Source organism: Rousettus aegyptiacus, unplaced genomic scaffold, assembly GCF_014176215.1.
Source record: "Rousettus aegyptiacus isolate mRouAeg1 unplaced genomic scaffold, mRouAeg1.p scaffold_m13_p_1, whole genome shotgun sequence".
NCBI classification, from domain to species: Eukaryota; Metazoa; Chordata; class Mammalia; order Chiroptera; family Pteropodidae; genus Rousettus; species Rousettus aegyptiacus.
In genome coordinates this window covers 165,880,061-166,149,118 of record NW_023416284.1, presented here as the reverse complement: position 1 = coordinate 166,149,118, position 269,058 = coordinate 165,880,061, and the positions used below count along the sequence as shown (strand labels likewise).

General features: G+C 36.9%; 4 protein-coding genes across 15 annotated transcripts; 1 reads left to right on the top strand and 3 right to left on the bottom strand.

The window, feature by feature from the left end:
- Positions 1 to 55,946: 55,946 nt before the first annotated feature.
- ABRACL (ABRA C-terminal like) lies at positions 55,947 to 67,782 on the bottom strand. Its single transcript, XM_016132672.2, has 3 exons — positions 67,628 to 67,782; positions 62,746 to 62,812; positions 55,947 to 56,530 (listed from the first exon to the last, which is right to left on the bottom strand). Exons 2-3 carry the CDS (start codon positions 62,804 to 62,806, stop codon positions 56,346 to 56,348), a joined length of 246 nt encoding a protein of 81 aa, XP_015988158.1. The 5' UTR covers positions 62,807 to 62,812; positions 67,628 to 67,782; the 3' UTR covers positions 55,947 to 56,345.
- A 25,493-nt stretch (positions 67,783 to 93,275) lies between these two features.
- REPS1 (RALBP1 associated Eps domain containing 1) lies at positions 93,276 to 164,970 on the top strand. Of its 6 annotated transcripts, none has more exons than XM_016132687.2 (20): positions 93,276 to 93,997; positions 128,178 to 128,301; positions 129,891 to 130,087; positions 130,220 to 130,373; positions 130,889 to 131,013; positions 131,507 to 131,669; positions 131,949 to 132,012; positions 133,150 to 133,304; positions 142,293 to 142,414; positions 145,815 to 145,895; positions 151,253 to 151,340; positions 152,125 to 152,226; positions 154,253 to 154,322; positions 155,630 to 155,745; positions 156,571 to 156,635; positions 158,214 to 158,399; positions 159,449 to 159,544; positions 160,970 to 161,118; positions 161,845 to 161,950; positions 164,697 to 164,955. In XM_016132687.2, exons 1-20 carry the CDS (start codon positions 93,845 to 93,847, stop codon positions 164,763 to 164,765), a joined length of 2,385 nt encoding a protein of 794 aa, XP_015988173.1. In that variant the 5' UTR covers positions 93,276 to 93,844; the 3' UTR covers positions 164,766 to 164,955. The 6 variants fall into 6 exon arrangements, with proteins under 6 accessions (XP_015988173.1, XP_015988172.1, XP_015988175.1 ...); XM_016132686.2 differs by having other exon boundaries at positions 93,284 to 93,997; positions 154,250 to 154,322; positions 164,697 to 164,970; XM_016132688.2 differs by having other exon boundaries at positions 93,291 to 93,997; positions 130,889 to 130,950; positions 154,250 to 154,322; positions 164,697 to 164,893.
- A 131-nt stretch (positions 164,971 to 165,101) lies between these two features.
- ECT2L (epithelial cell transforming 2 like) lies at positions 165,102 to 233,450 on the bottom strand. Of its 6 annotated transcripts, none has more exons than XM_036222123.1 (22): positions 233,265 to 233,450; positions 222,329 to 222,455; positions 221,059 to 221,171; positions 204,871 to 205,033; positions 201,465 to 201,717; positions 200,440 to 200,608; positions 199,607 to 199,745; positions 197,904 to 198,072; positions 195,121 to 195,249; positions 191,174 to 191,266; positions 189,328 to 189,510; positions 187,663 to 187,766; positions 185,856 to 185,981; positions 181,942 to 182,028; positions 179,535 to 179,749; positions 178,381 to 178,528; positions 176,653 to 176,726; positions 176,394 to 176,550; positions 175,661 to 175,726; positions 174,357 to 174,445; positions 168,217 to 168,389; positions 165,102 to 166,959 (listed from the first exon to the last, which is right to left on the bottom strand). In XM_036222123.1, the coding sequence occupies exons 2-22, from the start codon at positions 222,428 to 222,430 to the stop codon at positions 166,832 to 166,834; spliced, it is 2,880 nt and encodes a 959-aa protein (XP_036078016.1). In that variant the 5' UTR covers positions 222,431 to 222,455; positions 233,265 to 233,450; the 3' UTR covers positions 165,102 to 166,831. The 6 variants fall into 6 exon arrangements, with proteins under 6 accessions (XP_036078016.1, XP_036078017.1, XP_036078034.1 ...); XM_036222133.1 differs by lacking the exon at positions 165,102 to 166,959 and adding an exon at positions 174,108 to 174,185 and having other exon boundaries at positions 168,298 to 168,389; XM_036222124.1 differs by lacking the exon at positions 191,174 to 191,266.
- Positions 233,451 to 235,346: 1,896 nt separating this feature from the next.
- On the bottom strand, positions 235,347 to 247,107 carry CCDC28A (coiled-coil domain containing 28A). Of its 2 annotated transcripts, XM_016132682.2 has the most exons (6): positions 246,832 to 247,107; positions 244,872 to 245,071; positions 241,681 to 241,844; positions 240,836 to 240,990; positions 239,009 to 239,031; positions 235,347 to 235,917 (listed from the first exon to the last, which is right to left on the bottom strand). In XM_016132682.2, the coding sequence occupies exons 1-6, from the start codon at positions 247,084 to 247,086 to the stop codon at positions 235,863 to 235,865; spliced, it is 852 nt and encodes a 283-aa protein (XP_015988168.1). In that variant the 5' UTR covers positions 247,087 to 247,107; the 3' UTR covers positions 235,347 to 235,862. The 2 variants fall into 2 exon arrangements, with proteins under 2 accessions (XP_015988168.1, XP_015988169.2); XM_016132683.2 differs by lacking the exons at positions 235,347 to 235,917; positions 239,009 to 239,031 and adding an exon at positions 240,127 to 240,717 and having other exon boundaries at positions 246,832 to 246,975.
- Positions 247,108 to 269,058: the final 21,951 nt, after the last annotated feature.

The window sequence follows — 269,058 nt, the reverse complement described above, 5'->3', positions numbered from 1 at the left end:
GCGAAGCTTTATCTATATTTGTAGCCGCTCCCCAGGACTAGCATCACTACTTCAGCTCCACCTCAGATCATCAGGCACTAGATTCTCATAGAAGCACTGGTCCCTAGTGCCAAAAAGGTTGGGAACCACTGATATAAAAGGTCAGAATTCCGTTCTTGGTGACCCCTGAACTTGGCACTTATTCCAACCTTGGTGCCTTCTTTGCTTATACCACTCAGCATCAACATTGTTCTGGTCCCCAATAATCTAAATAGGACACTCCTTTCAAGAGATAGATCAAGTATAATGTTTCCCAAGACAGACTTCCCTGGATTCATACCATTCTGTATACTCTCTTGTTTCCTTCACACCTTTGTGAGCTCACCACCTGGCTATACCAATGTTTTCCAAATTGTAGGTCATACTCTCTTGGCAGGTTGTGAAATCCATTCAGAGGGCTTCTGGTAGCATTTTTTGAAAACAGGAAGAGAATAGAAAATATCACAATGCATTCCATGTAGAAATGAGTATTGTTTTGTAAACCATACATATTATTTTGTAAAATTTAGTTTATGCATGCACAAATATATTTATCGAGTCATGATGTAAAATTCAATTCTTATGCGTGCTAGTCAAAAGAAGAAAATAAGAAAAAAAATCTCAAAACCACTTGTTACACTATGCTGTATTTTATTTATATAGGCTATTTTTCCATAGTCTTCTCCTCAGGGGGAACATTTTATCTCCCCAAGTGTATTTTAAATTCCCCAAAGACAGGCATTATATATTTCATCCTTTATATTTCTTCCAGTGAACTTTACCACCAAGAATGCTTTTCTTGCAAGTTTCACACATAGGCAAAAACAAACCAAACTCAAAACCCTGAAATTGTAAATGGGGGGCAGGGGGTGGGGTGCAACACAACAACGAACACATATGAAACAAATAAAAATCAACTATCTGAAAATAAATAAAACAAAAAAGATAGGTCATATTTTATTTTGTTTTGTTACTTTTTGTTTTGAGAGCAGAGCGATCCCCTCGGATCGCCAGAATATAGAGCGGTTAGTGGGGGCTGGGATTGTCAAAGAAGGCTTCATGGGAAAGATCAACCTTTTAAAAAGGCACGAAAGCAAGAATAAGTGTGAAGCATACAGAACAGAGAGAGGAAAGCATAGAGACTCTAGTGTTTGTTGGGCAGAGTTAGAAAACAAGTCATGATGGGCCCAAAGCAGCAGTGGACACTTAGCTGGTTACAATCCAGACCTTGATAACTGGTTTAAGGAAGCTAGAACTCGCTCACCCTCCCTCTCTCCCCTCCTTCCTTTCCTTTTCTCAATAGTACTTAATTACTACATTTCTTAATTTTCATTTAGTTACTTTGTTTACTGTGTCTGTCTCTCCTTACTAGAATGTAGGTTTCAGGAGGGTGAGGATTTCTCTGTTGAATCTTCAGTGCCAAAAACAGCACCTAGAAGACAATAAGTGTTTGATATATATTTGTGGAATTAAAAAAAAAACATAGAAGAATACATAAAAGGAATAATCCAAACCAGACCTCAAAAAAAAAAAAAAAAAAAAAAAAAAAGAGCCTCTAAAACCACATTACTATGTGCTTGGTAGACATAACATCCTTCCCCTGTAGCTAGCACAATATTTGAACCAAAAAGAGTGGTTCTATTCAAAGGCTAGCTTTGTATAACAAGGTGCTCATATAATAGCAAAATGTTCTTCAGCAATTACATTGGCCATGCAATTATCACTTTCTTCACCTTGCATTTCTGATATCTCCTCTAGAAGTGGCATTGAAATTTCAAGGATTTTTATCACCTAGATTTCATCTTCAAGATCCTCTGTGTTTCTTCCCGATTAAATCTGTATTTTTCTACACTGGCATTCTAAAGCAAGGTTTACCCATAGTGCTTTAGTCCTTCAGCTCTCTGCAAGGTTTGATTTCAGTAATACAGTATTGCCCTTCTCTATCTCTTTTAAAACTCAGTAGTTTTCTATTGCTGCCTAACAAATTACCCCACAATTCAGCAGCTCAGAATAACAAACATGTATCATCTCTCAGTTCTGTGTCAGGAATCTGGGTATGGTGGCTTGGCTGAGACCTCAGGTTCAGGGGCTCTCACAGGGCTGCCATCTAGGTATCAGGAGGGCTGCAGTCATGTCACTTCGAAGCTCAATGGGGGAGGATCCATTTCTAAACTCACTCCTGAGGTTGGCAGGATTTAAGTGCTAAGGGCTGCTGGATTGAGGTCTACCTCATATGAGCCTTTGCATAAGGCAGCTGGCTTCATCCAAGTGAGCAAGTGAGAGGGTAAGCAAGGCAGAAACCAGTTTTTTTTTTTTTGTAACTAACCTCAGAAATAACATCCATCGCTTTGCTGCAAATTGCTAAGTTCAGCCCACAATTAGGGGGAGAGGATTATGCAAGGGTGTGAATACCAAGGAATGAGGATCATTGAAAACCATCTTAGAAGCTGCCTACCACAAGCATGTTAATATATTGCTTACAATCCAAATTCTAATTCCTAAGGGCTTCGAGTTTAATTATAAGACAAGAAGGATGGAGTATTGTGATCATTTCACAATGTATACCTTTATCAAGATATCTATCTTTGTGCACTGTAAATATATACAATTTTTGTCAGTAAGACAAGAAGAGTGAGAAAAAATATGAACTTATTCTGGTTCTTTCTAAATGACCATTTTAACTAATCAACTTTTTAAGATCTTGACCAATTAAATTTCATGAATTTAAAATAATTTTTCCAAAATGACCTTTGTTTAAACTGTTTCAGTCTTCTGTACCAAAACACCATTGATGTTTAGAACAAACAACAGTATATAGTACATTATTGGAGCTGAGAGCTGCTTCAAGGACACCTGTTTTTTTTTTTTTTTATGTTAAGACTACTGCTATGCCTGTTTCTGGAGTTAATTTAGATTGATCTTGAATAGAATTCTCTTTCAAGATTCCTCCTCCTTTGTTTCCACTTAGAGCAATTTCTACGAAGAGTATCCTGAGGAACACTAGTTATATAAGATGAGCCTCTATTTCTGTGGTTAAATAAGCCTAGGAAACACTATTTTTTATGAATCATAATATGTATTAATATAATAAAGACCCTAAGACGTCCAGCAATAAAGAAACCTGCTTATTCTCAACTTAGAATTTCCCAAGTTTATACAACCTATGAATCCCTTTACATGTAATACCTATTAACTAGAGTTCTGCTAAATACTTTTTTGGGAAATAGTTCCTTAGTGCAAAAAAATACCTACTTCTAGTGGTGAGTTGATGCAATGCCGAAAATCCAAGTGGTAAGGCAGACTGGATCCCTCTTGTAAACAACCAGTTCTTTAGAGAACATCTTAGGAAATATCTTTAAAACTATAAACTCCAACTGTTATAATGATATAAATATATTAATGATATAATGTAAAATAGTTGAACATTCTCAATACTGCTTCCAATTTCAGAAACATCAATTACGCTATCCTTATTTAGCTGAAGAACAAAAATTAGTGTCAACAACCTAGTCAGGACTACTTTTTTTAAATGGAAAGTCCTCTTGACCAATATTATCACCAGAAGCAACATCCAACTCTTGTTCAGAATCTTTGATATAATAAGTACTATAGAATCTGGAAATATATTTCCTTATACCCTCTGAATATGATATGGTTCTTTTCTTTATCACTGCATAAATAATCAGTTTCACCTTTAGTCCAGTAATAAGGACTATCTGTTCCTGGAGTTAATTTTGATTGATCTTGAATAGAGTTATCTCCTAAGGTTTTCTTTCCTTTTGCAAATATTGATTCTGAGTCCTTGAGTGCAAATATGATACTGCAGGGGTTAAGGACGGCAACAAATTTGCTTCTTTTTTCAAGCAGTCGAGTGTGTTTTCCCTCCTCTTAATTCTAACCTGGCCTTGTGACTTGCTATAACCAATTAGAAATGCAGCAAAAGTGATGTTGCTCCAAATCCCATTCCAGCTTTTGCTCTTACTCTCGTAAAACCAGCCACTGTGCTGTGAAAGAACTTGAACTAGACTGCAATGATGAGAGGTCATATAGAGTAGGTGACTAAGACTCTCTTCTGGATCAAACTTGAGTCAGGCTCCTCTTTTTGATGAGGCCCTAAACTTGAGCTCTGTCCTTGGACTGCTTAGTCCAGTTTGAGCAAGAATCTTGCTAAGTCCATTTATCAAAAATATTCTACTCTTTGCATCAGATCACCCTTGATATCTTATCACCCTGGCCTGCCTTCAACAAGAATCCTGTCAAGTCAGTTTAACAAAATCTCCCTGATGTTTCCTCTTAGTAATTTTCCATCCACTGCCCCTCACCCTGCTCTTTGGCTCTAATAAATTTCCACTCTTCTTTGTGTTTGGAGTTGAGCCCAATCTTTCTCCTCTATTACAAAATCCATTGTAGTAGTATCCTGAATAAAGTCTGCCTTTAACAAGAGTCGTGAATAAATTTTTCTTTAACAAAGGATCCTAAACCCCTGGAAGATGGTACTCCATCTTTGATGTTCTGGCCTTGGGCCATGCTCCTAGCTCAGTGGTTCTCAGCCTCCATAGTTTTGCCCCCCGGGGATATTTTTGGTTGTCACTATCAGCATCTAGTAAGTAAAGGCCAGGGATGCTGCTAAAATCCTGCAGTACACAGGACAGCCTTCACAACATCAAAAAATTATCCAGTATCAAATATAGTGCCAAGGTTGAGAAATCCTATCCTACTTGAATACAGCCATCAGTCACTGTAGTTTCACCATATACAGCATATTATCCATATGAGCCCAGTCAATCCACAGAGTTATAAGAAGTAATACATAGCTGTTGTTTTAAGCAACTGTTGGGGTAGCTTCAGTGGTGTGCTATTGTTAAAACAATGAGGAAGTGCAAGGGGAGGAGCCCTGAGTTGTAGCATTTGTATCTGCCCATGGTATAAATACTCCTACTATGGCTAATTTTAGTCTACCAGCATAAGCCGCTGAACTCAAGACTGGAAAGAGGTGTGCACAATTGTCTCTGTGAGCCAGTAAGACTTAGTTACACTGCAATGGCAACTCAGGCAACATCCTATGTACAATGTGTGAATTCTAGGCATGGGCATTTCCTGTTCAGTTGCCACCTAGCCAGATTCTCTACTTGTATATTATGGTCGTATTTCTAAAAGAATCATCTTTAAATGCTGACATGTTGATTCTACAGTCTTTCTGGCTTGTGGCCTTTTTTTTTTTTTTTTTTTTTTTGCAAATCAGGTTTAGTCAAGAGGCTGCCATAGAGGGTCATGGCATGGACCCTACTCTGAAGTAATCCCACAACACTCAGATTCGTAGTACTGAGGTGAACGGTCTGATTGGAGATAAAATATTGCCCTCACAAATCTGTGCGTTTTCTTTGTGGAATGAAACATCCGAACAAGTAAGTGAAGGAGCTAGGCAAAAGTGAAAGCACGGGTGGTGAGAGGACCACCCGTGCCAGATTTGAGCTCACGTTAGAGCATGATTTGCTTCAGAAAAAAATGTTTTCATTCCAGATAGAGGGAATTTCATCTAGTAAGTAAAGGCCAGGGATGCTGCTAAAGGCCAGGGATGCTAGCACATAAGCCCAAAACATTCTTTCTTATTTCCTAGAGCAGCCATTCCTCAGGTTTCAGGGTGGATGCTGGATTTAGGTTCTATTAAGAGTCATAGTTTTGTGGTAAGGAGTCTACGAATGGAGCCAAACTTCCTGGGTTTCAGTCTTGGCTCACTAGCAGTGTGACCTTGGGCAACATATTTGTGAAATAAAGGTAACGATAATGGTATCTATCTCAGAATTAAGATAGATAATGTTTGAGTAGTACTTAGCACATAGTAACCTCTCAATAAATAGTAGTTGTTATCTTTATTAGCAGAAACACTTAAAGTTTATATTAAACTATTGCTATTTAACTTTCTTCCTTTTAACTGTAAACAAAACTTCTTTTTTCTAAAAGCAATGCTAGTTCTAGGTCAAGGATAAACTGTTTTCAGCACACAACTTTAATCTCCTCCAAAAACAAACCACACCCTACTTCCTGTTACATGCAGATATGGGTACCTTAAAGGAACAGTCAAAACCAGGCACCCATGCAGGATGCTAAGGCTACAACAGAGCGCACTCTGGTGTACACAGCTGGAAGCCAGGATGGGAGGAGATTATGAGAAGCAAGAGTTTGAAACTGATTTGTATGGCTGTAAGAAATTATCGAAAGTTACTGAATTTTAAAAAGATGTAATAAAAACTATTTTTGGAAGAATAATCTGAAAGTAGCATTCAGGACTGAATAGAAAAAGTGGTGACAAAGGAAGCCAGCTGAAAATCTATTGTATCATTGCTGGGGTAAGATCATAAAAATTATCAGGGGAACTGAGAGGAAAGGATGTATATGGCAGACACGAAAGAAGATACCATAGGACCTAAAGACAAACATCTTTGATTTTAAAGAAAGGCAATCTCATCAACATCTTTTTCCATTTAGATGGATACCATGAATTTTAATACCCACAAATAAATTATCATCTTCTAGGAAAGTCCATTAAGAGTAAAAAGGAACACAATATTAACTGTGTTAGTTTACTTCCTTTTAAAGAACAAAATTAATTTACCGCTAGTCAAGACTTAAAAGGTTTAGATAAAATTGGATACTTTGTCATTAAAAGACATTGCCCAGTGAGCTAGATGTATTTATTTTGTGCTAACTCTGGATTAAGTCAATAATCCTTAGTTCAATGATTTCCCAAAACAAAGTTTTGAGTTTTCAGTCTGAGATAAAAGAAGTGCCAGATATTTTCTGCCAAGCATTCTAGATGACTGTTTCCCAACCTGGTATGCACCAAGGGAGATTTAACATGAATTTGTTTATCTAGTACCAGTTTCATGAAACACCCTGTAACAGATGAATAGCGAGCACCTTTCATTTTCCTTCTCTTATAAGTCACAAAAGTGTCATGACCATAGCATCAACACATTAAAAGAAAGGATTTTTTATTTAGTTCACCTATGCATTCTTGGCTCAAGTAAGGAATATCTTCTGCCTTCTTATCTGTGGATAGCAATATTATTCAGAGTGTTTTCCTTTTATCTTACCACAGAAAAGAAAACTAGCATCACTCAAATTACCAGATGATTCTTTTCTTTTTTATAATTGCAACTTCATTTGGTTCATTTTCAAAAAAATTTACTGAGCGTATAATGAAAGTCTGTGCCAGATCCAAGTGCAAAGTGATGAAGAAAAAAATCTTAGTATACATTCAAGAAACTTATAGCCTGACAAGAGGAAGATGCAGATATGTCCCAATTTTCATGTCTTTCTTCAAAAAGACTTATAGTAAGAACAACAAGAAAATAAAGTATATTATAAGCAAGTGAGAAAGATAGGCAAAGGGCAAGCAATGATGTGATCATACAATAGAGCTAGGCTAATGCACAAAATAAATACAATGAAGGCCTACATGTATTTGCTAAGGACCCATCAGGAATTTGGCTCTAAGCTTTTTAGCAATCTCTGTAAAAGGAAAAACACTACCAGTTACACAACCCAGAGGTTCTACCAGATAAAAACAGACCAATTTCTCAGGAAAAGCATAACTAGTCCTGATATAAGGCTAAACAAACCAACACTCAGGATCCCGCACACGCAGTACTATGCGATATACTGAATTACATCCTCAGCATAATATCCTTGCAGCAAATGGAGAGGGGCTCTTTCTTATAACATTTCTCAGTGTGGGCTGATGGCTTATCATCAAAGTCCAGTTCAGTGAAAGCAATGTTACAGGGGTTCACTTAAGCAGAAAATTTCATTATAATGTGGTAAGTACAGATAGAAATGTGCATCAAGTGCTATGGGAGAACAAAGGGGACACAACAGCAATTCAATTATTCAAGGTCGTAACAGACATCTTCATCAAGGAGAGATTCTGCGAACTTCCGTTTCCAAAGGAAATAGGCAGGTTTTGCTGCAAACACCTAACCTTCTTAGCACTCAAATTTTTATTATGGATGGAATATTATTTTAAAAGAGCTTTCTCATCACATCAAAATTCACATTAAGAAATCAAAACACACCCTTAATTGAAAGATTCTCATTTTCTTTGTAGTTTACATTTCTCAGCTTACCCTTAAAATTAAATATAATGAGAAATTAAGAAAATAGAGTCTGCCTATCTGAGGGGTGGGTGTCCAAAGAATCAATGAAGGTTTAGAGTTGTATGACATTTAGGCAGGCTCCCCCAGAAATCCAAGAGCACAGAACAAAAGGAGTTCTTTGGGGATTAGTTCTGGTTCTGTGTTAAATTTCATTTTTTAAAAATGATACAGTCAAGAGTTCTATTTCTGCCTAATAGTAGAGAAAGAGTAAACAGAAAAGGAAGTTCTAAAATAATCCACATATATGGTGTCAAAGAAAAAGTCTTAGATTCCTAATCCATTCAATAAAAAGGGCTGACAGAATTTTTCTTGAAGGGAAAGAAAACCACAAAGAATATAATATCCTTCTGTGGTTGGTTTTATAAAGGTAGTGTTTTTCTTTAGTGTTTAGCCAAGTGCGAAAGGGAAGTAGCATTTCCCAACTTCTTTATACTGTGACAAGCTTCTTCATCAACAGGTACGGAGCAGTTTCCATGAGCTATGCAGGTGAGTGGCAGAAGGGGCCTTTACAGCACTATGATTGGAGCTAACACCAGATAATGAAGGATAATGCAAAATCTCCACAGATAAAAATGCACAAACTGAGAATGATTGGCACTGATGAGAAATCAGAGATGATCCTACTTATCGACTACAGCAGACAGCATTCAGAAACATTTGCATTGACTTCTCTTATCTCTGAGTACATGTGATTAGTTGCTGAGATTACAAAACAATATTTAAAATCTTTACCGAGCTGTGCTTTAGGTACTAAGGTTGACAACATTTTTGTGTGACAGAAATAAAAACCAAGTACTTAAAAATCCACCTGTCACCTTGTAAAGAGGGTGGATCCTTCAGACTAAGAATCTTTTGTTTGCTGAGCATAAATGAAGTCATCCTCAGAATTACAGACACTTGAAGATAGTATTAAATGACAGGTGAGGAGGAGTTGGGGTGAGCTATATTTCTATGCATAAGAGAGTGGAAAGGTATGTGTGGAAAAAACGAAGGGGAGGAAGCTGGCGGAGGTATAAAAGGGAGGCCGAAGGAAAGGCAAGGAGTAAGAAAGAGGCTTATATACTGGGTGAAGTGGAGAAAAAAGATTTGGGGAAGGAGATGGCCCTTTATCCAATTAAATATTTTGCCTCATAACAACCTTCCATCTGCCTTAGTTTCCATATACTCATTTATATGCAAATAAAACTGCATGTAAGATACCAGCCTCTCAATACTGGCTTATGGGATGGGCTTTCTTTTAAGGAACCGGTAGTGAGTAGTGTTCAATCCCACTTCACAGCTAGGGTGGACCAAGAACAGAGGCTGCCATGAGAAGACAGGCAGATTCATCTGCTATGCTTTCCTAGCTCTGCCAGGAGCCACCTCACTCTTTCCCACTTTTTCCACTGAGTTTCCGGATCCTGTGAATTCTGCCTCCGCAGTCTCTCACAAGTGGATCTCCCTCTATTCTATTTCTACTGCCATCTCCCCTTTATGACATTCCCTGACTTCTGGCAGAACACAATCTCTCCCACCTCTCAATACCCATCACACTTTTCTGTACGTCACTTACCCCATTGGGCCCATTCTAACTTATATTTGAATTATTTATGAAGATACTATATCCCTACATGAGCGCTGCTTTTTTCTCCTAGATTTGACAATACTTTATACACGAGTCGTGTTTAGGAAATCTTTGTGAAAGCAAAGGAGAGAGAATAAAAAGGGAATGAAAAGAGATCTGGAAAAGAACAGAAAGGAATCAAGTGGAATGAAAGGGGAAGGAAGGAAAAGAAGGGAGTGGAAGATTCTATAGGCCTGCAGTACAAGTCTAATTTATTTCTTTTCTAAATAAGTTTTTCTATTTTCTTTTTTCATAACCAGATCCTTATTTTATTTGGAATGGGTGTCTTAGTTGTACCTTCTAATAACTTAAATCACACAGCATTTGTATGTATTCAAGTATCAATGTTTGCCCCATATTTTTCTTATTCATGTACCTCTTCTACTTTATTTTTTTTATAATCAATGTTCTTTATTCTTAAGATAATGAAAGAGTAGACTAACTAATTTAGAGACTGTTCAAAATAATTTTATTTTACTGTGTACTTCAGTTATCCTTCCTGAGTACCTGAGGTATTTACTGGAGGCTAGTATGTTATATAAAGCTAAATTGATGATTTTTCTCATTTCTGTGGCTCAGAAACAATCTGACAAGAACCTCTGCAGCTGCACTAGAGTCTCAGCCTGCTATCTCCAGCCGGGTGCAAGGACAAGGGCTGTCCATGAATATCCCCCACGCCAGCTGTTATCCCAACATGTGTAATGCCCAGCACTGGGGAGGACTCTGTTCTATTGCACCCTTTTCGATAAGTAAAAAACTTTGCTATGACCTTTAAAATAGCTTCTAATGAGTTAAAAGAAATAATTGTTTTCTGCAATATGTTTTTCAATCAAATCACGAGTGATAGACTCTTCTCAGCCATCCTAATATCTGAAGTAGATATAGAACCCAAGGCTTCAGGCTACAAAGGTTATTGGTGAACTGATGTATGTGATTTCACTCAAGTCTGCAATGGAAATCAATCCACCATGAAAATACCCTGTAATTGGATATAACTGACATAATGAATAGGTAAAATATGAAACAGAAGAACACATTGTCAGGTTAGAGAGACTAAAGGAATACATGTAAAAGAAATATAGGACAATAAAGCTGAGTAATATTAAAGTTTTGTATAGTACTAACAATATTGCCTAAGGAATTCCCAATATAGTGTGAGGGGGCTCCAGCTTATAAATAGGCGATACTCTTCATTCTCTCACCTTTAAGTTAGTGCCTTATTCATAAATACTTGATGAACCGAATTATCATCTAAAATCAGACAGGCAGCAGAAACAAATATTCTGAATCAGACTTATTTTATTTGGTCATATAACCATATTGAAAAGAGATCTTGCAATCCAAACTGTTGAGCCTTGGAATTCTTTCCACTGCATCTTGAAACACATGACTGTTTAGTCTTATCCTGACTCAAGACTTGCTTATCATTTATACTTATCTTGAACTCTTCCCATGACAGTGAGATAAGCCCTCAGGAAGGCGGCCTACTACATTATTGGATATTTTCAGTTCTCAGAAAATTCCTTTGTATGTTGAGATGAATCTTTCATTTCTATAATTTCTATCCATTGATCATTGTTTTGTTATCTGAGAGGTGATATGTTATAATTTGTGGAGAAGGCTTTAAGTGGATAGAGTGACAATTTAAGATATCCTAGGTTCAAACATGTGAAGGCTAAAACAACATGCTACTAAACAACCAATGGGTCAATGAAGAAATCAAAGAAAAAATGAAAAATACCTTGAGACAAATAAAAATGGAAACACAACATTCCAAAATCTTTGGGACACAGCAAAAGCTATTCTAAGAGAGACGTTTATAGCAATATAGGCTTACCTAAAGAAGCAAGAAAACTTTCAAATAAACAAAACAATCTAAATTTACATCTAAAAGAACTAGAAAAAGAAGAACAAACAAAGTCCAAAGCTAGAAGAAAGGAAATAATAAGGATCAGAGTGGAAATAAATTAATAGAAATGATCGATGAAATTTAAGAACTGGTTTTTTGAAAAAATAAATAAAATTGATAAATCTTTAACCAGACTAATCAAGAAAAAGAGAAAGAGGGCCCAGATAAAATCAGAAATGAAAAAGAAATTAAAATCGATACCACGGAAATACAAAAAATCATAAGAGAATATAACGAACAATTATACACAAACAAATTGGACAACTTAGAAAAAATGGATAAATTTCTAGAAGCATAATCTTCCAAGACTGAATTAGGAAGAAATTGAAAGTATGAACAGACCAATTACCAGTAATTAAATTGAAACAGTAATCAACCCAACAAACAGAAGTCCAGGATCAGATAGCATCACAGGTGAATTCCACCAAATATTTGAAGAATTAATACCTATCCTTCACAAACATTTCCAAAAAATTGCAAAAGAATGCTTCCAAACATATTCTAGAAGGTCAGCATTACCTTGATACCAAAACCAGGCAAGAACACTACAGAAAAAAAAAGAAAGAAAGAAAAAGAAAACTTGCAGGCTAATATCCCTGATGAACATAGATGCAAAAAAGCCTTAACAAGATATTAGCAAACTGAATTCAACAATACTCTAAAAGGACCATACACCAGGACCAAATGGAATTTATTCCACAGATACAAGGATGATTCAATATCTGAAAAAAATCAATGAATGTGATATAGCACATTAACAAAAGACAAAAATCATGTAATCGACTCAATATATGCATAAAAGCATTTGATAAAATTCAACATCCATTTATGATAAAGACTGTCAACAAAGTATGCATAGAGAAAACATGCTTTAACATAATAAGGGCCATATATGACAGCCCAAAGCTAACATTATACTCAATAGTGAAAGCTGAAAGCTTTTCCTCTTAGATCAAGAATAAGACAAGCATCCCCTATCTCACCACTCTTGTTCAACATAGTATTGTAAGTCCTAGGAAAGAAAAAGTAAATAAAAAGCATCCAAATTGGAAAGAAAGTAGTAAAATTGTCACTATTTGAAGGTGACCCATTACTATTTATAGAAGACCCTAAAGATTCCACCAAAAAACTATTAGAACTAAAAATGAATTCAGTAACGTGTCAGGATACAAAATTAATATACAAAAATTCATTGTGTTTCTATATACTATTAATGAACTATCAAAAAGAAAAATTAGGAAAACAATTTTATTTATAATTGTTTCAGAAAGAATAAAATACCTAGGAATTAATTTAATCAGGAAGGTGAAAGACCTGTATACTGAAAACTATAAGACAATGATAAGAAAGAAAGAAAGAAAGAAAGAAAGAAAGAAAGAAAGAAAGAAAGAAAGAAAGAAAGAAAGAAAGAAAGAAAGAAAAGAAAAGAAAGAAAGAGATGACACAAATAAATGAAAGGATATATCATCCTCACAGATTGGAAGAAGTAATGCTGTTAAAATGTTCATACTAATCAAAGCAGTCTATAGATCCAGCGCAATCCCTACCAAAATACCAATGGCATTTTTCAGAGAACTAGAATAAATAAACCTAAAATGTGTATGGAACTAGAAAAGACCTTAAATGACTAAAGCAGTCTTGAGAAAGAAGAACAAAGCTAGAGGTATCGCACTCCCTGACTTCAAACTATACTACAAAGCTATATTAAAACAGTATGGTACTGGCACAAAACCACAATATAGATCAATGGAGCAAAATAGAAAACCCAGAAATAAACCCACACTTACGAAGACAACTAATTACAGCAAAAGAGGCAAGAATTTACAATCGGGAAAAGGCAGTCTATTCAATAAGTGATCTTGGGAAAACTAGACAGATGTGTGCAAAAAAAAAAAAAAATGAAGATGGAGCACTTTCTCACACCATTTTCAAAAATAAAATGTATTAAAGACTTAAATGTAAGGCTTGAAATCATAAAACTCTTAGAAGAAAACATAAACAGTAAACTCTTTGATATTGGTCTCAGTAGTATTCTTTTGTATATGTCTCCTCAAGCAAGGGCAACAAAAACAACAATAAACAAATGGAACTATATCAAACTAAAAAGCTTTTGTACAGCGAAGGAAATCATAAACAAAATGAAAGGCAACCTACAGAATAGGAGAAGATATTTGCTTAAAGGATCATTTGTCAAAATGATGTATCTGATAAGGGGTTAATATCCAAAATTTATAAATATATAAAGAATTCATGCAATTCAATATCAAAAAACAAACAATTGGAATAAAGAAATGGGCAGAGGACCTAAACAGACATTTCTCCAGAGGAGACATATAGTTGGCAAACAGACACATAAAATGATGTTCGGCATCACTAATGATCAGGGAAATGCAAATCAAAACCACAATGAGATATCACCTCACACTTGTCAGAACGGCTATTGTCAAATAGTCAAGAAATAACAAGTGTTGGTGAGGATTTAGAGAAAAATTAAACTTTCATGCACTGTTGGCAGGATTGTAAATTGGTGCAGTCATTATGGAAAACAGTATGGAAGTTTCTCAAAAAATCAAATGTAGAACTACCATATGACTCAGTAATTCCTCTTCTGGGCTATTATTTAAATAAAACAAAAACACTAATTAGAAAAGATATATGCACCCCTGTGTTTCTTGCAGCATTATTTAAAATAGTCAAGATATAAAAACAACCTAGGTGTCCACCAATAGCTGAAAGGATAAGGAAGATGTCACACACACACACACACACACAATGAAATATTACTCTACCAGACATAAAAATAAAATCTTGCCGTTTGCAACAACATGAATGAACCTAAAAGGTATTACCGTAAGTGAAATAAGTGAGACAGAGAAAAACAAATACCATATGATTTTATTTATATGTGGAATCTAAAACACAAACAAACAAAGCAATACAGAAACAGACTTGTGTACAGCCATGCCACTCTAAATGTACCCTATCTCATCTGATCTCAGAAGCTAAGCAAGGTCAAGACTGGTTAGTACTTGAATGGGAGACCACCTAGGAAGACCAAGTGCTGTAGGTGTTTAAAAAAAAGAGAGAGAGAGAGAGAGAGAGAGAGGAAGGAAGGAAGGAAGGAAGGAAGGAAGGAAGGAAGGAAGGAATGAAGGAAGGAAGGAAGGAAGGAAGGAAGGAATGAAGGAAGGAACGAAGGGAGGGAAGAAAGGAAGGAAGGAAGGAAGGAAGGAAGGAAGGAAGGAAGGAAGGAAGGAAGGAAGGAAGGAAGGAAGGGACTCACAGATATAGAGAACAAACTTATAGTTACCAAAGAAGAGGGAGGTGAGGGGTGGGTGAAAAAGATGAAGTAGATTAAGAGGTACAAACTTCCAATTATAAAATAAATAACACATAAGTATGTAATGTACAGCACAGGGAATATAAATAACATCATAATAACTAACTTCATACGGTGACAAAGGGTTACCAGACATATTGTGGTGATCACATCATAAGGTACATAAATGTAGAATCACTGTGTTATACACTTGAAACTAATACAATATTTTATGTCAACTATACTTTTCATAAAACAAACAAAAATAAGATTTTTAAAAAACATATCTTCTGTCAAAAAAGTAGGGAATTAAGAGAGGTAAAATGTGTGCTTTTATGGAACAATGCTATTTGGATCAAAATAAATATGATAATTCATTATTCTAACTTACATTCAAGGTATAATTAAAGAGTTAATGTATCTAGTTTAGACTTAAAGCTATGCCACTCCTAAGTGCAATGTGATTCTTTTTCTAACTAGACTCAACTGTTATCATTCAATTTCTCGTGCTTTTCTAATTTTTGTAATCTCCTCAGCCCAAAATCAAACAGGTTAAAGTGCTGGGAGGAGGAGATACAGGAAAATACTTCTTCCAATAATCTTTTCCATGAAAATGTTAAAGGATGGCATTTCTTTCTGTTTTATTTTTAGCCCAATAAAGTTGATGTTGAAATTGTCGCTTATAATCAGAGGCCTTAGGAAGCATCTCCATTGGTCCAGCCATCAGCAAAACTTCAGACTGCAAACAACGCTCTGAAACTCAACCACTTCCCCTGGTTCTGACACTAAAAGCAAGTGTTTGCCCTCATTACTTTAGTGAAGATCTTATCTCCTCTTGTTTTTCTTCCTCTGATAGGCTACCCTGGTACTTCTCCTATGATGGATACATCATCATGTCCTCTATCTCCTTTGGGTTTTTATAACCATAATTTCATAAGAGATTCGTTCACTTCAAGTAATCCTTTTTCTCTTCCTCTAAACAAATTTTGAAAATAATATATTTTAAACATTATATTTTAGAGCTCATACATTACTAATATGCTAAATTCCTTTCGAACTACAATGGTGTTTATATTTCTTTCACATGACTCAAAGAATATAGCAAATAAACTCTAGGAAGAACTCCAGATACAGTTTCTTAATCCAATTAATAAAATTAAGCCAGATTATGCTGGGAATTTTTGAGATATTCAAAAATGATTCAAACTGATAGAATTAAAGAATACCTATTCCGATTCCAGTAAAGATGGCAGAGAAGGTAGACATTGTGCTTGCTCCCTTTCACGACCACATCAAAATTACAATGAAACTACAGAACAACCATCCCTGGGAGTCACCTGAGGTCTGGCTGAACAGTAGTCCTACAACTGGGGACATAAATAAGAAGGCACCTCAAGACTGGTAGGAGGGGCGAAGACACAAAACAGGCTGGTCTTACAACCACATGTGGCAGTCAAGAATCGGGAGGGTTCCCCCAGAGGAGTGAGGGGTCCCAGCTCCATACTGGGCTCCCTAGCCCAAGGTTCCAGTGCCAAGAAAATAAGTCCCCACAACCTCTGGCTGTGAAAACCAATGAAGATTGTGGATGAGTGAGAGAGGTCTGCTGGAGTCACAGATGTTCCTCTTAAAGGGCTCACACTCAGATTTACTCACTGACAGACTCACTTGCTCTGAGCACCAGCACTGGTACAGTTGCTGAAGGAGTGCCAGGGACATACGGGGGAAAATGTGAGTTGTCTTGTTTCAGGATAAGGGCTGGAGGGGCAGTTTTCTCCTGGACAGAAGTGCTGGCAGAGGGATTGTTCCTTTGTTGAACCCTCCCCGCTTCCTGGCATGCTGACACAGGCAGCTGCTCTATCTGCATCACCATCAACATGGTTACCACAGATCACTACACTCAGGTGATTCCTTGAAAATCTGCTTCTTCCAATCTGTGGGCCCACCCAAGCTGCCTTCAGTGTTTTTTCCTATATAAATGGCCTGTCTTGGCTCATGGTACAGACTTCCCTAAAATCTCTCAAAGGCTCACAAAACCCAAAGAAGCAGCATCTGGCCACAGCATGCCCATACCTCTTGCTGAGCAGCCCAAGCCGGGCACTAGTGGCAGCTGGCCTCAGTTTCTGGCTTGGCCTCTGAAGGCACCTGTAAGCCCAACACATGTGGCAGCCATGTGTTGATTGCTCGGTGACTCTTATGAGGTGGCCCCAGAAGTACATAGGCTATGGCTAAACTTGGTCTGCATCTGGGCACCTCCTAGGAGGCCCTTGGGCCGGCATACCCAGTGACCTGCTTTGACCAGAAACAGAGCCAGAGCACCACCCAGGACAGCATCTGAGTAAGACGCACTCCAAGGGGAGACTGGGCAAGCACCAGAGCCCTGATAAAGTGAATCTTGCTCTGTAAGTTCAACTCCTTATCAGTCAATCCTCAATCCCTCCCCTCAACATGCAAACAACAACCAAGGCTCAACTACAAGAAAGCACATACAACCCATACACCAGGGAAGACTACACCACTGGGCCCCACAGGACACACTACATCAAGCCAATATACTAAGACCAGTAGACTTGGAAGCCCTACTTAATACATAGAAACAAAAACAGGAAGGCAGCCAAAATAGGGAGACAAAGAAACATGTCCCACATGAAAAAAACAGAACAAAGCTCCAGAAAAAAGAACTCAACAAAATGGAGACAAGCAATTTACCAGATGCAGAGTTGAAAACACTGGTTATAAGGATGCTCAATGAACTTAGGGGAAAAGTAGATAAACTCAATGAGAACTTTAACAAAGAGATAGAAAACATGAAAATGGAGATGGAAAACATAAAAGATAACTTGTCAGAAATGAAGAATATAATATGTGAGATGAAGAGTACATTAGGGAGAATCAACAGATTGGATGAAGTGGAGGATCGAATCAGTGACTTAGAGGATGGAGTAGCAGAGAAAGCCCAATCATAAGAGCAACAACAAAAAATAATTCAAAAAATGAGGATAGTTTAAAGAGCCTCTGGGACAACATCAAGTGTACCAACATTTGCATCATGGGGACAGAGAGGAAGAAATTGAAAACCTATCTGAAGAAATAACAACAGAAAACTTCCCTTACCTGGTGAAGGAAATAGACATGTAACCCCAGGAAGCTTGGAGAGTTCCAAACGAGATGAACTCAAAGAAGCTCTCACGAAGATACATCATCATTAAAATGCCAAAGGTTAAAGACAAAGAAAGAATCTTAAAAGCAGCAAGAGGAAAGCAGTTATCAACCTACAAAGGAGCTCCCATAAGACTGTCAGTTGATTTTTCAACAGAAAATTGCAGGCCAGAAAGGTTTGGCACAAAATATTCAAAGTGATGAAAAGCAAGGACCTACAACCAAGATTACTCTACCCAGCAAAGCTATAATTCTATAATTTAGAATTTAAGGACAAATAAAGAGCTTCCCAGACAAGAAAGAGCTAAAGGAGTTCATCACCACAAAGCCAATATTACAGGAAATGTTGAAGGGACTCCTTTAAGATGAAGAAAAAAATATGTATCGAAAATATGGATAATAAAATGTCAATAACTACATATTTATCAACAAGCACCTCAAATGAAAAAAATTAAATGCCCCATCAAAAGATAGGGTGGTTGAAGGGATAAGAAAACAAGACCTTTACCCATTCTGCCTACAAGAAACTCACTTCAGATCAAAAGACACACACGGACTGAAAGCAAAGGGATGAGAAAAGATATTTCATGAAAATGGAAATGAAAAAAAAAATCTAGAGTAGCAATACTATACCAGAAAAAATAGATTTTAAAACAAAGTCTATAAGAGACAAAGAAGGACCCAGTAATCCCACTTCTGAGTATCTGAAGAAACCAAAAATACTACTTTGAAGGGACATGTGCATCCATATGTTCATTACAGCATTATTTACAATAGCCAAGATATGGAGGCAACCTGGGTGTTCATCAGTGGATGAATGGATAAAAGGATGGTACATATATACAATGGAGTGTTACTCAGTCATAAAGATAGATAGATAGATAGATAGATAGATAGATAGATAGATAGATAGATAGATAGATAGAAAGATAAATCTTAACATCTGCAAAACATGGCTGGACCTAACGCATATTATGTTGAGTGGAGAAAGTCAGATAGAGAAAGACAAATGTCATATGATTTCACTTTCATGTGGTATCTAAAGAACAATAACAACAACAACAACAACAAAAAACAAATAAAACAGAAAGAATCTCATAGGCACTGAACTCTTTGAGGGTTACCAGATGGAAGGAGGATGGGGATAGGTGAAAAAGAGGAAGGGACTAAGAAGTACAAATTGGTACTTACAAAACAGGCATGGGAATGTAAAGTATAGCATAAGGAATAAAGTCAATAATATTGTAATAACTATGTATGGTGTCAGATGGGTACTAGATTAATTTATAGGGGTGCTCGTTTCAAAAGTTATATAAATATTTAATCACTATGTTGTACACCTGAAACTAATGTTGTATGCCAATTATAATTAAAAAATTAAAAATATTTTTAAAAAGAATAAATAAGACCATGTAAAAATATGTATATAAAAGAAATACCTATTTGAATGTAAAATAGTTATTTTTCTATCTTCCAAGGTCAGTGAAAGAAGGTTCTCACAATTTTAGAACTATTTTAAAAAGTCAGACTAACTATATATGGCCACTTTTGTAAATATTTATCCAATTTAATCCTCAAAATAGGCCTGGAGACATTAGTCTCCATGTTTTTGCAAATAAGAAAATTGGCTTAAAGAGGAAGAGCTGAGACATGCCCAATAACCCAGAAGCCAAACTCGAAAGAGTCTCATAACTTCAGCGCCCAGGCATGTCCATTGTATTTTAGCTATTCCAGTGATCTGTGGGCTCACTTTGGTTCCCTGTTCCAAATAAAAGAAAACACTGCATTTGCTTTCTAAATAGTTATCTTCCAAACATCCTCAGCCTAGTAAATCTTGAAATTTTTCCAATGCTTCTCTATGGGTGAGTAAGACAGGTCCTTCACGAATTTCCAAAAATAAATTAGAAAAGATGAGTCCTGCTGTCTTTCAGACAAAAAAAATTGCACCATTGGACAAATATTAAAATGACTTAGAAATTTTAAAAAACAACAAAACTGAGAGCCTCACTTTCAGAGATTATGATTTAATTAGCCTGGCAAAGAGCTCCCAAATTAAAAGTTCTTCTTAAACTTCTTTTTAAAAAAACTTTAAAATCCCCGCAGGTAATTATAATACGCAGCCAGGACTGAGCACTGCTGATTGGAGTTTATTGCAGGGGTGTCTTGTGGGGAGTTCGGAGAATGGAAGCTGAGCAGAGGGCAGGTCAATAACTTTCTCTTCCTGAGAGTCTACATTTCTGCTTGGTTTGAGATCAGGGGACTAAACACCATAATAGTCTTCCATTGGTATTAGTCTGCGAAGGCTTTTAAAGGAGATGAACCTTAAGCAGAGCTTTTAAAGAGAACAGAGTATAATTTTATTGTAAGAATAGAAGAGCCAAGATTAGGTTAGAGACTTAGAAGAGTAAAAGTGAATTATGTTCAGAGATGGAACAGAGCTTTTAACTGAGAGCAATTAAGGAACACTAAAACTCCATCATCAAAACTTTGTTTCCTCTAGGTACTCAATAAATAGTAATTAAATTTCATTGTAATTGAATTGAAATAATCTTAATGGAAAACCCTTAAATGGCTCAAGCTGAATTTTGTACTCATCACTTCATTAAATCCTGGGTCTGCTTGTAAAGATTTAGAAATATTAAGACCCAAAAATCATTCTCTCCAGTCTTTCTTTCCAACATATATTATCTTTCTAGCAGCACAAAGAATGAAAATGTATACTATTAGCAACTTTCTCTCCTTATTTTCAGCAAACCAAATGTTACCCTGACCCCATTCAATGAAAGATGACTTTGAGATCTTATAAAATTTCCCACAAACATTCACAAACATAATGGGTAACTCTTAAGAGTCCTATGATGATGGTCGCATGACCATAAAAAATAGATATTTAATAAAATATTTCCACTGAATTTTAGAATCTAATAATACCTTAACGGTTATACCTAGTTTCTTTTTTAAATTTACAAAATATTTTTCATCCTTTTTTTAATATCATTTTCGTTTCCTAGAGATTGCAGAGTCAAATGTGGAGAGTTTGACTAATTAATTGACAGTGAAATTTTACACAGACTTGCTTGAAAATTGAACATGACCTTCCTGTAATATCTTTCCTTGGGGACCACGCAATCATCTTTTAAAGATCAGCAGCCTCAGCATCAAATAAGTTTTTACCAGTAGCAAAACATGGCCAGATTTAACAGAGCATCTTTACCATCTTTAGGTAGAAACACAGCATAAGATATGCTGGACTCCTTAAGACTCCTTAATAGGATATGTGAGAATAGTGTAATATCTGATCTTAAAAAACATCGGAACAGTCATAGTTTGTCGTTGATGCCACTATACCTCAACTACAAATTCATTCATTCACCCATTCATTCATTCATCAAACACTGAGGCTACACTATGTGCCAGATGCTGAACAGGACAGGCTATTCTCTGTTCTCACAGTTCAGTTGGGGAAAACTACCAATAAACAGACAAACAAATTAAAAATAATAATTAAAAATTAAAAAATAAACATTGTGAAGGTAATAAACAGTGAGTTACATGTGGGATTAATGAAAGGGAACCAGCCCTGCACACAGTCAAGAGAAGGAATTCGAGAGAGAAGATGGCTCTAGATGAGGCTGGAGAGGAAGGAGGTCACGGTCAGGTTGCACAGGACTATTCTTCTGTTCAGCCCAGATCCTCTCTGTTGCACAGTGCCAGGAGTTCAGGCTAGCCAAGGACATCTTCTGCAGGACCCAAACCAAGCCTGTGCCTGGCTATCTCCTTTGTGAAAATTCTTCCACAGCAGACTGTCTTGCAGCATGTACACACACGCATACTCCTGTATTTGTCTGTTCGTGCGTTGTGTTGTGTGTGCATTGGGGGAGGAGGGTTCCTGACATAATTCAGGTTTTTAATAAAGTTAATTTTTTTTTCTCCTGTAGCTGTGAGCTTAATTTTTCAAGAAAACTACATGGGCAATGACTCTTGAGTATAGTTTGTGCAGGAAGCCCAAACTTACTGACAGTGTAGAGGCTTCCCCAATGAGCCCTATGAATCCTCCAGTTTGCTGACTTTGGGGAATGAGTGGGGAATAGGAGTTTCAAAGCAAGAGTTGAAAAGGCTGTGATGCATGTCAGCAGTTAGGACACATCTCAGGGGAACCTATATAAAAAGTCACCTGTGGTTCGAAGTTTTCAACCTTTTAAACTCCATATCTACTTTTGATAAACATAAAAACCTCATATACTGTTATGAGTTGAATTGTGTTCCCTCCTCCGCAAAGAAAAATATGTTGAAGTCCTAATCCCCAGTATCTGTGACTGACCTTATCTGGAAATGAGGTCTTTGCAGATGATCAAGTTTAGATGAGGTCATTAGCTTGAGATCTAGTACAGTATGACTGTATCTTTATAAAAAGTGATGCATCTGCAAGTCCAGAAATGCTAAAGATTGCCAGCAAACCGGTAGGAGCTAGGTGAGAGGTATGCAACAGGTTCTCCCTCCAAAGGAACCAAACCTGCTGATACCTTGATCTTAAACTTGTAGCCTCTAGGACAATGGGTAGCCTCTAAGACAATGGATTTCTATTGGTTTAAGCCACCCAGTTTGTACTACTCTGCATTGGCAGCACTAGCTAACTAATACACACTCCTACAAGACTACTTGGAATTTTGAAATAAGTGGAAAAGCAACTTCTTATGGATCTATAATTATTTAAAAATAAAAAGCTAAAAAAATGGAAAATCATGACTAAAATCAATAGGTAAGAGCGTAAGAGAGTCTCCACACTGCACAGTTGAGAATCACTACTCTAGCTTCTCTGATTTATACAGAAGTAGGGAAGGAAGGTTTGAGTGCCAGCCACAGAGGAAACCTCCACCAAGGTATAAAGTTGGGGAGAGGTAGTGGCATCTTATACAATGCCCTCCCTGAAACCTCTGCCAGATGATATCTAAATAATACTCCAACAGCAGGCAGGACAATTATGTCCACCCTTAGGCATTGGTATCTGGGAAACCATCAAGTTATCAGAGTAATGAAAACCAAGAAGACCAGGAATAGGGACTAGGAAGATATTTACACCATTTTGGCCCTAATCCTGGCATGTCATAGGATGGGAGGATTTCATCTTGCCTTGGAATTAAAGTTATAGGTACTGAATTAGTTTCTTAGGGTGGCCATAACCAAGTACCACAAAGTAGGTGGCCTAAAACAACAGAAATGTATTGCCTCACAGTTTCAGAGGCTAGAAGTCCAAAATCAAGGTGTTGGCAGAGTTGGTCCTTTTTCTGAAGGTTCTGAGGGAGTCTCTTTTCCATGCCTCTCTCCTACCTTCTAGTAGTCTGAAGCTTTTAGATACATCACTCAAATACTCTCACCTTACATGGCGTTCTGCCTGTGTGACTGAATCTGTGTCCAAATATCCTCCATGTAATAAGGACGCCAGTCATATTAGGTTATGGCTGTTACTAATAGCCTCATCTTAACTTGATCATCTACAAAGACCCCATTTCCAAATAAGGTCTTACTCATAGATACTGCGGGTTAGAACATCAACATATTTGTAGAGGGACACAATTCAACCTATAACAAATACCGACATGACTCTCCACATGAGAGACTAAAGCACAATAGTAAGGTTCTCTGAAGAAGACCTGATACAGCCTGCCCAACTACTCAGCCATTGTAAAGCTGCTGCCACAAGGGCAGACACTATTAGAGGGCGCCCCCTGCTGGAAGAGTCAATGATGCATTTAAACCACTCTCCTCTAGCTGCATTTATGCCTGCATCTCCACGTAAAATTAGTCAATAATTTTTCTTTTTGTTCGGTTCTTAGAATCAACTTACATTATTCTCATAACATGAATTGGGGGGCTGTCTCTACTTAACTATATTCTCTGGAGTATTGTGTATAAGATGCAAATTACCTGTTCTGTTGCTTGAAGATTCAGTAGAACTTGCTTATAAAACTATTTTGGACTTATGATGTTTAGTTTTTAGTTTTGTTTATATGCAGATTTTTTAACCCACTGAATCTCTTTCTCTCTCTCTCTGTCTCTCTCTGTCTCTGTCTGTCTCTCTCTCTCTCTCTGTTTGCGTGCGCGCGTGCACACACGCATGCATGCGTGTGTCTTTCTCATTTCCTGCCTTTTACATGAATTTAGTTTTTTACATTTCATTATATTCTTCAGCTAGTTTGGACGTCTTACTTTATATATTCCTATTTCTTTAGTTTTTCTTAAACGAAAATGCAGTGGTAGGTTCTGGTCAAGCTTGCTGTACCTAATTGCTCTTCAACCTTAAAACCCAGGAGATGATTGTATAGTACACAACTTCTGTACCCAGAGCCAGATGTTCAATGACATAACTATATAAAGGTGACTTTTGAAACCATTAAAGCTGAGATTTGAAAAACTAGTGTGCAAGAGGCTTGGTAAACATTGCTTTACCTTAAATAGGAGTGCACTGTTGCCCAATTCAAGCACGTCTGTGAAGTCTTTGGAGAGACTCAGGAGACCATGCTCGCTGACTATTTGCCTGGCTGATTGTTCTCTGTTAGGCCTAGAGCTTATGACAGTAAAATGTAACTGGTACACAATTTTTTTGTCAAAGTGCTCATTTTCATCAAGACTTAGAATCAGTCATCTGCAAAATTATTTTGCCTGGACGCTTAACAAAATCTAAACTAATACAAAGACTTGGAATACTGATATTCTAAAAACCCCCTCCAATCTTATATGTAACTCTATTCTAGTATTTAGTTTCATTTCGTTTTTAACTTCACAAATAGATATTACCATTTCTTTTATCATCTTTTTCATTTTTTGTTTCATTTTTCATCTTGCATTCAAATCCCTAGGGGTATAAATCTTTGTTTGTTGTACCTATTGACTCTCATCTATGGTAGATTGTCTTCTTGTTTGTTTCGTGACTTTCTATGTTATGTTGGTAAACTTGTTTTAACAGGTTTTATACTATGGTAATCCCATTCAGCCTGGGTTATAGAACAGTGCCTCTAAGGGAATTCTGTGTTTTTCTCTGCTCTGACTTGAGACCAATTTTTATGTTAATTTCTAGATTAGGAGATTTGTGTACCACACAGATAGTGAGTGAAGAAGCAGATAATAGTAGACTTTAAGAATTTAATATGCGATAAGGAAGGCCTTACTAATGAATGAGATGTGACTGAAACAATTAATTTTTTTTTTTAAATCAGCTCTGGAAACACAAAGACTGCAACTATGTATGCAACTTAAAATAAAACTATCTTGGAGGTCAGGGAATCCCAGATGGAAGGCAGAATATGACAAAATGATTTAACTGTTTTACAAATATATCAAACAACCTCACTGAAGGAAACTGAGGGCCGGAAGTTGGGGGATGTGCTGACCTTAAACTTTGGAAATGAATGGAGTCTGCACAACTAAAGGCAAAAGAAACTGTACATGAACACTGTACTCTAGTTGATAGCTGTTTCCCACAGAGTTTGATTTAATAAGTCTGCTACTGCTATACATGTATACTGAACCTGAACAAGTAAGCAAATGGATAGCAGGTGGTAGAAGCCCAATTTCTCACTGCTGGAGTGAGCTTATAGATAAACAAGGGGGCGGTTCCTAAAATGATCCAGGTGGTAATGGATTAAAGTTAAAGACATCAGCATAAATTCATTTTTAGCTTCATATAGATACAGGTGGCGACATATAGAAATACGTCTAGATTTATGTATATACACAAGTTAGTATACACACATATATGTCCTTGCACCGTCAGCTGAGAGGGCCCAGAAGCAACAGCACCCTAGTAGCAGCAGGCATACTTAGCACCCAGATATTGATTTCTAATATCATTCTCTAATAAAAGGAAACAGGGCTCCTTGGTCAAATGACTGATTCTAAGACTGGAGCAGGAAATATAAAAGAAGAGCCTGGAATATCCTATAGTGCCAGAAGGAAAAGAAGCGCTAACACACACACACCTACACATACATACACACACACAGCGATAAGGGTATATCAGAAGGACACAGAAGCCAACAAAAACAACTGCCAACGGCCAAAGCTGGAACAATAATTTGTGTGACAAAACATAGTAGTAAGTATATATTAAAGTATAAAATACATATTTTTGAGTCTATTTTAATATAAATAAATAAATAAATAAATTGGGGTGGGGGGTATAGTTCATGCAGAAAAATTCCAAATAATTTGTGTAGATATTCCACCCTCAAGGAGGAGGCAAACAACCCCCTACGCCTTAAGTGTGGGCTTTGCATAGTGACTTTCTTCCAAAGCACACAGTATGGAATGGGGAACAAAAATAACTTTCTGGTAGAGAAACCTGACAAACATTACCTCAACCAGGTGACAAGGTCATTATCAATGATGATAAGCCATGTTGATAATATGGACTTTTGATATAATGTGATAAAAATGTCACTTTCCCTTGTGTCCTTTCTCCCCTAAACCCATAACCTCATTCTAATCATGAGAAAAGCACCAAATTCCAATGGAGAAACATCTACAAAACACCTGACTAGTTCTCAAATATTTCAAGATCATCAAAAGCAAGGGAATTCTAAGAAAGTATCAGACGTGCAGAGTATAAGAAGACATAACGATGAAATGGAATCTTGGAACAGAAAAAGGACATTAAGTAAAAACTGAGGAAATCTGAATAAAATATGCACTTACACTAATAATAATGTATCAAGATTGGTTCATTAGGTTTGATGAATGTACTATATTAATATAAGATGGTAAAAATACGGGAAACTGGGTATGAGGTTTATAGTAATTATACTATCTTTGCAACTTCTCTGTAAATCTAAATTTCTTCTAAAAATAGCTGTTTTTTTAAATAAAGTATGCTGCAATAAACTTCCTTTTACCAAAAAAGATGATAAATCTTAAAATTTAAAAAAAAATTATATATTTTGCCTGCCTGTAATATTATTCCATGTTAAATTACATAATGCTGGACAATCAATTGATTTTTTTTAAATATCACAGCAAGTCCATACCTTATTCCACTTACCAAACAAATATGTAAAATTCCGTGCAACAAAATAGAGAATCGAGGAAACTATGTGATAGAAATATTTGCAATGATTCTGACAAAAGGGAAATTACGTTAATTTCTAAGAAATTCATAATTTTTTATAAGAAAAAAAACAAAATCCTAAAAGATAGTTAGTTAGAAGCATTAAGCAGACAATTTACAAGGACAGATATACAGCACCTTATGTATATTTAACAAGATATTTCACCTCGGTCACAAAAAATAATAAATAGTTGAAGCCGAATAATGAGTACAAGGGATTTTCTTTTAATACAATCTTCTCTACTTTTATATCTGTTTGCAATTTTTCCATTGTAAAAAATTAAAATAAATTTTCATTATTAAAGGTGATTTCACACTTTAAACATTAATGCTGTATCTATGATATTAGGTAAATTTTATTTGTGTAATAAAACCCAATTGTGGAGATGCCATAGTGAAATGTTACACTGATACTCAGCTAATGAAATGTAAGTTTGTTTTTAAAACTTACATGGAAAGCAGGTTTTTCATATATATATGAAAAATATATATTTATGTATAATATGTTTTATATAATTGTATATATAATCATGGACACACATAAACTTAGAAATTTCTTAAATACTTCTAGGTTTAAGATGGCAAGACTGAGTGCATGTTTATCACCTTTTCATCTCATACTTCACCAAATTCTAGAGAATATATATGGAAAAAATACATAAAAGAGCACAATTCACTGTCCAGAAATTTTAAAGAATTTCTAGGAGAGAGCGGATAAGATGAAATTGATAAAGAAACTAGAATAAGCATATGCAACACAAAATAGAAATTAGATTGGAGAAGTCCGCTGCTCTCTAAGAACCTAATGGAAACTAATAGTGCTCCAAGTTTAGAATTAGAAAAGAGAGTGAGCTTGAATAAATCATGAAGCAATTATCATGGTAATTAGTTAAAAATCCAGAACATCCAGGCTAGGCTCTTCTACATGTATCTCTCTTCCTTTCTTAATTCTCTTCCTTGGGATATTTGCCCTTAGAATAACAACTCTCAAAATTAAGTAGAATTTTGTCTCACATGCCAAAGAGAAACACAGAACATGCCAACTTTGAATCCATATGATCCACGTGGAAGACTTTCACACTGAGGAGAGAAAATCACTGAATACTTCCCAATCTGTCTTGGCCCCTAAATTAAATCTGCTTCCTCTGACAGTTGATGTTGTTCTAAGACCTACTGCCTGCTCCCTCCCACCCACCAAAGGCTCTTCATGATTCATTTGTAAAGAGGTTAGTGCTGGTATAACCTACAAAGAGCCTACAATCAGAGCTTCTATTCAGGGGACAATCTGTTATGGAAACAGACATTCACAATTGCTGGGCAAACCCAAGCAGACACTCTGAATGATCAACCATGTCCCTTATTTAAATAGACTTCAAAGATCACCACACATTTGAGGCATGTAAAGAATAGGTCAAAATGAACAAACAGAAAGCTTGTCCCAGAATATCCAGTGGTAATTAGATAGATGATAGATAGATGATGATGATAGATAGAATATAGATAGATAGATAAATGATAGATAGAGATAAGATTGAGGACATCGTTTAAAAATATAGATTAAAAAGATTGATAAAAATGATAGAAAAAATTAAGCTACATAGATAATATGTCCAGTAGAATAAGAGGTATTTCAGAAGTAATAAACATCAAAATAGGAAGATAAGAGTAATAAAATAAATAATATAAAATGATTTCCCTGAACTGAAATATTAAGTCATCATGTCAAAGAGCCTGCTAAGTGTCAAGCAGGATGAATGGAAAAAGACATAGGAGGTAGCCAACTGCTCCTGTCTTCCTTCTAGAAGGAACTTAGTGTTCAGCTGCATAGAGTATAGTTAGATCACAGCTTCCAGCTGTTGGTGCTTTCAGGATCTACCTCAGCTTTTGAACAAAGGCCTTGCTCTTTCCAGGTAGTTTCCAGCCAGTGGCTGAGCCTGGCAGGATACTGGTGCTGGCCATTTCTGCTCCTCCCGTCCCAGATGGGACTCCTCTAATAGGGCAAATTTGTTTCAGAGCTCCCTGTTGTGTTGGCCAAGACTTGGTTAGATCTATCAAATGACAGCTTCACCCATTTAGTTTCATAAGTCAGATCTGCATCATTATCTGAATGCTTTCCCTGGCCAATCCTTCCTTCTCATTTTACTTTTCACAAGTATTGTACCCTATAAATTTCTTATGTTCCAAACACCTTTTCAGGTTTGCTTCCCAAAGGACACAACTGGCACAGCTATACACAAAATCATGAAATTTCTGATTTTAAAATTATTTTTTAATTCTAAAAACATATTAGAAAACAGAAGAATGAGAATAATATTGGCATCAGACTTATCAGCTGCTAAACAAGGTGTTGAAATAACAAACCAATTTCCATAAACTTTTAAGGGTAACAGATTTTAAACATAGTTTTATATTCAAACTACATGGTACAAAGAAGAAAATGATACATATACATTTTTTAAAAAGCCTTACCTGCTACATACACCCTCTGAAAAAATTTCTAAAAGATTTTTCTCCAGAGAACCTTTAAAATAAAAGCAGTAGAAGTGTGTTAAATAAATATATTTTGTTTGCAAGTAATAGGAATCTACGTGAACTAGTTTAGGCAAAAAGGTAAGTTATTATAAGGATGACAAGCTATTTTACAAGATCTATCTTAGATTGAGTTCCCTAGAAAACAAAGCCTGAAAGCAAAAGCTTATGTGCTATTATTTAATTAGAGCATGCAAGCCTAGGGAGGAGTGAGGAAAAAGGGAAGCCAAAAAGGGAAGGAAGGAGAACGAGTACAAGAGTATGTTACCAAGCTACTTGTCCCTTTGTATCCCAAGAGTGATCTGACAAGAGTATCTATTTCTAGGAAGCTGTGTGAATGATTGGATGTCAGGAAAGTATGTCCAACAGGTCCTGACCCCATTGGAGGATAGTGGTTTGCCCCTCAAGAAGTTGACTTCTTGATCCTTCTGGGTTGCACCATCATAAATGGGCATCACATAGATATTGAAATTTCTCATGCTTCAGGATCAAAAGGGAAACTCCAGGAAGTTGTTGAGAAGAGGAAGTGAGTTAAGCAATGTAGGCTGGCCACAGGCATCGTCTGGTTGTACCTATGTGAAGTTAGAGCTCACCCACAGCTACTCACTGTTGGTCAGAACAACAATCGGCCAAAGACCCTGGAGACAGGCAGAGCTGAATAGCTCTGAAATGCACTTTAGAGGTTGTCTGATACAGAATCCAAAAGTTGGGGTGCCATGGGACCTCTGTAATAGACTGAAAACAATGACTGGGACCCAGGAAGAACACAGTTGTCTTCGTTTTCATTTCTTTTTTTCCCTTTTTTCTGTAAGCTTTATTCTCTAAAGCTACAGATGGGCTTTCTCAGAAATGAAAGGTAATTAAAAATACGGACAAGAATAATTTTGAACAAACCAAAGATGAGAAAGAGCATGTTTAACTCAACACTCTGAAACTAAGTTTTAAAAAATGAAACAAATAACTAGAGAGAACACATCGTATCAATATATAGAAAGTCAATTATTGAAAGATGTCAATGATTTCAAATTAATTTATAGATTTATTGCAATCCTGATCTCCATTATAATGGAATTTGGAGTAGTATCTTAAAATCAGCGAAAGAAGGAAATGAGTGAGATTAATTTTTAAAAATTAAATGCAATGGTAATACAGAGAAACTAGAATTTGCAGCTATTCAAAAATATCTAATTATACTTGGCTTGGCAAAAGAATAAACAGATCATAAGAGGTCAATGTACAAAAGAGACTGTCAAGAATGTCTCTGGTCATTATGTAGACATTAAAATTCAAGTCGTTAAACTGAGTGAATCTGATAATACTTCAATCTGAGGCTGTCATAGTTTTAGCTTGTGATTTAATACTCTCAGTCTCTGGAATTTAGGAATTTCACATTCTTCCTTGTGAACACAAGAAAGCATTAAAAATTTTATTATCTGAATCCATTTTACACGATAAGAAAGGAATTTATAAGCCCTCCACTCAAAAGAGAAGCCAAACAGCCAAACTGAGATTTAAATCTCCTAATTCAACTCTAATTTTCTCATGGAATGGAGCTTATATCCTAATTTGGGTCAGAGGTTAACCCTTGATATAATCAATTGTGGCTTGAGTGACAAAGGCACATATTGGAACATGGCTACTCCCACTGTGACCTTGTGAAGTAGGTAAGTAAAGAAGAGACAGTCACAAAAACAAGAAGTGAAACATTGAGTGCAAAGAAATTTGTAGAACTTAGAGTTAAGTTGAAATGAAAGTCGATAATGTGGTTTCAATGTTCAATGTAATTACTAAGAAAGGACTTCTAAGATAATAGAAGCATAATAATGATCACAAGGAAAAAAAAGTCCAGATGAATGCAATAAGAGATGGTTTTATTTGTTTGGGAGGGAGGTTATGTATAGTAATTACTTCTTAATAAAAAAGTATGAGCTAAATCTCCTGTGTTTCATGAATACTTTATAATAAGCAATTATAAGCAATTATAAAATTTGCAATTTTTAAAAAGTAATGAGAGCAAAAACGTCCATATTCTATGATCCTGTTTTTTTACTGGTAGGAATCTATCCAAAGAAATAATTTGAAATGTAAACAGACTTATGCATAAAACTTAATATAACATTATTTATTTATGAGTATAAAAAAACTAAAAATAAATGTCAAATTATGGAGAAATTATTTTAAATAACTTGACATATTTATAGAGTATAAAAAATTAAAAATAAATGTCCAATTATGGAGAAATTATTTTAAATAACTTGACATATTTATAGACTATATGCTATTAAACCATTAAAAATGATGTTTACAAAGAGTTGTTAATGATGAAAAAATTCTTCAGCTAAGCTAAGAAAAATTAGATATGAAATTATTTAAACTCAAAGATGTAAAGAAAAATGTATTGCATGATGCCAGAAAACACATCAAAATCTTATCTGGAGAGATCTTCAGGACAATAAAGAATAGCATCAATTCGTGGGGCTTGTTGGGTTTTTTTTATCTGGAGGAAGCAATGGGTGAGAAGTTACCACTTACGAAATGACAGATCCATGTACAAAAATAGATAGCTAAGAATATTGTTGACCTTATGTAGATATTAACATTTAAGTTCCTGAGCCATTACTGAATCTGATAATACCTCCATTTAGGGTTGTCATAGTTTTAACTTGTGCATTTTCTACTCTTGCCTTAATTTTACCAAAATGACCTATTTGAGGAGAAGAAGGATGGTAAGGCTTTGAATATTTTGTTCACTTTTGCTCCTACTGGATCCTGGCTTTCTCTGTCCGGATGCTCCCAACATGAAATAAGTGCCGTAGTTCCATAAGGAGTTAGAAGCAGTAGCAACTCTTCCCATTGTCTCTTCTCAATAACATTGGTTTATCGGGCCAAGACAACTGCCATGTGCACAAATGAGAACTAGTGTCAGTCACACATAGTGCAGATGTATGATTTAGATGAGTTTGGTAACACAAAATAGAACTCTTAGACCACTATAGTTTAGTGGTCTTTCTCATTAGGGGTTCTATGACAAAATGAAGCCTACAGAAAATGATTGGAATAACTATTTTCTTGATTATGCCTCAGATGATACATTACTAGTGCATTACAAACACAGAGGAGAGAAGTTAATTCATTACATATATTGAATGTTTTAAAGCTTTATCCTCTCATGAAATTTCAGTTGAGAAGGGCTGGAAGAAAATAGCTAAATAGACCACATTTATACCAAGCAAAATGGACCACTTTCTTTGAGCAATTTGATGTTTCAATCTACTAAGTACTGGACAGCCAATGTTACAAGATAAATAGCCAATTTTATCTTCTGGGTTATGACCTCAGGAAATCTTGTGGCAAAAAATCTTTAATGGCCCAGGTTTGTATTACTTTGCTAGGCAGCTGCTATAACAAAGTACCACAGCCTAGGAGGCGTAAACAACAGAAATTTATTGTCTCACAGTTCTGGAGGCTGGGAGTCTGAAATCAGATCTCGGCAGGGCTGTTTCCTTCTGAGGGCTGTGACAGGAGGCACTGTTCTAGGCCTATCTCCTTGGCTTTAAATGGCCATCTTCACGTTCATGTGACATTCTCACTGTATGGCAGTGTCCAAATATGCCCTCTGTACAAGGACACCAGTTATGTTGAATTAGGGCCCACCGCAGTGATCTCATTTGAACTCGATTATCTCTGTATAAACCGTATCTCAAAATAAGGTCACATTCTGAGGGACTAGGACAATCCAACCTGTAACAAAGTCATATAACAGTCTCAAACCTTTTCGGCACCAGGGGCTGGTACTGCTATGAGAATCTAATGCCCGATGCTCTGAGGTAGAGCTGAGACGGTGATGTAAGCGCTGGGGAGCGGCTACAAATACGAATGAAGCCTCACTTGCTCACCTGCTGCTCATTTTTAGCTGTGCGGCCCGGTTCCTAATAGGTCACAGACTGGTGCCAGTCCACAGCCCAGGGATTGGTGTCTCCTGGTATAGACAATGGCTAATTTTGCCTGGTCAGCATCCATTGTACATTTTTCTTGAACTGAAACCCTCTTTTCAGTAATCACCATTACTTTCTAGACTTCAACAATCAGAAAACCACATCGCTCTGGCATTAGGATTGGTCTAGGATGGGCACATGACTCAAATCAAGTCAACGAAATCCTCACTGGGACTTTCACTGTAACTACTGAGAAAGGTTGCAGGCATTAAGTCATGTAAGCCTAGCTGCTTGTGGCCATCTTTGGTGGCACATAGAAAGACAGCACCTGAGAATAAAGTCAACCAATTGGATGGATGCAGGGCACGCTGCCCAGATCACTCCTACAAAACTCATTTTTCCAGCTGCTTGGAATATTGGCAGCTGATGGCTCTCAGCTGAGTTGTTCTTAGTGAGTTGCCCTCGGCCAAACAGAGCCACCTGGCCCAGTGACTGAATAATGTGGGGGTGAGGGCTTATAAAGGCCCAGACCACTTCCCTTCAAGAAAAACCCTAAAGGGTTTTCCAGCTCCAGGCTCTTCACAGAACCAGCTGCCTCCTTCTTCAAAGTCCTACTTTCTTCACCCTCCTCATACATGTTGATGCCAAGAACACTCCCAATACACTTCCTGAACACAAATCTTTGTCTCAACCTAGATACCAATGCAGAGAAAAGCAGTGTTATAGTAATATCCTGATGACCTTGTTCGAGGCCATGGATCTAGCCCTTGGATCTCTTGGTTATATGAGCTAATAAATTTCCTTTTTCACTTAAACTAGTCAGCGTTGAGTTCTTGTCACTTTCATCAAAAGAGACTTGACTAATCACAATACCTCAGATACAAGTATCAGGATAATCTAGTGTGACCAGCAGAGGAATGCTTATACATTCATTTAGCAAGTACTGGGGAGCATCTACCCATCTACTTTGTGCCAGGTCCTGTTCTAGGCCCTGGGGACACAAAGTGCATAATTCAATGTCCCTGTTCTCAGAAGACTTACATTTTAGTGGGGAAAAGCAGAAAATAAGCAAGTAAGAAAATAAACATAAATTAGAATCTTAAGTAAACGCTACCCACCTAACGTTGGCCCTGGGGGATTGGAGTGCTACAGAGACTGGCTCTACGAGGGTGGATGGCATTATATTTGAGCAGAAGAGGCCATTCCCAGGTTCTGTATCTATACTACCTCGTCTCCCTGGAAGGCTACTATGGTCTATTTAGAATCATCCACAGGGACTAGCAGGGGCTTTGCAAACAACATGCTACTCTCCAGCACCACCATTGACCAAGGTCTAACCAGGCAATCCAGAGACTACTGTCAAATTTTGACATTCTGGGAACCTTGTCGCCATGGACTTTACCTCGATTCTGCCCTTCTCACAACATTCCAGGTTCTTTATGTGAATTATTTCATTGAGCACTCAAAACAATCCTTTGAGGTGGTTGTTAACCAGAGTCATTGATAGAAAAGAAACCCAAGTCATAGATTAGATAAGTAACTCCTCCAAAGTCATACCTCTACTGAGTGGCCCTGGGTCCAGGCAGCCTGACTGCAGGCCTCGCAGCCCCTTTGGAAGCCTGCACAACTTGGCAATACTTGGCCCAGGGGTCATACCTGTCAGGATGCCTTTTGGACCTGTATGTGGGTCCGTGTTTCTTGGCCATGTCAAAATCACTGATCACCTACCTTGTTCTAAATACCTTGTTCATGTGTAAGGTCATTTAATCAAACAAACAAACAACCCAGTAAGGTTGCCATCATTGTCTCCATGTTATACATGAGGAATTAACGCCAGTACAAGTTTAAAATGTGCCCATAGTTCTAACTAGTGTTGGAGGTGAGTCCCAGACCTACATCTGGCTGACTCCAAAGTAAGTGCCCTTATTATGATTACGGCTGCACCTTACTACTTTTCCAAGCAGATAGTCACCTGGATCCATTGCCGTTTTAGTTGTTTACTTTCACTCAGTGTCCTCTGAATGAGACAGATGTAATTGAAACATTGGATGTCATTGAAACAGCTGGATAGAATTCTTTATGTTAGAAATTGAAAATATAGAGAGATTAACTGAGAGGAATCCAGGTTACACTATGAATTTGCCAAGCTTTTAACTTGGGCTTATACTTGTGTCCCATGATCAGTAAGCAGTAATATACAGGAGTAGTTTCCATGCAGTTACCACATGCTTTCCCATTAAAGGACTAGTGAATGTTTCTAGCCACAGGTAAGTGGGGGCACAGCCTCGGCCCTTGCAGTGGTCCTCAGCCTTGCCTTCTCCTGAATTCCACACCTGACCTGGCCAGAATACTCTGCCTTTTGGAGTAGTCATGACTTTGCAAGATTCTCCCTAATTTTCTTAGTTTTTTTGCCTTTCCTCAGGTGACTACGGTTCCATCAATACTTTTATCTTGTACCTCCTATCACTGTTGGCATTCATGTTTATTTATACACAATACTAAACCCATCACTTAGTTCCAGGTCCTCTTCAGGTGGTCCCAAAGGTAGGACTTGGGTTTTTGTCTATGATTGGTTTTTCTCTTCCTTCTCAGAACTGTGATTTTTCTCTGCTCGCCAAGCCCCGAAGACATTCTCCTAAGGGAATGCGCCTTGGCTCAGGACCACACGGTCAGTAACCTCTTCCTAGCCCTCTTCGCCTGCTGGTCCATTCTTAACATCAGCCTCAGTGGGCATCTGATCTTTTGCTGGGTGTGGCTATGGCTTCCTGGACACCCTAGCTCTCAGTGCTCCTGTTGTCTTTCAGAATCTTGAGTTCCTGCTCACACCTTCTCTGGAAGAGCTATTTCTGCCATTCCTGTGGTTTTTGATGGAGAGACTTAAGTTCCTTAGAAATAGACGGTTCCTTTCTCTGTAGCTGCTTCCTGGATCCCCTTTGAAAAGATCTCCTCTTCCACAGCTTCGAGGCAAGGGACAAAAAGATCTTTACTTAATATGCAGGACTTGCAGCCAGCCTTCCAACTGTTATTCCTGCAGAAAGCCCTTTTCAATACTTCAAAAATTCTTTTATTTCATGCTCTCCTCCTTGCATATAGGTTATACATTTCTGTTGCAACAACTTTATAAACTACTTAATGTATCTTTTAATGTATTTAACACAATTGCAGTGTATTCAAAGAGCTGATGCTGCTCTTTAAGCATCTAACTTAACTACAAAATATAGACTTGAACTTTAGGGCTGAGAGTAAACACCATTTTCTTATTATTTTATCATGAGATATTTATAAGTGCTCTGAAATAACATATTGGTATATGTTTGTTCTTAATGCTATTTCCTCCAAAAATGAACCCTTTAAAAATTTAAACACAATTCAAGTCCATTAAAATTTCACAACGTGGTTTGTAATCATTCTCTGAGAATAAAAGAAATAGCTTATATTTAATGAGAACTTACTATGTGCCATGCTCTGCACTAAGCATCTTATAGATATTATGTCATTTACTCCCTCAACTACTCTAAGAGGCTGGTGTGATAATAATAATTCCCAATGAGGGAGATGAAGCTCAGAGGAGTTGTATAACTTTAGCAGAGTCCCAGATCTAGGCCACAGTGGAGCTTGACTCCAAAGTCCAAACCTGAACTATCAAGTGACATTAATTCCTCAAACCAGGTTAAGGTGAGAGTGTGTATGTAAGAAATGGAGAAATATGTAGAGTGAGAATCCCTCTTCGCCTCAATACCCTCCTACCCCAACCAGATTCCCCTACATAGAGCCTCCACTGTGAACAACATTGTCACCATTGCTAAGACTCAGAACATCCCATTCGTTTGATAATGGAAGGGACACCTTTCTTTTCTGACCACTGGAGGGGGCTTGTCTTTTGTCCTCAAAGCTTCCTTTACTCAGGGTCTGTATTTTTCAGACCACAAATGTACTCAGATTCAAATCAATGGATAGTCTTCAACGTATGAAAAGTATGTTCTACTGTGCTGTTTTGTTTGTTGTGACATAGAAGGCTTCAAAATATGCTGACATTTGTTATATATAATCTCTCATTTACATAGTTTTACAGGATTACAAGAAAATTTAAGACATATCACTAACAATCAAATTTGTTTTGATTATTTCAGTGTGGTTTGTGAGAAACAAACAGCAAATAAGCCAGATAATCACTTAAGCCCAAATCATGTGTTTGTGGTAAGATGCCCAGGAAGTTGAATTAGTTCTTCCTTCTTTCAGCCTACAAAATTACCTACGAAATTACCATTTAGTGTAGTACCACTTCGGAGTGACAAAGAAGCAAGCGCTTTACCCAAATTTCATTGTAAAGAGAATTATGGTGTCAATAATAATGTTGGTAGGGAGTCATTGTGGTGGCAGCAGCAGCAACAGCAATCTTGATACTATATTTATTACATGGATATGGTATTATTAAGACTACGAAGCAAGAACATGGCACACCCATCTTGTCATTCTGCCATTTACCTAGAAGGAGGCAAAGGACTCCTGTTCAACCCCAGAGTAGGTCCAAGAAGTCCTATTTTGTCCCTAGTCTGATGGAAAAGTGATAGGGCCTCTCTAACCCCTCTCCCATTTTGCCGATCCAGTGCTGGCCCTTGAAAATTGTGTTTGCACAGTCTGTATTGCAGCCCTTGTCAGAGGTCCTGGAGATGTCTGCTGCTACACACTGACATTCACAAAAATTCCTTTCGAGTGCATAAAAAAGCTTTGGAATATCCCAAACACACCTCCCCCACCGACAAGCTATAGGGCTAAGGCCTTCTAACTATGCACTGAGATCTCCTAATTAACATCATTGAGACTCACAGTGAACTTCCTAATTAAAGTAAATACACTCTTTAATAAACCTTGAGATGGATATGGTGAGTTGGCTAGCTCAACACACAATCCATCTGGTTGGAAAGATTAGGAATCTAAAAATGATCTTTCCAAAACTCCCTTACAGCAAGGGTACTGGATATGAGTTGTATTCTGTCAAGCACATGCAATCATGTAAGCGCTAGATGGCAGAAAAGAGGCCAGGGCCATCTTTTTTGGGGGACGTTATTTGGGACGTTATTTTCTACAGCAGTTTTCCAGGTCCTGTTCTCTGCTTCCTGAGTGTGAGAGCAGCTGAAGTAGCTCTGAAGATAATGTCTTGATTCCAGCTTCTTGTCCACTGGACCGTGGTGGCAAGGCTCAGTTCCTTTTTTTTTTTTACACTTGTAATTTATTTAGTTAGGCCACATCTTATTTATTTGATAACATCTATTGTATTCTAAAGACGTAGAAATGTAAGAAGAAAATTAAGATGGTTTAACCAACTAGAAAACTTCTGCTGACATTTAAAAAATACAAGAAACACATGCCTGTATTTGAAAAATTAGAACACAAAGAAAAGTAGGCCTGAGTTCTCTTCTACTTGTTGCCGGAACCTCTCCTCACACATAATAATTGTTTTCTCTTTTTGTGGGTATACAATGAAGGGAAAAATCTTCCACGCATCAGCTTACACATATACACATATGCAGGTTCCATTTTGCTCATATACATCTGTGCATGATCTTTAAACATATACACAAAAAGGAGAACGTATGATGTATACTAATCTGCACTTTGCTTTTTTTACTTCACAATATGTTCTGAAGTTTTTATACTAATAGATGCATATCTACTTAATTCCTTTTAATGGTTACATGGCTATATACCACAAGGATGTATTACATTGCATTTAACCATTTTATTAATTGTGTACATTTAGTATATACGCACACTGCAATAAACATCTTTGTAATATATCTTAGCATACAAACCCATGTTCTTGAACTCATGGCTCTAGTGACAGTCTCAGAGGAGCACATTCCCTGAGTGTCAGATCCATATCATTCCTGGACCCTTAAAGCAACCCAGGCCTTCAATCCCACACCGACAGGCAGCTGTGAAAGGTGTTTGCCCTGGGAAGGGAACACCCTCCAAATGCAGCCAATGAAGCCAAAAGACCAAGAAAGCAAAGCCAGGCACTGCGGGGGGCAACGGATAGAGGTGTTCCTCCCAAGGGAGCAGATCTTGGGTCTATCCAAGAAGCTCACTTCATTGCTAGGGCCCAAGTTTTCACATCTCCCACCTAGCAAGAATTTGTAATTCCCGTTGAGCAATGACCACCATTGTATTTGGGAGAGAAGAACACCTTCCTCTTTATTAATGAGCCAGCAAACCAAATGATCCACTTTCGGCCCACCTGATTAATTCTGGACTGCTAAGTGACAGATTTACACCATTGTCCTATTCAAACCACTGTTTATTTGGATTGCTTTGTTACAAAAGCTCATCTTGTGGCCTACTATACTAATGCAGAAACAAATACACTCTACCCATCCACCTGGAGTCCAAGCCCTGATTATTTTATCTCCCTAACATCTCCATCATCATTCTCATCATTAGTTAGATCCTTTCGGCTTATCCATTTCTCTGATAGCAGTGTTTCCTTATTAGAGTCTTAGCTTGCCACCAAAGCTTTAAAAGTCCTCTGTAGGATGAAGCACCAACTTCTTTAAGTGAAGCACTAAGTCCTAGAATATGATCTTACTCTTGCTTGCCTTGCTAGAGTAACTTCTGACCACGCTTTACTCCAGAAAAACTGAGCTACACTAAAGCTGTCCATTGTTTTCGGACCTTTTCTCTCTCTCCCCTTCCCCCTAAAGCAACCTTCATCCTCCACATCATCGTGGCAGGCATCCACTCTTAACACTCTATTTATCTCTCTTGAAGGCTTTCCTGATTCCACCCCTCCCTTGCTGAAACATACAAAGAAAGAGAATTAAGGGACTAATAAGAATTGACTTAATAATTGTTTTATCTTTTCTGAGAAATGGAAATTTTAAACGTTACAATCTCTACCTATGAGTGGAAAATTGTTTTTAACTAATATGTAAAATATGTTATTACTAAATATTATACATGAAAAAATAATTTATAAAAATTCATATGTATGAATTTTAGCCCAAACTATATCTTAATTAATCCTGTTACAACTGATAATTATCTATGGATTTCATAGCTTTGATAAAGTTAACACTTGCACAGAAGCTAGTGGTAAAATGGAATCAGGCCGGTAATTTCTAAAGATGCCATGCCTGTCAGACTAGTGCTATTATTTTTGTCTTATTAGTATTGTTAATTTTGAATGATGATTGATGCCTGGGTAGTTACCTATCTGATTAATTTGTTTTATGTAGGGTCTAATCACAGCTCCATCAATATGTCAGCATTTAATAAACATTTGAGGATGATAATTGAAATCTAACAATGTGAATGGTCCATTTAATCACCATAATACAGGAACTATCATGCCTTATATGTTGATTATGTACTCAGAGTTTAGAAGAGATAATGATACTCAGATTAATGTTTGACTATGTTAAAATAAACACTGAGTTTGAAACATCTGGCCGGTCTTTGTTTCCCTATAATATACAGTGATTAGTAACTATTTGAAAGGCTCTCTCTGAAATGCTGGAAATCTTGGTATGGTATACACATACAGAAAGAAGACTGGACTTTAGAACCTATTTCCTTAGCTTTGTTGGGCATTTATTTTTTATGATCACATAATAAACTCACTTGAAATACACTTGCAAAAAGTGACAGGCACAATGTTCCAGAAATATGGTATAAAATATACAAAGTAAAGGCATCTCTGTTTACCCTTCAGCACTCAGAGTGTGAAACAGAATTTGCTTCAGAAAGGCTCTTCCTTCTAGTGTCATACAAAACGTCTCCACCTCTTTGTCTTTCCAAAAATAGCCACAGCTCAGTGTGTCCCCTTTGCCACTTCTCATTCTCCCCACCAAGCGCAGTCCCCTGCTTTCAATCTGGATCTGAACCAAATGCAAGGACAGATGCTGCATGTGTGACAGAGCCCACAGCAAGGTGTTACAGAGCATCTCCAGGACAGAGGTTGCAACTCAAACGCCTACATGCCTACAGGGTCTTTGAGATCAAGCTGATAACATAATGGTGAAGCCTGGCACGGAGCAGTTCTAGTGACCTGCAGAGGACGATCCAGGGGCTACTTCACTCCTGCTATATTTGCCATGTCATAATCTTGGCTCCATATTAACAGATTTCCCAGGAATCTGTGCTTTTTGAGAAATCTCTTGACTTTTAAATGTCAGTAAAGAATTCTAATTATTTTTTAACGTGGACCCAAATGAAATACTTCTGTGGAATTGTAGTCCATAGGCCCATTTTCTGATTAAACATTTCTTTCTGTTCTCTGAACATCTGTGTATAATTTTGTGGCAGGAGCATCTGATCACTCGTTTCTGACATTTTCTTGAAGTCTGAGAAAGGGAAATAATCTAGAAATTAATTGTGAAACTAATTACCTAAAGAAATTGTTAAAATTAACCGTGGATGAAAAAGAGGCACTGTAATAAAACTTACTAAAAGTACCCTCACAGGGTGATCTGATCATAAGTTCCTAACTGGGCAGTTGTGGTGAGTAGTCGCACCCCAAGCCTACACCTTATTGAGTAAAAGATTTAAGTAAGCTCTGTCCACTGTTTTTGTGTATTTGGGTTAACACACCTTTGAAATGCCAGAAGTAATCCTCTTTTCCAGACCCTTAGAAAACCCAACCACCCTCAAGAGACCACAAAAGCTCGTTGTTAACTATCTTGTAATCCGGTCCCTCCCTTACTTTCTCAGGCCTTCATGTAACCTTCCTTAATTTTAAATGTACAAAAGAAATTGCAAAACTTTCATTTTCCAGAGCATTTGAAATTTTGCTTCCCAGCAATGTCATCAGTTTTGGCTCAAATAAATTCATAAAAATTCTCTACAGATTTGGACATTTCTTATGTCCATACACAAAGAGAGATACTCTCTATGTGTGTTTTTCTAGGAGTCTGGAACATAGAAACCACCATTTATAATATTCTTTTTGGGAAAAACATGTTTTAATTCCAACAACAGCAAAAGGAAATAAGCTTTTAGAACCCAATACTTTCATTGGTTGAAGGATGCTATTACATCCAGTAAATGGGAGTTTTCCATGAGCTATGATCTGACAAGGTTTTAGAGAATTCCTGACTATTTAGCTAGTTATTTTATGTTCTTGATATAACATAGATATCTAATCAATCCCCTTTATAACTAAGATACCTCAGCCAAAATTAGTATCATTGCCTGTGGCCCATGCAACATTGAACCATAAGATCATATACCACTTGGAGGAGGATATAAATATCTACCAGAGGATTAATGTGTTCTGACTAAATATATAGTCAGAGCCATTTAAGTAGAGTACATAACTGACTATCTTCTCTTTAAACAGGAATTGTAGATGCTGTGATAGTTAATTTTATGTGTTATCTTTGCCGGGCAATGATACCCAACCACTAGTTTAGATGTTGCAGTAAAGGCGTTTTTTAGATGTAATAAACATTTATAATCTGTTGACTTTTAATAAAGGAGCTTGCCCTGCATAATGTAGATGGGCCTCATCTAATCAGTTGAAAGCCTTAGAAGCAAAGATGGATATTACCCAAAGAAGGAATTCTGTCTCAAGACTATAACATAAGAATCCTGCCTGAGTTTCCAGCTTACCGTCTTAAGATTGGTAAGATTGTAATTCTGAAATTCTGTAATTTCAGAATTACAAGACCCTATACTCTCATAAGCTAGTTCATTAAAATAAATCTCTCTATAGAGTCATGCACTGCTTGACGATGAGGATATATTCTGAGAAATGTGTCATTAGGCAATTTCATAGTTGTTCAAATTTCATAGAATGCACTTACACAAACTTAGATGGTATAGCCTACTATACACCTAGGTTAGGTGGTATAGCCTATTGCTCCTAGGCTACAAGCCTATATGGCATGTTATTTACAAAACAATGTGAGTTTAAGTCAAGCACAAGAAAAAAAATGATGCGATCAAGAGCAGTGGTAAACACAAATAGATGTATGAAGTTGCTGCCAGCATAACATGGCATACTGTTACACCAAACTTATTTTAATATGTAGAAAGTACATTCTAAAATAACAATAAATAGTACAGTAAATATATAAACTAGTAACATAGTTGTTTGTTATTATCAAGAATTATGTACTGTGTACATAATTGTATGTGATTGCACCATGGTATCTTTGTTTACATCAACATCACTACAAACACATGAGTAACGTGTTGAGCTAAAATGTTCTAATGGCTAGGACATGTCATCATAAGAAACATCCAAATCTGTAGAGAATTTTTATAAGACTTTATTTGAGCCAAACTGATAACAACTGCCAGGAAGCAAGATCTCAAATGCATTGGAGAATGACAGTTTTCTAAGGAAGATTACGTGAAGGTAGGAGAAAGGGAGGTAGGGATTGGATTAAAGGCTTGTTAACAAGATTATGTGCTCTCTTGAGGGTGATTCCACTTAAAAAGAAACATTTGAAAGATACTTAACCTGGATGCACAAAAAAAAAAAAAAAAAAAAAAGACAGGGCTTGTTTAAGGCAAAGATAAACCATTTACTAGAGAATTTACAGGTCTGAGGCTTGACTACCTACCATAACCTGCCCAGTTAAGAATTTAAGATCAAATAGCCCTGTAAGGTTACTTTTGGTTAGACTTACTACAGTGACCCTTTGTCATCCACAGATGTCACTAGGCAACAGGAATTTTTCAATTCCATTATAATCTTATGGGACCATCGTAGTATATGTGGTCCAACATTGACTGAAACATCATTAAGTGGAGCATGACTGTACAGATATCCAATGATTCTGTTTCTCTGGAGCATCCTGACTGATAGGATGCCCGTCTGTGAGTCTGGAAAGTATGCTTCTTCCAGGCAGTCTCTCTCACCTGTTCATAAGTTCTACCCTAAAGTGTTATTTCTTTAGTGAAAGTCTTTTCCCTCTGATAAAATGTGAATATAGTAAAGTTAATACTCTGTGATATGGCTGTTCTCATGTAGCATCACACATTCTAATTCTACCTTTGGCTGTATCTCTTTGTCTATGAGGAAATAAGAGCGAAGGAACTAATATTTATTGAGAAGATACTTTTTTTATACTTCATTCAACAAACTTCTGAAGTAGGTATTATTTGTATTATTAGCCCCATTTTTACAGAAAAAGAAAGCACCAATAGAGCACATATCATATATGTACAGCTTGATGAATTTTCACAATCTGAGCACATTTGTGTACCCAGCACCTAGATCAAGAAACAGAATACAGTCAGCATACAAATATATACAGCATTGTGTTGTATATATGTGTATAATAAATATGTATAAATGTGTGTACATACATATATATGTATATAATTGTATATATGCATGTGTAATTACTATCCAGATCAAGATATAAAACATTTCCAGTACCCTGGAAGTCCTCTTCCAGTCATTACTTCTTCCCGAAGATAACCACTATCCTGACATCCAAGAGCAAAGATTTATTTGGTTGATTTTAATACTCTATATAAACGGAATGCATACTCTTTTGACTCCAGCTTCTTTTCCTCAAGCTTTATATTTCTAAGATTCATCCATGTTAACGTAAAGTTGCAGTTCATTAATAATAAGACTGAGATTGCAAACCATCACTTAAATCACATAAATTTTGTGATCATATCACACAGCTATAGTAAGTAGCATAGCCAAGAGTCCAACCCAGTGGTATCTCATTCCAAAGCCCATGCCTTCTTTCTGCTTTACCAATGTTTTCCAAAGTACCATGTGTGAAATTATTTTAGGTGGTACATGGGTGAATATTAATAGTTATGCTCTTATTTTAAAGTTTATTAGCAAAAAGTAACTAGCACATCAAGCCCACAATAGAAGTTCTTTTTTATAAATAGATATAAATCAAAGGCTAGACATGTGTCTCTTCTATGACCCAGTAATTATAGTGCTATTTATATATCCACCAAGAGGATAAGTACAAGTTTTAATCTTAACAGTCAAACTGTAAACAGCCTTAATTTCCACCAACAATTAAATGGATAAATTGTGAAGTGTTCATATAATGGAATACTAATACACTAATACAAAAGGAACAAACTACTGCTACACACCACATGGATGGATCTCTCAGACATTGTGATGAGCACAGATGACAGACACAAAAGTACACGTGCTCTACAATACCATTTTTATGAAGTTCAAGAACAGGCAAAACTAATTTGTGATGATTGATGTCAGAAGGGTGTTTACTTGAGGGAGTGGGTAAAGGGCACGAGGGAGACTTCCTGGGCTGGAAATGTTTTATGTCTAAATATAGGTAGAAGTTGTGTGTGTGTGTGTGTGTGTGTGTGTGTGTGTGTGCGCGCGTGTGTGTGTAAAAATTAATGAAGCTGTACCCATAAGACATTCATTTTATCATATATGCTAGACAAATCAATAAAATTCAAAATAAATTTATTTTTATTTTTAAAAAATGAATTTATTTAACCAAAAATTCTAAAGAGCAAATCCAGTGTTCCCCAGATATTGTAAGAATCAAGAAGGCAAGAGTCACTTTATAAAAGATACTTGAGAAACACTGCTTTATACCAAGTAGCCTCTGTAGCCTCTAACAACAGCAATACTGACAGAGAGCTCAGACTCTCATTTATGCTACTGAGTAACTTTGGGAAATTACTAGATTCCCTTAGCCTCAAAATATAAAGCAGAAATGATATTATTATTATTATTGATAACTAGTATTATTATTAACTAGTTCGTGGCTTTTGTAAAGATTAAATAAAATATGTAAAGTGCTTAGTACATTGTTAAATAAAAGGTAGTAAAAGGTTAATAAATAACTATTACCATCACCTTCGTCCACAGTGAATGAGGGGAAGGACATTGGTTCATTTATTCAACAAATGTTTATTGAGCACCTGCTATGTGCCAGGTATTGTTTTAAGGACCGAGGACATAACCCTGAACAAAATGAGCCAAAAAAATCTCTGCCTTGTTGGGGTTTCTGTTTTAGTGTGAAGGTTGATAATTGCGTTGCAGTTGAGAATGTTAAGACAGACCTCAGAAGACAGATACTGGACACCTCTTAATCAGGCCCTAGAGTATCTGTCATCACCAGGTACAGATTTTTCCTCCCAGATGGGCTGAGACCACGGTTAGTAAAAGAGGCATGCCAAGATCTGTTCACACCTTCCCTGAAGACAGCCTGCACCAATGAAAGAGAAAATGTAGCACCTGCAAATCTCCTGCTAAAACACTCTTTTTAAAGAAATCCTTCTTGTTCTTTTGATATTTGCACCTCTATAAATAAATTGGAAAGAAATATCTTCATTTGCATATCAAATAAACAAAAATGATTGCATGTCACATGGGCCCATAGTTTCTGCTCCAGGAGAGATGATAACAGGGGTCATGATCCTCCCCTCAGGGTTGGAACAGTTGCCCAGGCAAGTAAAACCCACCTTGGGGTTCAGCCACTCTGAGCACTCCACAATTGGTAAGGGGTTGAAAGAATGCAAGTTATATTCAATATTTAGCATTGGATTTGATGGAGAAGAAAAGAAGAAACCCTTTCACAATTCTTTCTTGATGTTCTTCAGTTTTTGTCTTATTGTATGTAAAATATATGTATATATATCCTAAACTAGCTCAAAATGAAGAATTGTCTTGGATTTTGGACGATGCTAAAAGAGAGGCTAGTGAGTTGCTTTGAGGAGCTTTTTCTATTCTTTCCTTTTCACCCCTTACTTCTATTACATGAGTCACTGCATAAAAAGCCACTGAAAACACTTGAACCTCTTCAGAAAATCATTCTGGACCTCAGCCAGACCTTCATTCTCAGCTTTCTTGTTCCTCCTTTCTCATTCTATCCCATTAGATTTGGGTTGAGTTGAACCTCGTAATCATTATAACACAGCAGGGAGTAGCCAGGCCTGGAATATAAATAATCCGGAGGCATCTATGTTTTTGTCTCAGTGAAGATCTGGGATTCTGGACTAGAATTCTTCAGGTAGCCCCCAGCGTCAACATCTCTGAATTATAGGGACTAATACCTTCAACCTCACTGGGTCAGAGTGAAGTTTCCCTCAGATCTAGATACTGACCATGACCACTTTTTCGAAGCCCAGTGCTTACAGAGGTATTTGCTCCTTTAGCCCCAGCCTGACCAGCTCCTGGCTTCCTTCTTTTCCCTTCTGCACGACACTAGTGTATCAGCATGCTTTGCAATCAAGTCTTGCTTAATCATGACATCTAGATTTCCAAGTATTTAATAACAGAAGTGAAGATTCTTTCCATAACCTAATAATTTTCATGAGAATTTTAGATTTTCAGGACATTTTCCTTAATGTCACCAACATACAACAAATAGCTTCCTATTGTTAAAAGTTTTATCAAACGATTTGTTTGAACTTGATATTTCAAACTCTTTGGACTATAGTACATTTAGGTGAGGAAAATGATCCAAGTAACACCAAATAGTCTCATTTTTCAGCAGGAGAAAGAACTGAGTAATACAAATAAGCTATCGCTTTATTAGCACTTATTGGGGTTTTATGTATACATCTACTCTAACTGTAGAGTATGGTTTATTCATATATCAAAGTCAAGTTTATGGGAAATTATAGATCAAAAATATAATTGCCCCAAATATGTGTCACCACTTGCAAATGTTCTAATAGGACAACCAACAAACAATACAATGAAGCGAAATTGCTGAGCAACCAGAATAATAGCAACTGGAAGTCAAGATCCACTTAAAAAAAAAAACCGAAGATATACCATTAACAAAATGTCCCTTCGAAAAAGTGTGAGAATTCCCACTATCATGATGCGTATGTGCAGTATGAACTCTACGGCATGTGCAGTGCTAAGCACCAACCCGCCTTGTCAGTAGGCTACTAAATTCAGTGCTTTGTCAACTCAGAGAGCACATTAATTTTAGCTTACAAATAACTAATTTTAGCAACCCCTAGCTTTCTTAGTATGTTACTAGTAAGCTTCTCTTAGCCCTATGTAAAATGCAAGTCACTTGCCCCTAAGCACCAACAGAATACCTAGCATGTTTAGATCAATTGCCCATTCATGAGGACCTTACAATGGAACCCATTTTTTTAAAAAAAGGTACTAACCTAGAATATGGAAGCAACTGTTCCTTTAGACCATCTGCTGCCTTGTTCCTCTTCCACTGGTATTTCTTAATTTTATGGTCTAGTCTTATCTGAGTCATTTCTTTTCTCTCAACCTAGAGTTTGAAGCCTCTCCAAATTTCCAAATTGATTGCCATTCCAAAAAAAAAAAGTTCTCCAAACCTTTTTCCAATCTACTACTCCTTATTCTTATTCTTTAACGAACTTACTCAACAACAGCCTCATCAGCCAGGCCTTATAATTATAGTGGAAACTTCCATCAGCCACAACTCTCTGGGAAGCAGCTGCCATCCTCTCTCTGAATCACAAGCTCCCGGGTATGTAGGGCTCTAGTTCCCAAATATGCACTACCTAAGACTAGATTGTTCTGGATTCAACCCAAAACTTTTTAATTTTGGCTCAGTCTTGCAAAGGCACATTTTTATTTCTCTAATTATGAAACATATTCTAAAAACCTGGCAATGAAATGAAGGGTTTGTTATTTCACAAAATACAGGAGCCATGTGTTACCTTTCTATAAGAAAGTACTCATTTATCATCCAAACACTGTACAATAAAAGCTGCCAAAACAGATTTTTTAAAAAAAACTATAGCATACCGCCAAATAAAAGAACTGTAACTGCCAACCCATATTCTTTATTACTTTAAGCTCTAAGTGACCATGATACATGAACATACTTCTGATGCTCAGAACAGCAACCGAGCTATTCTGCTAAATTAACTCATCCATCCGCCTTTTCATTCATCCATTTATTCAACAACTATTTATTGAGCACCTATTATGTGCCAGAAGTGTTCCAGGGACTGGAGTTCATCAGTGAACAGAAAGACAAAGTCTCCATAGGATGGACAAAGTGTTTAAAGGAGATTTGGCCTTCAAACAAAGAACCACCCAAAGAAAAACTATCATTTGAAAATTTGTCTCTGAATTTAGTCCTATGACTTTTCAATTAGCACTGTTATCTCTCCTGGAAGTCTGATGTAGTGAAACCTTGACTGTGACCACTTCCCCTGCTTGCCATTAGTTATCCTTGATGCTCAGGTTACTTTCAGTACTGCATGAAACAAATAATGATAATAGTTACAACTCCCAAAACAATGTCGATGACAAAGTAGAGCTAAAAATGAACTCTGGATTTCCTGCATTTGAGATCTGAGAGTCTTAGAGCAAAAAGACTAGGGGAAACTATGTAGGAATAAAAAAAAGGGGGGGGGGGGAATTTCCAGCTAAATTTAGTGAACTGATCAGCTTTTTGATCTTCTCTTACTCCTGAACCTGTTTTTATCGGCAGCAAATAAGTGAAGAAAATCACAAGTTCACGAGGACAAAGAGACCATAAGATGAGACGATAGCTGCTGAGCAATATCTATAATCATTGGAGGTTGGAAAGCACGTGGAAGAATGATAATAGATTTGAGAAAGCTGACTATGGATAGGAATACCAACAGGAATTGAGCCGATTCACCCCCACAGAGCCCCAGAGAGGCCTGAACATGGTACTTCCAGGAAATTCTTAAGGCAGGAATGAGATGTATGACTGAAATCAGGGGTATTGGTTGACCAGCTGTACAATGAGCTGCTGGACCTTCCCCAGGCCCCATCTCCTTTCCCATGAATCCAGACAACTACCTTTCCTCCGCACTACACAGAGACCAAGGTCTCTGGGAAAATGGAGAGGAAGTAGTTCCATACTAGAGAACCCAAGTACAGTAGAGAGCAAGAGTGCTGAGAAGAGCTGAAAATAGAAGGGCTGTTTGAAGAGTAGGACCTCTAGGTTCTCCCCACACTCCGCTTGCCAAATGCCAACCCATGAAATACAACCAGGCAGAAAACAGTTGAATTCTTTTCAAGAGAAAATGAATGGCTTCAGAGCAGGGGAAAAAACCTACAATGTTAATGTTTGAGATTTTTACAATTAAAAGCTTGCCCACCTTCTGATTACCACATAGCAAAGCTTCCTCTTACTAATTGGCAAAAACTTTCCACCATCTAGACTTCCAGGAGTTTTTTAGTGACTCACTATTAAATATTAATATAGAGTCTAAGATTTCTAAGTATTAGAGTAAATACTACAGCAAAAACACACAGAAATAGAGCTGCAAACCAATTGAAAAAGGGACCTCATTAAAAGAGACAATAAAGGAAGTAGAAGAAAACATCAATGAAACCATAATTAATGTCCTCAGAGAGAGGAGACAAAATATTTTATCCATGAAACAGAAAGAGAATGCTATCCTTTAGTATTCCGAAAACAAAAAGAAAACAAAATCAGAGGACATAAAGGGAAAGAAATTATCAAAGAAATAACACAAGAAAACTTCCCCAAACTGAAAAACATGTTTCCAGTTGAAAGAGTCAATCCAATGCCCAAAATAAAGGGTTAAAAAAATTATTCACACCAAAGTACAACACAGAAAAACTTTAATAAAACACTAGGGATAAAAAGATCTTGAAAGTTTCCATAATAAAGAAAATCACATAAAAATGAGGAATTAGTATACCATCTGACTTCTCAACAATAGCACTACAAGATAATTAATAATCTGCTGATGCTAGCAACTTTTTCCACCTCAGAGCTCCATTTTCTCTCTCTCTCTCTCTCTCTCACACACACACACACACACACAACCTCAGGAATGGTCGCCAGCTATGTTTTGACCAGGAAGAAAGTCAGACTTAGAATGAAATCAATAAAACTAATGTCATAGAAAGCAAAACGGGTAAACAGAAAAATATCAGGATCTTAGTGTCATTGTTTTGTTTGATCAAGCCATCCCTGAAGCCCTGCCTCCCTCTCAACATTCCATTTCGTGTGCTAGGTAGTTGCTCTTTGGTCATTTAGGATCAACTCTCAGAAAGCAATAGCATCACTTCCACTGTATTTTATTTGCTAAAGCAGTCACAAGCCTGCCCAGATTGTAGGAGAGGAAATGTGGAACTACCACTGACTCAGAAATAGTTAGTGAGTGGTAAACCCCAAAGCACAAATGCAGGCTTTCTTAATATAGAATATGTGGTTATTGTACCACAAATATTCCTAACCTGTGGGAAGAGCACCCCTAAAGTGCCAGAGAGTTATTTCAAGGACTCCAGGAAACCATATATATGCACCAAGCATTTTTTTGTGATTAAATGATGTACCTTGTGTACATAAACATACTATTATCTTTAAAGTATACATACTGCTTTTATGATTAATAACATACGAACTTATTCAAAAATCTTTGCTGAAGTCATAGTCACTTCCTGTATTTTGTATCATGAATTTCCTTAATCATGGTTACTAAAAGCACACCATGCGGAGGGAATTTTTTTATGCTTAGAAGATTTTTTTTTTGAAATGCACATTCTCCAAATTAGAAGTTACTGTCTTCAGTTTACCGTAAATCACAGAGAATCTCTGACAAGTCTTCATAGAAAACATTTATACGGCCTTCCAGATTCACAGGTGTGTCTAAGGCAGCTCAGCTCACAGGTCCTGGTACAGTAGCTCTAGGCCATATGCCTTCCCCTCTTCCATTTGATCCATAACTGATTAGACCATGCGAGAGCTGCTGACTGAATCAATCCAAGCTGGCCAATGAAGTAGCCTGGCACAAAAAGTTGTCAACCAGGGACGAATCGAAAAGCATTTTAATTCAGATATACAATATGTGAGACTACCAGCAAGAAGGGACACTAATAAATTAATGAGGGAATAAACTAAAGCTTAAGTAGCAGCTAAGAATTAGAGAAAAGATAAAAGATGAGGAAGCCTAATCAGAAGCAAGAGAAGCCAAAAGAAAGAGTTGGATCCATGAAAACAGCTGAGTGGTGTTAATAGGGAAGTTCTAAAGTTTGGAAAAGTGGTTCTGGTTCTTCCCAGGGCTGCCCATGCTAATCAGCCTGGACCCTAGAAGATGCTCTACTCCATCGGAATCTCCAAAGCTTTGAGATGTTAAGGCAGCTGCAAGAGCCATTCTGACACTCTCTGCTTAGGTGTTCTTCATCTCCAGAAGCCCCACCACAGCAAACTCCCAGTCTTGGATCACACTGAGTTGGTTACCTGACCTTCCTAATTGCTGTGTATACATCTTGATAGTTAATCCTTGTTACCTGAGTCTCCATTCCTTCTAACCAAAAATGTCTTCACTAAAAGAACTATAGAAAAGCAAAACAACAACAAAAAAATTTAACTTCTTTTTGCAAGAGCTAGAAATAAATCAAACCTACATGACAGGGGTTTTCACATGGAATCATTTTCTAGAAAAATATGGTCATTTCTGATTTCTCATCATACAAAGCTTCTGAGAAGCAAAATTTCTTTAAAGAATTATTTACATCTTTTGTTAAGGAAGAGGAAACGCCAAGATTATTTCACCATAAATAACTTAAAGGTACATGCCTTTCTCTTGACTTTTTCTAAATATATGAGGCTATAAATTAATGAGTTCATACCATATGCCACACAGAAAAGTAGGATTGGTCCTCAGCCATCACATATGTTTTTATTTTGTCCATCAGTCCAGAGGCCTTTTTCTCCTAATTGTCTGGAACTGTGGGATGTATCTCAGATACCGGAGAAATCTGGAATGTTACTGTTTAATTAAGATAAATTCCTTAAATCAAAAATTTTAACTTATTTTTAAATTATGCCTTCAGGACAAAAAGGAGTGCTTTGGATACCTATGATGAGAGCTTAAGGTAATCTGAATGCCAAAAGTGGTAACATTAATCAATTTTTCAATTAATGGCCATTCAACATAAAGATGATAAGCTATAATTATAGATTGTCCTATGTAATCTCAGTACACCAAATTGCACTGTTAGGAACTTACAAATTAAAGTTACTCTATAATTAATGATACTTATCAAATTATTTCATGTAAGTTTTTTAGAGTTCTTTAAAATTGATCAAGACACTTAAAATGGTTTCTTCTATCTTAACGGTTCAAAATAATGCCCCAACCTTCTTTTCTAGCCTTAGCTCTCACTACTCTTCTTTCCTTCCTGATTTTACTTGCCTTCCTCTATCTTTGTAGGCAATAACAAACCCGCCAGTTAAGTCTTTCTCAATCATTCTGCTGCTTTAAGACAAACTTTACTTCACCCCAGTTCTTCAGGGAATAAGTCATCATTTGTGCACCTGTATCCCTGTATCATTTACCCAAAGCTTCTTCTATATTTAATACATATTGTGCAAATTGGTTTTTCTTTGAACACTAGAATCAAATTTTATTATTTCGTTTTGCTTTAACAATCCATAATGCCTACTACAGTGACCTACCTAAAGTAGATGCAGTAAATACATTTCATTGCATAAAAAAAAAAAGTTTGTGTACACCGTTCATAATTTTCAACTTCCATTCACCTATAGCCAATGACATTCATTACTGTCACAATTAAGTGGAATACAGTTTATGACCAAAAAGATTATTTTTACTATGAATCTGGCTCAAAAAAATCAAATCTATGATTTTGAATTTTAAAGACCATGATTCAAAGAAAAAAACTATCCACATACAAAGTTGTTACAAAAGAATCTCGAATCTAAAGGAAAATACACAAAACTGTATTATGGATGATTGTATCACAGATGTCAGTGGCATATAAGAATGCTAGTCTGTCAATGTTCTCAAAATAATCATATGAATATACATTTTCTGGAAGATATTTACTAAATTCTAAATCATTATGGTTTGAAAGCTTAAAATTTCATTTACTACCAAAGGAGACACTAATCAAAGGGACAAACTGAGTAACTATTTCAACTTCTTTAGGTTCTTTAAGGAATTCTGATTACATAATGCCAGCTTCCTCTCAGAAAAGCTGTCACATGTGAGGTTCCCAGATTGTTTTCCCCTAAAAGTTGCTTCAATTTCGCAACCTTGGCTTTTACAAAACCTGTAGATTACATGTCTTTTGCGTCTTCCAAGTGCCTGATAATTAAAATTTCAACTTAATGATAATAACAAAGGCAAAATTATAATTATCTAAACATCAAAATTGAGATGAAAATCAATCTTGAACCTTCATTTTTCAAGTCTGTCTATAATCCTGAACCTTCACCTGAGTCCCAGAACCAAATCCTTACCTGCTTACTACTCATTTCCACTCTAAATACCTCAAGTTCACTGTGCCCAAATGAAACTCACAAGGTTACATGAGGATTAGCAGAGTAAATGCTCAGTAAATGTTAGCAATGTCTATGATGTACCAGTGAATTCTGCTGTTTAATCTAGTTTGAACTGGGATCTTGTCACCATAGAAAGGGTACTGATAACATAGTTTCAATTTCCTTCAAAATGTGCTGGAAGTCCATCCTTCCTCTGCCTTTCCATTATCACCACCCCCATGAGATTCTTGAGCAATGTTTTAGCTGGCTTGTCTGACTGCATCTTTACTCTCCACAATCCACCCTAGTTACCAGTGCTACAGTGACCTTCACTGAACATCATTTTTATCATGAAATTTTCCAGCTCCAATTTCTGTTGAGACTCTTCTCTCTATACCTTCCCAGGTTCCATTTTAATTATCGAATCTGAATCACTTCCCTCCCTAACATTCCAGTCAACCTGACATCCTCCTACCTTTCACAAGATCATGCCTTGCTAATTCATGTCCCTCTGTCTTACCTTGAGTCATTACCCTCACTCATTCCATTTTTTTGCTCTGAATAATCAGCTCCAATTATGCATATTCTGCCTCCTCTATGATAGCTTTTCCAACCTTTATGGCTTTTACTGATTTTACCTTCTTTGAGGTTCTATATCATTTTCAATCCCATACTATAGGCTGCAACATGCAATTATATACAATCCTGTATTGTGTCCAGTGGGTCTAACTAATCCACTTACAAAGTGAAGTTTTCAAGTTACATTTTTTGGCATGTCCCCTAACTCACTGATAAGCACACAACAGGCATCAAAATGAATATTTTTTCATAGAGCCCAAACATAACACTAACCATCTTGATTTTCGAATTTTTAAACTATTCTGTAGCTTTAAGATGATTTTTCTTCAAATCAAGATAACCTTTACTACAGTTACCTAATCTTGATGCAAAAACTTGATTTTGAAAGGCACATAAATCTTAAATGATAGAAAAAAAGGCAATAAGGCAGTTTTAAGGTAGTTACATGTTTTTATTACATAAACGTTATGATATTCCTTGTGGGAGCTTGTCTTCAGTTTGCTTCTTGCTTTCACAGAATGTCAAATATCTATAAAAAATGTCTAATAATGATTTATGAAACATTCTCATGCACCCACCAAAAACGCCTCAATGCCTACATTTTCCAACCAGATTCCTGAGAAAAATAATAGGTTTTATTTATTTTACAGTGTAATACATAAATTTTCTTTCAAGATATAAAAAGGACAGACTTCTAAAATAAGTCTCCTTTTGTTTATGAAGCTCTATAAAAATACATTTAGTATGCTCATATGTTGTCCTTTGACTTGAAAATATTCCAGTTTACCAGAAACGAAAAATAACAATAAACAATGATATGTAAGCCACATTAATCTTGCAGCAATATAATGTCAACATCATCATGAACACCTTGCAAAAGTAGCTCTCCTGAGTACGTAACAATCTTCCTTCGTTTTGCAGCTTTGAGAGTTCCTACCAACGCTTCAAAGAGGTTGGCGCATTTGTCATCTCGGAAGAGGACCCCAAATTTCACACTTAACTTCCCATCAGCATCTAATTTGAGAAAATACAATGTTAGCCAATGCAAAGTCTGTTTCTTGCCCCCTTTTATGGAAGAGTCACATAATTTTAATAAATATCTAACCATAGGTTAACCAAATTACAATTTAACACTTAATAGTCATAAAGTCAATGTAACCTCTTGTCCCATCCAAACAATAATTGAAAAAAATACAATGTGTTGTACACCTCCTGGCCTTAGTAGCATCTGTACAAAAACTGGAAGAGAACCAAGAAACATTTACAAAAGGTAAATACGCGACAGTGCTACTATTGTGGACCAATTCCTCTCTGTCTAAATTTTGATTTTTAAATGATTATGTCCGTTCTTCAACCAGTAAAAAATAACAAATACAACAGAAACCTCTGATCAAGAGCAATGCTTCTCCGTGTTCTGAACATACTCAGAACCCCCAGGGAAGAAATGAGGATCTTAAAAGTGAAGAAATCTGTATTTACCAAGATTCCTAGATTATCTTGCTCGGAGGTCAGTTTTTAATTTAAATGACAAAAATTAAGGTAAATCCTAAAAAGAAATGAGTTATCAAGCCATGAAAAGACATGGAAGAGCCTTAAACGCATACTGCTAAGTGAAAGAAGGCAATCTGAAAGGCTGTATGTTATATGATTCCAACTATAGGACATTCTCGAAAAGGTAAAACTATAGAAAAAGAGAAAACTAAAGAGATCAGGTGTTTTCAGGGGTTGGGGTGGGGGATAGATAAACAGGCACAGAGGATTTTTAGAGCATGAAAATACTCTGTATGATAGTATAATGGAAGACACATGTCATTATAAATTTGTCCAAGCCCATAGAAAGTACAATATCCAAGAGCCTTAATGTAAACTATGGACTGTAATTAATGATATGTCAGTGTAAGTTCATCAAATAGACCACTCTGGTGGGAGATGTTATAATGGGGAAGGCTGTGCATGTGTGAGGGTAGGAGATGACTGGGAAATCTCTGTACTTTCTCTCAATTTTAAGATGAATCTAAAACTCCTCCGAAAATGTAGTCTTTTTTAAAAAACAGTTAAGGTCAACAATCTTTGGTTAAAAAATCAATCAACTCAAAACTCAGTGATGAGGGTTAAGTGGGACACCCGCCCAATGCTCGTTGATTCCTCTGATCTACCCAGCTGAAGCCCTGACCTTGTTCCTACAGCGCTGCCCCACGTTCTTTTCTCCCAAAGCTGTGCCCTCTGTCAAGATGGCCATCATAGTGAGAGGGGACCATTCCTTGCCCAAGGGTTCTTGAGTTCCTGTGCTCCCCTGCTAGAACTTCCAATTTGAGGCTCAGTAAACTCCTCTGTGAGTGCAGCACTGTGCTGGGCACTGGAGGCAAATGGAACAAAGTATAGAATCGCTTTAGCTTTCAAAGAAATGCTATAAATTCCCATGAGGAAATAAGAAATAAACACATAACAAGTAAAGCAAGAGTACTAAGCAGTATGCAACTGGATGTCAAGAGAGTACCAAAGACAATACATCCTACAGCTTGGAAGAGAACAAGATGACTTTGGGCTACAATGGTAGGAGAAGACTTCATGAAGGAGTGGTACCTATTCTGGACTTTAAAAGAGAGTGTAACATGAATACCCCTCAGTTGAAATCTTTGCCACCTACTAGTTGTTTGGCCTTGGGCAACTGCTTAAGCTCTTTAAGCCTCAGTTTCCTCATCTATAAAATGGGGATCTTAATACCTCCTGCACAGTGCTACTGGGAGACACAGTTCTAAAGCTCACAGCTCAGTGTCCATGCTGCGCACTCAATCAATTATCATTGGCTCGATTGTGAGTGAGAGAAATGGGACAGTGTGCCAAGCCATAGTCACAGGTGAAGCAAGTAAGTGTCTGGGGAACAGTAACTAGAGTGACTCACTTCAAGTAAATTATCTGAGATGAGAAGAAAAGGAAATAAGTTTGTAAAAGAAAACAGAGACTCTGTCCATGCATGGCCTGGAAGCAAAGATGTACCTCACTGATTTTTTCAGCTTCTAGCATCATGGCCCTCTGTTTGCAATAAGAATCTTCCACCAATTACAGAAACGAATGGAGCTGCTGGGTAACCTCAGGCTCCGACTTGCAGTTACCTCATCCATAAAATGAGGATAGAAACTCCCCTCACAAGGTTGTCACAAAGATTAAAAGACAGAATATAGGTAAAACCCTTTAGAGTGCTCGGAATATGGTAAATTCATGTTAAATTTTAAAGGCATCAAAGGCAGAAACCTGGATATAATCTTTGAGTTCTCCTGCCTACTCACCCCTCAGTCTTGCAAGTGATTCCACTTTCTTTGTATCTTCTATTGCTCTACCTTCTCCTCTTCATAGACAATTAATTCTTGATTCAGGCCCAAATTGATTCTCATGTTGCAAGACTCCTTACCAGCCTCCCTTTCTCCATTTTTGTCCTACAAATATATACTCCATATTGGTGTAAAATAAAAAATGTGGAAGAAACGCTACAAGATGAAAACTTGACTGATAACCTTCTACTTTACTTTTTCAATGGTTCCTATCACCTTAAAAATAAGGTGAAGTCCATGGCTTCACAGAAAAGACTCTTTGTCTTCTGGCCCTTGCACTCATCTCTCACCTGATCTCCTGCTCTACTGTACCATGAACTTTTTGATCCAGTTAATATAAATGACTTGCTGCTACCCAAGGTGACATGAAAGATCCTGCCTTGGTAATTTTAGCCATGTTGAGCCATCTGCCCAGCATTCCAGACCACTTTCCCTAGCTAAATTCTTTTTCTTCAAGAATTGACTCAAATGTCATCTTCTCTGAGAGGTCTTCTGAGATTCTCTCAATTGAGTTAATAGCTCTTCTCTTAAAATTAAATATATAGTTGTGAAGCAGGCACCATCAATTATAGTAACAGTTGCTCTGTTGCTAAACCATTCAATAAATTTTACATTCATTAAACTCAATCCTCATTTCGTCAAAGATAAGATACAACTGATTTCGAGAAGGACTATTATTTTATGTTCTGATTAACTATTGCATACCGTGTATTAGAAGACGTATCCTTATTTTAAAGAGTTCAAAGTGTAAAAAAAAAGTATTTTTGAATCACTGAAACAGAGTACTATTATACAAATAAGGAAATCAAAGCACAGAAAAGTTTAGTAATTTACCTAAAGTCACACAGTGAGTATATGTTGAAGAGCTAGGATTCATTCCCAGAGAGTCTGACTCCAGACATCCCAATATAGCAGTTTCAAATACAGGTCTTCCCAATACAGAACTTAAGCTCTTAACCACTTCCTAATACATGCTTCCAGTTTTTCTGTCTGTCTCCCTGCTACATAAAGAGATCCACAAGGATTGAAAGAGAATTTTGTTTATTTTCACTAATCCAGCACTTAAGCACAAAGGCAACACTTGGAAAATATTTGTTGAATGAAAGAATTTAAATCCCCAACTAATCTTTATCCATTTAATTTTTTTCTACTGGATGAAAAATGAGAAAAGAATTTTAAAAGAAACAGATAAAACTAAATTCATCAATTTCTATCTTTAGCTAATATATCATATTTAGATTCGTTTAAATATGATTAATCTATATCATAATTTAGATTCATCGAAATTATTCCAGGCACAACTTAAATAATTAATTATAATATGTCAGTAGATAACATATCACCATAGATGATTTCCAACTCATAAGTCATCTATTACCAGGTACAGGTACGTCAAGGAGGCCTGGTAAAGCTGCCATGTTCAAAATACTTTCATCCTTATAGAAGTTATGATAATTGTCTTACAGTTTGTAAAACTGCTCATTTTGAAGTGCAGGTTCAGCTTACCCTAGCAGAACAGTAACACTGTGCAAGGGATACAAAGGTTAGACTTTTAAATTCAATAAATCTGACCATAAACACTAAAGTGCCATGGAGAAAGATCTAATGGAAAAAAGAACCCTAAAATCTTTGGAAATACACCTTTAAAACAGGGTCAGGAAAGATTGTTCATTTGTTTGACTAGGGACCTAAATAAATGACTCCTCCACTCTCTCTTCAGTGTTCTCCGCAAACATCCCAAATGCAGCTCATGCATTTCCTCCTAAATTGCCGAGCCCTAAACTTCCAAGTCTTACCTGATAGTCAGGTGTCATTGAGTGCCCCCAGCTACTTCACCTTCAATAATCTAGTTATCTGGGACCATACTGAATTGAATGTCAGCACTTCACAGTTTAGCATACCATTTTTTTTCTCAATTGTCTCATGAGTTTTTAATCTATTTTTTTCTCAACGAAGTAGTAAGATCATTGAAGCACTGGAACACACTTTATGCCTCTTCTACTTACACATTGCTTGGCATATACAGGTTCCCAACAAATAGTAACTGATAACGTGATTAAACTCAGTTTTGGGTCCATACCAAGTTTTATATGTCTAGTTTATCTTTACCTGGTATAGTTAAACGATGAGTCAGGCTTGATATAAAAATAAAGTGACTAGAAAAGACCAAAAAGGCCAGGCGATAGGAAAAATAATGACCCTAATAGATATCTATGTCCTAATAATTCCCAGAACAGTGAATATGTTGGCAAATGGTACTTTGGCAAATGGTACTTTGGTACTTATATGGCAAATGGTACTTATATGGCAAATGGTGCTTCGTAGATGAGAGTAAGGACCTTGAAATGGGGAGATTATCCTGGACTAAGTGAGTAAGCTCAATGTAACCACAAATGTCTTTAAAACTGGAAGAAGATGAGGTCAGAGTGATGTGATGTGAGGACTCATCCAGCTGTTGCTGGCTTTGAAGATGGAGGAAGGGTACCGTGAGCCAAGAATGCAGGTTGCTTCTAGAAGCAAGAAAAAACCTAGGAAACATATATTCTAGTGCCTTCAAAAAGAAATGTGCCCTATTAATACCTTGGTTTTGGCCCAGGGAGACCATTATCAGACTGTTTTCATCTGAATATTCGTGTTCCCCCAAAACTCATACGTTGAAAGCCTAACCGCCAAAGGTATAATAACCCGGTGGGACATCTTTGGGGGGTGCTGAAATCTTTTGGGTGTAAGGATGTAAAGGTCATGAATAAGGGATGAATGCCTCATAAAAGTGGCTGCAGAGATCCACAGACCCTTCCACCCTGCGAGGATACAAGGAGACCTCTGACTTCTAACTGCCAGAATTATGAGCAATATATTTTTGCTGTTTATAAGCCACCAAGGTTGTGGTATTTTGTTATAGCAGCCCAAGTGAACTAAGGCAGATTACTAACCTACATTATTACTGTTAATATATTAAATGTGTGGTTTTGCATCACAAAGTTTGTGGTAATGTAACAGCAACAACAGAAAACTAACACAGGGGACCATTGATACTAATGGCTTAACAGAATTTTCAAAGTATGTCTTACTATTTCAAATAATTTATGATTCAGAAGCAGTCAGAACTATAAGAAGAATCAAGCTATAATGACAAAACAGCTCTTAGGAGGTAATTTAATGATGTAATTTTATAATTTTGAATTCCATTAGCCTAGTTGTTGCTGAATATGTTTACTGTTCTTACAATTTTCAAAATTCTCCCCAAATCCTGCATGTCTTTTCTGAGATGTACAAATACTCCAGCTACAAGAACAATAGTTACTTCGTTACAACTCAGGAAAAGAACACGAATACCACCAATTTTACATGACACTAATATCATGGGAGCTGCTTATACGCTGCTGAAGAAAAAGCTGACTCAAAAAAAAAAAAAAAACTATGGAAAGGATGGTTTAGTTATAGGTACATAAATACCTGATTATATAAAATCCAAGAATGTCGAGAAAATAAAAACAATTTAGCATAATTTCGATTTTAGTCCCTATGTAAAATGCTGACAGGAAAAAGCAAAAAGAAAAATAAATTTTAATAGTGTGAAAATTAAAAATTTGAACATGATTTAATTACCAGATTTCAATGAAACCAGATTAAAGTGGCACAGCAATTTTCTTTCCATTCAAAGGATTATGAAATTTCTCAACCATTCTTTGCATCAGAATCACAATACCCTAAATAGCTTTGTTTCTGCAGATGTCAATTACTTTATGGTCACTCACCACCTGGGACTGAAGGCAGAGCCACCATAACTGTGTCCTGAAGCCCTGGTGACCCCTTTATAGGCTGTTACTGAAAAAGTTCGTGCTACTTGCTTTTTAAGTAAACTCAGTAGAAATACTGTACCTGTGTTATAGTACTTACTTTTTGAACCCAGACGATGAATTTCTTCCACTAAGAGGTTAACCTCGTGATCCACATTCATTGCTGCCTGAGGGGGGAAAAAAAAATGTTTGTATTACTACCATTTCTATATTCCATTAAGTATCTCTTGCCAAATCCGAGGGCCCTTTCTCCTTTTGTGTAGCATTTGTCACTATTAATTTACCATGTCTCTCTTCCTAAAAATACTTGTGAATTGTTCAGGGCTTTAGAATATCTCCATTTTCCTTTATAACTTCCCTTCTGGGCTGACTCCACTCATTCTACACAGTCTACTGGGAAGAATGCAGCCTTTTTCTTTGTACCTGCTATTAAGTCTAAGCCCATGGTGCTCCCCTCACCACCAAAGATATAAAGGTGAGCTGCATAGGACCTGTCCTCAAGGAATGTTCAACCACCAGAAGCCAAGAAAAGCTTGGAATGAATAACCATGTGACAACATTCTTAGAGTGATGGGTCCAAGGCACAAAGAATGAAGCCACAGAAGGCTTTGGGGAGGGGACTGGGGAGGAGCAGACCAGGTAGAAGACAGTTACAAGAGCATGTTCTGTGCATGGGGTTCTATATAAAAGGGTGTTCTATGCAAAATACAGAAGCAAAGGAGAAAAAGTGGGCCCTGAGGTAGGAGCTGGAGGTAGCAAGATAAAGGGACACAGTTCCTCCTCTCCAGAAGTGTGCAATCTAGTGGGGAAGGTAGATCAATATAAGGCAATTTTAATAACATCAGGTCAGTGCAATGATGACTTCTGGGTCACATACAGGGACAACATGTCCTTCCCTGGACAGTGCCCAGTACGACCTGACTGCAATGGAGAGCTTGTGGTGATGATCGTTCATCTTCAGATAGGAGGAGTCCATGATTAACGGGAGGTGTGAAACGTCCCTCAGCTCACTAGGTCCTCCACAAGCTGGGTTCTGCCCACTGTTTCAGTCTCCTCCCCTCTACCCTCTGAACTGTAGGCTGTAGCTACATGGGGCTTCTTTCTATTCCTTAAACGTCCCTCGATCTCTCACCTCTAGCCTTCACACACATCGTTTCTTCAGCCCAGACTATGACTATTCCTCTGTCTTGGTCCTAACTCCCACCCATCCAGTCCTAGCTTAATGAAACCTGGAATAGGAAAACTCCCACACTGTGTGTTCCCATAGTTCTGTCTGCCCTCTTCATTCCACTTGACTGGAATTATCAGTTTCCTAGCTTTCACCACTACATGGTAAGCTCCTCTAAGCCAGGGACCTGACTATAATGCTCTCTCCTGGATCATGCCTGACACCAAGAATACAGGTTCAATAAATATTGGTTTCATGGACTGAAAGAAGCAAAGGTATGAGAGGGGCTAGGGGTTGACGACTCCGATGAGAGTTGTCAGTATAGTGCTGCTGATTTGGGTGGGGTACAGATTGGTGCTCTCAGAGGAAGAGAGCTCAGAGAGAAAAAGGAAGGTAAAGAAGTGAAAAAGAAAAATCCCAGCAAGAAATGGAAGGAGGAGGTAGAAGTGCAGGAGAGAACCGCAACGGATTTGAGTGGAAGAAGTAAAGGAAGAAGAGTTTCCATAATAAGGCAGTGATTTACAGTGAGAACAACAGCATGAGGGTCGGGAAGTGTGAGCAACAGGGCAGAATGTGCATCAATTCAGTCTGTTTTGAAATCCTAAAGTCTCCAAATCAAATGAGAGACTAAAATGATTTCCTTTGAGGTAACAATTTGGAAAAAACAACTTTATTCACATAAATTGTAACTAAATCCTGGTAGTTATTAAAAACAAGAATGGCATCTATGTTTAAATTATATGGATTAGGACTCTGGATTTCCCATCAGGTACTAATGAAAGGCACCACTGCCATCTCTTACATTATATGTGTAAATATTATAATTTAAGAAGATTGTGTTGCAATAAAATGCAACATCTTAGGTTAATGCATCTACATAAATCTCATTATCAAAAATTAAAGCATCCAAATGTTAGGAACTTTGTGTTGGTGAAATTTTATCCATGACATTATATTCGGGTCAAAATATAGTTTGAGAGATTCCAAAGCTAAAATACACCCAGAGGACACAACTAAAAAATATACCACAAGAATAATGGTAGGAAAAAAACCTGTAAATGTCAGTATGATAGACAGCTGTCATTTTTACCTGCCCAGCAACCATTCTCCATTGTGGCTCCAGCAATCTAATTTTTGTTTGGATCAAGTCTTTCCTTTCTTACCCTAAACATGTCTATCTTGGGAAGGGCCTCAGCCTAAACTCCAAGAGTGGTTCAGAGCCAATATAATTGCTTTGGGGCATAGGTAGGTGATCCCATCCTGAACAATGAAGTTCATCCCAGGGATTTTGCCAGAATCACTAGTAATACAACCCTGTCCTACCGGATTCTAAGATATAAATGTATAGCCCCTAATGTAAACAGCTACTGTGTGGGAAGAATCTGCTAGGAATAAAGCTAGTAAAAAGAAAGGTCTAACCACATAACAACAACTGAGCCCGTACATGACACTGGGCTTTCCAGTAACAAGAAGCAATCAATCGTTCTTGGTTTTTCTCATGGTGTTTGAATGAGTTTCAGTCATGTGCACTCTAAAGACTCTTGACCCAAAAAGTTAACCTAGAGAAGATTTACCACTATTTTTTTTTTAAAGTAAAGCTCCTTTTATGTATTTGTGTGAATTATCTTGTTTCGTGTTGCTCTATTGGGTAGGATGGATAGATGTAATAAAAAGGCAGATTTGAGAGCCAAATAAGAAAAAATTTCTCTAACAATCAAAATTGTCTAACAATGAATAAAGTTTGCACCCTTTTACCAAAAGAATTAATGCAGAAGTAGTATGGATCAGTGAAGGCTGATGAGGAAATTAGCCCACAGTGGAGAGAAGAGAGAACTACATGTCCAAGGGGATTACAGTCCTAATTCTCAGATTCTGTGATTTCTTCCCACTCTGAAAATTTCTCTCTTTAACACCGTTCTCCACTCCTTCCACCCACCACCAGCTGCACACTCATACATAGCTCTCCTTTAATAAGACTCAAAGAGGAAATCCCACTATTATGTATTGTGTGAATACCTGTATCATATTAAATAGATGTATGCTCATCCAATTTTAAGGGAAAGCAATCAGCATTTCTTCATAATTAATTACACATGAGGCTCCTTATCTATGTTAATTCCTGTAATCCTAAGAGTCTTGCAAAGTATTTATTATTTATCCCCATTTTATGAATGATGAAACTGGCTCAAAGGGACTCCCTACAATTAAATGCTATTTCTACCATATCCTCCTCCTCCTTTTCCACCCCTTTCCTCTCCGCCTCTCTTCTTCTTTTTCTTTGCTGGTTATTATACAAAGTACACTAAATAGTGGGTTCGTATGAAATATTACCTGCTGAGTACTAACTAAGGCAGAGCACATACAAAGCAAGAAAGGCTCTCTGCCCAGGCCCCTCCAAGCAGGAAAATAACAGGCTGAACTATTGCTAGCATACATAATTTGGCATGATTTATTTATTATTTATCGGGGACACGGGAGAAATACTTATAGCTACACAATACTTGGAAGGCCCATGGCATTTTAGCAGGACACAAGCCTGGGACTGGAGCAAGCAGCAAGATCAAAAACAATGAGAGACCATAAGTGGGGGTAAGAAAGAGATCATCAATGGGGGGATCAAGGGAAGGCGATGGCAGATGCTAGGCGGGCCCTCTAATTGTGACAGAATCTAATTAGGCATCGTGCGTGGGAATCACAAAGAAAAGGAAATGTCAGAGGACTGGCATATGCTGAAATGTTCCACCATCAGTATACACTCAAGAATCTATTTAAGGACACTATCAGGTTTTTTTTCTTTCTTTTCTTTTTTTAAGTTTAAAGGCAATACATGGAGATTTTCTAATATGCAGGGAATAAAGCCTACCGGAGCGGAGGCGTTGGGAATCAGGAGACAACTCCACATACTAGGGCTTGCCACTTTTCCAGCGCTCCTAAGCATTCTGAGACCAGCAGATGGTGCGGGTCAAAGGATGACTGGGTTCCTTCCTGCCTGCTCGCGGGTGTGCACACACTCCATATTTGGTCATCCCTGCTCGAAGTTTGGGAGGTGGCCCGGAAGGGGTCCCAGACCCTGTCACCTGCAGGCCATCACTCGATCACCACCGGCAGCGGTGTAGAGTTGGGGAGCGTCGGGCTCGGGGCCCTGCTCCGGGCAGGCACCGCGGGCTCTGGGGCGGCCCCCCCGGGAAGGGCCGCGTCGCGGAAGCCTTTGTCCCCGCCACTCCCGCGGCAGCGCCGCCGGCCCGCGCTGCCTGTCCCCGAGGCGCCCCCGCGCGCCGCGTGAGCGAGCGCCCACACCCGGCAAGGAGCACGCACCCGGCTCCAAGTTCCACAAGCCCCTAGCGTCTCCTCACTACCTCGTACCCCACAGACAACCAGGGAAGCACAGAGCCGCACCCACCGCCCGCGCAGCACAGTCCGCTGCCCTGAATTCCTCGGCATAGCCTCTCCCCGCACCCACGCCCCCCGCCCCGCCCAGCTCTGCAGAGCCGGCTCCCGACCCCCACGAGTACAAAGCAGACACTCTGCACCCGGGCGAGACTCCGCGCACCGCAGCGGCCTCCCCCGCCCGCCCCCGGCCGGCGGGGCGTCACGTGGGCCGAGTGCGGAAGTCTGCGGGAGAGCTGAGGGCGCGAGGCGCGCGCCCCCGGGCCCCCGCGCCGTGCCCGCCCAGCGGCGACCTCCGCGCTCCAGAGCCCGCCCCAGGGCCCGGCTCTCCAACCACAGCCCACGAGTCCCCCTGCTGCTTGGCCGCCACCGGACAGCCGGGTCCATCCCTTATACCTGGCCACATCTTCCCCGGGGACTCACTCACCTCTCCGCCTCCTTTTCTTTTCCGATGAAAAGCGGGTGCAGCGTCGGCCCGACCGGGTTATCTTCTTCAAAGCACTGTGGGGGAAGAGGCTGAGGAAGGAAGTGACTGAGGCGAAGAGAAAGGCTGGCGTGCAGGAGGAGGAGGAGCGGGGCGGGCTGGGGTGGGGGCGGTAAGAGTTTCAGCGCTCAGGAAAGGGGCCGCCCACGCTCCCTGGGACAAGCCTATGAGGAGGAAACTCGGGAGAGGAGACGTCTGAGAAGGGGGCAGACTCCCGACAGGTGGCCCGGCGCCTGAGGCTTCTAGGGAAACGGACTCAGAGCTTCGATTACCGCCTCCTTTCCTCCGTGCTTCTCACATCCAGTGGTCCCCAACACCCCCATCTGATCCTTGGCGTGATTTCCTGCCAAGATCTCTCTCCTGACATAAGAAATAAAGTGCCCCCAACTTGCTGAAAGCTGAGGTCTCCTAGGGGGAACATGATACTGTTCTGTGTTCCAGGGGCAGGGCCCCCGGAAAACTACGTGACAGCAGGATAATCTGATTTGCAAAACAACTCATCTTGAACACCAATTTGTTCTACTGCAAAGAAATTTCACTGGGACAAAGGTATTGATCTTGGGTCAATATAAGTTTCTTCATTCATTGTTTCCTACATTTAACCGCATAATGTGGTCAGTTTGTTCATACTCCCTTTATTTTAGTTACTATTGTCTCCAGCTGTGTCTGTGAGAATGCGTAGGTCGGGGAGGAGGGGGAAGAAGGGGTGATGCTTGCCCCCTGCGAAAGGAAACTGAGGCCCTGCAGAGAGAACTGGCCTTAACTATTCCTCGGGCAGAGACTGCACAACTAACCCAAACGCGGCCCCCTCCAATATCTGATTGGCTTAAGAGTGATCACGTGACCCAAGAGCACACGGTCTATAAACTGGCCATCATGCTAGGAAGTGACCTGGAACAAACAGCTCTCACCAGTGGCTCTGGTTAAGTAAGCCAATCAGATTCCCCCTGGGAAATTGAAAGGGTAGAATACAGAGAACGAGCCATCTGATAGAAAGGCTGAAGCTGAAAGAGGTCTTGGGACAGGAGTAGAGAAAATGGGCCTCCAGAAAGCAAAACATTTGAGTAAGCAGAAACCACAAGCATGAAGTGGAAGGTGGGTGGGGACGGAAGTGGTAGAAGGGGACTCAGAGAAGCTGAGACCCAGTGATGAGAAAAAACAACAAAAACCTGCTCCCGAGGGGCATGTGAGTATCCAAGTCCCTAGGGGTACACTGGATCCATCCACTTCCCAGCTGTGTTCTAGTTACCCTTTCCAGTAAACACCTATCACCTAGGGCATGACTCTGAATGAGTCTCGGTTCCCTACCACTAAAAGATTATTACCCAAATTTCTGATTTGTCTAGATTTTGCATGTCACACGAAGTTTAAGGTGACTCCAGGATCCTTTGAGGCCTGTTTTTCTCTCACTAAAAGAAATCTGAGAAGTTATGTTTTTCAAAAGCTTTATAATGCAAAAATTATAATTCACAAGAAATATCATATTTAGCAGTCCTCCAAGCAGGACCTGGCTATTTTGGCCAGTGCTGGTGATCACAGTTCTTCCAGATAATATCCAATGAAACGAGTAATCGACCTGTAGTGTGCCACGTCTGCGATGACTGTTTCACAGTAGGCTTCCAGCAAGCAAAAAAAAAAAAAAAAAAAAAAAAAAAAGATTACCTAAATAAGTAAAAGTCCCTGTGCATATAAAAATGGATTCACTCTTTAAAAATACTTTATACATGTATAAACATAACATAAACTTCATGTTAACCTGTACGTAATTACAATTCAGGAAAGGTTTTTAATAAAAAAATATTTTGCCAACAAATATTTTTTATACCCAATTCCTACTCTTTCAGTTTTCATAACAGACTTTTGCCATCTTTTCTTATCCTTTCAGGAATATTACCATCATGTAGCTAAACAATGTGGGACTTTAGCCTAAACAGCAAAAAAAAAAAGTTTATCAAACAGTAAGGAAGTATTCATTAACTAACAAACATGTGCCAGGAACAATGTCCCAGTCCTGGAGGATGCAAAGGTGGCCTATGGCATAATTTTTGTCAAAAAGAACTGTTGGTAATATACATATAAAATATTAAGACAGTCTTTATCCACTTACTTAATTGCATAATATACACTAGCATTCTCCAATAGAAATATGCTTGTGAGCTACACCTGTAATTTAAAATTTTCCAGCAGCCACATTAAAAAAGATACATGTGAGATTAATTTTAATAACATTTTATTTAACCCAACATATTCAAAATACTATTATTATAACCTGTGATGGCTATTTTAAAATTATTACATTATTTTGTATTAAGTCTTCAAAGTCTATTGAGTATTTTACATTTCCAGCACATTTCAGGTCCTTGGTGGCCTTATATGGTCAGAATAGCTATAGACAATTCCAGAATAAAGCATGACAGATATGCTAATAATTTTACTTAAGAAATTACATGTTTTCGGAATGAGAAAAGTTACAACATATTTAAAGGTTCATGAAAATTTGAAGTATTCATTTAAGAATATATAATTTTCTCTGACACAGTGCATAGAAAAAGCCTTTGTAAAGGATTGTGGTGTTAGAAGGTAGGATAGTGGTTATTTTTGTTGGGTGGTGGGTGGTAGTGACTGAGATGGGGTATGAGGGGGCCTTATGGGGTGCTGATAAGGTTCTGCTTCTTGATCTGTGTACTGGTTAACCAGGTATTTTGTTTTAAGAATTCCATAATCTGGACCTTTAAAATAAATATTATTTTTCTTGTGGCTATGTTCTCTTTTCATAAAACACTTCTTAAAAATAAAGAATAGAGGATCTTGACCAAGCAAGGCTTATACTATGATTGTAAGGATTATTCAGTAGCATTTGGAAATTTCACAGTCCCCTGTGGCCAATAGTCTCTAAATCTTACTTTATTCCTTAAAATGAGATTTATCATTTGGATCTGTCATTCTAGTTCAGACTATCATCACCTTGTGCCCATATTAATGTTGATGATGATAGTAACACAACCATGATTGCATGTCTTGGGCATTAATTCTGGATCCAATTGTAGTACTGTTTGAGTGCTTTGGGTGACACAAGGAAATAAAAGTAGAATCTGTGCCCTCAAGAAATAATGAAAAAAATATATATACATGATCAAGTGGGATTTATTCCAGTACTGCAAAGTTGGTTTGACAAATAGAAATTAATCAATGTAATACATATATTAATAGAATAGAGGGGGAAATCCACATGGTCATCTCAATAGGTACAGAAAAAGCATCTGACAAAATGCGGTACCTTTTCATGATAAAAAATACTCAGCAAACTAGGGGGGGAAAAGAAATTTCCTCAACCTAATAAAAGGCAACTATAAAAAATTCATAGCTAACATCATACTTAATGATAAAAAGACTGAAAGCATTTTCCCTAAGACCAGGAACAAGACAAGGATGTCTACTAACGAATCCACAAAGGAAGCCCTTAGAGCCAATAAGCCAGTTCAGCAAGGTTGCAGGATATAGTATTAATTTGTAAAAATCAGTTGTATTTTTATATACTAGCAATGAATAATCTGAAAATGAAACTAAGAAATCAATTCTGCTTACAATAACATCCAAAGAATAAAATAACTAGGAATAACTACAAGACCTTGTACAAAATACTGTTGAAAGAAATTTTTATTTAAAAAAAAAACTAAACTAAATAAATGAACTCATCCCGTGTTCATAGATTAGGACACAATATTATGAAGATAACAGTACTCCCCCAAATGATCTACAGATTTAGTGCAATCCTTATCTAAATTCTAACTTTTTTTTTTTGGCAAGCTGATCTTAAAATTCATGCAGAAACAAAAGGGACCAAAGTAGCCAAAACAACCTTGAAAAAGAACAAAGTTGGAGGACTCACATTCCTTGATTTCAAAGCTTACTACAAAGTTACAGGAAGTGGTACTATCATAAGGATAGATATATAGAAAATGGAATAGAATTGACAGTACAGTAATAAACCCAATTATCTATGGTCAATTGATTTTTGATAAGGGTGACAAGATCATTAAATGGGAAAGAAAGAATGGTATTTTCAACAGAAGGTACTGGGACACTGGATCTCCACATGAAAAAGAAATAATTGGACCTCTATTTCACACCATATACAAAAGCTTAAAATGGATCAAAGACACAAATTTAAGAGCAGAAACATAAAATTCTTAGAAGAAGACGTAGTTATAAATCTTTGTGACCTTAGATTAGGCATTTTCTTAGCTATGACACCAAAGCACAAGCAACCAAAAAAAATATATAAAAAATAAAATAGATGAAAATGGATGTCATGAATTTTAAAATGTCTGCACTTTAAAGGACATTATAAAGAATTTCTTTGACAACCCATAGAATGAAAGGAAAATTTTGCAAACCATATATCCTATAAAGATTTCATATTTGGAATACATAGAAAACTTATACAACTCAACAATAAAAAGACAAGTAACCCAATTTAAAAATGGGCAAAGAATTCAAATAGATATTTCTCCATAGGAGATAAATAAATGGCCAATAAGCACATGAAAAAATGATCAACTTTATTTGTCACTGGGAAATGCAAATTAGAAACACAGTAAGATACCACTTCACACCCACTAGGATGGCTATAATTTAAAAAAACTGGAAGTTACCAAGTGTTTCTGAGAATGTGGAGAAAGTCAAACCCTCATACATTGCTGGTAGGAATATAAAAGGGTGCAGCATTTGTGGAAAACAATTTAGCAGTTCCTCAAAAAGTTAAAAATATATTTCATATTTTTCGACCCAGTAGTTCTATTTCTAATTCTATAGCAGAGTAGCCATATCCACAACAAATGGATTCATCGTTGCTAGAGACTCAGAGGAGGGAGGAAGCAATAGAGCTAATGGGGCTCCTTTTGGGATGATGAAAAATATTGTGGAATTAGATAGCGGTGAAGATCGCACAGTCTTGTGTATACACTAAAAAACAACTGAACTGTACACTTAAAATGATGATTTTATGGTAGATGATTATATGTCAGTTTAAATGTTTTTGAAAAAGAAACAATAGAAAGACAAGACTAGCATTTAATAATTAAAAGCTAAACCAGAGAACAAATAAAAATTATTTGACTGAAAAACTGTTGAACAAAAGGGTTGATGTAACTGCTCTAAGAAGATGCTGCATTTCCCCCGTGGTGCTTTAGTCATTCATTCATTCATTCATTTATTTATTCATTCAACAAATATCTACTGAAAACCATTATGTGCTAAGCCTCATATGTCTCTTCCTTGAAGAATGATCAAAGAGAACAACCTTCCTATGTGAAAGAGAACCATTAGACAATAGATATCACCATTATTTCTGAAATTTACTACAATGTTTTCTCCTTTTTCTTTCTTTTTCTTTTTCCTCTTCTCTGATGCCCAAATTAGAAACATTGTCTTCAACAAAGCTCTGGAATTATGTCCATCGCTCAGGAGACAACATAATTCTCTCTCTCCCTCCCCTCTCTAGTCTCCACCCCAACATAACTTCAGTGTGACTCTGGCTTTCCACTGCATAGTCTCTAGGGCCAACCCTACTTGTTCAGTCTTTAAAGATAGAAAGTAATTGATTCGGTTTGGATTGACCCAGTTCAGACTGACCCAGTTAAATCTGTCATGTCCAATGCACAAAGCAACTCTTTCTGAAAGCTGTAAATGAGATAGTTTCTCTACAAAGAAGGTATGGACGAGGAGTTGCCCCAAAATATGTCTACCATAAACAACAGCAACTCTATAGATCTACCTTGTACATTAAGTAGCTACTAGACTCATATGGATATTTTCATTTACATTTAAATTATTTGAAATGAAATAATATTAAAAATTTAGATCCTCAGTCACAGTAGCCTCACTTCAAGTACTCAATTGCTACTCATGTCGATAGCACAAAATATTTCTATTTTCCAAGAAAATTCTATTGGACAAAGCTATTATAGATAGTAAAAGAAAAAAAAATTTCAAAGGAATCTGGGAAATTGCTAAGAACCTTAATAAATTGATAAACACTATTTAGCTTTTGCAATTCTTCTCCCACTCAACCCACCAACCAAAAAATTTATAAATCACCTGAGTTCTAAGCTTCCTACTTTTCTGACAAGAAATTTAAATTTTTACTCCAAAAAGATTAATTAAAAAGTAAAATCTGGGGCTTTTCCAGTCAATTTAGGACAACTGGTCATTCTACCTGTATTTCACACTTCTCTTTTGTACATTTGTTTCTTTGGTTTTCAGTTCTTCCACTTTCTTTTTCCTGAGTCTTTGGTATAGCTTTGGTAGCAGAGAGGCTACATTATCCTTTATTGGGCCTGGGCCAAGTGGTCAGTGTTGCCAACTGAGAGTTAAAATTTCTAGATCATTGAACTCAGTCACAAGTGTTCAAATGCTGTGTCCAAAGAGCAGCCAGACTGGCAGCTGCGTGAGCACAGTGGAGTCAAGTATCAAAGAATGCTAAGAAATACAGTTTCTAGTCCAAATACAAAAGGCCTGGAGCGGAAGGAGTTAATGACACAATGTATGACTGTTGTAGTTCATCTGGGTACCCATTAGGACCACCTGCCAACCTTTAAGAAGCAGTGCCCAGAACCCGCCAAAACCAATTAAATCATAATCTCTGGGACATCTGTGTTTCAAGGTCCCAAAGTGACTCATATGTTCAGCTGAGGTTGAGAACCACTAGTCTAGGCAAACCTGTGAAGCCAGCAGCCAGGGAACGCGTGTGGCAGCAAATGCTCCCAAGAAATTCCAAGGGACTTTTGCTGCTTTTCTGCTGCTACAATAGTTCGTTAATGTCTTTTTAGTCCATCCCACAGAATGTAAAGGCTCTATTCTGGTCTCTGCCCAGCCTCCCTCACTCGCGGTGTCTTTGGGAGGGGCACTTACCCAAGATGAGCAGGGTACAATCCGATACTTAGGCAAGGTAGGAACTCAGCAACATTAGATGTAAGGGGTTCTCAGGAAGGTCTCTTTCCCTCTAGATATCTCCTATACCACCATGATTTATGCCAAGAATTTCAATCAGTATAGATTGCTTTAAAACAGATGTTGCAAATTCAAATGTCTACAGAGACAGGCAAATAACATAAATGACAGTTGTGGGAATATTTGTGCACCCAAAGTTGCTAGCTCTTACCATTTCTCAAGAGAAGATTGAAATCTAGGTATTTTAAAAAATATAAAGTTCCAATTTCTTTAAAAATGAGATAATTCATTGAAATGCTTTTAAGAGACTGTCCGGGCAAAATGAAATTTGTCTGCAGGCTGGAAAAGACCGTTTCCAAAATGTAAATGTCCCTAGGAGTGAAAACAGACGGTTTCCTTTTTCTTATGTCTATGATGGAATTTTTTTTCTTTCTTTCTATATCCCTTCAGTTTATTTACAACTCCTTTCCTGAATCCCGCTGCTTGCTTGAGCTTCTCTTTTCTCTTTTTTGCCACAAATTTCTTCAAAAAACACTTAAAATTAGCAGCTTCTATCTCTCACCATCCACCATTTACTGCACTACTTGCAATCTGGTTTCTGCCTTCACCTTTTTACTAAAACTAATCTCTCTAGTGTAAGGTCACCAATGACTCCCAATAGGCAAACACAAAGACCTGTTCCCAAATCTCATTGTTCTTCGGTTCTCTGTAGCACACTCGGCATTGTCACCAATCCCCTCGGTCATGATCATTACCCAATAAGAGAGAGTAAGTGACTCAAAGGCACCAGCTGCTTGAAATCTAGGCTGCCAGATATCAGAAAGAGGCTGAACACTCCGTGGATTCAGGGGAGTAAGCAGGGGAATTCAGGAAATGGAGCAATCGGTCTCTTTGGAACAAAGTGATATTCTAAGGCTAAGTCCAAAAGGAGCATGGCTGAAACAGTTCAGAGCTGGAGTTCTGATCTGGAAGTTTTAGGTCCGGGAGAGACCAAGGTACAAGGTTGTATGTCTAGCACATAGAAAGCACCAAATAAACATTTGCAGAACAGATCTCCACTCTTCCCCTCACTATACCCTGGATCAGATGCAGGAACAGAAGCAGATCTTGCCATGGGTCCAGGGCCAGGGAGGGGAGGAATAAGAGCAGCAGGCCAGGGCTCAGGCAGAGGAAATAATATAGCTCAAACCCCCAGCCTGCACACCCTAAAGCTCTCAGTGGGACACAGGTAGATACTGCCACATTGGCGGGCACCCTCCTTTTTGGAGGGGACTCTAAGAGAAGCTAGTCAGACAGCCTCAGTTGCCTTTAAGCATCTGTGTGGGAGGAGTAGGACAGCTGGAAAATGTTCCTTTGTAAACACAGAAAGCTTCCTCGAGGCTTCTCCTATTGTCATTTCTTCCTTCTCTAACTTCTTTTCCTGTCCTGAGACTCTGAACAAAGGAAATCCTTGCAGCTCAGAACGTCTCACTTTCCATTTGGCCTGCCTTTCCAGTGTTTCTCTCTATGGGATTCTCAGATTCCCAAGCTCTCCCGGCATCCTGGGTCAGTCTCTAAGGCAGAGAGCTTGTTGGAAATGCAGAACTGCATACTTACCGAAACAGAGTCAGCATTACATTCAAGCCTGAGATGCCCTGCCCTGGGCCATCCTTCACCTACAGCCTGGGTAACTTGCTGCTTTCTGTAAGTACGGCTTAAATCATGTTAAACCCTTCTCAAAACCTTCAGTGACTTCTCATGGTCTACGAAATCAAGTACTATGTATGTTTCACCATGCCTTTTAAAGCCTTCTACAACTCGGCCCCTACTACCTTCCAGATTCCTGATCACCCAAAACCATCTGTGAAAACCATGAGTCAGTCAAATTGAACTACATCCTGTTCCTGTATCTGGTTCATAGTGTAGTGAGAGGATGAGGTATAGATCAGTTTCGTTTTTTTTTTTTTTTCTGTAAGTACTTAGTTAACGCTTTCTATATGCTCAACGTACAACCTGTTCCTTCTTTTCTTCTAGGCCTGAACCTACCAAACCCCATTTTCTTGGCTTTGCCGGATTTTCCTCTCTGCCTGATGAATCCTGCACCGACAAACTGTATCTTTGCCTGCTGAAATCCAAGGTCAGACTCTAATGCAGGCTCTTGCACAAAGCTCCATGGGTTACCTATGTAGGCAAAGATGACCCAGTCACCCAGGCTGGCTCTAGTCCTATGTGTTCTTGGGGGAGGTACTTACCTCTACTAGCCTCAGTTTTCTATTCTAAAAATTAGTGACACTAAAATGTATTTGCAGGGTTGTTGTAATGATTGAATAAAATGGTCTCTTTTTAAAGCACCCTTCCTCTTTGCAAAAGGATTTGAGGGGAAACGAATGTAGGAAATATGCCTCGCCCTGCTTCTCTACTTTCATCTCGTTCCTCTCTGCCCACAATGTGTCATAATCCTCTCCTGGGAGTCCTCCAGCACTTTGGACATCTTTTAGGACAGTTATGTCATGCCACCTTGTGAAATGCAAATATCACCATCACCTTTGAAATGTAATAAAATTAATTCAAGTTCATCCTCTAGGAAGTCCACCATTCTCTTCCTTACAGTTTTGCAAAATCTCAGCATGTATCTTCTCCTGCTTTCCACTGGTTCTGAGCTCTCTGATCCTAATTACATATCACATTTCACAGATGTTCAATCATTTCCACCCAAAATAGACATGGAAGAGCTCCTGCCCCATACACACACCAACTCCTTCCCCACCCCACCCCCAAATAACTAACATTGGGCTTATGTGATGAATGTAAGCTTTACCAAAGTTTTAAGGATGAAGGTGAGTTACATTACAGCAAGGCAAACAATTTATAATGGAATATCCTGTTTAAAGTCACATTTATTAACTCTTCCTGAGAGAAATTTCAGAGAAAGAGTGCAAAAAGGTGGTTCGATGTTTTGTAACATAAATTTAAAAGATCTATCGATAAGAGTAAATCTTTAAAGTCTTTTGGCACATGCTCTATATATTTAACAATAAAAATATGGGGGAAGGCATATACCACATTTTCTTACTTCTTGGTCGTAGCAATGTTGATTAGAGCTGTTTGGGACGTTCTACATCAGCTATAAGAATTCTTTGATAAATAGAGATATTTTTCTAGGACTGATTCCAATCTATTCATTGATTTCTTAGGAACTCAGAACATGTTTTTGATTGCCACAAATTTCCTTAAAATAGCTGATTACCTCCTTGGGCTTATAAAGTTCAATTGAGTTTGACAGGTTATATCATTTAAACATTTAGATTTCAGTTTAAAAGTTCAAACATCCAGATGTTTATAGATAGGTTTCTCTTCTGAGTAGTTAGGTGGTTTCAGGATGCTGATCCAGGTATGACATATAACACAGAAACTGGCTAATAATAACTATATATGTAGAAGATTGTCTTTGAAATATCAATATTATTACACAGTAAGAACCAGAACTGTACAAAAAGTCAGATTAATTATCCACCGAAGGGCATCTACAATTTACTGTACTTGTGAAATCAGATTGGTTTCCACAAAGTAGTTTTAATAATCACAGAATTAAAGACAAACATTTATTAAGCAAACAGTTATTGAGTCCCTACTGTGAACTCGATAGGTGACTCTTTTCTCTAACAGGGGTTTTGAGTCTGAAACCTAAGACGGTTTACTCTTTGAGGAAATATCTATAAGATTATGCTTCAGCTGGGATTGTCTGAGTCTCTTATCAAACTCTCCCTTCTCAGTGTCTTATAATGACCTTCTCCTTGTAGTCTTTAAACTATTTTGTCCCCTGTGAGTAGAGAGCCTCTCAGAGCTAGCTAAATCCAGGCTTATTTTCAGACCACTTATGGTTACAGTGGCCCAGCTATACATGGGGTAGGCAGCCATTAGGGTGAAAAGTTTGAGATGATAAAGGCCTACTACCAAGAATAATGGTTGCTATACTATGTTTCAAAGCATCTACTTGCACTTCCACAAGCAAAGAGTTGGAATTTGACCATATCGGCAAGGCCGCTTTGCTATTGGTGAATGTCATTATTATCCTGTGATAATTCCTGTTTTCGGTTTCTTTGGTTCTGCTTTTTTAATGATCATAAATGTATTGTTAAGTAAATTTATGATTAGTTATAAATGACTTTTAGTTAAATACATCATTATTAATTTAGTTATGTATCATGATATATTTGCATCAATTTTACTTTGGGCTCATAATTTTCTAATAAGCCATTGCTAAATGACACGTACTCCTGAAAACACAAATTTGCTGTATGGTAACATTTAATTCATTATATGCTCCCAATGAATCTATACTGTTTAAATAAATTTCACTAAACTTACTAAGTATAATAACTTACTGTCTCATTTTATAATTTATAGATTATCATTTTAAGGTATATAATTATGTATATATTTTTAGTCTCATAAAGTTAAATGTTTCAAATTAGAAGTTTACCATAACTTTTTTATTCTCGCCAATTTTTTGTTATCAAAGGGTTCTTTTTTTCATCAGAAAAAAACAGTGAAAACATTAAAGTATACTTTGGTGCCCTACAGGCCATGGCTGGGAAACCAGGCTCTATCACTTCATGCATGTGCTTGGGCCCAATCTCTGTACGACCCAGGTCCCTACTATATAAAATGAGAATCACAACTTTTTTTTATAGAGTAATCATAAGGCTTACCTAGCTCAAAGCACTCATTCAGTAAATAGTAATTAGTATTATTATGTACAATGTGATTAAATAATGGAGCTTGTTCATCCAGGCATCAGGAGGCGTCTTGTCTAGGGTGAGGCCAGGCAGTCTTTTATGGTGTTGGCAGGTAGGATATGTGTACTGCAGCCCAGTATCAAGATAAGAAAGTGGGTGCCATGTCCCTTTTGCTGACTTGCATTTTGTGGGGATTCAAGAAGCCGAAGGAAATTGCCATACTCTCCCAGCAGGAACTTCCAATCTTGCAGATATGGTAACCCAGTATTCTAGTTAGCTACAAAGAAGTTAATCTGTAATTTAAGCTTATGTGAGTGTGTAGGAATCCTCTGAGTCCCCATCCCATCCAAGCAGGATGAGACATTCCAGGACTTGGCAAAAAGGTCCCTTGCAAACCATATCAGGTACTCAAGATGAAAGGTAAAGGTGTGTCTGAAAGCCACAAGTCTGAGCTCTCATCATTACCTGGAGCATCAGGTTACCCAGGGTCCGGTTTTCTGTCTTTAGAGCAGAATACAAATAGTTCTTTCTCTGAAATTGCCAGAAAGCTAGTATGGTTCAGGAAACTACTTTGTGTGGATAACTCTAAGGAACATACAGATAGACCTAACTGGAAACAGGGGCAGGGCTGACAATAACCTGGACTTTGTCCTAAAGCTCAGGGATGGGGTCTGAATCTCCCCCTTCCATTTGGTGAGGGGGAAGGAGATCATAGCCTGATTAGGGCACTGGCTAAGGGGCAGCAGTTGGACTGGGCTCCATGTAGGGTGCCTGGATATGCCGAGGTTGTAAGAACAGGGAAAGTCAAAATCATACACGATAACCAATTCCAAAGGTCCAAAAGTATAAGCACCAAATCTGGTGGTCTATCTAGTTCAGTGAAAAAGCAGGTAATATAAGAAAAGGCAGGATCGAGTGTGGTAGAGGAGTGCAAAAAGGGAGAGAAAGGAATGGCGTTTCTGAACATTTTTTAGAGTATCAATTGACATTTATAGTTTTCATCTAATAGCTTGCTATGGGGACTAAAGAAGTATTAGTCACAAATGGGCATGTGGGTAAGCAGAGCTAAAATGGCCAGGGGGGAAGCAAACAAGTGACAAGGAAGTCAGTTACTATTTCAGCCTCGGCTGATTTTAAACTTTTTTGGTTCAGCTCCTAATCAAGTATGGGGGAGCTTCCCCACTCCGTCCCAACTAGGAATCAAGCCCTTGCTCTGTACTCTTGGATGTGTGGACATTCCAGGTCATTGCAAGAGTGGAAGAGGCATCCACCTGGGTAACCACAGGAGGAGTAAGCCTGAGTGGGCTTCGCCATGCCTGGTGAGACTGGGTGTGAACAGGGGCTTCTCCAGAGAAGTCAGGCGTTCTGAGACTTGTGATTATGAGGACCTCACTCAGTAACCCTTTTGGCTGCCCTTTCTGAGGTCTGCTCGCCCTGATTTTCTGGAGCAATGGCCCAAAACTTTCTGCTTCTCTAGATCAACCCCTCAGCTCCCGAGGGGCCCCTGGAAAGCCCCTCTCATTGGAAAGTCCCTCCTTCCCTACTTCTCGTTTTCCTCAGAAGCATCGTCTCCCTTCATGTCGCCTTCTCCTGTGGCACTTTCACAATAGACTTTGATAATTTAGAAATGTATTTGTTAATTAAAAATGGAAAACTGAGTTTTCCTTGAAAGCAGGGAGAGCTTAATTCCAAATTCTCCCTAGAAGTGAGGTGAAATGTTCGCATTTTGTGCAGACGAGCAAGAGAAAATGAAGCTGGCATAGTAAGCAGTCTGAAAGTTCAAGAGCTACCACAAAATGATCACATAAAATGGGATCAAAGGCCATTAGAGGAGAACCAGACATCTTCAAACCAGGAACAAAGCCAAGCTGGAACTCAGAGGTGGAGGGTGGGGGTGGAGAGGTGCATAGTTATAAATTACTATACTGGAGACAGGCAGAAAAGTACCTGGATCTGAAAAATAAACTGGTGACTCTCCTATTCCAAAGCTACTCACATCAAACAGCTCCTTTAACTCTAGTTGGTTTAATTGGAGCAGACTTAGAAACACAGAGTAACAGTTCAAAATGATGAAGGCAACTGAGAGGGACTTATAAAGGGAAAAATGTCAAGTATATTCTGGGGTCTGGCTGGTATGGAGAGCCAAGCATGATGCTCGGCTAAGGCTCAGTCTGGCCAACACAAGGATTTGTACTGTGGGAATGGTGTTGTCTCTATTGTTGTTTTTAATTTATTATGGGAAGGACACTTAACATGAGCTACCCACTTACATTTTTAAGCGTACAATATAGCACTGTTAAGTGTCCATCCACAATGTTTTATAGCAGATCACTAGAACTTATTCATCTTGCAAAATGTTTTTTTTACCTTTCTGTCCTTTTTCTTTCATTTACCTTTACCATTCTCCATTTCCCCATCTCCAATGACCTAACTTGAAAAGTCATCACTTTAATCTTGTTAACTCTTGTTCTACTGCCAAAGTATCAATAATCATTGTACAGTTCCTTCCTGAATGTGGGGTTAACAGCAAAAGATTAACTTGACCTTACTTCACACCACCGTCTGTAGGACAACTTTTCTATATATTCGCAGAGTGTTGTTTTTCTCTTAGACTGTGTACCACACTATATTATAATTACTTGTTTATTGACAGTGAATGTCGTCCTCACTAGCTTCTTACCTCTTTAAAGGCAAGAAATGTTTTCTTCAAATCCTCAAACTTAGTATAGTGCCTGACATGTAGTAAGCATTTAATCATTGATGAATGCAAGAGAAGAAGGGAGCAAAAGAAAAAAAGAAAAGAATGTGAAATAAGTTAGTTAATTAGTCGAGGAGTGCTATTCATAAAAGAGAAGAAAATATGAAAGTAAATTGTGAGATTCACAACAAAATCACTGAAACTACTTCCCTGCCTAGTCAATTGAAACGAGCTGGCTAATTAGGGTGTATTTCTTAAGCTAACGTCGCACAAGTGAGATATGTTCCAGCCTGCAAAGTAAGGTAGAAAATCAAAGCAACCATTTGTTTTTTAAGAGTCTCAACTTCTATAAATACAACTATCAACAATAAATACCAAGCCAAACTAACAAACTTCATTTGGGCTATCAGGCAATTTCAGGAAAACTTTTGGTTTTGATTCCTTAGCTGCATTTCTCTATTTTTAATATTTCTCTCTGTACCTATAATGCTTATTTTAAATGGGTGCCTTCCTCATACATATATCTTTGAAAATTATTCTCTGTAAGTGAACAAATTGGCTTTATTGAGTTACTTTGGTAAAATAGCTTTCTGTCTTTAAATCAAAATATTGTTCCAGGAAGCATGGGTATTATGAATCCTGGGACCACTAAGACTGAATCCCAGTATGCTTATCAACTTCTTGTTGAACTGACCTTCATGAATTTCCTTATTATATGCAGAAAGTAGCATAAAGTCAATTTTATAGCTCTTAACTGAAATAACTTACCCTGCCACTTTGCTACCATTCAAGTAGTATATTTTCGCAATGAGTGCTTTTAAAAAAAAAAAAAAATTCAAGACAGTGTAAATCTATTTTTAAATAATCCAGGAAAGTAGTTAAACTTATCTCCTACAATGAAATTTAATAATAGTGTCTTTAAAAGAGTTACATAAGGCACATTAAAAAATATTTATGTCAGCATTAAAATCTCAAATCAATGAATCAATTTCCAAGAAAAAAAAATGTATTCAACAAGACAAAGAAAATCTGAATAGGCCAATAACCCAGGAAGAAACTAATAAAATTGGTAAAGTAACCCTACCTAAAAATATCAAATGGTTTTATAGATGAATCATTCCCATGATAAATAGAAAAAGAAATCCAATTAATTTGGAGATTTTAGTATAATCTTGATAGGGAAGTGGCAATGCCAACAACAGAAAAATGTGAAATTGGTTGACAAAAAGAAATTCAATGTAAAGTAAATCACTTGGTTAGTTCTGTTCATTTTTGTCTGATACAATATATATGATTTTTTAAAAATCATTTTACATGGTTTATTTATTATAATGATATACACTTCTATCGTGAGGTAGGATATAATTCTCTTCTTATTAAATCTGGGCTGGCCTTTGTGACTCACCTATAATCAATAGAATACATTGAAATGTTGCTGCATAATTTCTGCCTTGATCTCTTGGAATTCTTGCTTTTCAGATGCTCCCTCTTAAAATCTAGCCACCATGCTATAAGCCCAAACAAATGGAGATGCAATGAGATGCTCTAGGAGATAGCCCAGATGAGATCCCAGACGACAGGCAGAATTAATGGCTCCCCATTTGAGTGAGTCATCTTGTACATCCAGCCAGCTTGAGCCTTTAGATGGTTGCACATATAAGCTACCATAAAAGATAACTGTCTAGTCACACTCTTCCCAAATTCCTGACCCACAAAATCATGTATTGTGCCACTCAATTTTAGGTAATATGTTATGCAGCAATAGATAACCAAGCAACTTATCTAAACCAAAGTTTAAGTTTTTAGAAGCATCCTGTGTTCCCTGTCCCGTGCGCGTTTCTACATGGACCAGTGGAGCTAATAATGAGAGGGCTGGTGAATGACAGAGTGGAGCTAATAATGAGAGGGCTGGTGAATGACAGAGGACACCAAAAGCAGAGACTTAATGATTAGAGGATAAAAGTTACAAGTGATTTCATAATAGCAGGCTTACGCCCTAAAAAGCAAGACTGGACTAGCTAACTCTGAGGATGCCTCAACATAGACTTGGGGACCAGGCCATTCCAGCCACCTTGCAGTGAAACAGAGAACAGCAGAAGGGACTCCAGCCCATAGATCTTTCTTCTCTCAATCAGGAAATCATGAAAGCTATTTCCATCTCGTACCCTGATAAATTCCCCCATGACATCTGGGAGAAGATCAGGGAAAGGAGGAAGAAATATGAAAGGCAGAGCATTTAATGTGAGAATGAATTACTTAAATGATTATACCTTAACAGAAAGATCCTAAGTTATCCTAAGATAACTGACAATATTAGGTTCAACTCATGCTGCTGAGGAAGATTGTACTCACTAGAGAAAATTTAAAAGCCACTTACAGTGTTTAAAATGTTTTTGATCTCACTACTTATATACTCGTATTGAAATAACTATTTTTAAAAAAGAGATAAATTGATTTTAAGCACTAAATGCTTACTGGTTATGACACTTGTTAAATGTACCCATCAATAGACACAGGTCAGGCTTTTTTGGTCCAGAGGGTTTACAGAATACTAACAACTTGGAGGAAATGGATATGATAACTGATAATGATGCATTTAAAATAATTATTTATATCTTAAAGGATATCTCCCTTGGTTGTTTGAATTATTTGAACAAAGAGCAAGAACAAATATAAACAATCTAGATTTTAATTGATTACGTATGTCATCAATAATAGCTGCTAGCTGTTAAAGACCAATTAAATAGCAACGTTTTACATTCATTATTCATTCTCTCTTCTTCTTACACTGGCCAAATAAAGCATCCCATTTTACAGAAGAGGGCACTGAAGCTGAAAGACTAACCTTGCCCTCGATTACCTGGCTAATCATTGCCAGAATTAGACTTCAAACCCGGTGTATTTGACCTCAAACTGGGACTATTCTGTTTCATTACAACTTGATACCTTCCTATTGCTATAGCCATTAAGATTTATATTCATTTCTACTTTACCCATTTTAGTTTTTAAGATTACATAGAGATAACCTCTACACTTCCTTGGAAAATGAAATGCTGACAACAGCAAAGCATGGCATAGGATTAAAATGGAAAAATACTTCACAAAGCAGAAAACCTCTAGCTCGTAAGCACCATAAAAACTTACGGAACCCATGACACTATAAAATATTTTCATGGCAGGGGGACAAGGAGTTAACATATACTAATAAAAGTTATAGAGTAGAATAAAGCATAGATTAATTTGTTTTGTTTTTTGTTAAATTAATACTATAAAAAGTTGAAGTGTCTAGAGAGGACCTTGCCCAACTGTAAAGTTTTTGCTTTAGAAAACACGGTTAATGGCAAGTAACATGCATGTAGCATTTTAAAAACTATCTCTGCATACTTCTGTATAATAAAGGCTTTTTCCATGTTAAAAATTCAGAATATTGAAAGTGCACGAAATTGAGAATGTTTATAAAGGAAACTTAGAGGAAAAATTGTCTTACCTATTGTAACTAACATATTTGTTGGCTTGATTTTTTATTTGGAAAAATGTGCTTTTCATTTTGGTTAATCTCTTCTGAGAATTCTATTTATTTAAAGAGTTGATTTAGTTTTGCTATGGCAACAACTTTGTTTAGATTTCTATGCCTCTGCTCCTGATGAACTTCATGCTACCTCGTGAGATGTTAAATTTACTCAGGATTTTCTATCTCATTATCAAACCTCTGATTTACAACTTCATCATCCATAAAAAAGTAATTTTATGATTGTCTCTGAGTTAGGTAATGAAAATAGATCCCCTGGTAATATAAGGTAAGATTGCCTCATATGGTTTCTGGAGGATACATTTTTTTAAAAGTTAATCTGATTGTGTCATTTATGATAATTCCAAAAGTAAAAAAGAAATAAGATTCATATTAAGTTGCATTTTTGAAAGTTGCTAAGAGAGTAGATCTTAAAAGTTCTCATCACAAGAAAAAATGTTTTGTAACTATGAATGCTGATGGTTGTTAACTAGACTTAACTGTGGTGATCATTTTCAATATATACAAATATCGAATCATTATGTTGTACATTTGAAATTAAATTAATGTTATGTCAACAAAAAATGTTCTAAATAAAAAAAGAATATAAAATAAATGGATGAATTATATATATCAGTATATATAATATGTAAGAATAATATATAGTAATATATGTAATACATCCATTTATTTGATGTATTTGATATAACATATAGTAATATATATGTAATACATAAAGTAATATGTGTATATATGTATTATATATGTGTATGCGTGTGTGTACATACATATTCCATCCTTTTATCTGATATTACATGCCTATCTTTTTCTGTGTATTTTAAACAAGTAATGTCAGAAGACTATCCACCGAAATGTTAATAGAGATTGCTGTGGATTTCAGAATTCTAGTTAATTTTTACTTTTTTATTCTTTTCTGAGTTGCGTTTTTACAATGAGTGTGTTTATTTTTACAAAGGTAATAGATTTCTCAGAAATTTAAAAAAAAACAGAAACTTTGATTACAGATAAGAAACTGATACTCCATTCCAAACTCTACATCAATCAATCAAGAAACACACATTGAATACACTGTGTGCCCAAAATATGGATAGCACGTTGCTTTTTCTAGCTCTAAGTCTTGCTTCTTGAATTCCATAGCTAATTCAACAGGAACCTTTCTTAGCTATTTGCCATTATCATGTTTTCCCAAGGCGTCAGTCTTGGTTTTCATAAAACAAAAACCATTTTTCTGTTTTCATAATTAATCTGTTAATGTAACATTTAATCCAATCATAATAATTACAATAATAAATACAACATGTTTGTAAGCATTAACTCAGCTTAATAGGAGCAGAAGTGTGTGGGTGGCTTATGTTGGGTACAGGAAGTTCAATGAAAGCTACAGTCAGAAACAACGCCCATAGAGAAGTGAAGAAAGCCCATAATTGGGCAGAGGGAGAATTATAATATGGTAGCAACAGAGGCCCAAACCAATCCCTGGAATTGCTCTGGAGCTGAGTTGACTTTTCAAAGTTGTCCCAAAACAATGCAAGGAACTTTAGGCTCCTACATCTTCTGACTAGTCATTGGATATGGCTGCCCCTAGGCAGAGATGTAACCCTGAGTGAGGCAACTTTCTTCACCCAAGGGCAATTCCTGCAGAGGGATCCAGCTATAAGCCCCTGACATTTCAACATTCCTAACAGCTAAAAGAACAGTGCCTCAGTCCTGGGGGTGGGGATGGGGTAGTTTGGGCAGCATACCATAGCAACCGCCATAGTCCATACTTGTACCACTCAATACACTCGTTTCACTTATTTACCCTATATGGGAACAACTTCTCCAGGATTCTGATAGGTCTGATTTCCCAGAAAGTTTTATGAGGGCCAGAGGACGGTTTAATGGAGTGAACTTTGAGTTACAGTTCATTCAAGGTCACATCTGATACTCATTGTCTCCTTTCTACTTCTCATTCCAGAAGTAGAATGAGAAGTAGGAAGGAGTAATGAGAAGTACAATGCCCATTCCCCCTCATCTAAAAGCTGTGTTGCTCCAGGTGGCTTGCTTGTGAGGTTACACAGACCTTCATCTCTGAGTGATCTGAGTCCCTTGTCACCACGCCCTCTCAAACTGTAGCAGTTACGCTTGTTCACTTATAATCTAAACTAAATAGGGGAGGACCATGGAACATCCCAGTGGAGCTTCTGGATGTGGAACATTTTTTCCTGCCCAAATTGTATAAAATAAATACTATTTCCTCCTGATGGAAATAGATTCAATTACCCTCCAGTACAGATATGTTGATTCTTTTGTTCCCTATTAATCCATCGGCACTGGACCCCTAAGTGACAGAACAGCATTTGTAGCTTAGTTTAATGGGACTAATAATAAACCTCTTAGTGGAAACACTCCCCCCTGAGAACCAAGACCTCCAGATACTCAAAACCTAGAATTGAGGGCACAGGAAGTACAAACTCCCCCAAGTGGGTCACTGAGGGCAAAGCCAAGTGGGACCAGTTTCACTTCCATCCCTTGGTTCCCTGTTCTATGTACTCTACCTATGGGGGACACAGTAGTTATGAGGTCATTAATTCAGGGTCCATACTGCTTCCTGGAGTAAGGGGTCCCATATTCACAGAATTTCATCTCAAAGTCAACATATCAGCTGCATCTTCAAAAGGCTATTCTATACTCGCGGACATTAGAAGTTTCTGGATCATGTGGTATGTGAGGGGACCAGCGGATCCCGTGGTCATGTGTCCACTAATGCACTTTTATTGTTGTAAAGTGGGTCTCTTGGTCTGAAGTGATATTACACAGATTCCAGGCTAGCGATAAAGATGCTCTTAGGCCCTCAGATAGTGGTGCTGGCTGAGGCCCTACAGACAGGAAAGCAGACTTATGCCCAGAATATGTTTGTTTCCAGTAAGGGAAAATCAACTCGCCACCACTGGTGTCCTTGAGAGATGATGCTTCATCAGAATCTCAATTCGTTGTTCGCTGACACCAAGCTGGGCTGAACCGAACTTACTTGTTGCTGGAGGGTTGGACATTTGGCCTTAGGAAGAAGAAACTCATAATGTGGGGCACGTGCATACCTTTCATTGCTGCCACAATAGCTATTCATTTCTTGAACCAATGTGCCAACCCTAGTGTGGCTGATCAAACAGGCTGCTGAGTGAGCATCAAGTGGCCTAGTCAATTTGTCTACTTGGTTGCCTTGTGCTTCCCCAATAGTGGATGCTTTCTGGTAGATATGAATATGCAATATAAAGATATTCACACTTCGTACCCCTTCCTATAGGTTCAATCACACGCTTTCCTACAGAACTCCTCCTCCCTGATCTTCCAAACTGCCTCCTTAAAAACCCTGCTCTACCAACCCAACCATTTGTCATTCTCCCTGTGTTTAATGTCTATTCTTACCTTGGGTCACCTCTCTTACACAAAGTGAATGATCAGGTGCACTAACTGAAACTCTTCCCCATGGATTTTCCATCACTAATGTCTTTTAGGGCCTCTGAGTTGGAATTAATCTAAATTTTAACAATTTTGCTTCGCAAAAGATACTGCTAAGTGAATAAAAAAGCAGTCCACAGACTGTAGAAAAACTCGCAAATCACATGTCTGACAAGGGCTTACATCACAAATGCACAAAGAATTTTCAAAACTCAACAATAAGAAAATAAATAACCCTATAAAAATGGGAAACATTTCGATTAGGCACTTCACCAAAGAAGATAATTCAGATGCCAAATATGCATATGAAAAAATGCCCCATACCATTTGTCATTGAGGAAATACAAATTAAAATCATAGTGAGATACTACTACACACTCCAGAGAATGAAATTAAAATGGTTTGTGAGGAAGAGAAACTGAAACTCTATACATTGCTGACAGGAATGAGAAACAGTATTGCCATTTTAGAAAGTGGTTTGGCAATTTCTTTTAAAGTTAAATAGTATTTACAATATGACCCAACATCCCCCTCCTAGATATTTACCCAAGAAAAAAATGAAGACTAAGTTCACACAAAAACCTGAATACACATGTTTACAGTGTCTTTATTAATAATCACCCCATATTGGAAGCAAACCAAACATCCTTCAACTAGTAAATGAATTAACAAATTATAATCATCTATACAATAGAATACTATTTAGAAATAAAAAACTGAACCACTATACAGGGAAGAATATGTAAGAATGTCAAATGCATTATGCTATGTGAAAAAAAAAAAAACCCTGATTCAAAACACAAAGATTTCATTTTGGAAAAGGCAAAAGTATAGAAATAGAAAACAAATCAGTGGTTGCCAAGGGCTGAGAATAGAGTGCAGAGTTAATACGAAGGGGCAGCATAAAGGAATTTTTTTTGGAGAGAGGTCACAAAATGTTTCTGCAACTTGATTTTTGGTGGCAGTAAAATGACTATGTATTTGTCAAAACTCATAGAACTGAACACCAGAAACAATACATTTTACTGTATGTAATTTATTTTAAAGACTTAGAGATTTCCAATTTAAAAACAATTGATATTTGTTGGCAGTAACCAACTTGATCTTACCTGAAAACCAACATCTTTAAATACGTCGCTATATAATATAGACCATCTGTTTTAAAATAGCTTTCTCATGATGTCACTTTTTAAAATTGATATGTCTAGAAATGTAAAGGAAAGAAAATAAACTTGACCTCAAAGAGCCCATGCATTAAATCATTTCTTTCCCTTCATACCCGGAAATATAAATTTAAGTGACAGATACAGAGAAAAATCTCTTTCATTTGTGAAACTGTCAAACCCTCGAGCACCAAGCCCACCCAGTATCCAGCTGGGGCCGGAGAAGGTCTCCCCTTCATGCAGACCTCTCTGGTTTTCTGAGTTCCTGCCTCCATGAGAGAATGTGTTTGTCTGAAGGTGCTTTTACCCAGAGAGACTGCTCTTCACAAACACTGCACTGTAGGACTCCTCCACCAAACCCTGAGGAGTGAGTCTGTCAGGCAGAGACAATGGTTGCTGGCTGTAGGGCTCATCCGGTGGCTTCTTGGCAAGCCCTTAGGGGTGGGGGTTTGACTTTATTGTTTTTCTTTAGAACATGTGGTACTGTAGACTTTTTGTTCTCAGCTTGGCCTTGGTTGTCAACAGAAAAACTACTTCATGTCCTATACCATTAGGAAAGCCTCTCAGAGCAACAGGACCACAGGAAGAGTTCCCCTTAACATCTTGTAATATATACTTTGCGACCAATACAGTGTTAGCATTGGGCAAACGGTAAGGGCAAGGACAATACAGGAGGGAATCCAGCGTGCTACAGAGCATCCTTCACATGGCTGACAATAAGTCCCCAGAGTGAATAATCCCTGAGGAGAAGATCATGCAATCTGTTTCATACTGGCACAAGATACTCAAAGTGTATTTTTGAATACGTGAAATATATGTTGAGATACAGAGAGGAGAACCTGAAGGTTATAATGAGCAGGCTTATTAGAGGAATGGGAGGTGAGAGTAAAAGGATGGTGCATTATGAATTGAGAAGGAAATTTCCGAATCCCAGAACTTGGAAGTGAAGCACTCTTATAACTGTTTTAGGCTGCTGCAGAGGAGTGGAGCTGCAGGTTGCTAGGGTTACGGGAGCCGGACTAGGAGATTACAGTATTGATTGGCTCGTCACATATTTGTTCATTTATTCTCTCAACAAATAATTCTTGATGAGCACTATATTCCATGTAATAGGCCTTGGAGCTTTGGCAATTAACAAATATTTTCTGGTAAATGCAGGGATAGTAGCTGGGGGAACTTAATAAATAAGTAAGAAAGGCACCACAGGGTAACGATCCAGATCCAGACAGTTAATAACAATGTGACTTATAGGTTACTTAACACATTTTGTGCCTCAGATTCCTCATCTGTCAAATAAAAATACTAATAATGCCTACTTGGTATTGTTGTTGGAATTAATGTGGTAATTAGTATAAAGTTTTAGAACAGTGCCTGACATAGTAAGTGCTTAATAATGATTAGCTATGAAAACATAAATGGATATATACTTTAATGTCAGGTAGTAAAAAGTGCAATAAAGAAAAATAAATCAGAAAAAGGGATAGAGCGAGGTGGTAGGGCTATTTTAGATCAGGTGTTGTGGGAAGGCCTCTCTGAAGACGTTATATATGAACAAGGACCTAAATGGTGTGAGAGAAGAAGCCATGCAAAGGTCAGTGGGAAGAGTATTTTAAGCGGCAGGAAGAAAGGCCATGGGGCAGGAAAGACCTTCAGAGCTAGGAAAGGGGCCGGAGAAACCGACGCTGAAGGCAATTGTGAGCCAATCCCTAAGCCCACTGTGCTCCTCCCATTTACACCTACCTTAGAAAGAGGCCATCATTAGGTGGGGCTCTCTGATCACCTACTGACAGTTGCCCTGTTAGGGGTAAGTGATGTGTCTCTAGCAAATTGAAAGTTTTAGAGAGGGAAATTTGTGATTAATAGCATGTTACATTTGTATCTATATCAAATGCTACTATTCAAGTTAGAAAATATTTACAGCTCCGTAGTCCTCATCTTTTTTAAAAAAAATAGAAAGGTAATACAATATCTATAACTGTAAATATATTACCATCCTATTAAGTCGTGGAGGAAAATGAATAAATATTGACACTAAGTGGCATATATAAAGACTGTAAACAGCCTCGTGTAAGTTAAGATTTTGCCTCTAAATGAGACAGGTCAAGTTTTGCTGCCGAAGTGTTACAAAAACAGCTTCGCGTTTTCTATGCTCTTTGAAGTTTGAAATTCCAAAGGATAAAGGATTATGAACGTGTAATAATTTGTTCCCATGGGGCCATTTGTAGAATCAGCACTCTGGGGAGCAACATGTAGAAGACCGAATAAAAACTCAAACTGAAAAATCTGTGTAAGTCTGCCTTAGCTGTTTTTAAATACTGCATATTTGTTACATACATATTCTTGTCAAGATATTCTACTTGAGATAGTTTAAGAATCCCCTCTCTCAGGTGCAGATTAGAGGAATGCAACTTCATGACTTTCATAAAGGGAGAAATTAGAGGTGGCAGGAACCCGTGTAGTCTGCCAAAGGCCTACACAAGTTCATAGAGTTGATGGTATAAACTTACAGCACTAAGTTCCTGGTGACCGGAACGACCTTGTAGAAAGAAGAAAACTTGCCAGTTTTTCCGCCTATTCAGCAAATTTTGTTTCTCAGGTAAACATGGCTTGGGACAAGAGTGGGAGTTAAGTCTCAGTGTTAGTGTGTCTGTATGAGGAGAGTTCCCAAAGAGACTGGGTGTTCAAAGATCTTCAGAGCACACAAAAGTCCTGAATGTATTTTCAGAAACATCTGACATCAAAAAGGTAAGAAAGGCTACAGTAACCTGAACAACGCTCCCTTTCCATCAAATGTTTATTCAACGCTTAGTGCCAGAAGCTTCGAAACAATCTAAACTGCAACCCGTATCTGTAAGTTCTCCTGGTCTTAATGAGCTGTACGTTCTTCCCCTCTGGTCCTGGCGTCCACTAGGGTCCCCAGCTCCTGCAGCCGGGCGTGGCCGGGAGGTCGGCCCTCCGCAGCGGAGCTCCGGCCACCAGGGGGCGCTGCGGTCCCCCCTCTCCCGAGAGCGGCAGAGCCAGCCCGGTGGGTGTTTCTCTCTCTCTCCCTCTCGCGCTCTCTCCTCCCGGCCTCACATCCGGGTCTGGAGCGCGGCCGCCGCTGTCAGTGTCGGTGCGGGCGCGTCGGGGGCCGGGCCGGGGCGCAGTAAATGGCGGCGGCGGGAGGCGGAGCGGCGGCCGCGCTCAGCCCCGTGCCCCCGAAACTTTAGACTCGCAGCCCCACAACTTTCTGGGAAGTGCTGCCGCTCCGGGTGTGAGCGGAAGGGGAAGCTGAGGCGGAGAGTCTAGGGGGAAGCGGCTGGGAGCCGGGGAGACTCGAACCCGCGGCGGGGGCGGTGGCGGAGTCCGCCTGTGTCTCGCGCCGCCGCGGCCCCCCCGCCTCCTCCGCGCCCTCCTCGCGGCCGCCGAGCCGGAGCCGCGCGCCGCGCGGAGCCCGGGACTGCGCGGGGCCTCGCCAGCGGGTCCCCTTCCTCGCGACCTCCGGGCCCTGTTGCTCCGGCGCCCCCCGCGCGCGCGCGCGCCTGAGGCCGGGGCCGGGGCTCCTGGCGGCTCCAGGGGGCGAGGGGAAAGCCGGGCCGCACGCAGCCTCCGCTGGCCTGGGGTCGTGGGGCCGGGCCCCGGGTGTTGCATGCGGGGCGGAGTGCCCGTGAGCCGGTGGCGAAGATGGAAGGCTTAACGCTCAGCGATGCGGAGCAGAAATACTACTCGGATCTCTTCTCCTACTGCGACATCGAGAGCACCAAGAAGGTGGCGGCCAACGGGCGGGTGTTGGAGCTGTTCCGGGCCGCGCAGCTGCCCAACGACGTGGTCCTGCAGGTGACGCCGCCGTCCTCGCCTGCGGTCGCTTCCGAGGGTCCGCCGGCCCCTGGGAAGTCTTTTCCCGGCCGCTCGGGCCTCCGGCCGCCCGCCTCCGGGGGGCGGGAAGTGGGCGCCGTTTCCAGAAGGGCAGGTTCCCCCCGGCTCCACCGCCCTCGCCCGGGGCCGCAGGTGCCCGGGCCGCCCTCCCTCGCGCCGCGGACGAGGGGGAGGGGGTCCCTCTTAGAGGACAAAAGTCATGCAAAGATACAGTGGGGGCTGGGTTTTTTTGTTTTTGTTTTTATTGCTTTTAAACCTCTGAAGAGGCCAAGTCTTGTATCTCTCGGCTACCCGTCAGAATCTGTAATTTTCAACATTAGAAGAGCAACTTCAGGATCTTGGATTGTTAACATGTCTCTGAATCCTCTTCCTGGTAGATGCATAGCTCTTTGGATCCTGCGGAGTAGTAAAGTTATCAGTATCCAAAGTGACAATTAACCAAGAAACGCGATGAAGTGGGCTTTATAGATATAAAAACCAAAGCAATCTTTTTTTTTATTTTTTTTAAGGAAGCTAAATTCTTATGGCGATTAAAAAAATTGAATTTCTAGTTAGTGGTTCGCAAGATCTGAAAAGAATTTGTAATATAGAACGTGCGGCTGATGTAAACTGAACAGTTTTTCGATTGGCATTCGATAGCATTTGGTGAAACGTGTGAATTTAGGTTAGGAGATAAGTTTGGGCAACTGGAAATCAGACGTGTATATTTGTCTCAGTCAGTAGCACTAGAGGAGCAAGCAGAGTAAGTTTTAAGCTTTCTTTATTACATCTGTTTTTAAAATGGGCTTCCTAGAAGGTCTTATCCAATGTATGTTGTGGGCATTAATATCACTCTTTAATGATGCTACTAAGAGTCGGTCTAAATAGCATATCAAAACAGGTTTTAAGCTTTCATCATTATGATGATTGAAGCAGTTATCCAAATCGCCAAAACTTAAAGCCAAATGCATAGTTCTGATGTACTGCAGAGAGCACTGAATCTGGAGTTTTGGGGCCTGGGCCTTAGACCCCACTCTGTTAACTAACGCTATGACTTTGGGCCAGGCGCTTTCACTCTTCAAGCATAAATGTGCTCATCTATAGAATGAGTCAGGTTCTAACAAAAATTATGTGAAGCATAAAAATGTTCACACAGGCCTCTATTTCAGAAGTTACTTGTGCAGTAACTATGACTAAGTTGAATGAGTTCTTTTTGCATACTCTTGTATGTTTTATATTGCTTTTTAAAAATCTTGGGAGGAAAGTTGGGTGTCTCACATACCAACAGCTAGGAGTCTCCAATTCATGCTGCTGAGCAGGGACAAGGATTTTAGGCTTTTCTGGTCACTTACACTCTGTGTTGCATATTGTTTTTACAATCCTTAGCTCAGGGGCCTACAGAACAGGGCCTGTAGTTGCTGACCCTGCTAAAGAATGGTGGTGGCCATGTGGGGTACTATGCTTTCCTTAAATGGCTTTGGTCTGGTCAGAACACGCTCTTTCTGTACAGATAACAAACATACCTTCAGGTCATTTAGGAACTAAACTTAAGGAGAAGCCTCCCATGTTTCATTTTGGTTTATGTCTTTTGGGGAGGGGGCTAAAATAAACTTTCATTTTTTAAAGGAGTGCAAAGACTTTAGGACTGTAAATGCATTAGAGTAGACAAATTAACATTAATTAACCTTCGCTTGAAAAATGTTCATTCCAAGTTATTTCCATGTTTTGCTCAATTAACATTCAAAAATAAATTTCTCTTTTTTTTTTTTTTTTATAAAGGCAGAGCTTAAATAGCATAAATATTCAGAATTCAGCTACAAGTTGGAAGCTGTAGGAACTCCCTAAAGCAGAACTCTTACAGTTATATGGTTTAAATAGCATTCTGGGTATCTTGAAAGCAATTTGCTAAAAAATTGGCCTAAGATATAAAATGTGAGACAGAAGAATATAGACTTAATTTGTTGAAGGAGTTGGCAATTGTCTGAAAACATGGCCCTCTCTTGCTTTCTAAGTGGGAATCATTTGCGGAAACTCATGTAATGTTGAGTTATCCACTTAGCACTGGGCTAGGTATTACAGGGCATCGAAAGAGGAGTAAGAAGCTCTCAGGGACCTTGTAAACTACAGGAATACAATTGTGTACCATAAAGCGGAATGCAAATGCTATAGGAGAGATATGAAGGAGATATGATCAGGAAAGTCTTCTTGAATTAATTCAGATGAACTTTAAAATTGTGTGAAGGGATGAAGTGGGATGAAGAGGACTTCCTGGCAGAGGAAAAACATGACCAAAGGTGAAAAGTGTTTTTTTTCAAGGACCATCAGATGGTCAGTCAGGTTTTGCTGAAGGTAGAGTGTGTTTTCAGGATAACAACATGGAATTAGAAAGAGACCATGTTAGGAAAGACTTTAAAGAACAGGTGGGAGATTTCATATGTCAGTAGACAATTGGAGACTCATTGATAGTTTTTGACTTATGAATGAGGAACAGAGTAGAGGCTGTGGTCTGGAATAGATGCCAGGTAACGGGCACCCAAACTAGGTTGACAGGAGTAAAGTAGAAGGGAGGCAGGACCAACGGTCTGTGTTATTGAAGGGCTGCTGGGTAGCCACTATATGAGGTGCTTTGTGGATAATGTTCCATTGAGGCCAGATTATCAAGGCTGGGTGGAGAGCTTTGAACTAATTGTGATGGTAACAGGGAGTTGTAGATATACGAAAAATGACTTATAAAAGTAGAGCTTTAGGAAGTCTTTAGGAGATGAGTGGGAACAGGAGTTAGAGGGAGGAAACTGGAGACAAATTTGAGGACTGATTCTCTAAGTGCATATTTGAAATGGTGAGGAACTTCTGCAGTGATACTCAGATGAGGGAAGAGGCAATGAGGAGGGTGATTATGTTGCCCCTCAGAGGACATTTGGGATTGTCTGAAGACATTTTTGTTTGTCATAACTGGGGAGAAGGAGCAGTTCTGGTTTCTGGTAGATAGAGTTGAGAGATGCTGCTAAACATTCCACAGTGCACGAGACAACCCCCACAACAGGAATTATCTGGTCCAAAATGTCAATAGTGCGGAGATTGAGAGATCCTAACCTGGACCCTGGTGGTGGCAGAGAGACAGAAAATGAGACCAGTGATACAGTAGAGATTATGAAAGTAGACAATGGGGCTTGATGGGTTACCTGGTGATATTAAGATGAGAGAAGACTAGGACAAGGATTATTCTCTGTTGAACCCTACTCACAGTTTAAAAAGGGTCAGGAAGAAGACCTGATTTTTAAAGAGATAATGATGCGTTTGATTTCAGGCATTTTGCAAATGTCCAGGCGTTAGTTGGAAAAAGGTGGAGATTTGTCTGTCCCGAGTGCTGGTTCTTACAGTGAAGTTCCAGTGTTTGGGGTCTCCTCACCTACCACAGCTTCTCACACAGTGGGTTTTGTATACACATCAGGGCTTTGATTGATGTAATTTTCGGCATTTGTTAATAAAAGTCGTGAGAAGGCTGAATCATCTGTAGGAATGAGTATAGAGAACAAAAAACAGAGGGTTTAGCACTGAAGGAGGAAGGAGCTGGCATTTATTGAGTGCCTCTTATGTTCCTTTTATTGGGCAAATGATTTTCATGTAAAAATTCATTTGATCCTTGCAACAACTCTGTGAAGTAGATATTGTTATTGTTTATTAACTAGGAACTTGGTAGGCAGAGAAATAACTTGTTTGTAGAGTCTCTCTTACCATTATTCCTTGCCACCTCTCAGCTCTTCCTTTCACAGTTCATGTGATTGTTTTGCCCATAGTTCTTATGGAGTCGATATTTAAATTATTTGATTTTGAGTTAAATATGGATTTTCCCCTTCACAAAGTAAGTACTTTAATGTATGATTATGTCTTGAAATAGCCTCTTAAGAGAAATAGGCAGATTCTTGTAGTTGGTATCCTGAGCACATAGACACACAATTTTGCATTATCACAACTGTCAAACATCTTAAGGGATGTTCATTACACTTCTTTTGGAATAGAGTAAAATCTGTTCTGAGTTTAAGCGTTTGTTTTTGGAGACAGTATGTCAGTAGACAAAGCAAATAGCTAAAGCTTTATAGAATTATGCTCCACACCAGAAAGGAGCAGGACTAGGGGGGAGAAAAACTGGCTCTTCGGATTTAATCGTGAGGAATTTTGCTGTCTGCTGAGCAAGAAAATATTCAGTGACTTAAAAATCACTGTTTCCGGAAGTAGTTTATTTTTTAAAGATTAGAGAAGATATGCTATTTATCAGACTAATAAATATGTTTTCTTAGTTTTTACTTAAAACCTCTATTTTGGGAAGTGTTTTAAAACTTTGTGTAGACTTTGAATGCATAATTTCGTAAAAGGCTCTAGTACTGACTGTTCTTTTATTGAAGGTTATAAGCAATGTACCCTATTAATGAGATTGGAAAATCTTTTGTATCATTTGTGTTGAGCAATATCTTGGTAGAAAATTTGAATAACACATTAATTTAAAGGAGGGAAAGTGACAGTGAAACATAAATCATTTTCTTTCTCTTAAAATTTGTTTACTCATAGCAACTATTCACTAGTGATAGGAATAAAATAGAGAAACGGCTTCATTTATGCTTTGAAAGTTTTAAACTTAATACAAATAAATTTCAGATTTGTTATTCTAAAATAGTGATTTTTTTCATTTGTAATTTCTGAACCACTAACACACTTATAAGAAGCTACAAAAATAATCTTGCCTTAATAAGACTTACCTATACACAGTTGAAAAACACAGTTTATGAAAAAAGTCACACTTAATGGCTTTGTGTAGTGTCATATTTACTTTAAAAATTTCTCTTTCCTATATCTTATTGTGCTAGTTTTGGTCTATCCTTTTTTTAAACAAACAAACAAACAAAATACTGTCCCACAGTTTTAGAGTCTTAGTATTTTGGGAGTTCATACTAAGCATTTTGACGGAACTGTAAAAGAGCATAAGTGGTTGGTATAATGAGAACTAAATACAGGAGGCAAGTTCAGTCCTGTCTTTCCTTAGCTAGCTTTGTGACCTTGAAAAGATCACTTAACGTTTAGGTGTCCTTAGCACATGAAATGATTGGATTGGGTTTTTCAGACAAGAGTGTCATAGTATAGGGATGGCTACTCGGTCCAACCAAACACAGTCTTAAGAGAAGTAGCACACAGACTTGAAATTGGTTGCTTCATTACTTTGACACTGGAATTGATTTCTTTTACATTCTTTGGGAGATCTGAAGAGGAGCTCTCAGCCTAGAATGCTGAATGGACTATTCAAGAGGGGACATTTAAAAGGCGTTTCAGGTCCATTGTTCTTCTTCAAGGTAGATATCTGTCCAGTGAGAATTTGAAATGGGCGATAAGACTTGGCGTTTCTGATGTTTTCCCTCATGTATTTCATTTTCTGTAGTCTTTCCTATGATGGATATATCTTCACTCATGTTTTCTCTCCTTTACCTCTGTGTAAGGAATTATGTCTCATGGGTTGCATGCATATAGGCATGACATAAAAAAGGATGTATTAAGTTTGGCTCAGAAATATTTTTCTAAGTTTATGCCATATATCAGATTTCATTGGGATTTGATAAACTATAGGACTTAGGCTTAAAAAAAATGTACATTTCTTCTCCATTTGATTTCAAGAGTTGACTATATATCGAATGTGAGGCAGTCTGTCTTGTTAAACGGTGGAGCCAGAATTTATTAGATCGTGTATCTCCTCCTTACTTCTTTTGGGTTGTGAATTCCTTTGAGATTCTGACACACGTATTGGACATCTGCTTAGAAGACATAATTATACAAAATTTTGCATAAAATTTTGAAGGAGTTTGCCAGCTTTCCTTCAATCTAGTCAAGCTCATCCACGGACTTCTACATTAGGAAAGTTTTAAGGCAGAGCAGGCATGCCTGTGAAATGCTGAATGAACATGTCTTTTTAAAATCAGTTTTGTATATTTTCAATAAATACTTCTTCATGGTTACTATTTATGTTGAGGGTGTATATGTAGTGGTGAAAAATTAGAAATCTTCCCCTGCCTTCAGGATTATAACTTGTGCAAATGTAAAAAAGGAAAAGAACTGTGTGCAGTTAATAGAGAATTTTGGGAGACTTATGGGGGGACCTACTTAGATGTAATGGAAAGCCTATCTCAGGAGATATGGACAAAGGGTAAGAGAGACAATGAGATATTTCACAGAGAGGGTACAGCAGGTGAAGGGCCTGAAGCTGTGACGAGCTTAATGTTTTTGAGAAAATGAAAAGGTGGCGTATGTGCAAGAGGGGAGAATGAGAGAGACCACATGTTGTAGTGCTTTGTACACAATGTAAGGAGTTTGGATTTTAAAATACTAAAAGTTTTTGTTCAGGGGCAGCATCATCTGAATTATATATTTTAAAGATTATCCTGCCATATAGAGAAGAGAATACTGGGGCAAGTGGAAATAGATTGGCTAGTATATATACAGTAGTTAAGGTAGGAGACAGTGGCTTACATTAATGAGGGTAGTGGGATGGAGAGGAGTGGACATATTTAAGATATTTTTAGGTGGTAGAAATAGGAGGACATGATAATGGGTTGGATATGAACATATGGGAGAGGCAGGAACTCAGGGATGTTGCCGGAAGTTGCCATTATTGAATGGTTGGGAGGGAATGTGTTTTTTGAGGAATTTTTTGTTTTGATTTGGTGGAGGGGTAATGGTGAATTCAGGGTTTCTTTTTGTCAGTCTTAAATTCTGAGAAGCCTGTGAGATTGTCAAGTAGCCCTCTACCAGAGAGGATCAATGACTACTCAGAGATATTTGGCTTGGAGATACCAGTTTGAAGATTATCAGTGTATTAGTGATATTTAAAACCATGAAAATAGGTGAAATCTCTTAGGGAGAGATTATGGAGAGTAGAGAAGGATTGGCTAGAAGTAGACGCCTGAGGAATGTTGCACATTTCTAAGTTGAAGGAAGAAGGCTAAGAGGGACAGCCAGAGTGGGTATAGGGAAATTGAAATGTATATTAGATCATGTCATGGATGCCTGGTAATGCAACTATTTCAAGAAAAAGGTAGTTAACTCTGTTGAGTTTGGCTGAGAGATTGAGAAGATGTGGGCAGAAATATGGCCACTGGATTTGGCAACCTAGAGGTCATGAGTTACCTTGGTGAACCACTTTCATGGACTGGTAGCGATGAAAGCCATATTTAAGTGACTTGATGGATACCTGCTGGCTGAGGACTAGAAATAGAGTGAATAGATAGCCTTTAAAGAAGTTTGCCCATTAGAGGAAATGATACAGGGTAGAAGCTAGAGGTGTATGAAGGTATAAAGGAAGTCTTTGTTTTTTAAGTATAAGAAATACTGCAGTATGATTTTAGTTGTTAGGATTAAAAAGGGAAGGAAGACAGATGAGAAGTCCTTGAGAAAACAAGGTCAGGATCATGACTGCACAGAGGGAGTTCTTTGATAGGAAACAAATCATCCTCAATTTTAAAAGGAGGGAAGAAGGAAGAACATAAATACAGAGTCAAGTAGGTATATAAATTTGATGGAGGAAATTAGGATATTCTAGTCTAATGGCATCTACTTTTTCTACAAACTGAGGCAAGATTAATTAGTGGTGAGTAACAATCTGAATATGAAAGTAAGAAATCTATTCACAGTGGCATCTAAAGGAATAAAATATTTAGGAAAAATTAACAAAAGAAGTACCAAGATGTTTATACTACAAAATATTGATGAGAGAAATTAAGGAAGACTTAAACAAATGGAGAGACAGTCTGTATTAGATCGGAAGATCGAATACTGTTTAAATGGCAGTTCTTCCCAAATTGGTCTATAGATTCAGCGAAATCCCTGTCAATATCCCAGTACACTTATTTTTTGGTAGACTTTGTCAAGCTGAACCTAAAATTTATAAGGAAATGCTAAGGACCTAGAGTAGCCAAAAAATTTTTGAAAGCAAACAAAATAGACTTACCCTACCTAATTTTAAAACAACTATAGCCGAAAATTAAGAGCATATGGTTGACATAAGCATGAAGATTAATGGAACAAAATTGCAAATACAGAAGTGAACCCTTATATGTATGCTCTCTGTTGAGGACAGTTCAATGGGGAAAGGATAGTCTTTTTAACAGATGGTGCTGGGACATCTATCTGTATGTTTTTAAAAATGGACTTAGATATATTGTATAAATGTCACACTATACACAAAAAATTATCTCAAAGTAGATACAGACTTAATTATAAAATCTGAAACTATAAAAATTCTAGGCGATAACATAAAGAAAATCTTCGTGATCTGTGTTAGGCAGAATTCTTAAATATGACAGCAAAAGCATGAATTGTAAAAAAAAAAAAAACTGATAAATTAGCTATCCTTAAAATTTTTTAAAAAGTTTTACACTTCCAAGGATATTTAAGAAAATAAAAAGATAAGCTGCAGACAGGCAGAAAATATTTGCATATTAAAACTTAACTCAATTATAAAAATAATTACTTAAAATATGGACAAAAGACTTTAATAGATATTTCACCAAAAGAGTGAATGGCCAATAAACATATGAAAAGATGTTCAACATCATTCATCATTAAGGAAGTGAAAATTAAACTGCAGTGATGTGCTGTCAAATAGTCATCTCAATGGCTGTAATTAAAAAGACTGACAAGGTAATAAAATAGTATTGGTATTGTGGAGAAACTAGAATCCTTATATGTTGCTCTTGGAAGTGTAAATGATATGGGCATTTTGGAAAACAGTTTGGCTATTAAAAAGTTAAATATATGCTTACCATATGAACCAGCAATTCCACTTGTGGAGAGCTACCCAAGAGAAAAGAAAACGTGTGCATATGAAGAAGTATGAATGTCTGTTAGCAGCATTATTCACCATTGTCAGAAATTGAAAAACAGCCCAAATGTCCATCAGATGGTGAATGAATAAGTATGGTATATCTACAAAATGGAATATTGTTTTGTAACAAATAGGAACAATTACTGATAAATGCTACAATAAAGACGAATGTCAAAAACATAAGTAACAGAAGCCAGACACAAAAGAGTATGTACAGATTTCATGGTTGCTCTCATGATGAGTTTCTTTTCTGTATTGAGATATTTGCAAACTAATTTTTTTCTAGTCCTTTGGTTTTCTTCATAATTTTTATCCCAGATTAAATTTTATCTAAATAATCTGAATCATCAAGAAACATCTCTATAAGATTGTATTGTCTTTCATCGAATTAGAAAGGTATTTGAAACAATAATTTAAAAACTATACAAAACTACCACTTATGTTTTATTTTGTTTTCATTTGACATCCTACTTCTTCCTTGAACTATTCCCTAATCGTAACCAGATAACCCTTCTGTAGTCTTCCCACACTCTTCTGCATGTTTGCTCTTGTATACAGCTGTACTTTTAGACACATGTGTATATTTTCCTTGATAGATGGCAAGCAACTTGAAGTCAAGCGTTAGCTTATCTTTCTTTATCTCATATTACTCTGTTCATAATAGGCACTCCAGACATTGAAATGGTCGATTGGTTCTTCAGGGCTTCATTTCTCACCAGTACATTAATGAGTCCTAGCCTAACCTCTTCATTTTTATACCACTTATAAAATTCAAAATGCCAGTGAATGAGCCTTTTTGAACAATAATGGAACCTCCGAGATCAGATTGTGTAAATCTTCCCGTTAGACTATTAATATGTTGGCTAATACTTTTGAAGTTGTTGAGGTAACTATAGTAAGATATAGTGAGCATTCATTTTAATAACTTTTTAAAAAGATTTTTATTAAAGTATAGCTAACATACAATATTGTATTAGTTTTGGCGTATATCATAGTTATTCTTCATTTGTATACCTAAAGAATTGATCACCATGATAAGTCCAGCAACCATCTGACACCTTGCAGTGCTATCACAATAAGATTGACTATATTCCCTGTGCTGCACACCACATCCCTATGACTTATTTGTTTTATACCTGGAAGTTTGAACTTCTTATTCCCCTTCATCTTTCCCTGCCTTTTTACTTTTTCATTTATGATTGACATTCAATATTATGTTAGTTTCAGGTGTACAGCATAGCAGTTAGACATTTATATAATTTACGCAGTGATTCCCCTGACTAGTGTAGTTGGCACTATACATAGTTATTGCCACATTTTTGACTATATTCCCTGTGCTATACTTTACATCCCCATGACTATTTTGTAATTACCAATTTGTGCATCTTAATCCTTTCAGTTTTTCTACCTCACTCCCTGGCAAACCTCCTCCTGTCTGGCAACCATCACCTTGTTCCCTATATCTCTGAGTCTGTTTCTGTTTTGTTTGTTCTGTTCTTTAGATTCCACATTTAAGTGAGATCTCTGACTTATTTCACTTAGGATAATACCTTTCCGGTCCATTCATGTTATTGCAAATGGTAAGATTTCATTTTTTTTATGGTCAAGTAATATTCCATTGTATTGATGTACTACAATTTCTTTAGTCCGTCATCTGTTGATGGGGACTTAGGTCGTTTCCATATTTTGGCTATCGTAAATAATGCTGCAATGAACGTGGAGATGCGTGTATCTTTTTGAATTAATATTGGATTTCTTTGGAATAAATATCCAGAAGAGGAATTGCTGAGTCATGTGGTAGTTCTGTTTTTAAATTTTTTGAGGAACCACCATGCTGTTTTCCATGGTGACGGCACCAATTTACAGTCCTACCAACAAATCACAAAGGTTCCCTTATTTCTACATCCTCACCAACGCTTGTTTGTTAATTTTTGTTGAGTGTACTGTACCTCAAGGCTGTTCTCTTAATTTTTTAAAGATATCATAGTTCACTTTAGTAGTGAACATGAATTTCTCTGCCCTTCAGAAGTATAATTTCCAGTTCTTGCACTTGAAAGGGAACAAGTAGTGATGGACAAGTAATTTAAATAAGGAAATGAGTCAGCAGTTTCTAATTTAATTGAGTTGACTCTTCTGGAGGGAAAACATACCATTCTCTTAAAATGCATGGCAATAGGGAAAGCATATCAAATATGAGTAGTCATGCCTACCTGGCCTTAAGTTATCTTCCAACTCACTCCCACATCTCACAATCTAGTTTCTGATTATTCTTGTAACCTGCATTTTGTGTTCCAATCCAGCAAATCTGCTTTCTGTTTCTCACAGTTACTTGCTCTTTATCAGTTTCTTTTCATCATGCTACTTTCTTCATCTGCAATACCCTTTCCCAACTTGCAGGCTTCCATCTTCCCCTTTTTCAAAATGTGACTTTGTTTCTGTAGGCTTTGGGAATCTAATTTGAACAACCTCACCCTCCCTCGGAGATTTTCATTTGCCCATCCTTTTGTATTGTATTTTGCTTTTTGTTCACTTATGTTGTTGCTTAGCTACTTTTCTAGTATATTTACAAGAATAGTGTAAGCAAACTAAATAAAATTCAGGTTTGTTTTATTACCTCATAGTGCCTAGAGCAGCAAAAGCACATAGTAGATGTTTTAGAAAATATAGCCAGTATTTTAAGGCAAGGCACTTGCTCAGCCCTCGATTGCTCTACATTCACAGACATGATTGGAATACCGAATTAAGGCAATTCTGGGCTCCTCACCCAGGGACGTAAAAAGTGAGGATGACAAGACTTACAGTCTTGGATGTTCTACTGCTAGCACTAAGGGTACTCTGTCCCCACCCCAATCAACATTCTGGGCATGGGAAGAGAAGGAGGCGGCAAGAACAGGAACAAATAGCTCAGAATTCTCTGAGCTCTGACTTTGCTGCTTTGTTGACCAACTTTGTGAGTTTTCCTTCCTTCACTTTCAGAACCCTTTTTCCTCCATGTTCCTTTTTTTAATAGCAGAGTGTCTGTAAGAAGTTTAAAAAGAAACCAAACTAGAGATTTATTGGCAACTATAGAAATAAATTATGGTAGAATCTGGGTATCTTGGCTGAATGTATTCTTTTATAAAATGTAGTAAAGCACAACTTCTGTCGAGTTCCAGTGTACCTGGCTGAAAGTAGAAGATCACAAATCCACGTAGAGATGAAGGTGCTGGGCACATTAACATGCTATGTCACACAGGGCTAGCACATTCCCTAGAACAGGTTATTGAGTATTGTGCCATGTCAAAACTACAGATTATACTACTTGTCATGGTCCATACAACTCTCCAGGAATAGTAAAAACTGCAGATGTGAAACTTTCGAAATGTAAGAGCCTGCTATATTCTGTTCCTACCTTAGAAAAGCTAAAGATTTAATAATCAGAGGGAGTGGGGTTTATGGTTAGATTTTCTGTTACTACCCACAGTTTTGAACCCCTCAAGATAGAAGTCTTTTTACTTCCCTAATCTCATTAACACAGATTCCTCCTAAGACTTGATTCTGGAGTGAATCCAAGCTTAGTGTTTCTCATTTGCACTAATGAATGGCAAAAACACAATTGTCATAGTTATAATTGTATTGTATCATGGTTATTTTCTGCAGTGTTCCTTTTTGCTTCCTGTGTTATTCATTTGACCCTGCACGCCCATTTGTTGCCCTTCTATGTCTCTTCTTTTTACTGCCAAATAACAAATGACCCATATTTATTCTCTACTGCCTATACCCTGCCTACTCCTTAAGCACCAGTAATCTAACTTTTTTACCCCCCTACCCCCCTTTTTAAAGATACTGTTAAAGCTCACTTTTATCCCAGGCAGCATATCCAGTAACCTTTTCTTAGGTCTTACTTTGTTTTATTACCTTCCTTGCAATTGACACTGAATTACTTCCTACTGGATATTATCTCTTTTTGTTCACCATAATAGTAAATTATTATGTTATTATATATCTTTAGCATCTGTCTTCTCACTGTCTCTTTCTCTTGTTTATAGTCAGTTAATTTCTTCTTTCTATTTATCCATCCTACAAAGTCCTTCAGATTTCATTTTTTTTGTGAAAGGTCTCCACTAATCATCCTTTTCTGTCTTTTGAATTACTCATCCAAGCTCTGACCACCTTGTTGCTAAACTACTTCAGTACCCTCTTAAATCTTAACTAACTTTTCTGTAATTGCTAAAGAACTTGGAAGCAAATTTCAAAAAGTTGATGCGGCATTCCAGAAGTGCTCAGTAAACATTAGTTTGGCATTTAGAACCCTTACCATCAAGCTTTGTCCAGTTTACTACCTAGTCATCACTACAGTCTCTGCTTTGACTTATTCCTTCCCCCCCTCCCCCATTTATGCCTATCTTGTTTTTACTACCAAAAACCATCCCAAGTTTTTTAGAGTCCAGATCAGGCTCTCCCCTGCCACCCCAATAAATACGTCCAACCTATAATAGCTTCTGTTTAATTCTTAGAGTAACAGATAGTAATTATTTGAGCAATTTGACATATGTTTAAATTTAAACTTAGGAATAGGTATTATTTCTGTTTATAGATGAGAAACCTGGGGCTCCAGAGGCTACATGCTTGACACAAGCAGGGATTCAAATCCAGCTCCATCTGATAACAAAATTAGTGTTCAGTGAGGACACTAACCATTTTGATGTGTAAGATTATAGCCTGATATCATGGCCTGTCTTTTTCCATTGTATATTATGTTTACAACTAGGTTAGAAGTTCCTTGAGAACAGAGGATGTGTGTTAGAACTTCGCGTGCCTACCAGGGCTGACTATATACTTTGAACAATGTGAGTTCTTAAGAGGAGAACATTTTGAGGAGGCATTCCTTCTAGTGCTAATTATAATAACCATTCTGGCTCCTTTTTGTATTTGAGCATTCTTGAAAACGTGAGATTGATTTTCACAGTCAGAAAGATTGCAGATAAAGCTACATACTTGAATTAAGGGGGAAAGGCAATAGAGCCAGCCTTATGATTTGTTTCCCAAAGTGTGTAATATGTACTCAAGATGTGAAAGCACATAGAGAGCTTATTCCCTTTTCTGTTGTTTTTCAAATCTGATTAAGAAGAAAGTTTCAGGTTGGCACTTATAAGTTTTTAACAGCTTTCCAACACAGGTTACTCTTTTAATAAAGAACTGGGTAGGCCTTGATATAACCGTGAGCATATTTTGCAGACCATGGCATTTGGCTGAAATTAAGTAAGTTTCATTTTTATTGAATTTATTATTTTTATCTTTGTTTATTTCAAATGATACTTATTTTCCATTAATATCATGATACAAGTTCTATTTAAAATGAATTTAACTTAAAAAGTCTTGATCTAAAGAAGAATTATCAGGAATGTAGTAGCACAAGTGGCCCATGGACATGGCAGAATTTGTGAGGTGGTGTGCAACTGTCTGAAGTTTAGGAAACACTGGCATAATGGAAAAAAAGCCAGGTTTTGGAGTTTCACAAAACCAAATTCATATTTTGGCCACCCTGCTGATTTCTAGTCTATGATTTTGAGCAAGAACTTTCTCTTTGCCTCCCTATTTTGATTTGTAAATAACACCTACTTTTGACGGTTGTTTGAGGATTCTTATAAATAAGTACTAATGCACCATTTGATAAATGGTAGCTTTATCATCATCAATTTTGTTTTATTTCCATATTTAGTCAACTAAAAGTCTTTCATAGAATTTAAAGGATTCAATTTCATGCTTAAACTGTCTTACTCTCGAGTAAGTACTTAACTGCTCTGGGCCTCAGTTTCTTTGGGCATTAGTATTTTCATCTGCATATTGGGAATAATATAGCACTGGCCTCATGTGATTGTTTTAAAGACTGAACTAATTCATAAAATGCCTATAACAGTGCCTAGTACTGTATTAGTGGATTACTGCTCTATAGCTGTTACTCTTATTTCCCCAGAAAGGAGGTAGCTTTTTGGAAGATCCTAAAGCTTTTTTTCTTTGTTCTTATCCTGAGTTGGGGATGGAGGGTGTTGTGTGATATTTATATAGGTTAATTAAACACCTAGTGAGTGTAAAGCATTGATGTTCTGAGATCATGATAAATCAGCAAGGGAGAATAAAGAGGTCTTCAGCAAAACTACTCCAAGCTACCTATACCCTAAAATTATTGCGGCATGCGATTAAAGAAATTCAAAGGAAGACTAACAAACCTCAAGGGACTGAGGAGACTAATATTGAATTGCTATATGTTATAGCATTTTCTAATTAAGTAAAATACCACAGAACATTTGACATTTATGCATATATATAATTTAACAACGTTTCTTTAAGATAGTATCATGGGTTCATATTAGTTGCATAGTTATATTTAGCACTATTTTTGTTCTTCGGTTTTTATCTATTCTATAGGATATACCTGGTTTTAGAACAAATAGTGTTTTTTGTTCTGTGAGTTCCTAAAATATTAAGTTGTAAATATGGTAAGCCAAATTATTTGCCAATTTTACTTTAATTAAATTGGTACTCTTCCTCCAGAGGGAAAATTGACTCTAAGACATACTAAAAAGCTAGAGTACAGAAAGTTTTTCATTATCAAATATTTAACACTAAAATATGATAAAGCACTCAGAATAAAAATACTCTACTGATAACTTGAATTTCATTCCAGATATTGTTCCTTTGGAGCTAGATTTACAGGACAAGTTTTTGTAAATGAATTATTCCCACTTAAATCCACAGAACAGTGAATTTAACTCCTTATATTTTTGTTCATCATAACAATTCATATTTAAATATACATCTGTGTCATTTTTTAAAGAGGCCACATAGCTAATAATCTATGATACAGTCAGATGGTAGTTCGTTATAATTATATATAATAAACAATGAAATTTGTACTTAGAGAAATAATATTTGCTCTAGAAAAGATCTCAGAAGGAGAATCCAACCCTTTCATTTTGTTTAGGAAACTTGAGATATTTGACTTAACCCATATTCACATAGCAAGCAATTACCAAAATTTGGTTCGGTGGCCTACCCATCAAAAACTAACAACTCTTGTTTTATGATATAACATAGTATAACTTATAATACAGCTTATTATGTGAATTTACCTTTGGCAGATAAGATCCCTATTTGAATAAAGTAGTTGTAAAGAACATGGGTTTCTATCCAAGTCTGTTTCTTGCTGTGTCCATGAACATGTTTATATCAGCATGTCAGTTTTCTCATCTATAAAACAGTACCTACTTCTTAGGGCTGTTAGGATTATATTAGTTAATATGTTACTGAACTTAGAACACTACCACAGTACCTGATATGTTGTATATATACTATTTATGTTAGCTGTTGTCATAATCATCATCTTCACCCTGTAATAATATGCAGTAGCCCATAGCACAGATTAGAACATTATCATAACAGTGAAATAAATAGACTTCTTTTTATTACAAACAATAGAAATTTCCCAGGCCCATGTTTGTTGCCTCCTGACCACTGGTAAAGAATATGTACCAGAAATTCTACCACAGGTGCTTAAACCTATTCTGATTCTGTTCGCTGACTGCAGGCACATCAGAACTCCACTCTGTTCTGTGTGTTTATGAAAAATCGTGGGCCCCCAGCCCTCCCACTAAAAGAGCAATAGTGTTGACAGTGCAGTAAGTAAGAACACATTCTGGATAGGATCCTCAGCTTCCCAATTTGCTTTGACCTTACAGTGGGTTACTTCTCTGTGCTTTAGTTTTCTCATCTATAAAATTGGGATACAATTCCTTGTCTTTAAGGGAGGAAAGTTCCTGGTATGAAGACTGAATGAGCTAATTTATAAAGTGCTTAGAATGATGGCTGACCTACAGTGTTTAGATGTTTAACGAGTATTATTTTTAAAAATTTTTCATTAAGTAGGAGTTGCTGCGGCTCTAACATAGTCAGGTCTCCAAGGAAGAAAACAGGTTTGATTACTAGTAACTGGTTCCTGAAAAATAGTACTCTTTAATCAAAAATTAATATTTAATATGGCATATTGTGAAGGAACAGATTGTAAATGTTGGCTTTTCTTGTCACCTCATACATCTTTTTGGTTAAATGGGATCATTTATCTTGAAGTACGTTTTAGAAGAACAGTTAGTTATAAGTCTGTGTTTGCTTGAGACCATCCCAGCTTATGCCTCTTGTCCAGGTATAATTATACATAATGCTCCCTTTCACTCTTGCAAATGTCCCAGGTTGAATGTAAATTTTATGGTCACTCTAAGTATAGTTTACTAGCCAAATTTATTTTACTAGACTGTATACCCCCACACTCCAATATTATTTTCTGAAGGCAAATACTACTGTTTAAAGCTTAAATTTTTGATGGCTTGTATTTTTTAAACCACTTTTTTTTTTTTTTTGCATTTTTGTTGTTTTTCTCCTTACCTTTAGCCTGTATTTTGGTCTTTTATAAAAGTTTGTTGTTGTTGTTAATGTAGATAATACAGAAAAATTCTTTTAATTGGGAATTTGAGATTCGAACTAGCAATAAACATTATTGGCAGTCATATCCTTTTTCATATCATTTTGGAGCTATCAGAAGTGTTTTTTCCGTCTAGATAACTAATGACTATGATACTTACTATAAGCAGTAAAATATTTATTGGTCTATATCTACTGCTATTATCATAGTAGACTGTCAGTAGAAGTTTATATTGCCCAACAAAAGTACAATTTATAGTTAAAAAAAAATTAGGAGTCAGATATTGCTAAGGGGAATCTCTTTAACTACCTGTGCTATTCAGAAATTCAAGTCAAGAACTTCATAAACTTTAAAAATCTGCCTTGATCCTCTTTTATTTGGTTATTTAACTCAACACATTCCTTGGATAGAATAAAATCTGCCTTCCAAATATTATGAAGCTTCTATAGCAGTGATCTATTTTGTTATAGTGTGTTCATTTGGTAAGTTTGTATGATAATATTAGGGAGAAAAGAGTATATATATTTGAACTGTGTCTGCTGAAAAGTTACAGGAGACATTTATAGGGTTTTTTTTTTGATATTTTTGAAAAATGTACCTTTTACAAATATTTGTAGTGTAGAAATGGAATTAATACTTGTCTAATATTTTATTGCTTGATATATGGTTAAGGCCTCAAGAAAAGTCTGATATTGCTATTTAGTTATAGTAATTATGACAGATTTTATACATTTCTTACTTTCGAGGTGGCCAATAAATTAATGTATGCCATTTGTCAACATAACAATGTGTACAGTTTCTTACTTTACCCAAGGATACTGTTGAGGAAAGACTTGGAGAACTCATCCTTAGCTGTGATAGGACGGTGGTTAAAATGTGAAATGGAGGTTATACATGAGGGTATGATTGAAAGGAAGAAAAGATCCTTTATTTACATTAAGTGTTAAGAGCAAATCATAGTAGGAGCAAGTAAAGAATAATGTGGTCTTGAACAACAGACTTGAAATCAAAGATCATTTGAGTTATGTAAGCAAAGCAATAAGCATTAACGGTTTTGGATAAGAAAGTAATGTAGTGAAAATGAGTTTTTTGCTTTAGTACAACTGTTAAGTATCTCAAAATGTTGGTAAGATTGCATTTCATTTTAGACCTGAGTTTAGTAAGGAAATTGGCAGTGGTGTTTGTCACTAAGTGATAGCTAAAGTCACTTAGGAATGCAGAAATGTTTCATGAGTGCAGTAATGAATATGAGTTACTCACTTGTTTGTTGGGCTGTTTCCTTTGTTTTTGTAACAAAGGAAAATACTAGAGAATAGTGTGTCCACATAGCTTGTAAACAAGCTAAACATACTCTGTTGACAGCAGTGTTTGAAAGAAAATTAAGTCATGTTGGAATGACTGGGCTCTGATGTATCTTCCTATTGTCTTTGCCATTGACTTTATTTCTTGACCTGCCACAATGTATTGCAGTGGCGAATGTGATATATAAGTGTGCATTGATCATATATAATCTAAACTACCTTGGACAAAGCAAATAATGTTTATTATTAGAAAATATTTAATTTTTAAAGCAATTACCTTTCCAAGTAAGAAAGATATAATTCTATTGAAGACTGTTTAACAGAATGAATTTGGTAAATCAGGAGAGTGTGGGCACTTGGGGGTGTGATTCTTCTCAGCATTAAGTGCCTGCCTCGTGCACAGTACAGAGCCAGGGCTTGCAGGGGATTCCAGGTTGACTGAGTTATAGTCTCTGCCCACAAGGAGCTTAGTGGAGGGACGGGGTATAAGGAGTGTGTCGTGTGGTTAACATCATTACACAGATAACTCAAATGGTAGAAGTTGGAGTATTAGTACAAAGAAAGAAAAAGTCATTTGTTTATGGGGTAGGAAGGCTAGAAAATGTTATAGGGCGAGGGAGTGGCTTCGTAAAGGGGTGTGATTTTAATAGGTGGACATAGATGAGGAAGTGATAGGGTCAGAGAGTAAAGCAAAAGTATGGAGATAGGGGAAGTAGGAAGTAAGACAGGGAAGAAAGTTTGGGGCTGTATTATGGAGAGTCTTGAGTGCTAGCTTTAGAAGTTTGTTTTTAAAATATAAACATTATTTGGGGCTGAACTGTAGGATTTTTAATCTGGTAGTCTGTATAGGAGTGGAAAGAGACTACAGTAAAGAATATTTCATTCTTTCATCCAGTGAACAAATGTATTGGTACTGTGCGTCAGGAGTGGTTATAGGTGCTGGGAGTATAAGAAGTCTTCCTTGTTCTCTTGAGTCTCATTATTTTGAGAGGCGTTGACAGTAAATAAACAAACAGTAGGTGCCCAAGGATGGCCTCTGAACTGAGACCTGAATGACAAAAGCCAGCCAAGCAGAGATCTGAGGGGAAAACATATTGGAGGATATAGCAAGTGCAAAGTCCCTGAAGCAGGAGCAATCTTGACTTGAAGGAAAAGAGGAAGAAGTATTGTAGAATTCTTGTATTATTTATACTGTTAGAATGCGTATGTGAGGACTATACCTGACTGACACACCAGTGAAGAATGATATAATTCATTTTCTTTGAATTAATTTCCTTAATTACTCTTTAGTTGCCTCAATACCTTGAGTCACTTTGCTAGATAACTAGATCTTATATAAAGCCATTATATAATGATTCATTGATGGACTGAGGATAATTTTTTTCTGGGTATCGTATACAGCTGAAATACTCTAAGACCATTATTTAAGTAGCACAGTTTAATATATAATAATGCCTGTGTATGTGATTATCTTTCATGAAACTTGGTTTCATCTTCTTTTTCTACCCTGCTTGCTAGAGGACTTGAAGGGACATTTTTGCAGTTTTCGCCATTAACTTTTATTGTCATTTTTCTAGTATTAAAATAGAACACTCTCTGGGTTGGAATGTGTAGGTAGGTGGTCCAAGTATTTGAGTTGGACTGCATATTTTTTTAAAATTTTGAGTACATAGTAGCATTTAAAAATGAAAATGCAGTATGGGAATTTCTAGATTTCTATCTTTAGGAAAATCTGAAGGTGGCATCAGTTGGCAGGTATTCCATAGCAGCTGTTCGCTTCACACCTGCTCTCCTTAGTTCACTATGTTTCTGGCTCTCCCTGGCCAGTTCCACTAATTTATGTTACTTGTTTGTACCTTTAGACATTGTGTTTTCAGTGTCTACTTTAGGGTAGGGAGTGTATAACAATGGCATCAAAGCAAGAGGTCCTCCTATCACCACACCCTATTTTCACTATAGAAAAAGGGGATGTGCTCTATAATAGCATTTCTTAAAGATGGTCTACAGACCCTTGGTCTGTGAGATCAAAATGATTTTCATAATAGATATTTTGTACCTTTTTTTTTTCTTTGCTGTGTTGACATTTTCTTGATAGTGCAAAATAGTTGGTGGATAAAATTGCTGGTCCCTTAGCACAAATCAGTGTGTCACCGAACTATACTAATACTGTGTTCTTTACTGTCATGCAGTGAATAAGCCAGTTTCACTTAAGAATGTTCTATGTGTAGAAGAAAATTTTTTTATTAAATGTTAACCGCTGAGCATATTATCTTTTTATTATTTTGTGTGATGATATGGGAAGTATTTCATAAAGCACTTCTACTGCATACTGAAGTATGATGTTTTATTGAGGAAAAGTTCTTATTTTATTGAGTTGTAAGCTCTCTTCATTTTCATGGAACACCATTTTCTTGAAGGAACAGCTTGCTTGGGTATTGGGCAGACAGTTTCTTGAAAATGAAGAGAGTGTGATGGTCACTGAAAGGAAAACAACTTATTTATTATTAACGATACAATTCAAGCCTTCTTGCTGTATTAGGATTTTAGAAAACTTTTATCTGTAACCATGGTCTTGACTGCTTCCCAATACTGAATGACCTTTTTAATGAGATCAGTGGTGATATTAACAATGTGATTTTTCAATTTGGTGATGGACAGAGGGGAGGTGGGTTGGGGAACTGGGAGAACGGGGTAAAGGGTTAAAGAAGTACAGTTAGTAGTTGATAGTTGGTCACATGGGATGGGGAGCACAGCAGAGGGAATGCAGTTAGCATTAATATGATGGCTAGGTGGAGGGCCAGGGGAGGGAGGGAGGAATTGGGGAGATTGTTTTATGAACTATATAGATGTCTAACCAGTTACTGTATACTTGAAACTAATTTAAATAAATAAATTTAAAAAAGAAAGAAAATGGCAAACAAAAATCAGTATTATTTTTTAATATTTTATAAATGCATCAACATTTGGAAGCTCTGCATAACTCAGTGAACCAATAGTTTACAAATGACCGGCACAGGGCGCATTGTGCCAGGTACACCAATGGATTTTAGTGTGTGTGTGCAAAAAAGTTATTGATGTAGTTTCAGATTCCATATTGCAACTAACTGTTAAACAGCTACCACTTGTTGAGTTTTGTTGTATCAGAAAATGGTATCAGAATTATCTGAAAAGGCTAAGTGGGAGTATCCTCTTAAAACAGAATGACATTGCAATAAATCAGAAACAGAAGCAGATGTGAGACAATCTTCTCTTAAGTTGGACATTAAAATTTTCATGTATATAAAATAATAACTTGATTTTTTTCATGTGTATAAAATAATCACTTGATTTTTTAAATTTTGGAAATATTTTCATAAAATTTTATGTTATGCGAAATAGGATTATTCTTGTTTTTAAATGAATTCATATATATATATTTCAATTTTTTTTATAATTTAAATTCTAACATGGTAAATATGAATAAATATAACCCATAAAGACAAAAGCTTTAGGGGAGTCCTCAACAATTTTTTTAAGCATATGTAAGGTATCCTAAGACCATAGAGTTTGAGAACTCCAAGGTCTACAACATTGATTCTCAAAATGTGTTATACAGAGCATCTGATCTGTGGACCACTAGACCTGAAGCATTTTAATAGCAACTAAACAACAAAGGCGGGGTGGGGAGTGGGGAGATGTTCGTTCCTAGACTGTAGGATTCTTTTATTGCCTCATATGGGTAAAAGTATGTTGTGAAGTCTCCAAGGGGACTTTCACATAACATATCTCAACGTATTCCACTACAGAGCTTTTAACTTGACTGATACTCCTTGGAATACACTTTAGAACTACTGCTCCATAAGCATGCCATTGTTAAGCATTCTGTTAAGCTGTGCCTTGGAGGCAGCTGGGAATAGAAAGGTTTTGGACTCAGACTAACCTGGTTTTGAATCCTGGCTTTGCCACTTATTAGCCTATTTTCTTTCCTACAGATGGGATAATGGTAGCAAACAGAGGATTGTTGTGAGCATTAAGTAGGATAATAAGTAAATAGCCTTCCTAATAATAGGTACTCAGTATAATTGTTCTCTACTTTCTTCTAATTTCTGTCGATTACAAGTATTCCCATATTAGTAAAGCTAGTGAGTCACAGGGACTGGTCTAACAAGTTAGTGAAACAATAAAAGTTATACTGACTGGCTAGCCAGTGTTGTGCATATAGGTAGACCAGGCTGCCTTGGCTTTTAAGCCATCAAAAAATACAGCTAGCGTGCCCACCAACCCAGTCCCACTTAAACTGAAGAATGTTAATAAAAATGAATCTAGTAGAGTCACTCATTTTAAACCTGATAATGGTAGGGGAAGCTCTTCTATTATATTTTATTATATTAAACTTATAAAATTTCCTTTTGGAGATAATATCGACAGCTTGCTAGTGTGATTCTTAATATAATGTATAGTTTCACTATATCTCTCTTTGTTTATTTGAGTTCTTATGTTTGTGATTTAGCTCATGGATTCAAGCTCAAATATGTAATTTGACATCTATTTACTTTGGTCTTTTCTTATCTCAAATAAGAAATAACTTCCATACACCTTTGTTGTTGTTAGTATTCTGTCATCCCTCATGTTATGAGCAAAGGATTAAGAACCTCCCTCATGAATTTACTCTTTCATTGTCTTGTGTACTAGGCACTCTGGACTATAAGACATGCTTTAGGATTTATTGAAGATACTTATCCAGAGGAAGCTGACATTATCCTGGGAAAAGGACAGTGGATATGGACATGTCTTGGTTGAAGAATAAAGGCACAAATTTGAATTACAACTCCGCACTTTGTTGGGCTATTTGGCCAGTAACAGTTTCCTCCTTTTCCTCTCCTTTTCTTTTTCTATACTTAGTGTTGTTTTTTTACAGAAACCACTTCGAACTTATTCAACCATTTTTTTCATAATTACTTATATACTTTTTAAAAATCTAACATCTTGGTTTATCAATTTAGACATTATCCTGTCTAGTAAATAAGGATTGTACTTATTTAAGTTACTTCTCTCTTTTCCTCTCTTTGCCAAAATTTTGTTAGTTTTAGTTTCTCACCTTTGAAATGTCACTTGCTTTTTTCTTGTTCTGTTAATCTCAGTTGAGAATATGAGCCTGTGCCTTTTTTAAAAAAAAATAGATTTTATTTAGTAGAGCAGTATAACATTCACAGCAAAATTGAGGTGAGGGTACAGAGATTTCCCATGTACCCCTGCCCCTACACATGCATAGCATACACCAGAGTGGTTTATGACACAATCACCCAAAGTCTGTAGTTTACATTAGGGTTCACTTTTGGTCTTGTATATTCTGTGGGTTTGGACAAATGTATACTGATGACATATATCCATCATTTCCATTGCTCTAAAGATGCTCTGTGCTCCAGTTATTCATTCTCCCCTCTCCTAATGCCTGGCAGCTACTCATCTGTTTACTGTTTCCATAGTTTTTCTTTTACCAGAATGTTATATATTTGGAATCATACAGTAGGTGTCCTTTTCAGTTGGGATTATTTCACATAGTAATATGCATTTAAGATTCCTTATTACAGTCTTTTCATTGCTTGATAGTTCATTTTTTGTTAGGACTAAATAACATTCCATTTTGTGACTGAACCATTTCATTTATCCATTCACCTATCTTGGTTTTTTCCAAATTTTGGTAATTATGAATAAAGCTGCTGTTTTATCTGTGTGCTGTTTTTTGTGAGGACATAAATTTTCAGCTCCTTTGGGAGCATGATTGCTGTATGGTATGTAAAGGGTATATTTAGTTTTGTAAGCAATCACCAAACCAGCTGTACCATTTTGTATTCCCACCAGAAGTAATGAGAGTTTCTGTTGTTCCATATCCTCACCAGCATTTGCTGTCAGTGTTCTGGATTTTGGCCATTCTAATGGGTTTGTAGTGGTATCTTGTTGTTTTAATTTACATTTCCGTAATGACATATCGTGTGTGACATCTTTTCATATTCCTGTTTTCCATCTGTATCTCTTCTTTGGTGGGGTGTCTCTTAAGGTCTTTGAACCATTTTTTTTAGTAGGATTGTTTTCATATTGAGTTTTGAAGAGTTTTGTGCATGTTTTGAATAACAATCCTTTATCAGGTAAGCCTTTCGCAGATATTTTCTCCCCGTTCTTTGACTTGTCTTCTCATTCTCTTGACCTTATATTTCATAGAGCAGAAGTTCAGCTTATCAGTTTTTTCTTTCCTGGATTATGGCTTTGGTGTTCTATCTAAAGGGTCATTGCTATACCCCAGGCCATCTAGGTTTTCTCCTGTGATATCTTCTGAGAATTTTATAGTTTTGTGTTTTATATTTAGGTCTATTTTGTGATTTGTCTTGAGTTAGTTTTGTAAAGAGGCCTAGGTGTACTTTTTTGGCATTTATCCTGCTTGGTGTTACTTTAGTTTCCTGGATCTCTGGTTCAATTTCTGGCATTATTTTGGGGGAAATCTCAGTCATTCTTTTAAATATTTCTTCTCTCTTCTTTTGTCTTCTCATTACACATACATTATACCTTTTGTAGCCATCCCACAACTTGAATATTTTGGTTTTTTTCCAGTGTTTTCCCTCTTTGCTTTTCAGGTGTAGAGTTTCCTAATTGAACTATTCTCATGCTCAGAGATAATTCCCTCAGCCATGTCCAGTCTACTTATAAGTCTCTCAAAGACATTCTTTATTTCTTTTACAGCGTTCTTAATATCTAGCATTATTTTGGTTCTTAAAATTTCCATCTCTTTTACATTGCCCATCTGTTCTCACGTGTCGTCTACATTATCCATTAAAGCCTTCACATGTTAATCATAGTTGTTTTTAACTTCTGGTTTGATACCTGAGACTGGTTCTGATGCCTGCTTTGTCTCTGCAGAGTATGTTTTTTTTTTTGCCTTTTAGTATGTCTTGAATTTTTTTTCTTGAAAGCTGTACATAATATACTGGGTTAATGAAATCCTGTAAATAGGCTTTTTTAAATAATGTGGTAAGGCAGGGGAGGACAGACATTTTATAAACATCTGATTATGCCTCATCTTTTAGTGAACCTACACCTCTGGACCAGGGGTCCCCAGCCTCTGGGTTGTGTATTGGTACCAGTCCATGGCCTGTTAGGACCGGGCCACACAGCAGAAGATGAGCAGCGGGCCAGCAAGCAAAGCTTCATCTGTATTTGCAGCTGTGCCCCAGCGCTAGCATCACCTCCTCAGCTCCACCTCAGATCATCAGGCATTAGATTCTCATTGGAGCACTTGGTCCCAGGTGCCAAAAAGTTTGGGGACCTCTACTCTGGACTGTGAATTTCACATTTGCTTCTTAGTCCCATCCTCCTTTAGGTGGGACTGGTTGGGTAGAGTGGACTGCTGTCGGGTATTTTCCTTCCTCCAGGTCAGTTAAGTTCTGATAAAATCTGAGCAGGTTAGGTAAAATAGCCTTCCTCAAGGCAGGCCTCCTTAAGAACTAAATGCTCTGGTGGATTTCAAAATGGTTCTTTTTTTTCCCTCCCTTTAACAGAAGCACAAGAACCTTCTAGAGCTCCTGGAGGTAAACGTGAGGGCCCCTTGTGACTATGTCCTCTTGTAATTATCTGTCAGACTCCTACACTTTAAGCCTACAGCAATTTGTCAGTTATAGTTCTGTCTTCCCTTTCCTGGTGCTGGTTTTGAGGAGGTCGATGCTGTTAACCTAAAAATACAAGGCCAAAGTGAGAAGCAACTAGTGTTTATTTGAGATCCAAAAGAATAGCTATTCGGGAAGCAGTGATTCATGCAGAACTCCAAATAGGGTTCCAGTTAGGAGGAGAAGGCAAGTATTTATGAGAAAGGGAATGGGAATATTTACTTGAAGAGAAGGAAGGAATTTCTAAAGGTATTAATAGACTAAGGAAGGAATTTCTATAGGTGTAGATAAGCTAGCATAGCGATATGTCTTTAGTCATAACAAACAGTTGTTTGGAATACAGTGCTGCTTTAAGCCCAGTCAGAAGGTTATTTTGCCTAGTTTTAACATTTCAAAGTTTTCATATTCTGAAGCTTTGAGGAGGAAGACAAGCAAGGCAGTTCCTCCAGGATGACAGCTTTAACTCCATTTGGAAGTGCCTTTATATTATTTTTCACAATGCTGATGGGTTTCAACTCCAGTGACTTGTGTTTCACTGTATTGCCTTCTGGTGGTCTCCAGTTTGGGGGACAGCAGTTTACTCTCTGAACTCAATTCTCTTAAGGTCTAAGAAGAGTTCTCGATTTTTCAGTTTATTCAGCCTTTTACTTGGTAGGACGTAGTGTCTGTCACCTTCCAGGATGCTGTTTATGTGCTAGACCAGAAACCAGAAGCACACATCTTTTTCTCTTCACTGAACTGGTTCGCTACACTTTAACATATTTAATATTGATAACATTTGTATCTTGTTCTATAGCCAAAATGTCTACTTATTTAATATATTTTGACTTTAGAGTGCATCTAAAAGTTGAAAATAAAAAAGTACTTGCATTATGACAATTTAATTATTTTTACTACAGATTCAAGTGTCATACATTCTTATATAGCTACTCCCCCCCCCCCAATTTCTCAGTTCTTTCTTTTTTCTTGTACTATTTGTCTTCATATACCCATTCTTTCTCCTTTATTTTTTTCAAAAATCTTCCTCCTGGAGCCTTCTGTCATTTTATGCAAATCATGACTGGTTGATCTCTGGGCCAGTTGCATAGCTGTGTAACGTGAGACTGTCCAAACCTATAGAAGTACTTTATAGTTTATTAGAGTTTATTTGAGCCACACTGAGGACACTCCTGGAAGCAAAATCTCAATGGATTGAGAAAATGGTTCCACAGAATGGCAGTTTAGCAGTTATTTTCTACATTTAGAATCAAAGTAAAAAAGATTACATGAAATCCATTGGTAGTAGATTAAGGAGGTGGGAGAAAGCAAAGTAGGGACCAGGAATCTCTGGAACTGGATAAAAAGCAAAATGGAGCGAGAAATACTTCTTTTACATTGGTGGGTACAGTTAACATTTAACATTTACAGTAAGTAAATATGGCATTCAGGCTAAGGTAACAGCGAGGATTCCAGTACACCTACAAGGGGTCTGGAAAAGATAATTACTCTGATATTTCAATGGCGTGTTCACCTAGATGTGGCAAGAAATTGCTTAAGGCAAAGATGAACTTTTTAACCAAGGAAGCTATAGGCCTGGGGGTATGACTACCTTCCATGACCTCCCCAGTTAGGAATTTATGATCAAATCATCCTGGGTGGTTACTTTCTGACACAGAGCTTGTCAGTTTTGCTACGTAGTTCCATTTTGGTTCTCAGCTATCATCCAGCAACTTCATTTCCCCACTTTCTTGGTATACATCTACTTTCTCCAGGATGCATTGTCTCCAAATTTTGCTGATTACCATCTTTGAATATTTTCTCAAGAAAGAGTTCATAGGAAATAAACTTTAAATTTCTGCATCTATGCGAGTATCTGTTCTTTGCATTGTCTTGATGTACGTTTGGGTACAGAATAATTTTTTATTAGAATTTTGAGGATATTGTTTCATTTTTTTCTGATATTCAGTGTTACTGATGAGATGTGTGATTCTAGTTCAATTAATATTTCTTCTTAACTGGTAAATGCCTCTCCCCTTTATCCTCTTTTCCTAAGCCTATTCTCAGTGCTCATAGGATCTTTGCTTTATCCTTGCTGTTCTGAAGTTCCACGGAAATATGCTTAGGAAGTCTTTAACCCATTGTGTTAAGAACTTATTATATTCTCTTAACCTGAAAAACTTGTGTCCTTTAGCTTTGGAGAAATCTCTTGTTCTTTAAATATTACTCTTCTTTTTTCTCTACCTTCTTTGTAGACTTCATTTTAATTAAAATTTGGTCATTCTAATTCCCATTGTTTCTTTTTTCATATTTTCCAATTCATCTTTCCCCTTCCTACTTCTGGAGAAATTTTTTTTTTATCTTCTGGTATTTCTACTGAGCTTTATATATTTCCATACATCTTATTCTCTGTTTGTCTCTTTTTCATAGTCTCCAGTTCTTGTTTTATGGATGCGGATTGCCTTAAATCTGTTATATAATACTCGGGGTAATTTTAGGTGTTCTTTCATCCCTGAATTATATCTTTCCCTCAGAGTTTCACTTCCTGGTAAAATTGGCAGTTCCCTTTCATTTTGTAGGCTTTGCTCAGTTGCTTGTTGATCCTGGTAGCCCTGTTTATACTTAATGAGGCAATAGAAAAACTGAGCTCTGTGCTTGGGCATAGATCTTCAAAAGACTGCCTCACTTCAGGAGGAGTGGGTTGGATGCTGACTCTTAAACTGGTTTAGTAAATGCCGAAACAAGCTTTTTTTCTCTGGGGCAACAACCCCTATCTACATCAACCATCCTAGTACTTTCCTGACATTTCATTTTTTAGAGATTTAACTTGCAGTTTTTTGTTTGTTTTTATTTTAAGGGTAAAATCTGGTTGCCAGTAGTCTGTGAGCAACTGTAAAGATAGCAATTTTTATCTCTGTCCCGGTCTCACCCTTGGTGATACTTAACTTTTCTGGTAAGTCCCTGGATTTTGCAGGGCAAATTGATTCTTTTCCATGAGTATTCTTGACCCTGATTTCTTCTACTTTACTGCATTAGGTAGGACTCCATTAGCTTAGGTATTAAAGCGAATACAATCTAGTTTATCTTTTCTCTGTAGATGTTAGTGGCTTTTTAATAAAAATTATGGAACAGAGCACTCAGAAAAGAAATCAATACTGACTGGTTTAGGGCTAATATTCCTTTATGAAGCCAAGAGAATTAATGAAAACTTCGACCTCTCATTCAGCGGTCATCAAGATGTTACAGTCATTCAGAGTTTGTAGTGCTTCGATATGTTACATTTTAAATCATAGTTCCATTTTTAAAAATTTGTTCTACAGTTGTACTAGTACACAAAGATGCACAGGAATGTTTATGCCATTATTTGTAATAGAAAGCTAGAAAAATCTAAATGTGCACCAGTAGAGGACTGGTTAATTTGTAATATGAAAAAATTATATACAGTATGATCCTGTATTTGTAAAAAGTATGTATTACATATGTGTGCTCATGTGTTTGTATGCATGTAGAAAAAAATTGGAAGAACATATGAAGGGAATTACTATTTATGATGGGAATTATAGGAACTTTTTTTTCTGTATCCTTAAATACATTTTATTTATTTTACCATGAGCATGTAAATTTTATAATGTTATGAAAATAAAGCTTAATAGTTTTCAGTGACTATCAGTAGTATACCAGCCACCCTAGCTGGCCCTGAGTTTCCTAGGTTAGTTAGAATCTAATGGAAGGACTCTGGGAATCTGATTCTAACAAGAGTTTTAAATGGTTCTTTCTGCTAGAGAAAGAGTGAGCAGGCGCACAAATATGCATAATTTAGACTAAGGGGACATGACCGTAGAGTAGTAATTAAAAGAAAGAGACTGCTTTGAATAATGATGAATTGATAATAAATTTCAAATTTCGGAGATTACAAATGATTTCCTAGGAAATTATAAAGTATTTTAGGGATGGAAAACCTAGTTTATACCAGATAATGTGGAATAACGTGGAGACACATATGTTAAAGACGCTGCTCACCCTGTGCATAGGTGAATTCTTCCAAATCTTTAAGGAACATATAATTCCTAATCTATTTAAAGTGTTACAGACCAGAGAGAGGACAAAATATAAAGCTTTACTAGTTGTATTTACAATGCCAATATAACACCAATTCTAAAACTTTCATATTTAGGTTTTTTTTATTTTAAAACTTAAACATTTTAAGATTGTGGTTAAATTTTTGTTAAGTATTAATTTTTTAAGGTACTACACCATGACTAAATGAAATCCATTCCAGAGATCAAAAGATGATTCAATATTAGGAACTGTGTTAATAGAATTCTTAATATTAATAGACCAAAGAGAAAAACTATGGATTTTAAGTTTTCTGCCCGAAAATTCACACAATAAAATTTGTGATTTTTGAAAATATAAACTTCAAAATAAAACTCATAGATGAGCGAACTAGTGTTAGCCAGTAAGTATCATGCTTAATGATAAAACGCTAGAAGTCATCTTGTTAAAATTAGGAATAAGACTAAATAAATTGCCATCTCATTTAAAATCAGGTTATTTTGATAAATGATTTTAAAGATAATTTGGAAAAATAATATGAGAATAGCCCACACGGTGGCCAGGACATGGAACCAACTGAAGTGTCCTACAGTAGATGATTGGATAAAGAAGCTGTGGTACATATACACAGTGGAATATTACTCAGCTGTAAGAAGAGATGAAATACTGCCATTTGTGACAATATGCATACAGACCTTGAGATAATCATGCTAAGCAAAATAAGCTAAAACTACATGAAAAAGTCGAAAACTACGTGACATCACTTATATGTGAGATATAAATCCAAAAGCAACAAACAAACAGGACAAACAGACTCATGAACATGGACAATAGACTAGTGGTTACCAGAGGGGGCAGGGTAGATGGGGTAAAAGAGGTCAAATATATGGTGACAGAAAGAAATTGAACTATGGGCAGTGAACACACAGTGCAATATATATGCCTTACTGTTGAGTTGTACACCTGAAACTTAACTAGATTTCATTAACTAATATCACCATAAAAAATAATAATAAAAGAGAATAGCCCAGGAAATTTTAAAAAAATTGAGGGCTGGGCTTAATTCCATCAGATATTTTAATATTATAAAGCTAAAGTAATTAAAAAATAGGGCCAGGATTAGCTATGCAGAACTGTGTAACATAGGGAGTCAGAGATAATACATACAAGTGTGCAAGTGGTTTTTCAGGTTACTGTAGAAAAGATGAGAATCAAGCACTCTCATGTTGACAGTGGGAGAATAAATTTCAGTAACCTTTCGAAAGGCAATTGGCAATAGCTAATGCATTCTTAAACGTGTGTATACTTTGGTCCAACAGTTTCACTTTTAGTAATTTGTTCCAGATATTCCTTAAGAGAAAAATTTTGTCTGATTTACAAGGTTGTGATGATAAATCAGACTTTGAGATACTGTTTTATCATTTTTTTTTTTTTTGGTGGATTGTATGTTATAGCTCCTTTACTCCTATCCTACTTTGAGAGCTTGTGGCCCTTTCAAATGGAGTAGCTAGGAGAGAGAATCAGTGACACGCATGCCTGACTTGGGCCATAAAGTGAATGTTTTAGGTGAAATAACTGCAAATACTGCCTTTGAGTCCTTTTTAACTCCCCTTTCAAATCTCTTTTCCTGCTTCCTGGTATAGCATTTTGGCATACAAACTCTTAAAATTTTGTTATGTCTGACACAGTAGAAAGTATCTTTCCTTGCTCTCCTGACCACTGTAGAAAGAGCCTTGCATTTGGAATAAAAAGACCTGGTTTCTAGAGCCAGTTCTTCCACTGACTAGGCTCTGAGATTTGGAGAGAAGCAAAGTTACCCTTCTAAACTTTCAGAGTCAAGCATCTTAACCTGGTTAGTACCTGTTTTTCCACTTAAATTCCTCCTGTTTATTCATAACTTAATGCATTGCAAACTAGATTTTACCACATCTCTGCAACAACTTGAGTTATCAAAAATCTCCCAATTGTAAAATACAGAGTACAGTTTTCTCCCTTTTTTATTTAGCCCCACTATTTCTCCTTTTTGGAAATTCTAAAATTTCTGATTTAAGTATATTATAGTGATATAGCAATTACCTTACTATATTTTTGGTAGTAAATACAGACTCGTGTAAAGACAACATAGAAATATCCCTTAATTTCAGCACCCAGAAATAAACACTGGCATATTCACTGCCATTTATATGTACATATCTTAATAAAATTGGGATTATATTTATTTGCAGTTTTGTATCCTTTTTGTTTTCATAATACTGTAAGACAGTGTTTTCTCATATGATTATTCCATAATTAATTTTATTGTTTTGTTATGGTAAGTTTAGTTTGCTTTTCCTTTCGGTACTTTTCCCCCTTCCCTTTTTCATGGGCTCCTTTTCGCACCTATTCTTCAGGTTTTGGTGTTCTTCAGGATTTTCTCTCACCATTCTGGGCTTGCTGCCAATCTCATTTACTCCCCTAGCTGCAGTCATCACCTATTGTCTGCTTCCCAAGTATGGAGCCCATTTCCTCAGCGTGCTGCCTTCTTTTGAACACTACCTCTCCATCTCTAACTGTTCCCGGGGTATAGTCCCCTGAGTGTCCCACAGGCACCTGGAACGGATGTAACAAGGATAAATACACTACATATTTTTTTTTAGGCCCTCCGTTTAGGTAGCATATACCTGGCATATTTTAGATGCTTTGTTTTATAAACAAAAACATCTAAGACGTGTAATGATTGCTTGTGCCAAACGGGCAGAAAAGGGTAGTAGATAAGGACAATAATTGTAACAAAATGCCTGTATAGCCTTCCTTTTCATAATTTTTTAAATGTAAACCTGCCTTTTTATCCTCCTTGTCCTTTTAAATTTATGCAAAGGCAGTACCCTTTAATGGAACTTCTGTTGCTCATCAGTCTCAGCAAAAACGACTGTATGCTTGTACATGTAAACAAATGGTGATTGTTATGGTTATTGCAATACATTGCTTAACCACTTAAAGGTGCTTTTTTGAAATTCTAGTAAATACATACTTCTGACTTAATATCACAACATCTGAGGTACCTTAATCTTTGAGTGTTTTTGGGAAAAGGAAACAGTAAATATATTTTGTTTCTATAAGAATTTATTTATTTGAGAAGTTGAGACAAGGATACTTAGTGCTTATTTTAAGAGTATAATGTCTTTATCATAGACATCTACTCCACCTTTTGGAGTTATAATTCTTGTAACCTAAAATTCTCTTCTCTAGTCTTATACTTAATTGCTGTAGCCAATCCAGAAATATTTGTTGAGTGGCTAGAGTGATTGGTATAGCTTTCCGAAAGCCTTGATGCCTTAAAAAAAAACAAAGCAAGCAAACACAATTTATCGTTTTAAAGGAAAGAGTATAACCACATTAAATACAATCTGGCAAATGAGGAACAAGTCCTACTCTTAATCTCAACAAAATTGCTGATAGAATTTTTATATAGCTGATTATTTTCAAATTTGTGTTTATGTGGTTAAAATTATGTGTCCTGATTTTTCCCCACTTAATATGTCATTTTATGACTATTACTTTTAATGGCTGCATAATCTAGTTGCATGGCTCTTGTATGCACAGTGTTGATGGAGAAGAGTGAATGGTAGATTGTTTCTAAAATATGACATTTAGGAAAAAATAGTTATTCTAATAAAATAAAATTATCACGTGGATTTTAATAAATAGGAGAATGATAACCTTATTGTAAGGTCAGTGCCTTTTTATTTGCAGTCACATAAACTTGAAACTTGAAGTTGGTTGTCATTTGAGAGTAATATGCAATATATATTTTGGAGAAGTTATCAACAGAAATTAGACAGTTGCATATTTAAATAATTAGTAATATTCTTAATGTTAACATTGTGTTCTTTTATAGATTATGGAGCTTTGTGGTGCAACAAGACTTGGTTATTTTGGAAGGAGTCAGTTCTATATTGCTTTGAAACTTGTAGCTGTTGCCCAGTCTGGTTTCCCTTTAAGAGTGGAAAGTATTAATACAGGTAAATGTGGAATACATTAGTAACTGAAATGAAGATAGATTTCTGATCACAAGAGAGGAAAAGTCAGGAGAACTCTTGAGTCTTTCTGATATTATAGTGGCATTTATGACCTTAAGTGTCATAACTTTATTTTTACCACTATTCTTTCTTTATTTATGAATATCGGAAAATATTTATATCTATCATAAATATTACCACATATATGTATTTTGTACATATTTGATGATATAAAAACTTAAAATGGTATTTTTTAAAAAAATAAATTAAGAATTGCTTAGAATTTAAGTGAATAATTTTATCAAGGTATAAATGATGAATTGTAGCAACCATTTTTATATATGCTTTCTTTCTATTTTCTACTAAGTATAAAGCAACATTACACTTTATGTCTTGTTTGGGAAGGCTATGAAAGCTCCATATGAAATTAGAAAATAATCTGTTAACAAACTTTCTGATTGATAGAGACAATATTAAAATATTGGCAGACTAAAACCTAGTTACAGACATCTGACTGCCTTTTAAGTATCATCTAGGATAGATTTTCTGTTATTTGGAGGCTTCTGCTGTTGAAGTAGATGGAATTTCTATAAGGTTGGCACTTAAATGCAGGTGGAGTTCAATGGTTTTCATAAGGAAAAGGAGAAAGAGAAAATTTGAGGTTTTCAATAATGCTGGAATTTTTATACAATAGTTTTAAGTACCAAGCTTAGTTGACCAGTCAGTCAGAGATTTTCATTGTGGACCTCTGGTTTGCTACACATTCTTCAAGAGTTGAGATTTTACATTCTTTTCAGGTAATTTTGAATTCTACATAAATACTGAAAAAGCTTAATACTTTCCCTCCTTAGTGTGGAGATTCTGAGGAGAGATGCAGGTAATCACAATGGAGGGAAGTATACTTTCTTCTAAAGTTGATTCTGCTGCTGTATTATTCTAGTCTAAAATAATATGAGTTACCGCAGAGAAATTCTGTCTTTGTTTTTCTTCTCTGTTTAACAACCGATGTTGAGTAACTGCCTGTAGGAGTGAAATAAACCAGACTAAAGTGGATAGATTGAACCCCTTTTACTGTGTCCTTGGTAGGTGAACAGTAAGATATTTTTTAAGAATTTCTGCCTTAAAAATATCTAGATTGATCTAGCCACAAACTTTGAGACATATTCCTTTCTTTACTTAGAACTCTTAACATCTTACTTTAGAGAATCAGTATGAGCAGAAACAGCCTAGGCTTTGAGGTCAGACTGACCTGCGTTTAGATCCTGTCAGTTACTAATTATCAGTGATCATGGCATCTCAGAGCTTCAGTTTCCTTATCTGTAAAATAGGGACTTTGCAGGGTTGATAAGGTTATAAGATGAGATAAATATAAAATGTAAGCATAAGATCAGATATGCAGTGGACATTTAATATAGCTAAACAAGCTAAGGGAGATGATGGTTTGAATTTTTTAGCAATAGACATTTTGTGTTACTTGCTTCTGTATCAGTTTTTGCAAAAATTCTCTCTAATATCTAATTTATTTCTTACTTCAGTTTTTAAGGTTTGTGTCCTTTTTATTTTAAAGTAATACTTATTTTTGTGGTTAACAGTAAAGGACCTTCCTCTGCCAAGATTTGTTGCTTCAAAGAACGAACAGGAATCTCGTCATGCAGCCTCATATTCTTCAGATTCTGAAAATCAAGGGTCTTATTCTGGTGTAATTCCCCCACCACCTGGCAGGGGGCAAGTGAAAAAGGGATCCATAAGCCATGATACTGTCCAGTCTCGTACATCTGCTGATCAACAGGTAGCCACATGCACATCAGTATTATCAGTTGACATACTGTGTAGATGCTTACACAAAAACATTTACTGAGTGCCTTAATAATGAAAATACTGTCTTAAAATTTAAATTTAAAAATAATAATACTCTTTCTAGGAACCTGCATCCCCAGTAGTTTCACCACAGCAGTCCCCACCAGCTTCTCCACACACATGGAGGAAACACAACCGTCATCCCAGTGGAGGAAATAGTGAAAGACCTCTTACAGGACCAGGACCATTTTGGTCTCCCTTTGGTGAAGCACAAACAGGTTAGAAGTTCTTTGGAAGTATCATTCCTTTAATAAAGATTGTTAATTGAAGGAACTTGATAACATTCCTTTAAAGGTTGCCTCCAAGACAATTTTAAATTATAAGTACCTTAAATAGAAGCAAAAACCACTTGTGAAAATTTGTAAATAGTTATATCACTTTGAACAGTGGTGATTGCATTTACCTATATTTGTGATGCTCAGACAGAAGTTTAGAGATAACAGATTCTTTGAAGGTAAAATGAATAAATGATTATTTTTCAGACTATTGGGTATATATTAATTTAGTTTCAGTATTGACAAAGAAACCACAGTAACAATTTAAAAGACTTAAATGAGGTATCATTTTAAATTGACAGAAAATATTCCATGTTTTTTGGAAATTAACAATTCCTCAAAGCTAGAATTTTAAAGAAAACTTTTATAATATGTGTGTAGTAAATTGCTATAATAAAAAAACCTGGTAACTTTTTTCTTCAAAAGTGAGTCAGCATGTTTACCTATTCTACTTTTAGGTTCTTCTGCTGGTGATGCAGTGTGGTCAGGGCATTCTCCACCTCCACCTCAAGAAAACTGGGTCAGTTTTGCAGATACTCCACCAACCAGTACTCTTTTAACCATGCATCCTGCTTCTGTCCAGGTGTGACATTTTATTGGTATTGCATTTTTATTTGCTTCATTCAAAGTGTTGCTGCAATCATTGTTTTTATATTTTGCTATTGCAGATTTATAAATGCAAGTTCACTTTTATTAAAAAAAAAAACAAACTCTGCTTTGTGCCTTTATCATTGGAATGTTTCACGAAAAGTTTTGGCTGATTTTCTAATTCCTTAGTGAACTTTTGAAAGTTTTTAGCATCTAGGAATATATTTGCTTGGCTTTCTTAGCACATTTTCATAACTTTTTGTTGCTTACATATTGTTGTCATTCTACACATTTATATAACCTTTGTCCAAAAACATTCAGTAACCTGAATATAAATATGTGGTTTGCTGATGAGTTTGTGAAGACTTCTTATATTTTAAAACATCCACAAAAAGTAAGTTTTACTTTCAAAGATAAGTAACCTAGCAATCTTGGTCCATATAATCGTGTAGATAGATCTGTACTGAGGAAAAAATGTTTCATTACAGGACCAGACAACAGTACGAACTGTAGCATCAGCTACAACTGCCAATGAAATTCGTAGGCAATCCAGTAGTTATGATGATCCCTGGAAAATAACAGATGAACAAAGACAGTATTATGTAAATCAGTTTAAAACCATTCAGCCTGATCTAAACGGATTTATTCCAGGTGAGTTGTTAAAAACAAATTCTTCTAGAAGGGACAGTTCAGAGTCTCAATTTCATAATCTCAAAGACATGGTTTTATTGGTCAGAGATTATAAAAGATAATTCTCAAATTGTTTGTTGAAAAAGAGTTTATAATCACTGGAGACCAAAAACATGACATATACGCATGTCAAGGTTACCTTTTTTTTTCAGTGAAAAAAGTTTTAAGACTCTTAACGTGTTTTATTCTTGAATTTGTAAGTTCAGAATAACATTAAACAACAATGTTTTAATATTTCAGGATCTGCAGCTAAAGAGTTTTTTACAAAATCAAAGCTTCCTATTCTTGAACTTTCTCATATTTGGTAAGTGTGGCATATTTTTAGTTGTGTAATATGGGTTATTTCTGAGGAATTTCTAGCAGGTAGATTTTGAACCTTAACACACAAACAGAGTAATCTTTTCAAGACTGTTCTTAAGAACTCAGTATTATCTTAAAATAATCACCTCTCTTTCTAGCAAAGAATTAAATGATACTGATACAGTAGTTCTTTAAGTAAAGTTTAAAAAAATTTTAAAGCTATATCAGCTGTTTCTTATTGCTAGTATAATGCATGGAATAAAAGCTAGTTTGCTCATACAATGTTATATTTATCATTTGGCTTTAAACAAGTTTAGTAAGTTCTGTACTGAGCCATGAATTTAAGAACAGTGCTTGTCACCCATTTAAATACAGGCTTAAGACTCGGGATAGTTGTTACGTAGTTGGAATTGACCATTAAAATACAAATTACAATCACAAATTACTTTTCAGAAACAATTATCAGATAAACATAAATGTGCCTACTTTATATTAAACAGATTTCTCTGTATCCTAAATTTTGTTAATAGGGTTTTTAGTAATATAGACTGCTATAGTAGGAGGTAGGTAGATAATGCCTACAACTAAAAAATCAAGAACTAGCAACATATACATTACTACTTATAGTTTAAGGTGTTAAGTATAAAAATGATCACTCCTGCATCTAGGAAATGGAAGGATAGTCGGGTGGGGTTGCTGTTTTTTTGTATCAAGACTTGTAATTCTATCTGATACTTTAAAAGTACGTACATATAGACCCCTAATTACAATAAAAACAAAGTTTTAAAAAATTCCTGACTTATTAAATAAACTTGACTTCAACTAAATCCTGTTTCTAGATATACATAGTTAAAGGTCAATTTTGGTGACGTTATTTTTTAGCATTTTATTTTGAAGATCTCATGTCACACTTGTAGAAAGTTTTAAAGAATTGTGCTTTGAATCACCCATATGCCCACTGCCTAGATTCTAGTTAACGGTTTACTGTATTTGCTTTGTTACACATCTTCCCATCTATGAGATTTTTTAAATTACTGAAGGTTTATATTTTTTCTGAGAAAAGAGCTCTCTTTTTCCTTTTCGAGACATAAAGGGATCCAAAGCAGAATATGATTATATTCATAATAAGTTTGTCTTCTAGGGAACTTTCAGACTTTGATAAAGATGGAGCATTGACACTGGATGAGTTTTGTGCTGCTTTTCATCTGGTAGTTGCTAGGAAGAATGGCTATGACTTACCAGAAAAACTCCCTGAAAGTTTAATGCCCAAACTGATTGATTTGGAAGATTCAGCAGGTAAGATCAGGAGCTTATAGAGACCTGATTGCATGCCTTGAAAAATAACACTAGGTTCTTAAAGCAAAATCAAGATAGATGTTAAAACATAGTTTAAGAGCATAGACATTTCATCAAGTGCATATAGATTTGCCATGAGAATAATATGTACAGGCTGAACTTGAATTAATGGTTTGTCTTATTTAGTCAACCTTAAAGAGATGAAGAATATATGCCACTATTTTACTTTACACATTGTGACTTGCTGAGAGTTGAAGAGCATTTCACAGTGTCCTATTTTGCCTTCCTTTAATTGCATTTTATAGTGTCTGATGTAGCTAAAGTAGCCTGTCGTCATTATTAGCATTTTCCATTTAATGAACCTTCTTGTTTAAGGGAAATGCCTGGTTTATTATGAGGCCTTACAGTCCACAAGCATTTTCCTTTAAAAAGCCACTTTCTTCATACTCTAAAGAAATCTGGAAATTTTGTGTTTGATGTAGATAATGCTGTATTGTTGTCATGTTTACAAGAATGCTTTTGTAAATCCCTATATTTACTGGTAGCTTTATTTTAAAGGAAACAAGAACATAAGGGGTAAAAAATAAGTACATTTTTCTTAAATTGTGAATGAATAAAAGGAAATGTATTGTTAATGAGTCTAATTACAACTAAATTATTGTCTTTGGTTTTTCTACCTAAATTCTCTTTTGGATATTATGATGGAAGGAATTTTATACTTTTAAAAGGGCAGTCAAAAAGCATTCATCTATTAGGCAGCATATATTTCACCCAGAAATGCATAAGATCTGACTTCATTTCCTAAATTACACAGTAGGAATCATATGCATGTTATTACTATCACAAAGATGACGGTTTCCTTAGAGTCAGGAATCTGAGACAAGAGTCTACTTTTGCAAATTCTCCTATGACCTTGGGCAAGTTCTAGCCATTTTTTTCTGTTTCTATTTTTTTCTTTCTGTTTCTCCATCTGAAATGTGGATTCAATGCCATTCATGTTTCAGGACCTGACTTTTACACTGACCTTTTTATGAACCAGTATGTTGATTTAAAAATTTAGCGTTGGTTTTAGTTTTTAGAAACATTATCCTATGGGAATCCTAGGTTTCAGGTAATTATCAGGCATCAACCTATAACTTGAGCTGAAAGCTAAGGGTTTTTGTTGGGTAACTTTGCTTTCAGAGTACTTTGATTTGCCTAATTAAGAAGTAAACAAAAAGAACTTCATTTAGCTTATTTGATAGTGATCAGAAGGGAAGAAGTTGTGGTAGCAACAAACAGACTTATTGTATTATTGATTTAAAAATTAGGCCTTGTACCTAGAGTTTTTCTGTGACTTTTATCCTTTGAAGACCAATAGCATGGTAAACAAAAAAATAATTTAAGTCAAGTTTCTTCTGGTATGTCATGTTCTAGAGACTTGTCTGATTCTGTTATCTGTTTAAATTGTTATGTGTTCAGATTGGTGAATCTGGCTTTTGCATGTAGTGTTTTTATTTCTTTTATTTACTTAAATAAAATCTGGTGCTTTGGAAACTTGATCTACTGCCTGAATTTTAAGGCTGATCAATCAAATAGAACCATTTGTCTTTTTCCACCTGTTAGATCTGTTTAGCAGAACCACACTGATTCTTTGCCTGTGTATATCTGTACACTATTGCTCAAACTATAATGTTATAAGTATCTGACTCAGATAGTTGTTTTCCCATTACACCATAATCTGCATGGTTTTCTGATGAAATTTATTATAAACACTTGACCATACAATATTAGGTTCAAATTTGCTTTGCCTACTTATAAATTTGCAGGTTTGTTAATTTTGGTTGGGCAGAACTGCTGAACCTTTTTTCTCTCAGCTATCATAAGCCTGAGATTGGTTTTCCTTTGACTATAGAAATTGTCATGTGACAGTGAAGCAATCAGTATCTGTAAAAATCCTTTTAAATAGCTGTGTTTTTAGACGTTCACAATTAAAGGGGAACCATCCAAACTGTTTCTTTTGGCTGACCTGAAAATTTATCGTAAATACCGTCTCTGTGGAGCTTTTCTGACAGAGTAGTTTCTGTCTTCTTTGATCTCTCATAGCATCTGCGTGCTCTTTATTATGGCACATATCACAGTGAATCCTGGACGTTTTTCTTCTTTCTACCACTATGAGTTTCTTTAAAAAAAAGAAAATGTGGATCTAGCCCTTTGCCTAGCATGTACTAAGATGCTCAGAGAGGGAAAGGAATGTGCTCCCCATTCTGTCTCCTCCTCCATAATAACCACTTTCTTTATACAGTAAATTTGAGCAAGTCTTCATTGTTGTTGATATGGTGCATAACACAGATCCCCAAACTCTAGAAGTTACTTCTAATATGAATGGTATTAAAAGCCAAAGATTTTTTATGAATAATTCACTTAAAAATTTATAATCGAGACTAGTTCGATGTGAGTTAATCACTGTTAAGAGTTTCTCTGTACTCATCCAGAAAATTTTAACATATAAAAGCTTACACTTGCAGATATCTGTTTTTATACAAGTATATTCACACTATACAGCCTTGATTTTTTTATCTTGTAATTTTGGACATCTTTGCACTTTATTACATATAGGGCTGTTATATTCTTTATCATACAAGGTATTCCATAATATTAATGTACCTTAATTTAACCAATTTCTTATTGATAGATTTTGAGGTAGTTTCTTGGCTTTACATTTAAAAAAGTGCTGCAGTGGACATGTATCTACAAATAGCTTTGTTTTGTACAAAGAACCCAGAATCATTTTTGGAATATTCACTTTCAAAGTGCCCTTAGTTACAAAGGAAAGAAACTCGTGTTGATCATTAACTTTCTAATTAAGGGATTGCTTCCCAAGCCACCCTCCCCCATACACATACACATACAGTCTTAACACTAGAATCTTTTCTCTCCAGATAGTTGGGTATTATAGCTAACCAGATAAGTACAATTGCAAATATTTGGCAAAGGTGTACTATTTAATGAAGTTGGTCAGAATAATTAGAACTTCTCAAATTCCTGGCAAAGACATTGACAAACAAGGCTAGTTAATTAATACTTGAGAAAATCTTTATAAGATGACACACTAGGGGCATTAAAAGATTATGGTTTAAGTATCAGTGGATTAGTAAGAGTCTTTGAGAATAATGACACCTTTGTATTTTTTTGCAGAAATGACCTTTTTTTCTTACTATTGTATTGTAAAAGTAGAAAGTGAAGTGAAGGATGTCTGTTGTCCTATTTGAAAGAAAACTTCATGGAAACAGGAGCCTTGTCTTGTTGCTCAATACTTTATCTTTATTTACTGTATTTATAGGCCCTCAATAAATGTTCACCGCCTGAATTCATGCCTTTATTAATTTCACCACCAAATTGTACCCACAAAATTTAACATCTTTCATTCTTTGTTTTTTATACTCCTTTTCACAATTTTCTGTGTAAATTTTGAAGACAAAGCCCCAATTAAATTTCTTTTTCTCTTAATGAATTTTAGTTCTTATTTTAAGTGGACTAACTTTAAATGGGCTGTTTCCATTCTAGCTATCCTTGGATAATGGGAACCTCCTGTATATCTGTAGGTAATGTTCTTTGAAGTTTAATAGCCAAGTCAAGTAGTAGTTGCTCTAAAATGTTGATTAGTACTGCCAAAAAAAGTCAACCAGTACAGTTAAATTAATATTTTGGGTGAATGCTTTGTTTTATTTTAACTTCGTTGGACACATTTTTACTTCTTTTTTAATCTTTAATTTTAATTTAAAACTGATAGACTTCTACATAGACATTCTTAAGGTCTGCTTACTAAGTTTCCATTTTACGGAGTGTTGGGAAAATAGGAATTAATTTTAGAAATAGAATATAATTTTTTGATGCATATAATATTCAAAATAAAGCATCTTAAATTAAGTCTTAATTTCTTTCTGCATATTTGTTGATTATCCTGCTTTTAAGTATGAATGAAAAGAGTACTCTTTCTAGTTTTCCTTGAAGACTTAAAATTTATTGAAACTTGTTTATTCTTTATTTTAAATATTTTTCTTGTAAGAATAATATTGGCATTTCAAATACATAAAAAATATAGATACTTTTGATGAAGCTATTAAATAAGATTAGAACCCTGAGCTTTTATGATTGAAGAATTCTTCCTACAGGTTTTGCTACATGAAAGCAAAATAAGTTTTAAATCATAAGACCTTAGGGAGAGTATATATTTTTGTAAGATTCATAATAGCTGGGAGTCATTTTTGAAATAATTTTTTAGTATAGTGAGTATAATACTAAGAAAATAACAAGTTTAGGATGAATAGCTTATAAACCTAGATAAAAACTGAAGCTATTTAAGAAAAGTAGTTCAGCAGATATACTGTATGGAACGGAATCTGTGGACTTTTTAGAGTCTTTGGAGGCACAAGAATGAAAACTATGCACAATGTTTTTATTTTCTAGTGTGATCCTGAAGATATGGTTTGCACTCATTTAATTTTCACAGATTACTAACTTTTAATGTAGACTGACCATACGTCAGTATGATCACACAGGGTTGTGTCTTCCAGACACAGTTTTATACTTGAAAATACTTTTTTGCATAAAAGCCCTTTTGGGGTTGACTTTAACAAATAATTTAGGCTCATGCTCTTCTTTTTCAGCCCTGATGCTCTGATGATGTCAGGGGCAGAGCAGAACCCTCAGGAGGGAGGCAGGGTTGACACAGTGTTCCAGCAGGAGGCTAGGTTGGAACACTGCATCAGGTAAGAGTAAAACTACACCCCTGCCTCCGTGAGGATAACAGTCTTAAAGACTAGCTTTTGTTGGGCGGGCACGAAGCTCTTTGTTGGAGTATTTCTAGGGAGCCAAGTGGAAGGAGGTATAGTTTCATTTACAGACCTAATGTTCATGACTGTTAGTTTCTCAGAAAACATAGGTAATTTGCTCTTTTTCTACTGCTATTTGTTGTTCTATATTTGAAGTAGGAAACATTATATAATTTTGTTAATTCCAGAAATAATTTTTGAGTTTTCTAGGACAGTGAGTGATTTTTCAAACTTTTTAGTCTTAGAACCCCTTTACATTCTTAAAACTTACTCTGGACCCCTATAAATCTCTGTTTATGTTACTTAAATCTATCAGTAGTAACCCTATGAGAAATTAAAACTGATAAATTAAAAAATTATGACTTCTTTAAAATAACAATAATGAACCCCTTAAATGTTAGCATAGATGTTTTTAGAAAAATAACTATGTTCTCCAAAATAAAAAATAAATTATGAAAAGGGTGGCATTGTCATACATTTTTACAAATCTCTTTAATATCTATTTTAGTAGAAGACAGCTAGATTCTCATATTTACTTCTGTGTTCAGGCTGTTGGATATATTATTTTGTTTGAGGTGTATCAGGGATTGGCAAACTACACCCTGAGGGCCAGATCTAGTCTGCTATTTTTGTATAGCCCACAAGCAAAAAGTGTGGGTGGGTTTTTTCTTGTTTAATCTTTAGGAAAGAAAAAGAACAATATTTCGTAACACATGAAAATAACATGAAATTCAAATTTCTGTGTATACTAATAAAATTTTATTGGAATACAAGCTAAGCTCATTCCTTTATGAATGATCATGACTGCTTTTGCACTTTAACAGCAGACTTGAATAGTGCAACAGAGACAGTATAGCCTGCAAAGCCAAAATACTTACTCTCTGGCCCTTTGTAGAAAAAGATTGCCAATCCCCAGTACATGGAGAAAATTGGGCCTCACATAGTGAAAGGAAAGGCTGTTTTCAGGTAATTATGGATATTCTTTGATACTGCACCCAAAGTCAACAAATGGTAATTTCTTAAACGTTAATTGCGATGTGAAAACTGAAAGCATATTAATGAATTGTTTGTACTGTCAAATTAAAATCCATAGTTCTGTCATGCACTTGGAATACGCTTTGAATCTTTAGCTTATTCACGGTTTTATAAACATAATGCATTGTTTGATCATTTGTAAAATGATAGTTCATTGAGTTATACAGATTTTTCGAGTGTCGAGACATTTTATTATACTAAATAAAAGCATATATCAATATTACAACCTATCTTATCAAAGAAGTCTTTAAGTATTGAGAAGTTCTTGAGCTTGTTGGATATGGATACACATTTTCCCATATTCTAATTCTCTCTTGAAAACTCAGAGTTTGTAGTTAGTAACAAAGAGTGTAAACAGTTGTTCTCCTTGAAATGACAGCCACACTTAATTCACTTTTGAGAAAATGCCTATTACCCACATCTGAATGATTATAGTTTATCAGCTGTCCTTTCAAGGAAAACTGAAAGAAGGGGCCTGTTCAGCGGACAGCTGAATCCCAGAAGTACATTTCCTTGAGACAGTCATTGTACTTTGATATGGAGCAGAAGTGCAATATATGTATTACTTTGGAACTCCATTATATAAGTTTGGAAATGTATATATGTATGTATGTATGTATGTATGTATGTATGATCAATGAGACGGCCATGCCTATTTGTTTATTTATTTTAACTGGAAGGTACATAGGTGAGGAATACAATAACTGGTATATTTTGGTGCTGCTGCCTTTATTCTTGCTGATATGCTAGCAGTTTTACTTACCATTGCTTTTGTCTCATCAGTTCAAATGCCAACATAGGAGGAAAAAAAAAAACATTGTTATTACAAATTTTTTTTGACTTTTCGGACCCCTAAAAGAGTCATGGGGATTCCCAGGAGTCCCTGGTCTACAGTTTGAGAACTGCTACTCTGTTGAAAATAACCCTGTTGAAATAATTATGAAGTATAATTATTTGGATGCATAATATTTCAGTTCTTAGCCTCAAGAGGATAGACCCACTGCAATTTTGTATCAGTGAATCACTGAGGTTCCTGGAATCTATCCCAAATTATAATGGGGTAGGGTACAGTCTGGCCCTAAATTTATCAGTAGATGACTGACATGGTAATGGAAGTAGAGAAAGGCAATCCAGTTTGCCCCAAGATGACATTTGTCTGACTTTAAATAGGTTTTTCGAAAATCATCCTATAGTTAATAATACTATTTTAATCTTATTTATTTTTCTTTAACACCTGCTTTGGGGACCTCTTAAAGACACTTGTTCATTCACCATCCTCCTGACAGAATTTTAGTTTCAGTTAACTGCCAAATTTATAGCTATTATCCTTCTTTCCCTAACTTCCCTTCCCTTTGTTATAGAAAACAATGTCCATAATTTTTGTTCACACTAAAACCACAAGTTGTCTGTGTGAGGAATTTGCTGCACTATTTATCATAAATAATTTCTTTATTAGTTTTTCTCTAAATGCTCTGAGTTAAGAGGTCTTCATAGAACATTATCTGAAGCCTTTCTGCCTCTGTTGGTTCTATACCACTCTGACACTTTTATTGAGAAAGGAGTAGGATTAAGAAAGAAATAGCAACAATTTCTGATCTTAGAAAACAAAAATTTATCAAAAATATACTGGACTTCAAATTAAAACTTGGATTGTGTTATGACTATAAAGAAATACTATCACGGTAATTAAAAGGGGAGTATTTTGAGACAGCCATGTAACAGAATAGGGTGAAGAAAAATTTTGAGAACTTTTCAAAATATCAATAGTTAGTGTTGATTTTTGGAAAATGACAATAAGGGAAAATTAAGTGAAGAACAGAAAAAATTATCGAATAAATATTAGTATGTATTAGGTCCTGTATTAGGCACTAAAATGTGAAGGATTTACTTATGAATAGATCGAAGAGTTAAAACATATACATTGCTAAGTTAAGAATTTGAAGTATAGTGCTGACATTTAATGGCAAATGTCTGTCTTTCTGATGGAGAAACTCGGGTTTTCTTCAACTTGCCCATGGTCCAACAGTGAGATGGTGACAGATGTTAGAATCATACTTTGATAGAAGTTCTAAATAGATTAGGCATTCCCCATTAATTTGACAATTAATGTTATTTTCAAACTGGGATTCAAAGCCATGTAAAATTTAAGATTGTAATAATTTTATTACCATTGAAATTCTTTCTGTTTTTAAATTGGAATTTGAGACATTTTAAATTAAGGCTTAACTAATTAAAAGAATATGCTACCACATGAAACTTTAAAAACCACTTTGGAATCTTATAACGGATTTGTAGCTTTCTCAGTGAAGTCTGTAAATGCCATTGAGCCTAATGATAAAAAAAAATTTGTTTCGTGCGGGTTCATTGACTTTGCTTTTTGCTCATGCTTGGAACTCATCCTCTCTTTTTGCTGTCTGCCCTATAAAGATATTTTGCTTCTTGGTAATGGAGAGACTTAACTGTAAATTTATAGTCATTAGCCTCCTTTCCTTAACTCTCTTCCCTTTATTATCATAGAGAAAATATGAGTGAATTGTATAAATTAGCAGTTCCAAAGTTTATTCCAAGGGACTGTTGAGGGATTATATTTGATAAAAGGTTTGTGTTTTGGAAAAACTGATTTAAATTGTTTATTTGCTGTAGGACTTCATAAGTCTTTGATATGCAGATGTGCATGGGGATGCTCCACCAGGGAATTACAGCATCCCTAAATTTATTTGAACAGAAAGCCTAATTTTTTAAAGCACCTTACTAATATCCCGTGAAATACACTTTAGGAACTGGTACATATCCATCCCTGTTATCAGAAAACAATTCAAAGCGTGTGTTCTATTGTATTATTATTATATATAACTCCTTATTCTTAATTAGAATTTACTTTTATAGAAAGCTGCGGTTTCAAGTAGACAATAAGCAGCAGGAATAAGTACTACCTGATTTTTCAAATGTTTATTAATTTAAAATTTTTTTTCAATTACAGTTGACATTCAGTATAAATGTAATGTTTATTTTGGAAGCAGGAAAGGAAATTCAGATCATAAATTACTACATGTAAAACTCTTCAGTTTGTTTTTTTTTTAATATATTCCTAAACTAAAATATATTATTTATAGAGAATTTCTTTATTTTTAAATTGCAGATGTTGGGGATCAGACAGGTGAGGTAGGTTATTCAGGCTCTCCTGCAGAAGCACCGCCAAGCAAGTCACCTTCAATGCCATCACTAAACCAGACTTGGCCGGAGATGAATCAGAGCAGTGAGGTTAGCAAAGCTTCCCTTTTCTTTCATTAACATTAACTTTGTTAAGGTAAGATATTCCAAACAGATTAACTTCAGCATCTAGTTCTTAGTATGTACGCATAGTTAAAAGAACATATCAAATATGACTGAGAAATGTTTGTGATTATGTGACTCTGAGGTTTTCAAAGTACCTTTTCTCATATATACTGTCATTTAGTTTCCACCACCCATTCCTGCTGAAACCCTGTGAGTTAGACGGGCAGATGCATGCAGTTAACAGTCAAAAGGGTGAATGTCTTGGCTAAGATAGTGCGTAGCCATTAAGGGACAAGAGCTAAGACTTGAACACAGTTCTTTGACATTCAGTTAACTGAATCACAGCCACTGTATTACACTGCCTTCTCATTCCTATAAACCTAGTATGTAATGTACAATATTTGGAATCTTAGCTTTGGAAATGATAGATGTTTCTGTTCTGGCTTCTCATGTGAACAAAGTATTTTCTTCAACCCCAGCTATTCCTGATAATTTAGTTTTACTTAAAATAGAAGGATTTAACCCCATTAAATGCAGTGATTAGGATACCTTGTATATAAGAACAAACACAATATGCAAAACAGAATTTGAGAAAGATGCACTCCCTTTCCTCACCATTACTTTGCAACTCCATCATAAACATATAAAACAAAACAAAAAAACACACACACACAATAAAAGTAGGACTACTTGATTAGAATAAGAAATAAGAAAAGGGACCCTGAGGCCCTATATTAAACCTTAGTGCTCTATAGAACTGGTTAAAAATTGCTCTTCTAGCCTGTTAGAGCACTGCTCTTTGAGAAAAAGTACACTTTTTTCTTAAAATTTTTTTTGTATCATTTTTAGGTAATTCTACAAATATAAAAGTTTCTTGAGTTTTAGGAAAAAAATTTAAGCTTCTGTGCTTTTTATATCTTTTAAAGCTAGATAAGTACCAGATTAAAGAGACAGCACTTAATTTTGTATAGTTGAAAAACATAAGGAACTGGCGGGTGTAAAGTACTTGCTGCTGCTTTATGACGTAATCACAGACACTTGTGCCTGAGGTGTAACATACCAGCGGCGTACTGTCAGATGTAAAGCCATGTGTTTTTCTGGAGGGAAGAATTAAGCCATGAAAGAATTTAGTAGTAAAGAGGCTTTTATATAGAGTAGGGTCACTGTTCTTGAAACCACTATTTTTGCTCATTTTTTAAAAGCAATATCAAATTAAAGAATTTTTTTTTCATTGATATCAGCTAATAAGTAAAAGCAACTCTTTATAAAGCATCTCAGTTTTAAAGCCTCTCTTTCTAGATAAAATCACGTGTGATCACTAAAGTCTAGGAATGAACATCCCTTCTGTATTTTAATAAGTAGTTATATTTTCTCTTTTTAAATACTTGTAGCAAGTTTCATTTTGTAAAATTTGGTAATAAAGTTATGAATGTTGTAATTTTTTTCTCTGTGGAAAATCAAAATGTTAAAACTAACATTGATTTTAAGACGTTTTTATAATTTTCTACCACAAAGCTCTAATCTTTCAACAAATATTTATTCAGTACCTCTGAATATGGAGGAGACACTCACTGTGAGGGATAACACTAACAATAACAGCAGCACTTATAATAATCCCTAACACTGAGCACTTTCGATGTGCCAGTTCTGTTCAGAAGCTCTTGACATATGTATTTACTTCCTTAGAACAGTCCTGTGACACAGGTATTATTAATTTCATCATACAGATGGTGAAATTGAAGCACAGGGGTTAAATAACTTGCCTAAAGTTGTACAGTGTAACTAGAATTCCAGTAGTCTGATTCCAGAACCTGTGCTCTTGACCATTTTACTAAAGTTATGAAATAAGAGTATCCCTCTGCTCTTCAGGTAGCTTACATATGGTCTTGTAAAACCAGATAAAATTTCACGCTACCAAATAGGTAAATAAATGCCTTCTTGTTGGCAAAAATCTATATATAAACTTTCCCCCACAGTTAGATAGTTAGGATTTTAAAAAGTCTGTCTGTACCCATGCAACAATAATTATTAAAACGGTAGCAATTAGTAAGTCACTTCCCTGGAGTGATATCCCTTACTAAAAATGAATTGTTACAGGTTCTCTTTATTTAAGAAACATTTCGAATGTATCAGTATATCTTAGTATATCTTAATTGTCATGATTTGAAAACTAATTTGTAGGCAAAGTTGTCGAATGTATTAGCCATTTTAGTAGATAATCTTCATCATTGTATTAATATGCTAATATTTAATTTCTACAAGTCTTCTCAAATTATCACTATTTTAAATAATGTCGAACTTTGAAGCATAAAAATGTGTACTTTTCCATACTAAATTATAAAAAGAAGATTTTGGTTAATGGGGTAGGCGTGTCTGTGTGTAAACATCTGTTTGTATATATTGTGTATGTGTAGATGTTTTTCCCTCTTCAGAGTACAACATAATTTTTGATCAAATTGTAATAATTTTAATGCAATTTTGATAAAATCTTATTACTAAGATCTTCAAAACATGGAATTTACTAAAATTAATATCCGCTGTCACTCCACCTATTTTAAGAGATAAGACATTTGTGTACCTCTTTTAGAAGAATAGTATTTCATATCAAAATACATCTTCTAATTATAACACATACTCAGATGCTTCATTTGCTCTCATTGTGGCCGCATTCTGATTTATCTAGCATGGCAGGGGTGGGGCGGGCGCCTGATTGGCAGTTCTGTCTTTTGGTCTGGCATGGTCCTGTTCCTAGTGCTGATTGCAAGGTTGACTTGCTACAGATTGCAGATTGACATGAGCTCAAACATATATTAATTCTAGAATTCTTTGCATTTTATTCCAATTACGTTTTATTAAATATACATATGTACAAAAGGTGTGCACGTACATAATAGAATCATCTTTCAGGGGTCGCACTGGCAAGTCAAACTGACTTGCTTTTGTTTTGACCAAAAGTTTGGTACTGGAGATTCAGTAACATCACCAAATCAATAGATTAACACATTTTAAAAGAAGGATTTGAAGTTATTCTTTCTTTGGTCAAGACAGACCCTTTTACATTTTTACTTTGTCACCATTTATACCACTTAGATTCTGTTCCTCTATTGTGTTTTGAGATTGAATTCTGAAGTCTTCGAATCTCTTCCCCAGAGATTGCAATAAATTGTTATACATTTGATTGTGAAGTTGCTCACCTTATATTAAAAGAAGACTAAGCATAGATGAGTATAAAATGTTTATGAAAAAATAGAAATTATGTAATTTAGTCAGGCTTGTGAAACACAACTTGCAGTGCAACCTCTGAATTACTTTGCTAAATCTTCTCCAGTGATCTTTTACTCCATCTTTCTCATCATGCTGACTTGTCTCTCCTCTGTCTGTTCAGCAGTGGGAGACATTTAGTGAACGCTCTTCAAGCTCACAAACTCTGACCCAATTTGATTCTAACATTGCACCAGCTGATCCTGTAAGTCAATCACTTAGCTTGCTTGTTTGAAATTAATTTTATTAACCCAAATTTCCATTCATTATGGTTTTTAGCAGATATGCATGATTCGGTGGAGTGCTTAGAGGGAAATGGTGGCAGGCTTTTCAATTTTTGTGTGTTTAATGGTGGAAAGAACATTTTTACCATTGTTTGTATTTTCTAATTATTTTGGTGAGTGAAAATTGTATGTTTTTAAAATCTGGTGTCTAAACAAACATTCTGTGATAATAGGTTTAGTTGACCTTTGTTTTCATTTGCTAATTGAGTGTATGTTTTATTAAACATACTGTTTATTTCAGTGTAATGACAGTAAACACTATCTTATTTGTATGCTTACACATCATGTAATATGTACTATGTATGTAAATATGCAATGTCATCTTTTATTTTAATAGTCCAGATGGTATGGCTTTGACAAATAGTATGTTGAATTCTGTTACAAGAGAGTCAAGTTCAGCAAAACAATACAGAGTTGTTAGTCAAAGGTTCCCATTGTGCAAAGGAGCCCTCTGTCTTGTCTTCCTGTGGTTGTGTTGCTTTGAAAATGCTACAAAGTTCACATCCTGATTTCAAAAATAAATTATATTCCCATAGATTTAATTTAATATATGCCCGACGTGCCCCTCAAGTTGTTTAAAAACTTTAACACCTTAGCTATTAATCATGCTTCTCACTATTCATTCCTCTTTTTTTAATTTTTTTTTCTTTAAAAGAGAGGACATGCTAATAAGCACTTTTCAAAAAGAAAAGAGGAAATAAGTAGGAAAGGAAGAAGAGTTTAAAGGTAGGATTTTAAAAATTGAGTTCAGTGGAAAAATAAGAAGAAAGTGACAGCATTTTTTTTAGATGTTTCAGATCAAAGACAGCCAGCATTTATCAATTAAATGTAAAAAATGCTCTTGTTATTTAATGTGGATTTGGGAGAAGTGACATTTAAGGATAATAGTACATCAACAGTTTAAATTAATAGACCTTTGGTGTGTTTTACAATTTTAAAGAGTTCGTATCTATTTAAAATAATAGCGATGCTATTACATTGAATCCAAACAAATAACATATAGAATTTTTTAAAGTGTATTTGTAATTTATTAATTATACAAGGTTCAGTTAATATATAGATCATCCATGCCTTTTGCTTCTATTCTTACTTTGAGGGCATTTATTAATCGTTTATTTTAGTCTATGAAAAATGAAGGAGAAATAAAAAGGCAACACAATTTTTGCTGCTTATTAGCAGCTGTAATTGAGGTCTTGGGAAGTGACATGTGCTGTAAACTAAAAGAAAGTTTTACCTGAGGTCTAAGTTTCATTTCTTCATATTATTTTTATCTCCTACTTACGTAGTCAAGTTAGTTTTATAAAAAGTACTCAATAAAAGTACTTTATTTGGGATGTTACATTTGATGTAGCAATAAAGAAACTCTATTTTATTCTCTAACCCTTAAGAGATAGTGAAAATAATGATTTATAGTATTATGATTCTCTGTCAGTCTAGGAAAGAACATCGAATATCAAAACCTAGAACTCAGAGGCAAAATAAATTGACTCATGACTGGCAGGAAATGCAGGGAAACATTTAGCTTAATAACAGTAATGTTCTTGTAACTTTTTGGAAATATACAGATTTATGAATTCCATTCTAGTGTTTAAAATGATATGGCTTAATACTTCTCTTGTATTATATCTAGTGTGGCAGGAGGCTCTGGAAAAATTAAAACTGGTTAATTGACCTTTTAAACGTGAATTTAGACTTCTAAATTTGATAAAGTTGCCAGTCTTAAGTATTTATAATCTGGTACCTAAAAACATCTTTATTTCTTTTATGGTGGCAACCTTAAACCTAAACTTTGTTCTCCAACTAGTAATTCTTTAAACTTTCAATTAGGAGAATGACCTGTTCTCACTGAACTTCTAACCTTCGTTTAATACTATCTGACATACTGCCTGCCTATCTACAGAGTACAGCCAGTAGCCACAATCCCAAATGATCCTTTCTAAAGTTTATATAAATAAGGATTATAAATAAGATTCATTCAGATTAGAACAGAATCACCTGGGGCGGGGGAAGGGAGGACAAAAAACACTACAGTTTTAATATGAATTTGACATGCATTACAGTGTTGGAGATATTTAATGTAGTTTATTTAAAAGCTACAATTTGGTAATTAGCTATTTGCTTAATAAAGGGAAAATCTGTGAAAAGCTCCAAACTGCTGCGTAGTAGTTAGAGACAAACTGTCACAGAGCAGTGACCTCAGTTGCAAACTGAGATGGCTAATTATTTATTAGGCTCCCAGAATTGTGATGAAGTTGAGTTTCTGATATCTCATTTCCAGAAACTGGATTACTTTTGTTTAACTGCTTATCATTTAATAGACTCTGGCAGAATCTGCTTCTGCAAGGAAATTCTAGATTGATGAGAAGTATAATGTGCCAGTCTTTGCCATGATTTATTCCTGATCTTGAGTGCTGTAGAACTCCTGAGTAATTCAGGGTGTCAAAGGGAGTTTGATCACCAATTGTCAAAAACAAAATTCCAGTCTTAAGTAAATCACAGTTTTTAATTATTAAAAGCTTAATTAGTGTTATATAGCTGATTGTGATAAGTATATATGGCTGTGAACAAAACTGTGGGCAGAGAACTGTGGGCCAACTCAGCCTAGTATTTTGGGCAGATGTCCATAAAAGAGCTTATGTTTATATGCTGAGTTTTGAATGAAACTATGAATTGACGGAAGTTGACAAGGACTCTCTCCAAGCAGAGAGAATGAGCAGGATCCATTCAGTGTGGTGAGAGTATAGGGTAGAAATGTATATGGGGGAATGATGGGGCTAAAGAATGTGATTGGAACTAGACTGGGAAGGTCTTTGTATGCTAGATCAAGGATCTGAACGTAATCTCATAGACACTATTGGCCAACAAGAAGTACCATGATAAAATAGGGGCAAGGGAGATCACTTGGGCAATAATGTGAAGAACTATTGGGATCAAGACGAGATGAAGAGCACCTGAACTAAGTAACATAGGAATAGAAAGTAGGCAGGGTTGGATTCAGACAGAAGATAATAGGATTTAAAGCAAGTAGGAAGTATAGATATGTGAGCAATAATATTCAACAGTGCTAAATTGTATAAAATCAGGTGCCCAAATATATGAAACAAATGTGCCATGAGTGATTAGGAATGGGTTTCCCAAAAGCTTTGGGTGATTTACATAGGTAGAAAAAAGTGAGCTGAGCCTGCCAGTCTTATACTTTTCTTTCTCTATTTTAAATTTGGGGATGCTAGTTTGGAGCAGAGAAAGTGTTAATTTGGCATCTTGTGACTCAGGACTCAGGCTTATAGGCATTCATGGTCCTTCATTTGGATATCGAAATGCTTAAAAGTCAGAGCTCTTTATCCCGGTTTACATCATTCACAAATGGAAGCTTTCAATACTGGTCTGTAGTTAGGTTTGGTCTTCAAGGAATTACCTTGTAGCAGTAGGACCTATTGGAGTAAAGCTGTTGTAGGCTTATAGCAACCAGTAGTTGTATGACTAAAGTTTGTAATACAAAATTGCTTTGCTGGTACAGAAACTTAGGCAAATTATTTGGAGAACGAATAGAAAATTCCTGATTTTCTTTTCTTGGAGTCATCATTGTACTTCCATTTACTGTACTGGAATTATATGAAAAGACATATATTTCTAACTGTTAACCAGTTTTATAAATTTGATTTTATACACATACACACAAAATATAAGATGAATAAAAACGGTTAAAGCATCTAATAAATTTTTCTTCCTTGTTTTTTCATAGTGGGGGGGTGGAACAAAAACTTATTGTGTCACAAACTATCATTTTTTCTTTAACTTTGTATAATATTAAATTCTGATTCTCATAGCAGTTATTTCTGCAATTAAAATTTTAAGTGAAGAAAGTAGTAGTTATTCCTAAAGCCATGTTTTTAATAACCATAACAACATCTTAAGTGTATTATTATATTTTTTGAGAGAGACTCATTATTATGTGAGGAATCTAAACCTTTATCCATCTCTAATATTCATCTTTATAACAAAAATTTTAGAGTCGTATATCAATTGGATGATATACAAACCCTGTCCAGAATCTCACTGTTATGGGGAGCAGGAAATTACTATGAATGGATTTGTCAATATAATTGCAATAATAAAGACTTCATTTGTTATAAATTGTTTGAATTTAGAGATTATGAGACTAAGCCAGGGAGAGCTCTCAGACAAGATGGCATGCTAGAACTTTCTCCAGCAAAGGCTTGGTGTTAGTACTATCACCAAAATAGTGTCCAACTGAAACTGAAAGACCATTATCCTGCACACTTAATTATAAACTTAACTCACAACTAGATATTCCAAATTTGAGGATCTCGTGTTCAGTCTTTAGCAGCAGCACACACAGAGTACTAACTGACTCTCCATGGAAGGAGCTGAGCCACATTAGCAGTGTTTTTCAGCTGGTCTGTTGCTATTAAGCAAATGCTTGATCCTCTGGTTCCTCCTCTGGGGGTCTCAGCTCCCAGGGTCAGGCTTACGGGTGTACCCAGGTGTAACTTTCTCTTTTTCTCTCCTTTCTGGGAGATAGGCACATGTCTTCATCCTCTCTTCCTTGCCTGCCTTACTCTTTTCATTCTTTTCGAAAGTCTATTCTACCAGTTTCTTTACTCTAACCAGACTTGATACTCATGAAATTGAAAGATACCAGGTGTATTATAGTCTTGCGGGTTAAAGAGAAATATCGGAGTTTCAGAATAGGAGTCTTATCCCTCTTAAAAATAGATTCCTTGTGGAAGTTTTATGCTAAATTTTAAAAAGCAGCTCTATAGAACCAATCTATACAAAGTGTGGATTGTGCCTAGTTACAATATAACAGGACTCTCATTAACTTTGTTTTATGTATGAAAAAAAAAAGTCACATTTTCTTGAGCAGTTTTATGAAAATGAGTTTAGTCTGTTACTTAGTTTTTGGATTCTCATGAAATAGTTCACTTTAACCTGAGAGGTTCAGATTTGTATAACTTCATCAGATCCTTTTGCACTTTGCCTTTGAATACTGTATACCTTTACAAGACCATTTTTTTCACCCAAATCTTTACTCAAAAATGAAAATGTACTTTATACACTTATTAGGAATATATAGTGAACTTGATTTTTTAAATAGAATTCTCGAATTTCTCATTTAAAAATTAATTTTCATGCTTGCCTTAGTGTGAATGAGGAAGTCCATCCACCAGTTTTTAAACTGTTAATTTTGATGATTTTATTGTATTAGCTTGGCATTTTTAATAAAAATTCTGTATTTCCTCCCATTTGTCTCTAGGATACTGCTATTGTTCATCCAGTTCCCATTCGTATGACTCCCAGCAAAATCCACATGCAGGAAATGGAACTTAAAAGAACTGGCAGTGGTAAGCAAGCTGTGGCTGGGCTGTATTTTAATTTAGTGGGTTGTGTTTTAGATGAATATCAAACTGAAATACATAAATAATTATTCTGTCAGGGTTCAGATTTCTTTCATAATCGTTTATTTTTTAACATAGTACTTTGTACAATTATACATGTATACATGTACTTTCATATATATTTTTTAATTTATGTTTTAAAAAACATTATTGAATTTAAGTTATAAAGGTTTTAAATAAGAACATTTGAAAAATGTGACTTTTCTGATACCCTGTGGATTTTTATGATCACTTTTTTGAATTTAAAGTATGTTCAAATTTTAACTGAAGAGATTATATGTTAAAATAATTTGGCTTTGAAATTGTGTTTTGCTTAAACTCTTGAATTTTCTCATCTAAGATTAAATGTTTTAGTTAGGATTTCTCAAAGGCAGATTTATTTTCTATATAAGTCAGCATCATAAATACTTATTTTATAGCCATGTGTGTGATGTTTTAAGTAATTGCCCTCCAGGGATAAAATCAAGTATGAACAGCCAAATTGACATTTTCATTGTAAAATATCTTCTATTATGGCAGAAAACAAAATTCTATATAAACAGGTTTATATTTATTTTTTAAAAAATATTATTTTGTCAAAAAGAAATATATTATTTTGTCTTATATCCCATGGATTTATCTACTCTTTTTGAATATCTAAATGAAGTCTTATCATGTACACTGAGGTTTATAAATTTTTATTAGTTCAAATACGTATGACTTGTATTTTTACCTATTAATTCTCTACTAGATCATACTAATCCTACAAGCCCATTACTTGTGAAAACATCTGACCTGTCAGAAGAAAATAAGATAAACTCATCAGTAAAATTTGCTTCTGGAAATACTGTAGGTAAGTGAAAGATGGTCTTACATCTTCCATTTGAAATTTATTAAGTCTAGATCTAGAGTCTGAATAATGCAAATATATAGCCAGTTGATATTATCTTCACTGAATAAAGTAGAGAATAGTCAAACCCTTTTAAACACCCTGCCCTCTATACGAATAAATGGTTGCCCTTTGCTGCCTCATCCTGCTTCAGGGTAGGCCTCCTGTTTGCCATCCCTCTCAGTTAGCCAGATTTAGTCCATTGGCTCTTTCCCACTAGTCCTTTTCTTTCTGTCAAGAAATTGTGTATGTATTCATTCATTTAGCCAATGTTAACTAACTATTGTGTGTCCGGCTCTGTTCTAGACACTGGGATTTAGCAGTAAACAAAAGCTTTTAATGGAGTTTACAGTCTGTAGGGGACATAAGTGAAAGGGGGGGGGCAGTAATTCATATCCTAGGAGGTAATTAGTACCCTGGATAAAAATAAAGCTGGGAAAAAGGAAAGGGAGTGACATTTGAATTAAACCTTAAAGGAGAGTGGAGGGGTTCGGCTGTGTGAATACCTGAAGGACATCAAAGGCACAAGAACAGCAAATGTGAAGCCCTGATATAGGAACCATGGCTTACTTTGCTGCAAACAGCAGACAAACACTTGGAATAGAACTAGTTAGTAAATTTGACAGGCAGAGGTAGCAAGTGGTAGAATAGTAAGTAACCCGGAAGCAGGGTAAAACTGACTCTGAGTGAGGTGAAAAGCCATTAGAAGGTGTTGAATGGAGAAGTGACACGGTTTGACCTTCATTTTTTTAAATAGGATCATTTCTGGCTGCTATCTTGGTAACAGGCCAGAAGGCAAGAGTCAAAACAGGGAAAGACCATTTAGGAGACAGTTATAGGCCAGAGAAGATGGCTTGGACTGGGGTGGTAACAGAAGTGCTGGGAAGTGGTCAGGTTCTGGCTATATTTTGTAGGAAAAGACCATAAGATTTGCTTACCTACATGATACAGGATGTGAGTGAGAGAGAAGAAACAAGGGTAATTCAATAAATTTTGGCCTGAATAATTGGGAATTGAGCAAGACTGTGATAGGAGTAGGTTTGTGGGGGAAGAAGAGGAGTTCAGCTTTGGACATCTTAAGTTTGAAATGCCTGTTAGAACATCCAAATGGAAATATGGAGCTTAACATCTTGTACCAATTAAATAATTCAGTGATTTGACAAGGGAAAAGGAAAGGGATACGTTTTGAAATGAAAATAAACCAAGTAACCAATCCCTTCAATTTACAACTCTTGAAAATATGTAGTAGTATTCCTTCATTTTATCCCTAGAGTTGCTACTTTAAAATTTTTGTATGTCACACTGTTACTCTACTTCCAGATTCTCTACTCCTTCATAAAACTCTAGGAAATTTAAAATGCTGTTTCCTCAGGTGAAAAATTGGGAACCTCTGCCTATTTCATAAATTGTATTATCTGAGGACATTTTATTCCCTTGTGAAATTTTTAACTTTTTACATTAACAATTTTAAATTTTTTATTTGAAATATTTCTATTTTGTTCCTTAAAAATGACAGAAGTAATTTTTATTACAAAAGTAATCCCTATTTATTGTAGAAATGTAATAAAAAATAAGAAAATTTTGCATAATCTCACTATTTCACAAATGATTGTGCTTAACGTTTCATTGTCACCTTCATCCTCATTCTGTGCGTGTGCTATATTTTTATATAAAACAAAATTGTAATGTATATACTGTTTTGTGACCTCCTTCCATATAACCTATTTTGAATATTTCTGTTATTAAATGTTAACTTTTCTAGATTTAAACTTACTCTGTATGCATAGTATTTTATTGTTTAAATAGGCCATGAATTTTTCAATTTATATTTAATGTTTTATAGTTAATAATACTGGGATGAATTGTTAACCTTTTAGCCAATCTTTGACTATCTCTGATTTGTAAGAATAATTCAGTTATATTTGAGGCATATAGATTAAAAGTGAAGAAATGATTATTATTAAGTAGGATATATTCCATTTATCAGCAGATGGTTACAGTAGTTCAGACTCTTTTACTTCAGACCCAGAACAGATCGGGAACAATGTAACTCGGCAAAGGTCAGTATTTCTGTCAATAAAAACCATATTACCATATTGTGTTACATTTTAATATTTAAAAAAATTAGGAACAAGTATAAATTAGTATTTTTCTCTGTTTTTTAATTCTTCCCTTCTCTGGAGGCTGTTAGGTTACCTATTGATTTATGTAAAAGGGAAGTGGTTTTGATTCTTTCCAACTTTAATAGGAAAACAAATGGAATCCTTATTGTCTTCTGTGGTATTCTGTGGAGGGTTTAGGAAGGGCTGATAACTTTTTGGCAGTTGCAGTTTGATACAGTCCTTTTCCTAAGTAAACAAAAAGCGGCTGTTTAAGTAATAAATGTGCAGATTTCCTTTTATAGCCTTAAGACAAGTACCAAAAGAATACTGTATTTTAAAATGCCATACAGAAGCACTGCCCGGTGTTGGGCCACCTAGCCACCCTGAAGATCTGTTACATATAATTCTTCAGGCACAAACAGAAAGGCGTGGGATAGGGTGTCTGCAAGGGCTTTATCATCCACAAAAACCCGTGTACAGGGCCAAAGCATCTTTTTCCTCTGGCTTGCTGTATGTGGTAAGGATCATTGCGCCACAAGCCTGGGAGGTATAGAGGGAGACTATAGTACAGAATCTCCAAAGAGCTTACAGATAAAAAGGCTGCTTCTTCATATGGTTCTTCCTGTGTTTCTTAGAATTCTCAGTCATCTTGGATTTTATTCTCCTTTTTATCCCTGTGAGGATTAGATTGCCAGAGTCCATGAGACACTTTTCAGAATATAGAAAATTTTGGTGGCAATCAAGTGCATCTGTAGGGTAGGTTGAGCATGAGTATAGTGACTTCTAAAGTGGAATGGCCTGTGGTAACACAGCAGTGGGAACCTCAAATAGTTGAGCCAGATTCTACTGCAACTTACCAAACTCCAAATTTTAAATAAGTTGAAAGCTAACCATATATGAAAGTAGAGTTTCTCTTTTTGAAAATAAATGTTTCAGAATAATAGTACCTATAATTGAATTTGAGAAAACATTATACTTGTTATACAGTTTACCTCGAATTCCTTTAATAACTTCCTTTTCACATTTTTTGAAATTTTGTTAAATGTATAATTATACTTTATAAAAAAGATTATTTGCCACGTTAAATAGCCATTTGTTTAGTGTACATCATAAACAGTACTGTCTTTATTAATTGTAATACTTGTATACCTACTTGAGAAAATGTCACACCAATATCTTCTGCTCCTTAGCCAACTTTGAATGTTTAAAAAGGAAAAAGCTCCAAATCAGTAGCATGACCAATTGTGATGGGGTGAATTTTGCAGGTCTCATTCAGGAACATCACCAGATACTGCACCACCACCTCCCCCTCCAAGGCCACAGCCATCTCATTCTAGATCATCATCTTTAGATATGAATCGGACCTTTACAGTCACCACAGGTAAGGGTTAGAGAACGATGATATGTATTATCATGTGATTTTAAAGTTAATTAAAGACAATATTTTATTTTCTCTTAATATGTCTTTTTTAATATTTATGGGAAGAAAATTTTGAATTTAAAAGGTATCAGATGAGAAGGAATTTTTTTTCTTAATGACTATTTAATGTGTGTTTGAATTTAAATGGTAAAGATGGAGACCTGAGAGATGCCACGAGAGATTTTAAAAGAATAGTGTGGAAATATCAAGGAAGCAGAAAGCCAGTAGGTCTTAAGTTAGTTAAGTTGACAAAGGAGAGAGGAATCCAAGCTTACTCTAAGGTTTTACTTTTTGTGGAACTGGTCATTGTTATTACGTGATCGGAGTAGAAAAATTAGGACAGTGGGTGATGATGTCCTGTTTGTACATTATGAGTTTGGTATAATGAGGGAAAAGAGAAATAATCAACAGGCCACTGGGCTTGTAGGCTAAGAAAGATTGATGTATTATTTGAGAATCATTTACATAGAAATGACAGAGTGAAATGTTAATTTAAAAAGGAAATATGGGAAGAAAACCAAGAAGGTATGGTATTATGGAAATGGGGGTGGGGTGCAGCAGGAACATGTCAAGAGTGCCTTGTGCAGCAGAACGGGAGAAATGAGGTCTGAGAAAAGGCCATGAGATTTGGCCAGTAGGTCACATCTAGACAGTTATACAAGGTAATACATGCTTTCCAGTACTTATCAGACATTTTTAGAAATCTTTATCATTTGATCATTCAACCTGTTCTGCTAGCAAAGTAATTATATATTTACTAAAAGGAAGACTTGTATGTTCACACAGGACAGCAACAGGCTGGAGTTGTTGCTCATCCCCCTGCAGTGCCTCCAAGACCACAGCCCGCACAGGTACTTCTCGGTGCACTCCTTAACTAAACACAGTTATTACAGTGCTCATGATCACTTCGTCTGTTAGGTATTTGATTCTATTCTAGCATTATTTTGAAGATCGGGAATTAAATAATTATTCTTAATGATCATTTAATTCAGGGAAAAATAAGTCTGATTTCGGAAGATAAGAAAGTGTTGGGTGACATCTGCAGCCCTGCCAGGTTGAAATTGTTTTGATCAGAACACAAAACTGTTATGTTCCAGCAGAGTCTAGATCATAGCTGTTAGTTTTATGTGACTAGACTACCTTTTACATGAATGAATTTAGTTGATTTTCTGAGTTATATTCTTAAAGTTAAGTTGAGTATTTGCAGTTTAAAATACAGTTTCTTAATCATGAAAGATACTAAAATTTGACTATTCCAGCACTTATTTTATCTAAAGTGTGAGCAAAAATATTCTTACTGCAATTAAGCTGTAAAACCCAGGGAGTTGGTCTCTTGACTCCAGAAATGCCTAGTGAGGAAGGCCAAACTATATACAACAATTATAATAGAAGTGCTACAGTAGATACATTTATGAAATGCTTTAATACACTTTTACTGTCTAGTAAGTCAGGGATCACATTGAAAATGTGTAAGTAAAATGAAGGAAGTAAGACCTACACACAAACTTGAAAGATAAAGTGGTATTTCTTTGGGAGAGGGCATTCCTGCCAGACAGAATGGCATCCACAAAGCCATAGCGGTGTGAGATAAGTCTGGCATAGTCTTAAAGGAGAAAACAAGTTAGTACAACTGAAGTGCTGGGAAAGGAAACTGAAGAGGTGGAAATGGGGCAAAGCATCTCTTGTATCATTCTAAGAAGGTTAGAATTTTTCTTAAAGGAGATGGCAAGTTTTTAAAGGGTAAACAGGGAAGAGACCAGTTTTATTCTGTAGCATTTGTACTTCCTTTGTCAGTAAACTTCTCACACTCTCTTAATTCTTTGTTAACGTACCTCTCATCTTGCAAAGATTGTCAGCTTTATTAGGGCATGGTCATTATGTGTTTTGTTCACTGTTAATATCTATAGTGTTTGACCAGAAGTAGATACTCAATAAATGTATTTTCCGATTGAAGATTTTAGGATTGATCTGGCAAAGGAGCAGAGGACAAATTGAAGGGAAGTGCACTGAATATTGAGAGAATAGAGCACTGGTTTTCATACTTTAAAAATAACCTTTTTAAAACATAATGAAACATTTTTAAAAATAACTTGTTTAAAGAACAAACTATTGTGCAGTAGCCCAGTTAAGAAAAAAATAGATGCAAGTAGAGAATCAGAGAGTAGGGCCAGACCTTCCCCTCTCCTTATGCACCTTCTTTGCAATAAGAATTTTATAAAAGTATCTTTTTTATTGGGGGATCGTCATCTTAATTTTTTTGTGTCTTACTCACTTATTTTTTTGGGGAGCAAAGTGTTACTGTAGCTCACCTTCATGAATTTACAGATAATAAAACAGCACATTTATAATATTTTCAAAGAAAAAGAGGCTACTTTTAATACCGATTCACCAATGAAATTTTTGTTCCTTTGTTCTAAACTGTTGTATAGGCTGCTGGTCCCATTGTGCATCGCCCAGTGGATGCCGATGGCCTAATAACTCACACTAGTACCTCACCTCAGCAGATACCAGAACAACCAAATTTTGCAGATTTCAGCCAATTTGAAGTATTTGCTGCATCAAATGTAAATGAAGAACAAGATGATGAAGCTGAGAAACATCCAGAGGTCTTGCCGGTCAGTTTTTAAGGGCTTACCTAATTTTCTGCTGTCTCATAGCCTCTCTGCAAACAGAGGAACCCCTAAATGAGCAGATATTAGAGAGCACATCAGTGAGCAAAATATTTGTTGCCACTTCTTTTAGAGGATATATATTCCCTAAGTCAGTGCTTCTCAATTCTTTTATTCGCCCCATATACCTGTTGATTGCAGTATAGTGCTTAATAAGAATCAGAATCTGGGTTGAAATAGCTATTGTGTGAAAAGCACAGCCATCTGGTCCTGGCTATAGCACTGCTCTGGAGGTTGTATCTTAATGCTGAGTAGCTGATTGTGTAGTTTGTTGAAGATTCCATGTAGCAACAGGCTGTAGTTACCAGAACTACACTCAAGTTTGTATGATAGTATGTCACTTTAGTCAGATGGACTTACAGACTGTAGGATGCCAAAATTTAATCTTGGCAGACAGTATTATCTGAGACTGTTTAATCCTCGTGGCAAGAACCCTAGGGATCCCTGATCTCACTAAACGTTAACGTGAAATTGGAAGGACCAGAGGAATTCCAGAATCTCCGTTCTCGTTGTCTCAGCCCATAATGAGCCTTCCTGACAGATTGAGAAACCTACAATATTTAACATACTTTAGACAAAGATTTCTTCTAGATTTGACCCATGAGACTTTTTCTACTAGGCATTTCTTCAAACCTGTAACTTCCTGGTTCGCAGTGGGGCCACTGGGAGGTACAGGTGTGCACGGCCTTCTGCTACTCATGCCCCCAGTGTGGATGCATCCCCTCCCCAACCACAAGAACTTTTAAACAGTGTTACAGGTGCATCTTCAGTCCTTCCTGACGCCCTAAGCTCTATTACCTTCCCTCCTCTCTGCCCTTCAGTGGTAGAAAATGGTCATTTTACAAGGGTTTCTTAAATTCATTCTCATCTTCATCTCAGATTCCTTATTGTAAGAATGAATCTTTTTATTAACATTTTACTCATTTGTTACATATATATTTATGCATAATTATATATTACTTATATGTAATTTGTAATAATATATTCATCTCTAGGTTGAAAAAGCTTCTGATTCTGCAAGTTCTCTTCGAGTTGCCAAAACAGATAGTAAAATTGAAGACAAGACAGCTGCTAGTGCTCCTGCCAATGTGGTATGCAAAAATTGTCTTTTATAATATTCATCATTTTGTATATATAAAAAATTATAAGAGATCACTTATACTTTATAAGATTTTAAAGATGACAAATATCTGTGAATAAAATTAGAGATCATCTAACCCATTCCACTGCTTTTAACATATTTAATTTGTCTTAGAACAAGGTCTGCCTATTAAAAGTTCTAGGAGGTGATAGTCTTATCTTAGTGTATACCACAGGTTCTCAAAATTTATGTGGTATTACAGTCTTCCAGGTACATAAAATAGAACTTCCTTATTGGTCAAATTTAATTTATTTTTAAGTAGAATTGGGAAAAATTATCAACCCTCTAACGTTAACGTTATACACAGTGCTCTTTAACTGAAGGATAATTTTTTCTCCAACATTTTATGAACATTTTAAACATACAGGGAAGTTGAAAGAATTTTACATTATACATCAATGTAAAAATTGAGTGTACCATTAATATTTACCATACTTACTTTATCATGTATCTCTCCATTCTTACGTTTGTTTTAGTTATTCATATCTGTCATTTGCATTTCCAAGTAAATTATAGATATCAGTACATTTTCCCCTTGAGAGAAAAATTTGGGTAATTTTTTTTTTCCTATTTCATCCAGACAGTCCTAATAATTATTAAAACAGCATGTGTGTCTGAAAGTGCTTAAATTCTACTTTCTGGAAACTTTATTTTGTACTACATTAGTAGTTCTGTGGCTTTTATTTTTGTCAGCTCATGGCAACAAATTAAAAATAGCGCTTAACCAAAGAGATGGCAGTTAAGTCTTCTTTTCATTTATTAACAGGTCAAATTGGGTTATGGTAAATACTAAAATACCATATTTGATTCTATTGAAGACAGATTCACAGTTTTCAACAGAAACGTCTGCTCATTTTTAAGAGTTGTAATTATTGTGCATCTTAGTGAAAAGTTTTTAAGAATTCTCTAGCTTTCCACTTCTGTATAAATTGCTTTATTCATTACAATTATATATTCTCGTATTTTTGAATAGGAAATTCTGTGGTGATAATAGGTGCATATTTCTGGAGACTCCTTTTATATTTATTGAGCAGACATATATTGACTATGTATCATATTATGTTAAATTAAATCTGTTAATATTACAGTCTTGAGTCAGATTGAGGCCACAAGGAGCTGACGTTTATTTTATCCTTGCTAAAAAATTGTCTAGTGAGGTACATTCATGATCGTGATGTCAACTAGGAGCATCCTTTCCTGTTGTAATTTAAGTTAGCTATTAATACAAATTAGAAATTGCTTTAAAGTAGGACAAATAACTTTTAATTTTTGGAGAATAAGTGCCTTGACGAAAGCAAATGATATTGGCAAAATGCTAAGCAACCATGAATGTCTTCAGGAAATACTCATTATTAATGGAATTCTTGTCTTCTAGAGCAAAGGTACGACACCTCTTGCTCCACCACCTAAACCTGTTCGAAGAAGATTAAAATCAGAAGATGAATTAAGGCCAGAAGTCGATGAACATACACAAAAGACAGGTGTCTTAGCTGCTCTTCTTGCATCACAGCCTTCTATTCCTAGGTAATCAAATTATTCCTAAACACGTTTAATTACTAGCAATAAAGAGCACAGCAATAAAAAATATAAACTGGAAAGAAATTATCGTTAGACTAGTTCTTTAATTCAGTAGAGGTTCTTTACTGTTACTCTTTAAGAGTTTTCTCATTTATGATTTGCTAGAATATTCTTCTCAAGGTTTTTTTCCTTTCTTATTATTAAGTTCAATTCCAGTTCCATTTTAATACGATATTGCAAACTCGGGAGCAGACTTAAGAAATTAGTGTAGAGCAACACTGATATTTTAACTATCATTGTTCTGGACCAGGAATTGGGAAACTTGGACTCATGGGCCAAATTCAGCCCATGGCCCGTTTTTGTAAATCCCTTGAGCTATGGCTTTTACATTTTTGTAAAAAAGAGTGAGAAGAGAAGGAGAAAAGAAACAAAAAATAAGAATATGCAGCAGAAACCATATGGCCTTCAAAAATTAAAGTATTTACTACCTGGCTATTTAGAAGAAAAGTTTGCTGATAACCTGTTCCAGACCACTTTAAACTCAGGTGGTTCTATAGAATAGTAATAATTAAAACAGTTAAGCTTCTGAAGCTTAAATTGAACAAGTGAGGTTAAGCTATGCTAATAAGGCAAAAGATGCTTCTTCTGCCTTGTAGTTTAAAGATGGATCAGGGAAGAATGGAGAGAATTTAAAGAAATGAAGAAAATTTTTTGCCCTCTTTATCTTCTCAGGTCTGTTGGGAAAGATAAGAAAGCTATTCAGGCATCAATTAGACGCAATAAGGAAACCAACACAGTTTTGGCCAGATTGAATAGTGAATTGCAGCAACAATTAAAGGTAATGTAATTTCTGCATATTTGGGAAGTTCCCATGGACTTAGCACCTCAGAGTTGAACAGGGACTTTGTGGTGATCCAACAATTCTTATGCTAGTATGAAACTCCATATAGCAAGAGACATGTGTATCTAAATTGTTTAATATACCTTTGAGTCTTTTCATATTAACAGGAATTTTTTTGTACCCAATTCTGATATGATTGTCTTACCCTACATATATAAAGGGCATCACTAATCCTACAATGTTCCTTAGCCTTCATAATGAAACCCAAGAGAAGAAACATTGGTACCTCCAAGATCACGTACATGTGGCTATCTAGACTCTGTTGAATTCTAATATGATTTGAGTATTGTCGACTTATCCTTTTATCAAGATAACTCAGATTCTATTAAAGAGACTTAAACAGTTCTAAAGAAGAAAAGGGATGGGGGGAAATTAGATCTTCTTGCATGTGAAAGAGAGAAGCCTTAAATGGAAGTACTTATTGCCAGTGTGTACTCCTCTATCCTCTGTACTTGAGAGGAATGGATTTATTTTTCTCTAGCCATAATTTCTTGAATAAAATAAAAATTAACAGCCAGAATCATTTCTAGTTCAATGTTATTAAACATTTATGTCTTAAAAACCAGTGGCCACTGGTTTTTAAGACATAATGTGTATTCAGGTAATCTGGGGTTGTATTAAATGCAAATTCTGATTCGCATTAGGTATGGAGTGGAACCTGAGAGTTTGCATTTCTAATAAGCTCCGAGGTGTTGGAGATGCTGCTGGACTTTTGGCCCCACTTTGAGTGCAACGTTTTAAACCACAAAGATTAGGAGTAAGAGAGCCTGTGGAAATGTAAAATGAATGCAGAGTTAGGTCATTCTCATAACATTTTGTTCATAGCCCTCAATCCAGCATTTATCACACTGTCCTGGAATTATCTGTGGCACATCAGCTCTCTCTCCTACTAAACTGACCTCAAATCATAATTATTTCTGTTTAGGGTGACCAGGTAACTTATTGTCCAAACCAAGATACTTTTGAGGAGAAAAGAGGGGAGGATGTGTTAATACTTAGACCAGGACATTGGTGGTAAATTGGAATTGTCCTAGAAACTTTTAAATTTGTGTGTCTGCCCCCCAAACCTAGTACATGTTAGGTCTCTAGGGTTCCCAGACCCAATTCCAATGTTGGGAGGTGGTCCCCACACACCAACAAACAATTCTCAGACTATCCAGAGATAGCATTAGATTCCACAGGTTAAGAATTCAGTCTACAAGAGTGCCTCTCACACACACTTCAGATGCCATCCACAAGCCCAGGCTCTTACCTGTGCTTCTGGCCAACCAGCTATAGATTGGAAATTCCAGTGATACCCTCCAGCTAAGAATACCATCCATAAATCCAAGTTGTTACCTGTACTGCTGACCAACTGCTGTAAATCAGGTTCCTACAGTCCCCTTGTTAGGTGTGAGTAGTTTTCTAGAAAAACTCACAGAAGTCAGAGAAATGTGTTACTACATCACTGGTTTATAAAAGGTTATAACTCAGGAATAGTCAGATGGAACAGATGTAGAGGACAAGGTATGTGGGAAGTGGGTGCAGAGCTTCCATGCCCTTTCCAGGGTATCACTCATTATGTAGGCATGAGTGATCACATCATTGGCCATTGGCTATTGATTCAGCCTCCAGCCCCTCCCCCCTCCCTGAGGAAAGGAGTGGGACTGAAAGTTCCAATGCTCTGATTGCTTGGTTGGTTCTCTTGGCAACCAGTCCCCAATTCTTGGGTGCTTTCCAAAAGTCACTTCATTAACATAACAAAAGGCTCCCCTCCCTTGGGAAATTCCTAGGGTTTAGGAAGCCGGAGCTGTGGAGGAAGACCAGATATGTATGAGAAATATAGTTTGGTCATCTGAATGACCAAATATGTTTCTTATAAATCACACTATTACATTAGGCATTTGATAAATGTTTGTTGAATGGATGATATTCTTGTATAACTCTGATCAAAGAAGATACTTTGTAGCTATTCCATAATTATAAATTTAGTCCATTGAGAAAGGAAGAATATAAAACTAAAGAAAAGCTGTTTAGTACCATACTGAAGATGAAAATTTTATTAATGTGTGTTTTTCTAAAGAACTAAAGAAAACCATAGAAACATGGATATAGGAGCTGTTTTAAAAATCATTTTTCTGATCACAGAGAACAAAAAATAAAAAGTATGGTAACCGATAGAAAGAGGTAGTTGTGGTTAAAGCATGACTGACAAAAAGAAAAGGTAAATTAGAATTTTCTGACTATCTGAAAAGACTGCTTACAGTCAACAGTGATTAGAAATTCTGATTGCAAAATAAATTTTTTTGTGAAACTGAAACTAAAAATGAGGTTCAGGAGTTACTGTGACCAGATGTGATCACCAGGGAAAGAATCTATGTTAACTGGCTCATCTACAGTTACTGCAGGGAGTATGCTTCGTGCAGGATTCATGCATTAATATCCATCATTTGCAGATATTGGCTTTTCTAATAGTTAAACAGAAAACTTTTTATTATGCTAATATAAAAACATTTGAGTTATTAAATATTTTAATATTACATACACATAAACTACATTTCTAAAGTAAAGTATCTTTTAAAATCTGAACAGCTGTCCCTTTGTTTTCTTAACAAAGCTAAGTTATTTTCTTGATGCAAAGCTGTTAGATGTGCCATCATTTTTGTATTCATTGAAACTTAACTTGGGTTTGCATCTTTTTCAGGATGTTCTTGAGGAGAGAATTTCCCTGGAAGTTCAACTGGAACAACTTCGACCATTCTCTCACCTATAAGCCAATTGCCGTTAACTGTGAACATACCCATTTTTAAGCAGTTTTGGGTTCAAGCCAATTTGGAGACCCACACATTCAGCTCACTGCTTAATTCAACATTAAATTTTATGATTCTGTTTTGCCCTATATGTTCACCATTGTATTTAAGTATCTTTTATTTTTTAATTTCAACAATAAATGGGTCAGGATGACTTTTTCTGGAGGGTATATTGTGTTTGTTGGCATAACCCACCCATGTGGTTTCATAGCATCAAGAATACAAAACATTGGTCCATTAGACTTACATGATCAAAACTTCACACGACTTGCTTTACAGACTCAGGAATAATTTGTAAAAGGAGACAAAATTAAGTAAACACAATTTGTCTTTTAGGTTAAATGCTTCACATAAAGCACTTATATTTGCTTTGTGTAAATCTTTAAAATGAGTTTCCTATTTAATTTTTAATTTGAAAGAGCTGTATTGGATGAGCGTACTTTACCCATAAGCTCTGCAGTAATCATTCTTCTGGCGTCATGTGGTACTTTTTCAGACTTTTCCATGTCAACGTGGGGGTCACATTCTGTATTTTCTTTATGAAAATTTGATCAGTTTCACCAGTGACCTAAAATTTTTATGTGTGAGATTTTAAATCAGCAGCAAACTTATGAAATAGCTCTGAAGACGGACCTTTCTTAATTGTACCCTAAACGTGAAGGGAAAGTTTTCAAACAACAGCATCAGCACTATCCACTTGCTGCAAACATCACTACTACTCGCATGATGTATGCACTTAACTCTCAGCGAAAAGCTTACACTCGTCAGTCTCTACAGAGATCATTTTTCAAGTAATATGTTTTAAACTTCCGAGGACATTAATTATTCACAAAATAAATGGAAATTCCTTAACAATTTTTAGTTTACCTTCAACTATCTTGTCACTCATTCTTTCCCACATAGACAGGTTTTCCCTATTAACAGAGAGTGATGTGTGTCCTAGTCAGGATGATACAGTCTTAGGATTTGTTTTATACCATTTTGGTCACATTTGTAAATTTTCATTCATTGCTGACTAACAGCAGATGTTCCCTTTAATATTTCATTTTGTCTATAGGACCATAAACGTAAAACTGCATGGATATATCATACAGAATCAAAAGAGTGATTTTACATTAATAAAACGGCCTAATATTTTAAGTTTTGTACAGATTTTAACAAGAATTTAAATTTTTAAGAATTAGAAGAAATTTATAGTTTTGTTGTTGAAAAGAGAAAATGTTTAAAATGCTCACAATCCTAGACTGTACTAATAGATTTTACTACCTTAAAGGAGAATACGGAGAAAAAGGAAACTGACAACAGAGAGCTTCCAAGATAAATATAATTTTTATCTACCATTAACTAAATCAAATATTATTACTACATATATCAGCTAAAGTTTCCAAGTGGCTAACAGGTTATAGCTTCAGTTTGTTAAATAATTAAAAGAAGGCTTTAAATGTTCAGAAAATTACTCCACCTGTTTTGCTGTTTCTCTGTTTTGAAACAATTTGTCTTAATTTCTTCATTTTTATGCATCTAAATTCCATTACAGGCAAGTTTTGCTATACTTCCGTTCATTTTTGTTTTTTGGAAGTTTCAGGGGTTTTCTGATAGCTTTCTAATTTTAACAATGTCACAAATATTTGAGGTTTCTGATTTGGATGGTCTAAGAATTTAATTTTATAATCAAAGAACACTTAAAAATTACAGAAAACTTTTTAGTACTTGATAGTGCTATATTTTTAATGCTCTCTAGAAGAGTACATTTATATTAAGGATATATGTGACAAGTTTTTGAGTAAATTGCCATTTATGTTTATACATTTTTAAATCAATATTTCATGAAAATGTTAAAGATAATTGGAAAATCAACAAATTAAAATGTTTTCAGATCAATCATTTAAGAAACACTTTTCATTCTGATCTTTTTATTAGATCTTGAAACTTTAAATATATAATATCCTTGTTATATCATAGGTTTTGTCTTTCAAGTAACTATATAAATACCGTCCATGAAAAGTAACTACTAACAGGTGGTTCAGCCTCACTTCTCTATAGCACTTCTGATTGCACTTTGGAGTACTGACAACCAAAGGAATTTATCATCCTCAACTTCTGTAGCGCAAATCCATTCACGGTTTGGACCTTGAAGAATAAATGCATTCTTGACATCTGAAAAAATATTTGAGGTACACTAATTAATCTTTGCAGGCAATAAAAGAAAATATTTTAAAATTCAATAATCAACCAAATCATCTTTAAAATTTTTTTGGAAAATGAATTCAGATACAAAATTTTTTTTAAGGAATTCAGATACAATTCCAGTTTAGACTGTAACTCCCCAAAATTACTGACTAATTCAATTCTTTAATTCTTTGTCTTAGTCACTCCAGAAGGAACTGGAATCAGTAAAGGTATTTACTGAGAGTTGTAGAACAGATGCTGAGAGCTAGACCTAGACAACCTTGGTATGAGGGCCAGTTATAGAATTAAGCCATCTATTTAGCTGAATGCCCACTGTCAGGTTACATAATGATGTTTTAACAGGGCATAGCTGATTAGGGGGAGATGAAAGGAGGCACTTTTTAAACATACCCAGTGGTTATAAGTAACACCCATTTTATTTGAGTTTGTCTTCTAGGTGGAAATATTTATTCCCACATATTTCGTGTTCATTTTTTCTCAGCCCCAGATTTAAAATGGAGCTGAAGCTAATTATAAGCAGTCCTTTTTAGATTAATACATTCTCTGAGATCTTGGTTCCAGCTTTAGCTTTAAATCCTGCCTTTATATGCAGTGAAAAAATATTGGAATGAGAGTGCTATATTTAAGTTGTCTAGCCTAACAAATATAGGAAAGATATATAGATCCTTAGAAAGTAGAGTGTAAGAATGACTAAAACTAAGCACAGTACATTTAGGTTTAAGTAGGAATTTCTTTGTAACATTTCTATTGAAGTTATGAATGAAATGATTATTACTAAACATCCTTTACTCTCAAATATAAACCTAAGGAAGAAAAGATATAGTCAAATCTGTAATACTTAACCATGGTAGAATGGAAATAGATGAAAATCTTAAATCATCACATCAACAGAGAGTATAGAGTAGTGTTTAAGGACTCCAGCTCTTCCTGTCAAACTGCTTCAAAGAATCCCTTATGATGATGTGGAGTCATGCCTCCCTTTGTGAACTTTGAAAACTTTTGTTACGGTCCAGGGTGCATGTTTGACAATGCCAGCATTCCTTTCTTTTGCTATTGCAGGTAGATGAAAATTTAATGAAATTTTAAAAATATTTGGGAAATTATTTGAAAACTGCAAATTATAATTCCAGTCCTTTTCTTACTTTTCTATTTTAATAGTTGATGAGCTTTGCATAATATAGCTTTCAAGAGGTATTTAATTCTTGGAAGGAAAATAAAACATACATTTGGAATCTGGAATATCTTCTACGAGTAACCTATGAAGGGGCACTGATGCAATGAACTGGTAGGTTGATTTTGAAGTCCTTTCAAATGGAGTATGAGAGGTGCCCCGACTAGAAACAAGCAGTGCATCGTTGAAGAGGAAAAGACTGAGATCGCGGGTATGTTCATAGAACCTGTGTTAAAATGGAGAAAGGGCAGTTTTAGAAGGGTTACATATGCATGTACGTGAGCTTTGTTACACAATTTACTGTCTTTATGTTAAGCCAATAGTCAAGACTTTTGTTCCACTACAGCCCTTTTGAATAGCTTATTGGAGTTTTGGGTAGACTTTTCCTCCTGGTTTGAGTAGTCCCATACCTGTCTCTCAGACCAATACTGTGGGTGGGGTGGGCCTCAGTTCCTGGTAGTGATTTGAGCTTGCCCATTGGCCAGTATTCCTTCAGTGTGAAGAAAATTAACATCAACTTTCCCTCCTTTTTGACATGAATCATGCTAAAGATGCATTTTTTTAATTTTGCCAAGTTTAGTATTTTGTGTTTAATGTATTTGAGCAATCTTGGGAAAAAGGGTTTCGGTTTCATCTTTAAAGGGTAACGAGTTGAGGTGGAGAAAAGCATGAGAACCAGTGTGGCACTAGGTATCTTAAGTAGAAAGCAGGGAATAGAAATGCATTTAACTTACATAGGAAATAGAAATGTCTCATTTCGATTGGGTGGAAATTGGCGTGTGACTTCATATACCTCTTCAGTGCGAAAGATTAGAATTAAGTAGCTCTTCATTCTCACCGAAGTTGCTACCATGATCAAATGTAGGCGTATTTATATCAGTAGGCAAAATGTGGTGTCCTCAGCCTCCATCTATTATCATCTTCGTTGTTCTGTTGTCAGAGCGAGGTCAGGGTGTTTGGTGGTTTCACTGCACTCTAGTATGGGTTTATGTTGTGTGAGTAAACAAGAGCATGAAGTTGAGTGTTATGGAGGAATTTGGAGGCGCCCCACCCCACCAGTAGTGGCTAAGTGAAGCAAGCTCTATATTTTGATGGAGGATAACCAAAAAAAATTATTTTCCCTTCGAAGCATCAAGCAACCCTTAGTTACCTAAGGCAGGGGGTCAATTTACTGGCTTGTTCAGAGGAATCCTCTTATTTTTTATCTTCACCATTTTTAATTTTTAAATTGTCAGTTTAGATCCACACAGTTTTATTAATAAATGCTAAAATGACATCAGTCCATACTATTCAGCAAAATGGAACAAGTCTATAGTTTAAATTCTTAACACCATTCTAGAAGAGTTTTTAGTTGTTTACCTATTGCATCAGACGGTCTGAGAGACCAAGTACCGAACTTCTATAAATACATAAAACTTTAAAAAGAACTTTCAGAACCTAACTTTTGGCATGAACACAACAGTAGACCATTGGTTCTATGAGCTAACCTGAGCCAAAACGCTGGCCCCTATCACCCACACTCTGACTGGTAGATCATAGTGGCTTTTGGGTTTCCCAGAATAAGAGTCAATTCAGAGCTGGAGTCCAGCATCGCTGAGAAGTCAGGGTTTCTCCCATTTTCCAAAGCATAGTTGCTGTGGTAAACGAGTGTAGGTCCCTTTGGATAAAGCTAAAAGGAAAGTTAACTATGCATTTGTGGCATTGTGGTAGGGTTTTTTCCTCAAGAGGACTCTGGGTCTGAGAAGTGGATGGCTCCATTTGGTGATTCAAGGCTCTGTTCACCAACGCTAGAGGGCTCTACTTTTGTACCTTCGGGGACCCCCATTGGAAGGGAAAAAAGCATACTAAAACTCAGCAAGCTTAGTCACACCTGCTGGTCTACTAATCAGTAGTTAGAGCACTGAGACCTGGTTTTGAGTAATTCTAGACCAGCACTTGTTCTGTGACCTTGGGCAACTTAAGTAGAGATTCCCCATCTGTAACATGGCTGCAGTCCTCCCGTCCTCAACAAGTGATTCTAAACATTATATCAAATGAGAGAAGTTAAAATGTGGTAAACTGTAAAGCCTTATACTCATGCAAGTCAGTATTGTATGTATAAATATAAGCAGAGTTTCCTCTAAGTAGAAATCCCTGATGAAAATCATGAGAATGGCATTTCTTGGGTTTTGTGTGATTTTCTAAAATGACAGAAATCAAGGTTGCAGGCCACATATGGTGATACCTTTTGGAATATAAACCGGTTTTGCATTTACTTAATTTCAAATACTAATGTAAACTTGTTTATATTTATTCTTGGTAAATCACTGATATAGTACCTATTTATATATAAACACCTCATAATTAGAGTGTAAATAATTAATATTCTCCCATTACCCTCAAATTCTCAAATGTATTCTGTGTTGTTAAAAGACAGATGTGTAAATCCTAGTAATTGTGAATTCTAGTTCCTGGTTGGAAATGTAAAGAGCTCGGAAGTAAGTCATCATTTCCATCCTCACAATAAAAAAAAAGCTAAAAAACTCAGAAACAATAACTCTACTTAGATCTGTAAACAAAAATCTGGAGATACCTTTTTGAAGAAATTTAGAGTTTGTTTATTCAGGTAATGATTTGAAAACCAGGTAATGTTGTCCTTGGTATGAACTGAGAATACATTCCGAAATGGAGGGGATAGATTAGGGTTTATAAAGGCAAAAGTTGTAAGGAGCTGATGATCAAAGCGGTGGATTGCTAGGGGAAATAAGATCATAAACCCACATCACTTGTTTTCTGATTGTTGGGGCCACTAGGCTTTCAATGGTTGGCTGACTCTGATCAAGCAAGTGGAGTTGTGAAGTGAGAACAATGGGTAATATATGATTAAACATTTATCAAGTCCTAGTGTCAGCCCAGGCCTGTAGAACAAAAAGGCTGTTTGGGATCACACAGTTATAGTACAGGGAGTATTATTTAACAATGATGCAAGGAGTACAATTTATCAAATAGTGCAATCAGCGTGGGGGAAGGGAGTCTGCTGGCTCTGCAAAACAAAGTTATGGTCTGCAAGCAGCTTCAGAGCTCAAGCTGCAAAAATCAAAAATTTGGGCCACAAGTAAGTAAAGGTCTTCTAAGTCCTCAGATCCAGCAGAAAATCAAGGTCACAAGATAGACCACTACCCTAAAAGCTGGAGAGACAGGTGGACAGAGAATCACAGCCTACTGAAGCACAGGAGTCAGCATCAGGTAAGAATATTTAAAGGGTAATTGATTAATTGCTAGAGACTGTGAACTAGTTAAGCAATTAGCTCTGGAGGCTTAGCCTTAGAGGGATCCCCTTCTTACTTGCATGAGTTTTACTTCCAGGAAGCCCATCAGGTTCTTTCTGTGAAGATCTAAGAAAAATCCTCATTCTTTCCCATGGGGAGGGGAAAAGTAACCATTCTGAAATATGTCCAGGGAGTTCTATTCCTAAAAACAGCCTTCCCTCAAAGGAAACTATTTACCAGAACTTAGACAACATGAAGGGAAATACCACACTCCAGCTGGCTCTAGCCCTCCTGTCTTGCCTTAGAGGTGAAAAACAAAAAATGAGAAGCGTTTGAGAGGGTCTTAGGCCAGGGACACAGGGTCACCAAAAAACTGAGACCAGATCATAGGACTGTAGAACTCTTACCTCTCCCCTCATGTCTTACTACCACATCAGCAAGATACTTTATAGTGACAAAGGATTACAGCTGAGAAGAATTCCAAGGCTCAGACCCTATTTAAGGGATCTTTAGAAAACCCAGTGACAACAGGGGAGACAAAAACCAGGACACCAGAGAAAACTGAAGCCTCCGATGCCACAGCTACGACGAACAGTATCATACAGGCTAACGTCTAGCCAAGCAAACATAAAACCCTACACTAAAGACACACTTACCTCAGTTCCTTTTACCCAATACATCATGTCTGACTTTTAACAAAAAACTAAAAGGCATGCTAAGAATCAGGATAACAGTCTGATAAGACAGGGCAAGTCTCAAAGCCAGACACGGATATGGTGGAGATTTTGTAGTTATCTCACCAGAAATTTAAAATAAGTATCATAAATAAGTTAAAGACTCTAATGGAAAAAGTGGACAGTCTGCAAGAATAGCTGAGTAATATAAATGCAGAGATAGAAAGAATAAAGAGAAATCCTAGAAATCAGAAACACCAAAACATGAATAATGCCTTTGAGAGGGGTCATCATCAGATTGTACATAGCCAAGGAGAGAATCAGCAAGCCTGAAGATAGTCAATAAAACTTGACAAACTGAAAAGAAAAAGAAAAAAGAACAGAACACTCAAATGTGAGTCAATTACAAAAGGTGTCACATATGTCTAATAGGAATATCAGGTGAAGTGTTGAACAAAGAACATCCAAACCCATAGAAGAATCATAAGAATTTGTTTCAGCCAAATTTTGAGGACATAGCTGGAAACAAGATCTCAAAGCATGGAAAAAATGCTCTGGAAAACGGCAGTTTTTCAGTTCTTTATATGTATTTAGAATCAAAGGAGAGAGCGTAAGGAGAGTTACATGACATCCATTGGTGATAGATTAAGGAGGTGAAAGAGGCAAAACTGGGAAAGCATATCACATTTAAACTGCAGAAAATCAAATACAAAGATAAAATCTTAACCCAGAGATTTAAAAAAAGGCTTCACCTGTAGAACAAGAATAAAAATTATACTGGACTTCTCTTCAGAAACAATGCAAGCAAAAGTGGAGTGAAATAAGTATTGAAAGAAAAAGCCTGCCAACCTGGAATTCTGTAGCCAGCAAAATTATCTTTCAAAAGTGAAGGAGAAATAGACTTTCTCACACAAACAGAAATTGAAGGAATTCATTTTCAGTAGGCTTACCTAGCAAGAAATGTTAGAAGTTCTCCAATGAGAAGAAAATTATATAGGTCGGAAACTCGGATTTACATAAAGAAAGAAAGTGTTGAAGAATGAATCCACGAAGGATAAATTCCCATTAAAAAAAAAAAAACTGAAGGTAAAATCTAATCAAAAATTGTAGCAATCTAGCATATGTCCTACTGTGATGGTGTGTTTAGAATTGGTGGTTTGGTAGCTAGTTTCCTTCCATCATTGTAGCGCTTTTTCTATGGCTACTAACCAAAACAAAACAAAACACTGTGACAATGAGAAAAGTGACACAATTGTGTCATTTGGTTTTTATCTAAAATTAACTCTAGGTGGGAGTAGAGGTGAGAGACCTGACTTCTTTCAACTACCCCACACCCTGCCCTGTGTCATTGAAATATTTATTGAAATAACAGACAAACCAATTTTTATTTCTTATATTGGAGTTGGACAAATTAGAATTAGTTTTGCTCTATTTGATTGCTATTTGTTGAATCATCATCTTTGCATTAATAATGAGAATAGTCCGGCAAACAATTTCCTAAAGCGGCAAACAATTTCCTAAAGCGGAGATCAGCAAACTGGCTCCACTACTAGTTTTTGTAAATAAAGTTCTATTGGAACACAGCTATACATATTCATTTATTCATTGTATTGTTTATAAAGATTGTATTATTTGTTATGTATTGTATTAGTTATATAGCTGCTTTTGTGCTGCATTTGCAAAGTTAGGTAGTTGCCACAGCGATCATTTGTTTAGCAAGACCTAGAATATTTACTGTCTGATCCTTTACGGAAAACATTTGCCCATCCTTGTTCTATAGAAGATGGAACTCGTTTATGGAACTTGGCACTCCCACCATCTTTTGTTCTTACACTGCTGTGAGCACTGTACAAACTAGATAGTGAGACCTCAATATAATGATGGTCTTATGATGAGACCTTTTAAATATTGACCTCGATAACTATCTGAGAATAATAAATTAGTCTTCTCTTATAGAAGAGCAGATCATTGGTGTGATATCCCACAACACTTGGATCTCCTCTCAGGTGGAAAGTGACCAACCTTTAGAATTTCTGCTTCTGTGGAGTTTGTGGCTCTGGTAGAGACATTTTAGTTTTTCCCATTCTACCCAATAGCTGCCTGGAATGGAAGAAAGGTGATAAAGCATCTTATCTTGGAAAGTGGGGTGTATAATTTTTCAGTTCAATACACGGATTTATTGCAAACTTACAATATGTCAGACATTGTACTGGATTGTGGGTACAAGATGAGTGAGACATAGTCACATCCATAGCATAATTAAATGTTTACCTTAAAGAGAAACTTATTTCCTCATCACAGCAGTGAAGTTGGGCTACATCTTGGACCCTAATCAGATATCTGTTTACTTCTGACAGAGTCTATGAAATAAAAAATAAAAATAAAAAATGGAAACATACAAATATTTAGAAAATATAAACCATTTAGAACCATTTTGTAACCCAGAATGTATGTGTTGATTAGAACTCAGTTCAATTTTGAAAAAGCAAATGTTTTTATTATTTATAAAATAGGTTTTCTTTGGAAAGACCACAGAATTGACAATGAAAATTATATTTTAGGGTGTCATCTACTTTTTAAACTACTAAAATTGTTTTATTTATTAAAGCTTCCTAGTATCAAAAATAAAGTGGAGGTGGGGTGAGTAAGAAGCAATCTCTTAAGAAAAAGAAGTGAATGAATTGTTACAAATTAAGAAGTTAGGCCCTGTACTAATGTAGCCATGGAGATGATCACTTCAAGTGAATAGGAATCCAGAGACTAAATTTCAAGATTTTGAACTTTTTGTAATCCAATCAACTCCCCTTTCCCTTGCTCCCCCAGTTTAATCACATAAAAATAACATCTTCAATCAGTTGATACTTTAATTCAATGTAATTTACATATCGCATTCCTGTTATATGCCAAACACTAGAAGACAAATAAATCTCAGCTTATACCTGATAGAATTCCCAGTCTTGTGAATAAAGGATTTCAGTAAAATGTGACAGATATTTGGGGTGCTGCAGAATACCATGGAAGGGGTAGTTCACAGCTGGACATGCTGGGGGAAACGATAAGGAAGAGGATGGTTGGGCAAAACACAAATATGTGAGGAGAGGCTAACATTACTGGAGAACTGTGAGTAGATCTGTGTGGTTTGCAGTGCAGTAGGAGAGAAGGTAGGATGAAACTAGATTATGTTCTGTAGGTAACAGATAGCCAACAGGGAACATCTAAAGGTTTTTTCAGGTATCCTCTGTGCAAAATTCTATACCAGGTACCATGCACAGGGAGATATGAAACAATAGAAGACACGACCTCTTTCTTTAAAGGGGGTCATGATCGGTTAGTACCAAACAAGGAGCTAAGACTACAGAACCGTTATGGCATAGGGTCAAGCCCACTTGTGCCTCTTCTTATATAGCAGCATCCTTGCAGATAAGAAGGATGTAAAATGTGAGAGCTTGTCAGCACCAGCCACACAGCAGGCATTCAACAGATGTTAGTTGATTTGAAATCTACGTCTCCTTTTGCCAATAATTTGAGATTTTATTCATGAGCATGACATGTAGCAAGTACATCAGAATACATACAGGGCACCCCCAGATGGTTCTCTGTAGATCTGACAGCTGATCTCTCATCCTGATGTTTTGCTTCATCTAGAAAACAAAGTGATTTGAGGCAAAATAAAATTGTGAAATTTTTATACAGAAAAATAGATTTAAATATGTTATGGCACTTGAAATAGGGCTTGGTGTTTTCAAAAACTATAATAAGAATCTCAGTTTCATGTACCCAATGTTTTAAAACAAAGAGACAAGTGATAAGAGTATTCAAAAAGAATCTCTGAGCAAATGTTATCAGTTTACATTAAGCCCGGACACATGTGCAGTATGCACATCGCCATGATATTTTCAGAATGATAGTACTGTAGTCTAAGATGCTAAATAAGCTTTTTCAGAGAATAATTTTGATCATAGTACTTAGGCAGTAAATCTAATACATTAAGAAGTACTTTCAGAAACAAAAGATTTTACTTATTTTCTTTTAGTTATCTAGAAAACCCAATCCGAATATCCCATTCCCCAAATTTTCATATTAATAAAGGTTTTATTGTACTTGTACAGTTATCTGGAAACATTATGTCTCATCTGGTTTGGCTTAGAATAGATGCCATTGGTGCTCAAAGTCTGAACACAATAATTTCATATTAAAAGGCTGAAAGACTTTGAAGAATACCACAAGAGGATAAGGTATTTTGGGATCTCTGAGTTCGAGTACCACAAAAGCATTTCTAAAGGACACAGACTCTTATCAGCAACCAACCTGATCTAGATAACCTTTATGTTTTCTGATTTGGTCAATTGCAGTGGTCAAGTCCCCACGGTCAACATGTTCTGCAGGAGTATGAAGTCTCAGAGCGTAGAGAAGATTAATATATTCTTCAGACCTTCGGGATGGGTACAAGAGCAGCTCCTGCAGGCTGTGTGAGGCACAGAGAAAGGAACTCCAGTCTCTTTGTGAAGGTTAAAGAATGATGCCCTGTCCTCGGGGTGCCCCAGCTGTGCTCTCCCTCAGAACTTACCTCAACATTTTGGTAACAGTTGTGTTATCGTGCCTCTTCAAGAAAGCTCGGAATGCCGGTATCGTTTCTTTGCACTAAAGGTTAGCATTATATTGTCAAAACTTTGCTCTATACGATAATTGTAAAGTGTTCTCTTCTGCCAGCAAACATGATCTATGAAGCACTCAAAGCAAGAGGACATCTACATCTAATCAAAGTAGTATTAGTACTATTGGTGCTTACTAATATACGAAGTATAGTGTATTTGTCGTTATACCATAGGCCTCACCCTATGCATTAAATTTAATCAGCACAGATAAAACAAATTTTGCAACCAGGTAGGCTTGGATTAGAATTAGAATTCTAATCTAATTCTACCTAATTCTATGTGATCTTGTCAAGTTTTTTTGTGGATAGCATACTTAACTCTTACGGTAGAGGTGAAAAAAAAAATCCTGTCCATAAAGTGCCTGTCATACAGTAAATGTTATTTTCTTATAGTAAGAGACTATTGATGGCATTTACTTGAAATAGTACTACGAATCATGTGTAGCATTATAAAGACGCCCCACTGTATCGAACATCTGTTTTAAAATGTATTCATTCACCACCATTAGAGTACACAGGAAGTTACCTCATTTTTCTCAGTGGGTACATGCCTAAAAGATGCCAGTAATACTAATTTCTAGAAATCAAATATCCATTGATTTCAATAATATTAAGATAAGAATGAGTATGCACAGCCTGTGCTAGTGAAACAGATATCATTATTACCCATAACTATAAAAATTTTGGCACTAATTTTTTCCCGATAATATGTGACACTTTGCTATAATTCTTGTCCTCATGGTCAGTTCTTTGACATTGCCTTAGTCATGCAATTTTCGTATAATCGAGTCGTTCAGCAGTGTTGCACTCTCTGGGTGGGCTGGGAGGAGCACAACAAAGGGGAGGTCTGAGGTCAGCAGTCGTTGTCCAGCAGCTACCTAGCCTTCGGGCCTTCGCTTCGGGGCCTTGGCGTAGAGAAGGAGACAGAATGGACACTAGCAGAACTGTGCCACCATGTCACAGGTAGCCTCTTCTCCTGCACTTTGGATACAAATTGAGAAGGGAAGAAAGTGGGACCCTATTGTCATCGGAAGAGATCCCAACGAGAGCAACAAATGACTCAGAGAGAACCACATATTCTCGCTTAGACTACACATGGCATAAGTCACAGCAGGGAAAGTTGTTTATATAATGAACTCTCTACAAAATGTAAGACAAAGAAATTCCTTATTCGAAGCTAGATTTCACAAACTGAGTATCCCTATTCCAAGAAACATATGGATTAATTCCTTTTCTTTATAAGAGTTGAACTTGTCAAGGTCGCACAGGACTGTAGTGGCAGAGTGGATTCGGAGCTCATAGTCTTGCTTCTACCTAATCATTAACATCCCCCCTGTAACTGAGTCACAGGGTATCTGCAGCAGATGGAAGTCTGGCCATTCGTATGAGGATTAATTTAGTCCAACAATCCCTCCCTGGGCCCTGCTATATCGAGCACTGAACTGGCCCCTAGAGATACAAAACTTAATAAGTCAGGGTCTCCATCCTCAAAGAGTCCGCAGTAAACCAGAGGAGGAGATCTGGAAGCTAAGAGTAGGGAAGAAGTCTTTCGTATTAATTCTAGTCCTTTGGATGGCACACAAAACTTTCTTTCAACCTCAGAGTTCTAATACATGTCTGGATGGTAACCGCATCATTTACCTTCTCAATAGTTTTCAGAACAACAGGGTAATTGTTGAAGAAATTGGTATAGATGTCCAACTGGCTTCCAAACTTTATGAATATTTCTCCCACACAGTGAGCTGGGCTCCATTCCTGCAGTCTGTCTCTCAGGTTATCTAGAAACTGCCTGTAATTGGAGAAAAGCATGACCATGATATGTTGGCCAGTGATAGCCGATAAACTTAAAAAATAAATTAGCAGTCATTAGTACAGCCTGTTTCAGCTAATCATTTAAGGCAGGGCTTTTGTCAAATACTTTAGTTTTGATACAGAACAGTACAGATTCGGCAGAAAGGGAGGAGCTGGGAAATGAGGAAGTAGGTTGACTGTGGTGGAATCCCAACTCTTCACCTTAAGTCCTTGAGTCAGAACCCCAGGCTGGCCTCTACAGGCTGCCCACACTGCTCCAGTCTCGCATGGCCAGGCAGGCAGGCAGGGGAAGGTTTCTTACAGTCCCCAGAGCAGAGTGCTCAATCACTTCAAATACCATTACCTTCCCTTCGCCCATTTCCCTGTGGATCTGAGGTTATCTCCTTCATTCAGCTGTCATAGCCCTTGAAAATTGGGAGGGGCCTAGTTCAATCTCTTCATTTTGTAACGGTTGGGGCCCACCAAGGATAAGGAACTTGTTCCATGTTATTTAGAGAGTTGCTGGCAGAGAAACACAAGCTCGGTTTGTCTTAATTAACCATCGGTGCAAATAATCACTTTTCTCTGTGTACTACTATGTACCTGAAACATGTACTGTTATTAAGCTGATCCCCAGCCTTAGGTTCTCTAAACAAAGTATCCCAGTGACTTAATCCCATTAAATCCTTTCCTTCCTTTCTCATTCCTCAACTAAACACTGTTATTTTGTCTTTTGTATGATCGATACATTGAATACGGAATCTATAGGCACTGAACTCCAGTCCTTGTACCATGGCTTTCAATTGAGTCAGGAAATAAGACCTTAAGAATCATCACCACAGGTCACAGCCCAGTGTCAAGAATCCCTTCTCTTCTGTGAGATGATCAGGATCCCCAAGAAGGGCAGAGAATGACTGAGCCTTTGCATATCTTTTGAAACATACAAGTGTGGGTTTCCCCCACCACAGAATGAGTATTTCAGAAAATACCTATTCAGTGATTACCTGTTGAGACTTAAAATACGCAGAATATCAGAGAAAATGATCTGGATATTTGCGGTGCTCAAAATTGCTCTGTTTGATGCCAGTGCCGCTTTTAGTGGGGTTACATAGACATCTCTCACAATCTCCATCGTCTGCACATATTTTCTCTCACTCTGTAAGAGTTCCCTGACAACTCCGGTTCGTTTCGCAGCCGAGTCCATCTGGAGCTTTCTTTCCTGCAGGAAAGCACTGAGAACTCACAGGGAAATCATGACGACTTTCCAGGCTCACAGCCTCGGAAAGCCTGAAAGTTGAAGGAGATGGAGAAATGGAAGTATTAAGTAGCCAGGCAGTCACTCGGAGACCCCCTTTCTGGCTTGTGACACGCAAGGTTGAAGGGAAACTTGATAGGGGACTATGGAGGACCCCACTCACCGGCGCGTGTCCCCAGTACCACCAAATAGCCCTTCGCGTCAGGCCAGCGTGATGTGGTAGAAATGGGACTTTGATCTTGGGTCCTGAGCAGGGCAGATTGAGACTACGTTTATCTATCTGCCCATTCGAGTATGTGCTCAGTGTCATGTGCTAGTTATTGGCTGTACAATGACGAAAACAGAGTCCTGCCCTCAGGGAGGACTGTGGTGAGGAAGCCCTCGGCTTGTCCACTCTCATTCATTTCCCTATTTCTTTTTTTCAGTAGTGTTTTATTGATTATCCTGCCGACAGAAGAACTGAGATAAGCTAGCCCTCTTCTATCAACTAACTTGCTTCCCACATGAATATTATGAAATATGATAACTCGTGCTCTTTTTTTCAGTATTTAGGAAAAAGTACCTAACTTGGGAAGTGTGAACCCATCTCTCTGGGGTGACTATGTTGCCAGATGTTCTATGTTGTCTATATTTCAGAGTCTTGTTTTATTTCTTAAGGCAGAGAGAAAAATCATACACTGATACAGAGAGATTCCAATCCTATTATTATGTGTGCTATGTTTATATTTGGAGAAATTAATTTTCATTACTGGGACTAGGTAATTCTTTTATCTGTATTTTCCAAAGTTGTAAAGAGCATCTTTACAATATAAAATAATTAAAATATTTAAATTTCTAAAATTTTATGGCCTTGTACTTAAGCCTAGAACTATTTATTACTCTTAGAACACAATTTCTTCTTTTCTCTCCAGCCCTAAGTGTGCCCCAGATTACCCCAAATAAAATATGACCATAGTAAAGCGTAATGCCATGTGATCTTCACCCAAAGTAAGCCAACCAGAAGTTTATGAACTAAAATTAAAATGTAAAAGTAATTTCAGAGAAGAACTCAAAAACTCGCTCTGTTTGAAATACTTTAAACGCACTGTTCTTGGTTAAGTTTTTATCTTTAAAATACATGGTCTGTATATAATGCCACTTAGATATATCTAATGAGTTAAAAAAAAATAAAACAGATCTGTTGGCAGTTGGCTTGCTGCCCTTATTATATTTTATGTATATTTATGTATTTTTTAAATATTGGAATTAACCAACTTATAACTTTTAATTGTCAAACCTTTTGTTGTCTTAAAACTGTTGTCAGGTATTATTACCCACGGTTAGATTATGATAGAACGCTATCATATTCACTGCGCTATGTATATACTCTCCTCCTAGATTATTCCTGGGCATGGGTGAGTGACTTCCATGCCAGCAAGGTCCACGTCTGCAGTGTCTGCAATAGGTAGATTCCCTCAGGGTGTGGGCAGGCTGGGTAAGAGCCTCGGGGCTGAGGTCAAGGATACAAGATTCCAGTTTCTTTATGACGCTTGTCTGACCTTAGAGAAGTCAGGGAAGTTTCTAACTTAACTTTCTTGTCTACAAAATGTGGTTACTAAATCTACCTTACAGGATTCTGCAAATGAAATATGATAATAAATGTGGACATAAGTTGAAGAAATGCAAAACAGCGTGCATATACTGTGTGTTAGGGCAGATGGGACCAAGCCTCTGCTTATACCACAGCCTCTTCCATGTGCTGCCCTTTCTAAACAAACAGACAGAGCCCTAAAAGTTATGCTGATTATACTCAACATTTGAAGCCAAACCGTAAGTTGGTGGGCTGGTTAGAAACCGTGAACCTTTATGTGCATGCTTAGCGTCATATTAGAAAATCTGGAGTAACAGCAACAGCTGTTGCTCCCAAAATATCACCTGTCCGTCCTGTTGGCTCAACTTATTTTCAGACAAGGACTTAATCAAAAGAAAAATCTACTGATTGGATTCCCCCCAATTACATTTTGGAGTTTTTTTCCCCTCTACTAAGAGAAACTTTCAAGAAAAAAGAACTAACCAGAATGAAGCCTTACGTGTTTGTTGTTGTTTGTTTTGTTTTTTGTTTTTTTGGTCAGAAGCAAAACAAATGGAAAATTCGTATTAGGTAATCCTTGGCTTACCAGCTGAACCAGCTGCTCAAACTTTAGGTCATTTTTGCTGAGACTTGATTTTTCTACCGGAGGATTGTCTTCTAAAACGTTTCTTTCCTGAGGAATCAATGCAGATTTGGTTATTTGGAGGCAGGCCTGGGGGTGTCTGAATGCCCCCTCCGAGCTGTGTCCACAGGGAGCCTCTCAGCCTCAGCCGCCAGGACAGTGCTCCCTAGACACAGTGATTAAGCACTTAACAAACCTGATGCCTCTCTGATGTTAAAATTTATGGGTTTTTTGTGCTTGTTTGTTTGTTTTTTTGTTTGTTTTTTACAAAAGAACCTCTCACTTCCTTTGAACTACAGGGTACTTGAGAAACTAAAGTCAGGGCAGCTCCCTTTCCTCTGGGAGTCAGGGGAGGGACACTCTCTTTAGCAGCTCCTCATGGGCTTAAGGAATCTCATGTAGTCCTGGTGACGGGCCTTGGCCTCAGCTCTGCTCTGTCTTCTGTCAGAGGAGGCCAAACAGGTTATCTTACTTTTACGATGCCGGAAGAAAAAGCTCACAGCACTTTATAAAATTCACTCCTTTTTCACCTAGTGAAAATGTGTCAGAAACAATTCATATGCTCCTTCTAGACCTGTTTCTACATGTAAAGATGGCTTACTTTTTCTTCATCTCACTTTGTTAATTATTCTTGGGGCTTCCATATAATTTAGCACATTAAAAAAAATAGCTCCCCACCCCCACCCCATTGCAGTCCTCTCTAGCAATGGAGCAAGGTCCCATGTTTGTGTAGAGATCTGATGAGGAGCAAAGGTCAAGCCTGCTGCCCTTCCCTAGTCAAAGATAAAACTATCCATGGTAAGTAACCCTTTAATATCCAGGGGTGAGACTAGAAAAAAAATCATCAATTTGTAACCAGGACTCCTTTTGGCTTACTCAGGCAAAAAACGAAATTTTATTTTGTGTCTGGCCCAAGATTAAGAGAACCGAAGCAGAACAGAATCACACTGTGGCTCTCGCAGATAAGAGAGGCTCCCTTATCTGCAACATCACCCTGTTGTAAAGGCTCACATGAGTGCTTATGCATTAAACTTTAGGCATCAGCATGGACCCCCAGACAGTTATTTTAGAAGTGTTTGCTCACACTGGGGCTTTGTTTCATCTCTGGCTTAGCAGCATCTATTCTTATTAAATATAAAGTTTTCTTTGTGGCTAGGAAATTGATTTGGCACAGTAATTGTGTTTGAACCTAAAAACAGCAAGTTCTCACATTTTATATTATGCATATAATTATTAGAATTTTTAGGGACTATTTTGAGATTAAGACGCCATCCCTTATGTTGTTTTTAGGAATGAAATCAGAGGAAGTAACAGGAACAACAAACTTTGCATATTTATAAGAGAACAATTATTTGGGGTTGGTGGGCCTGTGCCTTGGCTCTCTCCATGACACATAAGGGAGACCTTTGGTCACAGTAGGAATTTTCTTCTAGGCTGGAGCACAGGCAGACACTGCATTTTCCAGAGACATCCTACTTTTACTGGTGCTTCTTCCGGAAAACACTTGGATGCCTGGATTAGGGGCCAAGAATAGTTGTAAAAATGACAGGTGGAGCTCAGAAACAATTATAATTCTGGCTGCGACCCATTGCCATTATTGTATGGTATCAGCATAAACACTATAGGCACACAGAACTATTGGCTGAGTAGCAAGACAATGGATAGATAGATGATAGATAGATGATAGATAGATGATAGATAGATGATAGATAGATAGATAGATAGATAGATAGATAGATAGATAGATATAGTACAGATAGATGATAGATGGATAGATGTATCTATCTATACGTGTGTGTGCACGTGCGTGCACATGTGTCTCTGGTCCCGGATTTGGCAGACAAGCCCTCTTGCATAAACCCCTATGGAAGGCTCTGTAAAACAATTATCTCAGCAGAAGCCATTACTTTCCACTCCTAAAACTATGAGGTTTGTGTGCTCCTCTGAACAAATACCTACAGTTTTATAAATAAACCCTAATATGTAGTAGAGTAGTAACTCAGCTTCTCTATTTTATCCTAATTCAGTGCCTACATTTAAGCTGTGGTTTTTCTTCCTGGGGGTCCCTAACTTTGTTTTATGGACTTTGTGCACAAGCTCTTAAGTGTTAAATAATAGAAAATTAAATGAGAATGAACTCATTTTTTTCTAATTTGATTTAAAAAGTCAATTAAAAAATGAAAAAATATTAAATTTCTCGGCATTAAGGAGTTTCACATTTCTGTAACTTTATTACAGGTGGGTGATATAATACTAGCAGACCTGATTTCTAGCACTGAGGCAACTTTAAGCTCAAATTTTCTGCATTATTTCACTTGATCTTAGCCAAAAGGCTGAGAAGCAATATGCATTATTTTATTAAAGTGATTAGATGTTTAGGTCAACAGCAGGTTGAAAAGACTTGATTCAGTGTGGACTTAATTTGGCAGAGAGAAGAATGAGAATATCTGAGAGAAAAGCCTCCAAGTGCCCATGTTTACATGTTAGAGGTTGCAGAAGTGGTTTTCGCCATAGTAAGTTCTTTCTACTGTAAAATTAACACTTTGAGGAGGCAGTATTTATGGTTTCATCCCTATTCTTCTAGTTTTCCTGCTCCAAAGAGAGGCATTTCTGGAGTCCGTATGTCTGGAGCTGGGGGTGACAGCTTCACCTTTGGAATAAAGGTGGACAGAAGAACTCCAATAAGATTTCCAGGGAGTCAGGAATGACCCAGATGTAAGGATTTTAGAAAAATTTGGAACTTGTGTAATGTGTTTACATGTTGATTATTCCCTTTAGTAAACCAAGGGAAAGCGAGTAGTATTGGAGCCCCGGGTGCTATTTTTCGAAGGTTTCCATAAGCTAAAGGATGGATGGAGATGACATCTACCGTTTTGAGAGAATAATCCCCAAGAATCTCAGAGATTTGGGGTGGCTTAGCAGAGAGGACACTGCCACAGTGGTCCTTCTTGTCTACCCTTCCAAGCACTTCACTGTCTTCTAAAGAAGTATTGACAAAGACTTCTAGAATATCAAGTTAATAGAACAAGTGATTTGCCTGCTAAAGGAACTCACAAGTCTATTCTTTTTAAATTAAATTTATTGAGGAGACATTAGTTAATAAGATTATATAAGCTTCACACGTACAATTCTATAATACATTGTATATTGCACTGTATGTTAACCACCTAAAGTTTAATCTCCTTACGTTCCCATATATTTGACCCCCTTTGCTCTCACAAGCCTATTCTCATTAACAGTCTCCATGATGAGTTTGTGTTGGCGGTATCTGAAGCCTGTGGTCATCATAGGCAGGTAGGTGATTTTTCTACGGGCATAAATAGTTCTAAAATAACATTTTCACAGAGATCAGCTCTTTGGATGAAACCACAATTTTCAGTGTTTCCTGGATCCGGATTATTTCACTTAAGAATGTATGGATTCTGAATATATTACTGACGAAATAACTATATTTTGCCTGAAGAACTAGCTTTAAACCCACTTTTTTTCTTTCCTGAACTTGAATCTCAACTAAGAAGAACCTTCTTAGTTTCATGAAAAAAAAAAAGTTTCCTGGGCCGCAAATGGCAAAAAAAATATTTTTAGATAATGTCAGGGTTCAAGTGAAAAAGAGGCAAAACGCAAATATCTGACTTTTCCTCCATGACTCAAACAGTCACTCCAGGCAACATGATGCGGCTTATGCTTGTGGTTTAAATGTTACTCATGATACTACAATGTATCATGATACAGTATCATTGATAACCCAAATTCTTAGGAGAAATAACCAGTTGGAAGCTTTCCATTAAAAAGTTACCATTATTGTTTATGAATTTCTTAAGCACATGTGTCTAACTCTACAGGAAAACAATGGCATAAATATACAGCAACAACTTTACCTTCATGAATAAATCGAATGTTGCCTTTGGGTCATATTTTGTCAGAATAATATTTCCTTCAAGATCTTTGTTCTTTTCATTACATTTCTTCAGCAGAAAATCTGACAAAAATTCCAGAGGTCTGTCCTGAAAAATCCACACCCCACCCCCAGAGGAAAAAAAAATCCTGTTTAAAACATTTATCTGAAATATAGGTCAATGGAAGCACAGTAGAAATTACAACATATTTTTAGTAGAGTTTTCAGCTTTCTACCTAATTAATTTATAAGTCCAGCAAACAAAGTAATGATTGATTATTCAATTAAAGTCAGTAAATGAGACTTTCTACTTAATTGCACATTTCAGTTGCCATATATACTCTTGGTTCTCAATTAATTGTCACCATTCGACTAGAATGCCAAGGGCTTAAGGAAGCATCTCGAGACCTTTGGAACCAAAGTGGCCCTCACCGCCCCCTTGGCCAGTTGAGGAAAGGGACAGGAGGGCATCTTGTCTTTCAGGGGAAAGAAGGCTGAGACAAGCTAAGCAGCCAAATTATTGGGAAAAACACCCTGTGAAGCTTCCAAATTTCATTTCCTCTCAGGCTATAGTTTTGGGCACTACAGAAATTACATCATATTTTTAAATAATTAGGTGGCAATAAGTACACTGAACCCATGCCAAACAGGTTTAGTAAATCTTTGGTGTTTCAGGGGACAGTACAGGATCTTCCAAGCCCCCAGCATTGTCCCTGTGAACATCTCTGATCATTTCATCAGCAAAGCTCACCAGGGCCTTCATCCCTGGGCTGCCCCAGTGATGGATGGGCTGGCTAGGGTGCTCAGAGCTGAGTCTTCAGAGGAGGCAATCATGGCTAAGTGTAACTTCTCAGACTTCACATAGCATAGCTAACCCAGGAGATGCCTGGTGCTTACCCAGGAGACAAAGTTGAAAACAAAGCAGATACTCATCTATCTCCTATGACAGATAAGGAGAATGTATGCAAAGTAGAATGTATGCAAAAACAATGTTAAATCCACCCACAAACTAGAATTACTACAAAGGAGAAGGATTTGAGAATCTCTCTTTGGAAAATGAAAGACCTTAAATAGCATTGGCTATATTAGTATCATCCCTGTTCCCATCCTATTTTCTACTTCCCCAGACCAAGAGCTGCAGATTTAATTTCCTTATAGCCTTGCTATAGTCTTGGGGGCAAGGGTGTATTCTGCACGCTGCCTCTCTTCACTCTGTCCTGACGTGTAGACTGACTTTTCGGGGAAAGTATCCAAGATTTGTTTCTAATAAAAATGCTTCTTCAGGCTTCTCCTATGTTTGTCCCCAACCAAATTACTAATTTGCTTATTTCTGTTCTGTGTTTTTTCCCCCTTTCCTTCTCTTCTAGCCTTCTTTGCCCTCTATCTTTTTATATCTGCTTTCACACTTTCTCAGTTTTTCTGTCATAATTTAATTATTTTAACTGTTGAATAATGGTTATATGAGATATGAAGCCACTAACATCCTTCTTAAAGATGTCACTTCTTACTGAAATTAACCATAAGACAGAAAACAGTGTACAATGTAGTCAATTTTTAAATAACCTCGAAGATTTTCCTATTTGTCTATTTTGTGTACCTAATAGATCTTGGGTCCAGAATCACTCAGTGGCTGTTTTTACAAACTGATGTAATTTTTCTGAGGAATTGTGCCCTTGGAGGGATAAATTGGTTAAGAAAAAAAAGCCACACACAATAAATACAAAGTAAACATTTATTTAAGTGTTGAGGTTTTATAGTGTGCTCTCTTCAAAAAAAAAAAAAATACTTACAGAATTTTCTTTTGAAAGCTCCATCAATCCATCTGCCAGAGCTTGTGCAATTTCTTGGTTATTCAGAATGTTAGTCATACTCATTTTGTCAAACATAAACTGTCCTGTAAATATAAGGTCATACGACTTGTAATTGATTCACTTAAGAGATGTGATCAAAAAGAAAACAGCTTAGTCCTCATAGTTGCTTTTTAGTGGATAAAAATGCACATAGTAAAAATTAAAATTCTATTATGCCTTGAGGATTATCTACCATGATAAAATATAAAATGAGCAAAAGCAACTAATGTGTAACATACAAAAAAATACCCACTTTGGTGTTGAATAAAATCTATAAATTGGATAATAAGGAAAGAACATCTGAAAATAAACCTATGTTTAAATTCTAGATTCTCAATCCCAGCAAAGATTCCTCCACACTCCCTGTTATCTTTGTGCTCAAATACATAAGTAATTTAAGCCCACTGAAAAATAACATACAAATATACATATACAGACATCTTTTATATTTAAAAAATTATTTTGGACAACATGCATTTATATGAAAAGAATTTTCCTCAATTCCACTTTTCATAGCTTAAATATATCATCGAAAAATACTCCTGTCCTTAAAAGGCTAATTTTCCTCCTTTCTCTTTAGTTCTTAACAGCTAAGAATAGACCAGAAAAAAATAATTCCTCCCTGTTTATACCTTCATAGCTCTTCTTAAGTATTGGTTAAATATCTACCTAATGTAGTTAAAACCAAAAAGACAAACCCTTGTTTTGGATGCATTTATGTAAAGAGATGTAGGATATATATTGACATAAAATATCTGCACGCATACTTGCGGTTATGGCTCTTTTGTAGAAAGAAACTGTGTAAACAGATGTTAAGCAAGGAGCAGGGTAGGGGGATGGAAGAAAGGAAGTAAGGCATTTATAAGGTGTTTTATTTAGTCAGATGGGAATAGTTAAGGAAAAAAATTAAAAAGACAGTCAAAGTGGAGGGAAAACTCATTTACCCAGGTGGTAAAAAAAAAAAAAAAGAGAGAGAGAGAGAAAGAAAGAAAGGAAGGAAGGAAGGAAGGAAGGAAGGAAGGAAGGAAGGAAGGAAGGAAGGAAGGAAGAAAAAGAAAGAGACCTAAAAACATATTTTAAAGAATGGAATGGTTTAGGTGATGTTCCAGTTGACACAGGAAATTGTTTCCCAATAGGCTCGCTCAGCAGAGGACCATAAAGGCTGTTGCCAAATTATGGATTGTAGGTAGAGGTAGCACACAACCATAAAATAACTTCAGTAATGGGTGCTGCAGTTAAGAGGTGCTTAACTTTTAGAGTAAATTGTTGTGGGAAAAGGACAGAGGTCTATGGCTTAGCAAACTTAGCAAATTTTGCCTAGGTAAGTAACTGACTTACATAGTATTAATAAGATATTAAAATCTGAAGCCAGAAACTAGCTTCAGCATTTTGGAGATGAACATATTTATTCACCTTTATATTTATTTAATATGTATTCCTCGTGGGTATCCATGATATTTGAAAAGAGATATGAAAGACAAAGGGGATTGTTTTACTGAAGATATTTAGAGTCAACTTTTACGTGCCATTCCTAAACTGGTCTTCACTCTGGAGATAAAACAAACTTCCTAATTAGCCTGCAACAGAAGCAGCAGGAGTTCTTACCTATCATCCTGCCACCGATATTCCCCTGCAGCCTCTTGAAGAGAGGACGTAACTGTTTCCTCACTGCTTTCAAGGTGTCTTCCAGGAGGTCCGTGAAGCTGGACCACGTCTGCAGCTTTGATTCGCTGAAGTAGGTGAACGGGGGAGCCCTTTCCTGCTGTTGTCCCAGCCAGTCACTAAGAACTGACATTATTTTCTCCTTTTATTTTTGTAGTCGAAACCTCAAATGAAAGACTTCTATTTCTTGTTGATAGCACAAAACAACTTAGTTGTATTTATATCAGGCTTATTATCCTTTCCCATTAGAAGACTAAGATAAACACCTGTAGTCTGCTTTTAAAGATAAAATTAGAAATTCAAAAAGGACATATGAATAATTTCTAATGCCTATCTACCCTTTGATAGATACCGTTGACATATCTGAAATAAAAAATTAAATAGCTGCTGGATTTATACCTCAGGAAGCAGAGCAGACATCTAAGTAAGAATATACTGTTTTATGTTTATATCCTCAAAGTGAAATCCAAGAAAACCCTACTCTGCCTGGTTTCCCCATCATGCCGTCCAAAGTGATCCCTGTCATAGCCAACCCGTATCTTTCTTACATTATGCCAAGCAGCTATCTCTTCCTACAAATATCTCTACATGACTTTAGTGGGTGGTTACATAAGTTTCCTTCCTTGAAAACAATTGTTGAATGATACAGTGCCATGTTAAATTTTATTCTGTCCTGAATAGATAAGATAGACTTTGATTCTCCTCCTCCCGTGTTTATTGCTAAACATATGAAAATATTTATAACTGTTCTTCTGGCAGGAGGAGGAGGAAGGAGGAGGGAGAGGGAGGAGGAGGGAGGAGCAAAATAAAGAGAAGAAGAAAGAAAAAAGAAGGAAAAAGGAAGAAAGAAGGAATAAGGAAGAAGAAGAATAGGGAAAGGAAAATGTACCGAAGGAAGAGGAGACAAAGGAGCAGAAAAAGAAGAAAACCTGTTCCATGAACAGCAGTGTCTGTGGCCTGCTTTACTCTGCCAGGCTGACTCCTCTTTCCCCAGGGCAAAAATGTTATCATTTGGTGATGCTGCTACATGAACTAAAATTAACAAGTGACTTCTGTTACAAACTATATGAAGTCAATGTGCCTTTTGTTATATCATTTTCCTTACAAGTTTCCTAATCATGTCAGTTTTCCCCAGTCTTGAAGAGTCCTTGGCATTTGAGATTAGAAAAGTAATGTTTTATATAGTTTCTACATCACCCCATGCCCTATTTGATAAGAGGCGACGGAGTTTTAAAGGGGAAAATGATTAGCGTTACTGTCACAAAGCACTTTGGTTCTCTTGTTAGTCAGCCCATGTTACATTTTGATCCAGTATCTTCAGCTTTAGAATCTAAATGAAACTTTGCTTTCAGGTGTATTTTATCGTCGACTGTTTCTCCTCTCAGGTAATGCTACTGACATAGAACCTGATCCAGCCTTTTCACCATCTCTTTATAGCTGCTGTTGATTTTTCCAAATGAAATCATTTTGATTATATTTACTAAGAAAAATTATTCTTCAGACTTATTATTTCTCTAGATCGGCAACTATATACCTTTGTTTAACTGCTAAAGATGATGTTTTCAACTGAGTTTTTGCAAACATTGGTTTGAAGCAAATGTTTTGCAATAAATAATCCCCTTCTAAGTGAACGACTAAGTGATGAGAAATGACACAGTTTAGGAGAAAGAAGGAAAGACAGTAATTGACATCAGCCAGAACCAGTATTATTAGCCATGCTTTGTCTTTTGGTGATCCAGGAGTTCGTGGGTGTTACTGGGCAGGATGGTCAGCCCCCACATACACTTACTGTGTTGGTAAGAGCCAGTTGCAATCCCAGTAGGGGCAGTAAAGAACGTGCCAGTTAGCTGAGACAGCTGAGAAAGAACTTCTAGTCCTGCCTCTGCACAGTCAAAAATACTTTTATTAGTTTACCCACAGGTTTTGCCATGGAACAGTTAAGTATTACTTAGGAGCGGTAATAAATTGGCCCGGAAAGGCCCCCAGCACTTCTTGTCTTCAATCCAAATCCCTCCTGGAACAGTCTCTCAATGCTTTTTAGTTCACCCCTAGGAGCTGAGGTCCAGACACTAAATTTATAAAGACCGGACAACAGAGTGGAGAAAGAGGACATAGAGTTTGACCTGGTGCTTATTTTCAAATTTAGAAACTCAGGCCAAAGACAGATAAAACTCTACATATATTTCCTAAAAATAGTCTGACTCAATGGAGACGTCTCCTTGTAAAAGGAAAGATTTAAAACTGTTAAACACAGAATGAAAGAAAATGGTCAAAATTTAGCATGTTATTAATTTCTTTCCTTTAGTGACACATTATATAGATTGAAGTATGTTCATTATCTTGATTGCTTTATCATTTCTCAGGGTATTATACATAGGCACACTTTAAATATGTACAGTTTCTTGTATGTCAATTATACCTTAATGAAGCTGTTTAAAAATTTTAACACGAGGCCCTAAAAAGATGGATTTTAGGTTTTCGGCTTATGAAGTAACTGAGTGAACTACCGTATCTTAAAAGGAATCCTGGGGAGGGGTAGGTTTGGTGCTAGGGAGGCAATAAAGAGTTTGTTTCAGGTGCGTTAACTCTGAGATGCTATTAGATATGCAAACTCAACAGTCATAAGAAGATGTGGAGTAGGAGCTAGATACGAGTCTGCAGCTCAGAGCTGTCAGAGCTGGAAGCATAAATCTGAGAGTGTCCCGCATATGGACTGAATTTAGAGCTTCGGGAATTGGTGAGACTGCCTCAAGGAAAGTCATGGAAAAGAAAAAAGCCAAGGCTCAACCCCTGGGCATATTTAAAGGTCTTGCTGAGGAGGAAGAAGAGCCAGCAAACGAGATGAGAAGTGACCGCTGAGGTCGGAGGAAAACAAGAAGACTGTGGTATCATGGAAAACAAGGGAAGAAGAAGGTTTTCCAGGAGGAGTGTTCGTCTGCACCCAATGCTGCCGAGAAGTCAAAGCAACATGAGGTTGGAGAAGAGACCACTGCATCTGGGCACAGGTAGGAGTCACTGAGGTCTTCCAAAAGCAGTTTCAGTAGATAAACCACTTGGACGAGCTTGAGGAGCGAGTAACAGGTGAGGAAGGTAGATGCAGTTAGCACAGACCAATGTGGTGTCTGGATCAGCAGCACGAGCATCACCTGGGAACTTGTTGGACATGAAAATTCTCAGGTCCCATCTCAGGACTACAGAATCAGTCACTCTAGGGTGAGGCCCAGCAATACGTATTTTAACAAGCCCTCTAAGTGACTCAAATACACAATAAATTTGAGAACCACTGGTAGAGTCAAGTCAAAATGTAGTGAGGGAAACTTTATGGTCTCTTTTTTTTTAAGACAGAAGCCACTACAGGTGTTCCTAATTTGACATGAATGATCCAATAGACAGAATTAAGGCCACAGGAGAGGATTTGAGCATAGGAGTGAAGTCGAGCGTCCAAGGGGAGAAGCTGATCTTTGATTTGAGCAGGGGTGCTTTTTCCATTGTAACAGAAGGGAAGACAGAGAATGAAGGTAAGAGGTGGGGTAGGTGTTAGATTTAGCGGTGGGAGGGAAATTGGGGGGTTTTCTTAGGGAAGTAAAAGGTGAGTTCAACAACTGAGAGGGTTATTGAAAGACTGACTAAAGAGAAGGGATGAAATAGTCATCTCAAAGAGTGGGAAAATGATATTTGTTATTAAAGTCAGATCAGCAAGACAGTTGTATTATGTTTTCCAACAGTCTTCAGTTGCTTTCGTGCAGGTAGGCATTGATTATGAAGATGGTTGTGTTTTGACTGCTGGCACTTAGCCAAAAGGAGTTGGGATTTAGCCAGGAGAAAGAGGAACAAAGAAGTTCAGATTCTTTGCAAGATAGTAATGATCATGATGAACTATTAAATCCATGTTTAACAAGGACGGAACTAAGGATGAAGCACGGTGATAGAGAGTAGGAAAGTGGGAGTGTGTGGGTTAGAGGTCTTCAGGCAAAGAACCGCTAGAGTGGGAATGCTGAGTATACGATTTGGAAGTGGTACTCGGGGAGACAAATGCTTGAGATCAACATTTCAGAGGCGATACAGCTACTGGGGATGACAAGCTCAGGAGTGATGCCCGAAGTGGTGAAAAAGAGGTTTTTGGACTGAGAAGCCAGGGTCTTCTGACTGAACCAGGGTCTCGATGGTTCATCCAGGTGGAAATTACACTTAACACAAAGTCCAGGGATACTTTTAAAGCCCAGAATGGTGGCGGGAAATCTGTTATTTATTTGAGTGCCATCAAGTATCGCTTGAGACAATTTATATGTCATCAAATCTATTGTTCCTTTCTCCTTTTGCCCTCATTCTCTGCCTTTCCATACTTTACTTTCCCATATCCTTTCTTTTTCTTCTATTCCAATTAAAAATGTGCTTGCTCTCATTATAAAAGTAATACTAGTTTATTACAGGAAATAGAGGCAAATAAGATAAAAGAAAAGAAATAAAAGGAAGGAAATATCACTTATCTTATCCAAGTATTATTAGCACCTTGGGGGACACCCTCCCCAACCCCTTTCTCTTTATACATCACCACCACTTTCCTTGCACACATGTAGGTTTAAATATTGGGGTCACACTATCCATGTTCTCTATAATCTACTTTTTAAAAACTGATCTCAAAACTAGAAAATTTTACAAACACGTCTAGAGATAGATTCTGTTGTTATTTTGCTGTATTTCCTCATCATAGATTTTTAAGCATATATTCTACATAGTTGAGATTATGTAAATGTAAAATCCGTAAAAAAAAATAATTGTGATAATTTGTATTTCACTTTCTTTTAAACTCCTTCCCATCCTTTTCTCCGTTTGAAGCTTGCCGGGGGCACGCTTTGCATGTATTGAATAGTTCAGTGAAATTTGAAAATTAAGAAGTTTAAAAGTCATAGTTTCCTAAGGAATGGGTAATAAAAAATGATTTGAGAAGATTTAATTTCACACTCCCTCTCCCATGTTCTGCTTGGTAACAAACAAACCAATAGCCCATGAATGTGGAGCTTTTATTTAACAAATCTAAAAAGGGAATCTGATTTAATTTTTCTGAAATTTCCCTTCGATTACTGAAATCAACTTTAAAGTATAGGTAGGCACTTAAAATTATATCAGCAACCTCAGTGATCAGCAACCACGTTGGTCTTTACAAAGCACTTCACTGTTTTTAGTGTTCTAAAATTGTGTCTTATTATTTATTTGTACTTTTAAATTTTATTTTGATGGTCACAAGTCCTACAAGGCAAGGTACTATTATCCTCACTTTCATATGAGGAAACAGAGGTCCACACACTTGCCTAAGGCCACACAGCTAACGTGGCATAAGTGGGATTCAAGTCCAGGTCCTTATTCACCAAGTTCATGCTCACCCATTTCAGGTCCAGAGCAGAGCAAGGAGTTTTCTCAGACTGACCTATTTATGGTTCCTAGGCTGATCAGGCGCTTGCCCCTCTATTATGAAGGCTGACTTTACTGTATTTTCCAGAAGAAATAGCAATAATCTTCCTCGCTGGTTCTTGCCACTAGTGACTTTATTTCTGCAGGGACAGGTTACTCTGACTACTAACCCTGGTGCCCTGTCCCCCCTAAACACCTCAGTACATAAAGTACAAAGCAAAAAAGCATAAAGAGTAAATGTGACTGAATCATTTGAATGGAGGGAATTTCACAAATTCACAGAATAGCATCATAAAGAAGGTATGACCACTAACTTTCAAAGCTGACCTGATGCTCCAAGTGGCACAAAGAGGTCCACGTGACCCCCTTGTTCTTCAGGGGCCACGTAGCTTCCCAGTTTCTCCCAGAAGTCTCTCACTTCAGGCCTCAGTAAATTTTTAATGCCAATTTTATAGCCTGAGGAAAAAATCAAAGCATCATATTAATTTGTAACGTTATCATGCACAGAGACTCTTAGCAGTTTGTGAAAATTCTTAGCATTTCAAAAAGCCAACATCCGCTCCTAAGACCAAGCTTTGTAGGGCCTTCTGCTTCAACGCCGTCCCATGTTAGGGTGACGAAGGTACCCACGGACTCCACTGTGGCCACAGTCTCCTTCACATCCCAGATTTTTTGGACACTGTACACTTAGTTTAGGACACTGCGTTTCTGCCGTGTGATTTACCAGGCCACAGCAGGGTTAACGGTGGAGGGCCAGCCAAGTCCTGGGAATTTTGCAACTAAGTTCCGAAGTAGAATGTTTCCCACAATTGCCAATCAAAAAATAAGCTGCGGAGAGCAGAAGTGAGGCTCCCAGAGATGGTAAATATCACTGTAACATTCACTTCCTAGGAATTGTGCGCAGTGATTCAGCTGACCCACATGTGTCTGGACCCATTTCTGAAGGAGGCCTGACTCTGCACTCCTAAGCCCCAGAAATGAAAAGAAAACAGCCAGGCACAAGAATCCCGATGGGTCACTCCTTTCCATCAAGAGGTCTAGTTAAATAATGGAAAGACGTCAGGTGACTGGAGTAAGAGATTTCATTTTGTTTTTAAAGCAAAAGCATTGGAGAAAAATTATATAAAAGGAAAGTTTACTTTTCTGAGGTATTTTCCATTCTTGTTATTATTGCTTTAAAGAGGGGAACAAGGAAAAAGCAGTTTGGAAACCTTTCTCACCTGGAGAACAAAAAGCTGGTATCAGGAAACCCTAACGGGCTCTTCTACTCCATATGAGGTGAACCTATAACCACAGTACAAACTTGCACCATTTAGAGAAGGGCCACCATGTAATTAATCATAAATTTAAACCCCAAATAGCTGCTGTGCTTTACTTTTGGAGGGATATATAAATTGAATTTGGAACACAACTTGCTTCAGGCACAGGTAAACTAAATAAGAAAAGCCTAAAGTAAGGCAAAGCTGAACTGAAAGCAATTAGTTTTTGCTAATAATAAAATTCACTGAAACTGTACCAAGTATGCTGAGTTCCAGCCCCAGAAATGGCAGTTTGATGGGTGACTCGGGCACTTACGCTACCATCTTGTAAGTTCCCAGTCAGCTAGATCCTTGACTGTCTCTTCTCTCTCTTTCCTTATCCCACAAGAAAGGAAGGTTTCATGGTAGTAAATCTTAAAATAATTCTATTTTAAGTATTAGCAAGGAAAGATGCAAATTATAGTAGGAGGAAAAATAGAAACTGAAAATTTATTTCTAAACCATTCATTATCTCTTTTGCCTCAAAAAGGGTAACTATGGAAATTTTTAAAAGATGGCCATCACAAGTTAATGATATCAGCCAATCCTTTCCTTTGTGGTATAGTTATTTGGAAGTATGACGAATGTTGCTAGTGTACACCATTTCATAAATCTTGGTATTCGCTACTATTAAAATTGCTTCATTTTCATCAAACTTGAACAGAATGAAAGGCAACCTACAGAATGGGGGAAAATATTTACAAATCACATATCTGAAGAAGGGCTAATATCCAGACTGTATAAGGAATGTCTACAACTCAAAAACAAAAAATCAAATAACTCAATTAAAAATAAATGAAGGAATTGAATAGACATTTCTCTAAAGAAGACATACAAATGGTCAACAAGCATCCAATAAGATGTTCAACATCACTAATCACCAGAGAAATACAAATCGAAGCCATTATAGATATGCATTAGAATAGCTACTATTAAAAAAAAAAAATGACCCAGGAGCAAGTGTTGGTAAAGATATGAAGAAATTGGAACCCTTGTGCACTGTTGGTGCGATTGTAAAATGGTGGAACCACTATGGAAAATACTATGGTGTTCCCTCAACAAATTAAAAACAGAATTACTATATGATCCAGCAATTCCATTTCTGGGTATGTATCCAAAGAAATTAAAAGTAGGATCTCAAAGATACATTTGTATACTTATGTTCATAACAGCACTATTTAAAATAACCAAGAGGTGGAAGTAATCCAAATGTCCATCAGCGAATTAATAACAAAATGTGGTATATACATACAAAACACTATTACTCAGCCTTAAAAAAAGAAAATCTTGTTACATGCTACAGTGTGGATGAACCTTGAGGACATTACATTAAATGAAATGAGCCAGTTACAAAAAGCCAAATACTCTATGATTATAATTATATGAGGTCTCTAAAGTAGTCAAATTCATAGGAATAGAAAGTAGAATAGTAATTACTAGGGGCTTTGAAGAGTGGGGAAAGGGGAGTCATTAATTAATGGTGTGATGGTTAATTTTATGTGTTAACTTTAGTAGACTGGGATGCCCAGAAATTTGGTCAAACATTTTTCGGGAATGTCTGTGAGGGTCGACATTAACATCTGAATAGGCAGACTGAATACAGCAGATTGCTCTCCTTAATATGGGTGGGCCTCATTAAATCAGTTGAAGGCCTGAATAGAACAAAAAGGCTGACCCTCCTGCCTGACTGCTTTGAATTGGGATATCAACCTTCTTTAAAAAATTGGAACTTAAATAGTACTCTGAAGGTCATACATGTGAACAAATGCTACGTCAGTGCTAAATTGGTTGTTCTTTCCAATCCCATCTTACCTTGGAGTAAATTGATTTCTCTGCTATCTCCATCGCTAAATATTCCCATACTCTGTGCCTTCTGCCCATCCAGAGCTTTTTCTATGAGATAAAGCAGGCTCTCCAAGGTTATGCCACTGTGTTCATATACCACGGAAATGATACCTGCCTTAACACTGTCCACCACCATCTAGAAAATGAAAGCAAAACTGCAGAAACCAAAACCTATTATTTTAAACTAGCTAGAAATAAAAGAAATTTAATGAATATGTAATCTGTGATTTTTAAAGACTATTGTTTATTCCAGAAATTATGAAAAGAGGAACAACCTTTCTCCTTTATTGGCCTTTTGAAAAATAATTTTTTTCCTAATTATAAGAGGAGAAAATTAAATATATTTATAATCCCATCACTCAGAGATAAATATTAAGTTAGGTTACTGTCTTCCAGTCTTTTTATCTTTTACTCACCTATGCACAGAGACATATATGCAACTTTTAAAAAATAATAAAATTGAGATCATTCGATTTTGCAATAGACTTCTTAGTTTTCTTCTTAGGATTTTTGAAGTATAAATATTGATCGATAAATATTTCTTTCCCATTTAAATAAAAATTAAAACCACTATGTTTTTAATTCAACAACAAAATAAACTTTTCATTGTGATAAAGTTAATTTATTAGCAGCAGACAGGTTAGAAAGTCATTGAAGTCACTGATTTTCCCAAAACCTCATGCCACTGTTTGGAGACCACTGTGCAACTGAATAGAGAACTACCACATGGATACACCCCACTTTTCACCTCAACTCCCAACACATTCATGATCAAGTACGTAATTAAAATATAGACTTATATAAAGAAGACAAATAGGAGAATGGACTTATTTTACACCAGTTTATTCACCCACATACTCTGTCACCAATTATTCTCTGTGTCCAGCAGGATGCGTTTGTAAACATTAGGGAAACTATCTGTGGCCCATGTGGAGATCAAAACTCTGATCTTGCTTTCACGTGGATCCGCTAAGCTAGACATTGTCAATGATCAAGGTCAATTCCTAGGTATCCAAAAAGCCACCATTTTGCAACAAATAGGAATTTTGGGGGAAAACTTTTTAAGTAGGCCAATGAATATAGCCTACTAAACGCTATCCCTTATATATGTCCGTAGGTGTGTATTAATGTATATATGTTCATGTATACATATATACACACATATAAATACATGCTTCCCATGTCTTCTTTGTACTTCCTTTATTTTTCTTATTATTCATATTAAAATTAAAATGTAAGTTCATTATACAAAGAGCACATTTTAATTGAATGACATCCTCATTTAATAGATCACAAAGTACACTTTCTGACATTCTTCTTTTGAGAGATGATATTATTAAATTCATAGGCATTCCAAAGAAGTTTTAAAATAATCTGTAATCACCTTGCTCATTTGTGGATTAAGTACAACAAATTCAATAAGAATTTATTGGAAATCTAACGGCAAGGCAGCTTGGGCCTTTAATGCTTCTTTAAAAATAATTTTAATTAATGGTTGCCTTTACGGCTTCTCATCTTTAAAACCGTTTTGGGTCTTTAAACTTCCACCTAATCAACTAGTTTTCTGTTAGGAGATGGATCATTTTCACACATGATAGCCAAAAGACTGCCTGCCGTACATCCTGCCCTACTGATTCGGAAAAGGCCTGGCCTCTCAACGCACTCTGTACCTCGTATGCAGGAATCCGAGATGATATTAGTATGAAGCGTGGCTGGAAAGCGTATGAAGGGCTGTTACCATTTTTATAAACTCCACACTGATTTTTCTTTGATAATAAAGGGTAGGAATGGCTTCCAGAAATATTGCTTCTATAGGAAAAAAAAAAAGGGAGGAATAAGTGACGTTTTCTCTTAATTTGACTTTGATAAGCAAGTACCAACACGTTCCCTGGGCATCGCGTATCCAAGGCAGGTGGCCTCCGTACCTCAGTCTCTCCCTGTGGTTTGGGGACAACAGGACATGGACCTGCCCTGGGCCTCTCCTGCCCCACTGTGGCATACCAGAAAGGTCTCTAAGTAAGGAACTGACTTAGCTCTTGTGAGGCGCTTAAAACAAATGTAGTGACATACTTAGGGGTTTCAGATGACATTTTGAAAAGGAGCAGCTGAGAGATTTTAAATTTCCTAATCATCCAGGCCTCAGAGTCCTCTGTTCTCTCTGCAGCCGCTCCCCACCCCCATCCCCGCAGATATTACCATTCGGATATGCTTACTCCATAAAAATCATTTCTGGGAAAATAATTTTGCTTAATAATGTAAAGCAGAAAATAGACTGCATCCTCAATATAGCCTCTTTGCAGGATTAAAAATATTTAAAAGGTAAATTTTGAATATTACATACCTCCCTCTTCAGAAAGCATGTAAGGACTGCTGTTCTTCCTATTTTATAGGGTAAGAGCCATGTAATTATGCGAGATCCCTGGATGCTAGCTAAGTTATTCTAGAATGAATTCTTGGTATCAGGGGATAGTCCTGAGCCTTCAGTAGATGGAGCTTTGCTTACCGCTTGGGCAAAGCTTCTACAGATGCCAAAACAAGCTGTTTCTCCAAAGCTTCATGTAATCCCACTCGATCCCTCAGAGTCTGGAGGAGACGTGGCTGGCGTTTGGATTTGAACAATCTAGAGCAGCATGTTCCGCTCACCCAAGGGGATCGAACTCTGAATAACTCCTCTGAAAAACAAACAGCAGCCAGCTCGGCTGTTTACTTCATGCTTCTCTCAGCCAAGTCTCCATAGATAAAGGCATCAAAAATAAAGCTGCAGCAGGGCAGATATTCCAAACAGCAATCGTTCTAGCCATTTTTACAGACTGTTTAGATTTCCTATCCTCTCAGCACTGTGGCTGCAACTTCCCTGTCATTTCAGGTCAAGAAACAAAGCTCAGAGAACAAGCAACGCTTTTCTTGTGGAAACTTAATCAATTTGTAGACTTCATATTTATTTCGGCCCTTCTTCTTGGCTTCAAATTATTTCCCATTGGGTATGTTCTCACAGAGGGTGAGTTAGTGGAAAAAAAAAAAAAGATAGAACTCAGATTAGTTTATTGATGATTTTTACACACTGCAAATCAGAAGACTTAGCTGAAAGCACGTCTCATCCCTACTCATTTTCCACTTAAAAAAAAAATGCCACTTCTGCTTTTGTTATCAGTTTTTTTCTCCTGTTTTTCCAATCCCAATTCCCCTGAATTGTCCTGACCCTATTAATTTGATTTTGCCTGTGTTCATACTTCTCTCTTCTCCTTATTTTTGGTCTTAATAACCTGAGAGGATTGAGGACCGCAATGGAGGCACAGATATTCGACCTTATATATTTCATCTGAAATCTTTTTTTTCCCCTTATTAATTAACTTGAAAGATACAGTGAAGAAACAAAGACCGTGTCCTGAACGTACTTCAGAAAATGCCACCCGCCGCCACTCGCTATTCCAGAGAGGCAGCACTATTTTCCTCTGTGCAAATTTGTATGTAAATTCGTCGCTTTCTCCGCCACTTGCTTAAGATACAAAGTTTTAAAATGCCACTCACTCTTACGTAGTGCAATTTTCTCCCAAATTATTTTCCTTAGGCACTTTTCTCTTTGTCTCTCCTGCAGCTCCTCATCCGCTGCTTTGGGTTCGTTCAGGGTCCCGTAAACAGCAGCGGCTTCCCTAGGTGTCAGCCAGTCTAAGCTGGACACACACGCCACGTAATGCTGCTTCCAAGCCCCATATTCACGCTCTGTCGGCGTGTAGGGCAGAAACCATCCAACCCTGATGCATTTGGGCATCCATAAGCAATCCTGCAGAAAAAGAAATGGGAGAGTTGAGGTGCAGATCTTTTTAAAGGGCGGTTTCCTACTCACAATGTTTTTAGATACACAGAGAATTTTTTTTTTTATTACTTTGAGATTTTTAGTGCAGTTGCTCTGCCATCTAAACTTGACTATGAGAAATAAGAAGCATACCTTACTCCATAGGAAAAATATTCTTTGATGAACACATATTACATATGAGTAAATGTATTACTCATCTTTAAATAGTATCCAGTGCTCCCGTAGCATTTGATTTCTTTAACCCTAGATTCTCAGAATTCTGCTTCTAGCCATGGCGTAGTAGTTTGTTTCAGACCAACCCTTCCACTGAGAACAACTTTGATTGAACCAACCATACGATGTTGTCAATATGTAACTAGTTTGGACATATGAAAACAGCAAATTTCCTGTGGTTTAATTAAATGTCTAGACAAAATATTATAAAATAATTACTTGAAGTCATTATAGAGCTACCCATGCAATCAGGAACTGTGCAACCAGGACCCAGAGAGAAGGGAAAGCAGAGAGCTAAGCCCAATAGTTGGCATCACTCTCTTCAGGGAATTTGACAGTTCTACAGTAGAGCTTAGGCTGAGAATCAGAGCAGAAAGTTATGGCTGAAGGACTTAGAAGCTGTAAAGACTTCTGGGCATTCTCACAGGGAAGAGAATAAACAAATTTAAACTCAGGAGCTAAAGGGAAAAGCCCTGGTAACAACATCAGGCTTTCAGCTGAGATCCTTTTCAGTAAGGATAATAAGAAACTAGATAAACTATCACAAGGACTAAGGGTAGTTTTGAGATATCCCATTCTCTGATTGGATTTAAGGGATCTGTTCCTAGCCTAACCAAATGCCAGAAGCAAAGGCAATTCCTTTCTGGAGGAAGATAATATCCAAAGATTCAAATTATCACATTCATTTCTTACACTCAGTATCTGGTACTCATTCAAAAGTACCAGGTACACAAAATACGAGCATCGTTTGTTTCTTCTTGTGTCTTTTAGTAAATGGAGAGAGATCCTCAGGAGATCCAGAAATTATAAGACATGAACTTAAATGGTGAGGTGGACAATTTTGGCAAAATAATCAACTCAACATTCTAAAACTGAAAAATATGATGCTGAAATTTAGAACTCAATGGAACCGTTTAAGAGCAAATTAGAATCCAACTAAAAAGATAATTAGTAAACTGAAAGACAGGCCAGAAGAAAAGTCCAGACTGAAATGCTGAAAGCCAAAAGGTTAGAAAAGATACATGAGAGAAGACAAAATGTATGGGGTATGGGGAATCACCCTAAAATGTAAGTGTTGGAATCCCAGAGAGAAAATGAGGCAAAAGCGATATATAAATAGATAGCATCTCAGAACTTTTCAAGATGAATAAAGAACATTAAATTTCAGATTCAAAAAGCACTGCAAAACACAAAACAGGATAAACACACACACACACACACACACACACACACACACACACACACACACACACACACACACACACCCGCCCCCCCCCCCCCCTGGTACGCAGACACGTCATGATAAAATTGCAGAAAACAAAAAAGACAGAAAAATATCCTAATAGCAGCTAGAGAAAATAGAAGCATTACCTTCAAAAGAATGACAATAAACTTCCTGCTTCTCAAAAAAAAAAAAGTTATGAAAGCCAGAAAACAATGGAAAAATTTCAAAGTTCTATAAAAACTTAACTGCCAACCTAGAATTCAAATTTCCAGTGACACAGCCTTCAAATAGGAAGGTGAAATAAAGACAGTTTTAGATTAAAAACTAAGAAATTGTCAGCAGCAAGCCGCATTAAAAGAAATATTAAAGAGAATTCAAAAGGAAAATGATCCCAAATGGAAACTCAGAGATGCAGAAAGGTATAAAGAACAAGGGAAAAAGAAATATGTGGTTACTTATTAATAAACACTGACTTTATAAAACAATAATATTAAAACCTTGTGATGTTAATATCTATATACATATTTAAATGTGTTTGTATATTATATATAATTAAATATATATAATTAAAATATTTGACAACAAAAGCATAGAAATGGGGGTGGTGAGGTGATAGAGTTTAAGGGTTCTAGCTCCTTGCATTATCTCAGAAGTGGTAAAATAACTCTGGGTTGAATGTTGTAATTTCTATGGTAACCATGAAATAACTGCTAGATAATTTATAGTGAACAACCTAAAAAATATTTAAGTCTTCCGAAAGAAGACAAGGAGAGAAACAATATAAAACACATGGAACAAAAAGAAAACAAACAGTAACTAGTAAAATGGTGGACTTAAACCCAAATATATCAACGTTTACATACATGTAAACAGACTAAGTCACCCCCGCTGAAACGCAAAGATTGTCCAGTGCTAACGAACCACCTCCATCAGCATATTATTTACAAGACATATTCCTTAAATATGACATCGAAAATTTTGAAGTAAAAAGACAGAAAATGATAAACCAGGCCAACACTAAACCGGAATTCTTAAATACTTAAGTTAAGGGCTCACAGTTGGCTTTTGCATATGGCCCAACCACAGACAGTAAGGTGTTCTCTAAGATCAGAATCTCAGCACAAGGCCACCCAGAAAAGTGTGTACAAGTTAAAGAAGTTATTGACTTGTATTTAAAGTATGTCCACCATTATATTTTATTAAATCTTTTAAAAGAAAATGAAGAGGTAAATAAGCTGGAGGCAGAATTAATAGCAGAGGATATTGAGGGTCTAGATTTATGTTCTTCAGCTGATGCTAGCCAAGGAGAAATCAGATGAAATTGTGGTTGTATAGCAATTTTTGAGGTGAGTTATCATGGATAAGATATATTATATAAAAACCAGAGCGTAAATAATTTTTCATGGAAAAAAATGGACTTCTTTAGCCGAAGTAAAATGTTTTCTAAAAAAAATGAGTATTTAAAAATTATTAAAATTACATGAATTATTAGAATACTGTATATCCTTACTTATAAAATAATTAATGTTTAAATTATCTTCATATTTTTTCCCTTAAGGGTAAGTTATTATGGTTCAGATCACCTCAGTCATTGTCCTCAGGGAAGAAAGTTACCCTAATTGCCTCATTACAGATTATAGTTGTACTTGAACCCTATTACTAGGAAGTGACGAGCAGTAAACCTGTTCAGTTAAAAACTTCCAGGGCCAGCTGACTTGCGCAGCTGCACACAAATCTTTCGGATTCAGAAAGGAAAAGATATAGAGAGAAATGAAGCGTGGTAACACTGTAGAGAAATCCACTTTGTCCACTTTCATCCTTTCTGAAAACTGGTCTTGGACAAATCTAAAAAGAAAGATATAGAAATTTAGTTTAGAACACTAGTCCCTAAAATTGACTAAAAATCTAGTATAAATATTAGCCATTGTTCTTTCTCTAATGTTCTACCTGTAAAAAACACTTAAATCCCAAATAACATAAGTCTAGATTTTTAAAAATGCTGTATTTACTTTCAGTGATCCATTCGAAAGAATATCTAAAATCTAAAATATCTAAAATCCATGGGAAAAAAATCCGAAATCTAGTTCTTTAAGCTATAGCTCTTGGTTTTTTTTTTTTTCCTTTTTGCTTTACCCCAAATTCAATAAATCAGCAAGTCCTATCTGCTCTACCTACAAAATATAGCCCCAAATCCTGCCCCCACCCTCATCTCCACTGCTCTGGCCCACAGCACCTCCATCTCTGCTCTACTATTGCAAAAGCCTCCTGATGGTCTCCCTGCTTCCACTTTAGTTTTCCTGGAGCCCATTCTCCTTAGAGCAGCCCTAGTGGTTTTTTAAAAATGCAAATTAGGTAATGTCACTCAAGCAGGTAAAAACTTACAATGGCTTCCCAATGCAATTAGAATAAACACCTCTTGCTAAATCATACTTAGCGATGAAATATTAAATGCCTTCTTGCTAACATCAGGAATAAAATAAGAATGTCCACTCTCATTACTTCAGTTGAATGTGTACTGGACATCCTAGCCAGTTCAATAAGACAAGAAAAATATAAAAGGCATATGTGTTAGGAAAGAAGCAGTAAAACTGTCTCAATTTGTGTACCATGTGTGTAGAATCTATAAAATAATTACAAACAACTATGGAATCTACAAAACAACTAAATTGTTAAATTTATTAGTATAAAATTATTGATGATTTTCTTTTATTCACTTTTTAATGTTTGTAACAGCTATAGCAAGACCCCTTTTTCATTTGAGTTTTCTCTTTTTCATTGTTACTCGTGCTAGTAGTATATCAATTTTATTACTATTTTCCAAAAACCAGCTTTTGTTTACTGAGATTTTTTCTATTGTTTGTCCATTTTCTATTTTATCGATTTCCACTATTATTTTTTCCCTTCTACTGACTTTGTGTGTAGTTTGCTATTTTTTTCCAGTTTCTTAAAGTGAAAATTTAGATAATTTTAAATCCTCTTTCTTCTATATTATAAGCATTTAAATGACATACTTCCCTCCATGTGTTCCACATACTTGGATATGTTGCATTTTCATTATCATTCAATCTGAAATATTTTCTCATTTCTCTCATGACTTCCTCTTTGACTATAGGTTGTTTATAAGTAAGTTAATTTTCAAATATTTGGGGATTTTTAAGATATTTTAATTATTCTCAAATTTACTGGATTGTTGTTAAAGAATATACTTAAGATTTCAACAATTTTGAAATATATTGAGTCTGATTTTGTGGACCATTAAATGATGTATCTTGGTGAATGTTACTTTGTTCCTAAAATGAACATTTATTTGTAAGTTGTTGGTTTTCTGTAAATACTAGGTCAAAGAAGTTGAGAAAATTCCTCAGTTCTATATTTTTTTGTTTAGCTGTTCTATTAATTAATTCTGTCAGTGTTGCTTCATTTTTGAAACTACGATTTGGTACATGCATGTTTATAATTGTTGTGACTTCTTGATAAATTGATCCTTTTCTCATTATAAAATGTCCCTCTCCATTTCTCTGGTAATATTCCTTTGTCTTGAAGTCCATTCTAGCTGATATTGATTGCCACCCTACTTTTTATATGCTTACTATTTGCATGTGATATTTTTTCCTGTCTTTTTACTTTTAGCCAATCAGTGTCTCTATATTGAAAGTGTATTCCTCAGCTCCTGTTGTCAGGATACAGTAAGATCTTGTTTTTGTTTTTTAGCTCCTTTGACAACCATTCCCTTATTTGAGGGGTTAGTCCCCTTATATTTAATATAATTATTGATATGGTTGAATCCAAGTCTTACTTTTATTTGTTGTTTGGTTATCCCATCTGTTTCATGAAAATTCACTTCTCCTCTCCTGCTTTGCTTTGAATTAATAAGTTGTTTTGTATTTCATTTTCATTCCTTTGTTGGCTTTTCAGAATACCTCTTGCATTGCTTTTTAAATTGCTGCTAGGAAGTACAATATGCATCTTGAATTTTTCATAGTCTATTTAGACTTGATATTCACGTAAAATTAGACAGTGCAACAGTATAGTTTTCACTACCCTTTGTGATTTTGTTTCATATATACTGTGTCTACTTAAGTTATAATCCCCACAATATATTGTTTTTGCTTTAAAGTCATATGTCTTTAAAGCGACTTAAACTTTTTATATTTTCCCACACATGTACCATTTCCTGTGCTCTTCATTCCTGCTTATAAACCCAAGTTTCCATCTGGTATTAATTTCCTTAGCCTGAAAGACTTCCTTTAGCATTTCTGTACTGCAGGTCTTCTGACGACAACTTTCATCAGTTTCCTTTTATCTGTAAATGTCTTTATTTCACCTTAATATCAGTGGTACTATTATGACCCCATTAATTAATTAAAATAATTATCATCTTGTAGTCAGTCTGGTTTCCACTATTTCCTTCTCTTCTCCTCTCCTTTTCCGTCACCTTCCTCCACTTTTCTATTATTTCAAAGTAAGTTCAAGACAGCATGTCATTTCATCTATAAATATTTCAGTGTGTGTGACTAAATAAGAATATTAAAAGGCATGTACTCTAATACCATCATCATATCTAAATGAATTAAACAATAATTTCTTAATGCGACATGTATAAAGAAAACTTTTTTATATGATGTCCATTAAGAAAACTTCTTACATCGCATTTCAAGCCACCTAAGCACAGATGGCTCTTGAATCACTACAAAATCCAGGTCCTACCAAAGCGATTATCTTGGGGGCTCGAGAGGCCTTAGACCAAAGAGACAATTCATAGCCCATGAAAGGTACACTGCTGCCCACACAAAAAGATACTTAACACCTGATTGTCCTCTTTAGATATGAGCAATAAACATCTGCTACAGTCCCACGCCACCAAATAGGGTGGTCATAGTTGAATGAGAATCACTAGAACAAACATGTTTGGAAGCAGTCCAGGTATCAGTAAATCAAATTCTTCCCTGGAAACTCTAGTCTCTTCCAAACTTAATGGAATTATAGATTTTGTGACCAATCTCACAGCTAATTGGAAACTTTGGCACCAAGAACCTATCAGAACTCATATACCTTAGGCCATTGAGACTACAGAACTTGTCACTGCTAAGAGGCTACCGCTGACCTGTTCCTAGGTCCTAATGAACACAGAAAGACTCACTGAATGAAAAGTCATGACTCTGAATAGGTTTCATCTTGCAATGGGTCTTCTCTGACCTAAATTTCCAATAGAGTGGGTCAAGCCTCAGAAGGTTCCACTGTGAAATGAAAATGACACCTCCAATTAGTGACAAAAAGGACCTCAGTTACCTTCACAAACAGGTTGCTGAACATCCATTAGATGCAGAGTCAGTTTTGGCCATGAATTTACTCAACCTGCTGACTTAACTGGAGCCTCATTTACAAGTCTTAGGAGAAGGAAAAGTTCTAGCTTGCAACAGAACACCAACTAACATATGTAGAAGGAATTAAGAAATTAGAAAATCACTAGGCATAGTATTAATTGCTTCAGATAAGAATCATCAATGGACGCTAAATGGGTGAAAGTTTGATAAGAAACAGAATATTTGCAGATTCAAATATTTTTTAAATTAGTTTAAAACTAATCACTCAAATACTTTTTGGTTGGTTATTAATAAGTGCAAACTATTTAATAATTAGCTAGCTTAACCCAGTGGTAAAGTCAATATCATAAGCAATGTGACAAATTGACATGGTAGGTCCCCCATATGATTCACTGAGAAGAACACAGTACTGCTTGTGTGTTATGCCTGCCAAGAATGTAAAACCTGAATGTAATCTTGAGGAAATATCAGTCAACCACAAATTGAATGTCATTCAACAAAGTAGCAGATTGTACTCTTCAAAAGTGTCAAGTGAGAAAAGACAAGAAAAAACTGAGTGATTGCTCCACATTGAAGGTGGATATAGACACATGAAAACTATAAAAGTGACCCTGGACTGGATTCTGGACTGAGAAGGAAAAGACAATTATAAAGGACATTGTTGGAACAATCAGTAATAATGAACGGAGTCTATGGGTTAGATGGTGGTGCTGTATCAACGCTGATCTCCTGATATTGGAGAATGTACTTTGATTTTTCAACATAGTGTCCTTGTATTTTAGGACATACTGAAATGTCCTTGTTTTTTAGGACATACTGAAATACTCATGTTTATAACTTACTCTTAAATGATTCAGAATAATAAGCAAAAATGGTAAAATGTTAACAACCGAGGAAATCAGGTGAAAACGATAAAGGAATTATTTGTACTATTTCTGCAACTTTTTTTGTAAGAAAAATTATTGCAAAATTAAGTTGTTGTGTGTGTGTTTTTTTTTTAAAGGAGAGGTTATCAGCTTCAGTCCCAAGGTTTAATGATTGTTTATTATGTTATCCAGTTCTAGTCCCCAGGCTTTATTTTAAGTCATTGCTCCTTCTTGATCCCTGTCCATGCAGCCTTGTCACAATCCAAGACAAAACAGAGTGGCTTCAAATGAACCTGTTGGCATGCCAGTCTGGAGAAAATAAGTGTGTGTGTGTGTGCGCGTGCGTGCGTGTGTGTGCGTGCGTGTGTGTGTGTGTGCGCGCGCGCACGCGATGTAAGCGAGAGGGTAACGAATGAAGTAGTGCGTGTACTGGCAGTACATCGTATCCTCAGACACAAGTGTCACTTGGGGACCTTCTCAGTATTGATAGAGATTAACATTCAAACTGAACGAGACTGTGATAACATCAAGGACAGTTAATCCCAATGGATCACTGACCTAACTCACTGTCTAAGGTAGGCAATCATTTCATTAACCCTTGACAGACACTTTGCTCTCATTTAGAGTTATAAGCAGATTAATAAAATAAGATGCAAAACAGAAATGTCTTCAGCCTCCTTGTCGAAGACAGGTCTTAGTCTCTTTGGAATTTTCGTCCCCATCTCCATTCCCATCCCACAGCATCTACTGTTCTATCCCAGTGGAACAAAAAACGTGAATTGAGTCTGAATTCCTTTTTAAATATTTGTTCCTACTCTGTGCGCTTCCAAGGACACATTTAAGTGTAATGAATCTTAAGCAAGAAGGAAAGAAAATGCTTCAGTCATATATAAAAAAAAAAATCAGTTCATGAGGAGCAGAACTAGGGTGGTTTGCGGTAATGATTGTGGCTCATTGCATTTTAGTTGAGGTTGCAAAGTAAGAAGTCTGTGAAGAGAAATAACATGTAAGGAGACAATGAACAAAATGTACTTTGCTCATTCATTGTGACAAGGATAGCTTTATTTAAATAATTCATGATAATGCTTTGCAGTGTGCTACTGAATGTACAATGTGTACTTTGCAAAAATAACAAGACTTAGTAATATGGAACTTGAATCTAATTCTCTGCTCTTAAATTTCGGATAAGAAGTGGAAAGAAGCTGCCAAAATTGTGAGAAAATGACTGGGAGGACAGCTTGGAGAGGCGGCCTGGAGAGGGACCAGTGGCTTTGGCAGAGGTCCCTGTTTTTCTAGTGGCCTCGATAGCATATCTTAGTCTTGTCTGGTGGCTTTGCAAATACTCTATGGCATGGTAAGGGTCTGTGTTAGGTAGGTTTCCACATGGGTGCCAATGTCACACAGAATAACGACGGGGATTGGGGTATAAAGGAAACGGGGTTTCTAATCCAGTGGAGGAGGCAGATATTACATGGCGAGGGAGTCTACCTGCTAAAGTCTTAAGCAAATAAGGCAGTCAAGCTGGGGGTAGGTAACACCATAAGGAGGGGCGACCAAAGAGTTTTGTTAAAAGGTTTAAAATAATTTATATTTTCTTATTCATAGTTTAATGGATGTACATATACACAAAATGAGAAGATCAAATCTGGGTGGTGGAATTATGAGTGGTTGGTTTTTTCCTTTTTCTTGTTTATCCTTATTTTCCAATGCTTCTACAAAAGCCCGTTATTATTAAACAGACAAAAAGGGCCCAAGGCTTTCATACGTGTCCCCTACAGGTAGAACACACAGTGTCCAAGTCTTTGCTTGTCTCACTTCTACTCTACCTTCAAACTCCAGCATAAACGTCAGATCTTAGAAAAGGCTTCCCTGATGTCCTGGACGAGGTGAGGTGCCCGTTACTTTTTCTTTGGCACTTAGAACAGTTGTAGCTATTTATTTGATATCTATTGAGCTGACTAGTCCTGTCTTAAATTGTAAAAAATAAAGAATAATGGGTGCACACAGACTGGTTATTGTTATGTAATTGTAGAATGACTTTCCCAGTTATTATTACATAACTGTGGCCAGTGAAGCAACACAGTGCTGGGGAAGGAGCAAGAAATTTTATCTAGGACCAGCATAGTAGGTACAAGTCATGTGGCTAATAAAAAGCTATTCTTGCAACAGAATAGGTAACCATATAAGGTGATGATAGTGGACTTTTAGGGTGATATTTCTGGGGTACTGCCAGAACCCCCCACCTTCCTATGAGGCTGACCATTCCTGCTACCCAAATGCTTCCTTGTGGGAGGCCACTGTCACTCACTGAGCACTCCCTACTGAATGTCACCCATATCCTTTGCTGAAAACTGTATCCTTTATACTTGATGCACATAATAGTGTAACCTAAGCACTATTTTTGTGTTTCTATCCTTGCTGATCCTCAAACTCCGTCCTTTTTGGACTCACTCACCATTTAAAGTCTGTCTCCTCACTGGGCTATAAACCGCATAAAAGAAAGCATGGTGGCTATCTTATTTGCTGCTCTGTCCCGGCACCTAATATGGTGCTTGTACCTTGGCAGGGGTTAAATAAATGTGCATAAATTAGAATAAAGAATGAAAAATAATCATAAAAGTTAAACAAGGAAAGAGAAAATCACTGCTGGTATTAATTTCCTGTTGTCACAATAACAAATTACCACCAACTTAGTGGCTTAAAGCAATACGAATTTATTCTCTCAAAGTTTTGGAGGTCAGAAGTCTGAAGTCAGTTGCGCTGGGCTGTGGTCAAGGTGTTGCCAGGGCTGGTTCCATCTGGAGGCTCTGAGGGGAGCCTTTTCAGGGTCTGGCAGCTGCCTGCACTCCTTGGCTCATGGCCCCTTCCTCCATCTTCAAAGCCAGCAGCATAGGATCTTCAGATCTCCCCCGCTGCTTCATCATCATCATCATCATCTTCTCTTCTGACTCTCACATCTTTTGCATCCCTTGTAAGGACCACTGTGATTATGTTGAGTCCCCAAAATGCAAAAAAATCTCCCCATCTCATAATCCTTAACCACATCTGCATAGTCCCTTCGTCATATAAAGTAACATTCAGAGGTTCCAGGGGTTGGGGCCTGGACATATACAAAGGCCATTTTTTAGTCTACCACACTAATCTAACTTCTGAGACATGGAAAAACACCCCAAAGTATTTACGATGGTGCTAAGTTGTACTGCCAACTATCCAATGAGGGGCGAAGAATTCCCCTTTTTATATTTTACTACAATTTTTAGTCTACTACAATATGAACTTCAGAGAGCAGGAACTATTTACACTCTGTTTAATGTTGACTCTCATGCACCTAGAACTGTAGGCACTCAATAAATACTTGTAGAATGACAAATGAATAGACTTTAGCTTTTGCCACTAATCATTTACTTCCCCTTCTTTAGTTAAAAATAATCTCAATTTCTATTTGGTGGTCCATGTGGTTCTATGGAAGCTGACTCCATCCCTGGATCCACAAAGCACATGGTCAAGGCTAAGTCAATTCCTGTGAGTCAATCCTCTGCCACAGCAATTAGTCAGATGTGAACATGGACCTAAACTAGTCTAATCAGAGTGAAGCCCAAACAAAGAAAGTCTTTTTTCTTCTGGGCACAATGGGGCAAATGTAATAATGAAGCCACGATCGCCAAAGGCAGAACAGAGGGACAGAAAGAAACAAGGTATTGGTTTTATTACTGAACCTTTCTTTCACTTAAAGTTCAACTGCAGCCAAACCTGCCTCTGGATTTTGCAGTTATATGAGAGTAAAATATTTCTATATTATGTATGTCCAGTTTAAGGTTACTGACAATGAAACACATTCTAAAACCATTCAGTAGTTTCACAAGTGAAAGATGAAAAAGGCACCTGTAGAACCTGAACCAATAATTGTGTTTTATTGCATTGAGAATGGAAGTGATGAGACACTTGTGTGGTCTGCTTTTTGCCTCCAAGGAGACTCAAGTAGAATTAAGAGGTGGAAGAAGCCTTGGGCCTTCAGTTGACCCAGGCTTTGTACCTTACACTTGGCTGTGTACCACATCAGCCTGGGAACTTGGTAAAAACAGCCAGATCCCAGGCATGTAGAGCCAAAATATCTATGGAGTGAAACCTGCAGTCTGTTTTTACGCACTCCAAGTGATTCTGATGGGCCTACCCCTTCTCTATATTGGTGAATTTGGCTTCCCACTGGTGGAAGAGGCAGACTAGCAGATTCTGATGCTGATTCCAAAGTCAAGTACAAAGGGTTGAATGCATATATGGCAGCCTTAAGAGTATGTAGAACTCCTTTTAAAGCTCTGAATTAAATACTTAGACTCTACACGAGAGTCTGAAGGACTCTCTCCTATGTGTAAAGGACATTAGTTTGATTGCTTAATGCTTTTTTGTCTTTCCAAATCTAGCTGGTTCTCAGTTAGATTCTGGAGAGCAATATGACCAGAGAAGTGACAAGTAGGTAAATGGACTATTATGAACAATTTTTTAAAACCTATTTATCTTCCTTTCATTTTTCTTAAACAATAAGGAAAACTATGGCCGCTCCAGGACCAGTGAATTCATAGATTCAATGATGTATGTCATTGAGGGTCAAAGACTTTCCATATTTTCACTTTGCCTACTCAACAGCTTGCTTTGGTCTTCAGGCTTATCCTCGGAGGTAGTTCCCAAAGAACTAGGTACTGTGAGCATAGACCCTCACACTGCAGAGACCACAGGCTAGGAGGTCGGAAGAGGGCCTGCCCCTTCTTCATGTCCCTATTTAAGTCCTTTTGTGAGTGAAGAAAATGCTCCCAGAAGCTCTCTAGTAGCCACTCTCCTACATCTCCTTGGGCAGAATTAATATCCTCACACCCTTTCCTAAACCAGAAACCACCAAAGGGGATGGCATTATTATGGTCTGTCCAACCCTGAGTCACCCTTGGTGAGCCAGGGTGACCACCAGCCAACCAGAAAGCACATAATACTGGGGATAAACAAGCCTTCTGTCAGGAAGAAGAGAAAATGAGGAATGGCGTGAGCGGGCTGGTAAGCAACAGTGTCCAGCCCACTAAACAGGCATTGAAGAAAGAAGAGGAAAGATCAGTCCAGCCACCTAAGTATTTGATCAACTTGACCTTTGTAGATGCCGGCCCCTTTCCTTCAGAACTTATCTCAGTTCTTGCTCTTCTTTACATTTAAGATAATACCTGGGAGTATTTTTTTTTCACTTTTAAGGTTATTTTAACTTATTTTTATAGTAAGTCCTAATATATATAGACTTAATTTTTTTCAATTAAAGTATAGTTGGTGTAAAACATTGTATTAGTTTGAGGTGTACGACAGAGTGATTCAACATTTATATACCCTACGATGTGGTCAGCATGACAAGTCTACTAATCATCTATCACCATGTAAAGTTATTACAATATCATTGACTATATTCCCTGTGTTGTATACTGCATTTCCTGGCTGACTTACTTTATAACTAGAAGTTTGTACCTCTTCTTCTCCTTCATCTTTTTCACCCATCCCTCTACCCCCTCCTCTGGTAATCATAAATTTGTTCTCTGTATCTGTTTCTGTTTTGTTAGTTTATTTTAGATTTTACATATAAGTGAAATCATATGGTATTTGTCTTTCTCTTTCTGACCTATTTCACTTCACATAATACCCTTTATCTCCATCCATGTTGTTGCAAATGGCAAGATTCATTCTTCTACATTGGTAATATTTCATTAAATATATATACCTCATCACTTTTATCCATGCATCTATTGACAGGCACCTAGATTGTTGCCACATCTTGGCTTTTTAAAATAATGCTGTAATGATATAGGGGTGCATATGTCTTTTCAAATCAGTGTTTTTGTTTTCTTCAGATAAATATCCAGAAGTGGAATTGCTGGGTTGTAGGGGCATTTTTATTTTTTTTCATTTATTTATTTTTTTTAGAATAAAAGTGGTTTTATTATCTGGCAATGCAATCTTACTCGTTTTTTACCTTTATGTTTAAATTTTTCTTAGTCATTGTTGTCCATTTTCTTTTCCAGATTAGCTTTAAAATCAGTTTCTCGAGGTCCATAATAAAATCCCATTATGGGATTAGTACTGAGATTGAACTGAACTTGAAGATTAATTTGGAGGGAATTAGCATCTTTAAACATGGCAAACCAATCTGTTTATCCAGGGTTTTTTTTTTCCTAACTGTTCTTTAAATTTATAATTTCTTTATTAACGATCTTATACTTATCTTTTTAGTTTTATGTAACACTTATAGGGAAGCAAAGCTGAGAGACGGTGGGGGGGGCAGGGGCGGGGACAGGGGCAGGGGGTGGGGGAGGGAGGGAATAAGCGCGTGAGAGAGCGATCCCTGTTATTACGGTTTGAATCCAAGGATTTAGCCCCAGCCTGAAGCTAGACAAATATGAACAAATTCCCATTTCTTCCTAAATTGATCTGAATTCCATTTCTGTTACTTGCACTGGAAAGCTATCTGACCATGAAATCAAAAGGATACACAGAGTAGGAGGAAAGATGGCAAAGCTTCACCAAATGCCCATTGTGTACCACGGGCACTCTGCTTCTGCTTCTAAGACTTGCTAGGACACTTGGGTCTCATGGGCAGCCACTTCTGCTCTTATTCTGCTGTAACCTTCTTGGACACCTCCTGAAGACATTCTCAAATACAGAACACTGACAAAGAGCCCCTTAAAACCTTGTCTCCATTCTCCCATGAATTATCTGTGAATTTGACTCTTCCTACGCAGAAGGTAAAAGGACACTGAGCATGCCCGGAAGGTACTATCATGTACCTTATAAATGGCTGGTAGCGTTATCTGGGCTGCTGCGTTTAAGAAGTTGTGCAGTGAACTCCAAGGGGTGCCATTCACACAGATGAAACCAGTGGAGTTGTGTGACATGGCACACAACGTTACTGTGTATGATTCCTTTTGGATTGCTTTACAGACGTCTTGAATTAATTAGATAATGAAAAGTCTTGAATGAAGCAAAGTATTAGTAATCTCCTCTATTCAAAAGCTGGTAGTATCTTGAAAGGTTCTTTCCTCCTGAGAACTATCAAATGAAAAATTTCTTTCTGGTTGTCTTTTTGTTATTGTTGTAATTAAAAGTGTTTTGGACACCTTCCTTGACTCAATAAGCATTTATTAAGTGGCTACTATGTACCTGGTATTGCTGTAAGTGCTAAGGACAGAGGGAGTCACCAGAAAAAAGTTCTTGCCCTGTTGAGGCTCCATTCTAGTGGAGTAGAGAGACCGCAAGTAAACAAACAAAAAAGTACTGTATATAACAATGTCATGTGGTGCTAAGTGCTACAAAGATAACTTAAACATTATTAAGCGACAGTGGAACCATTTACAAAATGGGAAATGAGAACTTCAAGTTCACGGGTTTGCCTGGTACAGGCAATGGCCTTCCCAACATCCATTCTCCCTCTGTCCCCATCCCACCCAAGAAAACAGCTTTGGGTTTTCGTTTTCTCCTTTTCTTTTAAACTCAAGGATTTTTTTTTTTTTTCTTAGCTTCATCCATCTCTAAAAACCAACACAACAACAAATGCTAATGCATCATACGATTGCCTGTGACCATCTGATCCGTGTGAAAGGATAGGAACATGTCCAGAATATGGCTAAGGGGAGGGAAGACTCAGGGTGACTCAAATGTCAAGATTGGGTTAGATATTCAGAGCCCCAGGGTGTCCCTGAATATCCCCTCGCCTCTCCACTGCCTCCACACGGAAATATTCTTTCAAATGATTGTTCAGTAAATCACAGTGATATAGCTGTTCTGTATTTAAAATTAACCTAGCAGTATGTCATCTCTCAAAAATTTGTATATAAGGTTTCTTCACAGTTCACAACTCAACTAAACCCTCCCAGGGGTTGCTTGGAAAGACTGGTGGTTGTGCTCTCTTAATTGTGAGTTGGTTGGTACATTTTTCTGCCCTCTAATCCCATTTCCAGGACGCTCTGAGGGAGACAAATAATAAGAGTTAATCCTTCACTGTTCATTATCTCTCACTCTTCTAAGACAGACAGACAGACACACAGACTCACGCACGCACGCACGCACGCACATACACATGCAGATCATCCATCTCTTGGGAATGAATTTGTGTGAACGTTGCCCCACCCACCAGGGAAAGCGACAAGTTTTAACAGCTCCAGGCCTGAATGAAAGGCCTTTGTGTCCTGAACCGAGGCATTTTGAAACCAGTTCCACCAGTGTGGCTAGGAAACTGATGCAAACTTCTCAGGTTTCTCCAAGTGTGACAGACACAAACAGTCTAGTTTCCTTTAAGGAGTCACAGGAGAGCTCAGCCTAGTCAAGTGGCTGGAGGGCGGCAGCACTGGAAACCATTAGATGTGTGGCCGTGTGAGCATAATGGATTGGGGGAAGTGCCATGGTAGAGGTTTGTAGAAATTGCTGAGGGTGAAAGATGAGCAAGGACGGGTTCTCGGGTTCTCGGGAGAGGCGACATTTAAGTTGAAGTCAGAGGCGAAATGTGCCAGAGGGGTGGTTTAAGAAGCTGAACTTTGGAAAAATGTCTTAAATTTCATATAACTCCACTTAAGAAATCTTCTTAAATCTTAACGATATGGAATATTTCTCAGGACAGAAAAGAAAAATCTTAGATCCTTGAATCTATCTCACAGAGATTAAGAAGAAACTTTTAAAGAAAATGTGACAATGTATTTCCGACCAATAATACTACAATATCTTAGCTAAGCTTTACAGTTGTAACTCCCTGAATTAAAATAATATTATTCAGAAATTATAAAACATCTAATACAATGGCTTCTCTGCCTTGAAAACAAGGTATTTTGCTTTAATATAGCCTAACCTACGTATAAGGATTTCAGACATTCGAATGATGATAAATTCTCTCATTTATTCACAGGTTATTCACAGTTAAGAAGGAACAGGGACTGTATGAAGGGACTGTATGAATAAATAAGATTCAAAATTAAAGGTTGATTGCCCTGTCACCATTTGACCCAGCAATTCCATTCCTAGGTATATACTTAAATGAAATAAAGACATCCATGTAGAAAAACTTGTACACAGATGTTCCTAGCAGCATTATTCACAACAGCCAAAATGTGAAAGCAACCTAAATGTCCATCACCTAATGAACAGATAATTAAAACGTGACATATCCATGAAATGGAATATTATTTGGTTATAAAAAGGAAAGAAATGCTGATACATGCTTCCAAAAAAAGAGATGAACCTTGAGAACATTATAATACATGAAAGTAGCCAGTCACACAAGAACACATATGATTTCATTTATGTGAAAAGTCCATAAAAGGCATACTTAATAGAAACAGAAAGTAGATTAGTGGTTGCCAAGTAAAGGGAGATGGAGATGGAGTCTGACTGCTAATGGACAGGAGGGGTTTCTTTTTGGGGTGATGAAATGTTCTAAACTTAGATGGTGGTGATGCACAACTCTGTGAATTTACTAAAACCATTGACTTGTACCCTTTTAAGTGAATAAATTTATTATCTGTGAATTACATACCAAGAAGACATTTAAAAGAAAGTCGATTGCACTACCTTTAGAAATAAAATAAGTTGAGTTTTTAGATTTAATTATAATAGTCAGTTCAAATTAGACTATCAGCACATGGTATCTGTAGATATTGGTTAGGAAGGAAATGACTGACAGAAAGTAATAGGGAGGAAATTGTGTAAGAAATACTTAATCTAGACTTTGGAAAGTAAACTGATTGGTGTTCACCAACAAAAACCACTGCTACAAATTAGAAGTGGGTTCAGGATGCCAAATTTAGAGACCAGAACAACTTCCCTTGAAATCAGCAGCCCAGAATATGTAATAACAGATTTGTGGAACTATGAAATACATACAGCTCTTTGCAGAAACACAGATGCAATGAAAAAAGCAAAGTAATTTCACTGAACAGATTAGTTCCATATCCTTGTTACACAGAAAGAATAATTCAGGTACCAGACAAAGAATGCAATTTACAATGACAAAATGTCAGGCCTAATATTAAAAAGCCTCAAAATATACCACAAGCTCTCTAATGACCTCTAGTGGTTAGAACTAAAATTGCTTGGCTTATGATACAGGAGACTACACCACAAAGCAATTATGGACGTGGAGTTCGGTCTATTATTTTCTTATCTTGCAAGCTGTAAATTTGGAGTAAAAGGAGACCTAGCTAATGACTACGGTAAAAAGTTATCTTCCCTATTTTTCAAGCGTTGACTAAAGAGTCTATTTTTCTGTGGCTTGTCTTTGCAGCTTCTTTCAACACAGCCAGGAACGTGTCCATTTCCCCTCAGTGACTCGGTGACTTCATCAGGGACAGTTGGTTAATAATCCACTATGTGCCCACAGATGCAAGAGAAAGCTGACAACGGAGAAGGTGAGTGAGGAGGGAGAAAAGATGAAATGGTTGATCAAACGAGATGGGCAGGAAAAACTGCAAGAAAACGTGGGAGGCCTTTTTGCAAACTAAAATAAGCCAGTTTGGTCTTGCACAACACTCAAGTACGTTTTGGTAGCTACCTAAGAAGTTCAAAGGTTAACCTCTTCCTCCAGCCTCACCAGCACGTTATAGTGAAAGACACTAAAACCAAATGATGCCACACCTCAACTTTTACTAAGCCAACCTTAATAAATAAGCCCAAATCACTGCACACAATCTCTTCTGTAAGCTTGATGAAATCCCAGCTCTCTGTCCTTTCGGTAAAAGTTTCACTCATTTGAAAAGGGATAAGAAATAGGACAAATTCCTAAAACAAGATTCTAGCATTGCCCTCATTGTTGGTCTCAGGCTACCAGATCTCCAGACTGACAAGGCCACTTGTTTGGGGATGAAGCCTGGGAAACCATCCTTACAGCACCTGCTAGCAGCCTGTCTGGATTTTTTACTCAAGTCCAGGCATGCTGGAGGGCTCTCTGGAACATTTTGGTTTGTCCCACAGCTGAATATCTTTAGTTTCACCAAAGAAAGTCCATTTCTAACATTCATCTGCCAAGTGAACAAGCCTCTAGTTGCTCTGATAACTAACGAATGTCCGGTATTTGCTATGCTATTTAGCAAAGTATCTGGTCATAACTGAGACTGTGACCTTCCTAATACAATGCTAGCTAACTACGCCTAGAGTATTAATTCCTGATCAGAACGTTAGCTATCCCTGGTATTTCAACTAATACCTTCAAATATCACACTGTCTCTGCTGAAGCATTTCAAAGAAAATAACAGACGTAACAGCAGGGAAGGGCAAGACTAAGAACAAGGACCCATTATTGGCAATCAGTGACCACGGCCATACAAGTGTATGTACCAGATATCTACTTGAAATATCTTGTCTGTCCGGCACTTCCAAGGAGAAGTTAATATACTAAGAGAATGTTAAAAATTTACTGGCTGAAGCTATTTACAAATTTTCGTAAAAACTAAACCTCCCACCGTGCTATGAAGATATTAAAGCACCCAACTCCATTTCAGCCCCAGGAGGAAGCAGCACTAGAAGGGTCTGTTTATAAATCTTAAAATATCAATTGCTTTATTTGCTTTTTTTCCCTCCCGGGAGAAAAAGATAAAAATCTTAAAGGTTATATAAACATTTTACTATATACTGTTTTCTTTAAGAACACATGATAATTACCTCGTTAGGCTATGTTTACCTTAATTGTGATTTAGTGCATCGTAAAAATATCGTGAATAAGAATTCTTGGCGTTGCTTGTTAGTCCAGAGGTCGAACCAGTGACTTATAAGGGCAACTCTTTCCTGAAAGAGCTATAAAGGGGGAAAAAGGGTATTTTCCTGTATATTTAACATAGTCTTAGTTGCTAAGCAATCCTTAGGCAGTCTAACGGCTTCACAGCTAATATTTGCATAGCACATTACAGTTCACAAAGCACTTTCACACATGTAGCAGGGGTCTCTCTCGTCAGCTTTGACTGCTCTTATTCAGGGATACAGACAAGCCCAGGCTGGTCGGGTGGGCTGGTGGAAAAGGCTGGGTGACATAATTATAGAGGGGCCCAAGACGGCCTCTTGCAAGACAAAAAGATAATCCTGGCTCTTGTTCCTACCTGAGTTAATGTGACCCGGGGAAACAGATTCCAAACATTTTATCTGGAAAACACACAGAGGCTACACTTGTTTAATTGTGAAAATAAGGCCGTTTGAAGGAGGTTTGATTTGGTTAACCCACAGTCCTATACCTTCATAGTACTCACCAAAATGAAGGTTAATAAATATTGCTAAACAGCTGCTGTTAGATGTGTCTCCTGGGAAGACATACACCAAGAAATGGTGTCCCCTCCTCCCCTCAAAACCTGGACTTCAGTCCAGCTTTGCTCAGAAGACATATAAAAACGCATTGGCTTTATTACTCGGAGGGGCTTTGGCCCTGGTCTGTCTGGTTTCCTTCCCTTGTGAATGGGCCTGAGCCAGGCATGAGCTGTGAGGACTCAGCGGCCTTCTCCATTAAGATCTGACAGAGCCATTCAGTGACTGCTTCCTGTGCTACCCTTCAAAGGGCCATGGAACTGTACAGTTGGCACAGGAGGGAAGAGAGGATTAAAGAAATACACAGAACTACACATTAACGCTCTCCACACCAAAATACCACCCAGAGCACTTCCTCTTTCCTCCTTCCCCATTACAGCCAACCGTGTGTGTTCTGGAGGTTTCCATTTTGTCCCTGGAGGTACAGAGGAAAGGGGAGACAGATCCTGAGCCTCCCATAATTTAAGAGTTGGAGACTGGGGTGAAAAGTGACTATCTTTGGTGCAGACAAATGTAGATTTATTTTTGTTTAAAGTAATTCAAAAACTAAATTCTTTAGAAGGTTTTAAAATATATATATGACAACATGAAACCCAATATGTCATAGTAAATTTAGCCTTACAAATTAAACTTGTTTTATTCTACGGTATGTAACTCGCCTGTCTATTTAATGACTTGTTGGTAAATGGTGTCCAGGCACTGAATCTCCGGTGGAAGCTCTCCATCTCCAGCGTGTTCCTGGAAGAATCCCGAGCTGCCATCTCAGCAAATTATTTACTTCCAATCCTAGAAACCATAGGTTCATTTCAATAGATACTGAGTTAAGATCACGGAGAAACATCCAGCATCTTGATGTTGTCCTTATAGGAATTATATAATTATAGCAATTTGTTCAAATACATATATTTATATACATATAATTATAGCAATTCATTCATATATACATATATACACATATGTACAATTCATTCATTTATGTATATATATCGCTATGAAAAATAATCCATACAAATAAAGATAGGGAGTTCACACTTTCTAAGTCATTATAATTTATTCTGTCCTCATCTACTTGCACCCAAATATGAATCTAAATCAGAGTTTCACTTTGGTGGGAAAATGACTAGAAATTGTAATGTTAATCAACCAGAAATCCTGACTTTTTCTTTCCCTAGAAAGCAAGAATCTGAAGAGCTCAAAGACGGCACTCCACCTGCCTATCTTTTGAGAACACAAGTCAAAGGGGATGTGGAGGAAAAAAAAATTAGGCTAATGTATTAGTTATCCATTGCTGCATAACAAATTATCCCAAAATTTAACAGCTAAAAACAACAAACCCTATTACCTCAAAGTTTCTGTGGGTGAGAAATCTAGGCACAGCTTGGCGAAGTACTGTATTAGTCTACTAGAGCTGCCACAACAAAATACCACAGACTGGGTGGCGTGAACAACACAAATTTATTTTCTGACAGTTCTGGAAGCTACAAGTCCAAGATCAAGGCGCTGTCAGGGATGGCTTCTGTTGAGACCTCTCTTTCTGTATACCTTCCTTCTGTATGTGAGCATGTGCACATACACATACACACACACACACACACACACACACACACGGAGACAGGAGAGGGGAGGGGAGGAGGATGGAGAGATCTGGTATCTCCTCTTCCCCTTATGAGGACACTAGTCCTCTTGGATTAAGCCCCACCCTAACAACCTCATTGTCTCTTTACAGGTTCTGTCTCCAAATATAGTCTCGTTGGGGGTTAGGGCTTGCAACATATGAATTTTGGGGGATACGGTTAAGTCCATAATAGGTATCTCTGCTTCAAGGTCTTTCATAAGCCTGAAGTCAAGATGTTGGCCAGGGCTCCAGACTCATCTGAAGGATTCGAAGCTCCTTTGTGTGGCTGTTGGCAGGATTCAGTTGTCACGGGCCACTGAACTGAAGGCCTCTGTTCTCATTGGCTGTTGGCTGGAGGCCACCCTTGCCTTCCTTGCCATATGGGCCTCTCCAAAGGACAGTTCATATGGCAACTGGCTTCCATCAGAGTGAGCAAATAAAAAAGCAAGAGGGCACACAAGAGAAAAACCATAGTCTCTTTGTGACCTAACTTCAGAAGTGATATTGCATCATGTTTGCTCTATTCTATTAGTTAAAGGCAAGTCACTAGCTCCAACTCACACTCAAGGGCAGACAATTAGACAAGAGTATGAACAGTAATACAATCTATCAGAGTTCACTCTTTAGGTTACCTCTTTTCCCACAGCAGAACACATTTATTCATTGCTTGAGGGATAAAACCCAAAGTTTTATCTTATCAATAGTTTTAGCTTAGATCCCAGGAGATATGAATGATTCATAACAGTCTCTACAAATCTAGATATAGATCTTTTTGTTCTAGAGATCTCTAAACTGAAAAGCTAAGTTATCTGGCCCTAGCTTCTATAGATAATATATAAAATGGTTAAAACAGGGAAAGGAAAACTTCAATAAATATTCCCATTTGTAAAGGAGAATGACATATAAAAGAGTTAATCCATTGCAATTCAGTGATTCTGTTGACAGGACCACTTTCAAAATCTATTTCAAGTTATTTATCTGATTCTAGGCAGTGCTGTACGTTGCAATGGTTTAGAGACCTCACCTCATTGTCTCTGTCTCTCCCTTTGTCTGTCTCTGTGTCTGTCTCTGTCTCTCCTTCCCTTCCCCTCCTCCCACCCCTCTCCCCTCCCCTCCCCTCCCCTCCTCTCTCTCCTCTCTCTCTCATTGCAACTATTTGGAGCCTACGAGTCTCTCTTCCATGACATATTTTCTCAACTGAAAATATTTTCTGAGTACCGTTTTGTTCCATTCCGAGATCCTAATGATAAAGTGATAGCCATACCCTTAACCTGGTCTTTGCTATTAGGCAAAGTTCTATATACCACTTGTTACTGAAAGGCCTTCTCAATTGATTCTTTACTAGTTGAAAATGTGAATCAATTGCACCTTCCAATTTTGCTAGTACCTGAGTTTTTTGGCTATCTCCGAATTCCTTTATATTCCTCCTTGTAAACCAGCCAAAAATTTTCTGAGCTCCTTTATTTCTTGTAGTACCTTGGCAAATGCAGTAATTAGTAATGAACTCATTCTAATAACATCAATTTTCTACCTCTTTGAATAAAGTACAAAGCTCATTAGGTATATTATATGCCCTTTACCCTATTCGAGATTATAGTTTTACAAAATCCTCCCTAGTGCATAGCATGAATTGCCATCTTTCCAAATGTCCAATAACAATTTCATGCTACCAGACTGGAAGTTAATGCCATATAATTTGAAATTTGTTGCTGTTATTAATGCAGCACCTTATTCCTGGAACAAATATTCGTATCCACCAAACATTTAAGGAAGAAATAACAGTAAACTTGCACAAAATCATCAAGAGAACAGAACAAGTAAGAATTATTCCTAAAACCTTTGATAAAGTCTGAAAATCCTTGATATCAAAACCCAACATGGACCTTACACGAAAAGAATGTCATAGGTTTATTATCACAAACATAGATGTAAAAATTCTGATCAAAATATTAGAACACAGCAATATATAAAAAAGATACTATATCAGCACCCAGCTGGATTTATTCTTCGAATGTATAGTTGGTTTCATATTACAAAATCAATGTACTTATTAACAAAACAAAGGAGAAAAGTGATATGACAATCTCAGTAGATACAAAAAAAAGTGCATTTGATTATCTTCAACACTTTTTGATAGCAACAAAAAATCTTAGCAAGCTAGGACTTGAAGGGAACTTTCTTATCTAAATAAAGACATAACAAACATTCAATTCAATGGAGGAAATGTTGAAACTTTCCCTCTCATAGTTACTACCTTCTTTATTCAACATTGTTCTGTCCGAAGTAATAAAGGAATAAAATAAAATATAAAATAATTGAAGAGGAAAAAATTTTTCATTACATATTAATGTCATAATTGCATGTGGAAAATACTAAAGAGTCTACAGATTTAATGCATAAACTCAAGAAGATTGCTGCCCACAAGGGCAATGTTTTCAAATCTGTATTTCTGTATACTAAGAAGAAATCTTTATTAAACAATAATGTATCATTAGTAACAAATTTATTAATTCAATTTAAATCAAATAAGAACAAGTACTCCACATAGAATACTAAAAATTTTATCAAGAAAAAAATTTAAAGATTTCAATAAAAAAAAAAGAGTACGCACCTGCATAGATGTTGGTTCTACCCAACTAATTCATTACTTAATATAACCTCAGTTTGTGTGTTTGACAAACTGAGGTTGTATGGAGATGCAAAGCATCCAGGATAGCAAAGATAACTTCAAAAAGAATAAAGCGGTAAAACTTACTTTATATGATATCGGCATTTAATATAAAGGTGGTGGAAATAAGAGCATGAGCTATTGGCACAAGAATAGACAAATAAACCAACAGAATGGATCAATGAGTCCAGAAACAGACTCATATGTACGGACAGTTGACTTATGACAAAGGTGGCATTGCAGAGCAGTGGGAAAAGGAAGCTTCCAGTGAGCAATGCATAAAGTAGAGCTACTATCCAGTTAAGCCCAGCTGGCCCCCAGAATCATGAGAAAGAAATGATTATTGCTTTAAGCCACTAGATTTTGGGGTGGTTTGTTATTCAGCAATAATAACTGATGCGAAAATTGGTACCTGGAAGTAGAGTGGAGTTATGCCATAGCGTGACTTAAAACTCATGGCATTGACTTTGGAAATGGGCAGCAAGCGGGAATTGAAAGGGTGGTGAGGAGACTGTTTCTGGAGACTAGAAGAGCAGTGAAGTTGCTGTGAAAGGCTAGAAAAAGGGTAACCTGTGTTATGTAGCACTGGACTGTTTAGTAACACCACTGCCTGCATTAATGTGGACAATAAAAAATGTACCAGGGTATATGTACATATGGCTAAAGAGATTCCAAGCAGGATACAGAATATGCTGATTGGCTTCTTAGGCTGCATCTGATACAGTAAGAGAGAGATGAAATTACTTGAAAGATCTATTTAATTTTTGAGTAGATTTTAGTGGAAATAAATATCATTGGCTACAGTATCTTCAGCCGGCAAAAAGTCTCCAAGTAATAAATGGCCTTATTACTTTGCTAAGGTCTTTGAAAGGTTTAGGTGGTACCTCAGAGACTCTTTCTTTAGAAAATAAAACTTTCTGAAAATCTTTAAGATTTTTGTCCCAGAACACAGGTAGAGAGGGGCTGGCCTATCTCAAAGAAGTTTGTGGATATAGTTTTGTCCAATAGAACAGATTATAATTAGATACATAGAAAGCCCATAAAATGGTCAAGAATACTATTCTGGCCAGTTTGAAATAAAAAGGAGCCAAGAAAGTCTGAAATAATCTCTGAGCCTCTAACTTTCCATAGGCAAGAAGCAGGCTTAGAAAGGTATGCAACTGCAACCACAAATCATTTCTTATTGATAAGGATGAGTGACTCAGAGAACAGAACCATGAGTCGGTAGGGCAGAGCCAAGAGAAACTGAGAACAATAGATTAGGACCACAATCAAGGAATAATCAGGGCAACTGGCCTGGCTGGATTTCAGAATTGCTATGTACCAACCACTGCCACGTGCCTTCTGTTTCCTGTCTTTGTAAAGAGGAAAGACTGTCGCAGTTATCTGTTTGTGTTTCACCAGTGTAAGCTGGGCATCTGGGAGACAGCTAGGTTCAGAGCTCTCTGGATCAAGAGGAGCCACCGGCAAGGAGCCCCCTTTGCCATTGGAGTTGATGTAGAGCACAAGAGATAGAACTTCAAGCCTGATACCATAATTGGATGAGACTGTGGGTGTCTTGGGATGGGGTAAATGTATTTTGCATGTGAAAAGCATTGAATTGTTGTGGACAGAGAACAGAACACAATATATTGTCTATACATATTGCCACAAACAAGGGCTCTCATCCCTATACATACACACCAGTTCTCCCATCACAAGATGGAGTTTATTGCTGTCCCTCCCTTTGAATCTGCACTAGAGCTGCCTTGTTTTAACCAGTAAGCTATTGTGGAAGTGAAGATGTGTGACCTCTGGGTCTAGGCCTTAAGATGTGCAGTTTCTATTTTGTACTCCAGAGATCTTGCTGTCATATAAATAAGCTTGGACTAGATTACTGAATGATGAGAGACCACATGGGGAGATAGAGGTCAAGCCATCCCCCAGCTGTTTTAGCCACCCAAGCCAAAGCACCAGATGTGTAAATGAAGCCGTCTTGGGTATTACATTGCAACTGAGCTCCCAGGTGAATGCAACATCAATGAGCAAAGTCTACAACAGGAAGCAGAAGAAATGTCCAGATGAGGCCAGCCAACCCGCAGAACTGTGATAAAGAATTATTCCTGTTTCAAGCTACTGAACTTTGGGATGGTTTGTTATTGAGCGTGGACTGACAAAGACATGTGTTGGTGCACATCTACAACTCTCACTATAGCTAGTGAAAGTGTAAATTGGTTTAAGCACTTTGAAAGACCGTCTGGTATTATTTCCTAAAGTCGCACCAACAGAAAACATAAGCACATGGACCAAATAAATTCACGGGAATATTCAAAGCTGCATCAGATGGCTCCAAACTGGAAACAACCCAAGTATGCATCTACAGTCAAAAAGATAACTGTCATCATATAGTCATGTAATAGGATGCTATATACATCAATGAACAATCCGACGCTATGCACAATGATGGGCAGGAATCACAAGCATAAGACATTAAACAAAACAAGCTGAAAACAAAATAATACATTTTCATGGTTTAATTTACACAAAGTTCGACACTATAGTGTTAGAAGTTAGGATGCTGGTTACCTTTGGGGAGGAAAGAGGGGGTAATGATATCAGGGACATGAAAGGTGATTTGCGACCTGGTGGTAGGAGCCCAGGTGACTTAACTTTATAATTCTCTGAGTTCTACACTCATGATCTGCATATTTTCTATATGTCTTCTATCTCAATCAAGATATTAAAACAAGATATTGTTTATAATAATACCAAACAGTATTAAGCACGTAGAAAAAATAAAAGTATAAACTTTATGAAAATTATAAAACTTTATTGAAAAACATTTTCAAAGACCTAAATAGAGAGATATGTTTTATTCATGATTTAGAGGCTCAGAAGACTAAGGAAATTCTCTCAGATTGATCTACAGATTCAATGCAATCTCAATTTTAAAAATCCCAAGAGATAATGTGCTGTGTGTGCGCGCATGCACACGCACACATGTGTAACTTGAAAATCTGACTGTAAAATATTTATGGAAGTTTGAAGGGGTCCCAAATAGTCAGACAGTCTAAAAGAACAACAGAGGGATATGTGTTTCTAGATATCAAGATTCACTATAAAGCTGAAGTAATAGGGTGACAGGTAATAGTATGGAGACAGACATCTAAACAGGAGAACAAAAGAGAAAGTACAAATGGACTTACGTAGACATGAGCACTGGTTTGGTGATAAATCAAAGAGAAAGATGGATTTTTCCATTTATAGAAAACAATATCTGTTCTAAAAAAAGAGAAAAGAAATAGGACCCCTTTCTCACTCTACACACACACACACACCAACTATCTGAAGGCTTTTTTATATATAAAATCAATTACACATGGTTTGTGGATCCCCAGAGGACAAAATTAAGAACAACGGATAATATCAGAGAGACAGATTTTGGACCAAACTAAGTGAGAAAACCACCACTTCATCAGCTTTAGTTGTCTCAGGAGGTTATGTACATTACTGGAGATATTAAAACACAAATCCACTGACCACTTGTCAGTGAAATTCTAGCTGGGATTCAAGCATCGGAAATGTCAAAGTTTCTAAGCAACCATCTGCTGCTATAAATTCCAAGAAAAGAACAGGGCCTAAAGTAGCTGAAGAAATTTTATTGGTGAGCCAGAAGATTTTGAGAATAAGATAAATATTTGCAGTGCCTCTACTCTTATTACACTTTGATAAGCTAGAAGCACATTTAAAAATGAATATGTTGGAAAGGCATGTACCATATTAGAAACAATTTTAGAAATATTGCAAGGGCAGCATGACAGCACCAAATTTGGATCCCTGCTCTGAAATACCTCCACCCCACGAACTGAAGTTTCTTCATGTGTAAAACAAGGCAGTGATGTGTCTTTGTGAACTATAGTATAATAATGTGTTGTCTAGATAAAAACCTCGTGGCAATGTGGAAAATTAAATACCTTCTTCTGAATCAACTTTAAATCAAAGCAAATCCTTAATTTCATAAGATGCCCAGCTGTTGTTATGTGAAATTCCTCCAAGAGCCAACATAAGGGATTTTTTATTTAGCAAGCTCTCAAAATTGTTATGATCCTCTGTGTTAAGGGATTACTGAGTTACATATGAGTGGAATGTTACAGAAGGAATCATCGCTCTGTCTACTGGTGGGCTTAAATATGTGAGTAGAGTACATCAGATATAGATATATAGATATAGATAGACAGATATGGGTATAAATAAATATAAATATGGATAGAGATATATCTTTCCACAGAATTATGTTATTCTCTGAGATGTCGACTTTGTTGATTATTCAATCTAGGAAGAAATGGCATATTGGCGATCACTACTTCCAAAAGTGGAATGATTTCATATTTCAGGATTTTATATTTCTCAAAATAGTAGCTCCATAAAATATTAATAGGTATTTCCCAGAAAATTAAGATCTATGGTTAAATGTGCTTGGGAAATTCTTAATTGAACAAAATTAAATGTTTTTGTAGGATGTCTTAGAAACCTTAACATGCTGATGTTCACAGTGACTCTCCAAGAGGAGGAAATAGTATGCAGCATTTCCCTTGTTCATTGTTATAGGAGCCTTTTGTAGTGTGTTTGGTTGTCTAATGTGGTTATTTAATGCTGTGTAACAAACGGTCCCAAAACTTAGTGGCTTAAAAAAGCAAACATAATCATCTCACAGTTTCAGGGAGGAATCAAGGCATAGCTTTTCCAGGTCCTCTGGCTCGGAGTCTCTCACAATCCAAACGTCAGCTGGGACTGTAGTTATCCCAAAGCTGGACTGAGGAATGATCCACTTCGAAGCTCATGTTAGTGGTTGTTGGCAAGATTCAGTTCCTCACAGACTGTTGGAACAAGAGCCTCAGTTCCTTGCTGGCTGTTGGCTGGGGGCTCCTCTCCCTTGTAGGCTTGTCTGTAGCTTAGCTCATAAAATGGCATTTGGCCAAGTGAGCAAGCAAGAGGGCGAGAGAGGGCAGGCAAGATAGAAGCCAGAGTCTCTGTGCAGTGTAATCGGGAGTGATACCCCACCACTTTTTGATTAGTCATAATAGGGGTCAGCAAACATGGTCACCAAGCCATAATTGCATGCCACTGATTTTTGTAAATAGTTTTATCGAAACTAATCACATGTATTTATATATTGTCGATGGTCGCTTTTATACTGCAACAGCAGAACTGAGTAATTGAGAGAGAGCCCAAATAGCCCACAAAGCCAAAAATATTTACTACCTGGCCCTTTACAGAAAAAGTTTGGCACCCCTGCCTTAGAAGCGAGCCCAGCCCACACTCTAGGGGATGGATTCACAAGGACCTGCGTACCAGGAACCTGGGTCCCTGGAAGCCATTTTAGAAATTGCCTACCCCATTTGTGTCTTCCAACAAGTAGTTATTTGGCATATATTTGCTAAGCAAGTAAATGAATAATGGTACAAAATTTCCAAATTTTAGGTTGGAAAAGCAAGTTACTAGCTAAGAAAAAGCCAAGTTCCTTCACTGATTATTAGAATTTGACAACTGTGTCACAACTGTGATAATTTATCCACTTACGCGAGTGATCCTATCAGCAATTTCCATCACTACGTTAAATGAGTTACATGGGAAAATAAGCTTAGAATTGAATTAATCGGTAGATCTGACAGGTTTTTCTTTCATGACATGAGCAAATTTGAAGAAAGGGAAGTATTTTAGGGTATTTATTTGAGACGAGAATTCATTCAGGGTCGAGAATACTTATTGTGAACTATGTTTACGATATGGCAGTTACCAATATCTTCTAATATCTTTAGAAAGATGCACTTGGCATTTCTTCCTTGAGAAACTTTTAGATTCTATGTATTGGGACAAATTTATAGCAAGTCTTCCTCTTAAAGCATGAATAAGGAATGAACTACTAGAAGTGAGGGGAAAAAAATTCGGTCCCTGAAATATGCCTCCCAAGACTTTTTTCGGGTTCTAAAGATCACAGAAAACAGAGTGCAAGAAAAGTATGTGCAATTAGTGAAAAAACAAAAACAGAAAAACCAGAAACAGAAGTGAAAGGCTATTTCAATTAAATTAAAATTTTTTGAGGGTATGTAAAAATATGACTTGTTTTGAATATTAACAGGTATATAATTTTGATTAAATGAACATATAAAGGATGATGAAAGTGATGGCGTACTTCGAGAAAACCTGTGCTGCCGATAGCACAGGAGGTGACAGGAAACGCCAGAGTTGGGAGCCAGTACTGGACATAATCGAATGTTGGATTTGCTCAGGTAAAAGCTATAAAATTAAAGCTATAACAAGAAGCAACTGTACTATTTAAATTCATTCAGGAAAAATGACTAGTTATGTTGCTCTAAAACCTTGGAGTCCCTAACACCTACTTTCTCCCACTGAAATAATAGAGCGTGATTTTTGAGGTTCCTGAGGTGCGTGAATGTCAAGATGTGCCTGAAAACAATTGCCTGAGTTGTGCTGAACTTAAGTACAGATAATGTCAGGATATTCAGTTATGATATTATGGCAAGATTTATTCATAAGCACAGTATAAGTACTTTTAAAAAGGTAAATATTACAAGTACCAAGGTTTAATTACTTGTCCTATTCACCAAAACAGCATATTAGCTCAGAGCTATACAATCATAACCATGAACAGTGTTTGCAGTAGATTCTTCGCGTCTCCGCTTCACTATCCTCCCAGGCAGGGCACTCGGCACGCCCCTAGCCCAGGACCTTGGAGAACCTGAGCAGCTTCATGGTTACCTAGGAAACTAAAGTGGCCTGGGGAGAAACAAAACAATCCCCGTGTAGGGTCAGGTTTGAGTCAGGCTGTGGCAAGTAAAGGCTTACCTCCTCCAGGGCACTCATTTGGAATAGAAAGGAAGTCCAATTTTGGAGTACTGTGGAAAACGCTGATTTTCATAGGACTCCGCACTGGCTTACACCAACCCACTCTCTCCACCGGCCAGTTCTCACCCTCTTTCCTATCGTGAAGTCCAAAATGTGGGGAGTAGGGTGAGGAGGGAAGGGTACCTCCCTATCTCTATCCCAAATGAGTGCTTCAGAGGATAAGAATTTGTGTCACAGCCCAGATCAAGCCTGCCCCCACGCAGAGATTGTTTCGTTTCTCCCCAGGCCACTTCAGTTTTTTGGATAATTACGAAGTTGCTCAGGTTCTCCAAGGAGGAGCCCAGCGTCTAGCCTCATTGCTGCTTAGGGTAGTCCCAAGGCTGCCTGGGGAAGCTACAGCAGCCCGGGCGCTGTTCCTGTGGGGTCCCAAGCAATAGATGCGCGGCCCCAAAGCCAAGGGCTTTACCTCCAAACGGTGGCTGAGACCCGCCTCCAAGTGGCTGCCTCCTCTTTGGACCTTGTAGAAAAGCAGGAGCAAGACTTGTGGCGTCAGCCCAGGCTGGCTTGGGGTGGAGGACAGCAGTGCGCCGGCTCCATAGCGACCCCACAACAGGACCCAGGGCCCCGCCCTCCCGGTACGCAGTTCACCATCCTCAACGCTAGGGCCAGGGTGCAGGGAGGGACCCGCGCGGCCACTGGGCCTTTCTGGCCTGAGTACCCAGAAGCTAGACTCAGATGCCAGGCTGTAGGACCCCAAGAGGAGACCTGGACACCAATGCCAACATTTGCTTGGTCTCAAAGAAAGTCAACAATTTTTAAGGGCATGAGGTGGGAAAGGTAGGGTTTATCTTCAGCAAATGCTGGGAAAATTTTAATACAAATTATTGTCAATTTTAGCATCATACAGGACGTACCAAAATCAAACCAAAGCAAACCAAAAAACAAAAACGCTCTTCCTAATTGATTTCATAATGGTTTTGGTTAAAATGCATTTAACTAGTTATTGTAACGCCTTTAAGTTTTTTTCTTTTCCATGTAGATGAACAGTTATCACCATGGAAAGATGTTCACAATATGAGGTTAGAAAACTATGATGGTATGAATGATCTAATTTTTGTAAATAAACAAAAGTTTAAGAAATATGGAAGTATGTACATAAAAAAAAAAACAATGTTAAATGGTTTGCTCTGGTAGTATTTTTTAAAAATCATCTGCAACGAAGTTTTGTCCACAAGAAATATACATCTATGTAATAAATTTATTGTAAACCAGGCATCTCATTTTTTTCTATTGCCTGTGTTTACACTGTACGAAAGGATACAAATTAGATAAGCTAAAATTTTGTTGCCTGGGACCCACATGGGGTCCCTCGATACAAAAGACAAATGAATAAACAAGGCCAACCTGCTGCTGTCACTAATCCACAGGAAACAGCTTTTGCTTTACTGTCTCAGGACCCACCCAAGAAAAACATGTCACATGGCAAAGTGTCTTTTTATTTTGTCAGAGCCTAGAGTGCTAGTTTCCCCCCTTTGAATCTGTTTTCTCCACCTAACAGAAACATTTCCCAGGTAGCATTTAATGTTCTAATGAGTTCCTCATTTTTAGATAAATTGATCAAAATTCTTCTAACTCAAAATGCCAAAATTACTAAAACCAAGGTTTAAAAGGTATCATTCAGTGGGTTCCCACTCTCCCCGTCCCCAACTAAGTGCTTATTTCTGTGGCCTGGAAACAAAGAGGCAGAAACATGGCCTCTTCTACGTGGTGAAGGCAACTGAGCTATGGATGGATAAACAAAATGTGGTTTATCCACATTGGAATACAATGCGGCTGTGAAGAGAACTGGAGTACTGATATATGCTACAACATAAATGAACCTTGAAAACATTACGCTGAGTGAAAGAAACCAGTCATAGAATCTTATAAGACCATGTACCATAAGATTCCATTTATGGAAAACGTCCAAATAGGCAAATCCATAGAAACCGAAAGTAGATTACTGGTTACCAAGTGTTGGGGATTTGGGAGACAGGGAGTGACTGCTAATGGGTTTCTTTTAGGGGTGATTAAAATGTTCTAGAATGAGATCATGGTGATGGGTGCACAACCCTGTATCTACTGAAAACCAGTGAATTGTAAATTTTATGGTGTACAGATTATTTCAATAAAGCTATTTGAAAAGGGTGATGAAGCTAATGTGTGTTGAACATTATTGCTGTCAGTTACTGTGCTAAGCATCTTATATGTACTTCCTTATAACCATGAGTTAGTTATTAACCTCTTTTTCTAGATAAAAACAAAAATTAAACTCAAAGAAACTGAGTAAATGTATATCATAAAGCTAAGGGGCAAATGGAGATTCAAATCAAGGTCTAACTTCAAAGCCCATGCTCTTTGCATTACATCAATATTTAAATGTGCACAAGGTACATATTTGCAAGAAAGTTACAGAACCTCAAGTTTTGTAAACGGCTTCCTCTTGAGAATTGAACTCATATTACCAGATTGAAGATTACAGGTTTCTTAAAAACAGACGATAAGAAACTAATTTAAAACAATCACTTTATTAAAAATAGCAAATTTCACAAATACTCATTTAACATTTTGTTGTCATTGGCCATTGGAAAACACACCAGCATGTGTACTGATCGTCTAACGTAAACTGAAGCTGGGCTGCCACGAAAAGCCTGTGCGTCATCAACTTAGGATCCGAAGTGGAGTAAGTCTGGTGAGCTCAGGAAGGATAAATCCTTCAGCCCTATCAACGACATTTAGCACAATTCATTTCAAGTATAACCCCATAAGGCAACAATATAAAGCATAGCAGCACAATCTCTGTATCACATTTCTTGATTAAGCCTTCAACAAGGCCTAGGCCTCCAGTTACGGTGAATGACGGCAAATCAAATTTACTAAAAGCAGGAGGTGAAAACAACCATCACGCTGGCACTTTAATTACTTTAATTCCTTATTGTGGAAGATGCTTCTGCTACTGGATTCAGCTGGAAAAGTAAAGATTGCTGTTTTTCTTCAAACCACAAGAAAGCAACCGCATTTCATTTTAGCTGGCAGAAGTATTTGGAACATCTTGTGCATCCGCCAAATGGAGTTTTTGTCTGAATTCATCAGTTAAGAAGACTTTCATTCTATAATAAGTACGCCTTTTAAATTTCTAGAAATTACACCCAGAAGCTAAGAGACAGAGGTATCAAAAAAGTAAATAAATAAATAAATAAATAAATAAATAAATAAATGGAACAAGGAAAAAGAAAAAGGAAAGAAATATGTTTAAATGGAAAGTGCCTATGTTGCTATTAAGGACCTTGAAAGTGGTATAATTTTTAATCGTGGTGAATTATACCATGCCTAGAATTTGAAGGCTTTAGAAAATCACTGAATCAAGCCCATGTTCCAGGTTCTAACAGAGCACAGAATTATTTTAATGCAGTAAGAATCATTTTCATGGGTAAGGAGCTAATTAGAAGCAAATATAAAAACTTACTGGATTAAAAAAATGATTTGAAAAGACAACAGCACTTTATCATCCTTGGGAAAATAATTTCTTAGTAAAAGTCAAAAATAAAATAAAATTTTCATAGCTCTTAAACTTTTCCTGTAATTCTCTAAATTATTCTTTAAGAAGATTGGAAATAGGTTGGATTCCTGTACTTATTAGTCTCTTATTATCACTGCCTTTCATTTACCTCTTTCATCTATATGATCTATCTGCTACCTACTTTTCAAGACCCCAAACAATGATATGGATACATTGAAAACTAAATGCTAGCAATGCATGTATGGAAGAGGTTGGAAAAATGTATAGACATGAGCATGCCATTCTCATCCAGGTGGAAGGCTGAGTTTAACATACCTACAGATGAACGGGTAATGAACAAAGGCAGAAAGATAGTCTGAGATACAAACAAAGTACTTCAGGGAGGTGGTCAGCTTCAGCATTATTTGATAAGGAGAAGGGGGAGAGCAACTCTAGTAGGAAGTACAACCTGGATAAAGGCATAAGGTGAACTTGAACATGATATGCTCCTGGACTTCCAGAGAACTTGGTAGGATTATAAAATGTAACAGGATGTACAGCTTATGATCAAATTATTGAGACCCTTTAGAAAGTCTGACATGGTAAAAAAAAAAAAAAAAGGTAAAAATAGGAATGGCAAGATGAAAGTGATGTTTTAGGAAGAATAACTTAGTGGTAATATCTAAAGTCTACAGCAGCACTGTCCAATAGAAATATAATGCAAGCCACAGGCATCATTTAAAAAAATATTTACTTACACTAATATATCAAAAATTATTTCAACATGTAATGATCATAAAAAAACTGAGATACTTTACACTTTTTTTTCATATTAAATCTTTGAAATCAGGTGTGCATGTTATACTTACAGTACTTTTTTAATCCAGATTATTCACATTTCATGTGCTTAGTAGCTACATGGCTAGTGGCTGCCACATTGGAAGGTACAGCTCTAGAGTTAGAACAGAAATTTGAAGGTTACTAAATCAGATGAGGAGGGTAGAGAATAAAGGAAAAATAAAAGGCAGAACTAATGATGCCTGACAACTAACAGTAATTGGCAAATAACTTCATGTCCATGTCCAGGCTCAATGGCAGAAGGTACCATGAGTGATTAGCAATATCTGCTATGGTCATAGAGGGATTTTTAAATAATCTTGGAGACTGAAATAACTGAGACACTGATGACAGAGAGGGAAGTTAGGAGGGGAAAGTTTGAGTACAGAGAGAACAGTTATTACAGATGAGGAAACTAGGACAGCCAGGCTTTGCTCAAGGTTATACGGCTGCTTACCAAGATCTGAAACCAAGCAATCCAAAGCCCATGCTCTTATATGCTACCACGTTGTCTTATTTAACTGTGGTCGCTGGATCGAGGAAGTCTAAATGTTTTAACAAAAACACTCAGATAAGAAGATAGGAGATAGATAAGTGTCATATGCTTAGAAAGAATATAAAGCTTGGAACAAATATAAAGAACAAAAAACCAGGAACTTCTTCCAAGAAAAGCCCCCTAATTAACTTTTATCTTACCTCTGTATTTAGGTCTTTCTTAAATGACGATGACAATGATACCTTACATTAATATCTCCCCACAGTTTATGTGGCTTCTCAAACTCTTCTGTAATATGGGTATATAATATTGCCTACTTCCAAGGGTAGGCCCAAATGGGATAGTGTGTGTTAAATCCTTCATATAATACTTGGCAAACTATAAGCATTCAATAAAGATTAGCTATTGCTATGACTAGATTTGTATATATCTCCCTATTCATTGTTGTTACTGCATAATTCAGCAATTAATAACTGTTATAGTAATAACAGTAATTTATATATAATGTAGTTTCAAAAATTTCACATATACATCATTATATGTAGCAATTATTCCATATTACAGAGGATACTGAGATATTAATCGATTTGCCCAAGATTACATCATCAAAATGTGGAACCAATTTTTGAACATCAAATCTCTTGACTCTTCAATGACTATCCTTTCCAGTATCCCATTATTTGGTCCAAAGGGGATGTATTACCTCTTAAAAGAAATTATCTTACAGGTAGAATCACTTCTTATTGTTCTTATGTACCTTACATTATGCATATCGTTATGTAAAAAAATAAATTTTGAAGTTTCTGAAATAACTGCTCTAAATTGAAATGTCAGAATCAGAATATCTTACATATGTCTTGGTGATTTCCCTTACTCTAATCCTGTATTATATTCTGTACACTGAATTATGAAAATGGCGTTTCACAAGCTATGTAGGCATCCCTTGAAGACTAGATTTTAGTGATGTCTAATTTTCAATTTTATACATTTAAAATATCCTAGCATGTCTAGATATTCAACTGCCATTTAGCCTCAGAAGCTAAGATTCAAAGTAATTTATATGACAAGTGGCCTAATCCTCAATTCTTTGATTAAAAAAAAATTTTTTTTTTAATGTTTTAACAATAGAAAACCAATACAAAGCAAAGCAGAACAAACTAGAAACAAACAGAATTTCAGCACACAAAACAATCAGAAATTTCCATTTGGAAACCAAAGGGGAAGAGATTAGGCTCCAGTAAATAATACTAGGTGTCTGCTCACTACATCTAAAGCTGGAAATATTCACCAGAAATTATAACTTGCAGACTTTTCACTGTCGATATTAGGCAAAGGATACATTGAAGAATTTAATTCTTCTAACTGTAACACAAAGAAACATTTAATTTTTATAAGATAAAAATCATAAGTTAACTATACATTTTAAAATAATTTTTCAGTTAAGCTTTCTTTAAATAAAAATGCAAAATATTAAACAATAACTTTTCAAAAATTTCTAGACTGAGAAATTCACTTATGCAAAATAATTATAAAGTAGCTTTAGCATTGATTAAATAAGAATATAAAAGAATTAAACCAGATAACAAAAAGTGGAGTTTTTTAAGTATTCTTAAAATCACATAATCATCTGTAATAGTTTTTAAAAGAAAAAGGTTGGCATTTTAATGATAAAAATCTTTAAAACCTTTATAATAGATTACAAAAAAGATTTCATGTCACATTCAGTTTTCAGTATGAGGTAGAAATAAATAATCACCTCTAGAAGGAAAAATCTGAGTTACAAAAATGATAAATTGCTCAAAGTTACAATTGCAGACCCTGGACTAAACAAATTTGGTGTTATTTTCAAATCTGGTGTTATTTTTACCATACCACAGTCACTCTCCTAAATGTATTACAAATTAAGCTTAAACCTGTTAAGAGAAACTAGTAAAAGCAAACAGTTGCAACACTAAACACAGTAGACTTGAAATAAAAAGTATACACTTGAAAATTTTAAAGCACCGGCATATAATTCCCCTCATATTTACTTATTCAAAAGATAGAGAAAAAGCAATAGAATGTTATTGGTGAATATGGACACTTCTAAGCTAAAGTAAATTGAATTCAATTTTTATTTATTTTTGTTCCATAAAAGATTTTAAAGGGGCAAATTTAATTAACACTTCTCAGTATAAAAATCGTAGGGTGTTATGGGCTCAATTATGTCCTCCTAAAATTCATGTTTTAGTCCTAACCCCTAGTGCCTCAGAATGTGAACGTATTTGGAGATAGGGTCTTTAAAGAGGTAATTAAGTTAAACTGAGGTTATTAGGGTAGGCCCTAATCCAACACAACTGGTGTCCTTAGAAGGAGAGGAAATTTGGACACAAGACACACATGCACAGAGGGAAAATGCCATGTGAACACAAAGATGGCCATCTGCAAGCCAAGGAGAGAGGCTTCAGAAATACCCAACCCTGCCAACACCTTTGAACCTCCAGAACTGTGCGAAAATAAGTTTCTGCTGTTTAAGCCCCCCAGTCTATGGTACTCTGTTATGGCAGCTCTAGCAAGCTAGTACACATGGAGATATATTAAATTACCATAAACACCAAACACAGTTCTGTATTTAAAAATAAATAGCCACCCTGAGAAAATAATGCAATGTGTATTAATCATGTCAGGATTTTCTGACATATTATCGTCTCCATCTTAAAACCTTATATATGTACAGAAGCTAATATTTCACTTTAAGATTTGCGAGCATTCTCAGAATACATGCACAATTTCTTTTGGAATCTGTATCTTTAAAAAAAAAAAAAAAAAAGTCAAGTATACCATGGGTGAAATCTGAAAACATTACACTAAGTGAAAGAATCCAGACAAAAGGCAACATATTATGAGATTCCACTTATATGAAATGTCCAGAATAGGCAAATCCACAGGGACAGAAAGTAGATTAATGGTTGCTAGGGGACGGGGAGAGGGGAGAACTGACACTTGTAAGGTTTCCTTCGGAGTGATGAAAATGTTCAGTAATTAGACAGTGGTGATGTGGGCACAACACTGCGAATACACAAAAAAATCCCACTGAATTGTATACTTTAAAATAGTTAAAATAGTGAATTTCATCTCAATAAAAATATTTATTAAGAAAAGAATAAAGTAAAAGAACTATACTCACATCGGACAGAAGCCTATCCAGATTAGAGTCACTAGCTGTTTTTCTCTTATCCTCAGGAAGTTCCTCTAATTCCCCATAGAGTTCCAAATTCAAGCGAGCTAATTTCTCCTGCATTCCCCGAACATGTTCCATCTGTTCGATGGAACATTCATTTCCTAGGGGAACAATCCAGAACATTAATAAAGATTAGGACAGTTCAAACTAATTGTCTCTAGAAAATACTTTTAAACTCCAAGGTGCTGCAAAAGAAATTGGTTATCTTCTTTTGTGAATTACTTTGTTAATGATTGCATATTTTCTAGATACAATTACAAATCAAATTTCTGACCAGGAAAACAATGATGATCTAAGAAATGACTAAACAAATAAGATAGGAAAGATTTTTTAAAAAATTATACTTTGGATAAAGATATATTTTTTCAATACTAATATACAAAAGCAATGGCATCATCGAATCATCTCCAATTTGACAACTGTCATTTAAATCAACTGATCCAACATTTTATGATAATCTGAGTGAAATTAAGAGTCATGTTAAGAATTTAAACCATGAATCATTCTGCCAACCAATTATGTATTCATCCTTTAAGAAATATATATGAAAATATTTATGAAACATGCAGTGTTATAAAGCATGAGAAACACAATGTAATATTTTCAATTGTATACACAATAGTACAAGATAACTTAAGTGCTAAATGAAATCTAAGATGATTGTATTTTATGCCTCTTGACTTTTTTTTAACAAAAGAAAATGACAATTTTAAAATACCAATATACATGCATAAAATGGGATGTAAACATCTTGAAAAGAAAAACAGTAAATACAAACATCTATTGCTTACCGAATGCTTGAAGTTTTCCAGAGTGGAAATCATTCAAAAGGCTGAGAAGCCCCCTCTCCATCTCCTGAACGTCTGAGACATCAGTGAGAAAGGAATGCTGAATTGGAGTTGACTGAGTACCTTTTCCTTCTCCGCCTTGAGGTTTTGTCTTTTCTTTCATCACTCTGCAAAGAAGATGCAATTAAAAAATTAATTGCATATAACTCTCTAAAAATAGATGATTACTTTTAGACCCCTTTAGGCTAAGCAAAATTTGTGAATTAAACTGAATTTCCCTTAAAACAAGAAATCAGAACAAATACAATACTAAATAAAATTAGTGATTTCAAGCCAGAAACCAAAAGAACAGGTTATGAAGTCTCGAACGAATAGATAAAATATAACTACTAAGGTATATAAAAAGTTGGGTTAATGTATTTATATAATATGTTATTTCTTTGGATTACAGAAACATAATTTACCATCTTATGTTTCACATTTCATTTCTCAGTAAAATATATTATCTTTCCCTTCTAAACTTTATCCTGTTTGTTTCTTGAACTATCAGCTATTCAGCATGTTGTTATGGGGCCCCTACTCTGCAGTTAACACTATCCCAGATGCTAGGTATAGAAAAATGCACGCAGCATCTGTCATTGCATAGAAAAACATCCACTCTAAGGAGAAAGGAAGATATATAAATTCATAATTACCATATGAAGGAGTGCTGAAAACCTGTTTTTGACCATGACTCTTCCAACTTCCTAAGGCCCCTCATGCAGTTAGGAAGTCCTATTGATTATACTCATAAGTATATCTCTAATATCTCTTTTTCTCTTCTCCACTGCCACTACCCCATCTCTTGACCAAAACTACTCCGACACCTTAGCAACTGGTCTTGTCTCTATGTCTTGTCTCTGATCCCCCTTCCCTCCCCACAGAGCAGCCAAATCAACTTTTTAAAAGTAAAATCAGATCATGTAATTTACTTAATTCGAACTCTTTAGTACTTTGCACTACCTGCTGGATAAAGCCCAATATCCTTAAGGAATCCTATTTTCCTTTGTCTATGCTCTAGACATTCAGAATCTTTCACTTCTTAGAAATCCATTCTCTGATCTACTCACATGCTAATCCTCTGCTTACATTAGCATTCTTCTCACTGCCATCTTTGGCAGGCTACCTCCCACACATCCTTCAAGTCTCAGTTTACTTGCTATTTCCTCAGGAAGGCCTTTTTAGAACTCCTACCCTAGACTGGTTCTTATTACACATATCTGACATATACCAGGCCATCAAACACTTGAGTGATGGTGCTATACACACCGTGGTATGGGAACAAAGAAAGAGCAGTTTACTCAACCTAGGGGCAGCCAGAGAAAACTTCCTAAAGGTGATATGTGAGTGAAGCCTTAAATAAGCAGGAGTTCACCATAAAAAAAGGGAGAAGGGGTTGTGTTATCTGTATAACCCCAATGTGTACTACAGACTCTGACATACACATATATTTGGTACTCAATTAACTCATTACGTTGCATGAAGACATCTTTCCCACAAGGGTACTCACCACAATAAGGATAGGAGGAATAGGGTATATGGTAGGTACAGGGGAGGGAGCAGCAAGAAAGAAACTCATAACCTTCACAAAAAATCTACTTAGAACACATAAGCTGTTGACAGTAGGTCAGTAACAGTTTTTCACAAAGTAAGATCTGTATCTTATATACATATTAGATTTGGTATCACTCTTTAGGACCCTGCTACTCGAAGTGCTGTCCAAGATCCATAGCATCAAAATCACCTGTAAGCTTATTAGAAATGCTTATCTGAAGCCTTATCCCAAACTAACTGATTCAGAATCTACATTTTAAAAAGATCCCCAAGAGATCCATATTCATATTGAAATCTGAGATAAATTACTATAGACTACGAGGTTTTAGTACAGCAAATGTATACCTTTTCTTTCAAATTAGAAGTTTTATCCAAGTGTTTTGCATCGGTTCATCATTTAGCAATCCTCTCAAAAAAGAAAATAAAAATCTGTTTATTCCCACTTCAATGTTTTTGATCATGTCACACTGTCTCACTTTACATTAAAGTGATTCAACAATAAAAAAGCACTCATCAATTTATACTAGGTACAAAGCCGACTATGAGTACTGTGTGACACATAAGGGTGATTGATGTAGTCTCAGACCTCAGGGAGCCTACATTTTAGTAGAGGGTAGAGAAATAAAAGTACAAAGTGGAAGGCGACAACGAGATATAAATAGACTGCTATAGGAATTTAGAAAAAGGAGTGATTACCTTGGCTTTCTTTTCTTACAAACCATAACCATATTAAAAATTTGACTCTAAGTGAAACACTGATAAGTTTATCATTTATCAGTATTGGAAATTTCTTTTCCAGTGTCTTTGGCTATGTCTCTTTTATTTCCTGAGAACGTGAGATCATCATCAAGGCAGGAATTTCATCTTTTCTTTTGTATAAATTCAATGGGTACAGAGTGCTACAGCATTACTTCCTTTAAGGACTCTCCATGATGAACTTGCAAGTGGAAGTAAATTTATTTGATAATAGAGGATAGAGATCACGAAAGGTTTTTTTCTCTGAAGATGTCATCTTTCTTTTCAAATATCTAATACTATGAAATACATATATGTAGCAGTAATATATAACTTATTTAAACTTGTCAATCTTGTTTCCTTCAGTATCTGAAGACAAATGATGTTCACCAAATATTTATTATTACTTCAAGGTGGTGAAATTTTAGTGTTTTAAGTTTTTGCTTTGACTGCTTCTTGTGTTTAAATTTTTACGAAACAGACAAATCATTTCTACAAAAACAATGAAACCACTCGTTTTTAAAAATAAAAACTATCAAAGCACAAATACTCAACTTAGTTAAAAAAAAAATACCCGTTTATCTTTTATTCCATTTCTGGCTAGCTCACCAATTTTGTTTACAAGTTTTCATGCTCTGTATATTTTAATATGAGACAAAGTAAGGGCCTTCAAACCAATCACTCATTTCCCATTTTCTAATCTCTATACATATACTATAACTTCCAGAAATTTTTTTCTAAATCATATATAACAAACATGTGCCTTGACTGTTTTAAAAGTCAAGCCAAGAGAAAAAATGTTGTAAGAATTACAGGAGTTAGTATTTAACAGCATTTTGCTGTGATAATATGAAGAAAAAATTCACCTTTTTAACTTTGGTCGCTGTGAAGTTGACTGTGAGGCGGGATTTGAAAACCCCGTGCTTTTACTAACTGGAATGGCATTTTTTTTGGCATTAACAACCTGAGTAGAGTGGGCACTAAAAGACTTAGGACTCCTCCTCTTCACTTTCCGCTCTTCCATTGTTTTAAGGTCCTTATTGCAGCAAGGCCAGCTTCTTATGACCTAAGGAAAGACAGCAAAATCACACATGCATGCTTTGATATGCCAACATGAAAGAGGTTCAAGATTTTCAGAGGTCTTTAGAGAAAGCTCGAATAAGGAGCCTTAAATTTAATCTACCATGCTATGTACACATAAGCCCTAAGCAAAATCGTCTGTTGAACAAAATTTTTTTCACCATTTTCTTTATTCACTCCTCCCACTGATGTTAAAGATCTTCCACTTGCCAAGTACTATTCTGGGCACTGGAGAGATGGTACTGAACAAGACTAGGTCCCTGCCTTCAAGAAGCCTACATTATTGACGGGGAACAATACATAAAAAAATAAAGAAAACAGTCACGTGATCTTCCCAGCTTGACTCTAGCCTCAGGGGGCCTTTATGTCTCCCTTCTAAAATGTATTCTTAGAAGAACCAACTAGATTCAAATAGATGTATAATTGACAGGGGTATCTGCATTTTAGCTAGTGACCTGAAACCTTATTTCAACTGCCAAGCAGAAACTCCAAGTGTGCCTAGGAATAATACTGATTCTAGTTCCTTGATCAAGTGAAGTTCTGTGAAATTAAACTTGTTCCATGACAATTTTCAAAATACTTTCTCTATTTCCATAGAAACATGAAACTTTATTATACATGTGTAGTTTTGTTAATATTTATAAAAAAAGTTATACTATGGAGTTCCATAAGAATATATATAAGGCCTTCCATTTATATCCAATACTTTCCCTTACTTTAAGTATTAACCAGTTTTATTTCCCTAGTAGTCATCTATCTAAAATTATCCCCCTACATGTCCTTTTTATTTATGCATAATACTAATTATACTGTTTCATTTATAATGAGAAATTTATATGGCTATATACTTCATATTGTAAAGTGCCTTAGAAGCATTAGGCCTTTTTCAGTATGCTGTATTGGATTTAATCATGTTATGACTATTCAGAAAGATTCATATTCACCGATATCACTCCTAAAATAATTACTTGACAATTTTAATGAAAACAGATGTTTTGTCATTGTCTGGAATTGGTGCCACGAAGCACTGGAATTTAAAGCATTAACTGGAGCTATGATACCTCCAAAGCAGCAAAGGTTTTTAAAGGAAAGACTCTAACATTCAGTCTCTAATCGCAGACACCAAGTGTGTCCCTTTACATCTTGGCTAAAAAGTTTTCCTTTAAGAATCACTTTTAGTAACAGAACAGACATTTTGGTATTGTTTCAGCATACAACACAAATTAAACAGAACCTTAAAAAATCTGAATAGAGACAATAGGCTATCAGTTATCCAAAGAGGCACGGATCTGTATAAATTTATGATGCACAGACACACTGGCCTTCGAATTTAATGCTAATTCACAGTTGGTGATACAAGAAAAACAAAAAACAAAAACAGGAAGCAAAGCAATGGAAATAAACCAATAGTTGTCTAAACTAAGATGTTCTGAGGGGCTCGAAATGTATCTGTTTTCGGAAGGTAGCAACTGTGTCACGAGAGCCCTGAAATCCTTGTATACCAAGCAGCAAGGAGCCATTTAGAGAAGGCCTTCGTAAACAGCTCGTAGTTTACTCACACCCTGGTTTTGAGAGCCAGGAACCCACGGCCTCCATGCGGGACCCGTCGGAGTCTCTCTACACTTCATCTCACTTCCCTTCTCCAATCTGCGTACCTTCACCGCCCCGAGTCCAGCAGTGGCCAGAGTGGGTGGTAGGAGGGGCCTAAAGGAGGCATTACGGGGGCGCTTTGCTTACACTTCATACCTGAGGAAGGACGGGATCGGAGTCCTCTTCCTCAACCTGCAAACACCTGGAGGCCTCCGAAGTCACTGCTGCACCTGCGGCCGCCGACGCTACTGCGGCAGCTTGAGCCGGGGTCACATCCTGGACTCCGCGCCTCCACAGCTCCCTTTGTTTACGGATGTGACGTAAGGAGGTGGTGCCTCCGTGCTCTAGGCCCGAGCCCAGTCTGTTCCTGCCCCACGAGTGCCGCGCGGGTCTCCGCCCTCGACACCGCATTACTCCCTTTTGCCTGCCTTCAGCCGTACTTTTGGGAGGTGCAGAAAGGAGGACCCCCTGGCTGGGTTTTTATTTTGGGTTGTGTGGCCCCAAAGCAGGGAAGGATAAAGGGTGGCATTGGCGGCAGGAACGAAAACTACAGTACCTTTCCGGAAGCTGCCCCGCCCCTCGGTGAGTGTCAGCTCCTACGCACTACAAGTCCCAGTGTGCTATTCGAGCAGCCCCGGAGGCGGAACCAGACTGTCGCCATAGCAACCATTCTGGATTGTTTCCAGCACTTCGTCGGGCAAGGTAACGCAGTTTTGGTTTTGAAGGCAGCGTGAAAAACGGGGATTCTGTTTAGCGGCCTGGATGCTGAGCCTAATTAGAACCTAAATGCGATTCTATTACTACTACTAGTACTAGCTACTCTGTTTAGGCATTAGACATGTGTTATCTCTACACTTCAATACAATTTTGTTAGTGTTGTAATCTCCGTTTTAGAAAAGAGGATTCTAACACTTAGAAAGGCTAATAAATCATGTCTCTGTGTCGCCAAGACAGTTCTTCCACACGTACGCCTCTGGAGAAGGGATCGCGGATTGAGAGAGATGAAACTATCCTAAATGAGGGGAGAAATCTGTTTCATTCTCTAGTTTGGATAGGCTTCCCTGTGCGGGGGTTGGGAGTGGGGAGGTTTTAGATTCATAGACCGTTAATTGAAGACACTCTGGAAAGTACCACACACTATTCCCGCTTTTGCGGGAATTTTGAGGAAATGGGAAACCGACTCCAGAGATTATACCACTGCCAAAGAGGTAGAACAAAGACGAGCCCAATTATCCTGGCTTCTAGTATGGGATGTTTGTCCACCACTACCACCCTCCATATTTTAAAATTCTGAAATGTTAAAAAAAAAAAAAAGAGTAAACACTCATGTATCCATATCCAAACTGAATGGATATTACGTTTTGTTATTTTATGTTTTTGAATGAAAGAAATAGAACATTACAAATAAAGCAGGTGCCACCGATTCCCAGTGCTACTCTACTTCCTTTATTTGAGGCAACTACTATATTAATTTTGATATGCATCTTGGTTATCTAGGTTTAGTATACTTTCACTATTAGTTTTAACTATATCCTATTCTATCAAATAAATTTGCCACAAATCATTTGGGACTTCCCATAGTGATGGATATTTAGATGTTTCCCATTTTTCACCATTAAAAACAATGCAATAGGGTCCAATCTTACCAGCATCTTTTCTCAGTGTCTCTTAACTAATCTCTGAATGGTTTCATCTGTATGAGGAGAGCTTGGAAACTGGTGATTCACACGCTATTTTAATTCTTCAAATCGGTTGCTAACAGTTACAATTGAAGGAATAAAAAAAAAAAATGGATCTCATCTCATCCATTTGGCATCCCAGTAATAATGACCACACTAGATCCACACTGTACCCTGGTGATGGTAGTTCAAGCTGAAGAACAGCTGCCTCCTTTAGATCAGTTCAAGTGATCTCTGGTTTTTCTGTAAGTCCCTCTGCTTTTAGTAGCCATCTGAGCCATGTGGTATTTGCATTTGCAAATATAATGTATGGACACATTCCAAATGTACATACGTACAATATGTACACCTTCTAAATGTACATATTTCAGGTATTCAAAGTTCTTTATTGAGTCCCTGTTTTGGCTAGGTGTTGTCATAGGAGGTCAGGGGGCATCCATGAACAAGATGGATAAGAGCCCTATAGTCAGAGATCTTATGTTCTTGATAAAGGAGATAGGCAATAAATTAGTAAACAAAAACAGTTTCATTTGCTTATGAGTGCTCTGAAATAACAGCTTAAGGTCATAGGGAGTTGCTGTTAGGGGTAGGGTCCTGAAGAGAAAGTATCAGGGAAAGCCTTCCTCCAACGGCAACTTTGAGTGTTGCGGTATGAATGAAAGGAGCCAGGCATGGAATTATCTGAGGGAAGAGCGTCTTTGAGCAAAACAAAGGCTCAGCAACAGGTCTTTAGACACAAGTGAGTTTGGCATGTTAGAGGAAGGAAGGGGTTAGTGTGGCTAGACTGTTCTGACTTAGGGACAGAGTGACATGAAATAGAGTCACAGAGGCACATTTTGAATGTGATTTATTTTATTTGAAATTTAGGGTTCCTTCCTCAAAGAAATTTTGTCCTTTGAGATTTACTGGATTTTCCTTTAACTTAAAAACCTCTCCTTTGGATTGACTGTTAAATGTACAGCTTGCAAAATAAACCAGACAGAAAAAAAAATTGAAAATCACATGATATCACTTATATGTGGGATATAAACCTAAAAGCAACAAATGAACAGGACAAACAGAGACTCATGGACATGGACTATAGACTAGTGGTGACTAGAGGTAAGGGGTAGGGGAGGAGGTAGGGGGTAGACATGATAAAGGGGGTCAAATATAGGAGGCTAAGGGGAGGGTGAAGTGGGTAAAGGGGATCAAATATATGGTAGCTGAAGGAAACTGGACTTTGGATGATAAACACAATAGAATATACAGATGTGAAATTATAACGTACACCTGAAAATTATATAATTGTATTACCCAATGTTACCCAAATAAACTTAATTTAAAAATTTTTTAAAAAATATACAGCTTGTATAAATTAATCAGATATTTTCTTCCTAAGGATGATATTTAGAGGATAAGAGCTTTGATCAACAAAATGCCTACTTCCAACACTAATGTATTCTATAACAAAGGGTAAGCAAGAACATGTACTGGTGGTGAATTTCCAGGTAGTGATGATGGTAATGCAAATGTTCAAATTCATAGGCTTTAGACCTCCTAAGCCAGAATCTCCTGGGGACCCAAGAATCTCTATTAAAAAAAAAAAAAAAAAAGGTTTCCTTATGGATAATTTCAAACATACACCAAAGAAGACAGAATAGTAGTATAATGAACCCCATGTATCCATCATCCACCTATTGACTCATGACACACTTGTTTCACTTAAACCCTTCCGCCCACATCCCTTCCTCCCAGTCCGGTATTACACTGAGGCAAATCCCAGACATCATTCGATCTACAATGTTTCAGTATAGATCTCTAGGATGAAAAGAACTTAACCACAATATCACTATTGCTCCTGAAACAGTAATAATTACTTAATATTATTAAATATCCAGTCATTGTTTAAATTTCCCATAGTATCATGTCATAATTGTTTTCACATTTCATTCAAATCAGAAATATTTTTCTATAAGAGCCTCAGATGATGAATGGGTTTGGAAGCCGCTGTTGTACATCCTCATTTGTTTATCCAGAGATATGTATTGTTCTTCCCCTTCAGAAGGTTACACTCCAAAGGAGAAGGCAGTTATCTCAAACCAAAGCAAATGGCTACTCTAACTTAGTGCCTGGACAAGAAACATCCCTTAGTTGTCTTTTGTCGTTATTATAGGGAAGAGGTTTTTAGTTTTTGTTTCTTTAACTTGGAAGCCTATATCTCATTTGCTAAGTGTTCCTCCATCTCCTTTTCCTCCCAGATCAGAATACCTAGGCCAAGATAGGTCAGGCTCAGTGCTCCTTTGCATGCTTAACTCAAGAAACTGCTAGTAATAAAGCCCTAGAGCATAACTGAGCTTGGCATATTCATGGAACTGACAGAACATCACTGTACTGGTCTAGATTTTTGGTTTACTTTAAAACGTACATCTTAAGCATTAGTGAATGGCCCCAAAATAAACACAGAGACCATTATAATTGTTATTTATTGCTAACTACTTTGGAAAAACAAACAAGGAGTACACAACAGACCTGAAAAGTTACAAAGACCTTTAAAAAATTCCTACAAGGTCTTTGATAAATTTGTCTTCTTCATTGGGCTGTATGTTCCCTGAGAGTAGGTATCATCTTTTCTTTGATTTTGTATCTTAGACATATTGTATAAATTTGTATTATGAACGAATGAAGTTCTCTGGTTTTATTTCTGAAAGTGAAGTGATTCACACAACCCCTCCTTAAACCCCAGAGTCTAAAGATATAGGCCCAGTCACAGTGCCAATCAGATGGCATCACTAATACCCAGGCAAGTGCTCTTTTGTTTAGCTGAACAATTTATGTTTTGATATATCTGCCTTCATAACGGGATCTAATGAAGGAATTAATCCTAAAGCTAAGGGAGATTGTCGACTGAATGATTCTATTTAAACTTAATATTTGTGATAGTTTCAGTTTGTGATTCTACAAAATTGATATTTGAATCTAATTTCACCTTCACACTTCCTTTTTAGGCTAAGAGTAGTTAACAGGATTAAGGAATGATTATCAGCAAGGGGTGATAATCCTTTCTCCAGCTCTTGTCATAGAAACACTCCAGCTTAAGAAGAAGGCTTGTGTACTAGGCTTAACCAGAAAACAAAGTATACCATGGGCCAACAAATTAGCTATACTGCATTATAAACTCAAAATTTTAGTTCAAGTTCAGCAGTATGACCATGGAGTACCCGCAAGACTGCAAAGAAATAAATGTCAGGATAGCTTATAGTACAGCAGAGAAAGAAGGAGGGAGGGTGAGGAGGGTAGGAAGGGCTCCTGTAATACTCTATTTGTATTTCTATCTAACAAAGTAATTTAAAAATGTTATTCAAAACTTAAACTGTTACCACTCTGTCTTTTAAGGGGTTGCCATTGTTCCTGTCAGTAGAGAAATAAATCTGTATACATGGGCAAGAAAAGGGATGAGACACATCTGTAGATCGATGGCCTATTTATTATGTGTCATAATACGACCAGAGTTGTACATGCGCAGTGGGCAGGAGGCTGAGTGTAGGGATATGAGATTGAGACAGTTTAATCATGTCGTATAATAAAGTAGGAAAAATTGTTCACTCTGGTAGAGGGTGGGAGTTGGGAAAAAAGACAGCAAAAAAAGGGAGCAGAGGGAGAAAGAGGAAAAATGAGAGGAAGGGCTTTAAAAAGAGCAATGGCATCTATTATTCAATTTGTAATTGTTAGCGTTGCTCCTAACACACACGTGCGTGCACACACACACACACACACACACACACACTCTATACTTTCAAACATCAAGATGAATCCCCTATGAACTCAGAGTTTTGTACGAATGATTCATGGAAATTAAGGGAAAAAAATGTTGTATTCTGCAAGTGTGGGAGATTTAGTGGCAAACAAGTAGTCCATAAAAGGCACCGTCATGATGAAGCAGGAGCTTAGAGTCCAAGGTGAACAGGAACATTAGAACCATAGTCTTCCCTACAGTCTTGCAGAGACATGTTTTTTTTCATATTATGACTATTGGGGTTATATTTAATTTCACTTCATTCTTAAAAAGTAAGGGTACATGGGGTGGCATTTGCTAATCTGTTGGTCTCTGCCACTAGGTTGTCAGCAAAGGAAGGAACTGGGTTTTATACATCTTTACATTTCCATAGTGTCTGGAAACAATAACACCTTAGAAAATGTTCATCAAATGAATGAATAAATGAGGAAAAATTAAACTCATGATGGCAAGTGGCAGAATGGTGTTGCTAATTAAATCAAATGTCACCATAACTCAGATGTTTTATTCAGGAATTAGAAATTGGGTTGATTCTTAGCCATTCCTGCCTCTGATCTCCAGGTGGCAGTATTATGTCATATTAAATTGGTTTGAGACCAGATTCTATTTAACTTTCGACAACATAAATGAATTAAAATAAAAACTCAATTCCGTAGCTTATTTCTGTAATTGTACAGAGCAACTAAGAAATAAAATATGACATGGAATTATGAATTTCTTACCCAATTTCAACACAAATGGTAATTACTGGTAATTCTCTAAATCAAGTACTTTGTAGACCTTGAAGGTAAATACACATTGGTGTACTTTGTTTACAAAACACATGTATTTCCTCAGAGTATGAAAGTCTGTGCTGTGTGTGTAAGAGAAAGACTGACAGACAGAGAGAGAGAGACAGAGAGAAAACGCATGAATGTGAGCAGGAAAGCAGTAATATGTCTAGAAATAAATCATCTCCCAATAAATAGGGTGACCAGATTAAATACAGCATGGTCAATTAAATTAGAATTTCAGATATACAAAGAATACTTTATTCATATAAGTTCCATGCATCTGAAAATCGAATTTAACTGTTATCCTGTTTGTTGTTGTTGTTGAGTTTGGATTTTGGATTTCTTGTTTCTTTATTTTGCTAAATCTGACAGTTTTACCAACATGTTTTGTTGTTGTTTGAATCTAATTTCACCAGGTCTGCAGAGCACAGTGGTGTTTCCTTATTTGGAGAGAGAAAAAAGCAGCTATAGTAGGGTCGGCTTCCTCCTTCTAAGTCTTAACTTTACTACTCTTTGTATTTTCTTCCCCTGCAGATCGGAGTTCCTCAGCTGGGTATCTTATCCGCAGGAAACTGACCACTCAGGCAAGTGCAGATGGGAAAGGCTAAAGCGGTTATTTTATACAAACACAGTGTTTTATAACATTTGTGAATTTGATTGCGAAAGCCCAGCTCTGTGAGTGAGATCTTGGTTCCCTTCACCTTTGATTCGTATTTTTCACAGGTACCTGATTCATACCAGCTATGTCAACAGAAATAGATGAATTGCTTAATAAGTCCTGTTTCAAAAAAGTAAAGCATTTTCTGGTAAATCATACATCATAGTTTTATGTACATTTTCATTTTTAATATAAGCATTTTCTATCTTTCAGATAAAATACACTCCAAAATTTTATTTGTAAATATTTCTGAATTCAAAATAACCTTTCCATAGAAACCATATTATAAGTGGTAGTCAGATCTTTAAGTTACTTAATAAGGTTATAGTTAATTGATCATATGACCGAAACACTGTATTTGTAATTTAAAATTGTCTTTTTGAAAAAGGTTATTGTGATAATAGAACTTTAAAGAGTAAGAAATAGAGAAAAAAATAAATAAATATTTATATTTGAGGAAATATCAATAACACATGTTTATTTTGATCTTGCTCTGCACCAGAAGCCATTCTAAGTGCTTTAAATGAATTGACCCATGTGATTGTCATAATAACCTTAGGAGGTAGATTCCATTATGATCCCACTTCACAGATGAGGAAACTGGAACAAAGTTAAATAGCTGCCCAAAGTCAGACAGCTTCTAAACAGCAGCACCGGGTTTGAACCAGCCCACAGCTACATAAACCACTGTCTGCAACAGCTGCCTTCGTTTAGAAGAGAGGGAAGTGAACCGTCTGAGACAATTCTGAAGGACATCTGATCGCTGTCTGGGGCACTAGACTGTATTGTTCACTGAAGCTAGAACAGTTCAAGGTGAATGGTTCTCTTTTCCCTAATTTAGCTTTATTATGAATGGTACTTTTGTGCTTCCAGGTCAGAATGGAGCTCTTTTGGAGTTTATAAATGGAACAAAGGATGTCAGAAAGAGGGAGAGAGATTTATGACAGGCAGCTAGACGAGAATTAGTGAAAGATGGCAGTGGATTGAAGAGTACACACATGTGGGCTAGGAGAGATTTCCGGGGTGAAAAGAACTGAGCTGAGACCTGAAAAGAAAAATCAAAGAGGGGAGAATTTGACTTTCATAATTACCTACATGCATAAGGAGAAAAGGGAGGGACATTGCCCCTGTTATTGTTAATTCTCTCTAATCCTTTCCTGTTTGTGATGACTGAGGCGGTTTATGGACCACCCAATTGAGGCAAGAATGTTTTTCCCAAAGACCTTTGCTCAAGGTGATAGTTTCTTAAGTGCTAGAGGGAGAGTCCAACTTCAGTCCCCAACTTGTTTTCTTTTAGACACTCTGTCCACCCTTTATCCTCTCCCAAAGAGATAAGAGGTATTCAGCGTGGAGGGAAAAGAATCCTGGACTCATTGTTTGGGGAACAGAGTTCTGCCCCTGACACCTAATTAATTCTCCAACCTTTGGCCCCTGTTTCCTAAGCTGTGAAAACAAAGATAGTATTACCCACTTCGTGATATAAGTGCACCCGGCAAATATTACCTCTGATTCCATTTAATCTTCACAACTTATGAGGCGCCATTCCCATTTTACAGATGTGAAAAAGGAGGCTCAGGAAGGCGAAAGTACTTATTTGAAAGCACGTAAGGGCTACGGTACTGGCGGAGATAAGCACCCAGATCATCTAGCCCTAAATCCATTGATCTTTCCTCTGCAGTGCTACCTACAGTGGAAAATGCGATCACTGAAATAAAATGGCTTACATTTGTTTTCCAGAGTGAAAATTTTAAAAAGCCCTTTGCTACTCCAGTCCTGGTAAATAGGAAAAAAAAATAAGTAAAACCCAGAAATATATTTTCCTGAGATAATAAAAATGGAAGGTTTTTTTAAAGTAAAAAAAACCCTTCAAATTATGGATAAGTAGACACTTGTAGCACTCATTAATTATAGTGACTTTTATTTAAAAATTATTCTTTATTACATGAATGATACAAGCTTATTCATTCGATATATGTTTATTGAGCATCTACTATATTTTCTAGGCTAGCAAATGATACAGACAAAAATGCCTGTTCTGTTGTATTCAAATGTGAGCATAGCACATTATAAAAAATAATTACAACAATTAAATAATTTCTACAGAATAGAAAGGAATAAGTATAATGGGAAGAAATAGTGCTAAGAGGGATGGGGTTGTGGGTTGGTAGCTGTAATTTTAGAGAGGGTGGTAGTGGAAGACCTAATTAAGCAGGTGAGTTTTAAGCAAAGACTTCAGGGAGGGGCAGGGATGAATCATGAGAATTAAGAGCAGAGGAAAGACCAGCACAATAGCTGAAGGTGTGTAAAGACCAGTAAGGAAGCCAGCCTGGCTTGAGAGAGATGAGCATGGGAAAGGGCAAGAAGTGATGAGGTAAGAGAGGTAAGGCTGTGTGGGAGGGAGGGTGGGAATGTGGGCTGATTAGGTGGGGCTTTGCAGGTCATTTTAAGGGTTTGGAGCTTTCTCTTTGAGAAATGGAAGCATCTGGAGAGTTTTGAATAAAGGAGTGACATGATCAGGCCTGCATTTTGATAGATCGCTACCTCAGGCTGCCATTGGGAATAGACTGTAGAGGGTAAAGGGGAGAAGCAGGGAGATCAATTTGGAGACCACGGAGGTAATCCACATGAGAGATGATGGTGCCTGGACCAGATGGCAGCTGTGAAGGAGATGAGAAATGGTCAAAGCTGAGATCCATTTGAAGGTCAAACTAACAGGATTTACTGAGAGACTGGATGTGGGATGTGAGGGAAAAAAAGTCAAGAATCACTCCCAAGTTTTAGCCTGAGCAAAGGCAAGGAAGAATTTTCTGCAGACTAAGATGGGAGACTTGTGTTGGAAGGGGGCGCATATCACTTTGGGATATGTTATGCTTGAGATGATGTTTAGATGTCCAAGTGGAGATGTTGAGTAAACAGTTGGATGTCTGGAGCTCACATCTAGCCTGGATGTATGTATTTATTTAACATGTAGTTGATATTTAAAGCCACGGGACAATGAGATCACCAAAAGAATGTTAAGAAAGGAACCTAAGGACTGAGCCCTGGGAAACGAGGAGGAACCAGCAAAATTAGAAAATGAGACAAAAAAAAAAAAAAAACTAGAAAAGGAGAAAATAAAAAATACCCACAAACAATGGCTAAACCATTTACATTTTGGTATATATCATTCCAGACCTTTTTTCCTTGTGTGTATGTATATAGAAAGCTTCCTTTTTAATTTTAGAAAAGTAACCTTAAATTTCACTTCATAGATCTTAAAAATAAATTTAAGTAGATTAATACATATGGGTATCATTAAAGTAAGAGATACTGAAAGTTTTATAATGAAAAGAGGCAAACTCTTCCAGAGACAACCCTTGTTACTGGCTTTATCTCGTGCCTGTATAGTATATAAAGGTATGTGTATGTGTCTCTATACACACATGTACTTCCCACACACCTTCAAGATATGCACATTGTTCTGCCATTGCTCTTTTCAGTTAACAGCATATTTTAGATTTTGTTCCATATCATCATTTACAGAGCTGCCACTAAATATAGTAGCATATTAAGAGTCGATTCATATTAAATCTGCCCAGATTATTCTAGTCAAAACCACTAAGCAAATTGTCCTGAGAGGCCCTTATCACTGCTTCTGCCAGAGCTTTCGGTCTGTTTCTCCTTTCATCCTGTTTCTCCTTCTGATCATTCTGTTCTTGGTTTCTTCTTTTACTTCTTATGGAATATTGTCTACTGTGGAATGCATCCTCTCACAGTTCCTTTTTTTTTTTTTTTTCACCCTGCAAAATTTTAGCTGTTCATTCACTGAATATTTATTAAGGATTTTTTTTTTTTTTAAGGATTTTCTAACCTCTGAAATATAGTGTGAGATAAGGGACAGAGTCTCCATGAGCTCATGTCTAACTGGAGAGACAGGCTTGTAAACAATGAGCGATTACAATGCCACATTACAAATGCGGCGACAGAGGTATGAATGGAATGCTTTGGAAGCACGTGGAGGGGGAAGGGGGAAGAGACTGACTTGGCATAAAAGGTGAATTTACTATAGGAAAGGCACCAGAAGTAACACACACACATGTGTGTATATGTGAACACAGAGAGATGTGTATATTATAGACAAAAGTATATATGGTATATATATTACAAGCAAAGCAGTTTCTGTCCTAAGGCCTAAGTATAAGGAAGTCCCTGGCCTGGGTGAGCAGGTTCCTCGTGACCTGGCTCTAGAATATCCACATCACTTCTCTGTGTCCCTGCTTACCATTCTCTGTCCTTGGAGACACTATCTAAGTCTGCTGTCGCGCATGCCATTCCCTTGGCCTAGAATGCCCTTCCTTGCTGAACACTTCCCAAGAACTCAATAATGATAGTGATAATATTGTGAGAATGAGGATAGCCAAAGAAACAATGCGAATAGTTTTAGTAGCTAAAATCTATCATGCACAAATTTACAGGCGGTTTCATCCAATCCTCTTAACAACCATATGAGACAGGTGCTATTTTAATCCTATTTTTGAGACGAGGATATTGAGAGTAAAAGATATTAATTAGCTGAGCCAAAGTCACATAACTAGTCAGCAGCATAGATTGCTAGGAGTTTTACCCAGCTCTGGCTGATCCTAGAATCCACCCCTTAATTTCCGTTGCCTTTCAAAATTAACTCGTTAGTAAAATAATTCTACAACATAAATACCTTAAACAAAAATGTCCTCATACGTACTCTAGTAGTTTTATTTCCTTATTTATTAGTATAATACCCATTACAGTTACTTTTTACTTTACTTTTTCTAAAATTACAAAAGTTGTTATAGAAAATTCAAAAATAGAGATAAGCAAGATAACAAGAATAAGGAAATTATTACCCATCGTCTTACATGTTGAGAAAAAAAAATTTAATCAACAGAGCACATCTTGTATGATTCCATTTATATAGCATGCCGGAAAAGGCAAAAACTATAAGGAAAGAAAACAGTGGTTGTCAGAGGCTGGGCTACAAAGGCCATTAGGGCTGATGGAGTGGTCTAGATCTTGATTGTGGTGGTATTTACACAACTGTACACATTTATCAAAACTAATAGAACTTTGCTCTAAAAAAGAACATTTTACTGTATATAAATTATACCTCGATAAACCCTGACTGAAAAAAAATTAACACCTCGCTGTATATCCTTCCACTCTTTTTCCTATGCATGTATATTTTAAATATATATCTTTAAAATAGTTTATGCTATACTTTAGAACATTTCTAGATTTACAGGAAAATTGCAGTTACTAGAGTTTTCATTCTACCCTACTTCACATTAGCATGTTACATTAGTATGATACATTTATTATAATTAGTGACTGATTATTGATACATTATTATTAACTAAAGCCCATAGATCATTCAGATTTCCCTAGTTTTTATCTAATGTCCTTTTTGTGTTGCGGGATCCCATCCAGGATGCCACATTACTTTTGTTATGGTGCCTTGGGCTCCTCTTGGTTGACTGTTTCTCAGACTTTTCTTGTTTTGATGACCTTGACAGTTTTGAAGGGTATTGTAGGATGCCTCAGTATTGGGATTTGTCTGATGTTTTTTCTTATGATTAGCCTAGGGTTATAAATTTATAGGTTTGGGCAAGGAAGATCATAGAGGTTACATCACCTCCATATTATGCTTTTTAGCCTGTTTTTCATTCAAAGGTGTGTCAAAAACATGTTTTCTATTCATTGCATTTAAATCTATGGCCTTCTTAATGGTGATAATAATATTCTATTGTATGGAGGTAGCAAAATTAGCTTAATCAATCACTTATTATGGGACACTGTTATAACAAATGCTATAATATATACATTTGTGCAAACAACTTTACAAATTTGTCTAATGATTTGTTTAGACTAATTCTGAGCTGTAGAGCTGCTGAGGCAAACAGTATTCATTTTTGTTGTTGCTGTGTGTGTGTGTGTGTGTGTGTGTGTTTCTTAAGGCTTTAGTACATGATGCAAAGTACCCTCCAGAAAACTTGTTACCAATTTGAGCTTCTAGCAATAGTGTTTAGTGTTCTGTTTCCTCACATTCTAGCTAATGCTGGCTATTATTCTTTTCAGCATTCGTCAATTATAGTAGAAAAATGTATCACGTTACATTGCGTTTGTTTCCCTGTTGATATCTCCTGCCAGACAGTGAGCTCCCAAAGGAAAAAGACTATATCCTATTTATTTTCCAACACCCAAAGTCTAAGTTACTGCCTGAAAGAAATGAGCACTCTGAAGGAGAGGGAGGGCCTGAATCCATGCATCAGTGATCCTATGATCCAACAAGGGAATCCAAGCTAGGGAGAGGAAGGGCTTCACCGTCACTGGGTGCAACTGTATTCTCTGGGCCAATGCCCCATATGCATTATGTAATCTGCAGGTGTGGCTCTAACTGTGTGAGCTTCAGACCAGGTAGGAGAGAAATCTACACTAGACCAAAAGAGGGTAAACAGGATCTTGCTGTTTTCCTCAAGTAACAAACACAATGGGTAGGTATTTATTTTACTAACTCTGAAAAAGAGGAGGAGGATCACCTGATAGTTTAAGATGTAATGCCATTACTGTATTGCCATATCACTTCTTGAAACAATGAGGTGTATTTGTGATTTCCAGACCTTTTTCTTTCAGTCAATACCGTCTTATATTTGAAACCTTACTTATCAGTCATAGCTGCCAAAATTTTTATTTTTTTCTGCACACTTCTCCAATATTTTAATTATATTCTTTCTTATAAAACCTTGACTTTCTCCCCTTTCCTATACTTTCCTCTTCCTAAATTTTGGTATCATTTATAAATGTATTATATAATCATAATGATAAATGTTATTGTTTCAATTTGTTGCTGGAAGAGGACACTACAGAAAAAGAAAAGGAATATGTGTTTTCATATTGAATATTTTTAGTTTTGTCTTGTTTTGCAAGGTTGACTCATTTAATAGGGTCTGAAGAAAAGAAAATTGTTTTTGAGGCCTAATGACCATTCAGCAGACTTCTAAGATTATTAAAATTTTCTGTTTTTCCTGGGAGACTTTCTTGAAGTGATGCTATTTAGAGTATACCTTTTATCTAAGAATTTCCATATATTCTTCACAGAGAATTCCCCATCCCTTCCAGTTCATTTAACCTTTCTCTAGGTACATTCTTACAATCTAGGCTGACAAAGACTGGGCCCAACTAGTAAGATAGAATAAGAGAGAGTAGTAGGGTATGTGTATGGGGAGGGGGCAGGTATCATAATATTTGTTAGGACTTGATGAAGAGAAATTTAAAGATCCAGACAAGTTCCTAGAGTAAGAAGTGCTGCAGTATTAAAAGTAACTTTATGATTTGGATCTTTTTATGATCTATAATGATAGGTTTAGTAGCTAAATCTATCAGCAGAGGAAAATAATTGATGCTATTTTATTACATAAAAAAGAGGGGCTTATAAGGTTGTGATAAAATATTAAAACAAGTATTTTATAGTGAAACAAACCAGGTCACTGCTTTCGTTTGTTTATTAATTAATTTATCATAAAATGATCTTTTCTTTATATACATGTGGAACTCTCAGCATTTAAGTTGAGTGCTTTGAAATTATGCCTTTAGTTTTATCTCATGTCCTTAATAATTTCTCATATTAATTGTGTTGGTTTGATTGCTTAGAAATTATTCAGTAATTCCTTTCATTAAAATATTGTCAAAAGGGTGATATTTAATAAGACAGTATTCTCTAAGTTACATTCATTTATTTTAATAACTTCTTGTTACTATAAGCTACATTTATTATTCAGCTAACAATGCCTAGACAACCTTAATAACTCCATTAATCTAGAATTGTGTTAAGATAAATAGAAGTCAAAAGAATAGAAGGTGGGAAACAATGAGGAAATTAAACATCATTTAAATTATCAGCATTATCTCCCTGAGACTGTAACTGAGAGAGAAGGAAGAGGATCAGAATTGAGTTACAAGACAGAGCCTCTTCCTATTTCTGTCTTTAAGGGATCAAACTTGACTGTAGAATGTTTCCTTGACCATCTGAGGAAAGGAACTTTGGGCTCAAAGTCTCCTCTGTCACACTAGGGTTTAGGCATTTAATGATCAATTGATCATTATTAGGCATTTAGGTAAACTGAAATTAATGTAAGTGACTAGATCCCATCACTCAATTTCAGAATGTTAAATCTTTTAGAATAACTAGAATATTATAGCAACAGCAAACTTTTCATATAAGAAGTTCAGTGTATAGAATTCCAAATGATGTATTTTGGAAAAGAAGTTTTCCAGGCTTCTTGGCAGTGAAGCATGCAGAATGTCAGCCTGGTCCAATGTTATGGTAAAAGAAAACCTTCCATTGAAATGATAGATTTAGCCATTGGATAAATTAGTCAAGATATTTTGAACAACTCTGTAAACCTAAGATGGCAGACACAAGCTTTCCCACATAAAACAGTAAGAGAACAATAAGTAGTGTTTATTCTCTGTTCCTATGCTCTTTTGCTATCCTGTCTCGACCTTGCTCAAAGCCTCCTGTCCTTCCCTCTTTCTTAGAGAAGCATCTTCCCAAATTTGTACCATGGAACACTGGTATTCTATAAGACAGTGATAGATCTTGCTGAAAGATAGATGCCCGTGAAAGAAAATTTTTTTTTCTAAAACGTATTTTTAAATCTACATGCGTACGAAAAATTCTAAGCCCCTTTAAGAACTTAACATGGGATAATTGGCCTTTTAAAAATGGAGTGTCAACTTCTGTGCATCAAAAATCACTTTTAAAAAGTTAAAAGACACTAGAGACTGGAGGGGGTGCATGCTATACATATAATTGGCAAAAAAAATTAGTATCCAGAGAGGTTAAAAATTGTGGGCAAAAGATATGAATAGATAATTCAAGAGGACAAAATCAAAATGACCAATAAACACATTAAAAAATGTCCAAATTCACTATTAATCAGGTAGATGCAAATTTAAAACTAAAATAATAAAAGCATTTCATACTCAAATTGTTAAAAAAACTAAAGTCTAACAATATGGAGTGCTGTCAAGAATATGAAACAGGAGTCTCATACACTGAAGGTGGGACTATGGACAAGTGCCACTTTGAAGAGTTGATTGGCAGTTATCTAGTAAGTTAAAAATGTGCTTAACTCATGATCCGGTAGTTCTACTTCTAGGCACACTCAAATATACACAAGAAAATAGACACAAAAATGTTTATTACAGCATTATAACAGCAAGAACTGGAAGCGACGTACCTGTCTAAATGTGCCTAAATAGGAGAATGGATATATTAGGAAATAGTCATTCATTGATTCGTCGACCATTTATTGAGTGCCTGCAGTATGCCAGTGCTGTTCTGGGTATCAGGCCTACATCAGTGAGTAAAATAAAAATAACTGTGTTTACAGAGCTTACATTTGAGAGGGAGAGTGTGGGGTGAGAAGAGAGAGAAACACACACACACACACACACACACACACACACACACACACACACACACGGGAAATATGACCTGTAAGAGATGGTGAGATTATGGAGAACAAAGCAGAGAAGGAGTGGGGAGAGGGAAGCCTTCAGTGGTCAGGAAGACCCCACTGTGTGGGGCCATCGAGTAAGCCCAGGAGCGGGGAGGGAGCGAGCCAGGCTTTCATCTGGGGAGGAGCATTGGAGGCATGTGAGGCTCTAAGTGTGAACACCTCAATGCCAAATTCCCGGCCTATTTAAGAAACTGCTTTAGTGGAGGTGGGAGTGAGAGTAGGGGAAGGGGCTGCAGGTGCCGAGAGCCAGGTAGGCCAGAGCCCACTTTGAAAACCACTGCTCTAACCCAACATTTGTCAAGTTCTGCCCATTATGCCTGGTGCCATTTTAAGCTTTATATGCATTTTGTTACCTAACGTCATCATCTTAAGCCTTCTTAAGTTTTTTAGGCCCATTTCATAGACGAGGAAACTGAGTCACAAAGAGGATAACTCACGCCATGTCAGTAAATTGAGGTGTGCTAATGCAAACCCAGGGCACCTAGCAGACTCGTAGCTGCCAGGTCGGCCGCCTCCTGCCTTTGTTCTCTCGGTTTTCCTTCTAGTGCTGCGGGTCTTTCCCACCATTCCAGGCTTCGCCTTGTGTCACCTCTGGCCTCATCGCTCTTAGCATCTCGACTTTTGGGTAGCCTTCTCCTCTGTAACCTGAGAAGAAACGAAGTTGGACAGTTCCTCTCTGCCCCCATCTCCTTATCCTTTCTATTTCTCCAGGATGATCACACCAGGCTATACACGTCTATGCAAATTTCCTTAGTGAAGAGTTTGGGCAATTTCACAAGAGAATTTCACAAGTTGGACTTTCTCTCGAGTCTCAAACGAGAAAGAAAATTAATAAGATCAAGGCCCATATGAAAAGAGGGTCCCCCTTAACACTTCCTGTGTTCATAACCTGGGTCCTCTGTACTCCTCCTTTTAAGTGGACTCTTAGATATTCTCTCTTTATTGTCTGGCAAAAGCTTGATACTTGGTTACGTATCGCTCATTTTCTTCTGGTTTATCAGTGGTGGTAGTGCTGGTGTTGGTTTCTTCTCCTATCTACCATACAGATTTATGATGTTATTCTGTTTCTATTATAAATTATAGGGTGCACCTTGTGAAATGTAACTTTTATATTATACAAGAGTGAAAACAAAATGAGGGAATGGGCTCGAGGCAGCACCTGACGGGAGGCCCTAACCTGCAACATGACTCTTAACGCCGAAAAAGAGCTCCTTCTCATTTAAAAGTGTTTTTACCTGTTATTTTGTATGATAAAAATATAAAACCTGAAACCACTATAAAATTACCTCTCGGTGTGTGGTTTGACTTACTAACTTGGCTCTTTGACTGTGATGGGGATGGAGGCGGGACATCGTCAAGGATTTCTTCATAGCCCTTCTTACCATGATAACTTTTACACAGTAGGCCAGAGAGGGTGAAAATCTGCCAAATGATAAGTTTGTCCACTCAAATTTCATGCTTGGGAACTGGGGAAATAACCTCAGAGCAGGTTACTTCCTATCTTCTGGATTCTGTTCCTCAAAACATGCAACATGGAGTAGGGCCAGCACTGCTTTTATCACCCGGCCTCCAAAAGTCCTTACTCTACCCAGTGATCTATGGTAATATTTTGGGTTTTCCCCTTTCAGCGTCAGCTCAGACCCTACCATGTAACAAAGAAGTCTGCGAAGACTCCTTTCTCCAGTGTACAGTTTCTACAGTAAATAGAGCTTGAAGAGCTTTTGGGGGAATGATAGTGGGAATGTTTATTGTGCATACTTAAGGAGATATTGTATAGTCCTTCCTCAAGAACACTCGTGGTCTCCTTTAATCCTGGGCCCTGGTCTCTGAACTGGCTTAAAACCAGATGAAAGACCACAATATTTTAAAATTTTGCAGCTCATTTCTGTCTTTTCAGCAGTTTGTTTGTTTGTTTATAAGCCACCTAAGTCAAGTAACACCTTGATTGCGTGTCCATCTGTTTTGATCCTGGGAACGTTGTAATCTGTTAACCAGCACCACTGTTTCCGTGGGTCAAGACTCTGACTGCCATTCTGGTCTTGCTGTCTATTATGGTAGTTATGTCCAGAGTGATTCTGTCATTTAGGTGCCACTCCCTGGCTTCTGCCTTTCTAGAATCCTGTTCTCTCTATTGATACTAGAAGGCCAGTTTCCAGGCCACATCTCTTCAACAGATAGAGGAAATGTTGAGTTTCTCAAAGATCCCAGTGCCAACTTCTTGTGCATTATTTATTCCCTTGGTGAAGCCAATGTCCTCAACGGCTTCCTGGGAACTCTAGTCAGATGATAGGTTCTTGGACCATATGTAATAAGTATAATAAATCCGTTTTAACATTTTCACCTTCCTGAGTCTGATAGTCCCTTCCTTGATATTCTAGCAAAGTAGTTCTGGCCTCTCAACCTCATTTACAAAAGGACATCTACATGGCCGAGCTTTAAGAGCCCATCTTGGCAGCGTGCTACGATGACTCCACATTTCCTTTCTGGGGGGCTAAACTCCAAGTCACAGGAGAGAGCTCCAAGGTCAGCAAGTCCCCTGCTATGCAGAGTTATATTCTGTCCTCTCCCCACCACACTGGTCGAACTCTTAAGATACACTCCCACACATGTCCTTCCAGGTCTTGCCAGCACGTATTATTCTGGCCCTGTTATTGTTTTGATTCTATACACTATTTGCTCCTAGAGTAGGAAATGTGTTTTCCCAGTAGTCCCTTGTTATTCCTTAGGCAATGAGGAATGTGATGGCAGATCTTGGACAGAAAAAAGGCGTGTCTCGTAAGATGTCTGACTCAGGTGAGGTTTTTGCAAACCTCCCAGCCATTGTGCATTTTTTCTCTCTAGCTAGAGAAAGGGCTACTGCATCTGGCGGAAGATTCATGGGAACCTGGGGATTCAAGATATTTCAGTTTATCCACACAAATATCACCCTCCCAGATGTCAGGGTACAGTTTTTCCTATCAGGACCTTGACTTTGGCACAGAAGACCTTTTGAGATCGTGCACTCATTCTCCTTTGTGGTTTTGCCACCTATACAATTAAATCTTGGGCCTGATTTCTCAGCATATATTGCCCTACAATTACAGGAAATGAAGGTCAGTTTATTTTTCATTTCTCCCCTCTTTTTATTTACTTTTTTTTTTTTATCAAGGCATAACTTACAATTTTTTTTTTAAAGCACAAATATATTAAGTGTAGAGCTCAATATATGTTTGCATGTATATCCACCCTTTATAACTACTATCTGATCAAGATACAGGCCATTTACAGCACTCCAGAAAGCTGCTTAATGCCCCTCCCCCAATTGACATTTCCCCCACAATTGTATCACTGTTTGACCTCTTTCATCATAAATGTATTTTTCATATTCTTTAATTTCACATAAATGGATCCATGGTCTGTGTCCTCGTTTTTCATTATATCTGTGAGATGCATTCGTGTTGTGTGAAGTAGTAGTTCTTGTTCATTGCCGTTCAGCCTTCCATAGTATCTCTTAATTCACTTACCCATTCCCCTACTGATGGACATTTGGGTTATTTTCAATTGGTGCTATTATGATAAAACTGCTATGCACATTCTTACCTGACTTTTGGTGGACATAAACACACATTTATTTTTGGAGCAGAATTTTCCAGGAGTAGAATTGCTTAGTTACTGGGCATATGTCCATGTAACCTTAGTTAAATATTGCCGAGCAGTTTTTCAAAGTGCTTGTCCTAATTTAAGTGCCCCCAGGTTCTAATTGTGCCACATCCTTGCCAGGTACTTGCTTTGTATTGACAACCCTTCTCATTTAAGTCATTCTTGTGGGAGTGTAGTACTATGAAATCGTAGTTGGAATGTGCATTTCCTTAATGAATTACATTAGTCATTTTTTCACATGCATTTTGCCATTTGTTCATTCTCCTGATGAAAAGAATTTTAGAGGCAGCTTTTAAAACTTAGGCTATATGAGTTTTTTTCTTTTCTTATATATTTGTAAGAATTTGTAAGAATTCTTTATATATTCTGTATTAAATACTTTGTTGAATACATGCTCCAGGTCCTTGGCTTGCCTTTTACCTCTTAATAGTATCTTTCGACGAACAGAGGTTCTTAATTTTAATGAAGTCCAATTATCAATTTTTTCTATTAGTGTTCTTTATGTTCTGCTAATCCCCAAATCATGAATACGTACTCTTGTATTTTCTCCTAGAAGCTTTATTATTTAACTATTTATATTTAGGCCCATGATCCATCTAGAATTAATTTTGGGGTACGGTATAAGTAGAGGTCAAAGTTCACTTTTCCCCATGGATATCCTGTGGATCCAGCACCAATTATTGAAGACACTGCCATGGAGGACCTTTTCTTTTTATAGTAGGCCTTGAATTGATAGTTGGATAACACGAGAATGTCATCTTTTTTTGTCAAGACTTAAAAGCAGTTAACAAAAGCCAAACCATTCTATAATTCTTATAATTACTATTGCCATCCATTCCAGCACCAAATGACCACATAACCCATGCTTTGCTTTCTACTTTCACCACATTCCAGTCTACTATAGATGATTGATATTTGTGAAGCCGCTGCTCCCAGAGATTAAAGCCACTTACATTATACCAAAATGGGGCTCTTTTCGCTGCATAACCAGTAAGAGATCTAGGTTTAGAATCCTGTCGTGAGGGTTTTCTTTCAATGGTCACTTCTGATAGCAATTTGCTTATTCTGGGTTTCCCCAGAAGCAGAGCCTGGGTCTGGGGTTGCAGGCAGGCAGTTTATTTGGAATGTTATTTCAGGAAGCAGAAATGAGGAACCAAGGAAAGTGAACTAGGCAGGAAGAGAAAAGCAACACTATACTGTATGATTAGGCTGGTGCTTGTTCCCGCTGTGACCATCTGCGGACTTCTGTCAAAGGGACAAAATGAGAAGCCTTTCCCCCCACTGCTGGTGTGCACTTCTGGGAGCGTCATGTTGGTACCAGCAGGTTCTGAAATCAAGTACTCAAAATCCCATTAGATACTCTCTCTGGATCTGCTTTTCGCTCTACATCTGCTTCATTTCCAGCTCCAGGCAGTCCAGTTTTCTTCGCTTTACAAATACAGGGTGGGAAATGACCATCTATTTTTTTTTGTTTTCACATGTTTCCTGTTCACTGCAGCGGCCAGACTGAATCAGAAGCTGATGGTTCCAAGTCCAAATTCCCTGAAAAGGAAATTTGGCTGGTTCGGCTTGGGTCAGGTATCTGGCGCTAATCTGACGAACCTGAGCAAGTGGAGCGGGGTCATGTGGTCCCAACACAGGTGCTGAGAATGAAGCCCTGTGGGTCTGAATGGGGCAGGGTCTTTGGCTTATGAGTTCAGTAGATCCCCCTTTAGAGGGAACCACATTTTAAGGTATCCGCTACATCAATCAAATCTATCAAAACCTTATTTTTCATCTTTGGTGTAATGCTGAGAAAGTCTTTCACCAGCCTCACCATTATATAAACACACGTTTTACATTTTCTTCCAATATTTTTATGATTTTTTAATTCAAATATTTAATCCACCTGGAATCTATTTAGGTATAAGTCATGCGATAAGGACCTGACTTTTAAAACAATGGTCACTTGTCTTATCACCAGTTATTTAGTAATTCATCCTCTTCCTACTAATTTACAATACCAGTTTTTTTCCTTATACATATACACGTGTGTGTGTGTGTGTGTGTGTATGTAGGCATAGTACTGTTTCTAGAATTTTCCATTGGTTCATCTATTACTCTTTTAATGATATATTTAATGCTTCAAAACGAATGTATGCTATGAAAGCAAGTACTCCTATTGGTTTAAGGTCATTTAGAGGAATGTGTGTGTGTGTGTGTGCACGTGCGTGTGCGAGTGTGCACACGCACATGCATGTATATCTTCCTATTATCTAGCGCAGTTTCTTATGCATGCAGGATAATAATGATAATTATAGTTTATATGTAAGACTGCATATGC

Excerpts from the sequence above, each read along its gene's own strand:
- ABRACL (XM_016132672.2), bottom strand. The coding sequence starts at position 62,806 with ATGAATGTGGATCACGAGGTTAACCTCTTAGTGGAAGAAATTCATCGT. Across the intron at positions 56,531-62,745 it reads TCATCGTCTGGGTTCAAAAA|ATGCTGATGGGAAGTTAAGT; the intron begins GTAAGTACTATA and ends TTCTCAAATTAG.
- REPS1 (XM_016132686.2), top strand. The coding sequence starts at position 93,845 with ATGGAAGGCTTAACGCTCAGCGATGCGGAGCAGAAATACTACTCGGAT. Across the intron at positions 131,670-131,948 it reads TCTAAACGGATTTATTCCAG|GATCTGCAGCTAAAGAGTTT; the intron begins GTGAGTTGTTAA and ends TTAATATTTCAG. Across the intron at positions 132,013-133,149 it reads CTTGAACTTTCTCATATTTG|GGAACTTTCAGACTTTGATA; the intron begins GTAAGTGTGGCA and ends TTTGTCTTCTAG.
- ECT2L (XM_036222123.1), bottom strand. The coding sequence starts at position 222,430 with ATGGCAGCTCGGGATTCTTCCAGGAACACGCTGGAGATGGAGAGCTTC. Across the intron at positions 221,172-222,328 it reads ACAAGTCATTAAATAGACAG|CTCTTTCAGGAAAGAGTTGC; the intron begins GCGAGTTACATA and ends CCCCCTTTATAG. Across the intron at positions 176,551-176,652 it reads ACTGTTACCAAAATGTTGAG|CCTGCAGGAGCTGCTCTTGT; the intron begins GTAAGTTCTGAG and ends TGCCTCACACAG.
- CCDC28A (XM_016132682.2), bottom strand. The coding sequence starts at position 247,086 with ATGCGGTGTCGAGGGCGGAGACCCGCGCGGCACTCGTGGGGCAGGAAC. Across the intron at positions 241,845-244,871 it reads CAGCGACCAAAGTTAAAAAG|AGTGATGAAAGAAAAGACAA; the intron begins GTGAATTTTTTC and ends TCTTCTTTGCAG. Across the intron at positions 239,032-240,835 it reads TGGATAGGCTTCTGTCCGAT|TTAGAAGAATTAAATTCTTC; the intron begins GTGAGTATAGTT and ends TTTGTGTTACAG.